General features: G+C 38.7%; 4 protein-coding genes across 5 annotated transcripts in view; 3 read left to right on the forward strand and 1 right to left on the reverse strand.

The window, feature by feature from the left end:
- The window catches only part of ADAMTSL3 (ADAMTS like 3), a 519,919-nt gene extending 507,843 nt beyond the window's left edge, over positions 1-12,076 (forward strand). Inside the window, exons 33-36 of the mRNA XM_081292846.1 lie at positions 453-657; positions 3,745-3,836; positions 9,880-10,094; positions 10,652-12,076. Coding sequence (XP_081148972.1) covers positions 453-657; positions 3,745-3,836; positions 9,880-10,094; positions 10,652-10,758 — 619 coding nt within the window. The 3' untranslated portion in view covers positions 10,759-12,076. The remainder of the gene's footprint in view (positions 1-452; positions 658-3,744; positions 3,837-9,879; positions 10,095-10,651) is intronic.
- A 5,787-nt stretch (positions 12,077-17,863) lies between these two features.
- On the reverse strand, positions 17,864-48,305 carry SAXO2 (stabilizer of axonemal microtubules 2). The gene is made up of 4 exons (XM_081293598.1): positions 48,168-48,305; positions 43,997-44,176; positions 39,568-39,770; positions 17,864-20,121 (listed from the first exon to the last, which is right to left on the reverse strand). Exons 1-4 carry the CDS (start codon positions 48,203-48,205, stop codon positions 19,178-19,180), a joined length of 1,365 nt encoding a protein of 454 aa, XP_081149724.1. The 5' UTR covers positions 48,206-48,305; the 3' UTR covers positions 17,864-19,177.
- Positions 48,306-48,336: 31 nt separating this feature from the next.
- On the forward strand, positions 48,337-192,463 carry EFL1 (elongation factor like GTPase 1). Of its 2 annotated transcripts, none has more exons than XM_081293595.1 (20): positions 48,337-48,452; positions 49,199-49,302; positions 52,221-52,288; positions 54,469-54,553; positions 70,507-70,640; positions 72,276-72,413; positions 74,009-74,223; positions 87,663-87,786; positions 89,833-89,909; positions 90,563-90,699; positions 91,272-91,394; positions 94,026-94,125; positions 102,252-102,403; positions 102,640-102,806; positions 107,827-107,965; positions 151,437-151,568; positions 156,778-156,925; positions 164,532-165,514; positions 181,670-181,854; positions 189,919-192,463. In XM_081293595.1, exons 2-20 carry the CDS (start codon positions 49,212-49,214, stop codon positions 190,105-190,107), a joined length of 3,387 nt encoding a protein of 1,128 aa, XP_081149721.1. In that variant the 5' UTR covers positions 48,337-48,452; positions 49,199-49,211; the 3' UTR covers positions 190,108-192,463. The 2 variants fall into 2 exon arrangements, with proteins under 2 accessions (XP_081149721.1, XP_081149720.1); XM_081293594.1 differs by having other exon boundaries at positions 48,345-48,480.
- An 81,826-nt stretch (positions 192,464-274,289) lies between these two features.
- Positions 274,290-278,578, forward strand: MEX3B (mex-3 RNA binding family member B). The gene is made up of 2 exons (XM_081288758.1): positions 274,290-274,985; positions 275,813-278,578. Exons 1-2 carry the CDS (start codon positions 274,700-274,702, stop codon positions 277,261-277,263), a joined length of 1,737 nt encoding a protein of 578 aa, XP_081144884.1. The 5' UTR covers positions 274,290-274,699; the 3' UTR covers positions 277,264-278,578.
- Positions 278,579-288,358: the final 9,780 nt, after the last annotated feature.

Below are 288,358 nucleotides of genomic sequence, written 5' to 3' on the forward strand. Positions count from 1 at the left end.
GTGATCCTAGCCAACTGACTTAAAAGAATGGGAAGCACATGAAAATCAAATAGGATAACATGTAAATATCTAATAGAGCAAACAGCACATAGGTACTTTAGAAATATTTTCCTCCCCTTGGTTTCAATAAATTAAAATCTACCTTTTTGAAATTTCCACTGATTTTACCCTAACTTCACTGACCAGGACAACATAAGGGATAGCTCTCTCTAAACTTGAAGATGTCTCTGCCCCCACAGTCATGTTGGTCTTCTCTAACATGGTAACTCTGCTGCCCCTCTGTGTAAAAGAAAATCTGAGAGGGTTGGGAGTTACCTATACTGCTGCCCCTTCCCATAGGCACATGTGACAGCCCTGAAACAGTTTGTTAGGATTGACTTTTATTTTGGCAAGACAACCTGTAAGGTCTGGCATCCCAGTCCTTACTAAGATCCTGTAGTTTTTGTTCCTAGGTGGTTCACAAGTGTATGGTCAGAGTGCTCTTCATCTTGTGGTGAAGGATTCCACAGTCGGCAAGTGACATGTAAAAGGACAAAAGCCAACGGAACTGTGCAGACAGTGTCTCCGAGGGCATGTGCCCCTAAAGACCGGCCCCTGGAAAGAAAACCGTGTCATGGGCATCCATGTGTTCAAAGGATCATTGAACCAGCGAGCCAGGTAGTCTAGTGTGTGGACAGTACTCTCTATAATCACCTCCTTATTTCTAATAATTTGGGGACGGGGTTGGAATCTGATGTCTAAAATGAATGTATTTCTCTGCTCTCAGCGTCTGCATCTGTAAATCAGTGTCTCTGTCTTCCAGTACAAAAGTGAACCTTAAAGCAGTGGTGCAATAACAAAACCTCCTAAATAGATCAGTTCAGGGCAGTAGAAATAAGAGCAGCCTTCTAGGAAGGAAGGAGATGAACACAAGTGCTATCTGCACGAAATCTCAGAACTCAGATTCCAAGTGCTACTGTTAATAAAATAATAATAAAATGCTCAGGGAAATTTGTTTTTAATGTACATGAACTCATGAAGAACACATTACTAAGACATAAAGGAAAAGTTGAACCAGTAAAAGGCGTATTATATTCCTGAAAGGAAAATGTCAGTACTGTAGAGACGTCCATTTCCTTAAATGAAATTGTGCATGTAATAAAATTCTAATTAAAATAACAGAACCTTTTTATGGAGTAATTCTGGCATTCATGTTAGAGAATAAATAAGGACAAGAAATTTTTATAAAAACAAATTACTGCAGGTGTGGAGAGCCTTTTCTCATGCTGTGTCCCAGCAAGATGCAAATCTGTTGTGAGTAGAATTGGCCATTATTGGGGCAGGAAGAGACACAGGGCACATAGTGTAACCACAGCACAGCAGACCCATGTGAGGTGACTTAAAAGTTCAAAGACAGTTTATCATAGAGGAAGGAATGGTTTTAGAACTACAAGATTTTTTGAGGAAATTAAAGAAAATCTAAATAAATAGAAAAAGATATCCTATAGTCATACATCAGAAGACTTAATATTGCTAACAATACAACACTTCCCAAATTTATCTACAAAGTCAACAGAATCCTATCAGAAATTGGCAAGGTGATTCACAAGGAGAGAGAGGAGAGGGCTTTGGAATAGTTGGAGGATTCAAAAATCCTAATTTCAAAACTTATTACCAAACTGCAGTATTCAAGACAGTGTAGTACTAGATTATATGTATAAAAATTGTGTGTGTGTATGGTATATGATATGATCAATATAAACATATATATTTCAATTAAGTAAAGACTAAACCAATGTATTTGTGTCAATTGATTTTCTACAAGATTAATAAGACTATTCAATGGGGGAAAGAATACTTTTGAACAAATGGTGCAAGACACCTAGATATCCATGTTCAAAAGAATGAAGTTGGTCCTCCAACTTTACACCACATACAAAAAATTAACTTAAATTGATCAAAGAACTGAATTTAAGAGTTAAACCACAAAATTCTTGGAAGAAGTCATAGGATACATCTTCACAACTTAAATGAGGAAATTATTTTTTAGATATAACACCAAAAAGCATAAGCAACCATAATGGAAGTAGATAAATTAACTACATCAAAAATAAAACTTTGTTGCAAAGGACACCATCATGAAAGTAAGCAAACAACCCACAGAATAGCAGAAGATATTTAAATAGCATATATCTGAAAAGGCACTTGTATCTAAAATCTATATTACAAACCACAACTCGATAAAAACATAAATAACCCTACTAAAATGTGAACAAAGGACCAGAACACATTTCTTAATTAAAGATACAAATGACCAATGAGTATGTAAAAGGATACTTGCCACTGATAACTAGGGAAATGCAAACCAAAACCACAATGAGAAAGGGGTTCATGCCCAATAGGATTTCATTAGTAAGAAATATAGTGAGAATGTAGTAGGGAAACTAGAACCTTCAGATGCTGCTTGTGGGAATGTACAGGCACTTTGGAAAGTAGTCTAGCGGTTCCTCAAAAGGTTAAACATATAACTCCCCTATAACCCAGCACTTTCCACCCCTGGATATAAGAGAAATGAAAATGTATTTTCACACACCCCTGGATATAAGAGAAATGAAAATGTATTTTCACACAAAGATGTGTACATGAATGTTCGTAGCAGAATTATTATAATAACAAGACAGTAGAAACAACCCAAATAATAACCCATAATTAAGAAAAAGAGGAAGCAGCGGATGAGTAGATAAATCATGGTGTGTTTGTACGATGGAATATTACTTGGCCATTAAAAAAATAAAGTACTAATACATGCTACAATGTGGACAAACCTTGAAAACAAAAGTGAAGGAAGACAGACATAAGGACCACCTAATGTACAGTTCCATTTATCTTAAAAGTCCAGAATAGGTGAATCTATAGAAACATAGAGACAAAAGGTAGATTCATGGTTTCCTAGGCCTCGGGGAAGAAGTGGTGGGAGGATCTGGGGGTGACTGCTAAAAGATTGTTAGGTTTCTTTGAGGAATGATGATAGTGCTCTAACATCAACTACGGTAAGGCCACTTTAAAAAACATTAAATTGTGCAAATTAAATGGTGAATTGTGTGACATGTGAATTATAGCTCAATAAAGCTCTTAACTAAAAATAATAAAAAAAAGAATGGTATGAGAGAAATTGGTTAGCCAATATAAGAAAAGTAAGTAGAATCAGAGACTAAACTCAGAATATGTAACAAAATAAATTTTGAGTTGACCAAGGACCTAAATGTAAAATTAATGAAATACAAATAGGACAATTAGGATAGGTAAGACCATTTCAAGCATAAAACAAAGTATAAGAAAAATTAATAGGCATTATGATTATGTAAAAGTTTAAGAACTACACATCCATTTTAATATGTTTTCCTATACTGAAATCAGCTTAGCACAAGTCTTCATTTTGCTCAGAGTGGGAAAAACCCAAACTTGGCAATCTTTCACACTTTAAGTGTAGTAATTTCCGGACTTAAGTCAGATCAATTTAAGTTTCCCCTGTCCTTTTCCCTTCTCCCCAGAGGTTGTCTAAGTTTCAGGGGGGAAAGGAAGGGAGGGCGAAGCTCAGTTGTCTTCCTGGCTCTGAGAGAGGGGTCTGTTCTGCAGAGCTGTGCTCTGATCCTCCCTAACTCACCTCGTAACTGGGCTGTGGCTGTCCCACCTCAGTACATCATCTTGGAACACACAGCCCACGTGAGCTCACAGGGTTCACACCATGTTGTGCTTTTGTTCCAGTGTCCTGGACGTTGCATGGGTCGTGCCGTGAGGATGCTGCAGCATCACACAGCTTGCAAACACCACAACAACTCTGACTGTGATGACAGGAGGTACTGGCCCCACCCCAGGGCAGCACACAGTTTTCTCTGCCTCACTCAGTGACTAAAACTACCTGAAAATGGAATTGCTTCTAGTTTCTACCACCACTCATAGTTAACAGTTCCTGTTAAGTTATGATTTTTTCCATTCCTTAATAGAATATATTATACTAAAATATTTGTTAATATATACTATTTGTAATTACAAGTTATTTGAATGTTGAACACAGAGTATTGCCTTAAAGGGAAGAAAGGGTAGCATTGAGAATAGACAGATATTTTTCTCTTTATATACAAAGTTGGTCAAGCCTAATAATGTTTAATTTAGGTTTACAGATTAAATCTTCCTGATGTTTTCAATGAACCACTTTGTTCCTCTGTTTAGAAACTGTTTTGATTAGGATGTTGGCCCGATGGTTCAGCAAAAAATAAAATAAATTTTATCTTGTGGAAGAGCTTAAACAAGAGAGGAGTTTGTTTTGCTCTTGAATAAAAGTCTGAGCTAGTAGTGCTGTAGCAGTAGAAGAGCTTTGTTCACGAGGTCATCTGGAGATCCAGGCCCCTTGCAACTGGCAGCTCTACCATCCCAGAGTGTAGTATCCTAGCTAGCAACCTAGAAGCACACTAATCAGGGGCTTGGCATCCTATCATTCTCTTCCTGTGTGACCTTGGACTATTTAACTTCCTTTATCTACCAGGTGGGGAACTTGTGGTTGGAAAGTTTTAATTAGTTACCCTGTTGTCAGCACCCAGGCAGCCTGGGTCCTAGAAGATAATCATATCTAACTCTTTCTCCCTTCTTCACATTTTGAGACTTGCTGGAGAAAATGGGCTGACCTTGACAACTGGCTTGGTTACATTTTGAGTTTTCAGTCAGGTTTGGCAATGTAAAGTCAGCTGTATTTCCCATTCCTCACAACACAGTTTCAAGCCAGAACTCCTCAAATGGAAAATGTTTGGAACAGCTGCCTTCATTTCAACAGACAACCTAGTTTCCTATTTTGCTGAGAAGATAGAGGCCACACACAGATTGATATGCATTGTCCCAGATGTTTAACTTTGCATTCAGAAAGATATATTTGCAATACAAATAAGTACTCCCTACATGGATTGAAACTTTTATCATTTTTCTGAAATTTGTGTATTCTATTTCAGAATGTATTGTAGACTTTCCCCCTATCCTGGTTCATAAAGATTGAACTTGTCCTTTTTAATTGTTGCATTTAATATTCTATTATTCCAATGTTGATGGACATTTGACTGTTTTAATTTTTCCACTTTTACAAACAGATGCTGCAGTAAACATTCTGGAACATATATCTTTACACAAAATTGGTATATTTTTACAGAGTAAATTTTTAGATATGTAATTGAATTAGTAGACATTATCATTTGGATACTATCAAATAACCATCAAAATACCCAGACCAACAATATCTGATACCCCCACTTTCATCCACATTGAATACATTTTCAGTCTTTCAAAAAAATTGCCAATCCAATAGATTAAAACATTATGTCTCTTTGTAATCTGTACTTTTCTGATTACTTTTCACATGCATTTTTAGCTCCTTAGAGTTTTTCTTGAACCCATGTTCTTTTTGTTCCATTTATGTCACCATTACTCTTGGGCAGGCAACTATCATCTCACCTGGTCTACTGCCATCCAGCTGGTCTCCCTCCATATAACCATGCTTTTCCCCAAATGAGTCTCCACACTACAGCCTGAGTGAATTTTCCAGGATGCAGATCTGATTATACCACCACCACCTCCACCTAGCTCACTGTTAGCATAAAATCATGTTATATATTTTCTTGCTCCTAAGAAGAAAATTAATCCAAATGCAGGGCTAGGGCTGGTGCTTAGCAGTAGCACACTTGCCTGGCATGTGTGAAGGACTAGGTTCGATTCTCAGCACCACATATAAATAAATAAATAAAATAAAGATCTATCAACAATTAAAAAAATAAAAAAGCAAATTAACCCAAATCCTTAATGTGCCCTATAAAATTCCACAGGCTCAAGTCCTACATCCTCTTCACACCTGTATCCAAACCTCATTCTTCTCTGTCTTACTCCTTGTGTTACAACCATACTGTCCTTCTGTTTTCCTGGGTGTTCTTGGATATTTCTAATCAAAGACAGTAAAAACAAGATCTGGGGTGTGGCTCATGGTAGAGTGCTCACTTAGCACACAGGAGGCACTGGGTTCGATTCTCAGCACCATATAAAAAATAAATAAATAAAATACAGGTGTGAGTCCATCTATAACTAAAAAAATATTTTAGCTCAGTGGTAAAGCACTTGCCTCTTACATCTGAGGTACTGGGTTTGATCCTCAGCACTACATAAAAATAAATAAATAAATAAAATTGTTATTGTGTCCATCTACAACTAAAAATAAGAAACAGGTTGAAAATCTGATTAAATAGGGCTTTAGACAAAAGATATGGAAGTAAAATAAAAGGGTGGATATTTTTCTAAATAATAGAAGAAAAATTCTTAGAACTGATGGTTGGGGGTCATGTTACCTTTCATTTTATTTTGACTGTTTCTTCCAGGACTGGCTATTCTGCTTTTATAACCTGGTGCTTTCTTTCATGCTGTTATTATCCCTTGAATATTTGATGGTTTATAGATGAAGGATTAAGTTGATTAATGGTCTCATTTTCCCCATAGATCTTTGCTAAATTGGTATGCTGACTGTGGGCTTGCCAAAGATAGGTGCAGTGTTAGATTTCCTTTTTAAGTGCCTAGTAGGGAGCAGTGGGCAGGCTGGAGAGGCATCCCCCAGTAGCCACAGTGTTACAGGATGTCTTGCAGAGAGTGTCATTAGTCTTTGTGAATGGAGGCTCAGTGTGAGCAGGCTGTCTGCTAGAGACATCTATAGGTCCAGGGAAGGGTTTAGGAGGTATGACCTAAAAGGGCATGGGAATTGTTAGGGTAAAGACAGTCCCAACTTGTGTTAAGAAGACAACATGGGGACCTAAGGAAACATTGAGCACATAGTTGCCCAAAGTGATGATTACTCATCTCAGCCAAGAGTTAGAATCAACCTGGGAAGTTTCTCTGAAATAAGGATTCTTGTTCCTTACTTCAGACTTAATGAATCAGAACATTCTGGAAACTGCATAACAATCTATGCCTTTTCAAAGCTGCCCACTTCTGCCTACTTCTCACAACCCTCCCGGCTTGGGGTTTGCCATACTCAGAATCACCAGCTCCATCTGGCTGGTGATGCAGGCAATTATTTGAAGTAAGAGTGAAACAGGACTGAATAGAAACAAGAAAGTGAGAAAAGCTAGGGTTGCTTTATGATTTTTTCTGACATTTCTACATTCATTTTTTATGTAGAAAAACACATGACCTCCAATTTGTGCACAGTGCTAGTACCCAATCTGTGTCTACCTGGTTCAGGTATTCCCATCCCGGGTCATTCTATCCCTGCTCAGGAGGAAGTGGCCCCTCTGCTGATCCAGCCTGCCATTTGTTTTACTCTGACCTCCATGATCAGTCTCTGAGCTGCGGTGAACTTCCACTTCTGGGTTTGTCTATGGCTCTCTGAGCCTCTTATCCTTTATATTTGGGATGCCCTTGCCTCCCATCAAAGCAGAAGAAATGGTTGTATCACTTAAGGCCTTTTGGACTGGAGATGACAAAAGTCAACTTGGAATGATTTCTGCAAAGAGGGCAAAAGATTTTTTAATAAGACAAGACCAATTAACATGTGTATCTTCTTTTTTTTTAAATTTTTTATTGATTATTTAAAGCATTACATAGCTCATGATATATCATCTTTCATACATTAGACTCAAATTGTGTTTTGAACTCCAATTTTCACCCCAAATATAGATTGCAGAATCACATCTGTTACATTAACATGTGTATCTTCTTAAGTATATTTTTGGAATATTTGTTGAAACTTTTCGGTAGAAAAGCTGATCTCTACATAGGGAGACGGCTGAGGAGTATTCAGTCTCTGCCTTGTTATTCAAAGTGACTCAACCATGGTCCCCTAAGTGTCATATCCACCAGGGAAAACAAGCAGTTAACAGAGTGGGTAACCTCCCCTTTCTTCCTCCCTAAACCTTATGAACCATTGGGACAGTATGGTTAAACCCTTTGATGGAGACTCCCCCTACTGGCAAATTAAAGTATCGCTTCCCACTATGTGTTAAGCTCTCCTTCAAAGAAATTCAGGTTATTGCTGTTTTCTCTGTTTTGTTACATTTCTAGTGGTTGTTTCAACATTCCTTATAGACTTTTATGTCCTGATAAGGAGTCTTTAATATGGATACAAAAACGTCTCAAACCTGGCTGCCATGGCGCATGCCTGTAATCCTAGCAACTTTGAAGGCTGAGGCAGGAAAATACCAAGTTTGAGGCCAGCCTCAGCAACGTAGTCACACCTTGTCTCAAAATAAAATATAAAAAGGACTGGGGATGTATCTTAGTGCTTTCCTAGTATGTGCAAAGCCCTGGGTTCAATCCCCAGTACTTAAAATTCTCAAATAATCCAAAGAGAGATGCAGTCAGACCTCAGGAAGGACCATAACCAAGAAATGAAAAGCCATTTTTTTTTGTTTTGTTCTGTTTTTCTCCTCTTATCTCTACTGCTCCATGTGTATTTGCTTTATTCTTTGCTGTTTCTTGAAACTTCTTTCCCATCTTTCTGGCCCATGTGGCAGAATGTGGCAATCACTACTCCTGGCTTCAAGTTTATATGTCTTGTCCAGCAACCTCCAAATTCCTAAAAGATAACTATTGACCAGTTCATGTGAGGGCCCCCTTCCTATCATCTTTGCAGTAGAGAGACATTCTTATACAGTACAAATATATCTTCCAGAACCCTGCCCAGGACACATAACCCAAAGTGGATCCATTAAGGTGGCTCTCTCCTCCAAGATAAACATTTTTCCCAAATCAGAAAGTATTGAGTTTCAGTTCTGTTTTAAAAGCCAGGGGAATCAAATAAATTCCTCTTCCTAAATAAATGGTCTTTGGTAGTTTCTGATTAGACATCTTGGTGTGGCCTAAATGTACATGTTAGAGCACTTCTCTTGGTAGACAGGGTTGCTCACATATAAATTTAGACTCTTACTGGAATACGCTTCAAGTGCTTATAAACAGAAAACTCAAAGCTTGTTAACAAATTTGAAGTGTTTTACTGTGGTCATTATAGTAAATAATACTCTTCCTTGCCTAAATGGAACAGCTCCAGCTTATCAGCAACAGCCTCTCTTCTGATGTGTGGGCTGTGGTGTTGAAAGTCAGGGCAAACAGTTTGCTTGCTGTGCCTTCTTTGTGAGAGCACATCTAAGCAGGGACTCTCAAGCCCCAGGGAGTAGGGGATGTTCTGTCATTCTAGATTGCATGGCATAGAAGCAGGGGGATATTTCAGTTTTAGATGGAGGACACCCAGAGACCTTCCACCTGCCAGCAATGAGAAGAAAAACCTTTCCAGTGGTGGTGATGCCTTGCAGTAATCCCATGTCCTCTCAGTGATCTCTTCTGTGTAAACTTGAGTGTGAGCTCTCAACTTTGGATTTTAGTGGCACCTATTTCATCCTGTCTCATACTGTGAAAATGTGCTTGCTTGTTGACTCCACCACATATTTTTAAACATCATTTTGGCACTGGGATTATATGTCACCAATTTCTACATCCTCAGAGCCTTGTGCTTGATTCACAGAAAGTCTTAAATGTTTATTGAATTTTTCTAAAATAGTTCTTCCCCTTTTTCTCCTATCATATATCTGTGTTGATTTTCAGAATCTTCCTAATATACCTTGGGCTAACTTATATAACTATAAGGTCATTCTCTATGGCTTAAAAACTGTCCATATTCTGAAGTAGACAGATTCTCTTTTCTATGGCCACAATTTTACCATTGCTTTGCTTAGCCAATCATGGACACTTAGAATTGGTTTCCTGGTGAATTGGGTCCTAATTGTCAAAGCCTTAGTATATAGAATATATAGTAGGATAAAAGACTTGATCCCATCAAGAAAGTGACACCCAGCCTCTCCTGTTGATATTCTTTTCCTATTTCAGGCCCACCTTTAGGAGGAATTGCACATCAGGAGCCTGCAATGTGTGTTGGCGCACAGGCCCTTGGAAGCCCTGTACAGCAGCCTGTGGCAGGGGGTTCCAGTCTCGGAAAGTCGACTGTGTCCACACAAGGAGCTGCAAACCTGTGGCTGAGAGACACTGTGTGCAGAATAAGAAACCAGCTTCCTGGAGGCACTGTCTTGGGCCTTCCTGCAATGGTACGTACCCCTCCCAGGTGTCACCACAGCTCCAGAGATCTTGTCCTAACCTGACCTTGATGATGTCAACCTCATCAGAGTCACTTCTTGAGAGGCCACTCAGAACAGGTGTGGTGGCTTGGGACAATAGATGAGCTCTTTGATATGCCAGCAGCATTGATTACTGCCTTTCCAACAAGCACTGGCAAACTCTCCACATGTTTCCTTCTACCAGGAAGAAATGTCCTGAACTTATGTGTCAAATTTAATTGTATGTTATTTTTCTAGAGAGCAGGGGTCCATGACTCTGCCAAAGCTAAGTGCTTCTCTGAGCCCTGAGAGCAGCAGCATGGGCCAGAGGGGCTGTGAGGTTCCCAGGGGCACCGAGAGAGGCCACTTGGCTGAATTGAGAAGTGAGTCCACTGCACTTCTGAATCCAGGACAAAGCAGTGGCCCAAGCTAATGATAGTTTCTTCTCCTCACTCTGTGATCCTAATTTATGGCTTTTCACAAAATCCAATGACTTTTAGTCAGCCTTTAATGAGCCACATGTTACTGATTCTTTTTCTTCTTTGCAGGCGACTGTGCAGATACAACTCACTACTGTATGTTCATAAGGCACCTTAATTTGTGTTCTCTGGACCTCCACAAACGAAGGTGCTGCCAGTCATGCCAAGAAGGGTAAACTTATGGAGGGGTTGTGATGCTGCTGTGACTATTAAAAAAAAAATCAAAGCTCTTTTCCCCATGTCTCTGGTTCAAAAACATGTATTTCCTAAAGACTCTGGATTCCTTGATCAAACAGAGGTTGATGCAAAAACATCCCTGTTAAAATTTTGTAAAGTGAAATTTCCCCATGGTCGGTTTTTAATTCCACTTCCTGTAAATGATGTATTCCAAGATTAACATAGTAATGTGCCAATGCACTTGGGACTTCATCATGTCTGCGTAATCGGGAAGTCACCAAGATAGTGAGCACATCCTCGAATGCTGTGATTTGTAAACTAGCACAGAGTGGTACATCCTGAAGTCTTAGGAAGCACAGCAACTGAGGAAACTTCCTATTCTCTCAAGTTGTAGAGTTTCAACAAGTTTGTGAGGTATCTACAACTGGCCAGTAGTTGTTCAGATGTTATCATTAATGGCATTTGCAAAGATGCTTAAGTTCAGTCTGTGAAAAAGAGATAATCTCTTGGACAGGCTTATAACTCCAATTGACCCGAGGATTCATGAGGAGGTGGCATCCTGTCCTTGCTCTCGAGCACTCTTGTAAGAAAACACAGAGGAAATATTGCTGCCATTTTCACAACTACAGGAATCCATCTGTGACCAAATGAGGCATCTTGGAAATCAAAGAAGAGGGAAATTTAACCTTTTCTACTGATTTTGAAGTATATACAATGCTTTAAGAACTGTGAATAGAACTTTTTCTAAGCACTATTCTCTTGCACACAAACAGAAAATCAAAGCCTTTTAGACCTAATTTATGCATAAAATAATATTCCTGAGGATTTTTATTTTGGAAAGTTTATAAGAAAGTAATCTAATAAGATACATAATTGAAAAGAATTGTTTATATAAAATAACTGCTTGAGTTGATTTTTCAGTAAATCCAAAGTGAATTAGAGTTAGGCGGGAAGTTACACTTTTAGAAGTTGGAATTAGGATTTGGTTTAGGCTTTGGGGAAGAAAGGTTAGGGTTAGTTTTCAGCTAGGATTGAGTTAGGTGAGAAAGGAAGTTAAATTAGGGCTAAGGCTGTGCTTGGTTAAGGAGTTGGGCTGAGGGCCAGGTTGGGGCAGGGTTGGGTTGGGTTTAGATTGGGTCCATGCTGGTGTGATAGTGTCAAGGTGAAAGTTAAGTGTGGAGTAAGTGTTGCCTCTGAAGCAGGTTCAGGCTAGCATTAAATTGTAAACTCTAGAGCTAATTTGGTTGTGGTAATCTTTTCCTGGTATTCCTCCAGTTATGGTTTTAGATGGCACACAACCCCAAATAAATGGTTAGACTTCTTTTTTTTTATCATCTGAACTTTTTATTTTATTTTATTTTATTTTTTTTTTATTGGTTGTTCACAACATTACAAAGCTCTTGACATATCAGTGTCCTGACTACCTGTCACACGCTGCCTATAGCCTGTTGGCAACAAAGTTTCCCAAGGCAGGTTGTGCTAGATCTAGTTCCTGATCAATAATTGAACTGTGCAATTTTGGCTTTGGATTTGTCTGTGGATGAGCTTGCTGAGTCTTTTTACCATATTCTAAGCACCAGATCTGTTTTGTTCTAACTTCAGCCTCACCGACACTGGGATGAGCACTACTGTATGTGGAGGGTTTAGTGGCTGGAAATGGACAGGGGAAAATGAAGAGGACACACCAGCCCATGAGTTGTTAATCATCAGTCACATTTGATTGTTGAAGGTTATTAAGTTAAAAGAAAGATCACCTGTAATATACTCTTTGTATATATTTATTATATGACTTAAAGGTGCAATATTTTATTTTGTACAGTATGTAATAAAGACATGGGACATATATTTTTCTTACTAACAAAGTTTCTTATTAAATTGCTTCACCTTTGTATTTAAAGTTAAAAGATACTATTTTCATTTGCTATTGTACTTTTATCATTCAAATGACATTCCTGTGTACTGTATTTTACTACTGTTTTTATGAGTTAATGTTTCTCTTTTATGATCCTTAAGCAATTCAGAAATAAATTTACTTTGATTATTCAATGGCATCGTTATATATGCATTATTATTTGTGTTGTTTTCGGTAGCTTTCAATATTGTCACCTTAGCTGCCCCCTTGTTATTACAGTAGCTACCTTAATGAGTTCAGTGCCCTGGTCTGTCCTTGGAAGTGTGAGGTACAGAATTCAGATCAGACCACACAGAAATTCACTTTAATTCTTTCATTCCAGTCATTTCCTTCTATTGATATGATCAGTGATTTTTCTTTTTTATCTTGTTGATGCAATGGATTATATTAATTGATTTTTGAATGTTGAACCAGCTTTGCATAGCTGGAATAAATTCCATTTAGTCATGGTGCAAATTATTTTTATAAGTTGTTGGATTTGTTAGGTGTTTTGTTGAGAATATTTGTATCTATGCTCATGAGAGGTTTTGTCTGTAATTTTCTTTTCTTGTAGAATTGTCCTCTGGTTTTGGTATTAGGATGATGCTGGCTTCATAGAATGACTTATTAATCATAGTAATACATACTGTGTAAACTTACATAGTAAAACTTAGTGAGCATAGTAATCAGTTATTTAAAATTCCTAGTTTGATTATTCCAATATCCCTGCCATGACTAGTTTTGTTGCTTATTCCATGTTTTCAAATTGTGGGTTTCTTTTTTAAACTTTTTTGCCTTTTAGTATGTCTTATTTTTTTCTTGGTAGTCAGATATGATGTTCTAGATAAAAGTACCCTCTGTAAGTAGGCTTTTAGTAGTAGTATGGTGCTAAGTTGTGGGGAGAGGCATTCTGTTGTCTTATGAGTAGGTCTTTTTTGTGTGTCTGTGTTTCTGGACTGTGAATTTTCTTTATGTTTCTAAGAGTTAGTTGTTTGTTTTTCCTTTAAGGTGGATCAGGCTGGGTAGAGTGAGCTGGAGTTAACTATTTCCCTTCTCTCATACGGAAAGCTAGAGTAGACGGGAGTTGGTCAGCCAGGTCAGTTAGATTCTGATAATATCTCAGCTGGTTAAGCTCTGATTGACTATTCCTGAGGACAGGCATTGTTAAGAACAACAGAAAGATCATTTCACAATGGATCCTTCCTCCTCAGCTGGTAACACCAGGGGATTATTCTCTGACATTTGCATTAAGAAACTGGTCAAGCTCCTGAAGGTAAATCTCCTAGTAACTGTGTGCCCCTTCCCACAATTGGCTCCCTTGAGACTTTTCAACTTATTCACTCTGAGCTTCCAGCAATTCATTAATTGCACTTCAGATTTTCCTACCCAGCACTTATTCCTTTGGTGGTCCCTCCATCTCTGCTATGACAAGCCATGACTGTGGGGTCAGGGATTTGTTCTGTGTCCTCTTCTGTTTTTCTGATCCAAGAAAACTTGATTTTTCAGACTATCCAGCTTGCTATTTGTTAGAATGGTGTGAGGCATGATGGTCTCCAAGTTCTGGAACCAGAACCAGAAACTGCATGATACCTTTCTCTTTGGGGCATTGTGAGGAGTTTTGAGATGGAGTTTAGATGTCTACAGCTACCTCCTATCAGCAATTGGTAGAGTGACACCTTTCTCTATCATCTTGGTATAATCATGAGAAACATCAGATAACCCCAAATTGAGGGATATCCTATGAAATTCCTGGCTAGTATTCTTGAAGTGTCAAGGTTATGAATGATTCCATTTCTATGACATTCTTAGAATAAGTCAAATCAGAGGCAGAAAGTAGAATCATGGCTTCCAGCAGCTGGGAGGAGAGAGAAAAGGGGACTTATTGTTTAATGAGCAGAGACTCAGTTTTACAGGATGAAAAGTTGTGGTGATGCATAGTCATCATGGTTACACATTATTAATGCATTTAATACCACTGAATTGTACACTTAAAATATATGTAAAGGTGTTAAGTTATATGCTGTATTTTGGAAAAATAATCAAAAACTACCATTATTTATATCATCACACAATTTGTTGCAGCTTAATCATTGGAAACATTTTTAAGTTGACTGCATATACACCAATCTGTGAATGCACACCTACATCTATTTTTATGAATTCATACTTAAACCTTGCACACTAATTTAATACTGTGGGCTTTATTATGGTCTACATATTTCTCTTGTCTGTAGCTTTTTCCTCTGGAAATCAGAAGTAAGGCTGTCATTATCTACAATATATTTTCTTGATTCAACCTCAACATTCCCTCAAAGTGGCTTAGAATTACTAGCATATACCCTTGTGAGAGAGGGAAAAAATTACCAACTGGAGTATGATGATATATACAATTCTTTTTGTCTTTAGCTTTATAGTGTCCAGTATAAAAATTTTCCAAGTTCCTTGAGTCATCTCTTTTCTTCCTAATCCATCAGTGTGCTTGTGTGCTTAATTTGTAGTGCAACTATATATATTTGTCAAAGTTTGAACCCCTTCTTTGGTTTCCCTTATTGTAGGTGATGGTTTTTATAGTTTACATACAATATAATTCACTCTATTGTGTTCTAATTGTTTTGGAGAATTCAGAGTTGTGTATTTGCCACCAATATCATACATAATACTCTCAGTACCCATAAAATTCCCTTGTCCTGCCACTTTGCTGTAATTTCTCTTCTACTTACCACCTGTAGGCAATATTCATCTATTTTCTGTCTCTTCAGTTTGGCCTTTTCCACAAACATACAAATGGGATCATACAACAGATAACATTTGGAGTTTAGCTTCTTTCATTGATCAAAACATGTTTACATTTCATGCATGCTGTTGCGTGAATCAATAGTTTGTTCTCTGAGTTGTCTTTATATGCCTGGTATCCTTAAGAGGGAAATTTGCAAGCACACAGGGAGAATGACATGCGTCCTTAAGGCAGAGCTCTTAACCCCAAAGAACTCCAGAGATGCCAGAAAATGCATTAGAGGCGAGGAGAAAGGAATGGGACAGATTTTTCCTCACAGCCTTCAGAAAGAAGCAACCCTTGATCTAGGGACTTCTAGCCTCTGGAACTAAAGTACAACTTTCTATTATTTAAACCACCCAGTTTGACATAGTATCCCTAGCAATTTAATACTGTGTTTAGTTATGTGTCTGTTTATAACTTTTATCATTTTTTGTTTTGTTTTGTTTTTCGTATTGCTTGCTTTACTATCTTGAGCACCTACTAGCCACATTTTCTTGTTAGCCATTATAGCCCCCATACTGGCCAGAAATAAAGCGGGGAGGGATATTGGAGGGAATGGTGAAATACCCCAGCCACCCTAGAGAGCAGCTATCAAACTGTATGCTATGTCATGGGTAGGTTGAGAAGGGTGACATTGGTAATAGTACTATGTCTGTCACATAGGGTGAAAGTCTGCCTTCCATGTAAAAGAGAATTGTGTGTACTGAGGAATAAAAACTACAGCCTTAACAAAATGGAAGAATCTTCATGTGTTATTGGACACTGGGACCCTTCAAAAATGTATTATCAGCACACTTTTTAAATAGCCTTTTTGAAGTTTGCTAACTCATTATTTCAAGGTTCATTTTTACCTTCTTTGCTGGATTTTAAAAGGTTTCCTCTCCCCTTGGTAAGTGTTCAGAGTAATTCTGAGAGAGCTTTTGGTTATAGTTTTCCATAAAAGAAAGCCTAAGGATTGATATATTAAGAGGATGTGATGTAAATGGTGAATACTCCTTTTCATGTCTTCCTGACATGAAAGTGTTTTGTTTTAAACTAGACTTTTTAAAAAATATTTTTTAGTTCTCAATGGACCTTTATTTTGTTTATTTATATGTGGTGCTGAGAATCCAACCCAGTGCCTCACACATGCCATGCAAGTGTTCTGACACTGAGCCACAACCTCAGCCCCTGGAGTTTTAGGTTCACAGAAAAACTGAGTGGAAAGTACAGAGATTTCCCATATCCCCCATGAACCCACATGTGTACAACCTCCCAACTGTCAACAGCCTCCATCAGAATGGTACATTTGTTACAATTAAAGAACTTGCATCAATACATCATCACCTAAAGTTCATAGCTGACATTAGGGTTCACTCTTGGCATTGCCTGTGCAGATTTTTTTTGAAAATAAATCATAATGCCTCTGTTTCTGATGTCTCAGTCTGTGGTCTTATTTTCCTCAACAAGGGAAAGACAGGGTGGAAATGGGATAGGGTGGAAGTGAAAATTTCTTGCCAACTTTTCTCTCTGAATTTGCCTCTTTATCAGATTCATCCAAGTTTGCCTTAGTGGAACTTCATTCTAGAATCTGGCATGTTGTTAAATAATATTACTGGTTTCCAGTGCTGTTCACATGTATGAATGTGTGTATCTGCATAATATTTCAAGGAAACTTAAGAAGGTGATGAATTGGGGATTGCAAGTTTTCTACCTCTATATCTTACTAATCTCCAACTCAGACACAGAGATGCTAATCCCTTTGTACCTGTGTTTATGCTCTTTCTTCTCACCTATCTTGATAAGTTTGTGCTTATATTTCAAGATTTGGCTGATTGGTCATCTCTTTCAGATAGATTTTGCTGAACCCCTTGACTAAAGGAAACCCTTTAAAATCCACCAAAGAAAGCAAAAATGAACCTTGAAATAATGAGTTAGCAAACTTCAAAAAGGCTATTTAAAAAGTGTGCTGATAATACACTTTTGAAGGTATTATCAGCACACTGATAATTGGATCCTCAGCCTATGGCAAATTGCCTCAGGAAATCCCAGTAAATGTCTTATTAAGGGTGACCTCTGTCCAGGGAGATTGAACCTATCAAAGTATGGAGGGATCTGAATATTCATCATTGGAATATGGGCCGGGATGACAGAGTGCTGTAGTATACCTGATTTTTAATTCTGAGTATCTATCAGGGTTTTTATTTAAGAATGTCTACTCACATATAGGTCAACCTAGACTGTAATAAAAAAGCTGTCATTTTTAAAAAAATTGGGTACATGACTTCATGAAAAATCCATTCTTTTTGTTTTATTAATATTGCATAGAAATATAAAATTTCACATAACATATTTTCACTAAGTACAACTGTAAGAACAAATTCTTGTCAAATAATTAGAAATATTTAATCAATATACTTATGAGTTTATTATCAATAAAGTATATACTTGGAAACAATTCTGAAGCAATAAAAGACCTTATGCTAAAATAAATCATATTCTTCCATAATGCAATCATTTATTTAACAAAAGCCCGCCCAGTTTGATTCATTAGAGAATTTTCCACATTTGTAAATATTTGTTTCTACTTTGCTTGCTGACATCATTTTTTCCTTCCCTCCCTATCCCTTTTCTTCACACTGGAAATGGTCAGTGAGGTGATTATACCCCATTTGGGGCCTGGTTCTACTTCTTTCTGAACATAAAGTCTGGGCATAACAATTAGGTACATAATTACTTAAGTTTACCCTGAAGATTTCTTCAGAGCTATCATTCTTCCTAACATCATTCTAGCAACTGTGTGATTCACCCCAATCTAAGGTCTCATTGTCTGTAACAGCTGTTCAAATCCCTGTGACTCTAGAGAGGGCAAAACTCCTCTCAGAGGTGGTCAAAATGAAGTAGGTTATTTTGCAATCTTTACTACATGCCAGGAAATGATGATTGAATAGGAAATTATCCTTATTTGGAAAGGTGAAAATATACAAAAGCAATTGAGTGATTTATTAACAATTCTTTGCTTACATTTGTACTTTTACTTTATGGATTAAGATGCATCATGTCATCTGATGCTCAAAACAAACAGTGTGGTAGGCAGAAGAGATATTCTTCTACAAATGAAGACAAAGAAGCTCAGAGACCTGAGGCACCTGCTTAAGGTGGCACAAATAGAAACTGATGGCAGTAGGATTTGAGCTCATGTGCTCTGATTTCCAGCCCTCAAAAGCTGTCATGTTGCAATGTTTCTTACTAACTTCAGTGTAGTGAGGAGTGGTCTCCAGCACTGCCCCAAAACTTGACTTGGTGTACACTACCTGGGTGCCTTAAAATCTGAGGAAACTGAATCGTACTGTTTTGGAAGAGAAATCCATATGTTGTTGTTTTCAGTGTTGCTGTAGATGGTCCCAATGTTCTTGATAAGTGGTAACTGGTATATGACCTTTATAACCACATAATTGCCATAATTATAAACAGAAGTGCAAATGATAATAGATTAAGGATAAAATATCAAACAGTATGCTAAATATTAAAGTAGTTCAGATGGGAATGTACATTATTCAACATTCAGAAATGCAAATTAAACACAATCTTGATTAAAATATCAGTAAAAAATTGATTTTAAGATTCTGATTCTCCTATAATACATTTTCCAATTTTGTTTAAAAATCTGAAAAATCATGTTTATCTTATAGTTTTTTCACTATAAAAATCAGGTTTTCCCTTGAAAAATCAATACCTTGTAGTTAGCTTCCTTTTAAGTATAATTTGATGATTAGGAGGCTTTCACTGCAGGAGTGATCTTGCGGAAGAATTTATGGCCTTGGGAATTTGTATTTTCAAATATATAGCCTGGAGGAGAGGGATAGCTAGCTGGGCAGATTTCCTGTTTCTTTGGTGTGTACTCTATAGAATACATAGTGATATCATCGAATGGAACAGAACTCTTAAGAGCAACATTTAAAGGTTTGCAACTCTCTGTTGGAATCAATTCATGTGGCACATAGTGAGATCTGAAAGTGCTCAAACCATCAAATTTTCCAGAAGGGTTGGGAATCTGCTGCTGCTGCTTAATGAGCCCTTGACGACAAATTTCCCATACTGGAAAATCTTCTTTCATGGTGCTTTTTCCTTGGAAAGGAAAATTGTTTTTTCTTCTGTGAGAAACTGGCCTGATGGGAACAACACGGTTGGCCTGATAGGGAACATAGTCAAGGTGGCTTGTGCTGTTTAACTGCATGCTGCCTGTAGGGGGCACATACTCTGGTACTTTCTTGACTTCTGGTGGTGGGATTTCCCACGGTTGGAAACTTTCCCGGAATTCAGTGTTTCCTTCAAATTGAGCACTTTGGGTCACTCTGGTGTGGGCAGGTCTGCAGATTTTTGCAGTTTCACCAATAAGACCCTGAAAGTCATTCCGGTGAGTTGTGAGATCCTCAAAAGGTTGGTCAGTTGGCTTGTAAACTTCTTTTGGCTTTTCAAACTTGATTTCTAGCTTATGCGGTACATAATCAATGCGATGACTTGTATCACCATTAAAAGGGGCTGTAGAACTCTTGACCACAGAGAAGGGCTTAAAGCTTTGCCTCGGTTTTATCTCCTGAGGAACATAGTCATCCTGAAAGGTAGTTGAATTTCCAAATTTCACAGTTGGGGGATGATAAGTTTGTTCTGGTTTATAAAGTTCACTTTTCTGAATGCCCCAAGATCTATAATCATCTTAAAAATTAAAACAAAACATTTTTAAATGCTGAAAGAAACAACTCCCTTCTAAGAATCATGACTGATTTCTTTCTTAGCCAAACATCCTTTCTTTTAGAAAACCAAACACTAGCATCAAGTATGAAATTACTTTGATGGCCTCAGATTTACTATTTTTTCTTCATTTCCCCCTTCTTCTACCCATCTCCCCACTTTAGCACACCTAACTTTTCATTTCCAGATTCATCTAATTACATACAAGGGAACGGCACGTCTGAGCCCATTTGTGGATTATTATTGAAAGCCAAAAGGACTGTGTGGTGAGGACAGTTTAGAAGGGTATGGTTTCAATCCTGGGAACTGGCTAGGATTTTCACTATAACTTGCAGAATGCTAAGGCAAGTCATCAAATCCATGAATTAATTTAAATCAAGTGTTCTAATGTGAGAGCACAGGTGATGTGTGTCTACTCCTCCCTTTGGAGGGTATCCTCTAAGGAGAGAAAATTTCAATTCCATTATGGGACTTCTTGAGCAAAGTCAGGGTAACTAGTATTATCCCAGAGATATCATTGGCTTCATTTATTCTTCCTTATGTGAGATTCAGACTTTCAGACATTCCCAAAAGGTAAAGCTCCATTTAGAGGCCAGGGTCCTGAAGTGAGTACCATCAAAAGTGTTTTAGAGCAAATTGTTGTATGCATTTTTACGAATGTCACTATTATGTATAACTATAATGCACTAATAAAACAATGAAATTTCTAAATGTAAAAAATTGTATGGAGAACTTAGGAGGGAACATAGGATCTAACTTCTGAGATTTAGAAATTCAATACTTTAAGTCTGTTTCCCACAGCTTACCTGGACTGTGGATAGAAAACTCAAGTGTTTATATTTAAACTGAGAATTAGTTAGAATATCTATTTCTAGATGAGAAAGGTTATATGAGGAATACTATAAAAATTGACTTCACTGAAAAATGTGTTTAACTACCAAAAATTAATTCATAAAAGACAAGGTTTGTTAAAACAAGGTAATGTATTAGAATATGGACTAAAATCTATGCAAAGTACACTGAAATAGCCAGACCTTGAATACTTATTATGTGGAGCATCTTTCCTTTGAAAAGAAAAATTCTTCATCCAGAGAAATTTCTGCCAAAATAGTCAAGAACTGGACTAATAATTAAGCTACTGATATTTGGATAAGAATGGACATCTGTTGCAAGAGCAAAATATCTTTAGGTTATCAGATACCTATGAAACAAACTGTCAAGAAAAGATAAGCTAGATCAAATAGTCTTGTTTTGTGAAACAGAAGTTGAAATTAAGAGCTAGATAGGAGAAGAATCTATAAATGATGCCATGAGATAGAATTGGAAAGCTGTGGCACGCTGAAGTTATTTCAAGACAGACTTATAAGAAAACGGAAATGATACCATAGGCAGAGGAGCCCAGTTAGTAGGATGGCCATCAGAGCAGAGGCATAAAGGGAAGTGGTAAAGATTCTGTGAGAGAGACTGTGAAGCTCATTAGAGGTGAGAAAGAAGCTCTTGACTCAAGCTCTATCTACTGAGCTGCATTCCATTTCCAGTTCACTTGAAGCTTTACCACAAAACACCACATTGCAGTAGCTAACAGGAAATCAAGAGATTTCAGTACAATTCTACAGTTCCACAAAATCATGCATAAATGGGCTGATTTGGTACACAGGCTATAGTCTGGTGCTCCTTGCCTTAAAGTTTATAGTACATATTTTTAAGTAATCACAATCTACCTGCAAGCAATAGTATTATGATTTACATACACAGTCATGTACCAAATAAGAACAGGTATTATTAAGGAATGCCTTATAAGGCAATTCTGTCATCCTGCAAACATCAGAGTGTTTAGACTAAGTGTTAAGACTAAGATAGCTATATCACCACTAGATGTTATAGTCTTACAGGTCCACGACAGTCTGCGTGATCCATCATAGACTGAATCATGGAGTGCCTGACTGTAATCTTAAATACTCTTAACAGTAGACTTCCAACTCCTACCTCCATTTTGTATTTATTGTTACTATATTTTTAATTTTATGCATTGTGCAAAATAACAACAAAATTGTCTTCATTTATGCTCCCAAAACTATTTTATATTAATTTCCATTTTAAAATTTTTCTGGGGATCTTCATTTCTTTATGTTGAGTAAGTTTTTGCCTGGCACCATATTCCTTGTCCCTAAACAATCTTCTTTAAAATTTCTTTTAGTGAAGCTTTATTGATAATTCAGTTTTCAGTTATTTGAAATGACTTTATTTATGATAGATAATTTCACTGGGGATTGAATGTTTTTGACAGTTTTCCTCTTCAACCCTTAGCATTTTAAAGATGTTAACTCCATCATCTTCTGGTTTGATTGTTTCTGACATAAAGTCTGTGTCCTTTCTTTATTCCTCTATATGTAATGTGTCTCCCCTACACCCAGGTGCTTTAAGGATTTTTTTCATTTTTCATTTTCAAGTCAGAATTTCTAGGTGATTTGGTTTCTTCTTTTTATAAATTTATTTTGCCTGGGGTTCTCTAAGCTTCTTGGATCTAAACTTTGATGTTATTCATTGTCTTTGGAAAATTCTTTTCTATTACATCTTCCAATAATTCTTTTATCTTTTCTGAGATTTCAAATATGTAGATGTTAGGCCCATTAAAAAGTGTCCCATTGGTGACTGTGGTGTGGCTCGGTGGTACAGTGCTTGCCTCCCATGTGTGAGGCACTGGGTTCAATCCTCAGCATTACATAAAAGTAAATAAACAAAATAAAGATACTGCATCCATGTATAACTAAAAAATATTTTTTTAAAAAAGTGTCCCATAGCTTTGGATGGTCAGAATCTTTTATTTTTTTCATTTTTCTTTCTCCTTGTGTTTTGGTTCAGGAATTTACATTGACTTATTTCAGGTTTACTTAAGTTTTTCCCTTGACTGTGTTATGTCTATTGATATGCCTATGAAAGTCATCATTTATCTTGGTATTGGTTTTATTTTTGATTTCTAATTATTTCAATTTTATAGTTCATTTATCTTTTTTCTAAAATTCATTTGTTCATGTGTTGTTGTCCACCTTTTCTAACTACAGCTTTTAGTACTAGTACTAGTCTTTTTTACTAAAAAAAAAAAAAAAAGAAAAAGTTTTCTGGATCGTTCCAATGTCTGGTTAATTTCTGAACCTGGTTTAGATTTGGTCTCTTGACAGTCCCTTCCCTTCCTTCCTTTTTTATTTTCTTTGCATAATTTATAATTTGGATTTGAAAGCAGGATATTGGATATAGCACAAATAATAATATATGTAGAGATGGATACATATCTTCATCTGCTGGATCTTCAATGAGTGGAGTTCAGTCAGTTCAATTTATAGTTGAACTGGGTTTGAGTTTTGTTGTTATGCTTACCTTCGGTGCATCTCCAGTTTCACATTCTTTTGGCATCATCTTTTGCTCAGGTAAGAGTCTGATTTACTAGTTTTTTTATTGTCTGCCCCATTCTTAGCTATAGGCTTTCTCTTTACACCTATACCTCAGAAAAAATGTCTTTCTCTATATCCTGCCTTTTAACAATGGTAAACTGCTGTTGTTATCAGTGCTTAGATATGATGTTGGAGTGTGTGTATGGGGAGTTGTTTCTCTGTGCTTTGTCCAGCTTCAGTCTTAGGCAGGTCCTATGCCTCTGGGTCTCAGAAATAGAGCTCTCTATATCCCTTGATGTAGCTGAACTGTAGTGAGTTGGTTCCAGGACATTCTCCCATTCTTTCATGCTAGAAGTCTTGTCTTGCTGCTGCTTCTTGTTTTTCCCTTTTCATTTTCCCAAGTTGCAATAGACATTCACTTTTTCTTTGGGGATAACAGTGATACCTTTCCCGCAACAGACTAACGCTTTATTTGTAGGTCTGAGGCATTCAAATGGAGCTTTCTGCCTTTCCAACAATGATGGTTATGTTTCTCTTCATGCCCGCTTCCTCTGACCTCTAGTCTTTCCTTCAATCTTTCTAATGAACACACAGTGAGCATCCAAAGAGAAGAGTGTCCAAGGCTCTCTGGGCTCTCACACTAAACTATACTCAATCTCTTAATAATTTGTTTGAAATAATGAAAATTTTAAATCTCTGCATGCCAGCCAATCTGCATTCTATGCACTGCTCCAAGGGAAATGGTACTTGCATCCTATCTCAACTTTGAGGCAGCTGTGTGTCCTTTTATTTCAGATTAGCAGGTTGACTTGTGGTCTCAGCTTTCTGAAGGATTCAAGAACATCTATCATTTTTTAAATTATTTTATTTGTTAGCTTGAGAACACACTACTTCTAGTGTTGTGTATCTTATTTGGAAGCTGGAAATCCTGAATTTTCCTTTATGATAAGGCTTTAAATTAAATCTTCATGCCTCAATTTCTTTTACAGATATAAAGCTATTATGACTTTCTTCTTGAGTTAATTTGGATAAATTATACTTTTCAAAAAATTTGACAATTTCATGTATTTTATCAATTTTTTGGTATACATTTTAATAAACTTTTCTTAATGTATGAAAAAATCAATCTTTGAATTTAACTCAATGTTTATTTCATTTACACTTAACGTAACACATGATCTAGCTGAACTTAAATTCACTGTACATTATTTACTTTTGATTTTCCCCATGCTCCTTTATTTCCTAACTTCTTTTAGATTAATAAAGGGTATTTTTGTTATTCCATTTTTCTCTGTTAGAATTTTAATTATAAATTTCTGTATTTGCAAAATAAAAAGGTGTATTTACTATTCTGGCCTAGTCAAACTAAATTGATATTCTTAACATTTCTAGAACAATGGAAGAATCTCTTGTTTAATTTCAATTATACCTTCCTTCCTTTTATGCCATTGTTCTATTTTACTTCCACATTTATGTGAAAATATAGTTATTAATATGACTTAAAGAAGTCAATATTTATTTATATTTATCCAAATAGTTTCCATTTATATGTGCTTCATTCCTTCATGCATTTCATACTTCTATCTGGAATCATTTTCCTCCAACCTGAAAAACTTGTAATAAGGGCCTGCTGCTAATGAATTCAGTTTTTGTTTAGCCAGAAAATATTTTTACTTTGTCTTATTTTTTGAAGGATGCTTTCACTATATGCAAATTCTAGGATTTGCTGGGTTTAAAATTCTAGGGTTCCCTCCTCCTACTCTTTTGGCACTTTAAAGATGTCTTTCCATTGTCTTTTGCCTTACATAGTCTCTGTAAGAGTATTATGCATTTGTTAAAAAGTCAGATATCAGTTTTGGGTTGTTTTTGTTTTTGTACTGGGGACTGAACCCAGGGGTGTTTTACTACCGAGATATACCCTCCACCCTTATTTTTTGAGACAGTGTCTCATTCACTGGGCTTAAACTTGAAATACTCCTCCTACTATCTCCAGAGTCAATGAGATTATAGGCATGTGCCACTGCACCTAGCTTTCTCTTATTTTTAAGAAGTCATCTTTATTTTGTCATAAATTTGACAACAGTTGCTTTGGGATAATTTCCTATGTTTATCCATTTTAAGTTTCTTGATTCTATGGCCTGATTCTATCACTGATTTTGGAAATCTCTTGACCATTTCCTCTTCAAATATTTCCTGGCTTTTTCACAGGTCTCATGATATTTTACTATATGCTGAATGTTGTACATAATCATAGAAACTAAAATCAATGTTATTTGCAACAGGAGACAGTTTCTTCTTTCCTCTAGTAGGCAGAAAGAATTTAGGGTAGATTACTTTATTCCAGTTGGGAATTGAGCTAGGTCAGCTCTCACTGGCATCTTTAGTTAGATGTAGTCTTCCTCTAGTTTCAAATGTCTCAAGGACAAGACTTGAGGTGACTTTGTATTAGGGCCTTCATTCTAGTGGGATTTTTTCTCCTAAGCATCTATTCCCATGTAAAAGTGGAATATTTCTTTCTTTCTTTTTTTTTTTTGGCTTTGATCAGACTTTATTTTACACCTGGGGATCAAACCCAGGGCTTTGCATGGGCCAAGCACACTCTGCCACTGAGCAATAACCCAGACCCACAGTTCTACTTGAGTTTCTCACCATTTCTGTTTTGCGCCTCAGAACTTCCTCCTGGAATCATCCTCCTTTTCCTTAAGTAGTTCCCTAAAAAGGTTTGGTTTATAGTGACTTGTTTTGTTTTGTTACTGTAATTTCTCTGTTTCAGCTTGATGGTGTCTTTATTTGGATTTTGTTCTTTTTTTTATCATATTTCACAATTTGATTCAAGTGGGTTATCAACTCCCATTTTTACCCCGTATACCGATTGGTGTATCACATCAGTTACACTTCCATTGATTTACATATTGCCATTCTAGTGACTGATGTATTCTGCTGTTTATCCTATTCTCTACTATCCCCCTTCCCCTCCCCTCCCCTCCCCTCCCCTTTTCTCTCTCTACCCCCTCTACTGTAAATCATTTCTTCACTTGTATTATTTTTCTCTTACCCCTCCTTTCCTCTTATATGTAATTGAGTATGACGCTGAGGCTCACCTTCCAATTCCATGTGATTTCCCTTCTCTCTCCCTTTCCCTCCCACCTATCATCCCTGTTTAATGTTAATCTTCTTCTCAAGCTCTTCGTCCCTACCCTGTCCTTGGTTACTCCCCTTATATCAAAGCAGTCATTTGGCATTTGTTGTTTAAGGATTGGCTAGCTTCGCTTAGCATAATCTGCTCTAATGCCATCCATTTCCCTCCAAATTCTATGATTTTGTCATTTCTTAATGCAGAGTAATACTCCATTGTGTATAAATGCCACATTTTTTTTATCCATTCATCTATTGAAGGGCATCTAGGTTGGTTCCACAATCTTGCTATCGTGAATTGTGCTGCTATGAACATCGATGTAGCAGTGTCCCTGTAGCATGCTCTTATTAGGTCTTTAGGGAATAGTCCGAGAAGGGCAATAGCTGGGTCAAATGGTAGTTCCATTCCCAGCTTTCCAAGAAATCTCCATACTGCTTTCCAAATTGGCTGCACCAATTTGCAGTCCCACCAACAATGAACAAGTGTACCCTTTTCCCCGCATCCTCGCCAGCACTTGTTGTTGTTGGACTTCCTAATGGCTGCCAATCTTACTGGAGTGAGATGGTATCTTAGGGTGATTTTGATTTGCATTTCTCTGACTGCTAGTGATGGTGAGCATTTTTTCATGTACTTGTTTTATTGATTATTTAAAGCATTACATAGCTCATGATATATCATCTTTCATACATTTGACTCAAATTGTGTTTTGAACTCCCATTTTCACCCCAAATACAGATTGCAGAATCACCTCTGTTACATATTCACATTTTTACATAATGCCATATTAGTGACTGTTGTATTCTGCTACCTTTCCTATCCCCTACTATCCCCTCTCCCCTCCCCTCCCATCTTCCCTCTCTACCTCCCCTGCTGTTGTTCAATTCTCTCCCTTTTTTTCCCTCCCCCTTGCCCCTCATAACCTCTTATAATTCTATGTATCATTGAAGGTCTCCTACTATTTCCATGTGCTTTCCCTTCTCTCTCCGTTTCTCTCCCCCCATTCGTCTTTGTTTACTGTAGTCTTTTCCTCATGCGCTTCCTTCCTGTTCTGTTCTTAGTTGTTCTCTTTATATCAAAGCAGACATTTGGCATTTGTTTTTTAGGGCTTGGCTAGCTTCGCTTAGCATAATCTGTTCTAATGCCATCCATTTCCCTGCAAATTCTATGATTTTGTCATTTCTTAGTGCTGCATAATACTCCATTGTGTATAGATGCCACATTTTTTTTATCCATTCATCTATTGAGGGGCATCTAGATTGGTTCCACAGTCTAGCTATTGTGAATTGTGCCGCTATAATCATTGATGCAGCCGTATCCCTATAGAGCGCTTTTTTTAGGTCCTCAGGGAATAGTCCGAGAAGTGCGATAGCTGGGTCAAATGGTGGATCCATTCCCAGCTTTCCCAGTAATCTCCATACTGCTTTCCAAATTGGCCTCACCATTTTGCAGCCCCACCAGCAGTGTACAAGTGTACCCTTTTCCCCACATCCCCGCCAACACGTATTGTTGTTTGACTTCATAATGGCTGCCAATCTTACTGGAGTGAGATGGTATCTTAGGGTGGTTTTGATTTGCATTTCTCTGATTGCTAGAGATGGTGAGCATTTTTTCATGTACTTGTTGATTGATTGTATGTCCTTCTCTGAGAAGTGTCTGTTCAGGTCCTTGGCCCATTTGTTAATTGGGTTATTTGTTATCTTATTGTTTAATTTTTTGAGTTCTTTGTACATTCTGGATATTAGGGCTCTATCGGAAGTGTGGGGGGTAAAAATTTGTTCCCAGGATGTAGGCTCTCTATTTACCTCTTTTATTGTTTCTCTTGCTGAGAAAAAACTTTTTAGTTTAAGTAAGTCCAATTTGTTTATTCTTGTTGTTAACTCTTGGGCTATGGGTGTCCTATTAAGGAATTTGGAGCCTGACTCCACAATATGTAGATCGTAGCCAACTTTTTCTTCTATCAGACGCCGTGTCTCTGATTTAATATCGAGCTCCTTAATCCATTTTGAGTTAACTTTTGTGCATGGCGAGAGAAAGGGATTCAGTTTCATTTTGATGCAAATGGATTTCCAGTTTTCCCAGCACCATTTGTTGAAGATGCTATCCTTCCTCCATTGCATGCTTTTAGCCCCTTTATCAAATATAAGATACTTGTAGTTTTGTGGATTGGTTACTGTGCCCTCTATTCGGTACCATTGGTCCACCCGCCTGTTTTGGTATGAGTACCATGCTGTTTTTGTTACTATTGCTTTGTAGTATAGTTTGAAGTCTGGTATCGCTATACCGCCTGATTCACACTTCCTGCTTAGCATTGTTTTTGCTATTCTGGGTCTTTTATTATTCCATATGAATTTCATGATTGTTTTATCTATTTCTACAAGAAATGCTGTTGGGATTTTGATTGGGATAGCATTGAACTTATAGAGAACTTTTGGTAATATCGCCATTTTGATGATGTTAGTTCTGCCTATCCATGAACAAGGAATATTTTTCCATCTTCTGAGGTCTTCTTCTATATCTCTCTTTAGGGTTCTGTAGTTTTCACTGTATAGGTCTTTCACCTCTTTTGTTAGGTTAATTCCCAAGTATTTTATTTTTTGGGGGGATATTGTGAATGGAGTAGTTGTCGTCATTTCCATTTCAGAGGATTTGTCGCTGATATACAAGAATGCATTTGATTTATGCGTGTTGATTTTATATCCTGCCACTTTGCTGAATTCATTTATTAGCTCTAATAGTTTCTTTGTAGGCCCTTTTAGGTCTGTTAGGTATAGAATCATATCATCTGCAAATAGTGATAATTTAAGTTCTTCTTTTCCTATTTTTATGCCTTTAATTTCTTTCGTCTGTCTAATTGCTCTGGCCAGTGTTTCGAGGACTATGTTGAACAGAAGTGGTGAGAGAGGGCATCCCTGTCTTATTCCAGATTTGAGAGGGAATGCCTTCAATTTTTCTCCATTCAGAATGATACTAGCCTGAGGCTTAGCAGAGATTGCTTTTACAATATTGAGGTATGTTCCTGTAATCCCTAGTTTTTCTAGAGTTTTGAACATAAAGGAATGTTGTACTTTGTCGAATGCTTTTTCTGCATGTATTGAGATCATCATATGGTTCTTATTTTTAAGTCTATTGGTGTGGTGAATAACATTTATTGATTTCTGTATATTGAACCAGCCTTGCATCCCAGGGATGAATCCTACTTGATCATGGTGTATAATTTTTTTGATATGATTTTGAATCCGATTCACCTGAATTTTATTGAGGATTTTTGCATCTAGGTTCATTAGAGATATTGGTCTGTAGTTTTCTTTCTTTGAAGTGTCTCTGTCTGGTTTAGGAATCAGGGTGATGTTGGCCTCGTAGAATGTATTTGGAAGTTCTCCCTCTTTTTCTACTTCCTAGAATAGCTTGAAAAGTATTGGTGTTAGTTCCTCTTTAAAGGTTTTGTAAAACTCTGCTGTATACCCATCCGGTCCTGGGCTTTTCTTAGTTGGTAGTCTTTTGATGGTTTCTTCTATTTCCTCTATTGTTATTGGTCTGTTTAGGTCGTCTGTATCTTCCTGACTCAATCTGGTCAGATCATATGACTTAAGAAATTTATCGATGCCTTCACTATCTTCTATTTTATTGGAGTATAAGGATTCAAAATAATTTCTGATTATCATCTGTATTTCTGAAGTGTCTGTTGTGATATTACCTTTTTCATCCCGTATGCTAGTAATTTGGGTTCTCTCTCTTCTTCTCTTCGTTAGCATGGCTAAGGGTCTGTCAATTTTATTTATTTTTTCAAAGAACCAACTTTTGGTTTGGTCAATTTTTTCAATTGTTTCTTTCGTTTCGATCTCATTAATTTCCGCTCTAATTTTAATTATTTCTTGCCTTCTATTCTTTTGCTATTGTTTTGCTCTTCTTTTTCTAGGATTTTGAGATGAAATATGAGATCATTTATTTGTTGGTTTTTTCTTTTTTTAAGGAATGATCTCCAAGCAATGAATTTTCCTCTTAGAACTGCTTTCAATGTGTCCCATAGATTCCGATATGTTGTGTCTATGTTTTCATTTAACTCTAAGAAGTTTTTAATTTCCTCCTTAATGTCTTCTATAACCCATTGATCATTCAGTAACCTATTGTTCATTCTCCAAGTGATGCATGATTTTTCCTTCCTTCTTTTATCGTTGATTTTCAGTTTCATTCCATTATGATCAGATAAGATGCATGGTATTATCTCTACTCCTTTATATTGTCTAAGAGTTGCCCTGTGACATAATATATGATCTGTTTTTGAGAAGGATCCATGTGCTGCTGAGAAAAAAGTGTAACTACTTGATGTTGGGTGGTATATTCTATATATGTCAATTAAGTCTAGGTTGTTAATTGTGTTATTGAGTTCTATAGTTTCCTTATTTAACGTTTGGAAATCTGTCCAGTGGTGAGAGAGGTGTGTTGAAGTCTCCCATGATTATTGTATAGTGGTCTATTAGACTCTTGAACTTGAGAAGAATTTGCTTGATGAACGTAGCTGCACCATTGTTTGGGGCATATATATTTATGATTGTTATGTCTTGTTGGTGTATGGTTCCCTTGAGCAGTATGCAGTGTCCTTCTTTATCCCTTTTGATTAACTTTCGCTTGAAATCTATTTTGTTTGATATGAGTATGGACACTCCTGCTTGTTTCCGCAGTCCATATGAGTGGAATGATTTTTCCCAGCCTTTCACCTTCAGTCTATGTATATCTTTTCCTATCAAATGCGTCTCCTGTAGGCAACATATTGTTGGGTCTTGTTTTGTGATCCATTCAACTAGCCTGTGTCTCTTAATTGGTGAGTTTAAGCCATTAACATTTAGTGTTATTATTGAGATATGGTTTGTTCATCCAGCCATATTTGTTTATTAATGTTACTAAACCTGATTTGTTTTCCTCGTTGATTACTTTCCCCCCTTTACTGTCCTACCTCCCACTGATGGTTTTCAATGTTGTTTTCGATTTCCTCTTCCTGTAATGTTTTGCCAAGGATTTTTTGATGAGTTGGTTTTCTAGCTGCAAATTCTTTTAACTTTTGTTTATCGTGGAAGGTTTTAATTTCATCTTCCATCCTGAAGCTTAATTTCGCCGGATACACGATTCTTGGTTAGAACCCATTTTCTTTCAGTGTTTGAAATATGTTATTCCAGGATCTTCTAGCTTTCAGAGTCTGTGTTGAGAGATCAGCTGTTATCCTGATTGGTTTACCCCTAAATGTAATCTGCTTTCTTTCTCTTGTAGCTTTTAAAATTCTCTCCTTATTCTGTATGTTGGGCATCTTCATTATAATGTGTCTAGGTGTGGATCTCTTATGATTTTGCACTTTCGGCGTCCTGTAGGCTTCTAGGATTTGGGATTCTGTTTCATTCTTCAAGTCTGGGAAGTTTTCTCGTATTATTTCATTGAATAGATGGTTTATTCCTTTGGTTTGGAGCTCTGTGCCTTCCTGAATCCCAATGACTCTTAAGTTTGGTCTTTTAATGATATCCCATATTTCTTGGATGTTCTGTTCATGGTTTCTTAGCAGACTTGCTGAGCTGTCTATGTTCTTTTCAAGTTGAAATACTTTGTCTTCATTGTCTGATGTTCCATCTTCTAAGTGATCTACTCTGCTGGTAGTATTGTCAATTGAGGTTTTAAGTTGGTTTATTGCTTCCTGCATTTCTAAGATTTCTATTTGTTTGTTTTTTATTACCTCTATCTCCCTGTGAAATTGGTCTTTTACTTCCTGGATTTTTTTATGTAGTTCCTTGTCAAAGTGATCTTTCATTGTCTGGTTTTGCTGTCTCATGTCTTCCTTGAGACTCCAGATCATCTGAAGCATGTATATCCTGAACTCTTTATCTGACATTCCATCTGTTGCAGCTATTACCTCTTCTAAAGTTGAGTTGACCTGCATTGCTTGTGGTCCTTTCTTTCCTTGTCTTTTCATACTGCTCGCATTTCTTTCTGCTTGGTGAAACTGTTGTGTTTTTGAAATTTTCCCCCTATTTATTTATATTGCTCTTGTATAGTTGGGAGATCTCTCTTGCAGGGGGGGTAGTGGCTATGCTCCTCCTCTAATTAGGGTGATCTATCTACCACGCTGGTTGGTCGCAGGTCTGCCCACCCTGCGGGCGCGGGTAGCGGCTCTACTCTGCCCCCACTCCAATTGTGGTGACGTAACTACCACGCCCTCGGGTCATTGGACCTGATCCGGATGTGGGCGGCAGCTCTGCTCCTCCCCTACTCCAATTGGTGTGACGTGTCTACCACGCTGGTCGGCCTCTAAGCCTGTTCCGCCGGTGGGTCGCAGATCTGCCTACCTTGCGGGCTCGGGCAGCAGTTCTGCTCAACCCCCACTCCCAGTGGGGGTACCTAACTGCCTCTCCAACGGGTCGCTGGGCCTTTTCCGGATACAGGCGGCGGCTCTGCTCAACTCCTACTCCAACCAGTGTGACGTGACTGCCTCGATGCTACTTGTCCACCACACTGGCAGGCTGCCGGGCCTGTCCTGCCAGTGGGTCGCAGGTCTGCTTACCTTGCAGGCTCAGACGGCGGCTCTTCACAGCCCCCACTCCAAATGGGGTGACTTGGCTACTGCGCAGTCGGGTCACTGGTCCTGTTCCAGGCGTGGGCGGCTACTCTCCTCGGCCCCAGCTGTAGTTGGAGTGTCGTGATACCATGCCGGCGGGTCACTTGGCCTGCTCTGGACGCAGGTGGCAGTTCCACTCTGCCCCCCAGGACCCCACAGCACCCAGCAGGACCCGGACCGAGAAGCAGACCCTGTAGGTTCCCCATCCCTGGGCCAAAGCAGCTTCGGGTGCCAGTACCCAGCCTCTCCCACCCCAGCCACGCTCTGCTAGGAGCAGGCTCCACAGAGCAACCGCCGCGGATTCCCAAGCCCCAGGCCAAAGCAGCCCCGGGAGACTGAGCCTGGCCACTCCAAACTCTCCCAGCTCGGTGCACGCTCCGCTAGGAGCAGGTCTAAGACGCAGTCCCCGTGGGCTCCTCAGCCCCGGGCCAAAACTGTTCTGGGAGTCAGAGCGCCGCCGCCCCTCAGCGCACGTTCCACCTGGAGCTGGCGTCAGCTCGCAGTCCCCGCAGGTTCCCCAGCCCTGGGCTAAAGCAGTTTCGGGAGCCAGAACCCGGCCTCTCCGATCCCAGCCACGCTCTGCTAGGAGAAGGCTCCACAGATCGACCCCCACGGGTTCCCGAGCCCCAGGCCAAAGCAGCCCCGGAAGCCCGAGCCCAGTCGCTCCAAACTCTCCCGGCTCGGTGTATGCCCCGCTAGGAGCAGGGTCAAAGACGCAGACCCCGCAGGCTCCCCAGCCCCGGGCCAAAACTGTTCCGGGAGTCAGAGCCCCGCCGCCCCTCAGCGCACGTTCCACTTGGAGCTGGCGTCGTCACGCAGTCCCCGCAGGTTCCGCCGCCCTGGGCTAAAGCAGCCTGGGGAACCAGAATCCGGCCGCTCAAAGTCCGGCGCCCGCCTTGCTAAGAGCGAGCCCCGAAGAGTATTCTCCTCAGGTTCTCCTGTCCCGAGCCTGAGCGATCTGTCTGCGAGACGCAGGCAAATACCAGCCTGGAATCACCTGTTCCGTAGTTGAATGAGCTGAGATCAGTAGAAAACAGGGATCATTACATCAGCTCTCCAAGATGGCGGCTGCTGTCCTCCTCCGTGGTCCGACCGGTGTCAAGAATCGAACTGGACCGCTTCTCTCCTCTGTCTCAAAGCCGGAACTCAGCACTAAGCACGGCCAGTGCACCGCTGGCAGGAGCCCCCAGAATCCGCATCGCTGTACTCCCGCTTCGGTACCTCGCCGCTACTCAGCGCGCGCCCCAGACTCCATCCGTGGGGCGGTCCGCTGAGCAGGTTCTGCTACCCTCTGTGCGGAGAAATCGCCCGCGACCGAGCCCCTGCAGTCGAATCCCGCACACTGGAAATCCGTCCTTTAGGTTCTGGAGCACCTCGATTTCACTGGAAATTCCCAACAAGGTAGCCTTCAGCCGTTTCACCTCGTCTTTCTCCCGCACAGTGACACGGTGCACTGGGGTGATGCACTCCCATCGCCGCCATCTTCCGTTCCGCTGGAATATTTCTGAGGGAGTTTTTTTGGGCCAGTTTCTTAGCCCGTCATGATCCTTAAACATTCTGTCAATGTCCCACAAGGAAAACTGCCGTGCATCTGGAGTTCTAGAGTCCAGTTTGTCAAACCAGCCCACAATCAAGTATTCCACCAGTTTCTTTTTCCCACAGTAGAGTGACTATGCCTATGCCAAGATCAATCCTTAGACTAGAACTAGACTTGACAAATGCTGCCACAGAAATAAACAGTTGGCCATTTCATCTCATCTAGGAGGGTTCCTTCCTCTCAGGAGTTTTATTTGCCTCCTCACTTGTCCCATGCCATTTTAAAAATATAAGCATTTTTAAAAATTCTATACTTAAAAAAAAAAGCCTGTTGCAGTGGAAGTAATGCCTTTCTGCCATCTACTGTATCCTACTGGCAGAAGAACTTATAAAAATTTGTAATGGCTATAGGAAAATCATCAAGCCTCATAGCGTACCAAATAGCTTGGCTCTTTTCAACCTATATTTATAGAATTATATTCCAATTCCTCAGCTCTTACCATGTCTACTAATGAATTCTTTCATTTTTCTGGCTTTATGATTACATGCTTGTTTTGTACCAGATTTTGGGATATTCTTTCTCTCTTTATCCATAATCACTAATCTCCAGTGCATTCACAGGCTAGCCTAAAGTGATATATTACAAAGTATATATTTTTGAAGTACTGATTGTTCCTGAATTAATGAATTATCTACCACCCTTGTAGTATATATTATTTATTTTTAGTATGGCTTAGGTTCCATTATACAATACAGAATTTTAAACTATAATCATCATACTTATATTAGACCTCTAGACTTACTCATACTATAAACCTGCAACTTATTATTTATTACTTTGTGATAGTATCCTGCTAAATACAACTTTATACCCTTTGGCCAACACTTCCCCATTTTTCCTCACCTCCCTGCCCCTCATAACCATAGTTTTATTCTCTGTTTCTATGTGTTCAATAGTTTCAGATTTTACATATGTTGGATGACACAATAGATTTTTCTATTCTGAACATTTCACTTAGAAAAATGTTCTCATAAATGACAGGATTTCCTTTGTTATGATTGAATAATATTCCATTTTTATACACACACGCGCACACACACACAAAGTTGAATATCCTTAATCCAAAAATATGAAATGCTCCACAACTTAATTCAAACCTTTTTAAATGCCAACATGAGGCCACAAACGGAAAATTCCACATCTGACCTCATGTAACAGGTCAGGCAAAACACAGGCATGCTAAAAATATTGTATAAGACTATTTTTTGACTATGTGCATTTTATGTTTAGACTTGAGTCCCTTTCCCAAGATGTCTCATTTTTAAAAAACTGAATACTTCTGATCCCAAGCATTTCAGACAAGGAATGGCTCCCTCCCCCTTCCCCCACACAATATGTACATACCCACCCTCAATTTCTTCATCCATTTATCTTTGTATGGACACTCATGTTGTTTCCATGTTGGTGATTGTGAATAATGCTATAATAAATTTGGGAGTACAGGTGTTTCTTCAAGATACTGAATTCATTTTTTTTTCAGGAATACATCCAGAGGAAGGATTTCTGGACCACACAAAGTTCGGTTTTTAAAAAAATTTTGAGGAACATAAAACTGTTTTCCATATGGATATACCAATTTATATTCCTACCATAATGAATACAAGTGTTTTCATCTATATCCTTGCTAACATTTGTTATCTTTTTTTTGTAAAACCCGTCCTAACAGGTATGAGGTGATGTCTCTGTTTTTGATTTATATTTCCTGATATTAGTTGAATAGATCTTCATGTACCTTCATATATGTATTCTTTGGAAAAACGTCTATCCAGATCCTTTGGGCATTTTTAAAAAATCAGGGTTTTTTTTTTTTGCTTTTCATTATGTGATTTCCTTGTACATTTTGGATCATATTTTCTCCCAAGGATGCTGTACAAAGATTTTTAGTTAAATGTAATCCCATTTGTCTATTTTTGCTTTTGTTGCTTGTGATTTGGGTGTCATGTCTCAAAGATCATTTCCAAAATCAGTGTCAATGAACTCCTTCTTCAAGTTTTACACTTTCAGTTCTTACATTTAAGTCTTTAATACACTTTCAGTTTATTTTTGTGTATGGCGTAAGATAAAGGTACAATTTCATTCTTTTATATGGATATCCATTTTTCCCAAAATAATTTATTGAAGAGAATATTCTTCCTGCATTATGTATCTGTGGTACTCTTGCTGAAGGTTAGTTGACTGTTAATGCTTAGGTGTATTTCCAGACTCTTGATTCTGTTCCATTGGTTTATGAGTCTGTTCTTTTGCCAGTATCATACTATTTTGATCACTCTAGACTTATAATTTGAAATCAGGAAGTGTAATGTGTCCAGCTCTGTTTCTTCAAATGATTACTTTGGCTAATTAGAATCTTTCATGGTTTCACAGGAATTTTAGAATGCTTTTTTCCTATTTTTGTGAAATTTTTGTGGGATTTTTATAGGGATTGCATAGAATCTAGAGATCGCTTTGGGTAGTGCTGACATTTTTAGCAATATTAATTCTTCCAATCTCTGAATGGGTTCCATTTATTTGTATCTTCTTTTAATTTCTTTCACCAAATGTGTTATAGTTTTCAGCATATAAATCATTTATCTCCTTGATTATCAATTATAAAATTTCTTAATGTCTACACCCATTCTGCAATCCAGATATTTGTATTTCCTACAATGGCTACAGAGCAGGGTAATCCCTATGTCTATTTATTATTATGGTTTATTTTCATGTACATCTTAATATGAATAAATTTCTAAGCTGAGGATACTAGGAGAGCAGATACATTTTGTTTCACAAACTCCATGTCCAGAATGTAAGTGTTGTTCTGCTTACCAATTATAGGGTTGCTTATTTCTTTATCATATCTAATTTCTGTCTTTCCTCTTAGATTTTACAGATACCTGCCCTTAAGTAGGAATCTAAAAAAAAAAAAAAAAAAAAAAAAAAAAACCTTCAGTACAATTACACAGCATTATTAAGTACAGCCTTGGCCCTTGCATTTCTGTTGTCTCATGCCTGAAAACCTGGAAGTTCAAAATGTCACCTTTCCTGAATAGAAAAGTTCAGGAGCTAGACGGCCAGAGGGAACCTAGAATTCCTCAGCCTTGAATTATGAAAATGAAAATATGAGAATCCATAGAGAACAGTTTATGGAAAGCCAGATCTAGGGTTGGACAGAGAAGCAGAAAGAGAGAGGGAGAGAGAGAGGGAGGGAGGGAGACAGTTTGGTGTATATATCCAAACCATAAGGGGATATCAATATTATTCATATTTTTTGTAGATCTTACATAGAAAAAAATCTTACTATGTTTTTATAAAAGAACAAGTAAAATAATCTTCATCAATTTTCTTTTATGTCATATTTTGTGCTGTACATAGTATCCCACACATATAAAAATCTGTATCTCAGCTAATACTATATGCCACGTTTGATTGTAATATACCATATTCACAGTCTCCACAATTTGTCTCTTGGGTAGCATCTTATGTACTCACAGCTTTAAATATCAGAAAGAATATTGTTCCTGACTTGCCTAATGGTATATGCTTACAGACCACAGTAAATGGATACCATGTACTTTACTTACCCAGTGAACTGGTAAATGTGAAATTTACAGAGAAAATATGTATCTAGTTATCACCTGATTATTACCTTGGTTGTAGATGGCATCACTTTTACAAAAAGGTTTCATATTAGGACGTGCCCATTCGGCTATTTCACATAACTAATGGAAAGAGTGTAAGCCTATATATGCAATTACTTTATTTATAAAGGAAAATATAGAAATAATATCTACTATCAAGCTAGTCTATTAATTTAAAAAAATTTAGTTGTAGATGGATACAATATCTTTGTTTCATTTATTTATTTTTTTATGTGGTGCTGAGGATTGAACCTAGTGCCTCATGCATGAGGGGCAAGCACTCAACCACTGAGCTACATCCCCAGCCCTAGATTAAGACCCACCAACCCCTCAAAAGTAATATAGTATTTTAAAATCAAATACATTTTTGGAAAGAAAAATTGGTCATACATTGCCCAGTACTTTTTCAAGTTAGTTATTCAGAGCAGGAGGTATTCTTATACTTCTTTCATGCTATAAGTCTTAGAGATGCAGGTCCCCTATGTTGGTAATCCAGCATTGTCTGTCAGGGGACAGTTGGTTTTCCTCTAAGGTTCGGTATCAGGAAACATTTGCTTATAGATGGAAGCTTTATCATCCATCCTGATCTATTTCAGTATAAAAACAATATTTTGGTTCCTTATCTATTAATTCTTTTGCTTTAAAAGTTTGTTCAGAAACTGAATGCAGAAGAGGACTGCTACTTATTTGATCTTTTCAAAGACTCCAGCATTCTTGATAGTTTCAACTAATTCTAGGTTGGGAAGAAAGGTACAATGCTAATTAAGGTGATATAAATGACAGATATGACATAATCCTTGCTAAATGGTATTCTTTTTTATGTTTTAAGATAGGGAAAACTAATTAAGAGCTGAATCTGGAGAAGAACCCAAGCCTCTTAACTCTCCATTAGGTAAATGGTGTTTGGGTTTTTGTTTGTTTGCTTTTTGGCTATATGCTACTTTCACCAGAGAAAAACTTCTTTCCTAAACCATGGGTGGATACATTTGACAAAACACCAAAATTAATCTGATATTAGATATCAAAGCTGGAAGTTTTAGTTGGTTGGCTCATTCATTTTTGAAATAGCAAGTTACCTTTATAGGTTGGGACAGTGTCCAACTTCCCTTTTTTAACTTGTTGTCTTTCCAAAGGCCGGACTATTACCACAGGCTGCACTTTATAAGAATTAAAATCTCGTTTGTAGGTAGTACCAAGATCAATCTTCCCTTGTTTTGGTTTATATTCTTCTGGTATGTGGCGAGGCTGTTTGACTATTTCATAAGGACGATAATCTGATCTGAAATATATAAATTTGAAACATAGCCTCACAAGACCTTTTATCTTGATGATCTCAGTATTGATAATTTCAGTTGTCTCTTGCCTAAAAAGTCTAAAATATTAAAATGGTAATATTTGATAAACAATTTGAATGAATTAATTAAATTCCTTTAAAAGGTCCTGTTAGGAGACCCAATATCTTAAGAGCAATATGTTGAAAATCCTAGTTTTCAAAATATCAAAACAAGAGATGCTCAATTAATTTGATCTTAAATAAATTAAATCCTCAAATAATTGAAGGTGAAAGGTTTAAACTTGCAAAATTTATATATATATATCTCCCTGTATCCACTGTCAAAATCCTTCAAAATCCTTATTGATCCTATATAAAGACTCCAGTAAACTATTTGGGCATACTTTCTTCTTATTTAAGTCATGTTGTCCTGCTCAGTTTTAGATAATAAGTAACTCTTGCCTTTAGACATAAGTCACATTCACAGTGTCAGTATGAGTCCTACTCATATTTGGATCTCTCAGAACCATTTTCCATGGATGGAAGCCAGATGGTAATCCAGTCCCTCTAGGCATTACATAACGTTATATGACAGAAGACTACTGAGGTAGTCTGATGAAATGGAGAATGCCACAGATTCAGACTGCCTGGATCTAAATCTTGGCTCTATCAGTCATTCACTAACTAGCTGTACAACCCTGAATAATACAGTTAATGTGTTTTGCTCGTTCCTTCGTATATAAAAATGGGACAATAATATCATCTACCTTGTAGTAGTGTTTTAAGGATACACAAATACTTAGGAGAGTACTTGATAAGTAGTAAGGGCAATGTTATCTACTGTTAACTATTATTCTAAGCTTTTACAGACTGCTTTTTTTCTTCTGGATTCTGTTTCCACAGACTCAAAAATAACAAAAACAAAAAAACCCCAAAACCAAACCAAAACAAAAAAACAAATAAAAAACTCACTGAGTCCTTTTCTCTTATTTCCAATATAACCTCTTAAGGCTGTTTGACTCCATTTTCTCAAATACTTCAGCCTACCTCTTCATTCCACTTCAGTCTAGCACTGTCACCGACCTAATACAGTTCTAAGGTTCAGAATGACTTCTATGTGACTAAGTCTATCTGACATCTTTAGAACTCATCTTACTTGACCCCCGTCACAGTAATTGACATTACTGTTCACATACTGTATTTCCAGGAAATTATCCCTTCCTGCCTTCCTGATTTATTTCTTCTCCATCTCCTATATAGCTTCTTCCATCTCTACTCAACCATTAAATAAATGTTGGAGTTCTTGAAGGCTTGGACTACACACACTCCTATTCTCACCTAACATTCACTTCCACAGCTTTGATTACTACCTCTATAGCAATGACTCTCAAATTTACTTCAACTTAGTACTCTTCTCTTAGCTCCACACCAGCATGTATATAGCCTCTTGGATACTCAATGGCACATCAAAACTCAATATGCTCCAAATCAAATTATTTCTCCCCAACAAATCTGGTCTTTGTAATTTTTCCTTATGTTAGCGAACAGCATCAACATCTCTTAAGCTCATAGTCAGAAACTTAGGACTCACACTTTATACACAGTCATTAATCAACTCCTGTCAATATGCCTCCTAAATATCTTTAAATCTAACCATTCTTCTCCATCTTTATCACCAAACCATAATAGTCAAAGCTTTCATAATAGCCCAGTCAAATAACTCCAATAGCTTCCTGAACTCATTTACCTGCATCCACTTTAGGCCATTTGCCAATCTTGCCTCCACTTTGTACACACTTTAAGTAACTCTTTCACATGTGAATTGGATCATTCTTGCCCTCATGGTCCTAGCTCCCTCCTTAGGTCTCTTATCTATCTACTCACCACTGTACTTCTCCCCACAACCCCCAACAAGAAAACAGAAAGGAAATCTTCACTGGTACTTATTGCTCTAAGAATATAGATAAAATAGAACAAGGCCCAAAGGCCCTGCCTGTCCTTCCTCACTATACCCTCCTTTTGCTTTCTCTGCTCTAGCTCTCTTTTTCTGAAATTTCCCACTTTCTATGTTCCTTCCTGCTGAATGCTTCTTTTTGCCTGGAATACACTTCTTTCCTCTCTCAATACAGTTCACTGTTTAACATGCTTCAGGTTTTAGCTCATTTTTCTTATATCTCCCTGATAAATTCGAATATCTTATTCTAGCTGTTAAGGTGCCTATCCTTCATAGATTTTATCACTGTTGTGCTTTGATATTTATTTCAAGTGATGTTTTGATTGGCTTCTCCACTAGAATGGAACATCTGTGAGAAATGAAATCCTGTTTTTGTTCACACTGTATCCCAGATGCATAAAACAATGCTTGAGGCTTAACAAATGTTTGCTATATATTTATTTAATGGATGAATAGTAATTGAAATCACGTAACTCTTCTCAGATATCTGAATTGTTCTTTACTCTGCTCAAATGCCAGGTATTGGGAATAGGCTAAAATGCAATAAGGAAGTTAGTGAAAGGGAAAAATCATAGAGAGAAGAGTAGGGAGAAAGCTTAGTTTATAAGTCTTAGAAGTTTCTTGGACTACATTGTTTAGTGTTAAAAATTATACCTCCACGTCCAAAGCACTTTTCTGTGGAGAAGCAGTAAACAGTAAATGTAGTCTATTCATCTGATATATCCTGAAACATATGACAGGTCTAAAATCCTACTTCTACAGGGCAAACTTTCCTGCCAACTCTGGTAGTCATCTAACTATGCTATAATTATAATGCCATAAAGGATCAAAAGTCTTCTATAAGTTCAGATATCTGCTCTTTACACAGTCTCTTTGAAACGTATACAATGGCTTCTTATTCTACAAATAAATCAGTTTTCTACTTCCTATTCAATGTAGTCATCTTGAGGAGTCAAGCAAAAGCTCCAAGCCATTATGCTATGATTCTTGTCTTACAAAGTGGAGAGATGATGACTTAAGAAATGTAATTTTTAGTTGTATTGGCATATTTGGACTTTTGAGTTTGGGGATATGGAATGTTTCTTATTTACCTTTTTAAAGTTTTCTTTCTTCCTTCTCTGAGGGTGACCTGAATAAGTCAACTGGGAAAAATTAAATTTGTTGTGGTGCTTTTAAAACCCTAAGTTATAAAAAAAAATTGACATGAGTTCCTTAAAAGCAGGAACCTGAAATTACTGATATTTTTATTCTTGATGCCTAAGATAGTGCTTTGAATATAGTATACATCAAATAAAATAATGAAAACAAAGAACTAACCCACTAAACTGACAAAATACAAATAGATACAAAGATACAAATAAATAAAAATGAAAAATTTAGGATGAGTGGGATTTTTTTTTTTTCATCACTCACTGAACCTACAATGTGCCAGTAAGTGTTGTGCTAGAATTTTGGAAATAGGAGGATAAGAAAACAATGGACATAATTCCTCTACTGTGATGAAATACTAAAACTAATGTAATGAACGTACCTTGAAAACTTACACTGAGGAATTTTATGTAGACTGAAAACTAGGTGAGGTGTAGAGAAGATTTTTCTAAGAGATAATCACGTTGAGATTTACAGACTGAATGGGTATTAAACTAGGGAAGGAGAGGGGAAAAATTCCAGGTAGAAAAAAATTAATATCTTGGAAGGATTCGAGGCATGGGAAACCTGGCATTTTATAGGAAACAACAACAACAAAAAGGCCTACAGGATGGAAACATAAAATAAACCAGAGAAGCAAGTAGGGAGTAAACCATGCAGGAATTGTGGTAGGAATTTTGGTCTATGTGAAACATAATGGGAAAGTTTTAGAGCATTTTCATCAGGGACTTAACAGGATTGGATTTTCACTTTTAAAAGATCATCCTGGCCAACTGAAATATTGAAAAGAGATCAGAAATGCAACAACTAGAGAAGACACAGGCCTAAACACTGGGAAGCTACTGTTATCCTCTGGGTGGCAGTGACAGTGAAAAGTAAAAAAAAAGAACATGATATATTTTAGGGAATAAAAACAAATCAATAGAATGTTTTATTTCCCTCTTTTCTTCTCAATTTGTTAACCTAACTTAAAGCTCATCTTTCTATTTTTCTTGTGACTTAACTAGTTCTTGCTTCTTGGATTTGTTTAACTTAAATCAACTAACTATATTTAATAGCTAGAAAACCTTGTTCCCATCAGAAGAGTTGAGACAAATATAAGTAAAGCAAGTAATTGTGAAATATTTACTTAAATGTAGTTATTCCTTCCATTTTACCACGGCATGCTCGAAATTCTTGCTTAGGTTTAAGACTCTGTGGTGGAAGAACATTGCCATACGTGGGATACTTTTCCAAGTATTCAGTTGTGGGGCAAGACAAGCCAAAATTTTCATAAATCCTTGTGGTTCCATGTGGACAATGATGTCGCCTGTGCAAACAAACAAACTGAAAGATTATTTTGCCTTAAAAAAACACTTTGTGTGATTATTAATCAGAAACAGACCTCCAATGACTCAGAACACATAAACTTTAGAGCAGCTTTCCTAGACAACCTGTTCCCTCTGTAATGGTGTTTAAAAAAAGAAGTATCCTTACATGGTAGAAATATTGTCTTGTTAATTTACAGACCTGAGAAGCCAACAAGTAATTTCCTAGACCCCATGCAGACCAGTTGCATATATAATTTAGGTTTCACCTATTTCATGTACTCATATGAGACTCTGATTTAGAACAGAGCTACATAAGGAGAAAAGCAGGGCATCACATTCATTTTGCTTGTATGGATTGAGGTAGAGACAAAGAGAGTTTGGGGCCAGTTAGGCAGTCCCCTGATTTTCAAGGTGATTCCCTGACTTGGCAGCTTTCTGACTTTGGTAGAGTTGAGTGGTTCTGGAGGCTACAGCTCTGTTACAGTGTTCTGATTGTGGCAAAGTTAGCAGTTCCCTTTATGGTCCAGGGCTACAATGAGATTTTCAGGTATCTTTCTTCCTTGGAATCTTGGTTTGAAAATGGTTTCAGTTCTTTCAAGTGAATTATATATACTCCTTATATACAGTTAATTTTTGCCTACATTAATCAGAATAGATTATATTCCCCATAACTAAGAGCCCTAAATAACACATTAATGCTTTTAGAAAAATGGACATTTTGGTCCACAAATCACATATACAGTGATAGTCCAATGAGATTATGTTGTCTGGTAACATCATAGCCATCTTAGTTTGTGTAAGTATATTCTGTGATGTTCACACAATGGTTAAATCTCCTAATGATCAATTTCTCAGAATGTATCCTCATCCTTAGGTGATATATGAACAGATATCATATAAACTAATAGGATAGAGTTGTTGAAAAATATGAGGTTGACCTCTATGAATGACTGTTGGAACATGGTAAGACAGGAAATAGTTAAAGGGGAGGGCGTTGTGGTAGAATAGTACGCAATGAATACTCTCTTTTTAAAAAATAAATAAAAACTATGTATGAAAAACAAGTGTTAAAAAATATACAGGGTTTTCACTATAATTTTTCAGTGCACAATTAATAAAAGAGATAAAACCTTTTAAAAATAAAACTAATAAAACCTCAAACAAATAAAAAAGTAAAACCACATTATTCTGAAATAAGGTCAGTTTCTCAAGTCTGGTATCATTTGGAGACTCCAGGCCATGGGGGAGGGTTGTAAAGCTGAACCTAAAGAAAATGTATATACCCTGCAGATGAATCATGGTGGACGGCATGAAGAATTATAGCGTAAGGAAAACAGGTGGTATCACAGGATGTTCAAGAAACTCTGAAGTCAGAAGGATCAAGAGATTAGGGAATATCAACTGAACATGGTGGTTGTGGTAAAGTGCTGAAGTGATTTAGTGTCACATATAGTCAAGACTCTTAGAAGTAGAAGCAGGGTACACAGGTCATGCAAGCATAGAGGTGCTGTTATAGCTGAATGAGTTAAAGAACCAAGTCCAATCTTTGGAATTTGTCATGTTTTTAGTTTTATTTTCCATGAAAAAATACATTCACATTTTAACAAACAGTGTTGAAGAATTATAAAGAAAAAGCCTTTAATCCTGATATTTCCAAAATTTTTCTTATTTCTGCTTTTTAAAGTTTTATAGGAGGCTATAATCTGTAACTTTTTATGAACTTTGCTATATTAGCTTAAATTACTAACTTTTCAAATTTTTACAAGATTGAAGATAAAGATTTAGTTGATTTATACCATTCTCATTCACTTCCTACATACATGGTCATTCATTCATTCAGCAAATATATAATGAGTAAAAATCTCAGTATTGAGGACAGTATTAAGAAAAGATAGAAAATTCTGTGTCTTACTTGAATTTACACCCTTGATAGGGGTGAAGAGAAAAAATATGTAGAATATCCTAAGTACAATGGGAAAAGAAAAGAAGCAGGGAAGTGGGATATAGTGTGGAGGTGGGGCAAAGTATGACATTTGAACAAAGGTTTCAATGACAGACTCTTTCATCATATTTGAGCAAAGATCTGAATGAGCCACACTTTTTTTCTAGCATCCCCCATTTCTGATTTCTAACATAAGAGAACCCCACCATAGTTTAACAAGCATAAAAACATCATGTACGCATTGTATAAAGAAATACATTAGAGATGGATGGTTGCTTCAACTTTTTAAATAATAAAATAGATATGTGAAACTATTAATTTTCATAGTGTAAGTGAAAAAAATAAAAGACTCAACCAGCAAATGGACATTTAGCAGAAACAGGTCAAAGCTTCCCTAAAAAGGTCTTCTGATGATCTTAATCTCTAGAGAAAGGAAATTTATTGAAATATTAACAAACTTGTTTTCTTGTTCTTTTGCCTCTTTTATATCAAGCAGGTAGTCAGGACCTTTATATAATCCCTTGTTGAAGAGATTTCAGCAGGAGGGAGAAGTTGCTTCAAGTCAACAAATTTTCCTGCTTTTTGCAAAAGAAACAGTTCATGGAAGAGATGAAATAATGCATTTCTAATGGGAGGTGAAAGATAGTTGTCTTTTAGGTCACAAGAGGAAAAGGATGGTCTTGAAACAACCACCACAAAAATAAATAAAAGAAGGAAGAGTAAAAATCTCCCTTCTGCTGCCAAACCGAGTGAGAAGTTAAAAGGCAGAGGAAAAGGGGCTCTGAGAAGGGTGAGGAATCTTTGCCAGTGTCAGTGTCTCAGGAAGTGGCCAGATTTCAAAAGAGTTAGTTGAGTGGAGCCTTGTAACTACAAGTTTGTAGCTTCCTCAAGGATTCTTACCCACGAGAGTATAAGAATAAAACTAGCAGAGATCCTGTTCTTGAAAGAAATATGTGAGCTTCATTAAAGGACTTTTCAGTGGGAGATCATACCAATGTTCAAAGGTCAGAAGGAACTCTTTTATTGGCAATGCTTTAGTTCCTTGGATCATTATACTGCTTGAAGAAAATGTAGCCCCCCGACACAATGAAGATTGAATTTTCTGACATAAGATGAGAAGAAACTTAGGTTGATTATAATTAAAAAAAAAAAAAAACTTCTCGCACAGGAGAGTTTGAAGATTCCTATCTCAAAAGTCATATATTAACTAATCTATATGTAATTATAAAGTGTTTATTATGAAAATAGTAGACAAACTGCTTTCCATCAACATGCAGGTGTTTTCCCTTTTAAGGGTATTAAGAAATAGCAAGGAATTGACATATACTTATCTAGCAAATAATGATCTCATCCCTGGGTCAACAGTGAAGCTGGGGAAGGAAGGAAAAGAGTGTGTTTATAGGTAGTGGAAGGTTGTTAGGCAGGACTCACAGAGAGTTCTGGGTTTCTGGATGGGGACTACAGCCTTACCTGTCAGGCAGATTCCAAATGAGGGCCACCTAGACAGAATGGGAATATGGGAATACGGTTTGGGTTGGAGGATGGGAAGCTGGAGATGAAAGAATGTGTAATACTGGTTGCCAACTAATGGCTTTGACCACTGTTCTTTTAAATTAAATGAAATAATAATAATAATAATATTATATTTATATATAATATATATTTATATAATATATAATTTATATATATTTATATGTATATTATATATATTATATAAATATATATTTATATATATATTATTATTATTATTATTATTATTATTATTATTTATTCTGGTGGGGCATGCACTCACCAGTCGGATCCACCGCTTACTAGCCACCGCCGTGGCTTCACTTACTGTTTACCTGGCCCAGATGCTATTCCAATTTGCATAAAGAAATTGGAAACTAGTTTCTAGCTACAAAGAAGAAACATTGTACCCCGACCCAGCCAAAGAGGGGGCGTCGCTGCGCCGCCGCTCCCGGTGTGCTGGGGTCAAGGTGGGGTGCCCGAAGGGCCACTGGGTCCCCTAAGGTCTCCCGGCCCGCCGCTATGCCAGCCATTCTTACCCGCAGGTACAGATCTGACACAAACACTTGCTCCTCATGTTTTCGGCTCACTGCTAGATCCGCAGCGCTCAGCACCCGCAGATTTTTTCACCTATATCTACAGCGCCCACCGTCGTCTAGGCGACCGCGGGATCCCGGCAACTGACGCGGCGCCGGCTTCCGGTGGCGCAGAGACGCCGGCGGGTCAGAGGTCGCGCGTCAGCCAGCCCCGCCCCCAGAACGCAGGCGTTCAGGCCTGCGGAGCCCTAGCTGAAGCGTGCGGTGTTGGGCAGAGAGCCGGAGCTGGTGAGGAGGGCCCTCCCGCGTGCTGGCGGTAAGGAGGGACTTGGGCCGAGGGGGCGGCGGGGGGAGACCGGTCGTGAGCCGACGCGGCGTGCATCCAGCGGTAGCTCCCATCCGGGGCCAGAGGCTTTTCCGTGTGGACTTGGGGTCCTTAAAATTTTCAACATCAAACCCTACGAATCTGGGGCCCCCGCGAAGATGAAGGGCAGGTGGAGTTGAGATTTTTCATTTGAAAAGGGAAGAAAGATCGGCAGTGCACCTGTTTGGTTCATAAGCACGTGACTCAAAACTTTTTTCAGGCTCTGTAGGCAGTATAAAGCCGAGTGTTTTACCGCGGATAAGAGGGAGCTAGAATATTAGAACCAGGGATTTAGGGGAAGGGAGAGACGTCAACATCTTCTCTTCCTGCTGCATTTGACCCTTCTTAGGGTTGTCGTTGGCCTGGAAGAGTTGGTCAGAGTACGAATCCATGGGTGGGGCTACTGGTGTCACTGCACCCAGCACCCAGGAGCTCCATGATTCAACATAGCCTTCCCATCCAGAATAAGTACTCCATAAGTACAGTTTATTGACTTTCAAGCTGGTCTTGGGCCTGGATTGGTATGTCTCATCTATAAACGTTCATTTGAGTCTTGGTTTAAGGGATCTGAGAAATCTTTTTCAGCTCCCAGCACTTAAATTTCTTTTTCCCTTGCCTGGACCTTTAGTCCTTGTGTAATTTGTAATACATCTTTTATTTTTAATCACAGGAAGTGAGCAACCATGGTGCTCAATAGTTTGGATAAGATGATTCAACTCCAGAAAAACACTGCTAACATCAGGAATATATGTGTTTTGGCTCATGTTGACCATGGTAAGAACCTTTTTTAAATGGCTAGTTTTCATTAATAGACAAGGCATGTCTCAGTAAATTGAACCTGTGGGCAGTCGAAGAAGTAGGTCTTACTCCTTTTAAAAGTTTTTTTTTGTGTGTGTGTGATGTCAAGAACGCATGCTGTAAAACATATGATATGAACATGGTTAACTATTTATTAGCATTTTTCTATATAGTATGTCACCTTGTTCCTAAATCAGAACTTCAGTTTTTGTTCAAATATGAAAAACTTTTGAAATGACTTTGTAAAACAGCTGTAATCTTGATATTGTGTCCTTAGAGCCTTTGTTATGTGATCCTATTTAATTCATCAAATGTTTATTGAACATCTGCTAAGTTCAAGGAATTTTGGTAGGTATATCAGGACACAGACATTTATGAGTGGGACACCTGTCCTATATCCTATTGAGGAAGCTTTAGGAATGAAGCAGGCAATATGAGAAAAAGTAGACTGTGACCACTGAGAAAACTAGAGGATTGGGAAGCTAGAGGTGGGTTAACCCACTATGTCCCAGAATCCCACTTATAGGACAAAAATTTTTATAGGTGTCCTATATATGGGATGTTGGGACATAGTGAGTTAAGAAAAGGTTTCACAGCATAATTAATATCAGAGGTGATCTTTGAAGGCGATCTGAAGATGACAAATGGAGACAAACATTTCAAGTGGCAGTGTGTCAGCCTGGGAAGAAGAAAATACATGTGGCTGAAGCCCAGGACACTATAAATGCAAGAATAGCTAAGCATGATACATGTGATTTACATAGACATTGCTGTAATATCATAGCGCTGCTTCATGCTAATCCTGCTATTGGTTTCAGACCCCTTCTGAGTTCTGGTTGCTGAGGCAAAATGATTGGAAAGGGCATGTGAAATAAAACTTATATACCATCATAGAGATGAAAGGGCAGGCTGGATCCTACATCATAGAACTCTTCATAGCCACTGGGCTACATGTAAGTTAGGGGTTAAGTGCTTCAGCTCTGGAGTTAGACATCCTGAATTTATTTTCAACTTCATTTTTAAGTTTCTTTGCCTTCTTGAATTTCAGTATGCAGCATATGTATACCAGATGAAAATCATAGCTATCTTATAGGGATTAAATGTGATGATAATGAGAATCCCTTGGAAGGAAGTTAAATACTTCATTATGAAAATGATCATTAACATTTTTTATGAGGACATGGGAGCCATTAGCAGAAAAAAAATAAAACTAAGTTTGATATAGTCAAATAGTAGATTAGATTAAACTGGTAGAGTGCTTAGGATTGATTGAAAGGCAGAAAAGAGGTTAGGTGGTTATAGATCACCTTATAGGTGAAGCCAACTGAGAATGAGTTTTACATACAAATCCAGTGACTTACCCTGCTGTCCCCAGAGCTTTTGTAATTATACGACACACATTTTGAGGCCACAAAGTCTGATAAGTTGTTTATCTTTGTGAATTAAATCATGTGAAAAGTCAGTGGTGTGTATGTTTGCAGAGCAATTTATTTTAAATTTCTTCTTTAAAATTTTTAAATGGGTACTATCTTAGAAAACTTTTAATTCATATTCATTCAACTATTTATTGAGTCTTTTTTAAAATATTGTTTTAGTTACAGATGAACACAATACCTTTATTTTATGTATTTATTTTTATGTGGTGGTGCTGAGGATCTAACCCAGTGCCTCACACTACCACTGAGCCACCCCCCCCCCCAACCCTTGTATGTCTTTCATATGCCAAGCATTACTCTGGTCCTAGAGTTACAGTCATAAATAAAGCAAAGTCCCTGCTTTCTTGGAACATGGAAAGAGCATGATTTTCATGCCTAGAATGAATTCCACTTTATTGGGTAGCAGGAAAGTGGTGCTCTAGTGTTATATGCTAACACATAACCTTCACATGGCAAATAGATAACATATTATTAAAAATCTTCAGTATTCCTACTGATTGGTCTGTGGTTTGAATTATTATATGGAATTCATAGTTTTGTTGAAGTTCATGGAGTGTAATAAGGACTTGTCTTGAAGAGAAAATCTTTTCCTTTTGTTAGACCAACCCATCTGTAGTAAGTATTATATACTTCTGGAATTCTTTAAACAAAGTTACTTATTTATATCCCTTGAAATTTTGTAAACTTTAGTGGTAGTCTGTTTGATAAAGGTAACTATAATTATATACTTAAGTATACAAAGAAGTTTTTTTTTATTATAAAGTAAATTCTAGGTTTATATTTGGATACTGTTTATATATGTTACAGTGTAGATGATTATCTTCCATAGCTTAAATTGCAATAGTAATAGATATGGGTAAATTTCCTTAGTAAATAAGTATTAACAACTAACACATACCAATTAGGGCTTGCATGGGGAAACGTGGCAGAAGACTATTGTTCTTGATGATATTGTTAATGATATTTTAATATTACATTTCAATGATATATTGATGATATTCTGTTGTTTCTTGATGATATATTACCTGATATTATACCTTTCAGAGATGTTGAACATGATTTCTGTCTATCATTCTGTACTTTCAGGGGCTTCAGTTTATAAGCATGATTAGCTATTGTGAATACGGGATGACTGATATAATAATTGTGATTAACCTGACCAAATTCATATAGGACAGATTTTAGTAGCTATAAAATTTGTCAGTTATGTTCTCTTTTGGATTGGCATAGTGATTACACCACTATGAAGTACTAGCCTCTATGTCTTTCCAGATGATATTCTGTTTAGAAGTCTATAAAATTCTTAAAATATATCTTTTGTCTTATGTCATCTGGCATAGGTAAATAAAAGATCCTTGCTAAACTAATTCTTATGATCAGACATTAAATTTGTGAGTAAGTCTATCCCCCAATCCCCTCTAAAGACTACATAGATTTTAATTTATGTTATTTTAACAGGAAAAACTACTCTTGCTGATTGTCTTATATCTAGTAATGGGATCATCTCCAGCCGCCTGGCAGGCAAGGTATTTGTTATGTTTAATAAACATTTGTCACATTTCAGTGAGTGTACAATATTATAAGTTGTTTGCAGTGTTCTCCAGTGATCTAAAAGAGTATAAAACATAATCCTGCATCTCAGAATCTATTATGCAAGATAAAATAGATGTTGAGAAAAATAGTTATTTTTATATTGCTTTGTATTACTTTATATAGTACAAATTATAAGGAGTTTTTGTATTAAGTCAAATAATATACAATTGTGAGAGATTTCACAAAGAAGTTCTTCACTGGTCAATGCATTAGATGGTTTGAAAGGCACAAAAACCATTAAGTGGTGGGAAATAATGTGGGTAAGGCTTTTGTGTTATGCTTGATTTGAGTGGACCCCTTGCCTAAGACCAGTGGGAGAGAAAATGTACCAATGGAACATGTCAGATTGCAGAAGATCTTGAAGGTTAACCTAAGTATCATATAAGTGCCATAGGAAGGCTTCTTAAGCCTGAGGATCATAATGAAAATAATGTTTTAGGAAATGAATTGAAAAAGATCTTTCTTTCTGGCTGTGACTTTCCAGCTTGGAATAATTTACTTTGCAGTAGAAAAATAAAGAGATGTTCCTCTTTTTAATGAATCTAGGATATATAGCTTGCAGGATTTATCAAGTGACAGGGAATAGATGAGGAGGTGGAGAAGCAAAAGTGAATTAATAGAGTAGACAAGGAGAAAGAAAGGTAGAATTGGGCACCTGAGACCATCTTATGAGGTGGAGTATAAGAATGAAGTGCTTGTGCTTTTCCCACCTGGGAACGTAGAACTATAGTCATTCTAAAGTAAGAAGATGGAAGAAAATAATAAAGTTAGTGAAGCAGAAAATAGACATTTTATAGAAAAGATCATGTTAACCAAAATCACAGCTAATAAATATAAAAATGATGGACATATCATACATTTAGAGTGAACCCAAATACTAACTATGGAGTTTAGTCACATATCAATATTGATTAATCAGTTGTACAAGTATACCATACCATTCAATAACAAAAGATATAAATAACGGAGGAAACTATGTTGTGAGGATGGTTTGTGGGACCCTTTATACTTTCGAGTCTTTCTATAAACTTAAAATTGCCCTAAAAATATCAAGTCTGCTAATTAAAATTATTAGCAGTGTAGACAATTCATGATTATCACAACTAGAAAATTTGTTTTTAATTTATCATTGTTGAGGCATATGATACCTTTGGTCAGCAAATGTCCTTACTGTGGCTCACTGTACTTTGGAAGTATATGAAGTATAGTGTATAAAAGGACGTTTGCATGAATTACTTAAAAAATTCATACAGTTGACAAATATCAGCAAGATTCATCAAGAAGAATAGAAAAGAGGCAGAAATAAATGATATTAGGGAAAGAAAAATGCTGCAGATTAAAAAAGTTAATGAGGGGCTGTGGCTATGGCTCAGTGGTAGAGTACTTGCCTTGCACTGTGTGGGGCACCGGGTTTGATCCTCAGCACCACATAAAGATAAATAAAGATATTGTGTCCATCTACAATTAAAAAATATTTTATAGAAAGCTAATGAGATTGATGGCATAAAGAATCTTATTATTAAGTATAATTGTAGTGCACCAATATAGAATGTATGTATACATACTCTCAGGCAAAGATAAAGATAGGATATAATAAACAGCTTTAAATAATCTTAAATGTGATGAAATGTAAAAATGGTAACTTACTAAAATTAGACTTAAGAAATAGAAAACTAGAATAATTGTGTAGTATTTTAAGAAATCAAATGGCTGGCAAAAATCCTTATACAAAGAAAAACCCCAGATGATTTACCTGTCCAGTTCTCTCAGATATTAAAGGAACAAGTAATTTCAGTTCTACTTGAACCATTCAAAAATACAGGGAAGAAAAATTCAACAGCAGGGATACTCTCCAAGTCATATGAATGGAATAACAGACCAAGTCTGTTAAAGATAGTTCCAGACAAGGAAAATCTCATGCCAACTTTATGATTGTGGATAAAAAAATTATTAATAAACAAAACAGCATTATATAAAGAGTTACTTCTTATAGCCCAATAGATTTAGCTCAAGAATTCAAGATTGACTTAATATGTAATTTTATCATAATAATGGATTAAAGGGAAAACATCATGAACAATAAGATGCATTGCATATGTTGCGTTTTTTCCAGCTAAGGTACATGGACAGCAGAGAAGATGAACAGATACGAGGGATCACTATGAAATCCAGTGCTATTTCCCTACATTATGCAAAAGGTAAATTAACCAGTGTTTTAAAGAAAAATAGCAATGAATCTTTCTTATCCTCCTTTTCCTTTTTGAATTAGTTGCATGCCTCAGTTTCTTTCCTTTATATTCTATATATTTAATGCTGGTCTCTCAAAATGATCTGTTATCAGTCAGGCTATCCAGGCTTGGATGCAGTTGGGGACCTCTGATTGTCTTGAGGGCAGAAGACTGACAATTTGCACTTGCCCCTCTTCACCAGTGATAGTATGGATTTCTTCACCAGGAAAATCAGGAGTCCTATGCCTTGTTGACTCAGCCTTAGTGTTCCATTTCCTGGCTGGACTGGTTCTGCCCCATGGCCTGTTTATTTAGAGTCTTAACTGTGGGTTGCCATGATTAGTACTAGCTTGTTATTTTCAAATGAGGATGTCATTTTAATAATAATACTTCTGGGAATTTACCTGGAAGAAATAGTCAAACAAGTGTGTGAGATACATGTTCACTAATACCTAAAGTTTTGTATTAATGAAGAGAAGTGCCAACAACCTAAGTGTCAGTAGGAAAATGGTTAAGTAAACTGGTATATTCATGCTGTGAAATATGCAGGTGTTATATGTTTGATCTGTGTGTAATTATATAGAAAAATGATGTTAACAGATAAGAAAAAACAAGTTGCAAAATATTTTTTTGTAAGATATGAATGCATTTGGGTAATAAGAATATGCATGCAGATAAAGGTATCTGGAAGCATATATACCCAATCCTTCATATTAGTTGTCTCTAGGAGCTGGATTATGGCAAAATTTGCACTTTTTCAAAATATTTATATTTGTACTGTTAGAAAACTTTACACAAAATATGTACTTTTGTAATTTGAAGAAAATAATAAAGTTATATTTAAATTCCCTAATGGAGTGGCCTCTGGTTCATCCTTCCCAGTATCATACCTCTGACGTTGACACCAAGCCATATACTGTGAGGTGTGGCTATTCTCTTTTACATAGTCTTAAAAATATTTTTGTACCAAAACATATTTGAAGCTGTTAGGCACATGAATTCCCATTGTTTATTATTAAAGATAATGCTTAAAAAACAACAACAACAACAAAAAAACCTACCTCTTTCATCTGAAGGGGTGGATATCTTTACTCAGAGAACCAGAGAATGGGGCAAAGATCTTCACATACCAGGTTGCTAGGATTATAGGCCAGCAGTGTCATTGCACCCAACTAAGATCTATTCCTTAATTTTTAATTGTAGATGGACACAATATCTTTATTTAATTATTTTTATGTGGCGTTGAGGATCTAAGTCAGCTAGGCGAGTGTTCTGCCACTGAGTTGCAACCACAGTCCCAAGATCTATTACTTCTTATTATTTTATAAACTTCAAGAGATTTGTAGCCTTTTATTTTCTGTATTCATATTATTATTCGGTTTTTACTTGAAAATTCCTCTAGTGTTAATTTTAGTTGCTGTGTTCTGGACTTTGTCTCTAGTTACCCTTTTTCCCTTTATTCAGGTTTAACTCATATACTATAAAATTGACCCTTTCCAATTCAATTGTCTTTCTGGTGTAGTATTGTAGGAGAGTGGCCATTGGCTACTGGGAGTTGACTGGTCTAACTTTTTGCCAAGCTCTTTGACTTTGGACAGCTCGTTCTCATATTGTTTTAGATGTTTCCTAGATTGCACAGAACAGAGATTTATACTAGCTTGGAGTGGGATAGCTTATTGAAAGAACATGTGTAAAATGATAAAACATTAATCTTGTTGGAGTGACATCTTGCAGAAATTGGAGCCATATTTTAATTCTGATTCCAAGATGATCCTATAGACTACATTCAGTGAAAATTTATAGATCCTCCCCCTAGAATTCTACCATTGTCCTTTGGTTTGGTTGTCTGTTTATATCTCTTATTATTATACTGTGTAAGCATTTGCCTACTTGTCAGATCTTCATCTGTATACACTTCACCTTGTCCCAACTCCTCATTCCTACTCCTATTCCTTCGCCTCACTCCCTTTACTTTTTATGTTGAATACTGCTTTCTCTCTTGTGTTTTTCTGAGCACAGAATTTCAGGAGTAGGCCATGTGCACAGCTTTTGCTTTTGTGCCAATTCATTGCAAATGAATTGTTAACAGGACACTTGGGATTTACCCAATGGGTTGGTTGCCCTTGGTTTGGATAATCACCTCCTAGTCAAATCAGTGAATGTTGGAGTGGAGTCATAAAGTATCCAACATGTTTCTATGTGAACATGGCCTGACTCTTTACAAGGGACTTGGGTAAGCTGTCTCCATAGTTAACAATGCAGAGCCTTATTTTCCAGATCTACAAAGTGAGCATTGTAAGTTGGGAATATTGACTGAAACATATGCTCTCAGAACACCTAAGAGATGAGATAGATTTTCATCTGTACTTTAGTATTGATTTTCCAGAATGGGGCATTTCCTACTATGAAGATGGGACAGACTGAAGGAGAATCTGGATGGGAAGGAACATAGATCCTGAGGGTTGAGGAAACTCAGGTTACTTATAGACCATGCTTTCCTCTCCTTCCCACCCACTTCCGAATACTTTCTTAGTTGAGAATCAGTGTAGTGAATGGTAAGTGGTATTTTGTTTTTGTATTTTTTCAGTGCTGGGATCAAACCTGGAGCCTTGCAACATGGTTGGCAAGTTCTATACCACTGATCTAAAACCCCAGCCCACTTAATGTTAACATTTCATCCTTTCTGTGGTTCTGACTCTTAATTAAACCAGCTTCAAATTTTAAAGTATTAGTCTAGTTTTAACAGATAAACTTACAACAATCATGCATATTATAGAAATGTTCTTGAAAACAAAGTGATGGTCTACTGTTTTGCAGGGAATTGGTTCTTCCTTGATAAAATGGAGCATCTCATCTTTACAGTTGTGACCCAAATTTACTACAAATATTGGGATCATTTTGTTAGACTTTGTTACTCTTTGTATTACACCCATCTCTCCTTGTACCCCTCCTGCAAGGACACCATTCGTTTAGCATGTCATTTCAAGAGTTAGGAAATAACTCTCAACAATAAAAGAAGGAACATAGTGTCTTTGACTCCTTTAGTTTAGAATCCAGAAATAGAAGAGAAATAGATTCAAAGGGATTGAATGAATTGAAATTTGAATACTTTTATTTGAATAGTCTCAAAAGCTATATTGCTGCCATTTCTATTCTGTAGTCATTCTTATGTCTGTGGGCACATATTGTTATTGTAGAACTTTTGAATTGAAATGTTTATTTTAATTCATCTTTTGAATATTTAAATAAATTAACAAGTTTGTATTATAGAAAATTAAGTGTGTTATAGAATATAAAATAAAATATTAGAATGAATAGAAATCACTTTCCGTTTTATCCCGTTATTTTTTTGTAATTTTTATATTTAATAGCAGTCAGAATTTTATGTGTGCACAGTTGCACACACTGTGACTATAACTTAATTTCCCTTCCAGAGAACCTTACTTATTCTAATACCAGTGCAATGTGTTTAAGTACTATTTGATTAGTTCTTGATATGATGTTGGTGTTAGTACCTCTGTGTAAGTGAGACAGTCTGTGTGGGATTGTTAAAGACTAGAGAGTGAGGGCTGGGGGTATGGCTCAGTGGTGGAGTGCTTGCCTGGCCCATGTGAGACCCTAGGTTCAATCCCAGCACCGCCAAAAAAAAAAAAAAAAAAAAAAAAAAAAAATTGAACATTTTTGGTAATTCTAAAAAATCTTGGCAACTTATTTAAAAATCGTAAAATATCTTGTTGAATACTCTTCAGTGTGCTTTAGTTTATAAACTTACATTTATTAACCTCAGGTATATGAGATAGCTAACAACTTTGTTAACAGGACACTTGGGATTTACCCAAATGGCAGTCCCATGTAGCCAGGATGTACTCTACGTATGGAGATTGAAGATATACATCAGCTTTCTGTACCAAGGACCAAATGCAAGTTCATCTTTTTGTGAACATTTGTATTTGGGTTAGTGGTGGTGGGCAGGAGGAGGATTTATACCTATGTGTTGTCAGCTCTGTAGATTTTACTCTTGGATGTTATTCTCCAGAGAGTAGGCCATGGGGAACTGACTTATGCCATCCTGGGTCACACAAGCCAGCACGTACCAGAAAATCTTCCTATTCAGATCTTTCCTTCCCTTCTCTCTGGCTGTGTGACATTATTCTGTTGTCCTGATTACTTTATTCCTTTAGGACTGAGGCTAAGAGGGAAGTATTCTATTGTCCCTTATTTGACTAATAAGTCAGATATTTTCTAAGGCAATGAGTACTTAATTTGTGAAGCATTTAGTTGGTGCCAGGCCAAAGAAAGTAGATACATGACAGTTTAATTTTGAGGTGGGTGTCTCATATGCACTGCTTTGTTTAATCCTTACAATAAGCTTGTGAGATTGAATTATCCTGGTTTTATTTATTTGAAAAATGGAGTTTGGGGATGGGGTTGTAGCTCAGTTGTAGAACACTTGCCTAGCACATGTGAGGTACTGGGTTCAATACTCAGCACCACATATAAACAAACAAATAAAAATAAAGGTCCATCAACAACTAAAAAATATTTTTTTAAAATGGTTTTCAGAGAAGTTAAGAAAGTTTCCCAAGCAAGGACAGAGTAGTTTCTAACGCATGGTAGTAGTCCTAGGAACCACATAATTACATTTCCAGCCTATTCAATTGGATCAGAAGTCTTTTGGAAGTTAGTCCAGGCCATGACTAATTCCTCCTGAAGATCTCTCCTTTCCACCACAAATTTCTGGGATTACTTATGGACATCTTATTGTGGCCAGCATTACCCCACATCCCTGTTGTCCTTGGTCACTGCCCAAACTGTAAGCCATGTGATCTGACCTCTCTTATACTCGCTCCCTATGTCTCTTTGTAATTCTGATATCCTCCCTCACTCTGCCACTACTCCCTTCCTTACTAAAAATTATTCTGAAAACATTCTAAAGTAAACAAACATCCCTATATCTCAACATCTTTTAACTGATGTTCCCCCCTCCTCCTGCCTGGTTGTCTTCTGATAACACTGCTTTCCTTGTACTTCTTTCAAGTGAATGCTGCTCATTCTTTCATGTTCCTTGTATCTCTTGGTTAGAAGATGGGATTGCTGTTGTTCTTGTCCTGATACTGGTTTCAAAGCTTAATTCTTCTATCCTTACCCCTTATTTTTAGACTCAGTTATTTACCTTTGTTAGCACTGTCAAGTTCTGGTTAGGATCCCTGTTCAGGCTGACTTTGGCACCTTGCTCATAATTTTCCTTTTCATGTGAATCCTTCAAAGTGGCTTTTGGCATTCCTGATAATGACTTCTTCACCAGCTTGCCCTCTCTACAACTGTACTAATTCTCCACTTCCCCACTCACTCTCATAACTATTTTGTGGATTTTAGCATCACCTTTAGTATCCATCTATGACATTTCAAATTTAAATACTTCCATCTGGGCATAGTGATGCACTCTTGTAGTCCTATCTAGTTGGGAGGCTGAAGTGGGAGAATTGCTTGCTTTCTCCCTTATCTTTGGTTCTCCCAGTGTTTACCTGGGTAGCGAGGTCCCCATTATTTGACTTGATGAGGCTCCAGGTTTTTGAGCCCCATTAGCCTCCTCTGTTTACTTTGCCTCATATAGTTCAAACCTGTCATTTCACTGACAGTCTTGCCAACATCCTCAGTCACTTTGCTTCCTTGACTTTCTGTCATCCTCCTTCCAAAAAACTCTTTAACTTTGATAAGGCTAATTCTCTATATTTTTTTCTGCTTATAGGCTAGGTTGTCACCTGGTCCTTGGGACTGCAGGCTGACTTTCCTTATCTCCTGTTATGTTTGCTTATTCCCAAATAAGATTTTAAACTTCTTATCTCTTATGCTCTCATCACCTCCCCACCTCCCTTTTTTCACAGAAAAGAAGATTTCTCAACTACTTGCCACCGTACCTCAAAATGTAATAGTATCGGCATCTTTGCTTGCCTCCTGTAGTTGAAAAAGAGCTACGTTCTGGATTTATCTCCCATATATGATCTTTTCTCCTGTATCTTCCATCATTCTTTATATATGGGCTTCTAAACATCAGCTTTTAAGCATGCTCAAGCCTCCTTTTTCTTGGAAAAATTTTCAGCTCCAAGTCTCCTTCCTTCCTTGTCAACGTTGTTCTATCTCTTACTTAGTTCTGATGATAGAAGCTACACCTTAATAGTACTGACACACATTAGCAATGTGAAATTGTGTGAAAGATAGCTGGACCTTACTCTGTGACACTCTCCAGGATGATGTGGAGTGGTTTTAAGAAGTGAACATTAATCTTTTTTCACTTCAGGGTTTCTCATTTGTATTTTTTATTTCCTTTCAAGTAAAAAGTGGCAATAAGTAATGGAACCAAGACACTGTGGACATGCAATTACTAGATTCATAACCTATGCAGCAGCTTTGAAAGATGTACACGTTCTCAGTAATGTGAACCCAGTAATGAGTGACCAGTGTAGATTGGCATTATATAGGAAAATAAAACAAAATAATCAAACTGAAAAAACAAAGTGAGTAAGGCTAACCAAAATCAGAAGTGTTCCATACTTGGTACAGTTTTTTTCAGGTTGAAGGAAAGGATAGTTTATGGGAGAACCTAATTCAGGTTGAAAGAAGGGATAGTTTATGGGAGAACCTAATTCTTGTGTCATTTATGGTTATTTCTAGATCCTTTTTTCTTCCCTTCTCTCCAGAGTTAACCACAACCTCTGTTTTTTGTTTTTGTTTTTGTTTTTTGTTTGTTTATCTTTTTTTGTGGGAGTAGTAATGGGAATTGAACCCAGGGGTACTCTGCCATGGAGCTACCTACATTCCCTACCCTTTTCATTTTTTATTTTGAGATAGTTTCACTATGTTGCCCATGCTGGCCTTAAACTTGTGCCCTCTCTCCTCAGCCTCACTGGGATTACAGATGTGCACAACTGTGCCTTTTTACATTTTTTGTGGCACCCTCTTTATGAGAGGGAGCTTCATTATCCTGTCACAATCACTATGATGATAAAATGCATCATATTGTGCTTTACAAATCTGTCAAATAGTAAACTATTAGTCTACTTTCTGTTATTATAAAAAAAAATCTGAGATAATTAAAGAGGAAGGGTTTATTTTGGCTCATTTGTGGAGGTTTTAGTCCATGGTCAGCTGGCCCCATTACTTTTGAGTCTGTGGAGAGGCAGCACATCATGGCAGGTGCACATAGTAGAGAAAGCTGCTCATCTCATGGCAGCTGGGACCTGAAAGAGAGGCCAGAGTCCCATGATCCCCATAAGGCACACCACAAGTGACCTAAGACCTCCTTCTAGGCTCTGCCTCTTAAAGGTTATACCACCTTTCATCAGCACCAAACTGAGGACCAAGCCTTAACACATGCACCTGTGGGGGATGTAACAGAGCCAAATTATAGCATAAACTGTATTAGTTGATTTATAACTTATAATTTTATTTATTGATATAAAATATAAAAAGGACAGTAGTAATATTTCCTATGGAGGGAGACTTTGATTACTCCATAGTTAGGGTCATGCACATAATTGTTTATTTTCAAGAAATTCAGTTAGGAACATATCCTCAGATAATTCAGGTTCTATTCCTATTTGTTAGATATTAGTATTGTTCTAATATATTAAAACATAAAAATGACATTTGTTTAAAGTTCATATTTTCATCCCTAACTTTTCTACTCTTCTTTTATTCAAAGCAAATTTTTTTTTAATTTTTCATTTTTTTCACAGTTTTGTTAGTGGTCATTTCCATGTTTTGGAAATACAGCACTGACCTCTTTGTATAAAGTTTTACTGTTCATAGAGGAACTATCTTAGTACATGCTAAGATGTGCCCCTTCTCTGAGACAGTTATCTATAGCATTTTAAAACTATAGGCAAAGCTGGGTGTGGTGGTGCATAGTTCTAATCTCAACAGCTCTGGAGGCTGAGGTAGGAGGATCTCAAGTTCAAAGGCAGCCTCAGCAATTTATTGAGTCCCTAAGCAGCTTAGCAACACCCTGTCTCAAAATAAAAAAATATGAAGAGCTGGGGATGTGGCTCAGTGGTTAAGCGCCCCTGAGTTCAGTCTTCAGTACCAAAAGCAAAATAAAACACCACCAAAGGCAAAGTAGAGATTATTTTCCCATAACTTCCTTCTCATACCAGAAATTGTTTAAAAGATGTCTTCTGTAATTAACTTCAGGTTTTTCAACATTTTTTTTTTGAATTGCACCTAGAATATAAAAAAAAATCGAATTGTTGTTGTTTTATTAGATGAGTCCTCTGAAATGAAGAGGTTTATTTTGGAACGCCTGAGAAATAAGGCAGCAGAAGTTTCTGTTCTTTTGAGATTAGCTATAGCAGGGATTAGCTCAATCCACAACTCCAGGATTTATGTTATGACTTGGAAAGATCATTTAGCATACTTAAAAGAATTTTAATTGGTAGTTTCCATTAGCAGTAAAAATAATATCTAACATGATAAACCCCGTAACTAATTTATATATTTTTATTGGTTATTCATGCAAAGAAGTGGATGGCATTCAAGAAAAATTTTTAAGGGGTAAAATGTGACTTCAGTTACAGAACAGCTTTGCTTATGGACATTCCCACCCCTCACCCATAATGGATGTGGGATTTTTCCCACTGCCTTTGAAATTTTAATTTGAATTTATTTGGAAAAGGTTAAGATGCAAAGGTGTTGAAAGAGGAATTGGGAGGCCTGGCTTTGAGCTGAGGTCTGACTTTGTCAGCTGTGTGACTAAGCACAGCACCCCTTCCTTCTCACCATTATATACTTTTGGCCAATTCTAAATATAACAGAGATGGATAGGGCTTCTTTGAACGTTTAATATGTACATGTGTTGTGAGCTCCAAGGCTACCTGTTTCTCAAATTTATTTATTTTACACTCTCATTTTTTAGGGTGTAGATTTTCAGATGGAAACACTAAGTGTGTCGCTAGTTTTCTGTTCCTTTCTAGATCTGAACTTGCCATCCCTGAATTAATTTCAAAGGGTCTGAAATTGGATGTATAATTAGGGAGGCATATATGGATAACTTATTTTTCTGAGTATTCTCCAAAGGGTTTATAATCCCAATAAGAGATATAAGTATAGAAAGCCTGAGGTTTCTGTATGAGTATATTTTTAGAATCTGTAAAGAACCTGACAGGATATCTTGGCTCTGAAACTTCTAAATGAGGTCCAGGTAGCATCATGGACAAAGGTTGGGGAAGGACTTGCAGTCTCCAACCCTAAAGTACAGAATTGAGCCAAATGAACAAGCAAGTGTAGTTTCTCCAGGTGCAGAGCATAAAGGAATCTTAAAACCTAAGAAGTGACTAACACCATTAGACCTTGGATAAACCTCTCACTTTTTAGGAGCTTTTGAATGTTTATGTTTATCTATGAAATCAAGGTTTATGTTGGCTAAAATTCCAAGAATCTAACAGCTTTATGTGATAGGAGCCTGGACCATGATAGACTTGATCATTGTTTTCTGGCTTATTTAGTTGAGACAATGTGGCTTATCCAAGAGGGCAACTGGAAAAAACTGGTGCTTGAGAACTGACAGTGAAAGGCTGTATTAATATTGCTCCAGGCTCTTTGATTTTCTTGGGAGATGTCCAGGGTCTTCTCTGGTTGGAGCCTTTTCTGGTGGGTGACATCCTGAGTTTTTTATAAAGCAGTTTCCTGGAAAGATCATGAGGCAGAGGGGATCAGTGTTACTGAGGGAGCCAGTTGTTGTCAATTAATGGCAATCTTTCTCACTGAGTCCCCAAACACTTTGGAATTCTTCACCTAGTGTTTCAGAAATTCAAACTACCAGTGGAATCTTGGTGTGTGGAGTGAAATTTACTGTCATCCTGCATGTAATGTTTAAAGGCCTGGTCTTTGAAATTAGGTGGGTTTGAACTTCTGGGTTATGTTAAATGTTTTGTCTTAGGCAGTTAAGCTCAGAGTTGGGCTCTAACTGAATATCCTTGAGAAAGCTTCTAAACTTTTCTGTGCCCAGTAATCAGGTTGATAAAATGGGGTTAATGGTGGTAACTACTATGGAGGGTTGTTCTAAAGCAAATATCACATACTTAGAACAATGCCAGGCACAAATAAGCAATCCACAAATGTTGCCTCTGGCTGTGGTTACTTATCATCTATAGAATGAGTCAAGTCATTAAAATTACATTGGAGAAAAATCCTTTAAATGGTTCATAAATTGTAATATTCAGCCTTGTAATAATTCTTGAGCACATTGAAGTTAATAAACACTGAGTGAAGGAGAGGTACATATATATGTGGGTTTTTTTTCATTTTTATATTTTTAATTGATTTTTTAAAGAAATGACAGCAAAATGCATTACAATTTTTATTACACATATACAGCATAATTTTTCATATCTCTGGTTGTATGTTTAAACATTTAAGTAATTATTTTGCTTTTGAAAAAGAATATCAAATTTAACAGTAATGGGATGAAATGTAGGATTTTGAAACATAACTTTTTTGCATGGTTTATTAAATTATTTTTTTTTAATTTTTTATTTGTTTTAATTAGTTATACATGACAATGCATTTATGCATTTTGATATATCATACATAGATAGGATATAATTTCTCATTTTTCTGAGTGTATATATTGCAGAATCATGTTGGTCATGTAGTCACATATATACATAAAGTAATAATGTCTGTTTCATTCTGCCTATCTTTTCTATCCCTACATCTCCTTCCCTCCCCTCCCATCACTTCCCTTTACCTAATCTAAGGTAATGCTGTTCTTCCCTACCCACCCCCCCACCCTTATTGTGAATTAGCATCCGCAAATTAGAGAAAACATTTGGCCTTTGGTTTTGTGGAATTGGCTTATTTCACTTAGCATGATATTCTCCAACTCTAACCATTTACTGGCAAATGCCATAATTTCACTCTTCTTTAAAGCTAAGTAATATTCCATTGAGCACATATGCCACATTTTCTTTATCCATTCATCTGCTGAGGGACACCTACCTTTGTTCCGTAGTCTAGCTATTGTGAATTCAGCTGCTATAAACATTGACGTAGCTGCATTACTGTGGTATGCTGATTTCAAGTCCTTTGGGTATAAACCAAGGAGTGAGATAGCTGGGTCAAATGGTGATTCCATTCCCAGTTTTCTGAGGTATCTCCATACTGCTTTCCATAGTGGTTGCACCAATTTGCAGTCCCACCAGTAATATATGAGAGTACCTTTTTCACCATATCCTCACCAACATTTACTGTTGCCTGTATTTTTTTTTTCCGCAATTTAAAAAATATTTATTTATTTATTTTTTAAAATTAATTTTTTTAAAAATAAATGACAGTGGAATGCATTACAATTCTTATTACACATATACAGCACAATTTTTCATATCTCTGGTAGTATATAAAGTATGTTGACACCAATTCGTGTCTTTGATACATGTACTTTGGATAATGATGTTATCACATTCTTGTTGCCTATATTCTTGATGATTACCTTTCTGACAGGAGTGAGATGAAATCTTAGAGTAGTTTTGATTTGCATTTCTCTAATTGCTAGAGATGTTTAACACTTTTTCATAGATTTGTTGATCAGTTGTTTTTCTTCTGTGAAGTGTCTGTTCATTTCCTTAGCCCATTTATTTATTGAGTTATTTGGTTTATTTTTATTTTTATTTATTTTTTTGTTTCTTTATCCTAGTGATCTGTGAAGTGTCTGTTCATTTCCTTAGCCCATTTATTTATTGGGTTATTTGTTATTTTGGTGTTAATTTTTTTGATTTCTTTATCCTAGTAATTAATGCTTTATTGGAGGTGCATATGGTAAAGATTTTCTCCCAATCTGTAGGGTCTTTCCTCACTTTATTAATTGTTTCCTTTGCTGAGAAGAAGCTTTTTAATTTGAATCCATCCTATTTGTTAATTCTTGATTTTACTTCTTGCACTTTAGGAGTCTTGTTAAGGAAGTCAGATCCTAGGCCCATGTGGTGAAGATTTGGGCCTATTTTTTCTTCTATTAGGCACAGGGTCTCTGTTCTAGTGCTTAAGTCTTTGATCCTCTTTGAGTTGATTTTTATACAGGGTGAGAGATAAAGGTTTAATTTTATTTGCTACATATGGATTTCCAGTTCTGCCAGCACCATTTGTTGAATATGCTATCTTTTTTTCTACTGAATGTTTTTGGCGCCCTTGTCTAGTATGAGATAACCGTATTTATGTGGGTGTATCTCTGTGTCCTCTATTCTGTACCAGTGGTCTACAAGTCTATTTTGGTGCCAATACCATACAGTTTTTGTTACTATTGCTCTATAGTACAGTTTAAGGTCTGGTATTGTGATGCCTCCTGCTTCACTTTTCTTCTAAGGATTACTTTAGCTATTCTGGATCTCTTATTTTTCCAGATAAATTTCATGATTGCTTTTTCTACTTCTATGAAGAATTTCATTGGGATTTTAATAGGAATTACATTAAATCTGTATTATGCTTTTGGTAGTTTGGCCATTTTTGACATTTTTGACAATATTAAGTCTGCCTATCCAGGAACATGGGAGATCTTTCCAACTTCTGAGATTTTCTTCAATTTCTTTCTTTAGTGTTCTGTAGTTTTCATTGTAGAGGTCTTTCACCTCTTTTGTTAGATTGATTCCCAGGGTTTTTTGGTTTTTTTTTTTTTTTTTGAGGCTATTGTGAATGGAGTAGTTTTCCTAATTTCTCTTTCAGTGGATTCATTGCTGATGATAGGAATGCGTTTGATTTATGGGTGTTGATTTTACATCCTGCTACTTTGTTGAATTCATTTATTAGTTCTAGGAGTTTTCTGGTGGAATTTTTTGGATGTTCTAGATACCGAATCATGTCATTAGCAAATAGTGGTAGTTTGAGTTCTACTTTACCTATTTGTATCCCTTTAATTTCTTTCTTTTGTCTAATTACTCTGGCTAGAGTTCAAGGATGATGTTGAATAGAAGTGTGAAAGAGAACATCCTTGTCTTATTCCAGTTTTTAGAGGGAATACTTTCAGTTTTTCTCCATTTAGAATGATGCTGGCCTTGGGTTTAGCATATATAGCTTTTTCAATGTTGAGGTATGTTCCTACTATCCCTAATTTTTCTAGTGTTTTGAACATGAAGGTATGCTGTATTTTGTCAAATGCTTTTTCTACATCTGTTGAGATGATCATATGATTCTTGTTTTTAAATCTATTAATATGATGAATTATGTTTATTGATTTCTGTACGTTTAACCAATCCTGTATCCCTGGGATGAACCCCACTTGATCACAGTGCACTATCTTTTTAATACGTTTTTGTATGCGATTTGCCAGAATTTTATTGAGAATTTTTGCATCTATGATCATCAGGGATATTGTTCTGAAGTTTTCTTTCCTTTATGTGTCTTTGTCTGATTTCAGTATCAGGGTGATATTAGCCTCATAGAATGAGTTTGGAAGGGTTCCTTTTCTGTTTCATGGAATACTTTGAGGACTATTAGTGTAAATTCTTCTTGTAGAACTCGGCTGAGAATTCATCTGGTCCTGGACTTTTCTTGGTTGGTGGTAGGCTTTTGGTGGCATTTTCTACGTCATAACTTGAAATTGTTCTGTTTAAATCATGTGTGATTTCCTCATTCAGTTTGGGTAAGTCATATGTCTCTAGAAATTTGTTGATATGTTCGATATTTTCTAATTTTATTAGAGTATAAATTTTCAAAATATTTTCTAATTATCTTCTGTATTTCAGACGTATCTGTTGTGATATTTCCTTCTTCATCTTGTATTTTAGCAATTTGAGGTTTTTTTTTTCTCTTTGATAGCATGGTAGGGGTTTATCTATTTTATTTATTTTTTCAAAGAACCAACTTTTTGTTTGGTCAATTTTTTCAATTGTTTATTTTGTTTCAATTTCATTGATTTCAGCTCTGATTTTAATTATTTCCTGTCTTCTACTGCTTTTGGTGTTGATTTGTTTTTTTTCTAGGGCTTTGAGATGTAGTGTTAGGTCATTTATTTGTTGACTTTTTATTCTTTTAATGAATGCATTCAATGTAGTAAATTTTCCTTTTTGTACTGCCTTCAAAGTGTCCCAGAGATTCTGATATGTTGTATCAGTGTTCTCATTTACCTCTAAGAATTTTTTTATTTCATCCTTGATTTCTTCTACTATACATTCATCATTCAATGGTGTATTACTTAGTCTCCATTTGTTACAGTAGCTTCTATTTTTTATTTTATCATTGATTTCTAATTTCATTCCATTGTGGTCTGATAGAATGCAGGATATTATCTCTGGGTTTTTTTTTCTGTGTGTATTTACTTATGCTTTGTGGCATAAGATATGGTCTATTTAGAAAAGGAGCCATGTGCTGCTGAGAAGAAAGTATATTTGCTCGTTGATGGATGAAATATTGTATATATGTCTGTTAAGTCTAAATTACTAATTGTATTATTTAGTTCTATAGTTTCCTTATTTAGTTTTTGTTTGGAAGATCTGTGCAGTAGTAAGAGAGGTGTGTTAAAGTCATCCAGTATTATTATATTGTGTTCTGTTTGATTCTTGAAATTGAGAAGGGTTTGTTTGATATACATAGATGCTCCATTGTTTGGAGCATACATATTTATAATTGTTATGTTCTGCTTATATATACTTCCCTTAAGAAGTATGGAATGTCCTTCTTTGTCTCTTCTGATTAACTTTGGTTTGAAGTCTACTTTATCTGAGATGAGAATGGAAACCCCTGCTTGTTTACATAATCCATATAAGTGATTTAAGTTTTTTCCCATCCTTTCACCTTCAGCCTGTGGACGTCTTTGCCCATAAGATGAGTCTCTTGAAGACAGCATATTGTTGGTTTTTGCTTTTTAATCCAATCTGCCAGTCTGTGAGTTTTGATTGGTGAGTTGAGGCTGTTAACATTCAAGGTTATTATTGAGATATGATTTGTATTCCCTGTCATTTTGATTTATTTCTGGTTTTTGATTTGTCTTAATTTCTCATTTGGTTGAATGTTCCTTAGATCCTCCCTTTTCTGGTTTTATTTTTTTTCCCACTTCATCCTCATGGAATATTTTGCTGAGAATTCTCTGTAGTTTAGACTTTCTAGTTGTGAATTCTTTTAATTAAATTATGTTTTAATGTCAAATCTCTATAAGCTAGGGTGACCAGTCATTCTAGTTTGCTTTGAATTGGGGGCTTTGATGAGAAGTGTGAATTCCAGTGCTGAAACCAGACAAATCAAGATGTGTTATCATCCTACATTGTTTGTTGTGAATATTAAAGGAGATAATATATGAGAAAGCACATAGCATTACTTCTTGGCACATAGTAATTGCTCCTTAAATTTTAGTAGAATTTTTGTAAAATATTTAGATTTAAATTTTAATTGAGCAGATTCACACTGATATTTGAGAAGTTATAAAGACGAATTTGGCCAACTGCTTTATGTCTTCATAAGTTGACATCTTGGGTCTCTGAACAGCTTTTACTCTTAGGCCTTAGGCATTGGTTTTTTTCTGAGATTCCTAGTCTGTAAAATGAGAATAGTAATATTTATCTCATAGGGTTATTGTAAGGATTCAGTAAGGTGTGATTAGCAAATTAAAAGTGGCAGCATACCAGGCTCATACCATATTCTTAGTACATGCTAACTATTAGAATAATAAAATTAAACATTTCATATAGATAACATTTGGAATTAATAGTATAACAGTGGGAAAAGTTAGGATGATAGTTGTTGATTGAGCTTTTTAGATAACATTTGGAATTAATAGTATAACAGTGGGAAAAGTTAGGATGATAGTTTTTGATTGAGCTTTTGGCTTCATTAGCTTTTTTTCAGTCTTTTCTTAAAAGCTTCCTTATTCTAGAATGCCCTGGGAAGAGCAGTGTATATATACACCGTCACAGCTGAAAATGTGTTGTTTTCAAATTTTATTTCAGATAGTGAGGAATACCTGATTAATCTCATAGACTCTCCAGGACACGTGGATTTCTCCTCAGAAGTATCAACGGCTGTTCGTATTTGTGATGGATGCATCATAGTGGTAGATGCTGTGGAAGGGGTCTGTCCACAGGTAATGGTGTGATACAAAAGTATTTAACGGGTTGAAGAAGGTGAGGAAGAGGAGAAACTGTTGATTACTATGTATCACATTAGGCATTTCACTAACAATGAGAAAGCTGGCTTTATATTTCACTTTGGTAATGTTCCAGTTTCTGATGGAGTTAAATCATCAGAGCTGAAAGGAACTTAGAAATGATGGCAATACTTTGGATGGAAGTGTCTGATATCCTGTTAGGGTGGTGCTTAGAAAAATGAGAGAAATGTTGGATTTGGGAATAATCTAGATGTTTTACTCCAATGAATGAGGTTTTCTGAATCATGAGAGGTTGTTGCTAGCACAATACTAAACAAGTTTTCCCTAAGTAGGAGAGAAATTCTATTGTTTTCTCAGCCTACTTTTCGGCCTACATCCACATCCACACACTATAGCCATACACATTCCTTTCCTGTTTCCCGCTCTTATTCTTCTATGTCCTTAATCTAGATGCTGTGGAAAGGGTCTGTCCACAGGTAATGGTGTGATACAAAAGTTTCTATTTATCTGTTCCCACCAAAGTTCACCCCTAAGGCCAGAGTGAACATACAGCTCTGGTGAGGATAGAGCTCAGAGTGGCTCTCTAATTTCTTTCAGTAATTTTTGAAGGCTTATATTTGCTCTCTAAGAAAATAAAGATGTCACCTTCATATTTTACTCCTTAATATGCACATTTGCTTTCATGTTTCTAAAAAAGAATAATAAAAGATTTAATTTCCTCAAATGTAGGAACTTTTTTAATTTAATATTTATTTTTTAGTTGTAACTGGACACAATTCCTTTATTTCACTTATTTATTTTTATATGGTGCTGAGGATCGAACCCAGGGTTCTGCACAACCCAGGCGAGCACTCTACCGCTGAGCCACAACCCCAGTCCAAATGTAGGAAATTTTAAAAATTATTTATTTTTAAGTGGTGCTGAGGATTGAACCCAGTGCCTCACATGTGCTAGGTACGTGCTATACCACTGAGCTGTAACCCCAGCCCCTAAATGTAGGAAATTTGATATTAGAAGAAGATGTATTATGATTATCTTTTGGCCTCTCCTCTGATTTCCCCTATAGGTACAGGTATCCCAACTCAAGAGGGCTGTCTATGTAGTGTCTTAGGTATCCTCACAGGATACCTAAGCCATTGATGAGGTCAACTTGAGTGTATTTGCTGAAATGGACATAGCTGGCTTTAGAACAGCAGAATGGTGATTGCCTCTAAGAGGTGAGATCATGATGAAGGAGGTGAACATGTAGCTCTTGGCCAAATGTTTTATTTTTTTACCTACATGCTAGTATCATTGGTGTTTGATAATTATTCATTTAACCATGAAAAAGAGAGAGTATTTGTGAAAACACATATTTCTACTAAACCTTTTTGCTCTCTTTATCCAATTTTATTTTTTTCCCTTAAATAAACTATAAGACCCTCTTATCTGCAGTTATTTGTTGCTGTGCTAAATATGTATTTTATGAAAACCTGAATACCTTTGTCTGACTGGCATAGTCTGAGTTGTGGTAAAGGACTGTGGGAATGTATTGGTTATTAATTTACATTTTTCTGGTGTGCTTAAATTATTGCAAATCCTAAGTTTTACATTTTTCTGTGCTTTTATCAGACACAGGCAGTTTTGCGGCAAGCCTGGCTCGAAAACATCCGTCCAGTTTTGGTGATTAATAAGATAGATCGGTTGATAGTGGAGCTAAAATTTACCCCACAGGAGGCCTATTCTCACCTCAAGAATATTTTAGAACAGGTATTGTGTTCTTCAGTATTTTAAAATTGGGACTTGAAGAGTTATTGAGTATGAGGAGTTGCTATAGAAAATTCACTTATTTGAAGTTCTCTGCCTAAGGTTCTGTCTGTTAGAGTTATTACACCATGACAGAGGCAGCAGAACTAGCAGAACTAGTCTCAGGAGTCCCTTTCATCTCCAGGAAGCACTTTCAGTATAAGGCTTGAACAATGAACTTTCTTGGTTAAAATTTGTAGTTTGATTCTTAAGTGAAACAGTATTAGGAGGCTCTATCATATTGTATTACCTGTCTTTAGATAATATTTTATCCAAGCATTTATTCATTTGTTTATTCAGCAAACAGGTACATAAATGTGTCAATCAAATGAATTGTTAAATGTCCATTGTGTGCTAAGGATTGTGAATAGAAAGATGGAAGTCAGAGCCCCTGGGTTCACAGAGCTAACAGTATAGCAGGGGAGATAAACAGTTAAAGAGCTATTTGGAGAACTACGAGATACATGATTTGAAAGCTTAGTTCAGGGCCACTTAACCTAGTCTGAGGGAGGAGGTAGAAGAAGTCTCACAATGGAAGCCTTGAGATATAAGAAAGGTGAGTGTTTGATAGAATATTAGAGAAGGACATTTCAAAAGAGAAGGAATAAGATGTACAAAGTTATAAAGGCAAGTAAAAGCATGGTATGGTGTTACCTTTGAGAAGATAATTGTAGTTGAAAAATTAGATCATGTTAAGCCATTATTGAACTCGGTTTCTACATTTTCTCTATCTCCCAAGAGATGGGAGAAAGGAATATAAGACTTGAGTTTTGGGGAGCCTTGTATGACATGAATAGAAGTTTGAAATTCTTCAAGACAATGAAAAGCCATTGATGAAGTCAACTTGAGTGTATTTGTTTGCCAAAGGGTGGAAATTACAAAGGTATAACAGTGCAAAACAATGATTGATAGATCTAGTTTCCCCCATTAAGATAGGTGGAAGTGTAGAAATGTTCCTTTTCTTCAGAAATACTCTCTGTAGAAATATTCCTTCTTCAGTGAGTGGCAGAAGGGCCAGCAGTATTTTCAGATGAAAGCAGTCTTATAGGTTGGAATGTGGGGGACTTGTACAAATTGTTAAGTAATAGGATTGATTTTTCTCTCTGAATTAGCTAATAAGATTACTTATTTGGAAGTGGAAATAGTTGGGTATGAGAGGTTGGAAAGAGGGCCTGAGGAGTAGTAGAAATTTCAAGCAGCTGATGTGAGAAATGGATGAGAAAAGTGACTGAGGCTACCTAACTAGGATTATGGGGTTTGGAAACTGTGAATTCCTAGTACTACCAGGCCCCAGCACGTAAATAAAGGTATGACACATTAGCCTTTACATTAAAATAATAATGGTAATCCAAAAAGACCTTTCAAAAGCCTTATAATTTAGTTTTGCTGGATTTTGATAAAATGGGTTAATACATATAAGTCATTCATTGATCGTAAATGTCACTTACAGTGAGTCCCAACTGTGATGATTATTTTAGCCCTAACAGAGGTTAGACAATTCCTACCAAGATCATGCTAAGCATCTGAATGACACTCTGCCATTTCACCATCTCTCCTAGATTAATGCACTCACAGGAACTCTTTTTACTTCTAAAGTCCTAGAAGAAAGAGCAGAGAGAGACACTGAATCCCAAGTGAATCCAAATTCTGAACAAGGAGAGCAAGTGTATGACTGGAGTACTGGCTTGGAAGACACGGATGATTCTCACCTTTACTTCTCTCCAGAACAGGGAAATGTGGTGTTTACCAGTGCAATAGATGGGTGGGGCTTTGGGTAAGTCTTTTTAAGTCCAATTACAATTCGTTGTGGTTTTACATATAGTTGATCTTTTAGTTTAAATTTTTATTTTAAGATAATTGTAGCTTCATAGAGTCATAAGAAGTAATGTGGAGAGTTCTCTCTCTTTTTTTGTACCAGGGATTGAACTCAGGGGCACTTAACGATTGATCCACATCTCCAGCCCTTTTTTGTATTTTATTTGGAGACAAGGTCTCACTGAGTTGCTTAAGGCCTCGCTAAGTTGCTGAGGCTGGCTTTGAACTTGTGATCCTCCTACCTCAGCCTCTTCGCTGCTGGGATTACAGACATGTGCCACTGCACCCTGCTGGAGAATTTTCTTATACCCTTTATTTAGTACATACCTCATGGTAACATCTTGCAAAACTATATGGCACGGCCACAACCAGGACACTGAATGGACACAGTCAAAATAAAGAATATTTTCATCATTACAAGTGTTCTGTGTATTACCCTTGTATAGCCACACCTGTTTCCTGCCTACCCACCAAGCCTCCTTAGGGGTATTCACCTGTTCTGTGTTTTTATAATTTGTCATCTCAAAAAATAAATTACAGAAATGAAATCAAAACAATATATTATAGAAATGGGGGCTGGCGTTGTGGCTCAGTGGTAAAGCGCTTGCCTAGCACATGTGAGGCACTGGGTTTGATCCTTAGCACCACATCAAAATAAGTAAAAATAAAGGTATTGTATCCATTTACAACTAAAACATATATTTAAAAAAAATCTATTATAGAAATGGAACCAAACTATATAATCTTTTCTGGATTGACTTTTTTCCTGTATAATTCTCTTTGAAATTTATCCAAGTTGTTGCATGTTTCCCTTATCCAAAATGCTTGGATCCAGGAGTATTTCAGATTAAGGATTTTTGTTGTTGTTATTGTTTGGTTTTGGAATGTTTGCATATACATAATGAGATATCTGGGGGATAAGACCCAAATCCAAACAAGAAATTCATTTGTTTCCTATAAACCTGACCTTGTACAGTCTGAAGGCAATTGTATATAATAATTTTAGTGTTCCTGTTTTCACTGTGACCTATCACATGAGATCAAGTGTGGAGTTTTCCATTCATTGTGTTGTATCAGCACTTTGAAATTTTGAATTTTGGTGCATTTCATATGGAAGCTATAAAGGTGGTTCTTTTTTATTGTTAGTAGTGTTTCATGGTATGGATTTACTATAGTTTTAATCATTTATCTTTTAAACAACATCTTTTCCTCCAGTTTTTGGCTATTACAAATAAAGCTGCTATTAACATTCACATACAGATTTTTGTGTGAACAATAAATTTTCATTTCTCTGGGATAAGTGCTCAGGAGTGCAATTGCTGAGTTCCATGGTAGTTTTTTTTTTTTTTTTTTTTTTTTTTTTAACATTTTTTGGTTGTAGGTGGACACAATACCTTTATTTTATTTTTATGTGGTAATGAGGGTCAAACCCAGTGCCTCACACGTGCTAGGCAAGCACTTTACCACTGAGCCACAACCCCAGCCCGATATGGAAGTTTTATGTTTAGTTTTTTTGTTTGTTTGTTTAAATATTTTTTTAGCTGTTGATAGACCTTTGTTTTATTTATTTACATGCGGTGCCAAGAATCAAACCCAGTGCTCACACATGCCAGGCAATGTGTACTACAGCTGAGCCATAGCCCCAGCCCCTTATGTTTAGGTTTTTAAAGAAACTGCCAAACTTTTCTAGGGGACTGCAGCATTTTATATTCCTGTCAACAATGCATGGGTAATCTAATTTATCCATATTTTCACCATCATTTAGTATTTTTATTCTCTTTATTTTGGCCATTCTGCTGATTGTGTACTGAAAAGTTATTGTGGTTTTCATTTGCGTTTTCCTAATAGCTGGTAATGTTGAAATCTTTTCCAGTGCTAATTTGTTATCTTGTATTTTCTTTTGAATGAAATGAGTCTTTATATCTTTTGCACAGTTTCTAATTGTATTAATCTGTTTTTTTTTTAACTTTTGAGTTTTGCACATTCTTTATATGTTCTAGATACTAGTCCTTTGCCTGATATATGCTTTATAAATATTTTCTCCCAATCTGAGTCAATCCTCTTAACAGTGTCTTTCACACTGTGTAAAGTTTTTTAATTTGGGTGAAGTCTAGTTTGGCAGTTTTTCTTTTTATGGGTCTTGGTTTTATAGTCAAGTTTGTCTAGCTCTAGATCTTGAAGGTATTCTCTCATTTTCAAAACAGTTTTATAGTTTTACTGTTTACATTTAAATCTATGGTCCATTTTGAGTTAAGTTTATATGAAGTGTGATACTTGGGTTGTGCCGCAGTCTTGGCTGGGCACAGAATCACGAGCCACTCAAGCAGGAACAAAACTTTATTTTGAAAAAGCCGCCAACACTCTCAGCGCCAGCAAGCAAAAAACCGGTCCTCCCACGCGGGCGTCTAACCGGAACCGCCCTCTCCCGGAACCCGGGGTCCCCCGGACCTCCCCCGGAATTTCCTCCTACTATCCTTCCCCAACCAATGGGAACTCTCCATGAGTCCCCGTAACATGAGTCCAGTAGTAGGCCAAGGTGAACAGCAGGAGCCCAATTTGCATATGAATGTAAATCTTAGCATAATAATACCTCAGTGGCTAGCTGGCTTTACAACCAAAGGTGCCATACATCATATATTTTGCTTGTGGCTCCTAGCAGGGTTGAGATTATTTTCTTTGCCTGTGAATGGCCAATTTGTCTACCACCATTGTTGAAAAGGCTATCTCTAGTTCATTGGATTGGTTTTATACATTTGTCAGAGCCAGTTAGGCATATTTATGTGGGTTTATTTATGTGTGTTTTGTTCTGTTCCATTGATTTGTGTGTCTCTCTTTTTAACACTAGTACATAGTCTTAAATATAGAAATTGTGCATTAAGTCTTGAAATTGGGGAGATTATTTTGCACACATTTTTCTTTAGCTGTTCACTGATCTTTGCCTTTCCATACAAATTTTGTAATAATATTTATAATAATATATATCTTGTGAGGATTTTAATAGTTCGTGTGGTAAACTATATATTAATTTGGGAAGACTTAACATCTTTGCTCTGTTGGGTCTTCTAATCCATGAACACTATGTATCTCCATTTATTTATATTTTCCTTGATATCATTCATAACATTTTGTGGATTTTAGCACATAAATCTTGTACTTGTTGTGTTAGAATTACATCCGATTTTTAATTTTCTGAGCAATTATCAATGGTCTTTAATTTTGATGTTCACATGTTTATTCCTAATGTGTAGAAATAGAATTGATTTTGTGTGTTCTAATAACAAAATATGCTGTGACCTTGCTGAACTCACTTATTCTGGAATTTTTTTGTATACTCCTTTGAATTTCCTATAAGACAGTCATTTCATCTGCAAATAGGGACTGTTTTACTTCATCCTTTTCTTTCTGAATGTTCTTGTCTAATTGCACTGATGGTGGTAAGGGTGGGCTTCTCTTCTTTCCAGTTGTAGACGAAACCATGGTGTCTTTTACTCTTAGGAATAATCTTAGCTGTGGGCTGTGTTTAGATGTTCTTTGTTAAGTTGAGGAAGCCTTCCAACCAATGTTACTATTTTTTTCTGAGAGTCAATATAAATGAATGTCAAATTTTGTCATGTCTTTCCTGCATTGATTAATGTAGTCATATGATTTTTTTATCTTTAGCTTATTAATATAGCAGATTACATTCATTAATTGTGGAATATTGAACCCAGACTTGCTTCTTTTTGTAGATTTTATATATAATTGCTGTGTTTTGGTGGGTGTCCTGGGGTTGAACCCAGGGAAACTTAGCCACTGAGCCACATCCCCAGCCCTTTTTATTTTTTATTTTGAGAGAGGATCTTGCTAAGTTGCTTAGGGTTTCACTGAGTTGCTGAAGCTGTTCTTGTACTTGCAATACTCCTGCTTTAGCTTCCCGAACTGCTGGGATTACAGGCATGCACCACCAGGAGTAGTTTATATGATTGACTTTTAAAAAGCCTTATTTGAATGAATTCTAAATTCACAAAAATTTATATCATAAAACAAAAATGTATATCATAAGATCTCCCACCTTCTCCCTTAGTTCATGTCATTTTCTAGTAGTTTCTTTTGTATCTTTTGAGGTTATTTATGTTTATATGTGCAAATACATTTATTTCAATTTTTATACCAAAAATACAGAAGTTAGTGTAGAAAGAAGTTAGTTTTATTGGATATTTACATATGCTAAGCATCGAGTTATTCATTTAAAATTATTTCATTGAATTTTTACAATCATCTTTTGAAATACATGTTATTTAAAGCTCAAACAATTAGTGATTCATTCAACATCCTTCAGCTACTAAGTGGCAGAGCCTATATTAAGATTATACTATATTAAGATTATAGTCTACCTGACTCTGAAGTTTGTGGGGTTTTTTTTGTTTGTTTGTTTGTTTGTTTGTTTTGGTACCAAGGATTGAACTCAGGGGCACTCAACCGCTGAGCCACATCCCCAGCCCTGTTTTGTATTTTATTTAGAGACAGAGTCTCACTGAGTTAATTAGCACCTCCCTTTTACTGAGGCTGGCTTTGAACTGGTCAGCTCCCTAAGCCGCTAGGATTACAGGCATATGCCACTGTGCCCAGCTTGAAGAATGTGTTTTCTTACCATAGTACTTCTCTGGGGTCTTCCCTGTGGAATATAGGGACCCTTGTTACTTCTTGTTGCCCCTAGTGAATATGTACATGCTAGGGCCATGTAACACTGATCTACTTTTTAGAATATGATAGATAATTGATTATATTTTTTTAACTGCAACCATTACTGCATTGTAAAATTTTTAAAAATCCAAATATAGTTAAAAGATTACATTTTGATAAAAATGTCTTTGTCTTGGGTAAATAATTATGAAATTATAATGAAATTTACTTTAGTTGTGAGCTTGATTTTTCATATAATTTGCAGAAAGCATAGAATCAGAAGCAATGCACCAGGGGAAAACAAGGCCTGCTCATGAAGTATCTTCCAGTAGGATCTGGAAATGGAAAAGAAGAATGAATCAGAAACTGACTAGAATTCAAGGCTTTAGAGTAGCCTAACCAGTATGGCTTTTCCATGTCCTCCTGTTTTACAGGAACTTATTCTTCAATTTCCTTTTGCCTAGGCAGTATAATATATTATAATATCATAATTTCTCTTGTTTGTAATGAATTATAGATGGTTTACTTCGTGCCTAAAAGATTATATCAAATTTAGGTAGAGAATATATAATGAAAATAGGAATTATAGACCTGCTGAAGATTTACACTTCTGGTTAATAGCTTGACTTATCACCTTTCTGGGCTTTAGCTTCTTCATCCAAATTAAGAATTTTGGGTTAAGATGATTCCTAAGATTCTCTTTCAAGTAAAAAGTGCAGTTATTTAGTTATTTAATGGGGTCATATTTGTTGATATCTAATTTGTGAGCATTCTGCTTGTGAGCCACAAGGTGGAGGGCTTGTTCCTTTGTTATAATAATTTTCATAATTAATGTTTTATATTAATTTTAGTCTATCTTAGAAATTAGAGGATGTTTACTGTGTAAAGAGGAGGAATGGGGAGAGTCTTGAATAGGTTGAATAAGGAAGGGTAACTTCTATATCCCTTTCATCTTTTGATATTCTTAGATACCATCAGTTAGTAAGCTGATATTACACTGTGTTAGATACAGTCAAGTTTAGAGATAGGCTAGTTCTGGTTTTCAACAAATTTACATATTAATTTATGGGAAGGTGGTGGTAGAAATGAATGCACCAGAGACCTTTTCCTTTGAATTTTCTCTAAACTTTTAGTGGGTAGGCAAAGTTGGCAGCTGACTGCAAGTGTCAAAATGAGCACATTTCAGAATTTAAAAAATGATTCTGTGTTACTCTCAGACAGTGGGACAGGGCTAGGAAATGTGAATAAAGATTGTATCTGGGGCTACATCCTAAATCTGTTCTTTTAATAGATGATAATTCAGGAGAATCTGCTCTGAAAAGTAGAAACATATTGACTTTAGGGATGAGTAGCACCTGTAAATAAGGAGGACATTGGAAAAGCCATATTGGTTAGGCTGTTCTCAAGTCTTGCATTCTACTTATTTATCTAAATTCCGATTTTAGATAAATAGAATTGAGGCTCCCACTCTAAAGAATAGGGATAGAAAAGAGACAATGAAAAGCCCTTCCTAATAGGTTTTATGCACCAATGTTTTAGAATTTGGCAATTAACATGAATCCACTGGGTAGTTTGGAAGGCATAAAGGTGAGTGGCTTGGTAATTTCACACTTGGCAGAGTTGTGATTTAGGAAGATAGACAATAGATAGATAGATATGTGAAGTTTTGGAATACAAATATGTTATATAGATCTCTTCTGAGAGTCTAATTTGAAGTTATTTGGTTTGAGAAAATGATTTAAAATAGAATTAAAAAATGGAGAAGTGTATGGTCAGTGCTTTAAAATTTTAACTAATGACAGATGAATAAAAGCCATAAATAATAATGGCTGAACTGAATAAGCAAATTTTGTGATAACTATGTGTTTTAGTCAACTTTTTTGCTGCTATGACTAAAAGACCCATCCAGAAAATTGTAGAGGAGGAAAAGTTAATTTAAGAGCTCATGGTTTCAGAGGCCTTAGTCATAGAAGTCCTGTTTTATTCCTCTGGGCTCAAGGTGAGGCTGAAAATTATGGTGGAAGAGTGGTGAGGGAAGCAGCTCATGTGGTGATCAGAAAGTAGGCAGAGGGTCTTCATTTGGCATTTACATATATATGCCTCCAAACCATACCACCAATTTCCACTTCCTCTAACCACACCCTACCACTTCAATTACCACTCAGTTAATCCCTATCAGGGGATTAATTCACTGATTGGGTTAAAAATCTTACAACCCAATCATTTCTCCTCTGAACCTTCTTGCATTGTCTCACATGTGAGTTTTTGGGGGACATCTCACATCCAAACCATAACACCATGAGAAAAAAAAATAAGAGGATGAAAAGTAAGTTTTTTGAGAGACTTATATGCCTGTATGTGTATACTTATGTAAACAGATGGTGGACTAGAAAAAGTTCAAATGATAGTGACCTGAGTAGATAGGCAAATATGTTATGATAGTTTATGGTTTTGGTAAATTTTAGAGTGTTTATGAAAATTTACCACTTTTAGGATTTATGTGATGTTTATTATAAAAGAGAAAATAATAACAGAGTTTGAGTAATGTAAATCAACATTTTAAAAAAAATCTTGAAAAGAAACCACACCAGAAATACAGCTGGTCCTAACAATTGTGACAATAAACATATGAAATCCTTCATTAAGGAGATAAAGTATTTTATTTTATTTGTTTATTTTTTATTTTTTATTTTTTGTACCGGGGATTGAATTCAGGGACACTTAACCACTGAGCCATATTCCCAGCCCTATTTTGAATTTTATTTAGAGACAGTCTCACTGAGTTGCTTAGCACCTGACTTTTGATGAGGCTGGCTTTGAATTCAAGATCCTCCTGCCTTAGCTTCCCAAGCTGCTGGGATTGCTGAGATAAAGTATTTAAAAAAAAAAAAAAAAAAAGATTTTTTCTTTTTTAAATCCAGAAGTTTATTATATACTAGAAAAAAAGGCATAATGGACAGAGTGTAAACTTGGACCCTGATTAGTCAATTAAATGTGAACAAAAAAGAAAGTAGTTTTGGCAGTATTAGTAATAGCTTGTGACAAGTGAATTATGGCATAAGGAACAATTTTATTAGGATAATTGACACATTTCAGTAGTGAAGAGATTAATTATATCGACTATCATAAAATTCATAAGTCAAAAATAGAGTTATGAGTAGAACACTACAAGGCATGTACTTTGGGGGCAGTTTTACTCCTCTAAAATTTTACATTACCAGAAAACTGTTAACAGATTAAGGTCACAGAGATAAGCCATATTGATAGTATAATGAAAGTCAAAATTTATTTTAAGTATCGATGAGGAATACACAAAAACTTGGCCTATATAAAGCAAAAAAAAAAAAAAAGAAAAGATATGAAAACATTGAATGTTTGATGTACTAAATCTCTTAGTCATTTATCTCTGGTTTTAACTAATTGAGAATAGAACCAAGTTGCCACTATGGAGTTCATAGTTTCAGTTTTATGCATCATAGCCCTAACAAGCTTCCCTCCTTAAGAACAGGGGTCCCTAAAAAAATTAGATTGGAAACTGTGTTTGGGAACTCAGACCACAGTGGCAGTGTACTGTTGTCTCCTTCCATAGAGATCTGCAGATCCAGTCCAGCTTCTGGATTGGAACTGCAGCTCTCCATGAAGGATTGCAGACTGCCTGTCAAAATCCAGTGTGGACAAATGAAAAACTCGATGAGTTCTCCTGAACTGAATCAGGAAGCAAGGGTCTGTGGCCTGCTGTAGGTATGTGGAACCAAGGGGAACTAGGAAGAAAACCTGACTCTTCCTGATTCATGGAGTAGGCACTAAGAAAGAGCTGGTTTCCTTTTTGAAGCATAGGAACTCTACCCCTGGAATGTCAACCTTTCACCTTTGCTTGGGGAGGAGCAACTGAGGAAACCAGGAATGTTCCTTTCAGCATTCCTTGATGGGGAAGTCCCTTACTGCAGAAATCTCCCAAGTATTTGGAGTGAGATGAGAAATTTATAGAGAGAAGAAAGATTTCCTCTCCCCAAAAGGCAAGGCATGTTAAATTAATAACAGAATTTATGAACTAAAATTTTGGATTAAAACACACACACACACACACACACACACACACACACACACGCACAAATAAAAATAAATAAAAACCTTTGCTAAATAAATAACTGTTGGATCAAATAGGAAATGAAGTTTATGATAGTAAATTACTTAGAAAGTAATGGACCCTTGAGACCAGCTTCAGAATGTCAGCAGCCTGTAACATATAATTTGGATTTTGATTTCTGATTAGATGTTTTTCTCTCCCTTAGCCCAGTGAGAAGGGTTTTAGATATTTATTTTCAGCAGTTTCTATGGTATCTGTGTTTGCTTCTAAGTTCTATCTACTGGCTCTAACATTTCTGATTCCTATGATAATTATTGGCTTCTACTTCTGTAACTTCTTAAGCATATCAATAATGGGGTTTAACTCAGTTGTTATCATTGTTTTGGTGCCTGGCTATTCTCATAGGTGTGTAGTATAGCTCAGTATTGTTTTGATTGGCATCAACTCTTGGGTTTCACCAATACCACACTCCTGTCTGAACTGTAAAGAATTGTCTACACTGTGCTAACATTGGATTTCTTCTGCAGTGAAGAGCATAGTAGATATCCTTTTTCTTTTTTCCTTTCTTTTTAAGTGTGTTTTATAACAGTTTTTGGTTCACAATATAAAGTGAGAGAAAAATAAGAGATTTCCCAAACACTCTTGTCCCCACATATATAAGTTCACTATCATTATCCTTCACCAGTGTAATATGTTTGTTGCAAACGTTTAACCTACATTAATACATTATTTTCACCAAAAGACATCATTAGGCTTTGTTTAGTCTTGGTGGTGTACATTGTGTGGGTTTGAACAAGTGTATAATGATGTGTATCCACCACTATAGTATCATATAGAATAGTTTCACTTTTCTAACTGTTCCATGTCCCACCTATTTGTCCCTCCCTCCCCCCAGCTCCTGGCATCCACTGTTCTTTTTACTCTTTCTGTAGTTTTAACTTTTCCAAAATGCCACATATTTGGGATCAACAGCATATAGCCTTTCAGATTGGCTTCTTTCACTTAGTTTCATGCATTTAAATTGCCTCAATATCATTTCATGGCTCATTTCTTCTTAATGCCAAAGAGTACCACCCCATTGTCTGCATAGGAATTGAACTGCTATATACATCTACAAGCAAGTTTTTTGTAGATTTAAGTTTTCAGCTGTGTCACCTGAGTAAGTAACATTGATCATGGTTGCTGCATCATAGGCCAAAGAAGATTAAAACAAATTTTTTTTTATAAGAAACTTCCAAACTGTCTTTCAAAATGGTGATACCTGTTGCATCCCCACCATCAATAAATGGCATTATTCTTGTTCCACGTCTTTGCTAGTATTTGGTGTTATCATTGTTTTGGTGCCTGGCTATTCTCATAGGTGTGTAGTATAGCTCATTATTGTTTTGATTGGCATTTCCCTGATGGTGTGTGCATATTTGCCATCTTTCTTTGATTAGGTGTCTACTAAAATCTTTGGCCTATTTTTAGTCAAGTTTTATGTTTTCTTATTGTTAAGTGTTAAGACTATTTGCTTCTTTTGAATACTAGTCCTTTATTAGGTCTGTGTTCTGCAAATATTTTCTCACACTCTGTGACTTGTCTTCTCATCTCTTAACAGTGCCTTTCATAGAAAAGAAGTTTTAATTTTTTTTAAAGAGAGAGAGAGAGAGACAGAGAGAGAGAGAGAGAATTTTAATATTTATTTTTTTAGTTATCGGCGGACACAACATCTTTGTTTGTATGTGGTGCTGAGGATCGAACCCAGGCCACACGCATGCCAGGCGAGCGCGCTACCGCTTGAGCCACATCCCCAGCCCAGAAGTTTTAAATTTTAATGAAGTATATGTTATCAGTTCTTCCTTTCATGGCTTATGCCTATAGTGTTCTCCAAAATCATCTAAATTTTTCTCTATGTCATCTTCCAGGAGTTTTACAGTTTTATGTTTTTTTTTTTAACCTAAGTCTATGAACTTAATTTTTCTAAGTCTTGAGTTAATTTTGTGAAGAGTGTATAGCCTGTATCTAACCCCCTCCCTCCTTTTTTTTTTTTTTTTTTTTTTTTTTTTTTGCAAATTGCTGTTCAGTTGTTCCAGCATCATTTGTTGGAGACCCTCTTTTCTTCATTACATTGTCTTTGCCCATTGCAAAGATCAGTTGACTCTATTTATGTGGGTCTGTTTTTTGAGCAGTTTTGTTCCTTTGATCTATTCGTCTCTTCTTTTTCACCAATACCACACTGTCTAGATTACTTTAGCTTTATAGTAAGTCTTGAAGTTTGGTATTGTTAGTTTCACCAATTTTACTTTTCCCCTTCAATGTCACATTGGTCATTCTGGATCTTTTGCCTCCAATATATACTTTAAAATCAGTTTGTTATTTACAAAATAACTTGTTGAATGGGATTGCATTGGATGTAAAGATTGATTTGGGAACTGACATTTTAAAATATTGAAGCTTTTCTATCCATGAACATGGAATTTCTCTACTTATTTAATTCTTTGATTTCTTTCATTAGAATTTTGTAATTTTTCTCATATAGATCATATATATATATATATATATATATATATATATATATATTTTGTTTTGTTTTGTTTTGTTACATTTAGACCTTAATGTTTTATTTTGGGGATTTCATGTAAAAGGTATTATGTTTTTAATTTCAAATTATATTTATTCATTGCTGGTAGGTAGGAAAGTGATTGACTTTTTATATTAACCTTGTGTACAACCTTGCTATAATTGCTTATTAGTTAGAACAGAAGTTTTATTGATTCTTTTGGTTTTCTACATAGATGATCATGTCATCTGCATATAAAGATAGTTTTATTCCATTCCTCATAATTAGTATTTTCTTTCTTTCTTTCTTTCTTTTTGAGTTGTTGGCTCCTTTTTTAAAATTGGTTTGGATAAATAAATGGCAGTGGAATGCATTATAATTCTTATTACATATATATATACCACAATTTTTCATCTCTCTGTTTGTATTTAAAGTATTTTGACACCCAATTCGTGTCTTCATACATGTACTTTGGATAATGATGTCTTTCACATTCCACCATCCTTGCTAAGACTTCATCTATTCCTCCCATGCTCCCCTTCCCTACCCCACTGAGTCAGCCTCCTTATATCAAAGAAAACATTTGGCATTTTTGGGGGGGATTGGCTAACTTCACTTAGCATTATCTTCTCCAGCGCCATCCATTTACCTGCAAATGCCATGATTTTATTCTCTTTTATTGCTGGATAAAATTCCATTGTGTATATATGCCACATTTTTTGTATCCATTCATCTATTGAAGGGCATTTAGGTTGGCTCTACAGTTTAGCTATTGTGAATTGTGCTGCTATAAACATTGATGTGGCTGTGTCCCTGTAGTATGCTGTTTTTAAGTTCTTTGGGTATAGTCCGAGGAGAGGGATAGCTGGGTCAAATGGTGGTTCCATTCCCAGATTTCCAAGGAATCTCCATACTGCTTTCCATATTGGCTGCACCAATTTGCAGTCCTACCAGCAATGTATGAGTGTACATTTTTCCTCACATCCTAGCCAACACTTATTGTTGTTTGTCTTCATAATAGCTGCCATTCTGACTGGAGTGAGATGATGTATCTTAGAGTAGTTTTGATTAGCATTTTGCTAGAGATGATGAGCATTTTTTCGAATATTCGTTGATTGATTGTATTGATTGTATTCTGAGAAGTGTCTGTTCAGGTCCATTTGTTAATTGGGTTATTTGGGGGATTTTTGGTGCTTAGCTTTTCGAGTTCTTTATATATCCTAGAGATTAGTGCTCTATCTGATGTGTGAGAGTTAAAAATTTGCTCCCAGGATGTACATACGCTCTCTGTTCACCTCACAGATTAGTATTTTCTTATTGCATTAGCTTGGGCCTAGAGTATAGTGGAAAAAGGAGGGGTGAGGGAGGGTATTCTTGCCTTGTTTCTGAGCAGGCATTTTTTAAGATGCTGGTACTTTGAGAGTTCTAGACTCAAACCTTAGATAAAATATACTGTTTTTTGAAAAACAGATATCTCCTAGGTCCTTTATCCAAGCAGCGCAGTACTATACAAGATCACCCTTATTTGTTGATTGCTGTCCCAAGGATGGAGTCTGTGGTTCTAGGTGGTTTCTCTAAGGGATGATAAGAGTGAAGTAAGTGTACATATGTTTATCATTTAATTCAGGGTGCCAACAAACTTGTTTTGGCAGGTTCCATCTCTAGAGTTTATTTCCTTTGTGAGCAGCCATCATTTATAGCTATGGAGACCGGAAGTACATTTCTGTTGTTGACATAGTTGTGATAAACAGTTGAAGTCTACATTTCCTTGGCCTTTGTTCCTTTTTTCTCATTTTACCAGTGAAAAATTAAGAAAAGACACTATAGCATGAATTTTAACTCATATTAATGTAGAGAGTGCTGGACAGAACATAGGCTTTGGAGTCAGACTGCTTGGGTTTGAATCCCAAGTTCACTCATTACCTGTGTGATATCTTCATGCATCATTATCCTTTTCTACAAAATGGGAGAAATTTGTAGGAAGGTTGAAATGATTTAATAATTCACATAAAGAACTTTAAACAGTACCTGACACAGAAACACTCACGTTAGCTGTACCAATGTTACTTATTTGTTATTAATAACATAATTCTTGGTTTTCTTTCAGAATTGAGCATTTTGCCAAAATCTATAGCAAAAAAATTGGCATCAAAAAGGAAGTTCTTTTGAAAACCTTGTGGGGAGATTATTATATAAATATGAAGGCTAAGAAAATAATGAAGGTTGATCAGGTAATACTGTCCCTTTGGAATGTTGGTTATATAACTTAGTAGTTATAATTTAGCTTTAATTTATGCAGACGAGTTCATGAGGGACTTTTTACTCTACGTAATTTGGGTTTATGAGTCTTATATCCTAGTATTACTTTATATAAAGTTCTTAGACCTTGGTATATAGTGAAGTGAGTGAGCAAGCTGGACCTAGTGATGCATGCTAGTATTTCCAGCTAATTGGGAGGCTAAGACAAGAGGATTGCTTGAGCCCAAGAGTTCAAGACCAGCCTGGTCTAGCAAATCCTTTCTGTTTTCCCTAAATTAATAAATAGATAGCAAAAAACTACTCTTTTTAAAAAGGCTATCAAAAATATCAGATCCTGGGCCCTTAAAAACACATAGTTTCCATGATGTATTTGTGTATCTTCAGAGATGTCTCTTTTAGACATCACTATGTGATCCACATTATATTTCCAGTCACAGCAGAGGCTACCATATAGTACAGATGGTGAAAGACGGGTGTTCCTGTAAACCACACCTCTATAAATAGAGGTAATTTAGCACTGTTATGGGCATATAGCCTCAATGGGTATTTTTCTTGAAGCTTTGTATTTAAATGTAAAGTTCAGAATTTCACATATTTTTTTCCTCATTGAAAATCAAATACATTCCTCTTAAAAAGTGTTCAGAAATATAAAGCCATAGAAAAGAAAAAGTCAGAGGCCAACTATGCTTATGACATAGTTTTAATTTCTTTCACTTTTTTGATAGACATATATACAGTCCTTGTTTGAGATTATACTGTTTATATAACGTAGCTGCCTTTTTTCTTAATGTCACATCATTAACATCTTCTTTTGCCATTGAAAGCTTTTTCTAACAGTGTATTTAAAAGGGAATGAGTATGGTAACATGGGAAGAACATGGCTTGAGAGACAAGTCAGTGTTTGAATATTGGCTCCCTCACTTATTGGCTTTGTGACTTTTTCTTGAGTTTTTTCTTTTGTAAAATTGAGATAATAGCATTTATTTCATAGGGTAGTTAGGATGATTATGTAAAGTAATCCAAATAAACTCTTTAGAACGGTTCTTTTTGCATAATAAGCACACTATTATTATTTTATTTTTTGAGATCACTATTATTTATGTAATCACTCTCCTAAGATTAGACAGGTTTTTTTTTTTTTTTTTTTTTTTTTTTAGAGAGAGTGAAAGAGGAGAGAGAGAGAGAGAGAGAGAGAGGGAATTTTTTAATATTTATTATTTTTTAGTTCTCGGCGGACACAACATCTTTGTTGGTATGTGGTGCTGAGGATCGAACCCGGGCTGCATGCACGCCAGGCGAGCGCGCTACCACTTGAGCCACATCCCCAGCCCCTAGACAGGTTTTTTTTTTCCCCAAATGTGTTCATATTGTAAGTAAAGCTATAATAGATTTTTTTTATGTGTGCATAAATGTTTAGGTCTTCATGATAACTTATCAAAACTAGGTATTTAGAAAGGCAATGACTAATACTATTGCCAGTTACCCTTGGAAAAGGAGGTATCATTTCCATGTCATATATATGTAAGAGTATTTGTCTCAAGGTACTCTGGGGCTATTCACTTTTTGTGTAGTTTGGTAAGAGAAATAGTAGATTTAGAGGGTTTTAAAAAACTTTTCTGTCCTTGTGAAGTTTTTTTGTATGTTTAAGAACAGTTTATATTTTTTTCAGAACACTTCAGATCAGAGTCCCTAGAAAGACCCTGATCATGCAGAGTGAAGTTTTAGCTCTCAGGTTGAATGTTGTGTGTTTCTTTGATGGAAATGGTGAGGCAGCAACAGTGATAAATCTCTAAGTTACTACATTGTTTTCAAAGTCCCTGATTCCTGGAGAAAGGGAATGGTGTATTATTATCGTGTACTATTGACTCTTTAGGTTATTCTTATAACTGCATTCATCTTTAATGTTAAAAAATATTTTTTATTAGAAATGAGACATTGATATTAAAACATGTTGCAAACAAATATGTAAATGCATAGTGAATGTTCAGGAACTTAAGTCAGTATATTCTTTTGTACAGGCAAAAGGAAAGAAACCTTTATTTGTACAGTTGATCCTGGAAAATATATGGAGTTTGTATGATGCTGTCTTGAAAAAGTAAGACTGTTGTAAAATTGTTTATCTTTGCACAGTGTATTTTGCCTCACTTTCCAGTTTAATGAGTCACACTTTGGAAATCTGAGATAGATGAAGAACAGAGCCTTTACAGACAAGTTGATTACAGAGCTCAGAAACAATTAAAGGGGCACATGTAGCTAAAGTAAAAGATAATGGAGGAAAGGCAGAACAGTAATATTTTATAGAGTACTGAGATGAAGCGATAAAAGGATGGAAATAAGCACTGATCCTTTGTTTTCATAAACACAGATTTTAAAAACAGTAATTGTAGTACAAAAGATACTTGATATGTAGGATCATCAGTGGGGAATTTGGGAAGTAACTTGCCTGGTACAAGTTGGGGGGAAAAGCTGGCTTTTGTTGATTATCTTCTAGGTTATTCTGGGGTTAGCATTTATTTGTAAAACTGTTTTATCAACTAGCATAGTTTGTTGTAGAACATTGGAGAATGGTGCTTCATGAGAAGTTTTAAAGTACATTTGAAAGTTTGAGAGTAGGATCCCCTCAATCATTTTTAGCTTTTATTGAAAAAGTTATGTGGTATGAGAAAAAAATGTATCAAATAACGTCAAATTCATTTGCCCACTACTCATCACTATCTATATATGTTCCCCATCTTATGTTTATTATAGGGACAAAGAAAAAATTGATAAAATAGTGACTTCTTTAGGATTAAAAATTGGAGTCCGGGAGGCACGCCATTCAGATCCTAAAGTTCAGATCAATGCCATTTGCAGTCAGTGGCTACCTATCTCCCATGCTGTTCTTTGTATCCTTTATTTTAATGGTTTTTAATGAAATAGTTTTGATAAAACAAGAAAAAGAAAACTTTTATTTGCAATCAGGTAATTCTCTGGAAATAACACATTTTAATCCAATGTCAAGTCTTTGCTAATCTAGTAGTCTATTGTGAAACTGTAATTAATAGTTTAAAAATTAACATACTAATGCTCTTTAATGTTAATACTGAGTATTCCTTTTTAAAATGATTTTTAGTAAGCATGTAAAAATAAAATTATTTGCACTAAGATTAAATATAAATAGATAATGTGGATGTTAGATTACTGTTTCATTTCAAGGTCAAGGTTAGCCCATCTATCAGCCTCTATTATCATTTATTCCATTGGAGGGAATATTTGATGTGAGACTCCTGTCTGAGTTTTAAAAAGTTCATGAGCTCCTTGAAACCATACTTTAAAATGTGATTCATAAATCAGTGTGGCCTTATAACCCAGGCATTTTCTGTATGGACATATATTGTTACTTTGATAGTGAGTGCATACAATTAATCTGAGCTGTGGCAGTGGCTCACACTTCTGGGTCCTTAACAACAGACTTCAGCTATGGTGTGTCAGAAACTTCCTAGCCCCCTTGATATTACCGCTGAGAGAGTTGAGAAACTCCTGTGCACGGGATCGCAAACGTTCGACTCTCTTCCACTGGAAACTCAAGCACTGAAAGCAGGTGAGGCAGAGATGAACATGTTGGAACATACCAGATTATTGATTGTTCTCAGTCCAGGCTGCTCTAGAACAATTTGCTCAATGGCAGTTTACAAAATGGACAGTTTGTTAAATGTCCAGTTCCATAAATGAACAGTTTTACAAATGACCATTTCACCAGTTTTATTTCCCTGCTCCCAAAATTTCAGTTGCACTATAGCCATTTAGCTCCCCTGGTGGGCAGCCAGGCTCTGAGCCTCTTTCTTCCTGCCCTGATCCCATTTCTTAAATACCTAGCAATGTGTTTCCTAAGCTGTGGCATAACTGTGTTTGCTGTGTCCACAGCTTTACACACAAAATGAGTCCAGAGACTGCTTTTCATTAGATACCCTGGACATACCCACCCCATAAGATAAGTTCCTTTTCTAGGCTCTGTAGGTACAGGGAAATTCATTTGTATATATTCACTGATTCCAATTCTTTTCTTCCCATTCTTTTGAATTATAACTGCGGACCCATAAACCACTCCACTATTTCATCTGCATTATGTATTTGTGTGTCTTCAGAGATGTCTCTTCTAGACATCACTGTGTGAACCACACTGTATTTCCAGTCACAGCAGAGGCTACATGTAGTACAGATGGTGAAAGACGGGTGTTCCTGTAAACCACACCTCTATAAATAGAGGTAATTTAGCACTGTTATGGGCATATAGCCTCAATGGGTATTTTTCTTGAAGCTTTGTATTTAAATGTAAAGTTCAGGATTTCACATATTTTTTTCTCATTGAAAATCAAATACATTCCTCTTAAAAAGTGTTCAGAAATATAAAGCCATAGAGAAGAAAAAGTCAAAGACCAACAGTGTTCTACTGTTCTTGGGGTCACTATTGATTCATACTTTAAGTCTTTTTTTTTTTTTTTTTGTATTGGGGCTTGAACCCAGGGGTGCTCACTGGGCTGCTTCCTTGGCTCTTTTTATTTTTTCAGTTTGAATCTGAGTCTTACTTATTTGCTCAATCTGTTCTCAAATGTTTTTATCCTCCTGCCTTAGCCTCTTTAGTAGCTGGGATTACAGGCATGTACCACAGACCCGGCTCACTTTGTTAAATCTAATGTCCAGTTCACAGTCTTTATCTAACTAGATCTGTCACTAACGTTTTAGAACAGTTGATCACTCCTTCCTCCTTGGAACTCTTTCTTCCTTGGACTTCTAAGCTTCCACATGCTTCTACTTGATTTCCTTGTCTCCCTTAATCTCTTATCTGGTTCAATCTTAATCACTTTTTCTGGTTCCTCTCCATTTCCCTGACTTTTTAATTGTGGAGTGTCCCAAGCAAGAATCAGTCTTATTACCTCATCTATTTCATCTGCAATCCCTCTCTTGGTGATCCCATCCAGTCTCAAGGCTTTAAGGGAAAATGGTTTCCCACTTCTGTATCTACGTGCACATCTCTTATCCGAACTCTAGACTCATATATGCATTTAGCATACTCCCTCTCTCTACTCACCTGTTATACAAAGCATCTCAAACTTAACATATTCCAAACTTGTCTTTTATCTCATCCCCAAACTTGCTGCTCCTGCTTATTCCCATCTCAGTTGGAGGTGCCACCATCGTTTCATTTTCTCGGTCCAAAAACCTTTAGAGTCATCTGTGACTCTTACATGTTTTATCTCACACCCCTGCATCTAGTCTATCAGCAAATCCTGTCAATTCTTCCTTTGAAATATATCCAGAATCTGACTACTTCCCACTATTCTCACTTCTCTCTGTTTGGGCAAAGCAACTATCCTCTCTCACTTGGTTATTGTATTAGTATTCTAAGTAATATCCCTGCTTCTTCCCTTGATTCCCTTTAGTTTTTTTCTCTACTGTAGTCAGAGTGATCCTATTAACATGTAGGTTATCATGTCACTCTGTACCTTTAAATCTTTCAAAGATTTTGCTAGCAAGACTTGTGATATATGTTTAATTTTTACTTCCTATAATTTTTTTTGATTTTTTTCTATTGAATTCTTTGTGTACAAATTACATTAATAGGGGGATGATTTTTTTTTAGTTACTAATGGTTTTGTGCCTCAATATAGGTAAATAAATGTCACTATGTTGATATGAAATTTGCATTAATGTATTTAAAAAGAATTCACATCTATATAGTATTGAACCTTAATTTATTTCTAAGTGTTTTTGTTATTACCATGATACATTATTTTTGTCTGTTTTATTTTTTTAACTTGTTATTGTGAGGGACTAGAAAAGCTATTCATTTTTATTTATTTTAACAAACCATCTTATTGACTCTTGACCTTTGGTAATATTTTTTAATTCTATCCCTTCTTTACTGACTACAGGGGAACATTAGTTGTGGTTTACAGTGGTCTTCAACCTGACTCCATAGCTTTAATGCTGATGTGAGAGCCTTCCCCGACTCCCACTTTGTCAGTTTTGCTTCTGTTTCTTCATCTCTACCAATTCTGTTGCTCTTTCTCTACTATTCTTTCCTAGCAGTCTTTCTAAAAAGAATAGTTACCATAGTTGTTAAAAGTTACGTATTTAGATGAAGCTATATTTTAAAATCTGCTTTCTAGAAAAATCTTCTTTTAAAAAATAATGGGAAAAATAGTGACATTTTTGCTTCCTGTTTGTTTAGCTTTTATGAAATGTGGAAGTGAGGACACTGCTCCAGTTATTATCTTTGTTTCCAAAATGTTTGCAGTTGATGCCAAGGCCTTGCCTCAGAATAAGCCAAGGTAAGAATAATGGGGTATGGGCTGGGAAAAGTTTTGTATCTGGTGGGGTATTGTTGGGGTGTAATGGGAAGGCACAGATAATGTCTTTCCTTCCCATCTCAGCAATGAAATTGAGTCAGTACTAGGGTATTATAGAGTTGTGTAGTCATGAATACTTTTGGGGTATCTCTATAAGAGAAAGCTGTCAAAATCAACTTTGGGGTATTGATTTTACTGATGTGGATGTGTAGGGTAGTAATAGTAATAGTGACCACAGTTAACTTCTATTGAGTATGTCAGAGAAGATATAATCTAAGCCTGCCCTGTCTTGTCTAATTCTTTCTGCCTCGATGGAGACCAAATGTGTGATCATTTTTGTAATGTTGTATGTGTTCAGAGGTGGCAGATATGGAGATGGATTTCCAGAGTTGGTGACTCTGTCCCTTCTACCTCATCTGTTTTCTGCATGTATTCCCCTCCTTCACATCTCTTTTGCCTGCCCCTCTAGTTAGACCCTGATTATATCTCATGGAAACTATTGGTAGTGTTTTCCAAGCAGGTTCCTCTGCCCCAGTCTTGAGTTCTACCAATCCATTTGTCATAATTACTTCAGAAAGATCTAAGACTCAGCCATGAAGGTTTAGATCTGCTGCTTAAGAATGGTTAGTGATTCTCATTGCCTTGAGTAGGTTTGCCTAAAAGGATATGATTGGTGATGATTTCAGTGGCACTTAGGAAAACAAGTTTTTATTTAATAATGTATTTTAATATGTATTTGTGTCTTATGTATTTTAATATGTATTTGTGTTTGTTGCTTATTTATGTCAAGTGTTCTACCTTTTCTTTTTATAAAATGAGATTTTAAGATTTTATGAAGTAAATCTTAATGAAGTAAATGTTAACCTTGCCCATTTAAATAAAATGAAGGGGCTGGGGATGTGGCTCAAGCGGTAGCGCGCTCACCTGGCATGCGTGCGGCCTGGATTCGATCTTCAGCACCACATACAAACAAAGATGTTGTGTCTGCCAAAAATTAAAAAATAAATATTAAAATATTTTCTCTTTCTCTCTCTCTCTCTTTTAAAAAAAAATGAAATAAGAAGTAAACAATAGGTAGATAGAGCAGAAGTCATGAAGGTAGTTAGTGAACATCTGAAGTTTCAGGATCACCAGCCTGTAAAATAAATTTGACCTATCACAACTTGATCCCAACCCATTATAACTAGATTTTCATTTTTATGTCTCTAGTATTATATGGTATTCCCTGAAAAAATTCTGTGTCTTTGCTTATGTGATACCTCCATCTTGGAAGGCCCCTTTTCTTTTGGTAAAATTCTGCTTATCCTTCAAGAGAAAGAAGGGTGGTTTATTTTCTAGTACTTCTGTAGTATTGGAAAGAGGAAGCTTTAGTAATTTTTGTCCTGAGAATAAGTGAAGGAATAGATAAATGAGTAAATGAAGAATGAATGAATGAGTATCAGAATGAAGAAACAAGTAGGTCAGTGAATGGAAAAGCAAGTGAATTGCTAAATGAATAAGTAAATAGTTGAATGAATGAGCAAATGTATAATTTTGTATCTAGGCTATTCTGAGATACTATATTTCAGCAGAAATTTTCAACAGAAATTTTCAAGCAGAAAATTTCAACAGAAATTTTTTGATATCCTACGAGATAAGGGGTTTTTGGCCATTGGAAGTATCTCAGAGATTCTAATGGACTCCTAGGGAATACTGGAGAATTGGAAAATGTACTCTTGAGACTTAAATACATGTATTTATATCACTTAAAATTCCTATGTGTACTTGCCTTTTGTTTTCTTCCTAAAGAATAATAGTACTATTTTGCTCCTACTAGTAATTACATTTTCTGTGAATATTTTTCTTCATAACTCTTGTTTTCCAGATTTTAGGATATTTTTGCTAGCGCTGTTAATTATGTTCTATAAGGTTGTTTTACTGATTTTATTTTTTTCATTTATTACTTGACCAACACCAATTTTAATAATTGTTTTGTATAATAATACAGTAACATAACTGAGTAAGGTCATCGTCATTACTTTGATTTGTTCTTTCTTCTAGGTTCTTTTTTTTCATGTAATATTACTACTTTTAAAATGTGGGGACATACACCATTTCCATTTCTATTAAATTATACATACTAAGTCAGGGGCACCAGAATATTATTTTCCTTTAGTGTAGATTAGAATATGTTCAGTGGTGAAATGCACTGAAAGTGAAGCAAGAGATAGGGTGATGTGGTACCTACAAAGATTTAAAGATTCTTCCCCAATTTGATGTCCCTGATTTGATGGAAGACTGTCCTTCACTCACTGCTTACCTGTGCCACTTTTGTTGTAAGTATCTATATATGTGTGGGATTGTTTTTTTTTTTTTTTAAAGAGAGAGTTAGAGAGACAGAGAGAGAGAGAGAATTTTTTTTTAATATTTATTTTCTAGTTTTCGGCGGACACAACATCTTTGTTTGTATGTGGTGCTGAGGATCGAACCCGGGCCGCACGCATGCCAGGCGAGCGCGCTACCGCTTGAGCCACATCCCCAGCCCCATTGTTTTAAGATATTTCTCTTCTGTTCTACTGGTCTGTCTCTGAAGCCAAGACCACACTATTTTAATTATTATAGTTTCGTCTTCTTAATTTAGTTACTTGCTTACTTTCTTTAATTGCTATTATGTTAATTACTATATCCTCATGATCATTGGTTATTCTTGGCTTTTAGCATTTCTAGGTAAATTTGGGCATCACTTGTCAATCTCATGTGCCCATGTTGGGATTTTGAAAGGGATTGCCGTTAATTAGACCTCTGAAAAATTGATATATTTTTTACCACTGAAAATTTCAGCCTGTGGATGAGGTGTATTCTCCATTTATATAGATCTTCTTTAATTACTTTATAGATTTTTAGCTAGTATCATATCTATAAGTATTGTTAGATATTAGATTTTTGGGGGGCTGCTGGGTATTGAACCCTGGGGCACTCTCACCACTGACCTGCATCCCTAATCCTTTTTATTTTTTATTTTGAGACAGACAGCTTTTACTAAATTGCAGAGGCTGGCCTTGGGCTTGTGATCCTCCTGTCTTAGCTTCCTGAGTTGCTGGGATTTGGGCGTGCACCAGTATACCTGGTTAGATGGTTTTTAATATAATTAAAAATGTATTTTCTTTTTGTGAACTTTCACTTTCTATTGGTCTGTTTTTTTATATGTAGGTTATAGATGATTTCTGTACATTGATCTTATATTCAGTTATTCTCTTATTCATTTATTCCTATATTTTATTTACATTCTTTGAATTTTTCCACATGTAATCATTTTAACCACAAGTGATGACAATTTTGTTTCTTCTTTCTTTTTTCACTGGCTGGGACCTCCAATGCATCATTTAGAAGTGGTGATAGCAGGCATTCTTCTGTCCTTTCCAGTCTTTCAAAGAAAGCTTTCAGTATTTCTCTTCAGATTCTTTGCTCTTCAAATGTGCCAAATTCCTCTCAGCAGAAAAGCAGCAGCAAGGAGGGAGCTCTTTAGTCTTTGCTTCCTCTTTTGAAATCCTGAAATCCTCAGTGCTTTGTTCACTCTTTGATACTGTCAGTCCTCTTCATTTTTTTTTTTTTTCTGTTAATGTATTCATCTTGCCTAGTTGTTTTCAGTGGGAGCACTGGGCAGAAGCCGGAGGTCAGGCATTGCTGGAAACAGAACCTGCCCCTGATAAAGCAGTGTTTTACTATTGGTTCATATAACTTATAGGCAGAATTTTGGTCTCTGAAATGAAGACACTCATTTATATGGTTCTAGGAAGTGCCTCTTCTGTACTGTCCACATCTACCCTGGGTTTGTGTGGGAATGATTCAAGTAATGGAAAAACATGAAAGATTGTAAATATCACTTCTTGAGAAGATCCTAGCACTCAACAGCATCCCAAGTCTTACCCACCCTCCAATCTTGTAACTAGTGGTGATAATAACACTAATAATTGGCTGCAGCTTATGAAAGCATTATAGTATTCCCATGATGCCATTAATTATGGTATTTACATCTAACAATTCTTCAATGGAAGAAGAATTTGGTGTTTCAGTTTGACTTGTGAGGAAAATGAGGAACCTTAAGAAAAATGGGTAATGTGCTCCAGGTCACATAGCTGCAAGGAGGCTAAAGATGTGTTTGAATCTAGATGTATTTAGCTTTAAGACCTGTGTTCATTCACTTTACTGTGGAGAATCTGCCCCCAGTCATATCTATGGTGTTTCAGTTTTCCGCCCCTACATCTGCTTTTGCTATTCTGAAGTGTAGTTTAAATGAAATTCTTACAGAATTCTCATATGGTGATAAGTACCTATTAAGTGACATTCTGGTTGGGAGTTTTCAGGTAGTCCCTATTCCCCTGTCATCCTGAATCTATGTGTTACTTTTTCTTTCTTTTTGGGAATCAACTTCTAGTAACAAGGTGCCATTGATACTGTTGGAGATCAGGAACGGGTCCTTGTTCCCCTGGTGTTGAATATTAAACACCTGAGAAATGCTGAGGCAAGTGTAGAAAGCAAGTTTTTTGTTGTTGTTGTTGTTGTTGTTGTTGTTGTTGTTGTTTTGGTGGGAGGTGGTGTACTGGCGATTGAACTCCTGGGTACTTGGCCACCGAGCCACTTCCCCTGCCCTAGTTTGCATTTTATTTAGATACAGGGTCTCACTGAGTTGCTTAGCACCTCACTTTTGCTGAGGCTGACTTTGAACTCCAGATCCTCCTGCCTCAGCCTCCAGAGCTGCTGGGATTACAAGGAAAGCAAGTTTTATCAAGAAAGAGACAGGGACAGCTGACTTTTGAAGAGGGCCCGGAGCCATAGAATGGGTGTGTCTTGCTCTTTTATAGACCCCAGAACTCTCCACTTTCTCTTTGCAGGAAGGAACAGGAGCTTTGGGGGATAATGATTAGCAACTCAAAGTAGGTGTGTGGGTGGGTAGGTGGGTATAGGTGGGTTGTGCATCCCAGAGGTTAGCTGTTAGCAAGGCATTATCTTTTTTTTTTTTTTTTTTGATAACCAGCCCTGTTCTTTCTACCTCCTATTATTCATTAACTATACTGACTGCCAGACCTTAGCCCCCTGCCTCAGTTTGCTGAGGACAGGCAGGGCTGCAGGCAGATTGCTTTTGGCAAAGAAAGCCTGTGGCAGGCAGGGACTCATTTTAGAGAATTATTCTCTTAACCTTGTAATCCCACCATCCTCACCTATCTGTCCCTTTATAGCATCTTCAAACAGATGTCACTTTTCTTTTTTGTCACCTGATCCCCATCATGTCAGCTACCTCGTAAAATGGTGACTTTTGGTATTGACTTCTAACAACCCCTCTACCAACTCTTTCTCTGACATTGTCCTGTTTATCAGTACCATAGAGGCCAGAGCATGATCACTGTTAGGGAATTCTGAAGTTCAATAGTTTTGTGTTCTTCCTTCTTTTCCTTTCACCTCCATATTCACCTCCCAACCTGACATTTGAATTTCCAGTCAATATTCTCACCTTTGCTATCCTTCATTTCTAGTTCCTTAAACCCACCCAAATAACCTGCCCAAATAACCCACCACTTGCAGCTATTTCCTTATCAATAGAGCCCTGTTTTCTTAGAAATAAGTTCCTCTTTGTTTTAACAAATACTAGATGTACAGAGGACACTTTTTATAAATCCTCATTGACTTCTGTCTGTTTGCTTGTTCCCCTCTACCACCGCTGCTAGTACATACATAGTGCATGGCACATGGGAGGTTTTAACTGGATGGATGGATACATACCTAGGAAGACAGCAAGTACCTATGCAGTTAATGCTAACTAATGACCATAAGTGCCTATTAATTCCAGATCCTGTCATGAGATTATGTAGATGAAAATTTAATATATGAGGTGAAAATTTTGCTTCTTTATGAATCAGAGTTAAAATTGCACTTAATTAAAATGGTGATTTTTTTATCATCTTAATTCCTTCTAAATGGAAGACAGAGGTTGATGATAATGGGCATTGGGCTTGGAGCCAAGCAGATCTAGATTAGAATCCAGACCTCTCCACTTAATATCTGAATTTGGCTCATATTGCTTAAATTTTCTAATTCTCCATTTTCTCTTAATGTAAAAGGGAATGGAAAGTGTACTTCATTTAATTGTTGAGATATTTGTATGCTATAACCCATGTGAAGTGATTAGCACAATGTCTGGACTCGTGTTAAGCCTGTTAGAAGAAACTTCTGAGGGCAAGCAAGTGCCTCAGGTGTCTCTTCCTCCTGATGCTAGTAATAATGATACTGTGTTATGTGTGGATGTTTTAATTCACACTCCCCAGATATTTTTAAGAGTATTTAGCAAAAATTTAGAAATAAGGATTGTTGTCTGAGGCCTGGTTGAAGGAATTGCTGAAGGGGTTAACCTGGGGAAGAGAAGGGTGAGGGGAAGCGATTGAGCGAGATGATTCCAAGGAAAGGGGAAAGAGAACTGCTCCAGAGGACAGAACAGCATCCATGCCTAGCAATTTTGAGGAAGCAAAATGCATCCTGTGTTTGAAAGACCTTCTAACACTGAGAGCTTCCCATGAAGAGGGGCTTTTCTCCTGTGTTGATAGCCAGTCTTTCCAGTGCCAGCAGTTCTGGTTGCCTGAGTACAACATCTCAACTGGGCCAGTGTCATGGATTAGTCTCTCATGTTTGTATCCTGTTGCACAGCCCTGTAATGGAATGGGTCTGACAAGAAGGGCCAACTCCTAGAACTAAACTCTTCCATTCTGAGAGGCAGCTAACAAGAAAGGCAGAACTAGAGTCTAGGTCTAGTGGGAAGTCCTGCCTAACTGCAGGTATCTGAAGTGGATAGCAGGGGACCATTAGTGACTTAAGCAGTCATTCCTACTTACCCTATGTGAAGTAAAAAGGTGGAAGAGGTTTTAGGGCATTTGACAAGAAGCTCCAAGAGTATGTGGCCAGTTAGAAGACAGATGGGAAGTACCCATGCTGAATGCCTGTCCTGTGGTTTCACAGTGCTTAAGGAGAGAGGAGGGGAAGGTGGCATGTCAAGGGGAGAGATGAGACTAACAGTCTAGTGTTAATTCAGAGATCAGGAAGTAAAGCTGGAATCATAATGTCAAAGGTGAGGGACAATGTGGAACAGAGGCACAAAGTGTTGGGACTAGGCAGAATAGAGCAGCTTTCAGAGGTGGAACATCAAGTTGAGACCAGAAGATTAGCCTGCTATCTCAATGCTCATTCCCAAGAAGAACGGGAAAGAGGTTCAGATTTTACCAACTTTAGGGCAGAATTGGCTTTGCTCCTATGTTGGGGGTGAGCATGTAGGTGATTCATGAGGACCGCTACATGAAGGGAACCACATCCTGGGGAACAACCACCTACCAAACAGAATGACCATTTTTATTCAACTTCAAATTTACCTTTTGCAAAAACATTTTGATATTAAAGCTCTAAGCACTTTCTCTAAGTCCTAATAGGCATGAGAACAATTCTTTTTGGATAAAATAGCTTAATTAACAACACCTTTCAGACTAACCCCCAACAAAAGACATATCTACACCTGCACATTGCCTTTTCTGTTTTGGTATCTCTTGGATCTAACATAATGTCTAAGCATTTGAATTTGACCTGTTAGTTCTGCTGAATTGCCAGTATGCAGCCTGGCCTGGAACCCTTCTTTGTGAACTCCAGTTCTATATGAAGATACATGTTTGTACTTAGGAAGAAAGCCTCAATTTCTTACTGAGGCCTTGAGCATGTTTCTCTTTGGGGCATTCCAAGTCTGGGTATCTTTTGCTTGTTCCCTTCCTTCTCCCTTTCCTTTCCTCTTCCAGAAGGAATACTGATATCTGAGAAAGGATCCATGTTGCTATGCTTAGCTCCACTTGTGGACTTGGACTTTTGCCTGCCAGTTCATAAGCTCATATTAGCTGGAGATGCAGCATTGTTAGAGAGCCTGGTGGGCACTTTCTTCCTGTTGCTGGAGCTATGGGAGAACTCGGAGAGGTCTTTAGCCTGAAAGGCACTTGAGACTAATCATTTTATTTAGCCCTGTCTGTACTTGCTGTTTTCCTTCTTGAATGAACCAAGAGGTGCTTGATGTTGCCAGATCATAACCTATTTGTGATGTCCTGTAGGCCTCTTACTCAAGAAGAAATTGCTCAAAGACGTGAACGTGCAAGACAGAGGCATGCAGAGAAGCTCGCTGCAGCACAAGGGCAGGCACCTTTGGAGCCCACCCAAGATGCGAGTGCCCTGGAAACAAGCCCACAAAGAGAAGAGCCAAGAGGTATAGCTTACCTAAATAGGCTTTAGTGTTAAGTATTTGATGTTTTGCTTAACATAGGATGCTCATCCTTTAGTACTGAGATTTTAGCTTTAATTATAGTTTTTATCAATATTCTTTTCATTCTTAATGTTTATCTCCTGAAACTGGACCAAATATATTTACTGTTTCCTTTGTTTCAGGCAGATCTTGGATTAAAGAGAGTATTCTTGGCACTTATTACCCTTTGTTCCTGGCAGGTGATGAGCAACAGGTGGAGAGTATGGCCACTAATCCTGTGCCCCAGGAAGGAAGCAACCAAGAGTCTTTTATTGCATTTGCTCGTGTATTCAGCGGTGTAGCTCGAAGAGGAGAGAAAATTTTTGTCTTGGGGCCCAAGTACAGTCCTATTGAGTTTTTGCAAAGGGTAAGAATTGGAAATAAAATATCAGTATATTATTTCAAGGGTCTGATACCTCTTTGGATACCTTAAAAGAAAGGCATACCTGAGTAAATTCTGTATCTCTTCTTCTGTTGCGTTGGTAACATCTGTTATTTATGTCTCACTTCATAACATTTAGGAAACCACACCAGTATGTTATCCAATTTTCGGGCTTTATTGAATTATAAAGCTTTTCTTTTCAAGGCAAATATCATCTTGTGGCTAGGGACTGAATGGGTAAGAGTACATGTCATGCTGGAGTCAAGAGCTGAGCTTCAAGAAATGTGGAGACCCCAAAAACAGGTTGGCTTAGTTCAAAGGTATGGAGAGTGAGCAGGTAATAGTAGGTGGGTCCCAGAAATCCAGTATGAGTGTCTGTAAGCTGTTAGACAGCTGGCATCTAAAAATGCCTTAACCAGAGAGTGAAAGAGATCACAGACTAGAACTGTTTCAGAACATTTTTGAAATTAAGATAACATACATTATAATGAAGCAATAAAGGTCATAGGATGACTAAGATACTGAAAGAACAGGTAGCCAGTCAGGATCAGGATCAGCAGGAAGCAGCTTGTCTGTCAGTTAATAACATAAAACATCAGAAACAGAAAGTATGAGCTTCTCTCTGTGCAGGAAGCAGACTCTCTATAGGTAAACCAGGAAAGGTGAAAGCCAGAGTGGAAGGGAGCTGTGGAAGAAAAGTCTCTGCCCTTAGTTTTTCTTGCCTTAAATCCTTACTCTATCAGTTTTAGCAGTTTAGTCCTTAAGAGATCACAATGTGGTGTGGAGGTTAAGCATTCTTGGCTGGGCTGCAAATGGAGTACATCACTTGGTATCTAAAGGGTTATATTTTATAGGGTTATATTTTATGTAGAAAACCTATTTATGATTATCGTAACATCTTGGCTTAGATATCATTGATCATTTGTTGTTTATCAATAGGGGTCACCATCTGACAATTTCTTTCTTTACTCTCTAAATTGTCCAGTTAAGTAAGAAGTATTAAGTGGAATACTGATTTATTGGGCATTACAGATTTCATGAGCACACCAGTTTACTTTCTGTGCACGGTGTGTCTCTGCTCTTGTGTGGCTAGAGGTTGAAATCAGCTCCTTGTATATCAAATGACTCAGGTAGGAATGATAAAATTAATTCATAGCACAAATGGCTCCTTATTTATAAACAAAGCCTCATAAAACCTAATTCCAGTCTACCTTAAAAAAGAAAAACAGCACTGGGTTGTGGCTTAGCAGTAGAGCGCTTGCCTAGCATTTTCGAGGCCCTGAGTTTGATCCTCAGCACCAAATAAAAATAAATAAATAAAGGTATTGTGTCCAACTACAACTAAAAAATAAATATTTAAAACAGAAAGAAAAACAAACAAAATATGTCAGATCTAGCCCAGAAGTAAGTGCTCCCCAGAATTTTAGTACTGTTCGTCTGCTGCTGCATATTATAGATTACAACAAATTTAGCAGCTTGCTACTCTACACATTTTAACATCTCAGACTTCATGATAGGAGTCTAGGCATGGCTCAGCTGTCTCTTCTCTGAACCCAGAGGTGCTTAACCACTGAGCAACATCCCCATCCCTTTTTATTTATCCCAAAAATCTGTAGTCAGGGTGTTGACCAGGTTATAGGATTGACTGGGGAAGGATCTGTTTCCTGGAACCCGTAGAATGTTGGCAAAACTCATATCTACACCGCAGGCAATGAAGGCCTTGGGGTTTTTACTAACTATTGACTGCCTAGAGGCCACCTTCAGCTTCTTGCCTTAGAGACTTTTCCAACTTGGAGGCTTATTTGAACAATCCATTGAGCCTCTGGAATGAGTCTGCTAGCAAGACAGTCTTGTATGATGTTACATAGCATGGAGTGGTGTCCTGTCTCCTTTGGAACGTTCCATTAGTTAAAGGCAAGTCTCACAAATCCCACTCACACTTGGGGAGGAGATTACACAAAGGCATTAACACCAGGAAGCAAGAACTGTGTGTGTGTGGGGGGGGGCACCTTTAGTCTGCTGGCCACATCGTTCTCTTGATTTTCTTTTCTTTATAGTTTACAACCTACATATGCATTTCTAAATAATACATTGTTATATTCACATGTTTCTGAACTTTGTACAAATGTTTTCTTAATGTAGTTATGCTTCTATGACTTGTTTTTTTAACTTAATTGAGAAATTACTCCTTTAATGCCTGTTCTTCTAGTTCATTTATTGTTCACTGCTACATAATATTCCATCATATAAGTACATATTTTGTTTATCCATTTTCCTATCACTATATATTTGGGCTTAAGCTGTTTTTGTTTTGGTTTTGGTAAACAAATGATACTTTGAATATTTTTAAACATACCTTCTTATGTATATTTGCAAGCAATTCTAGGGAATACATCTGTAGCAGAATTGCTTAGATATTCTTTGACCTAACAAGATAATTTTAAAATTGTCTCTCCTTTTTTGGGGGTTGTGGGGGGGCGGTGCCGGGGATTGAACCCAGAGGTGCTTAACCACTGAGCAACATCCCCATCCCTTTTTATTTTTAATTTTGAGACAGGGTCATGCTAAGTTGCTTAGAGCCTCAGCCTCCCCAGTCACAGGGATTACAGGTGTGTATCACTGTACCTGGATTAAATTGGCTTTCAAAATAGTTCTGATTTATACTCCCAACAGGAGTTACATAGTCATGGAGTGGTGTCCTGGCATGGCTCAATGTTCTACTTGTTCAAATCCTCAGCAAAATTTGATATTGTTAGGCTTCTAATTTTTGCCAATCTGATGGCCATGATCTGGTGTTTTATAGTAGATTTAATTTACATTTTCCTTATTATGATTAATTACATCTGTTGGTCATTTATATTTTCTCAGTGTCATTTCCCTGTTTTCTACTGTGCAGCTTTTGAGAAAACACTGGGTTTTAGAAGTCTTTTGTGTATTCTAAATAGTAATTTCTTGTCAGTTTAAGTTTTGCAGATTTCTTCTCCAGTTTGGGACCTGTCTTTTCTTTCTGTTTGTTATCCTTTGACGGACAGAAACTCTTAATTTCAGTATAGTTGGATTTATTAGTCACTACCTTCGTGAGTTTTGATTTTGTGGCTTGTGTAATAAAATTGGAATTGGAACCATATTGAAGCCACAAAACTTTCTCCTGTGTTTCCTTCTAAAATTTAATGTTTTGCTTTTCATATTTAGATGTTGAATCCAGTGTTTGTTTACAGTATGAAGGGATCCAATTTCCTTTATTTACCAAACGACCAGTTGTTCCAGCATCATTGAATAGACCATTTCTGTCACTAATTTGCTTTGTTCAACTATTCATAAATCGAATTTCACACATACATGGGTCTTTTTTCTGAACTATTAGGTTTTTTGCTTACTTTTCAAAAATTTTTATTTTTTTCTAACAGTGTCTCTTCAGTGCTCTCTTTATTCCTAAATGTTGTGACATCTAAAAGGCCAAGTCTCTCTCCTTTTTTTTTTTTTTTTTTTTGTGTGTGTGTGTGGGGGGGGGGGTATCTTCTTTATTCCTCACCTCTCCTCTGTATGAAGTTTATGGTGAGCTTTCAGGTTCCATGAAAAGCTCTGTTGAAACTTGATTGTAATTACTGTAAATTCCATTTGGCATGAATCATCAATTTGTAATGTAACATCTTGTCATCCATATATGTTAGGCTTATCTGTTTATTTAGGTCATTTTTAATGTTTCTTATTCAAGTTTTATAGTTTTCTTCATTATGATTTTCAGTCACTTTGTTAGATTCATTTGTAACTATCTTATATTTTCTTGCTATTCTGTAAGTTAACGGTTTTAAAATATGTATAATATTCTGTCTACTGTCAGTCTGTGGAAATACTATTAACATCTGTTTATTGATCTTATACCTCTGCCTCTGTGCTGTCTTATTAATTATAATTTATCTGTTTTTAAGTGTATGGACAAATTGTGGATAATTCTCTTGCTTTCTATCTTTGTATTTTTTCTTTCCAACCTGTTTTGTGATTGTATCAGAACTTGCACATTTAGGTGTAGCGTATGTTGGAAAAGATATCATTTTCATGAAGTTTCCAGGTCTTCCTGAATGCATGAGACTCTCCTTGCTCTAAGCCTTTATGAACTTATTTTTGTGTACTACGTTTTTGTGTCACTCTAAGCTTGTAATGTTCGTTACCTTTGTATATGTTGTATCTGAGACTTTTTTCCCACTTCTTATAAATAGCAAAGAACCTTGGGCCTGTGAATACCAAAGATGTGTTGGGTTTTGATTTAAAAACTTCCAAGGTGCTTTCATTCATGTGGAGGATGTATCTCTGAAGACTTCACACAACTCAAACCTTGAATCATTTAAAATAGTTTCTCTTTAAGAATAAACATAATATAGGAGAGCTCATAAATCTGTTATTCTTGCAGCATAATTTTGCTGTGTGTGTGTGCTATGTCTTTTCATCAGTGTTCCTAATATTTCACAGCATGCTCTCTTCAAGATTAACAACATAGCATATGATATGGCAATTGTTTAGATTTTTTCTATGATACTTTTATTAGTTATTTTCATGTGTTACTAGGCACTAGCACCAGCCCTTGTTGAATACTTGAAGAACATTATCATAAGATTAAAATAATTTAAATTATTGTAGTAATAATGAGTGTTGAAACAATAGTAGAGTAGTCACCACCACCAGTGCATGGCATGGTTTGCCACAATACCAGCAGCAAGAATGTGCTACCAGTTACAACAGAATTTATGTTCTTAGCCTTGAAGCCTACAATCAAGTGGGAATCTGGGCAGTTTTTTAATATTGGAGAAGTTTTAGTACTTCAAATTTTATGCAATGAAGTGAGACATTTCTTATCATATAATTTCAAATTTGCATGTTTTTGGTTTACATGATTGTGGTGGCTATGCCATATCTTATTGATGAATAGAAAGAATTACAGATGCCAGTTAATTCTTTCATATGCCTCCTAACTTACCTTTGATCTTTTTTTTTTTTTAATTTTACCTAGGTACCATTAGGCTTCTCAGCCCCACCAGATGACCTTCCCCCAGTCCCTCACATGGCGTGCTGTACACTGGAAAACCTGTATCTTCTGATGGGCAGGGAACTGGAAGATCTAGAGGAGGTACCTCCAGGAAATGTGCTAGGTAGGGGGAAACTGTTTTATATGTACGCCTTTTTGAGAAATTGCTTAACATGTCACTAAATATTTAGGGAAATTTTTGAAGGAAATAACTGATTTTTTTTTTTTTTTTTTTTTTTTAGTTTGATAATTTTTTTTTTCTGGTGTCTTTAACTTAGTGTCATTTGAATAACCAGCCTATGAATCAGTGACTTGCTATAACAAACATGTACAATATTATTTGAGTAACGAGCATGTGAATCAGTTGCTTGCTATAACAGACATGTAATAGTCTGTATCCTAAGCTAGGGTTCCATTTATTTGGGTGCAAGAGGGGGAATTTCTACTCAATAAAGTCAGTCTAGATAACTAAGACAGTTCTGGTTCTACAGGTTTGATTTTAAAATTTTGAAAACTGTTCTGATGTAAAGGTCTATTTAAACTCATTGCTTTTTTTCCAGTGTTTTTTATTTTTTTTTTAATCCTCCTTGAGTATAGATTGCTTTATTTATAGTAGTTAGTAGGTATCAGTTTTTTCGATAAATATCATTCCTTATTTCCTTTATGTTTATTACTTGCTTGACTTAAGTCCTTCTTATGTAGAATTTTCTATGTAGCACAACTCTAAAGCCTCGGATTAAGAGATTCCTCTTGGATCATCATTGGACCCCGGGAATTCTATGGAATGCTGTATCTTATTGTACTTTTATATTCTGAATCCTTATGGTCACCCTCAGCTATAGAGGTATGGATTGGATTAGTAATTCTCTTTTAATTTGTAGAGTGAAGGTCTAGGCTATTGGTCCAGAATGGCTGCTGGTTTGTCTGGATTTTGTGAACCTTAATCCAAGAAATTTGCCAAGCATTTTTGCACTCCCCTGTAGAGAAGCATTCTTTTCTTTATTTTTAAATTAATTTTTTGGCATGCAACTAGTAAAATTCCCAGCTTCTCAATGTTACATATTCTTTTCTGCCTCTTGGGAAAATACCACTGAACTTTACAATTGGTAAAACTATGACTTGGCACAATCAACTTTATCAGAAGGAACAGTGAAAGAAGAATAGAAAGCACCCTGATTCTGTTCACAAGCCTTCCTGAGAATTATTGTATTGCTTAGACTCAGTACCCTTTGTTTCTGACTTACATGGAACATGACATGGAGAATCTCCAACATGATGCTCAATTGAAATAAAAGAAACTCTGTCAAGTGGATAATTTTTGTTGTATCTCCTCTAATTAAGGCACTGGATTTATGTTTTTTCCCAAGTCGAAGTTAGGAATGTGGCATAGTTTTTTTCTTTCTGGTTTTTGGTTATCTAGATACTGTCCAGGATTGAGGTTAAGTGTTCCACTACAGGGATAGAAACCATTTCTCTGTCATCACTCCAGGCAGCATTGGCTCTGCCATCTGCTACAGGGAGACCGACTACCATCTTGTTCATTTCTTCTTAGAGACAATAGTTATATACCTCACTCTCTTATTTATCTTTTAAGAAACTATGGGGTTGTGGCATGAGCTAAGGTGAAGTTGAAGGTGCCTAAACATTTGTTTCCCAAATTCACCGGTATGAGACTAAGCCAGATGGACAAACCACTTGGGAACAAAGTGGGTTGAGAACGAAAAGCCAGGTTTTATCCTGTAAGACTTGGGATTGTATTTAGCTACAGGTAACTACAAAATGAATGTATAGTCTTAAAATTCACTCAATAGGAAGCCCAAGGATAGATAGTCCAGGGCCCTGTGATGGCTGACCTGTGTAATTGGAGAGCCAGGTTCCTTCTCTCTGCCTGTTACAAACCTCAGCACATGGCTTTTATACCCATGGAAACAAGATGGGTCTTGTGTCTCCAACAGTCATATCCATACTCTTCAGGAGAAGAGGGCACAAGGGTCTAGACCCTTCCACAGGATTAATGTTTTTATTTGAGAAGAAATGCCCTCTATAGGACTTCTATATATATTCTCATTTTTGTAATTTTGCATATTGTCACCTCTAATAACTGTAAGGGAGGGCCAAGATTGAGCGTTTGACCCTTATACTCTTGGTAGTTAATATAAGGAATGTTGGGGTTGTAGATGGCTTTCAGATAGCCAGTCCACACTGTCAGCCACATTCCCCCCATGGTCACCTTAGGCCCTTCCATTATTTTGTTTCTTTACATTAATAAGAAAGATAGTCCAATAGAAAGACTGTGAGTGTCACATTGAAGGAGTTAAAACCCAGCTAGCGGCTTTGACTTTCCTTTTGAATTGAGACGTACGGTAATGATTTTCCTTCTACTGATCCAATCCTTAGTGAGCCTCCTATGTATCTAGATAGAAAGTATGAGTGTATCAAACTTCTGGTCATAGTTTTGCAATGAACTGGTTATATGACCTCAGACCAATTGTGCAAACTTGCTGGGTGTCATTCGCATCAGTTTTCCCAGATGATTCAGATAAAGGCAATGGCTGCTAACATTTCTTATGGTAGAAGTAAAATAGCCACATTAAATTTTTTTCCTAAGAATAGTATTTATGGATTCCTAAGGATACATTTATTATATTTATCATAAACTGTTATGTCATTTATCCTAAACTTTTAGGACAAAACATTAAATAAGATTGCATGGAACATATTTTATTGCCAAAGCTATAAAATACTAACAGAACTTTATGAAATACTAACAAAATTGAACTTTAAAATTGCCATTATATTATGGCAGGTTGACATCCCAGTGAGAATGGAATAAGATAAAAATTCTTAGTATTTACATCATAAAAACCTTCCCTGGGTTATGTCAGTATCTCAATGGCTAAAAACAAATGCTAAACTATACTATCTCCAAGGTCCCTTCTGAACATTTAACTTTTCAGGGTTGTGTTTCTTAAATTATTTCAGTAATTAGGATATTCCCTCTTCTGGTGTTCTTTGAAGGAGGAACAAATATTTTGATATGGCTATTTGATTGGACTCAACCCATTTGAATGGCTCCAACAAAACATCATGAATTAGTTTCCAGTCTTAGATTCATAGAATAACTTTTTCAGGCAGATTTCACTTGTTCATTGATTAAACATGTGGAACATGTGTTAGCAGTAGCAACAGTTTCATAAGCCAGGGTGTTTAATAAAAGCAGCTTTTCAAAGTAAGCAGTAAGTTTAAGACAGGATAAAAGAGGAGGCTGTGGAGTATGGTGTTAAGAGGTGAGAAGTAAAGAGCACAAGAGAAGGCTATCTGGCAGTCAAGGGTAATGAATGCTGGGATTCAAGCCAGCAGGTTGCTAGGGTGTGTTAACTGAGACCTCATCTGTCAGCATAGTTTGTTTGTTTCAGAAGGGTTTATCTTCTCAGGTAAATTTGAAATGGAAAGGATAAGATGGTAGACTTTGGCCAGAATAATCTACATGTTCCAGTTACTTTTGCTGCATAATAAAAATCTAGTGGCTTAAAATAAAGATGATTTTTATTTTTCATACATCTGCAATTTGAAGTTTGGTAGGGACAGCTTGTCTTTATTCCAATGGTATCTTTTGAGATAGCTCAAAGCTTCTGATGGTTAGAATCTTATGAAGAGTCTTTCACTCAAATGTCTGCAATTGATGCTGGTTTTTGGCAGGGACCTTGGTTGGGAGTGGAATTGAGGCCTTTCCATATGCCTGCTTGGCTTCGTTACAGCATGGTGACTTGGTTTTATGGGTGAACATCCAATCAGGGGAGCCAGGAGGAAGCTATGTCACCTTTTATGACCTAGCCTCCACAGCCTTCAGCTATACTTCTGCCACATTCTGTTTATTAGAAGTGAGTCACTGAGACTGGCCCATATTCAAAGGGAGGGAACTAACTCTACCTTTTGATGGGAAACATGTCCAAGAATTTGTGGACATGTTTTAAAATCACCACACTACTAATCATAGATAATTTCTTATCTCCTTTTGCATTTTAGAAGGTCTATTGCAGAACACATACCATAAATTAAGACAGAAATGTTCATAGTGGTTCTGAACTATCTTTTTTACTTTGTTAACTTAGAGAAAAAGTCAGAATTCCTATTTAATAAGAAAGTAGTAGAGTAATATGAATGATACCCATATGTTTTTCATTAGGAATGATATAGTCAGGAAATTTATCAAGTGCAGATGAAAAAATTTTTGTTGGAAAAGGAAATGAAAACATTATATGGCATTCTTGGACAATTCGGCATTATGTATCCAAAGTCTAAAAGAAAGTTCTTTTATTAGCACCTGAAAATGCAGATTTCACATTCTAACTCAGCTATAACTCACTTAAAGAACTTAGTATGTACTGATAAGTATGGAATAGGTTTTGTGGTCTGGAAATTGTTGATTTAAAGTTTAAAATCATTTAATTCCAACCTGATGTTTGTAAAGTTGGTATAGATGGGACCAGAGAGACCTTACTATGTTTAATACACAATAGTCTTTTGTTCAGTACCATACCAAAAATGTTTCTAAAAATAAATGTTTGCTACAGGCTCTTATTAAAGTGTGAGAGGAAATTGAATTAGAATTCCAAATCTTTAGCCTTTTCATATACTCTTTTAGATTTCTTTCATATGGTTAAACTTCTAAAAGTTCAGGGGTGTACTCTGAGAGGAAACATGATACTCCTTTTCACAGCATGAAGAAAATAATAAATATTAGTTATCCTTTTTTCTGAACTGGATTTAGTTTTGCCATGGTTGGTTGTTGAGCCATAGGAAGTCAGTGTCAGTAATCACTGTGGATTGATTGAAGTTTGTGTAGGTTGAGACAGAATTCTTAGTCATGTGGGATAACCTCTGAGTAAGAAACCTTTGAAGAGTTTAACCAAATTTGATTTAATTTATTTCAAGGGAAGTCTCAGCAATATGTGGCCCTGAAGACTTTGTGGTAATTTTGCAATAATTTAAATTTACTTACTAGAGAATTTTTTTTTAAATATATTATTATTAACATGTCCACTTGTGGTGAATCTATTTTATTGATTAAAAGCTAACAGCTTGACTAGTCACTTGTTAGTTTTAATAGTTGCAACAGATTTTAATGGTTTTCCTTTTACAGATAACAGTGATTTTATTCTTTTATCAAATAATTATGTCATATTTCTTTTTATTTCATGTTGCTTATAAGAATGTGATAAATAATATTTTTAGTAATAGTTATTGTTCTGTCTAGTTCCTTCCTGACCTTAATGGCAATGTTCCTAGTGTTTTAGTTTCAGATTAGATGATGTTTATTGATTCTTGATATTTCTTATTTTATCATGCTAGGAAAGTTTTGGGTGTTTTTTGTTTTTTTTTTTGTTTTGTTTTGTTTTGTTTTTGGTACCGGGGATTAAACTTGGGCACTCAACCACTGAGCCACATCCCCAGCCATATTTTATATTTTATTTAGAGACAGGGTCTCACTGAGTTGCTTAGTGCCTCGCCATTGCTAAGGCTGGCTTTGAATTCGTGATCCTCCTGTCTCAGCCCACCCAAGTGGCTGGGATTACAGGTGTGCATAACTGCACCAGGCTTATAAAAGTATTCTTTAAAACAAAAAAAAATTGAGTACATACTGAATTATATTGATATGTTCTCAGACTTTTTCTCCTGCTATAACTAATATCATGAATTATATTTAATTGCTATAACTAATGTCATGAGTTATATTTCCTGGTTATTATGATGCCATTCCATTCCTAGAGGAAAAACTCCAGCTCTTGATCATTGCATATTTTTTCACACCTATTAGATTAACTTAAAAGCTTTATATCCAGATGTTTTTGTAGGATAAATAAAATTGGCTGTTGTTTTCTTGACATCATAAACATATCAAAATGTGAAGCTTTCATCTTTTCCACCCTCTATTGCTGCACTGTTCAATTGTTAGCCACTAGCTATATTCAATTATTTAAATCTAACTAGATTGAACAGAGATAACATTAATATTTATTTCATCAATTACACTAGTTCATTTCAAACATTCAGTAACTAGTTATGGTTAGTGACAACCATGCTAGATAGGGCAACTCCAAATAAATTTTATGTAGTATGAAAATTGTCTTTTCTTTGAAAGTTTTGAGCAGTTCACTGGTAAAACAAGCTGGGCTAGATACATAAAATGTTCAATTCTTTCAAGCTGGCATACTGTGTGTTTTTTATTTCCAATTCTGTATGCTTCTGTTTCTTACCTGATTTCTTTATTATAAGTTTGTCTTCTTCATTTTAATGTAGTAGCTCTCATATATGATTAGTATTTTAAGTTTTTTTATTAAAACAATTTTTGGGGATTTAGACGTAGCTCAATACAGGTCCATTTGAAACTACAGATAAACTTATTTGTATAAGTTATCTTTAACTATAGAGATAACCACCCATCCTTGTGTGTGTGTGTGTATGTGTGTGTGTTTTAATTGTGGTAAAGTACACATAATATAAAATTTATCATCTTAGTCATTTTTAAGCATACAGTTCATTCACATAGTGTTTTTATTTGAAAAAAAATCTTACTTTCTTGTTTTAATTTAATTTTTTAAGATATACATGAGAGTAAGAGTATATTTTGACATATTGCACATACATGGAATATATTTTTTTCTAATTAGGATCCCGTTCTTATGATTGTACATTATGCAGAGTTTCACTGGTGGCAAAATTCATATATGTGTGTGTGTGTGTGTGTATGTATGTATGTATATGTATATGTATGTATATATATATGAGAATGTATATTCACATATGAACATAGGAAAGTTATGTCTGATTCATTTCCATCCCCCCTCCCTTCCCTTCATTTAATGCAGTGAACTCTCCACCCCCCGCCCATTGTGTGTTAGCATCTGGAAAGCAGAGAGAACATTCATCCTTTGGTTTTTTGGGATTGGCTTATTTCACATAGCATGATAGTCTCTAGATCCATCCATTTACCAGCAAAAGTCATAAAGTCGTTTTTTAATGTAATGAGTAATATTCTATTGTGTATATATACCACATTTTCTTTATCCATTCATCTGTTGAAGGATACCAAAGTTGGTTCCATAGTTTAGCTATTGTGAATTGAGCTGCTATAAACATTCATGTGTCTGTGTGACTGTAGTATGATGATTTTAAGTCCTTTGGGTATATACCAAGGAGTGGGATAACTGGAATGGTGGTTCCATTCCCAGTTTTCTGAGGAATCTCCATGCTGCTTTCCAGAGTGCACCAGAAATGTATGAGTGTACCTTTGGAAAATCTTCCACTGTATATGATTTTGTAACCTATACATTTTTCTCTTAGGACAATCCCTTCTCTGAATAATTATAATTTACTTGTCTTTGTTTAATTGCATTTGCTGTAATTTCCAGAATTATGTTAGTGATACAATAATAATTTTTGTTTTATTTCTTATGTCAGGAATTTTTATAAATGTGAGTACCCTGACACGTGAACTGCATAGTCTTTGTAATGAAAAAAGAAATGCATCTTCCTATTTCCATTTACTAGGTTAATTCCTTAAATGTGAATAAATATTGAGATTTTATCAGTTGGCCTTTTGCATATGGTGATACATATGTTTTTTCTATTCTGACCCAATTATGCTATGAATCATAGTAATGCATTTCCTAATACGAAAATGATTTTGTATTCCTCAGATAAACTGCATTTCAGACATGGTAATAGAGCAGTAAATTTAGTTGATTGCTGTAGGTTGAGTGTCTCTTGTTCATAATGCTCATAATGCTTGGCATAAGGTAAATGTTAGAATGAGGATTTTTTTTGGGGGGGGCGAGTTTGGAATATTCACAATGTGGTATCTTTGAGATGGGACCCAGGTCTAAACACAAAACTCATTTATATGTCATATATACCTTATACATATAGCTTGAAGGTAATTTGATGCGATTTTTTTGTGGCTGTGTTTGGATTAGGACCTGACATTTGAGGTAACACGTGGCATTTTCTACTTGGCATCTTGTCAGTACTCAAAAAGTTTCAGATTTTGAATTTTTGGCTCAACCTTTAGTTATATGAAATGCTTATATTTGTAAATTTGCCTGGTCTGTAATTTTTTTGTATATTTATTTTATATTTGTTGAGTTTGGATGTCAGTGTTAGATTAAATGCATCAGAGGATGCTTTTGTTCTTTTCTATGAAATGGTTTAAATGGCTTAAAATTTTTTATTCATATCCATGAAACCAACTATATTTGGTTGGTTATCAACATTATGATTAAATAATGTTCCTAATTGTTATTGTCCCTCTCAGTCTATTGTTTTCTGTTCCTTACATCAGTACTTCATACTCTAATAGATAATACTGTTGAATTATGTGGTTTATTTGCATGGAGACTGCTACTTAGAGGTTATAATAATGACATCAACATTTAACATCTATTAATGTTTACTGTCTGCTAAAACTATACTAAATAATTAGGAGTGGTTATTTTATTCACTCCCTAACAAATAAGATAGATACATTTTACAGATATAAAAATAGAACCTTAGAAATATTATGGAACTTTTCATGATCTTTTAATAATGTATACTAAGGAAGTTGGGATATTATCTATCTACTTATTTATCTGTGGCTACCTAACCTTTTTTATTTCTATATTATTTCTGTTTCCTTTTCTCCTGATCAGTTGTACTGATGGTTTTTAATATTGTGTCTTTCTTTCTACACTTCAAGAATCAATTCCTCTCTGGTTATGGTGGTGCATGCTTGTAATCCTAGTGGCCAGGGAGACTGAGACATGAGAATCACAAGTTCCAGGCCAGCCTCAACAATTTCTTGATGCCCTTAGCAACTTAGTGAGACCAATCTCAAAAAAAGAAGCATAAGAAAGGGCTGGGAATGTGGCTCTGTGGCTAAACACCCTGGGTTCAACCCTTATACCCAAAAAAAAAAAAAAAAAAAAAAAAAATCCCATGTATTTCACGCTTTTTAGTGCATTCATTTTTGTAGCATCTTTATTAAATCTTACTTCCTCCTTACTGTAGATTGCTCTACATTTCTTTATTTGAAAGAGTTGGTTCATTTGTTTCTTTTTCAAATGAAAATACTTATAGCCTGAATCTTCGGTATGACTTTGAATTTCTTTACTCAAATATCTAATATTCTCTTTGTCATTGCATTATTATATTACTCTAAATCATCACTTTACAACCAATGGACTTCAGAGAAGGTACTAATCCCTTTAGCCTTTGAAGCAGATTGTAGGAAAGTGAATCTCCCTTCTGAATCACTTCAGATTGGATTGTTAGCATGTGTTTGATAAAATCCTTATTACATAGATTAAGTGTGCCTGTTGATTCTCATTTTTACTGACTGAGGTAATTGGTGTGACTACATAATTTCTTTTGAATAGATAGCTTCATAGCTTAAGAACTGACTGTCCATTAATAAGCTAATTTCCATTCTAAACATTACATGACATCAAAGAATTATTTGATGAGAGTTTTTTCTCATCCATCTCCAAAGAGTATATTCTTTTCTTATTCTTTTTTTTAATACTATATAGTTATTTATTTATTTGGTGCTGAGGATCAAACCCAGTGCCTTACACATGTTAGTCAAGCACTGTACCATTGAACCACAACCTCAGTCCCTTCCTTTCTTGATTTTTTTTTGTGGGAGGTTACTAGGGATTGAACTCAGGGGCTCTCAACCACTGAGCCACATCCCCAGCCCTATTTTGTATTTATTTTAGAGACAGGGTCTCACTGAGTTGCTTAGTGCCTTGCTTTTGATGAGGCTGGCTTTGATTTTGTATATTTTCGTATCTCAGCTTCCTTAGCCACTGGGATTATGGGCATGCACCACTGCACCCAGCACATATCTTAATCTTAAGTGACACTAAGTAGAGGCCAAATCATCAGGGGAGATAAAAGAAAGAGGTAATTGAAGTACTTTTTTTTCCTTTGCTGAAGTTTGTCAGTTAAAGGAGCTAATATTTAATGAAATAGTTGGGACAGGGGTTGTGTGTATTTACTAGAGTTGATTATACTTACTTGTGAGAATGAGAAAGAGGGAGTGAAGGGGGCAATATGAAAGATATGGTGAGAAATTAGATGATTAATGATAGAAGATAAATAGTTTTCCCAACTCAACAATGTAGAAAACATGAACATCGGGTGAGGGTAAGGAAGGTTTGGGACAGAATGAGATTGTGAAAAATAGTAAGTGTGTAGAGAAGCCACAGTGAGCACTTGCCAGCAAATCATTAGATGGTTATTAGAGTAAGTTGGATCACAGGCTCTGGAACAAAGTGGGAATTTAGAGTCAGCAAGCGTTACACAGACAAGGAAATATGAAGTTGGCCTGAGTGAAATGCTGGCGAGAAAGGACTATAGGCTATTCTAAGACAGTTTGAGGCATCTCTAGGGGTAAGCTTAGAGGAAATGCCACTGAGACCATCTTCTCTCAGGCCTTCTGGTTGAGAGAGTGAGGGCAGGCTCATATTCCCATAGAGCCATTTCCTGCACACTCAGTTGATAGACTCCTTTCTTCAATTCTATCTGTGGTTTTAGCCTAAGTCTATTTTAAATACAGTAGTTAAAAACTGAATAATTGTATTTAGGACATGCATGTAATAGTGAGCATATTTTATTCCAAAGATATATTGAGAACATACTTGTGAGTTGAATTTTAATTATTAACATAATTATCATGCCAATACTGGGCAGTCCAGGAAGATCAGAGCCTCAAATTTAACTAAATTAGTAAGGCACTAGCAGGTCAAGTGTCAGATATAGGAAGCAGGAAAGAGTGCGCAGTAATGGGCCAAACAAAGGTCAGGTTCAAGAGCCTAATAGTGAGACATTTGGGCTCGGTATTTATAGCACATACCAGAAAGGGGAAATAATATGACTTTTGTAAATGGTTTAATGAAGGTTGGGAAGATGTCCAGGATGGTTCACACAGTAGCCTTCTTGTTGATAAGGTCATATTTGATTTTCTCCAACAAACAATCAACTGATTGTCAAAAGGATATTAAGGAAGGTCAAAAATACGTTCTTTTATACCTATAAATTGCTACAATCATTTTGGAGTGCAATTTGGCATTGCATATCAAGGATTTTAAATAACTTATAGCTGAAAAATAATCATATCCTTTGACCCAGAAGTATTGTCTCTAGGAATTAATTTGAAGGAATATTTAACATCATACACAAAGACTTAGCATGAGGATGTTTATTAAAATTTAAAAAATTAAAGTTTTTAATTTGTTTTCCAAAAATAAAGGTATTTATTTATTTATTTATTTAGGAGGGTGGTACTTGGGATTGAACTCAGGGGCATTCAACCACTGAGCTATATCCCCAGCCCTGTTTTGCATTTTACTTAGAGACAGGGTCTGACTTGAGTTGCTTAGCTCCTCACCATTGCTGAGGCTGGCTTTGAACTTGAGACCCTCCTGGCTTCAGAGCAGCTGGGATTACAGGTGTGTGCCACCACGCCCAGTATATTTAATTAAAGACTATGAGGTTTGTTTGGGGAAGGTAACTTTTGAATGATAAAAATAAATGTGAATTTGAGTAGTGGCAAGTAATTATGAAGACTTGACATGTCTTCATGTCAAGATTAAGTGTATAGTTTAGAGGAAGGTAATGTTGGATGGAGAAGCATGTTTCTAGAATGATCTAAAACATGATGTCAGCTTATGTGGCAGACACATTAGATGTGAATTAATCAAGGAAGTACATTTTTAAATCAAATGAGATTTTCTTTCATAACCATTAGAATGACAAAAATGTTAAAACAGGCAATATCCTGTGTTGTAGGTAGGAAGTGTTGATGTAAATTAAATATACCCATTTTGAGGAATACATGAACCCCAAATGCAACAATTTAATATCTAAGTGATATATCTTAGAGAAATCAAGTCTTGCTCTTAAATAAGGAGATGTGTATAAAGAAGTTAATAGTGGCACCATTTATGAGAGGGGAAATAAAAAGAAATAACTGAATATCCGTTGACAGAAGAACAGTTAAGTAAATTATGGTGTAGTCATGAAATGGAATATTATACATTAGCAAAAATACATAATATTTATGTTGTATATAAATTATCAACTTTGTTCAGTCTCACAAGTGTAATGAATTTGAAAAAGAAACAAGCTCAGACCATTTATATCAATAAAATCATGTAAGTACTATGTATTATTCAGGAACAGATACATATGTAATAAAAAATGCACAGAAAGATAGTACAAGGTGATATTTACTTTGAGAAGACTAAGGAGGAATACACCAATATTGGTACTGTTAACATTTCTTGAGATAAGTAGTGGGCCTGTATCTATCTTATTTTTCTTTTTGCCTTTTTTATTTCTTAAATGTCATATATATATATATATTTAAAAATTACAAGGCAAGACAGTGTAAATATCTTTACTTGACTTCTCTGGTGATTTTTTTTTAGAATTTATCTCATAGAGTTGAATAGAGACGTAGAAAGTGTATGATTTGGAATTAGAATATTCTGAGTTAAAGTCTATCTTAGTTGTTTTATAGCTATCTAGTCTGGCAAGGCGCTCAGTCTCTCTGTTCCTTAATTTTCTCAGCTGTAAGATGAGGAATACAAAAGCCTGCTGTACAGGTTCAGAAGAATGATACACCTTATTTTGTTGAAAAAAGTCAGATGATAAAATATTAACATCATCATTATCAATTATTTCCTTAGGAAGTATTGGTAGACCTCCAAAAGTCACATATAAGAAAATAAATCATAAGTAAAGCACTTTTATATGAAGATTAAGGAATACTTTCCAAATTTAAGAAGACAAGCTATTTATTTCAATACAGTATATTTTTATTTTGGGTGCATTGTTGGGGATGGAACCCCAGGGCCACACACTTACTAGGCAAGCCCTTTGCCAGTGAGCCACATCACCAGCTCCAAATGTAATTTTTTAAATCTAATTAAAGTATTAAAGTGGGCTATTCAGATACATTCTGGGGAAAAGTACTCTTGTTCTAGTGAAGTCCATCTGAAAGATGTCTTTCAATGATTTAAGTAGAAAAGAAGTCAGATCCTGGCTGATAATGAAATTCTCTAACTCTCCCTCTCATTTCTAGTAATTCAAAGTTAAACCTCTCATAGCTTCTTCAAGAGAAAACTTATGATACCAGAGGTGATAGAAGGAATTTGCCCCACTGAGAAGCAAAGCAGAAGTGAATATTTAAAACTGGTGTCAATATAAACCTTGGAGTCCCCTCCATGTTTGGGTTGGAGTGTAATTCTGCAAATAGATCTTTTGGGGAAGGAGGAGGGATTAGGCAGAAGCTGTGATTTGCAAATTGGAAGAGGCCAGAACTTTCTCCTGAGTAGCATGTATACAGGCTGACACAGGAAATGAAAAAGGAAACAGATCCTGTTGTCCTAGTTTGTTCTGTGAGAGGCCACATGCCTGGTCAACAGAACTTGAACTTCGTGGGGTGGATTTAGAGCAAAGGTTTGGATATTTTGTGTGTGTGTGTGTGCAAGAAGTTCTTAGTTATAAAAACAGGTATGTGTTCTAAAATGCTATGCTGAAAAAATATTGGTTCATAAGTACAAAGAAAACCACAAGATTGCAGTATAATTTATTTTCTTAAAATAAGAGAAACTTTATTGATCAATGTTCTTAAGCTCTCATTTGCAAGGAAAATCTTCATTTAACCTTCAGGATTAAAGTGAGAGCAGTAGGGTTTGAGATTCATGGGCTCTTCCCTGGAACAAAATTTATTACGGTTTTTAAAAAGCAAGTGGCCTTTTCCCAGTTTTACACATAGGAAGCAATGAGGCGAGGCACCTTTGACTAGGGAAGGAAGCCCCTCTCTCCTTTGTGTTTGACTGTTTAAGCACCTCGCTTATGCTTTCCCCATACTTCACATGGACTGATTTGGAGGAGGACTAAGTGCAGATTCCTTAGAGACTAGACCTAGTAAGTCTTTAACAGTTCACTGCTCTTGGGTGTTTAGTTGGAATTGCTGGAATGGATAAATCAGTTAATAAGATCACTGAGCATAGGTGAGAGAAAACATGAGCAGCCAAAAGCTATTTAGTGTTCATTTACTTCTTCAGAGTTTACAGTATTCTCAGGTACATAAAGAAGATAGAAAGTATGGAAGAATCTTGTTTTCATTATTAAAAAAAAAAAATACTAGAATTTGTTACATGAGAGTGGAATTTTTTCTTGGTCTGAACATTTCTCATGAAAGAATATCATTGTAGTTATGTTTTAATGTATTTATATGATCTAACCCCCAGAGGCAAGGGGATGTGATTCTTGCAAATTCTTTGTTGGACTTGGATTGTATACCAACACTAATTGCTTCTTACTCCCCTCAGTGTATCCCCAGGTATTCTGGGGGGTTCACAGGCACATCCTACCCTGAGAAAGACAAGACTTGTTCAATATGGGAGAGGCAGAGAAATCCCAAGTCTCTTTCAGCTCTTTTCTCTGTGCCATGGTTCAATCAACAGGAAAGCAGTGTCTCAGGCTTTATAAGGCCCCATTTGCTCCCCAGAAGGCTTCTGAGGTACCTTTCTCATCACCTAAACTCAGAATACTCCCAAGGGAAGGCAGAATTTTGTTGCCTGCCAGACTGCTCAAGGTTGTTGTTTTATACAGTATTCTCAAGAGGTGTGATGTGGAGAAACCTAAGGGTCCACTGATGCTTTCCTCCTCCTCTTTAAAAAAAAAAAAAAAAAAAAAACAAAAAAACAAAACTTACTTTCTACCATGGTTTTGCAGCTGTATACTCTCTTGCATTGCTTATTTAGTGTTTTGTGTTATGTAATGGTCCTGTGCCTGGTAAAATTCTTCCAGGGTGTGGATCAGGTGACCCACTAGCTAGATACTCTGACTGATGTCTTCCAGACATGTGGCCTTTGCACCAGCACAGTTTGTGAGTAACCCCCTGCTTCTCTCCCTGCCGTTTTACTACTGCTTTTGTTGTTCTTAAGTCCTCACAAATGTTGTACTGTATTTCTGGGCTCTTTTCTATTCTGATGTATTTGCTAGTCTGTATTGTTGGATTTTGGTTATTTCAAGAGCTCATTTTTGAATCTGGCTTTATCACTACTGCTTTTGATAATTGGGGAATTACTCTGGAATATTTATTCTTATATATGAACTTGAGATCATTTTATTTCTTCTAGTGTGTTTTCTGTTTTAAAGCATTTTATTTACAGAAGTCAAGACTGCATTTTTTTTCATATATATATATATATATATATATATATATATATATATATATATATATATAGTGAGTTGTAGGTGGACACAAACCCTTTATTTTTATGTGATGCTGAGGATCTAACCCAGCACTTCACATGTGCTAGGCGAGCACTCTACCACTAAGCCACAACCCAGTCCAAGACTGCGTTCTTATGCAAGGCTCAATGATATAGAAAAATATAGGTTAAGTTGCCTTCCTAGAAGTGATTAACAAAGGCATTATTAATATAATGTATATTCTTCCAGATTTCTGTCTGTGCATAAACACACATTAATGTACATGTATGTTTTTATCATAGGAAATAGTTTCATGTGTAAATTCATATGTTCATTTAGGAGGACTTAATATCTTTACAATAATGAGCCATTTATAGTGATAGGGAGCTGAAAAAGAGGCTGCAACTTAAATTTGGCACTGTGTTGTTCTGGTCTCCGTTAACCTTATTATTATCAAATAAATAATTTCAACAGTTAAAATTATCCTAGAACTAGTAGTCTTTTTGAGAGAAGAAGCCCTTATCATTTTTATCCAAGGTCTTTATGGGGGCCCAGGCTTGGCTGTCTCAAATTGAGCCAGCAGGCAGCAGCCTCAACTAATATTTCTTCCAAGGAGCTTCCTGAGACAAAGACTATCTATTTGCCCTTGGTCTTCTTATTCTAGGTTATTGGTGAAACCCAGGATGTCTTTTATTTTTAATTTCTGGAGAGACCAACTGCTGTCTTAGTGGCATAAATTAATTCTAGAACACCTGGGTGGCCTTTAATCTGGTTCCTCTTTTCAAGGAGTCTGGCATTTGGATGAGACCTTTTCCTATGTTGTTGGCACAACCTTTCCCTAAATCTTACCTTTCTGTGGACTTGAGAGTTGGGAGAGATTTGAGGGAAGGAAGAAGAGATGTAAACTGTCCTTGATGAGCTTTTCTTTCTTTAAAGAAAAAAAAAAGTTCAGTTTTTTTATGTGCAGTGATCTTTTGTTTTCTTTGAAAATATAAACCTATATTTGCTTCATTTTATAGCCTAATCATTTATTCCTGTGCACTTATTTTGTGCTGTGTCATGTTTGGTTCTGTTTTAGGTTAATTTTTTTTTTAACTGGGTGCTTGATTTTCCAAATTATTTATAGGCCCTCCCTTCACAGTTGTAGTCTCAACCCAGTAGCCTAAGAGGCAATTTCTGGTAGGAGCCACAGCACTATTTTTCCAAGCTATGGGACCTCTAGCAACTTGAACTCTGTGCAGGAATTTCCAGACCTGAATCTATATCCATACAAAATCAGGTTGAGTCAGATGACTTTTTCTTCTCTGTCGGTTTCCAGGAAACCTTCTCCACCTTATCCACTGCCCATGTCTTGGGCTTTCCCCATCCTCTGTTTTAGTTGCATTGCTGTTTTTGGTATCCTCTTGTATATCTGTATGTGGATTGTACTGAATGACATTCAGATAGCCAGAGATCCAGAGGTCTCTTCTACCAGGAGCTTTTCAAAAGCAGTCCTCATCCTGGTAGGATATATAAGGAACAGTTGCATAAGCTGTTCCTTGAGAGAGGTCCAAAAGGGCTTTCTCTGACTTGAGCCAACTTAGAAGAAGCCATACTTTCTCTGAAAGCCCAAGCGATGTTTTTTTTTTTTTTTTTTTTTTTTTTTTTTTTTACACATGGCACTTGATTTGGGGCAGAGGTTGGGTTGGCTAAGCCTGTTCTCTGAATCCATCATTGGATGATAGAATGTATCTGCAGCCAATTGTTCCAGTTTTAGCAAGGGCTGCAGCTAAGGGAGATGAACACAAGGGGGCAGCCTTTCCCACATATTTTTATCAAATCTGAAAACAGGAACAAAGACTGTGAGCCTGGGCTGTATCCCAGTACCCACATGTAAGATGGATGTGTCACCTCTAACTCTGTGTTTGTAAGAATATTGAGCTGTTTTGAAAGGCATATGAGTGCTGAATAGATTTTGTGCTTTTTTGGGCTGCAGTTTTGTTAACACAATCCAGGATTCCCAAGTATAGGTACTATATATATACCTAGCCCAGCCCAGAATCAGTGCATGGAAAGCAGGCTTTTTTGTTTGTTTGTTTTTAAATTGCAGGGTTAGAGATGACTGGATCATTAGTATAGAAAAATTGAAAAAAAATAGCTTCCTGTTTGAACCTGAAGAGTGATTTCACAGTAGTCATTTACATTTATTTTGGCCCCCCCTTTTTTTTTCCTTTCTCTTCCCCTCCCACTTCACATACTGAAGGCATTGTTTCAGTTGTATATTTTTTTTCCTTTGGTTTCCTGTTCATCTTGGAAATTGAGTTATGACTCCTTTGGTCATTACTACTTGGAAAAAACATTATTATGAAAATCCATGCTGCTTATTGGGCAATGAAACAGAATATAAAATATCACTAACATCCTTATCTCCTGTGCAATTAGAAGCACATTGTCACTAGCTTTGTTTTATGTTTCCCAGATGACTCTTAGTTAATTTACAGCAGTTCAGTGCATAATTGCATCGATGATCATATTTCAAAAAGGTTGGGATCTATTGATTCAAGTGTAGAATTGAAGTAAAAGTTGTTATTCCTTCACTGTATATCTAAATTCATTTTGTTATTTGACTCTGTAATGGCTGGAAGAAATCAGATATGCTTTGAAAATCAAAGGTAAGTTCCCTGTCCCCTAGGGGCAGGGGTGGGGTAGAAAGAGGAATATTTTCTTTTAGGTCCAACAGAAGCAGCAATTAGTAGATGTATTGTATAAGAGATTTTTCTTCAAAGACTCAGTTTTTCAAAATGGACTACAATAAATTTTTATTTTCTTAACAGCTTATGTAATCAATTTCCATGTCTTTCATTAATTCATACTTTTAGGGTTACCCCATTTCTTAACCCACTTAAAGGAGGTATTGAACTAGATTTATCCAACATTTATTTAGTACATATTTCATTTCCAGGTGTTTAGTGGATCACTTTTGTTTGTTCTTTTAAGCCTCACAGCATGTTTTAGTGATAAATTTATCATTTTCATTTTGCAGATGAAAAAAACTGAGAAGGAAGAGAATTTTGACCTGCTCAACAAATTATACTACCCTGGCATTCTTATTAGCTATGCTTCTTTTCCTCCATACACTTGTATAATTAAAGTTATTTTAAATATTTCTATTGCTAATTCTTCTTACTTAGCATGATTATGAAAATGTACTCAAGTGACTTCCGGCATTTTGAAATCCTTGAATTTTACATTTCCTATAGTCCAGTCCTTCCTCCTATAAATATGGAATCTGGGACTCAGAGACTGGAAATGCAATATGTACTAAATAAATGTTGGATAAATCTAGTTTGAGCAGCTAGTAGTAAGAGTAGAGATTGGAACCCAGATCTCTTTATAAAGGAGAAGACTATTGGAAAGGACAGGAGAAAGAGCTGGGGCCCTCCAAAGGAAGCTGACAGTGAGGATTTGCCAGCTTGGAGAGAGACCCTTTGCATTTTGTCTGCTTTTCTCTGTCTCAAACCCTGTGCCTCAGTTTTCAGTACTTATAGATACACCATGGTTTTCATACCTCTCTGACTCAGTGTATATCTCTGCTTCTCAAGGATTCTTTCTCCCTTTACTTCTTGGTGAACTTAGATCAAGCCCCAAACCAAATAACACCTTCTCTCTAAGCCCTTCCCCAAACTGCTTTTAGACAGATGCATCTGGCTTCTTCTCTTAGAGTGCCTATACTTAATTTTAACACACTTCTCTTAGAACATTTATTCCATTGTTTGTGTTTTCAGTTGTCTCTTAGCTCCTGGGGCAAGGATTATCATCTTTGGTCATATCTCTAATGTCAGACTTCATGCACAGGTTTCTGGGGCACATGTCAGGTGTGGTTGGGAGTAGATAAACAAATGACTCTGTATTACCCTCTAGGTGCTTCCTTGGAGTCATGGAAGTCATAGGAGATATCTGACAATCATTATTAGCTTTTAATTCATATGGTATATGGAAATAGGGGCGTACAGCAAATCAGAGAGGGAAACCAGAATTCCAGTTAATTGGAAAACTTGAATTTCCAGAATATGCTTATGGTTTGCATCTCTTTTTTCTGATAACTCAGTGTCTTCACCAGGAATTACTTTCTTCCAGTAGCCTACAGCAATTTAGAGGTATGGAACTTGGAGGAGGCAAGTAGGCAAGCATGAGATGCCATACTAGTACTGCTCAGCCTGAAATCTCAAAGATAATGTAACTTGGCCTTGCCCGGATTGTCAAAATATCCATACTCTTTGGATTAACTTTGAGTGGTTTCTGATATGAGTTTGGCTCATTAAAGTTTGATTTCTATATAATTCTGACACAGATTTTTAAAATAATAAATCAATACCTCTTGTGCAGTTAGAGAAGTTTATAACTGAAAGCAGATTTGTTATATTTATGTTAAAATCTAAGATTATCTTTAAAAACCAACATAAACCCAAACAGGTAGAAGGGAACAGTTTACTGGTATAATTATAGGGTTTTTTTGCATGTATTTTTATTGAACTCTAAATAATCTAAAAATATTTCTAAAACCCATAACATTATGATCAAATCTGAATTTATCTAAAAATGCAACAAATCTATGGAATTTTTTGTGTATCCTATTTTTTTTTTCATTTTCTTCAGTATGCCTCATTGATTCTGAAAACAGGATATGGAAAAGTGGAGAGGAAGCCACACACTTGAACATGTTCACTCCATCCCTCTTTTTTAGTAAAGTGAGGTATTTATTTTTATAACTTGGGAGACCTCACTACTTGGTTTGCTCAGGATAGCCTGGTGTATGCCTGTTGTCTTGGAGATGTTATTAATAGTGCCTGTTCCCTCTTGAAAATCCTACGTTGGAGGATGAATTCTATGTAGTAGTCACAGTTGTTATGATTGATATATTTTGCCCTCGTTTTATTTTATGCTTTGGTTTCAATTCCTCAAGTACATTTTTGTCCATACTTTTCTGTATCTTTTTAATTTTCATGTTTTAGAAGGCACACATTTTGTTGTTGTTGTTGTTGTTTTCAATACCTTAATAAATTATTTTATTTATTTTTATGTGATGCTGAGGATCGAACCCAGGGCCATGCACATGCTAGGCAAGTGCTCTTCCATTGAGCCACAATTCCAGCCCCATAGAAGGCACACGTTTTATCTCTGTTAATAGCTGCCTTCCATGTGTTTTAAATCATTCTTTAAACAAAGTCAACAGTAAAATATATCCCACCAATTTAAGACTTAAACCTTATAAATTCTTACAGAATGTGGACATCCATTTCTTTGTGTGTTTGTGTCTAGTAATGTGCTTTAGACAAAATAAGTCTTCAAAAACACCTCATGGAATGGGTCTTAGGAAACAGTTTGGGTCTCTAAGAATGAAATTCAGTCTAGTCCAGAATGATATAGATACCTCTGGGTGAAGGGCCTGGGACTGAGCTTGACTAGAGGATCCAGACTACTGAGTACCCCTAAAAACCCAGTTTTGGAAGAGATTCTAATTATCATCTATTACCCAGCGACTCCCAAACAAATTTTCAATAAATTCTTTTTTATGTTCTTTCTGTAAGGTTACACTTCTGCTAAGTGTAAAGACAATAGGAGTTTTCTAGTGCCCAGCAGGGCAGACTGAGAGTAGCCAGGCTTGCCTATTGTGTTTACAGGGCTGTGCTAGCACTGCATCCTACAGCTACAGGAGTGAGGACCTCAAATTGGGTGGGACAGACCAAATGCAAAAATAGCTTGAAGTCCATACAAAGAATTCTTGAAAAAAAGTTGATGATGTTCATGAGCATATTCAGTTGATTGAGGTATGTGTATTTCTGAAGAATAGGTTTGGCTTTTTAATTGAAGTAGACATAGTAATAGAAATCCAGGTGTATTCAGTAACAATCAGTTATGAGCCAGAGGAGGAAAGAATGACCGTTTGTAGCAGTTAAGTTACAAAATATGCTCTGTACCCTGATAGGCTGTTTACAGCTCCTGATAAAAGGTGTATTTTTACTTTGCCAAATGTTATGTTAGCTAAGTGCCTCCAAGTTTAGGCAAAATAAGGACAAGTTAACTGTGGTTAATGTAACAATGCTGCAGAGTCTTATAGAGAAAAACACCTTTGATAACTAGAAAATATAGTTATCTTTGACTTTGTGTTCAAAGTATAGGTGTTCCTTATCTGCAAAGCTGGAAGGGATTATAATTGGGTACGTATAAAGAAGACTGTAGATAAATTGAATATGGAATTCTGTAAGTTATTAGATAACTACTTAGCATGCTACTTAGCACCTGGTGAGGCATAATAAATATTAGTTGAATCTAAATTTATTTCTCCAGCCTGGCCTCTGTTAAGTTTTTGATCATTAGATTCACTATTCCATTTTTAGGATCCAGTAGTTACAAGCCATAGCACAGTCCCAAGTTGTTTTCTCTTTTCCTTTGTTTTTAATTATATGTTGATTTTTTGTATGTTTATTTAAATAAAGTAGTACCCATTCTTCATTGACAAATTTAGGTGGCACATCTTAATATTTATTTCATTCATTTGAATTTCAGTTAATTCATGCCTATTATAATAGAAATTTCAAAGTAAAATTAAATCTCATCTCTGCAGCCAATTCTCTGACATAACATTAATAATAACCATCATATATCCTTCCATAGTTTTTCCTCATTGACACAGACACATGGACTGGTATTTTTTCCTCACTTTGTTTTGTAAAAGTGGTACTGAATGTAATATCAGTTTAATTCAGTTCAACATTCAAACTATTGAGCTCTTGCTCACACAGTATCAAGAGACACTGTGCTCTATGAATGCATTTGATCTCTTCCCTTGGGCAGTTTATTACATTCTCATCTAACACATTTTCAAATTCATCACTATTGCAAATCACTTTATCAGTATGAGAGGGGGTTTCAGCTCATCATATTGTAAAACCCAAAAATGGTGATGTTTGCTAAAGCGTATAGTTAAGTGTAAAGCTGTAAGATATGACCACAGCAATTACTGATAATGTTTGTCATTGAAAGATTCATCTACTTGTATTTGATTTATCTTAGTAGGTTCCATACATTTTCAAAGCAGCTGGTTTTATTTATTGCATCTGTTACTCTTAGCGCAGCATGCCTAACCTTGCATTAACAGATTTTTTTTTTAAATGCTCTTTAGTTGTATTTTCAGCAATCCTTTTCTTCCATATTCGTGGCTACATCTGATCAATGAGAATGATATTTTAAATTTCATTCAGTTAATGTATGTTTGAAAGTCTAAGATTTCTTTTGGTTTATATTCCACACCCATTATTGCTGTGATTATTTTGTCACAAATTAATTAGTTACAGCCAGAGATATAATCTCATCCACAATACAAAGTCCTTTTTTGTCAGAAGAACCACACGCAGCTCTTAAGAAGTTACTTTCAAATTTGATCACATAATTTCCAAATGCTGTCCTAGAAAGTGAGCATGATAGCTTTGAGGAAAAAACTGTGGCCCTTGACCAAACCTCGGTTTGTTCCTAATCATGTATGGGCTGAGTGTAACTTGATTAAAGTTGACTGGCCTCAAGTGATCCCTGTAAGATGCTGAGCTGGATCTGGATTAAAGTCTCACTGCTTTCTGCCCTCATCCAGACATTAAGGAATCATTGAAATGACTGAGTTTGGGATTTCATTTTCAAATCCATTTTTAATACTACCACCTTATGTTTTCATAGCATTGCATGCTTTTCAAAATGCTTTTATCTATAGTATTTGATCCATCCAGTCTGCTTTTAGCATCTACATTTCAAAGGCCAGTAATGGTTAGTTTGGAAGTAATACCTATTAGAAGAGTGACTTTGAAAACTCTGAAATCATTTCCAGGTGTTTGAGGTAGGCTAACATTTGAATGATGAAACTTTAAACTTTCTTTTCTATAAAAGAAAACTTTACTGATTGAAATAACCTCAGAAATTAGCAGCCCCAAGTATTTCAGCATTTTGTTGTTGTTACCATTGTTCATCTATTTTATAATGAATTATTGTAATATGGATAATATACAGTATATGTGGGGAAAGCTATGAAAGTAGCCGATGAGGAAAGATGGGGCAAAGAAAACACTTTCTTAAATACTTGCAATGAGTTTTAAGCAATTTTCATGACAGAAAACCTTCTTCTCCCCATCCCTTTTCTTTTTAATCACAATAGGGATGCAAACTTATACAGTATGTATTTTGGTGACTTTATTGAGATTTTACTTATAACTTATTATGTGCCCCCCCCCATTTTTTAGAATTGAACCCAAGGCCTCATGCGTGCTAAGTATTTGCTGTATCACTGAGCTACATCCCAGCCCTATTCATTATTTAAATGTTGCACAGACCCAAAAGATAATTTTTGTGTGTACATACCTATATAGTATACATATGCATATACATATAGCACTCATATATGCATATAGTGTATGTGTGATGTGTGTGTAATAGATATACCTATTAAATCAATATTGTTGATTTTGTTACTGAAGACATGCAAAAATATTATTTGGAACAAAAGTAAACTATCGATTCTACTTGCCAACCTTTTTCTATATCATGCAGATGATAGCAAAAAGACCAGGATGGCAAAGGAATTTACAGTAAATTTAAAATCTTTTTCCTTTTTTCATGGAGACTCTAGATTTAAACAGATACTTAGATACTATTGAGTACAACTCTGCACCACTCATATACACATACTTCCCTATCTTGGAATAAACAGAAGCATCAGTGAACACAAAAAGATGCTGGTTTTCAAAAGAAAAAGACTAGTTTCACCAACAAAGACAAATAGTCTGTTTGAAACAGACTTGTACAAAATAAGAGAAAACTTAGGAAAAGGAATTATTATTGAAAGTAAGACTAGGTGGGTATTATAGCAATTAAAATCGTAGCAGATAGTCAAGAAAAACAAATGAACTGAGAACAGAAAATGGTACTTTGTAGAAAAACACTACAGGAGTGCTAAAGCTTATCCTCTTCTGCTAACATCTTTTGTAAAGTGATGTATAGTACACAAATTTGTACAATCACTCTTAAAATAGATTTTAAAAAATACCTTATGTAAGAAGGTTAAGTATCCAAGGGACATGGGGATTCCTCTTTAGAGTTCAAGGAAATGCTAAGCAACTTGCCTCTAGGAATTAACCAGAAATGCCACAGACTAAGGTTCCAGTGAGGGAATACTGCAAATACTACCTGACATCCACCTAAATTACTGAAATTGTGATACTGTGCCTCATGGTAACACTTTGATCAGGGACTGATAATGTCCTATCAGATAATAATGGAGCCTTGCATCGGGGGAACGCCTGTACCAAGCTGCACGGGAGGAGGTTGAGACAGGAGGATGATGAGTTCAAAGCCAACCTCAGTAAAAGTGAAGTACTAAACAACTCAGTGAGACCCTGTCTCTAAATAAAATACAAAATAGGGCTGGGGATGTGGCTCAGGGGTTGAGTGCCCCTGAGTTCAATCCCTGGTAAACACCCCCTCCAAAAGAAAAAGATTATTACGGAGCTGAAAAATCACCTAGTAATATTGTAGCCTTCCTCATGTCTTAACTTTACATGTAGTTCATGTGTTTGCTGTGATGCTGGTATAAGCAAACCCAGTGTGCTATTAGTCATATATAAAAGTGCAGCCTATATAATTATACACAATACATAATACTCCATAGTATTTAACAAAAAGAAATGTAATTGGCCAACTTATATATAAAATAGTAATTAAGCCTATTAATAATAAATGAAAGCAAATTTGAAATAAAACACATTACCATTAATTACTAACATATTTAGAACAAGTTTGACTGTATTTACCAAACTTTTTCATTATTTAGTGTGTGTGTATTCCTTTCTGAAAACATTTTACTATAAAACCATATGCCATGTTATGGCCAGCAGCAGCCTCGTGTGTCTCATATTTACCATGTGTCTTCATTGTGTCAAGAGGTCACACCAAGTGTCTAGTTTTGTGTAAGTACAGTATGTGATATTCACAAACCAATAAAATCACCAACAATGCATTTCCCAGAATGTACCTGTTGTGACAAGTGACTGTAGTTACAGGGAATCGTGATGTTTCATTTCCAGGGGACCCACAGGTTGAAGCAAAGCAAACCTCAGTCATCAGAGAGGATGCCAGTACTGTGAAGGTTGTAGACTAGACGTGGACACAGGAATCAAGTCACGTAAACTGAAGCAACTTCCAAATAATTGGTATAGAAGCTTAGCTCTGGGAAACTGTGATAGGTGCTGTAAGACAAGAAAAAGGAAAACTGTCAACCCAGCTCATGGGAACAAGGAGTTAAATTTTGAGGAATTGTGTCAACCAGTTGTTAAACTTGGCTGTTATTAAAGATTAAATAATATAATGTAAATTTATAATCATGAATTCTATTAAAAGTAAAAGTAATACTTAAAATGGATTAAAAACCAGTAGCTGGTGCCTCTGACAGTAACAATGCCATGAAACTGGAACACCCAATATTTGGAAATGATTCACTTTGTGGGAGAATGTTCAAATTCTGAAGAATCCTTTCTTGTGCTTATCCTAAACAAAGTATATATAGTTAGATTAGGCTGTATTAAAAAGTCAGACAATATATAGTGTGTTAGGCTAGAATAGTTTTGTGTTATATTAGTGACCTTTTCCCCTGTTGCCTTTTGGCTACAACACCCTGCATTTTATGAATATTAATTCCATGTGGTAAGGAGGGTACCTGTGTGGATTTTAAAATTGACAGAAATAAGAGTTCTGCATATTAAAACCTGTATATGCAGATGTGGTTCCAAAATTGTGAGTACAAAAATCTGACCTTTAGTAAGAAAAAAGTCCACTCTTCATTCCACTGAGGAAATTAGAGAAAGAACAACAATTCCCCACAAAAGTATGTGTTGGGATTGGGACAAGGGGTGAGCTATTAATAAAGTTAAAGTCAAAAATTTAAATTTAAACAATAAAATGCATTAGAATTCATTAATAAATACCAAGTTTGTTTAAAAAGATCAGTGCAATAGATGAATTTTTCATTGAGTAAAGGGAAAACAAATATATAATAGGAACAAAGTAATATATACAGAGACTTTAAAATTGTAAGAGAGCACTGTGTTCCTTTTAAGACCAATAAATAATTTCTGTATGCAAATATGCATCTTGATCTTCCAGGAAAAACTTATAATAAAACTGTTTCAGAATAGTTAGATGTCCTAAATGTTAGTAATTAATGGTAATGTGTTTTATTTCAAATTTGCTTTCATTTACTATTAATAGGGTTCAATACTTTTTTATATATAAGTTGACCAATTATATTCTTTTTGTTAATTTTTTATGTTTTGGGCTGTATTTTTTTAATTTATTGATAAAAGCCTTTTATATGTTGAAGCTATTCCACTTATTGTTCTGATATATATTTGAAATTATTTTTTCAATTTTTGATTTCTCTTTTTAACGTTATGAGAAGTTTTGCCATAGAGAGATTTAAAAAATTGTGGGTAAAGATGTAATTTTTCTATAAATCTTTTTTTCTTGCTGAATTTCTTTTAAGTATTTAAAAATTAGATATTTTGATTTTAGTTTTAGCTTTATTTTTTATCTCTTTTACTTAAGTTGTGCAGTATTAATTGTATTGAATAGTTATAACATGTTTGTCACTTTTTAATCCATCTGGATTTTATGGTGTGGAATAGAAGTATAAACTTAATTTTCATTTTTGAAAATGAGTGACCTAACTATGTGAATTAAGAAATGGGACACATACATATACAAGTCCACACGTAAAACATTCCTGAGAACTGCATCTGTCCTGGCAGGGGAAAATATATGCTTTAGTGGATTTTGTCTTGGACAGGCAAATCTATTGTGGTAGCCCTGGAATAGTCGAGAAACAGTTTGGTCAGGCATGAGAGTCCTTCAGAGCATCTCTCTATTCCAGCATGGCTAGTTTCCTCTTTCTCCTGTTTTAGAAGGTGGATTTAGTTTATTTCTGTGGTTGGTCCTGGTAGGAGGGTAGAGCTGGGCTCAAGATTTAAAGTGAAGTGTGACTTTTGGAGAGGTAGGAGGAATAGGTTTCTCCTCAGGGAAGACATGATAATCATCCCCACTTCCACCAGGAAGCTGAGTTCAGTGTTCACAGTCAATCCAATTGCAGGGCTTTGTCTCTTCTATTGGTAGAATAACTTTATTGAAGCTAATTAATGCTCTTATGTCACTGTCAGGTCACTGTGTTTGTATTCTATACGTCTTATTTTATCGCACCTTATGCTTACCCTTTGCTTCTGCTCCCTATGGGTATCTGGAGCATTGCTTACTGCTCAGCATTATCTGTAGCTCAACCACTGGTCTTCTGTAAGTAATTTGGCAGATGGACCTGCTCATGATAGACATTTATGATGACTTCCCTAACAGTTTTCTTAGGTGATGAAATATTTCAATGAAAAATAATTATGAACTATCTAATATAATGACAGTCTAGTAAGACTAGGATACCTTTTTTTTGCCACTGCTTTGACTCACTTCACATCTTTATCTACTTCTGAACATTCCATAGTGCCATAGCCCCATAGAAAGTAAACCAGTACTATAGGGGTGGGGGCATGACTAGCTCTAGCCACCTGGACAGATAAGCCCTCTAGTAATAGTATGTATTGCTCAAATATTCTGTTCTGGGGTTTTAAGATAACCTGACATTCTTCTGGGCAGACTTCCCAGTGCTTTGCACTTTTTAGGGAATCCTGTGCTTGTTTTTTTTTTTTTTTTTTTTTTTTTTTTTTAATGTTGGCTTCAATAACCCCTAAGAAATTTAACCAGCTGTCACCTTACCATGTTCACAAACAAAGCACACAAGGGCCCATTGTAAGCCCAGTGATGATATTCAAAATGGCTAAACATTCACCTCAGAGCTACAGAATACATTTTGCTGGACCATTCTTAGAATCTTTGTTATTATTACATTTCTTATAGTTCCTTCTTTCAGACTTTGGAGGGTGGTACAAATTATTACCCAAACCTTGTTTTCCTCAACAGGCCTCTGCCCCCTTCTGTGGAGCAGGATGTGACATTCAGTAGAGCAAGTGGGCTAGTGATCTTAATAATGAAAGGTGCCCAAAGTGGTGTTGTGACAACACCTTCTAAAGAGGCAGGTGTTTCCTCCCAAAATAAGGATAACTTCCGAAGAAGTAAGCCAGAGAGCTGCCTGCTAAAACATACTTCACTGCCAAGTTATTTTTATCCCGTGTGCTTGAAGGGTTAGGCAGATGAACCCTGGAAAATGCAATGCTTTGTTTGAGTTACTAAAGAACACAGTTTACATTAAGGACAATTTTTATAAAATATGATTATCAACTTTCTTTCTCCCTGCATTTGAGAAATTAATACTTTTTGTTAATTAATATGTAGGCAAAGGATTTCTATGGTAGAGTTCTTTGGCCAAGTCCGTAGTTTTACTGTCTCCCTCCCACACAACCTTTGTTTTAAGTGGGCTGTCATCTCCAAGTTCCCTTTCTTGTTTGCTGATCCTATTCACCTATACACCTCCTTGGTTTTTTTTTTTTTTTGCACCTGGTATCCTCTAAAAAAATGTTCACTTCCAGAGCAGCTCTGACCTTGGCATAAAGTTGGATGTCATTTTTTTTTTCCCTCCCATTTAGTTGTTTGTCTGCCATTACCTTCACTGGCTGACTACTCTGGCGATTAAACCTGACTTCATACCACATTTTGGCTCTGTGTCCTTCCTACCTGTAAAATATGATTTATGAGCAGTTTATCATTCTCTTCTGCCAAACTTGTCCTTCCTAATAGAGTGGTGCTTCAAATATAGGGGACCACCATAGGAACCTGTTACTGTGATTCATGAAAGGAACCCTAAGCTGAATTAGAAGCTACTTCAGACTTAGCTCACAAGTAACCTATTGTCAATCACAAATTGAAAGCCCTTTTTACACAATTAGCTACCTAGATAGGTACCTGTAATATAAATGATTTTGACCTAAATTTAATATTTTGCTTTGTTAAATTTATACATGAGACATTGAGAGAATTGGAAATTTTTAGTGTGGGGTATGAAAACAGAAGTTTTAAGGAAATGTGATAGCTTGCTCTGAAGACTTTAAAGGTTTTATTCCAGAAAGTAAAATTAAAGGCAGTGGTGTTATTATAGGGAATGTGATTTGAATGTAACACAAGAAACCCAGGAAAAGCCTGAGGGGTGGAGGCATTGGCATATTCATTTGCCTATTGAAGAAAGTATTATAAAGGAGAGGTTCATGATGAATGAACAAATTTATATAGAGGTGGATGAATTATAATTCACACTCTTCATCAGGGTGGGCTACTATGACCATTTCCTCTTAAGGATATTGTGCAAGAGATTCCACATTGTGGGCGAGTTGTTTTTGAAGCAGGTAGATGTCAAACTCCTTCTAGATGCCAAGGATCACCATTCTAGGGTTTTGGTTGAGGAAAGAGGCAATGAGGTCATCATGAGCAGGAGTACAGCTAGAAAGAATAAAGAAGACAGTGCAGCCAAATGGCATTGAAGCAAGTGCCCAAGAGTCTGAATGTTGTCAGTAGAGGGATCAAAGCTGTGGAGGAACATAATTAGAGCTCTCTCTCAGCTTCTTTGCCATATTGTATTTATATTGTCAAGGTCCTTTGCCTCTCATTTGTTCCTTAGGGTTCTAGTTGGTGATGTTAATTTTAATTTGTAGACAGAGCACCCAAAACTAATTTGTCCAGCCCATTTGCCCTTCTTGTAAGATGATTTTGAGTGTGACCCTGGGGTCTTTGGGAATTATTGTTCTGTCCTTTCCACTCTTACTCACCCTGTCTCCATGCCCTAACCAGCTCTCCAGGAGAGATGGTGGCCTACTGCCTCTTCATCCCCACTTCTTCCTCCTCATCCTTTCTCCTCTGCCAGAAAGATTGGTCATTTTTACTTTTCCTTCGGTGGAGAGAGGCATGTGAGTGATATTTTGGTGATTATGGAAAGGAGTAGAACCATTATGACTGTTTCTTGACCCTGGAAAATATAACTTTCCAATCTGGGAGACGTTGAGGAAAATGCACAGAGGATGAATCCCTGGCCTGGGAGTCAGGAAAACAGGGCTTTCTCCAGAGCTGTCAGGGACTGTGTGATCTGGGATTGATCCCACTACTTTATCCTCACATTCCTTATTGGTAAAGCATATGAGCTCTGAGAACTTGTTGGAGTTTACATTTTGTGATTCTGTCTTTAAATCAGAGACAATGCTGTTTTACAAGCAAACTATAAAACTTTCTTGCAAAGCTTTTAAGAAATCTCTTAAATAAAACAGACAGTTTAAGAAATGATTTTGCTTACTTGATATGACATTTGTCTGGAAACCTGTCTGCTTCCATATCTCCCTGAAGGCTTTTCCCACAGTTTGAGTGTAGTTGGTAGTATGGCCTCCTCTTCTGCCACCTAAGCCAAATGCCATGAGCCATTTTCTTAATGGAGAATTGTAATGCAAGTAAGTTAAGTACCAAGGATTAGCTTTAGCATGGACTGCATTATCTTCTGGAGTTCAGAGGAGAGACATGTCCAGAGAATTGGTAGAATGGGCCCTGCAGGGGATTGAGGTACTAAGGAAAAAGAAACCAGTCATGACTGGGTAATCCAGTAGCCAAGCCTTAGTCTTAAGTGGAACGAAGGGTGTGTTACTTCACTTGATTTGTCTTTTGGCCCAGTCCTTTTGCTCCCAGTCCTTTTACTTTGGAAGCCTCAAGTTGAACTTTGAAGACTCACCGTCTAGAAAATGCTGGGTCACAGCCATGTTTTAAACCCTCTGAGTGAAGCATAAAGAAGAAGAAGCATTTCTACTACTTGAGAGACACCTGCAGAATTAGCACCCTGACAACACTAATGTCCATGTGTCTATGACAAGTGTGAACTCATGGGCCCATGAAGAACAGCCCCTGGTGTTCCCAGATTAGTTGATGAATACATTCCAAATAAGGCCTTCTCTAAACTGATAGGAACAGAAAGTTGGTGGAATTTGGTAATTATTGTTAATCTTAACAGTAATAATAGACATAGGTGGGGTAGCCTTGAGAAAATGGTTTGTGTTATTCTGTCATGAGGACTTTTCACAGATGCTCCATCAGTATTTATTTAATGCATTATGGTAGGATTTCTTAGTTTGCAACAATTTTCATAAGGGGCAGGGTTTGCTAATAAATACTTGTTTGTGAAAATAGCCAGTGCCCCTAATTTCTCCTTGTGAGTCTTCTAATTTGGGTGAACTAGAAATGATAATCTCACCTCACAGTATTTTATGGTTCTTTCCCCAGAGATTTGCTTCATAAGGCCATCATTATTAGAAGCTGTGGAAATTTTCAGTTTGAAATTACCTTTGTGTTATCTTGCTGATCCACATCTTGCAGCGTATTTTCTCAGCACCAAAGAAATGTTCCCCATGATCTGGGATGAGATTATATTCTAATGGTAGTTAGATTTTAGCAGTGGTAGATGGTAAGTATGGAAGGGGACACATGGATTTTTTTTTTTAGAAAGGCAACAGTAGAAAAACATGGTGTTTTCTGATGACTGTTTTGTTTTTTGAAAAAAAATGAAGAAGACCAACAACAAATGGTAGTTTTATAAACCTTTTTGAGCATCTTCCAATGGATATTTAAAACGAAACTCTTGTGTGAACCACAATGTGTCAAGAACCAGAGAGTGGACAGAAATATGCAGCCAGGAGGAGGCTTGGCAGCACTTTTCGGCAATAAGGAAGCAATCTGGTTGAGGCCAGACATGCTCAAGAGAATCCTTGTAAGGCCTTTGCAATGCAAGACTAATTTTATTAGTCACTGGAGGATGTGGAGGGAAAAGATACAAGGAGACAAACCAGGTGCTGTCTCTTCTGCTGCCAGTTGTTTTTTAAAGGCTCTGAAATAATTGATCATTATTAGTTGCAGTTATTGGCATCTCTGAAAGACTCAGAAGCACTTAAAATAGCCATGTAATTTGTGTCAAGTAACTTTTAAGTAACCTTTTATTGATGCATAATATGCATATGGAAAAGTATGCAAATCACAAATGCATAGCTTAATGATTTTGCATAAACTGAATACATGCCAGTGTAATTAACATCCAGATCCAGAAGCAGAATCTTACCAGCATCCCTGAAGCCATCTCCTTTCCCAGTTACTGCCCTACTTACCCCTAGGGGTAGCAACTCTCCAGGCTTCTAGTATCATAAATTAGATTTACCTGATTTTAAATTGAATCATTATATGTAAATTGAATCATATGGAATGTCTTCTTGTGTTGGGCTTATTTCATTCAACATTCTGTTTGTGAGATTCATCCACAACATTGCATGTGGTTGTGATTTGTTCATTCTCATCACTGTCTTGTGTGACTGCCATGATTTAATTATTTGCTGCTCTTTTGGTGAATATTTAAGTACTTCCAGTATTTTGCCGTTATGAATATTATTGTTTTGAACATTCTTCTCCATGTCTTTCTGTTGGAAGAGAAATTGTTGAGTCATAGAGTAAGTGTAAGCTTTAGCTTAGTGACCATATATGAATGTATGTTTCTATTAGAAGTATCTAAAGGTTCCAGTTGCTTCCTGTCTTTGCTAACACTTGCTTTTGTTTTCATTTTCATTTGAGCCATTTCTATGTGTATGGGGTAATATCCTGCATTGATGTCCCTAAAGACTGGTGAACTTTTGCTTCTTTTCATTCATTTATTGACCACTAAATTTTAGTTATCTGTGAAAAGCCTGTCTTTGCACACTTTTTTTTTTAAATTCTCTACCTTTTTTATATTGATTTGTAGGTATTCTTTATTTATTCTGTGTAAAAGTCCCTACTTGGATATATGCATTGCAAATATTTTCTGAGTTACTTTCCTTTTCTTTTCTTTTTTTTTTTTTTCAGTTGTAGATGGACATAGTACCTTTATTTTATTTATTTATTTTTGTGTGGTGCTGAGGATCAAACCTAATGCCTCTCACATGCTAGGCAGATGTTCTATCACTGAGCCACAACTCCAACCCTCTGAGTTGCTTTTTGCTCTCTAATGTTATCTTTTGATAAATAGAAGTTTGTAATTTTAATATAGTCTAAGATTTTTCAATTTTTTTTCCATTATGATTAGTGCTTTAAATGACCTGTTTAAGAAACCTCTGCTTACTCCAAAGTCAGAAGTGTTCTGTAGTATTCTTTTTTGTGTTACTTGTCAGATGTTGTTTTTAGTTTATTTGCAGTCTATGATAACAAAACTGCTTTGAAAGTTGCTTCTTCTCACCAGGAAATAATGCATACGATGGAGAAGATACTGGTCTGAATTGAAATGACCTGTTTACTTAAAAATTAGTTAACATTCTAATACGGTTACTTTTCCCCTTAGGAATTACATTTCCTCAGGAGATTCTAATATCAAGGAAGCTATATCTGTGCCATAGTGTCTATGCCACATCAAGATGCAGACATATGGCAATAGTCTCAAGCTTCAAGGTGCATGGATTGGCATAATTAATCAGCAACAATGTGACTGAGTTTTTAAAATGCTGTAGGAGTGACCAATGGAAACCAAGTTACATTTAGGAGCAAAAAGTTCTGTTATGCTATTGCACAATAGGGTGACCATAGATGATAATGTACTATCTATTAAAAAAGCTAGAAGAAAGGATTTTGAAAGTTTTTATCATAAAGAAATGATAAATGTTTGGGGAGATAAATATGTTTAACCTGATTTAAACATGCAATGTAATTACATGTATTGATTGAAACATGATATGAAACTCCATTAATGTGTATAATTTTTATCTTATGAATCAGTTAAAAAATAATTTTTTAAATGTTATAGGAGCATTTAAAAAACAAACACAGCATATCAAATACAAGCTCTCTCATTTCTTCATCTGTCTCTATCCTGTGGTGTTCAGCACAGGTTTGTAAACATGAGTAGCCAGTAGATATTTAATAAAATAAATCTAAAAAGCACAGAAGTTATATGAAATATCCATTCAACTATTTTCAAGTAAATTATAATGTATTAGACTACAAGATTCTACAGAACCTCTTATAAATTCCATAGTTCCTAATACTGAGGACAATATTTAACCCTTGGAAAAGTGGTCATTATCAGTGGTAAAGGTCTCAGTGTTCCCAGGTGTTGCTGGCCCATGCCTAATGCCAAGGTGGCCTATAAGTGGATCTGGAGATGAGGTCTGTCAGTGGGACTGAGATACATCACAACCAGCCTTCGGTCTAAGGCTGTCCCGGGCCTCTCTCAAGACCTTGGTTAACCCACAAAACATTTCAGCTCCCTGTCAGATAGGAATCCAAAGTCCCTCTGTGGGCACCAGGCACTGGGAAATCCAAGTCTGGAAGTCAGAGGGGAGACCGCAGTCTTAGATTCTGGGGTCAAAATTGATTAATGTTAATGTAGTCCATTTATAGCATATAATTCCAGGTTTTATTGCTCTATGGTAATTCAAACAATGTGAACATTGAAGACACAGTAGCAGCATTTTAAAAACTTTTTAAATGTGTTTTAAATTTTTTATTATCATAAAGATAGTACATTTCTGGGGGCTGTGGATATGGCTCAGCAGTAGAGTATTCACCTAACACATGTGAGGCACTGGATTCAATCCTTAGCACCACATAAAAATAAATAAACAAAATAAAAGTATTGTGTCCAACTATAAAAACTAAAACATATTTTTTTAAAATAGTACATTTCTGAGCCATTAGTTTAAATTTAGAAAAACAAAATAAAATGAAAATCATCTATAATCCCATTATCCAGAGAGTCCTTATTGACACTTTGGAGTCAAATAAAAAAAATTTTAATATATACATATATATGTATTTTTTCTTATATATTTATGCATTTGAAGTTATAACTTTAATGTACATGCATTGTAGCTGGGCAGGTGGCAAAAGCCTATAATCCCAGCAGCTTGGGAGGCTGAAGCAGAAGATGGTAAGTTTGAGGCTGCCTGGGCAATTTAGTGAGACCATAGTGAGCCCTGTCTCAAAATAAGAAATAAGAAGGGATTAGGATGTAGCTTATGATACAACACTCACCTAACTTGCACAAAGCCCTGGTTCAATTGCCAATATGATAATTAGTGAATTAATTGATAAATAAAATTTTGGTGGAGGTACTAGGGATTGAATTCAGGGTACTAGACCACTGAGCCACATCCCCAGCCCTATTTTGTATTTTATTTAGAGACAGGGTCTCACTGAGTAGCTTAGTGCCTTACCTGTGCTGAGGCTGGCTTTGAACTCACGATCCTCCTGCCTCAGATTCCCGAGCCGCTAGGATAACGGGTATTCACCACTGCACCCAGCTAGATAAATAAATTGTAAAAGATAATAGTTTTTAAATCAATCAAAGCTAATTATCTGGTAGTTACAGAAATAAGGTAAAAATCAGTTGTGATCCTATGTAACAATCATTAAAATTTAGAAAGTTTTAAATATATCAAAATTAATAATATAATAAATATTCACATACCCACAATCCAGATTTAGCTAATTTAATGTTTTTTCATAATTATATCAAATATTTGTATACAAAGTGAAATGTAATTTAAGCCCTTGTATCTCTCCGTAATCCCATTAATAACTCCCACCTTCTCCCATAGTAATCATTTTCTTAAGGTTGCTATGTATTTTCTTTTTGTGAAGATTTAAAATTTATTTGTGGGTTCATTAGATGTCTGTGAGCTACACACACATATTTATGTTGAATTTTTTTCTTTTTTAAAACTTGTTTTATACATAATTAAAAATTTTGCATAACAATATTGTTTGCGACCTTGTATGTTTTCTAGATTTTGTGTGCTGATTCCAATTATATGGACTTATCATAATTTATCCAGTCTTCTGATGATGAATGTTTAAGGTTGCATCAATTTTTTTTGCTATCGTAGTGTTGCAGTGGACACTTCTGAACACGTTCCTTGTGCACGTGGATGAGTCTCTTTAGTGCAGCAATTCTTAATCTTCTCAAACCCAAACATTATTTTTATACAACTATAACTTCACCTTTCCACCCAGAAGTGAAATTCAAAGATAAAATATCTGCCTGCCTACATAATTTCAAACACATTAAATACTTGAAATATAATGTAAAGGGAATTAATTTGTAATAAAATCAAGCATTTCAGTACATAAAAGCTCTAGTTTAAATGTACTAGAAGGTATAATCAAGTAAGATACTTGGAGTCATCAAGCTTATGTGACAGTTACAAATGTACTTTGTTAGAAAGGTATCACATTGATGATTCAGTTGCCATAAATGGCTGTTGGTAACAGCAAATAGCTTGCTTTCAGAACAGGTTCATTCTTCCATTGATCTGCATGGTAATTCCATTCTTAAAAATTCAGACTGCAAAAAATAATTTGTTATTAAAATGGAATTAGATTTAAGCTCAGATTATTATTAGCAGGTTTATCCAACACAATTCTCAAAAGCTACAAAGGGGATAATTTCCTTTATGGGATAAATTATAAAGTACTTGCCCCTGCCCAGCAAATACCAGTAGTAGGCAACCAGAAATGCCCTTGTCAGTTACTAAATCACCTAGGGAAGCATTACCACTCTTGGCTCACGGTTGTACTTCTTTACAGCACTGCCCTAGGATGTTCACCTAGAAATCAGGTTGGTGATTGCACAGTCCTGCTGTTGGACATTGCAGAATTTTTCTGCCATATAGTTGTACCACACAGTATACATACAGTATACAAAACCTAATATTTTTTGCACATACTTGTCAATGAATGGTTTCTTCAGACTTATACCACTTGTGTTGGTGTGAAATAAAATCTTTTGATTTGCATTACTTTTTTATTAATGAGATTAGGATCCTTTTATTTGTTTTTTGACTACCTAAGTCTTCTTTTTCTTTTTAGTCTTTACTTGGAACTGCTTATATTCTTGACCTGTATGCCTTTTGGGTTGCCCATTCGTTTCTCATTGATTTTTACTTGATCTTTGGGTGTATGTACAATTCTCTCTTTTAGGACATTGGAAACATCTGTTTCATAGTTTCAGTATCTTTTGTTATGAAGTTTTTTTTAGTGTAATGATATGTATTGAGTCTGCAATCTTAATATCTTGAGATTTATGTTTTAAAACTTTTATATTTCACATTTATTTCTTTGAACCATATAAAATTTATTTTTCTGAAAAGTATATGATACAGGTGCAATTATATTATTAATTATTTTTCCATTTCATTGGCTAATTATCTCAGTGCTTTGTACTTCATAGGGCCATTTCCACATTCCCACCTGTGTTGGTATGTTTCTGTTCTCTTCATGCTTTTCCACTTGTTTTGTGTAACAGACTACAGCACTTCACTGGCAATGCATCCCCACCCCCAAAGTCATGCTGCTTTCTCAAGAGAGAAGAATTGACCCTTAATATTTTTCTTTAATCTGATCCACAGCAAACAGAAATAGCTCACAGCTGGTGGTGCCCTTCTCTAGTTTCACCTAGTCCTTCAGGTTTCCTTATTTTTCTGTTGCTTTGATCATTTCAATCAGGATATTTTGTGTACCTGTGCTGGAGTTGCCATTTCATCCAGAAATGACCTGTTTTCTGTTTTTAATTGGAAATATTTGGAGCTCAAAGGTAGAAAGAGTCAGGTTATGATTTCCTGGTCCCATAAAGCCATGTCTCTTCTTGTTTCTTCTTCTCTTTGCTTTTTGTCTTCAAACAAATTTCCAGCATTGTTCTCCACTAAGTATTTTATGCTCCTTTCATGATGGCCTTTGTAAATACCCCCATTTATTTAGGTGATTTGAGTTGGAATTAATTACATTTAAAAGAAGCATCACTTAAAAGCATGTGTTACTATACAAAATACAAATTTAGGTCAGTGGGACAGGATATAAAGTTTATAAATGAATGTGATTATGAATATGAATTTATGTATTATAAATATGTTATTACATCCTTCTTCATACTTAACTAATACATACAAAAAAAATTAAATATGAAGTTCATATCATACATTAAACTTGATTCTAAATATGGTTATAAATCTGTGTATAATCATCACTGCCACTACCATTTATTGCATATGGTTAAAACTGTAGTTAAATTCTAATCCCCCTAATTCTAGATCAAGCTGAACAAAAATACATGTTGACTGAAGGAAGGAATTGATGGCAGTTGCAAGATCCCAGAGAAGGGGGAATAAAGGGAACGAAAATGGCTTTTCAGTCATGTTTTATACTCTACACTGCAGCTGTCAGTAAGGAACCTGGCTTCTTCCTTGGGCCGCCAATGGTGCCATTTCCCACACCTTGAACCCTTGCCACCTCCTCTGCATACTTATCTCCCTACTTCTGTATGTCAGGAAGTCTGGAACCTTTCCTGTACACTTTCACTTTCTCTGCATGAGAAAAATAGATATAATTGTCACATTGCATTACAATTGCTTGTTTATCTGTCTTTGGCCCACAACCAAATTTTAAATTCTATAAGGACAGTAGTAGTGTTCTTGTTCATTCATTCATTGAACAAGCTTTACAAAGTACCTGGTTTGTGTTCTTGCCCTTAAAACTCAAATCACTGAAAGACTAACAGAAAGTTGACTAAATATTAATCAGTTCTTTGAAAATAGAACTTTCTAAGCATTGGATCTTAGTCACCAAGAAAACACTCAAAAGAGTGTCATATAGAAAACACTCATAAGAAAAAACAGATGCAAAAAAAGAAGGGAAACTAACATCTGGAGAAAAATATGACAGTTAAAAATATTTATTATATAAAGAAATTATATAAATGATAACCAAAATGATAAAACTACAAGAAAAGCAGAGAATTGCTTTGAACTAGTAATTATCTGCTTGGTTGTCAAGCCAGAAATTTGGGTTTTATCCTTGTTTCTTCTTGCCAACTTCCTGCAAACTACCATAACTTTGACGTCACCAGCTCAGCTCTCTAGTTTCTTAGCATTTCTCTGTGTCCATTGCCTTCAGAATGAAGTCAGCTTTTTCACATGATATTTAGGTACTCTATCACCTACCTCTCTTACCTTTGGCCTTGTATCATGCTAGCCCTTAATTTGTACTCTTTAGGTATTCTGAACTATTTCAGGTTCCTAGAACACTTTGAGCTTTGTCTGTGCTGTGACTGTGTCCTGGAATCCCCTTCCCCACCATTACAAGACTACATATTATCAATCCTTCATATATATATTTCTGTTCCAGTAGAAAACATTATTTTAAATATTTTAATGAATTACATACTACCTCTTCTCCCTTGGCTAGCCTCTTGTAGATCCTTTTTGTACTAGTGTGACATATCAAAAGACAACCAGAAGGGCTGGGGATGTGGCTCAAGCGGTAGCGCGCTCATCTGGCATGCGTGCGGCCTGGGGTTCGATCCTCAGCACCACATACAAACAAAGATGTTGTGTCCGCTGAAAACAAAAAAATAAATATTAAAAAATTCTCTCTCTCTCTCTCTCTCTCTCTCTCTCTCTCTCAAAAAACAAAAACAAACAAACAAAAAACAGAAGACTCTTTTTACTGCCCTTCTCTTTTCTTAGAGAAAATACTAGGCAGTGCTCAGGCGTTCTACCCTGCTTCAAAGCCCAAGATGAATTTCTGATTCCTTTAGTGAGAGCCAAACTCCATTTGGGTCAGTCTCTTTCCATAGGAATGGAGATCTGGATTCTTTTGGGGGGCATAGTGATGCACAGTTATAACTCTCTTACCTTGTTCAGGATACTGAGGGACATGTTTCTCAAATACAGACAAAGGTGTTCATTGTACACATCTCACAAAGTTTTTGATTCTTTAGGGTGTTACTTTTTCTCCTCATTTACTCTCTCTTCTAAGAAAAGGACCCACAGGTCTTGGTAAGCTTGCTGAAGAACTATTATTAGTTCCATCTGTTCCTGTGAGATGAAAAAAAAAATGACACAGTGATGTCATTATTGCAGAATTTTCCCTAGGGTCTCCATAACACCAAGAAGCTAAAGGGAAATGGATTTAATGGACTTGTTTAGCATAATGAACAGACTTGACCCATCTTCTGAAAGCTTAGCTAACCCATACTGACTACTTTGGTGATACTGGCCAAGCAGATTGGAAAAGCCTTTTTTTTATATTTATGTACCTACCTGCCCACCTGCCTTATGACAAGGGTTATAAAGTATGTAGGTTGCCTGACAGTCTTTGTAGTTGCATCAATCTCTGAATTTCTAAGGAAACTACAGAACCAGGGCAAACAATTGGATGCAGAGAATATGGGCTACTTTGATATACAAAAACTTAAGGGCCCAGAGTAGAAGGTGATCTTCCAAAATCAAGGGTTCTCAGAGTCTCGCCATCTTAAGAATCTAAAAAGATCTTGATACCTGTTCCAAAGTGGTGTTCAGGCTATCACAGATCTGAGGCTGTGTGAATATCCATGATGTGTAACTTACATTTCCTGCCAAAGTTTAAAGGAATCACTCATTCCAGGCTAAACAAATTAAGGTTGATGTTCTTGGGTGTTAAAGTCAGTTTGAAATAAAAGATTAAGGGACTGTCTGTTAGCCAGAGTATTATTAACATATTTATCCACAAAATTTTTTTTTTTAAATTTTAGTAATCCTTCTATTGCAGTGATGTAAGAGTACTTTACAAATTCAAGTTTTTCTTAATGCTGTCTTCTATCCAGACAACCAGCAGACTGGTCCTCAGAAAGCAGATTAGTATTCAGTAATGGTTTTACCATCTTCCTGTTGTCAGTGTAACTTCATGCTAGATTGATTCAACCTGTGCAACAGGGAGTTGTTAGAAAGAGAAAAAAGTTTTCAACAGAAAACTAATCCATTTCTCAGGCCCCAGTGTTTTCAGTCTCTGGAAAATATTGCTAAAAGATGCTCTTATTGAAATTGTTTGTTTCTGGGATTCTTTTTAAAAGAGAACATTAGGGACAGCATGGAAAATAATTTGGCCTGCCAATGTTTACATACTAAAAATACTAGTTTTTGATTAAGAAGAATTTGCACGGTATGGTAAAGAACCTAGGAAGGGCTGAAAAACTCAGCATTTAGTTAGATATTATAATCTCTTAACCTGTCTGTGAGATAGAGTTAACTTGTTAATTTATCTAATATTATTTTTTGTATAAAAAAGAATGACGATCAGAAAGGACTTGGATCATTTATCTTCAACCAGACAAAAGTTACAGGTGTTTATAAAAAAGTAATTTTTGCTGCCCAGTGAATTGTTTGAGTTCACATTCCTCAACCTATTTTTATTTCTCTTTAGCTTTTTAAGATTATATGCTTTTTATTTTTGAAAATTAAAAAAACTCACACCCTCTTTAATCCTTGAAATTTTAAAATAAATGTAGTAAACAAAACCAAATCAATGCCACATTAATTTTGGACTTCTTCTCCTATCTCAGAAATTCTGAAAGGATTCTCCAGGGGAAACATGTCCCTCATTCCCCATCCCAGTTGAAAAGTGCTTTAACAAACCTACTTTATGTGACAAAACTATCACTCATTTTTGTCATAATTTTGACTGAAGTGAAAATAGTCCTGTAGCATATCTAGAAAGTTACTTTATTGTGATTCACCCAGATAACCTGTTTTGGGGTTTTAGAATTATATTTTAAAATAAGTAAGAACAGTGACATGTAATACAGGTAGTAAATGTCTTGCTGTCTTTGGAGCACTGCCTTTATCAAAAATTCCCAGTCTAGGGATATTATGGTATTGACTTTTTTCTTTTCTGTTTTTTGGGGGAATTATAATCATGGTCAACAGATCTGGGTATATCTAAATAGCAAGATAGATTTGGTAATTGGAAAAGCAAAATATAAACCAGAAGTTCAAACAGACAGTATTCAAAATTTACTGATCATCTGCAGCTTGTGCCCCTTGTGATACAGAGGAAAGAGCAGCATTTATGGTTTCATTGAAACCATGTGCTGTGTGTGCAGGAAGGAAATGCATGCTGATCAGAGGTCAAAAGCAGGATGAAGGAAGTTTGAAGGGGAATATTTACTGTGAGGTTTCCTGAACCCCTAGCATCACTGGTGATGATATTATTTCTAGTAGTCTTGGTGGAAACTTGGACTCATCCAGATTTGTTACATCATGATTCCAGGGGGAGACATGAACCAGAGCTGTAGCCAGATACAGGCTTCTGTGTGCTATGCCAAGAGGTACAGAAATAAGAAATGTAGGCTTTGACCAAAGAAGTATTATGCTGGGGGCACAGAGAGGATTTAGCACCATGGAAACTGTAGTCAGTAGGGTCCCATGCACAGGAAAGGTCTGGAAATCAGGCCCTGAGCTGAACAGCTAAAAGACCTAATAATATTTCAGCCTGAGCTGAACCAAGGTAGAAGGATCTGACAGATTCCTTAAAAATTCTAAGAAAATTTAGAGCAAATGGAAGAAGCGTGTTTTCTGTGGACCTTTGGATAACTGAGCCCAAAAAAGTTGTGGAAATGGGAAGACAACAGATTTTAGCAGAACATAAGTAATATTTTCTTACACTTGAAGCTCTCCTATAATTTAGTGGGGTGATGAATTCTGGATGCATTCAGGTGAGGTATCAAAGGGAGGTTTCCACACTATGTAGCCAGACAGTAGGAAATCTCTCAGCTGCTTTCCAGGTGTGTGTCTAAAGCCTGTGCTTCAGTTCCCCTCCATCAGGCTGACTGCTTGGTCAGGTGATTTCCTATCTTTCTACCCCTGCCCATTACTTGGCCAACTGAAAGCAGAAAAGTGGTGTCCTTCTTCCTTTCCTTGGTTGTTTTTGCCCAAGATGCAAAAGCAGATGCTGACTAAATACGCCTACCCTTTTCTTCTTCTTTCACCTTTCCTCAAACCCTATAACTGCTTCTTCCCTCCTCCCCTCCCCAGTCTTTACATTAACCCAAAGACAATGTGCTTTAAAATGTTGGCCACTCATATTCTGGGAGTGAGATTCAGATTGTCCATTTCATCTCTCCTGGGGTATTCTGTCTGCTGCCATCTGCTCAAAGGCAAATAAGTATCCTTCAGCTAGGAGTCTGGAGTGGATTGGTATGGAATTGGCTGAGGAGTAGTTTAGGTTCAGGTACTCCATAGCAACATCACATAATTAAGTCTCAAATTTCCTTTATCCATATGCAGTGGATTAGGCAAAAAAAAATTAATAGAGACATGTTACAGCTCTGCCTCATTCTTTGCAACATTTTGGAGGTGCTTGGCCCTGAGACATATATACCAGGTTGATAGCTGTTATTTTTCTAATATAAATTCAGAATTTAACTAACCTTCTTGACCCTATGGATCTTTTTCTCCCTGCAGGAATAGGAGGCTTGCAAGACTTCGTGCTAAAATCCGCAACACTGTGTAGCCTGCCATCCTGCCCACCATTTATACCACTCAACTTTGAAGCAACACCTATTGTGAGAGTTGCTGTTGAGCCAAAGCACCCAAGTAAGATAATCTTGTTTTTAAAAGCATATGATATTCATTACACTTTTTAAATGCATGTGTTTATTATTTGACTTCACATGATTTATTCAGCAACATACCATGAATTTTTGTTCAAGAATATAATAGAAGCAACCCTTCAAAGAGCATCTGTCATGTTGGTACTTTTGCTTTCCGGAGACCATATTCTTCTTGATGATAGGTTCATGTCTGCATCTTCCATAACCCTGGCATAGGGTTGTAGCTCAGCAAAGCTCATTTGACTACTTCTGAGTTAGAATCTAATCCCAAGCTCATTGGTTCACAATCTACCATCTAAACTATCTGTTTAGAAACCCCTTCTTGTCCCTTTTCTGCTGGCAACGAGATTTCCATGTCTGACCCTAAGATAATGATCCTTGGTTTGGGTGTTTCCTATTTGCTTGGCCAATCCTGTTAATGTTTGTATTTCTCTTTTGGTGACTGTCACTGGCCCCTTCTGCCTGTGACTTTGCTGTTTGCAGTAGTGGTAGTAAAGAAGCTTCATACCTTGCTTTAAGGGAACTAAAGAACAAATGTGTAAAGGAATAGTTTTCTGTTTGAGGTATGTAATGCGCCTGTACTTGCCTATCCTCACTTCCTAGAGCCAGAGTCCTATAAAGACTCATTTTCCCTTCAAGTTCTAAGACATATCTTTTGCCCTTGAAGGGTTCCTGGAACCCTAGAGCAGATGCTTGGAGGACTGCACCTCTGACCTTTGAGCTCAGTCCTAGTAAACAGCCTTTGCCTGGGGCTTCAGAGACAGGAATTCTTTCTGGGTTGTCACTGTGGACTGTTGGTGCTTTGACTGCTGCTGTAATTTATCCTCTCCATGTAAAGTCCACTTCTTCTTTATAGTTTTGTCAGATCCTGACCCTTCATGGATTTGTTCTCTGGTCACTGTACACTGAATCTAATCCTAAGAAGCACATATAGTACAAGAAAGTTCAGTTTCTTTAAACAGGACTAATGAATATTTGACTAATGAATAATTTCAGCTATACTGTTTTAATAGAAAGTTATAATTTTTAAAAGGGTATTTGATAGTTTTGTGCTACTCTGTGCTCTATTATCCAAGCCAGGGAAAAAGCCTAACCCCACAGGGGCACAGAAACAGCTTCTGTGCAGCTTTGCTGTGTGAGATGAGGGTCCTAGTAACAGGCTTATTTCCTGTCCCAGCGCAGACTCTCAGTAAGGTTAATTTTACTTACTTTGTCCGGAAATGAGGTAGTCTAATAAGAGAATTACCTAGGATTATCCATCTGAAGGCCAAAGTGCATATTCTCATATGTATTTCATTTATTTTTCTGAACTTTGTAAAAAATAAACTAACGAAGGGCCACACAGTTGTCTTCATAATTTTAAAAGAAGTGTTGGTCCTCTCTCCTATCAAATATTGCTTTTGCTGGATTTACAAGCATATCCTGATTGTGTAACTGAAGTACCCAATTTACATATTTCATTGTTTGAATTTTGTACTTACCAACCTGTCTTCTTGGTGTTTCTATAATGTCAACATCTTAGTCTACATTAAGAATATCAGAAAACTTTTCTTAGTGCTATCCTCAACCCTCAGAGGATTTTTTATTTTCTGTTTTCTCTTTGCCTAGAATCGTATATTCATCTTTACTTCAGGGCAATTGCTCCTTTTTCCATGGTTTCTATGTCTAATGATTATTGAAATGTTACATCCTATAGCAAGACTCCCTAATAATACTGCCCCTGAGGAGCCCTTGATGAAGCCATTGTTATTCAACTTGAATAGAACCTGTATCCCCAGAGCCTTTCTTCTTTTTCATCATGAGAAACTAGGCGGACTAATCCAGGTCTTAGCTTTTTACTCTTCTTTCAGGGAGAAGCAAATTATAAGCATTTGTTTTTCTACTTTTCTTTTTCCTGAATTCTGGGCCATGATGGCCAGTCTGTGCTTCGTGCCCAGGGTCTACTCAAAACTCAACACAGAGAACCACCAGGGTTCCAAAGACATTATGATTTTTATCATCACCATTGATCCTTGATGTATGCCACACTCTATACTGAGGTTTTTGTATCTCATTTAATCCTCTCAACAGCCCAGTGCATTTAAGATGCTGTTTTTATCTTCATCCTCACATGAGTGAAACTGAGGGATAAAGAAGTTAATTAACTTGTCTAAGATCATACAGATATTAAATGGTGAAGTTCAGATTCAAACTCTACCTCAGAGACAATTCTGAATCTTTACCTTTAAGAGGAATTCAAGAAATCTTGTTTATCTAAGATCAGTGTCACTGGCTTCCAGAAATCTTTCACTCTTTATCCATAACAGTTTTAAAAAGAGAGAGAGAACTTTATATACCTGTGTTTTATATAGGTACATAAGTTTTTGTGCTAGTGTTTCATGTAAATTATAAGACACAAGAAATAGAAATTATTTAAAAGTTGAAGTTAAAATGAAATAATCCTAATTTTATTTGTTTTTGTTGGATACATACTATATAAATATACATACCCATATGCATAGGGCGTATATATCATTTATTTGTGATTGTGATGTGTAATCACATTAGTCATCTAATACTGGATAACACATTATTCCAAAATTTAGTGACCTGAAAGAACACCAGTCATTCATTTTTCTTAGTTCTTTGGTCAGGAATTTGGAAACAGTTCAGTTTTGAGTCGCTCAAACGGTTGTAGTTACCTTGGGCTACAGCCATCTGAAGGTGTAACTATATTTCCAAGTCACTGTTGGCTTGGACCTCCTCTCCCCAGGGGCCCCCTTCACAGGGATGCTTTAGTGCCATAGTATAGCTTGGTGACTGGCTTTAGCCAGTAGTGCAGAATTCACCTTTGAATCCCATCATTACTTGCACAGAATTCTGTTGGTCATGCAAACCAGTCCTGAATCACTGTTGGAGAGAACTATATAGGATCCTGAATATCAGGAGGAGGCCAGGGAAATTAGAGCCATCTTGAAGGCTGGTTACTATATGCTTTATTTTTTGTAAAAATCTTGCCTTAACATTCTGTGATACGGCTATTCAGAGATCTGCTTCTAAGTTCCCTTTGTTAAAACACTTGGTTTTAATGGTTATCATCACTGGAAAAGATACCTCACAAAGTTATAGTGTCCCAATGGAAGAAATAGACCCTCAGCTGTTTTTACTAAATTGTGGTATTGTTTCAGAATGCCATTTACCATTTATACAAAGCTTCTGTTGAAATTTTCTACTTTTCCTAATGTCAGTAAGTAGGAGGCTTTGATTTTTAAGTCTTTAATGAGCTATTCATTTGAAAAAATTTTTAAACAAGGTAGGAAAATCACCTTCCAAATATTTTTTAATATTTATTTTTAGTTATAACAATATCTTTGTTTTTTTATTTTTATGTGGTGCTGAGAATTGAACCCAGTGCCTCATGCATGGTAGGCAAGGACTCTACCACTGAGCCACAACCCCAACCCCACACCTTCCAAATTTTTAGAGGTTTATACATGAAGTGTTTGTTATTTTGTGTTACAGAATGACGATCAATGGAAACATTTTCCAATGTCTAATTTGAAAATGTGTCTCCTTGCTTCAAATATCATTAAAAATATATTTTTCACTCACTGTTAAACTATTATCTTTACCTTAAAGAGACAGGGGTTTGTGCATGTGCACTCACACATGTGCATTTGTATGTATGTATTGTGATTGACTGATAGCTGAAAGAAAGCTTAGCCTTAATTATTATTATTGTTCCATTGTGCTTGGGTTATTAATATTGCCAGTGGTCTCTTTCTAGGAATCTTTTTAAGCCACGTTTCAACTTCTTTGAAGGTTAAGCTAATATCTGTAAGTCTACTTAATTAAGCAAAAAAGGGCTAGCTGTGGCAGAGCACTTGCCTAGCATGCATAAGACTCTGGGTTCAATCTCCAGCACCACCACCCCCCCAAAAAAAAATTAAGCAAAGGAAAACTGCATTGTGCTTAAGAGGAACACACAAAGATGACTTTTTTGATCCTGTATACAGGATCCTTCAGGATGCATGCATCTGGCTCATGTAATCTGACCTATGGAATTCTGGCGGCCATCTATAGAGCCCGGACTCTGTAGCTGGCTAACTGGCTTTAGAACCAAGTTCTACCATTTGGTTGTTCTTGACTTTGAGCACAAATTTCTTATATTCACACTTGTTTCCTCACCTACAAAATGAAACCATTTAATCTTACTTGCCTCATAGTTAATCATATTGGTAAAGTGTTTGCCAAGACATTGTTAGTGCTATACAGTGTTAGTTATTATTAGAAGAACTTTATTTCAAAAATAAACAGGTATAGAAGTTCTGATATTCTCTTCCTGCCCCCAAATTAATAAAATTTTTGTAAGGGATATTGAAAACCACAATCTTACAGAAAGTTCTTAAGGTTTTACATGTTTCACACATTGAAAACCATGCATTGAAGAATTGCTAAGTATTTTGGTCAAATGTAGAATTGAAACAGTACTACATAAAAGTGCCCTCAAAGTCAAAGCAGCAGCAAGAGACTTCCTCTGGCCTACCTTGAGTGAAGAGTAACAGCTACATATATGAAAAGGAGTGAGAAAGAAACTGAATTCAAGATGTATACAACAGTTCCCATCTGAAATCTCAGCTCCCTGAACTGTAGGGAAGCAGCAGTAGTACACCAAACACACAAGCAGAAATGAGGGCAAGAGTTCCAGTAGTTCCTTAGTAAAATAGCCAGGTAGAATACCTAAAAACGACATTTCTGCCTAATGGTTTCACAAGTAGTTATTTTTAATATGAAGCTCTGGTAAAGTTTCTTGAATGTATTAAATACTTCTTTTGTTTATTTGTTTATTTTATATGTACTATTTGAGAAAGTATTGTTACATTTCTAAGTGTATAATATGTACTTTTACAATGATATTTAGTTGAATTTACAAGCATAATAATAGTTTATATCTGCTGAGTATCTGAAGAAGTGGTATTGGTCAGTTTTGGAGTTTTAATAATAAGCTTGTGAGTGTCTCATGTTAACTGTCTATACAAATAAATTAGTAGAAGGTAGTTTTTTTTTTTTCGCATCACTGCAGTATTTAGAAGAAAAGTTAAGTGTTCCTCTAAGAGTTTCATTATAATTTTCTTGTCAGTGACTGTGGCTATCACCTTTAGATGGCATTAATCCTTATATCATTTAATCAGTATTTCGTTTTATTAACCTAGGTGAAATGCCTCAGCTTGTGAAAGGAATGAAGCTGCTAAACCAGGCTGATCCCTGTGTCCAGATTTTAATTCAGGAAACTGGAGAACACGTTTTAGTCACAGCGGGGGAGGTCCACCTTCAAAGATGCTTGGATGACTTAAAAGAAAGGTTAGATGAAAATGTTAGAGATGGAGAAATGATAGCTCTACAATCAATGGGATGTTTTGGTGTCCCTTAAAACTGATCAAACTAGATTATGGCTTATTTCTGGAGACAAAGGCCTACCACTCAGACATGAACTGCTATTGTATCATAAATTTAATTCTTAATAACTGAAAAATGGCATTTACTGCCTATACTTGAATAATTTTGCATTTTCTGCTTGAATCAATATTTTCATATATATGTGTGCATATTTTACTGTAAGCGTACATACACATGCAGAGACTATCAGGGCAACAAAACAAAATTTAATTGTTTTGAATGTAAGCTGAGATTAGGGCATACTTCTTTTCTTCTTGCTGTGGTCTCTACAGTGTATACTTCTGGAAGTCTTGATATTTCTCTCTGAAGGTGATAGATGAAGCATGTTAAATGAGCACACCAAATCACTCTTTGTAATATAATAATATTTGTCCTCTCTGTTCCATTGATAATGTGTGTTTATCTCAGCAGTAAGGAAAATGCCAAAGAATAAGAAAAATCATTTGATTGTCATGCAGAAATAACCACCGTTGCATTTGAGTTCATAAATCTACACTTAGCTTTATGCATATTCAATATACACAGCTCTCTGTAGACACAGCTCTGATTATTGGGTTAAGATAAACCCCTGGAGGTATTATTACTTGCTCAAAAAGTCTACACTAGAATAGTGATACCATTTGAAAGTGTTCTTTGGTCATACTTTTGCCAGCCTTGCTTATTATATCATCTTTTGAAAACCTTACCAACCTGGAAGAGAAAAGATGTTCATTATTAATATATATTTCTGTGCTATGCTAGTGAAAAAATGGAGAATTGTCCTGTAATTACCCTTGTTACTTTAAAAAAATTCTGAAACTATAATAATCATAACTATTTATTAATAATCAATATGATCGTATACTAAATATTATGTAGCAGTCACTGCACTATGTAGAGTGCTGTTTATCTCACTTAATCCTTAAAATCAGTCTTATAGTCGTGGTATGACAATAACTAATAATCATGGTAGACTGAGGCAGCTCCTGTGTGGCATCATCCCTGTGGGATTTTGTGGGATCTCTTACCAGGGAATGTTGTCATGTCTATTCTTCAGTTTAAAATGGTGTTGTTGTAGGCTTTTTCTTGTTTTTAGTGTTTTTATAGCTATATTTTGTACAAAATCAGAACGTAAATCTTTCTCTTTCACTTTTATCACCATTTTCTTGGATTTTCTAAATGTTTTAATGTTCATTGGAGAATAATATTAATTAGGTAAATCAAAAGGCATATTGTAGTTTAAATAATAACTTCTTAGAGGGTTTTAAGAAGCCTTTGAAATATTTTTTTTGTTTGTGTCTTTGAGCTAAATTATTTTTCCTTTTTTTATTCTACTCCAAATTAAAGTCCACATTAAATAACTTCATTTCTCAGGTTACAAACTCCTTTTTAAAAATCATTCTTTTTGGTTTTTAGAATTAGATTTTTAAGTAATATCTCCACCCTTATGCCCAAAACTGATTTTAACAGAGTTACATATTTATATCTTTGTTTTCACAATATTTTTTCATTTTTATTTCATGATTTTAACTGTGGATACTTTTTAATCTTGGGAGAGGAAAAGTAAGAGAAATTCATTTTCTAGAAATGTGCCCTGAACATGGTATTAAAATATTTTAAATAAATATAAAGGCCAAAAACCAATCTATGTAATCCTTCTAAAAAGTATTCATATCCAAATACCTAAAAATAATTTAGAGTTACATTGAATGGGAACAATAAAAGCAATAACATTTCTGCTTTTGTAAAAAGTATGTTCTGCTCTAACAAGACACCACACAAATTGTGAACTATTCCTTATGTGCTTTCCCTAAAATTTCAATTTCTGAAATTGCTGCCTCCCACCTGCCATCCCAAACAAAAGTTTCTTTTGCATTGTGGCTTCATATGATGAAAGAATGACCTCAAACTCAGTGTTACCTGTCAGAACTCAGAGGTAACCAAGGAAAGAGAAATATCCCTGTCCCACATACATGAGTGTCAGCAGAGAAGTCAGCTAGAGCAAGTGCAGGTAAGCGAGGGGATGATGGACAGACCCACTGGGGGAAATGCAGGCTGTGTTTTATGTATATGACACAGGAAGAATTGTCTTTGAACTCTAGGAAAGCTGCATCAAGTGGTGTTGACATTGCATCCTTTAATACCCATTGTCATGTGGAAGTTGAAGGCACCTTAATGATTGGGTACTAGATACTTTGTCCTGGGCAAAGAAACATAAGAGAATGTCATTAGCTGTCTCATGCCAGTAAATTTAAAGGAAATGAACAAATTCCTAGAAAAATCCTACCAAGAAGAAATAGAAAAGTATAGTCCTGTAACTATCAAAGGAATTAAAGTTTGAATAACATTAAATATTTCAGTCAGTGTAAATTCATCCGATTAACAGGAAAAAAAAATGAGTGAAATCACCTCATGCATGATCAAATCTTAGCATACCAGGAATAAAATAGAACTTGCTTAAACTAATACCAGTTGTCTTCAGAATAATCCTAGCAAACATATACTTACTTATGAGATTTTTGAAAGCTGTCCTTTGCAATCAGTAATAAGCAAAGGACCTACTATTACGGATTCTATTTAACAGTTTTCTGGAGGTTTGGGACAGCATTAAAGAAAAGAATAAAAATTTTAAGATATTGAAAATTGAACAGGGAAAACTAAAAACTGTCATTTGCAGATGATATGGATTAAAAATCCAAAAGAATTTATAGACATTATTAAGATTAGTAATAAATTTAACATGGTTGCAGAATTGAAGTTTAATATGAAAAAATCTATTTTATTTCTATGTTCTAGATATATGCAGAAAATGAAAACTATTTTAATATTACCATTTATAGTCACAACAAAAATATAAAATATTTAGAAATAAAATTTACTCATTTATAAATCCTGTATGCAAAACACACACATATACATACACACAAAAGGAGTACATGCCATCTTCGTGGCTTGAAAATTCAGCAATATAATGAAGTCCATCCTCCCCCAACTGATTATAGATTCAAAGTAATCCTGGTGGATTCCAGTGAGTTTATGTTTATGTATGCTTGTTGATTGTAAAATTTCAATGGAAATGCAAAGGGCCCAAAATAACCAAAACACCTTGAAAGTAGTAGAACAAGGTGGGAGCTCTTGGTGTACTGGAAATAAAGTCTCATTTTAAAGTTACAGTAATTAAGACTACATTAGATTGACACAAGAATAAACAAATAGATCAATGGACTTTAATAGAGAATCCGGAACTAGGTGGCATTGCAGAACAATGAGAAAAGGACAAATTTTTCAATAAATTATGCTGGCAACTTGGATAAGCTTCTTTTTACAGCTTCCACACACATTTTTAGGAATTGCTTACATACAGCAGTGTACTGTATAGAAAAAAATGAAACTTCATGCCATCCTCAGAAATTTATTTCAGGTCGATTATAAATTAAAATGTGAAAATCAAAACTTTGCCAGTGTCTACAAGATACTATGAAACAGTATCTTCAAGACCTCGGGGTAGGAAAAGCTTCTTAAATCCAATATTAAAAGACTAATGGTCAAGTAAAGATTTGATCATCAACAAACCCTATGAAGAGAATAAGAAGACAAGCCAAAGGTCAGAGAAGACCTTTGTGATACCCATAACAAACTAAGGGACATGTGTCCTCATAAAGAATTTCTACAAATAAAATTAGATAAGCTGCAAACCACTTGAAAATAGTTAAGACTTGCATAAGTACTTCAAGGAGATCTAATGGCTAATAAACATAAGAAAAGGTATTAGACTTATTCATAATAGATGAAATACAAATTAAAATCAAAGTGAGATGCATATGTATACTCACAGAGAGAGTGAAATTTTTAAGTCACATTATCAAGCAATGGCAAAGATGAGGAGCAATGAAAATTCACCTATGCTACTAGTGTGGGTGAGAGTTGTTATAGTATGTTGGAATATGGTTTGGTATGATCTGCTAAAGTTGTATGGCTGGGCAGATCTCCCATATCTATTCTGTATAGGCACACACAAAGCTGGGCAAATGCACGTCAATAAAAGTACTCATAGCAATAAGATTTTTAACAGCCAAAAGTTGGAAACAACTCAAATGATAAGTAAATAAATAAATTATGCTATAGTCATACAATGGAATTTTATAGAATAATCTCAGAAAGAAGATTATAGCTGCATAAGACATGGATGAATCTCATGATATAATATTGACCCAAAAAAGATAATTACAAAAAATATTGATTTTTATTTGTGTAAAGTTCAGAAAGCAGTAGCTGTATCATATAGGAGTTTCATGTTTAAGTGATAAAAACAAGAAAAAGGGCAGAAGATACCAATAAAATTTAAGATAGTAGTGACCTTTATGGGATTAGGCAAAGGCACTGGGAGGGAGTGGTACTTCTGAGAACTAGATATGTTCTGTATTTTTTATATGGATCATAGTTTACATGTATGTTCACTTTGACACAAGTGATCTTAGGTCAGTAGATTTTTGGTTTTTGGACCATTCTACATGGCTACTAAATTCTCAGTTATATTAGTAACATGTATAAAATTCTAGAATTTTTTTTTTATTTGTCATGGGACAGAGCCTGCCTTTTAGCTTCTTTTTACAGCTTCCACACAGATTTTTAGGAATGGTTTATGTACAGCAGTGGGAGACTGCGAATACCACCTGTCATCTCCAGACCAGAGAAACTGTCAGAGCCCTTAGCATCAGATCTCAAGGTATTAATGAGCAGGTAGGACAGGAAGCCACAGGAAGTTTTCATGATGGAATCTAAATCTCCTTCACTTATTTTGAAGTGATGATAGGCTCTGCTTTGCTGAGACCCTCTGCTCCTGAACCAGGCCCACACTTCCGGGTGTTAATCATATAAGTGATTACTTTAGAAGACATCTTGGAACCTCAGAAATTTGAAGGACTTAAGTGGCTCTTAGTTTTTCTGACTTTATAATACAAGAGGACAATGTCATAGATATATTTTTCTCTCAAACTTTAAAGCTTTGCTGTTGGTTTCTTGAATGTGCTAAGTATACGAATATATATTCTGTAAATAATGATAATTTTAAAACTTTCCCCTTTTCTAAGATTTCCAAGTGTTTTTTTTTTTTTAAGTCAAGAATAGGTATTGAGTGAATTCTGTTCCTGTTTCTATTCAGAATTCTGTTCCAGATTCTATTCATCGATAAATCGTTACCTCAATGATAAAAAAAAAAAAAAGAATAGGTATTGAATTTTATTGAATGCTGATTTGGCATTTTTCAAAGATGATTACATAAATTGCTTAATTTGACATTTTAATGTGGTATTAAAGGATCTAGTAGGAGTTAATTTTTATATATCTTATGATAAAAAATTACTTTGTTGCAAATTTTTTAATATGCTGTTTAATTCAGTTTTTCATTAGAGCACAATGGCTGAGTGTGGATTATGAAGTCAGAATTAGATTTGGATCCTAGCTTCTCCATTTACTAGCCAGTTGAAGAAGATGCCTCCTCTGTCTTATGATTTTCCCCTTTACAAAATAAGGATAGTATTAGGACCTCCTAAAGAAGTAATGCATGTGCAACACTTAACATAACACCCCCTACATAGCAAGCAATGGTCCAAAATAGAATTTGTCTGGTGGCACACACCTATAATCCCAGCAACTAGGAAAACTGAGACAGGAGGATAGCAAGTTTGGCAACTTAGCGAGGCCCTAAGCAACTTAGTTAGACTGTCTTAAAATTTAAAATAATAATAATAATAATAGGCTGAGGATGTAGCTCAGTGGTAGAATACCCCTGATTTTAATTCCCAGTACCAAAGAAAAATTAATTTTTTAAAAAATATATACACCTATTTTTTTATTTTTCATTTGTTATTTTATCTTGGCATCTATATTCAAATTCTTTGGTAAGATTTAACTATAGTTTTGTCTATGTAAGGTGTCAAGTTTGAATATCAAAATCCTTTTAAATTAGTACAATATCAGGTAGACATTCACACAATGGCTGAGTGTGGATTATGAAGTCAGAATTAGATTTGGATCCTAGCTTCTCCATTTACTAGCCAGTTGAAGAAGATGCCTCCTATATCTTATGATTTTTCCATTTACAAAATAAGAATTCACCTTGTGAATTCTGCAGCAATATCTGTAGCATTGAAATGAGTTAATCCTTGAAAGTGAAAAAAACTTAGTGGCCAAATCTTTCTATTGGAAATAACCCGTTTTTCACATTTTTATTTTCTTTCATTTGTTGTTGTCTATTTCAGGTTCTATGTTCTGAAATAAATTTGGATATCATTATTTTCAGAAAACCATCCATTTATTGAGTTTTCAGATTTATTCAAAGACATAAAATCGAATGTATTAGGTACCTACCCCACAACTACAAAATATAGAAGGCAGAAAGAAATCTAGAATCAAATGTAAGCATGTCAGAAATTCTCAATGTTAAGTTTCCTTATTGAATAATATTTCCCAGGGAAAAGTAGTTCTTCAGGATCCTAGAAGCCCATATTAATGTATATGTGTACATGCATACACATACATTTATACATGTTTCCACCCACATTTCTAATAGCAGATGTACTCAGACCAAAACTTTAGTGTATTAACTGGCAGAAATAAGAGAAAAAGACTTCTGGTTTTCATTGTAATCAGAATCAAACCATGTCAGTTTCTAGACTCTGCCTTGTGTGGATTTATAATTCACTTGAAAAAAAAAAAAAAGCCAGCATGAAACTAAACTTGACATCATGTGAGGAAAAAGACTTTCTGAACTTGGTGCTATTTTGGGGCTCAAGACCCTTGCTATACAGTAGTCACTATCGATGCAAAGCTATTTAAAATAAAATTGAAGTCATAAAATTTAATTTCCAGTTCTTCAGTCACACTAACCGTGTTTCACATGCTTAGTACCTATGTATGACTATTTAAATAAAGCATTCCTTTCCTCAGTTTTACTAGCCACATCTGAAGTATTCAGAAATCACAATGAAGATAGAAAATTTTCACTATTGCTGATCATTTGGAAAGTCTTGCTCTTGACATATTCCTGTGTCATTCTGGCCTTACTCTGAGCCTAATTATCAAAGCAAAATCTGTCATAAGGATTTGACTAGTGATCCTGAAAGTCTCTGATTCTCTTTCTTTAGAGCTATAATCATTGGGCTTTTATTCTTCTGACTCTCAGATTGGCAGATTTTGTTTTAAAGACTTTATATATCAAATGCTATTAAAACATATATTTTCCACTCAAACATACCTATCTAAATAGATGATTTATTTTTCTCAAGAATGAACAAAGCAGCGAAATTCCATTACAAGTGAAGAACTCCCTTGAAGGTATGTTCCCATTAGAGGTAGTCTTTTCAATCTGACATAAAAGTAGTTTTTGAATTGTGATATAATGTAAATTACAGATCCTTTGCAGTAAAATAAATTTTATGTTTCTGTTTTGTTTGCACAATTTTCATTGCATAATATGAAGCTTTGATGCCATTTTCATTATAAACTTATGTTATCTCTCTTGAATTTGTAGGTTTGCAAAGATTCATATCAGTGTATCAGAACCCATTATTCCATTCAGAGAAACAATCACAAAACCCCCCAAAGTTGACATGGTCAATGAAGAAATAGGCAAACAACAAAAAGTTGCAGTCATACACCAAACAAAAGAAGACCAAAGCAAAATCCCTGAAGGAATCCAAGTTGACTCTGATGGGTTAATCACTATGACAACTCCCAATAAACTTGCCACCCTCAGTGTTCGAGCTGTTCCCCTTCCAGAAGAAGTCACTCAGATTCTGGAAGAAAATAGTGATTTGATTCGTTCCATGGAGCTGTTGACATCCTCTTTGAATGAGGGCAAAAATACTCAGATGATTCATCAGAAGACCCAAGAGAAAATTTGGGAATTCAAAGGAAAACTAGAGCAACATTTAACAGGGAGAAAATGGAGGAATACTGTTGATCAAATCTGGTCATTTGGCCCAAGAAAATGTGGGCCTAACATACTAGTTAATAAAAGTGAAGATTTTCAGAACTCTGTATGGATAGGCCCAACTGGCAGATCTTCAAAAGAAGCCAGTAGATACCGAGATTTGGGCAATAGCATTGTGAGTGGTTTTCAGTTAGCAACCCTCTCTGGCCCCATGTGTGAGGAGCCCCTCATGGGTGTCTGTTTTGTTCTGGAAAAATGGGACCTAAGTAAATTTGAGGAACAAGGAGCAAGTGATAAGCAAAATCAAGAGCAAATTGATCTGCTAGGAGAGAGACAGGAAGAAGATAAGATTCATCCTAGTGGAGAGGAAAACCAAGAGGTACAAGGTGTCTGCTTAGAGCCTTTTGAGAAGAGGACTTCCCCGAAAGGAGACTCTTCAATCACTGACTGCTATGGACCTTTCTCAGGACAGCTAATTGCCACCATGAAAGAAGCATGTCGCTACTCACTGCAAGTGAAACCTCAGCGCTTGATGGCAGCTATGTACACATGCGACATCATGGCCACCAGTGATGTTCTTGGTAAGAAAGGAAAGGGAAAGACCATGAGAGATTCCCTGATCAACAGTGAAATCCTCTAAATCCTAAGTTATAAAGGAATTTAGAAGCTACATAATCTTCTAATTTACTAAGAAATTGAGATTTTTGAAAGCCAGGGGTCTTAAGTATTAAAATCTTGAGGGAGGGGAATATGTAACTATTAAGATCTTTTCATTTGCTACAAATAGGATCTTTTGTTCCCTTTAATAATGAAAGGTCTGGTAAATGAGGATTAAACTTCTCTTACATGCAGCATTTTTTTTTTTATAGTGAACAAACATATCAATATGGGTAACCAAAGTCATTCTGAAAAGAATCAAAGAAAAATGGCAACATTCTTCTCCTCATAACACTAAAGGGCTGTTGTGAATACTGGGTCCTTTCTGAAAAAGAAAATCATTAGATTTTCTTTTCTTTTTATTATTTCACTGCGAATCATTATGTCAAACCCATTTCTGATTTTTGGGATAAGCTGCCTTAGGGATCTCAGAAGAACAGTTCCTGGGACACAGTAGATCTTTTTCTCTGGAGATCATGAACTGTTTCAGTGGTGAAGAGAAAAGAAAGGAAGGTGAGAGAATGGACCAAATTACTAGTTTTCCTCTAGCTCTTGGTCCTTTGAGTCAGTGCATGGTTAATTTCTTTTTAGCAAGCCTTTTTTGCCGATTAATTTCTGAAAACAGAAATCTAAACACTGCCCCCCCTCCCCGCCAAAAAAAAGAAATTTAGGCTTCCATCAAAGTAAGGTTCCCATGAGACAAACTGAGCATCCATAGGAGCACTTCAGAAGCAGTTGGGTTAAACAAGACACATAGATTGAGTAACTGCAAGACTACTTAAGGCAAATGAGTCAAATCTCCAAATATGATGTACAATACAATATTTCACAACCCAGTTTGAGTACAACATACCTATCAGCCTCTCATGGAATCCATAGATTAGTTTAAGGAACACCTATCTTGGCTATTCCCAGACGTTATTTTACATTTTAATTAAGGGCATTTTTAAGAAGGCAGAAATAGAGTTAAAATCAAGGAATCCTGATTCCTTAAAATTCTTAAAGAAGTGTTTTTCTCCAGTCTTTCTGACCCTGGCAGATGCCATACCACCCTATTTGAGTGATTAGAGGATGTCTTTCCTATATTGAGCATTAAGTGTATCTCCTACTAGTTTCTAACCAGGGTACAGTTTGTCTCTATTCTACTCTCTTCTTCATTTTAAGGGAGTTGATTTTTTACTTTTCCATCCAGGAGAAAACTCAAGATTCTTCAGCTGTTTTCATGACTTGTGAACCTTTTCACCATTCCAGTTGCTGTCCTTTACATATGCTTTATTTGATCAATATCCCTCTTAAGAAAGAAGCCACCTTATAGATAATCCAGTCAGTACAGAACAGACACACTGTTACCTCCCACATAAGAGTTTAGCAATTGCATCATAAGTTCAGATAGCCCCATTTCTATTGTTAAAGCTGTTATATCTTCCTCCTCTATTCCCCAAAAAGCAGAATCCAAATTTTGTAAGCTATAGAAATTATAGTCTCATAAACTTCTGAATATATGTACCAGTAATCTGAGTCTATACAATTTTTCTTAAATTACATATATAATAAACAAAAACAATAGTAAAGGAAAAAATTAATGATAGGAAATATTTTAATCTTAACATTGATTCCTTTTTCATGTGTCTCTTTTTTTTTTGTACTGGGAATTGAACTCGGGGATGTTTTACCACTGAGCCATATTTTTTTTTTTTTACTTTTGAGACAGGGTTTAAGTTGCTGAGGGTGACCTCAAACATGTAATCCTCCTTTAGCCTCCCAGGTTGCTGGGATTACAGATGTGCATCACCATGCCTTTTCTTGACTGATGAGAAGTAGACTCAGTAAGCTGTAAATTAGATGTTTTGGTGAAATTAAGATCTATAACATTCCCCTAATAGCCATCTTAACAGTTGTACTAGGGGAAAAAAAAAAAAAGCTTCGGTTAATATAACTATTTTTTTTTTAAGAAAATCCATGTTGTCCATAATGTTTCTTCAGAAAATTAGCATATGGTTTTCTAGTCTGCAGTTTATGGAATCCAGTTTTTATCCTGAAAAAAAGTTCTGTTGTTAATTACCTTTACCTGTAGTTATGAATTGTAGCCCTATAACTGGTAACAAGTTACCAGTTATATACCACTGTGAGATATAATTCTAGAAGGTCCTGGAGGACTTAAACTCATTTCAGAAGACCACATACTTGCTCATTAACTTCCCAGTTGTCTTGAACGTCATCCTTACTGGAAAAAATGGAGGTAACAGTTAGTTATTGAGAACCTTTGCTTTCTTGCTGTCCTTTGTTGATATTATACCAATGTCTCCAACTTGTAGGCCTGCTTCCTTATTTCAGAAGTAATGAAAAAAAAAAAAAAAAGCCCTTTGTGTTGTCTTCTGCTCATTTGTTTTGGAAGGCTCAGCTTGTTCTGGTCCTGAACATCCTGGGCACACTACTAGTAATCCACCCTTAATTGGTGTCCCTTTTCATCTACTCTGTGTGTCCTCTTAAAATAGAAGGTAGAGGGAGGCTCTCTCTCCTTTTTTATGTCATAGGGATCATTCATGATTGAATTTTTTTCAGACTCTCCTGAGGGTTTGTTACCTTTAACCCTGTTGAGTTTTGTTTTTGTTTTGTTTTTTTTCCTTTCCCTTTACATGTTTGAAATGATCCTTCCTTCTCTGCCTGCCCTTTTTCTCAAGATAATGGGAACATGTATTTCCTCCCAAAATAACGGGAACACATTTCCTCTACAAATTGCCATCACTTCTACATTATCCATTTCAACTTGTCATTTGTTCTTTTGTTTTCTGAGAAGACAAATTTTGAGCATAACGCATGAAGACAGAATCAGCTGTTGGCATTTATCAGATTGAAATTCCCAGCACTGATGAGTCACCCCTGTTGAGTCACCCTTCTGCATCCCCTTTCTCATTTCTATTAGAAAATCACCACCTGGACCTTGCCTAATACCTCAAGATACCATTTGTCATCCTGTTCTGTCTGTCCTGGCACTTATCTCCTGGTCATCAGACTCCATTCTGACACTTTCCCAGAAGAGATACCTGTTTTTTTTTTTATTGATTATTTAAAGCATTACATAGCTCATGATATATCATCTTTCATACATTTGACTCAAATTGTGTTTTGAACTCCCATTTTCACCCCAGATTGCAGAATCACATCTGTTACATATTCACATTTTTACATAATGCCATATTAGTGACTGTTGTATTCTGCTACCTTTCCTATCCCCTACTATCCCCCCTCCCCTCCCCTCCCCTCCCATCTTCCCTCTCTACCTCCCCTACTGTTGTTCAATTCTCTCCCTTTTTTTCTCCCTGCCCCTTGCCCCTCATAACCTCTTATAATTTTATGTATCATTGAAGGTCTCCTACCATTTCCATATGCTTTCCCTTCTCTCTCCGTTTCTCTCCCCCCATTCGTCTTTGTTTACTGTAGTCTTTTCCTCATGCTCTTCCTTCCTGTTCTGTTCTTAGTTGCTCTCTTTATATCAAAGCAGAGATTTCCTTAATAGGACACCCATAGCCCAAGAGTTAACAACAAGAATAGCCCAAGAGTTAACAACAAGAATCAACAAATGGGACTTAAACTAAAAAGTTTTTTCTCAGCAAGAGAAACAATAAAAGAGGTAAATAGAGAGCCTACATCCTGGGAACAAATTTTTACCCCCCACACCTCCGATAGAGCCCTAATATCCAGAATGTACAAAGAACTCAAAAAATTAAACAATAAGATAACAAATAACCCAATTAACAAATGGGCCAAGGACCTGAACAGACACTTCTCAGAGGAGGACATACAATCAATCAACAAGTACATGAAAAAATGCTCACCATCTCTAGCAATCAGAGAAATGCAAATCAAAACCACCCTAAGATACCATCTCACTCCAGTAAGATTGGCAGCCATTATGAAGTCAAACAACAATAAGTGTTGGCGGGGATGTGGGGAAAAGGGTACACTTGTACACTGCTGGTGGGGCTGCAAAATGGTGAGGCCAATTTGGAAAGCAGTATGGAGATTCCTGGGAAATGGATCCACCATTTGACCCAGCTATCGCACTTCTCGGACTATTCCCTGAGATACCTGTTTTAACCCTCAAGGTTATTTGTCCTCTTTCTCCTTTTGGAGCAAAATATGCCTTTGCCTTGCCTTAACTAGTTACAGATCCCGCTGTGCCTACAGCGAGAGCTCATTTAGTTACTGTCTAGGTGTCCACTATGCATATATGGACTGGTTAGTATCCTGTCTCTACCATGGTCTGATGATGAGCTTTCTTAACACATTTCCGTGAAAGCAACTGGCTGCCACATCCACTGCATTATAAAGAAGCTGTTTAGATTTGATTTCGATTTTTTTCCCCTTCTTGAATTGGTGGGTGAGGAGTCCTCTTGCTTAGACTAGAGTCCAAGGTTCATCAAATAGCTGTTGATTTGTGTTTTTCTTCTTCCTTCTAAATCAACACCTCCAACTGGAAAAAGCAATGAAGGCATTCCAGGCCTTTTTCTTCCTGTCTGGCTATTCAGAGATCTTCTGAGATGACTTCAAACTTTGCTGACTTTTCCTTTTAATCCTCCAAGAATCAACATAAGTTAAATTTTAGTCTTTTTTATTTGGAAAAATGAGTTAACTTAGTCTCTTTTAAACAGTTCTTGTCTATACAGATTTTTAGAATAAGAAATCCTTTCATAAATGAATAGAATTGCATGTAGTCAGATGAGAAATTTTGTAGGAAATAATCATCTCAAAAATCATTTTATCTGGGGAAGTAATCCCAAGAAAATGCCCCATTTTACTTTTAAAATCTACTTTTCTAAAGGTGTGCTTCTATTACCATTTTTTTTTTTTTAACTCATGAAAGTTCCCTTTAATGGACTACTTAGGATATCAGAAATGCTGTTTTTACTTTCTTGTCATGTAGCCAGTAAGTTGCTTCATTTTGCATAATTTCTTCTAACCTGTTAATCTCTTTTTTGCCCCATCCTTTTTTATTTTTTGGAAGTAAACTAATATTTTATTTTATTTTTTATTTTTTATTGGTTATACCCTGTTCATGGATAAACTAATATTTTTAAAATACCTATTTTGTTAGACAGTACTGGAGTTTTCAACACAGCTCCAGCTATTCTTCTCTTATATGCAGAAATAAATGCTGACATTGTTAGAACCTATGTGTTTTAACTTATCAGAAACATTCTGTGTATTTTTGAAACCTTATTCTATACTTGAGGGTTTTTATTTTGTTTTACATTTAACCGGTATTACATAATTTAATTCAGCAAAGATTTATTGAACTGCATGTGCCAATTTTTATGTTAAGCATGATTTTCGCTTTGAGAGATTAGTTAAGAAGGCAAAGCTTAATTATGTAAAACAATTAAAAGTAAAATACAGTTGAATTTAGTTCACAAACATGGTTTTCTAGTGATGTTTTATGAGAAATTTTGGATTTGCAAAATTTGGAAACAAGGTAGGTGTTTTGAAAGTTATTGTACTTTGATGACCAGGTGTGGTGGTGCACACCTGTAATCTCAGCTACTTGGGAGGCTGAGGTAGGATGATTCCAAGTTCAAGGCCAGCCTCAGCAACTTAGCAAAACTGTCTCAAATTTTTAAATTAATGATGTAGCTCAGTGTTGTAGCTCAGTGATAAAGTGACCTGGGTTCAATCCCAGTACCATAAAAGGAAGAAAATGATGGTACTTTGAAGTGGGCTTTGATGGATAGAATAATTTTGAGTTCACCATCTTTTTGCCACAACATGACAAAGACTATTTTTGAGCTTAAACTCTCTCCTAGGTAGTTTTATAGGAGCTGTTGTTCAGCATTGCTGCTCTAATCCTGGACACTTGCTGGTTGAAGCCAATGAAGAACTTGATAATTATCCATGCTGTGTCTTGTTAAATTTGGGTCCTTACCTCATTCTGTCAGTGTCTTTATTATCTGCCAGCTTTGTGTTATTTTGGATTCGATTGTGCCTTCTAAATGTTTCAGCAGCTGATAATAATAAGAACATGAACCTGTGAGCAGAGGCCCTAAAGGGTAGGGTAAACTTGTTAACATCAATTTTCTGTAAACTTGTAGCTGCATTCATCTATATAGTAGCAATGCTCCCTTATTCCGCATTACGTCCACAGTAGGCTTTATCTCCTATTTGATTGAAGTGCATCTCTATCCTGTCAACCACGTTGGCTTGATTTAGCAGTGTGGTAGATCTGTGATAAAAGAAGTTAGTGCGACCTAGTTTCTAAGATTAAGAAGTGCCCACCTCTGTGTGTGTGTGTGTGTGTGTAAAATTTAAATTATTCCACAAATGTTAGCAATGATTACAAAAATCAGAAAAGAAAAGGCTCCCTCCTTGGGAATGAACCTTGCATTTTCCACTTTCTTTTATAAGCCTCGCCCTTAATAGTACATTGTATATAGATGTTACCTTATGATAAGAGTAATTTAATATTTGGCCTCTTATGTTTGTTATTCGTTTTTTTTTTTATTGGTTGTTCACAACATTACACAGCTCTTGACATATCATATTTCATACATTAGATTGAAGTGGGTTATGAACCCCCAATTTTACCCCAAATGCAGATTGCAGAATCACGTCGGTTACACATCCACAATTTTACATAATGCCCTATTAGTAATTGTTGTATTCTGCTACCTTTCCTATCCCCTACTATCCCCCCTCCCCTCCCCTCCCATCTTTTCTCTCTACCCCATCTACTGTAATTCATTTCTCTGCTTGTTTATTTTCCCATTCCCCTCACAACCTCTTATATGTAATTTTGTATAGCAATGAGGGTCTCCCTTCATTTCCATGCAATTTCCCTTTTCTCTCCCTTTCCCTCCCATCTCATGTCTCTGTTTAATGTTAATCTTTTCTTCCTGCTCTTCCTCCCTGCTCTGTTCATAGTTGCTCTCATTATATCAAAGAAGACATTTGGTATTTGTTTTTTAGGGATTGGCTAGCTTCACTAAGCATAATCTGCTCTAGTGCCATCCATTTCCCTGCAAATTCTATGATTTTGTCATTTTTTATTGCTGCATAGTACTCCATTGTGTATAGATGCCACATTTTTTTTATCCATTCATCTATTGAAGGGCATCTGGGTTGGTTCCACAGTCTAGCTATTGTGAATTGTGCTGCTATGAACATCGATGTGGCAGTATCCCTGTAGCATGCTCTTTTAAGGTCTTCAGGGAATAGTCCGAGAAGGGCAATAGCAGGGTCAAATGGTGGTTCCATTCCCATCTTTCCCAGGAATCTCCAAACTGCTTTCCAAATTGGCCGCACCAATTTGCAGTCCCACCAGCAATGTACAAGTGTACCCTTTTCTCCACATCCTCGCCAGCACTTGTTGTTGTTTGACTTCATAGTGGCTCCCAATCTTACTGGAGTGAGATGGTATCTTAGGGTGGTTTTGATTTGCATTTCTCTGACTGCTAGAGATGGTGAGCATTTTTTCATGTACTTGTTGATTGATTGTATATCCTCCACTGAGAAGTGTCTTTTCAGGTCCTTGGCCCATTTGTTGATTGGGTTATTTGTTATCTTATTGTCTAATTTTTTGAGTTCTTTGTATACTCTGGATATTAGGGCTCTATCTGAAGTGTGAGGAGTAAAAATTTGTTCCCAGGATGTAGGCTCCCTATTTACCTCTCTTATTGTTTCTCTTGCTGAGAAAAAACTTTTTAGTTTAAGTAAGTCCCATTTGTTGATTCTTGTTATTAACTCTTGTGCTATGGGTGTCCTATTAAGGAATTTGGAGCCCGACCCCACAATATGTAGATCGGAGCCAACTTTTTCTTCTATCAGACGCAGAGTCTCTGATTTGATATCAAGCTCCTTGATCCATTTTGAGTTAACTTTTGTGCATTCGAGAGAAAGGGATTCAGTTTCATTTTGTTGTATATGGATTTCCAGTTTTCCCAACACCATTTGTTGAAGATGCTATCCTTCCTCCATTACATGCTTTTAGCCCCTTTATCAAATATAAGATAGTTGTAACTTTGTGGATTAGTCTCTGTGTCCTCTATTCTATACCATTGGTCCACCCGCCTGTTTTGGTACCAGTACCATGCTGTTTTTGTCACTATTGCTCTGTAATATAGTTTGAAATCTGGTATCGCTATACCGCCTGATTCACACTTCATGCTTAGAATTGCTTTTACTATTCTGGGTCTTTTATTTTTCCATATGAATTTCATGATTGCTTTATCTATTTCTACAAGAAATGCCATTGGGATTTTGATTGGCATTGCGTTAAACCTATAGAGAACTTTTGGTAATATTGCCATTTTGATAATGTTAGTTCTGCCTATCCATGAACAGGGTATATTTTTCCATCTTCTAAGATCTTCTTCTACTTCTCTCTTTAGGGTTCTGTAGTTTTCATTGTATAAATCTTTCACCTCTTTTGTTAGGTTGATTCCCAAGTATTTTAATTTTATTTTTTTTTGAGGATATTGTGAATGGAGTGTTTTTCCTCATTTCCGTTTCAGAAATTTTGTCGCTGATATACAGAAATGCCTTTGATTTATGCGTGTTGATTTTATATCCTGCCACTTTGCTGAATTCATTTATTAGTTCTAGTAGTTTCTTTGTAGACCCTTTTGGGTCTTCTAGGTATAGAATCATGTCATCTGCAAATAGTGATAATTTTAAGTTCTTCTTTTCCAATTTTTATGCCTTTAATTTCTTTCGTCTGTCTAATTGCTCTGGCCAGTGTTTCGAGTACTATATTGAATAGAAGTGGTGATAGAGGGCATCCCTGTCTTGTTCCGGATTTTAGAGGGAATGCTTTTAACTTTTGTCCATTCAGAATGATGCTAGCCTGAGGCTTAGCATAGATAGCTTTTACAATGTCAAGGTAAGTTCCTGTTATCCCTAGTTTTTCTAATGTTTTGAACATAAAGGGATGCTGTACTTTGTCAAATGCTTTCACTGCATCTATCGAGATGATCATATGGTTCTTATCTTTAAGTCTATTGATGTGGTGAATAACATTTATTGATTTCCGTATATTGAACCATCCTTGCATCCCAGGGATGAATCCTACTTGATCATGGTGCACAATTTTTTTGATGTGTTTTTGTATTCGATTCGCCAGAATTTTATTGAGGATTTTTGCATCTAGGTTCATTAGAGATATTGTTCTGTAGTTTTCTTTCTTTGAGGTGTCTTTGTCTGGTTTCGGAATCAGGTGTCTTTGTCTGGTTGGCCTCATAGAATGAATTTGGAAGAGCTCCCTCTTTTTCTGTTTCCTGAAATAACTTGAAAAGTATTGGTACTAATTCTTCTTTAAAGGTTTTGTAAAACTCCGCTGTATACCCATCCGGTCCTGGGCTTTTCTTGGTTGGTAGTCTTTTGATGGCTTCTTCAATTTCATCCATTGATACTGGTCTGTTCAAATTGTGTGTATCCTCCTGACTCAGTCTGGGCAAATCATATGACTTAAGAAATTTATCGATGTCGTCACTATCTTCTATTTTATTGGAATATAGGTTTTCAAAATAATTTCTAATTGTCTTCTGTATTTCTGTAGCATCTGTTGTGATATTGCCTTTTTCATCCCGTATGTTAGTAATTTGAGTTCTCTCTCTTCTTTCTTCGTTAGCATGGCTAAAGGTCTGTCGATCTTATTTATTTTTTTGAAGAACCAACTTTTAGTTTTGTTAATTTTTTCAATAGTTTCTTTTGTTTCAATTTCATTGATTTCTGCTCTGATTTTAATTATTTCTTGCCTTCTGCTACATTTGCTGTTGTTTTGCTCTTCCTTTTCTAGGGCTTTGAGATGAAGTGTGAGCTCATTTATTTGTTGGTTTTTTCTTTTTTTGAGGAATGACCACCAGGCGATGAATTTTCCTCTTAAAACTGCTTTCATTGTGTCCCATAGATTCCGATATGTTGTGTCTGTATTTTCATTTATCTCTAAGAATTTTTTGATTTCCTCCTTTATGTCTTCTGTAACCCATTGATCATTCAGTAACATATTGTTCATTTTCCATGTGATGTAGGATTTTTCCTTCCTTCTTTTATCATTGATTTCCAGTTTCATTCCATTATGATCAGATAAAATGCATGGTGTTATCTCCACCCCTTTATATTTACTGAGGGTTGCCCTATGGCATAATGTATGGTCTATTTATGAGAAGGATCCATGTGCTGCTGAGAAAAAAGTATATCCATTTGATGATGGTTGATATATTCTATATATGTCAGTTAAGTCTAGGTTATTGATTGTGATATTGAGTTCTATAGTTTCTTTATTCAACTTTTGTTTGGAGGATCTGTCCAATGGTGAGAGAGGTGTGTTGAAGTCACCCATAATTATTGTGTTGTGGTCTATTTGATTCTTGAACTTGAGGAGAATTTGTTTTATGAATGTCGCAGCACCATTATTTGCTGCATAAATATTGATAATTGTTATGTCTTGTTGGTGAATGGTTCCTTTTAACAGTATATAATGACGTTCTTTATCCCTTTTGATTAACTTAGTCTTGAAGTCGATTTTGTTCGATATGAGGATGGCCACCCCTGCTTGCTTACGAGGACCGTGTGCATGGTACATTTTTTCCCATCCTTTCACCTTCAGCCTGTGTATGTCTTTTCCAATCAGATGTCTCCTGGAGGCAGCATATTGTTGGATTTGTTTTTTTAATCCATGATACCAGCCTATGTCGCTTTATTGGAGAGTTTAAGCCATTAACATTCAGAGTTACTATTGATATATGGTTTGTACTTCCATCCATGATTGATTATTTATCCTTTTTTTAAAAAATTTAGTTTGTTTCTCCATGATTATCTTTCCCCTCGCCCTCTGTCTTTACCGAGGCACTTCCAACTGATGGTTTTGGTTATTGTTTTTCATTTCTTCCTCGTGTAGTGTTTTGCTCAAAATGCTTTGCAATGCTGGTTTTCTGGCTGCAAATTCTTTTAACTTTTTTTTATCATGAAAGATTTTTATTTCGTTGTCATACCTGAAGCTTAATTTTGCTGGATACAGAATTCTTGGTTGGCATCCATTGTCTTTCAGTGTTTGAAATACATTGTTCCATGACCTTCTTGCTTTCAGTGTCTGTGATGAAAAATCCGTTGTTAACCTTATTGGTTTACCCCTGAATGTAATCTGTCTCCTTTCTCTTGTAGCTTTTAATATTTTCTCTTTGTTCTGTATATTGGATATCTTCATAACAATGTGTCTTGGCGTTGGTCTACTGTGATTTTGTGTGCTCGGTGTCCTGTATGCATCTTCAATTTGTATATCTGTTTCCTTTTTTATTTCTGGAAAGTTTTCTGTAATTATTTCATTCAGCAGGTTACTCATTCCCTTGGTTTGAATCTCTGTACCTTCTTCTATCCCGATGACTCATAAGTTTGGGTTTTTTATGTTATCCCATAACTCTTGGATGTTTTTCTCGTGATTTTTTACCAGCCTTTCTGAGTTGGCTAGACTCTTTTCAAGATGATATATTTTGTCTTCATTATCTGACGTTCTGGCTTCTACTTGCTCCACTCTGTTAGTGATACTCTCAATTGAGTTTTTAATTTGGTTTATCGTTTCCTTCATTTCTAGAATTATTGTTTGATTATTTTTTATAATCTCTATCTCCTGATAAAGATGCTTAACTTCTTCTTTTATCTGTTTATGTAATTCATTCTCAATGTGTTCTTTCGCTGCTTGAATTTGCTGTCTCGTATCCTCTTTAAGGTTCCATTCCATCTGTCTAAGGTGTTCCTTGAGTTCTTTATATGACCATTTTTCGGATGACTCTAGGTCCTCCTGAATATTTAGGCTGTCCTGCATTGTTTGTACTCCTTTTCTTCCTTGCTTTTTGAAGCTGCTCATGTTACTTCTTGTTCTGTTTCACTGCTGAGTTTCTGTTTACTCCTATAAATTTATTTGATGCTATAGCCGCAGGTTTCAATGAAGTTATCTCCTCCGCCGCAGTCTGTGACGTCAGTTCTCTGCCATGGTGGTGTCTCTTGCAGATGGCGACAGTTTGTTTCCCTTTGCTGGGCGACCAGTGCAACGGGTGGGTCCTTACTGTCTCTCCCAAGCCCCGTTTCAAACCTGTGGCCACTACCTATGAAGGCTCGGTAGGCATTTACCTCCTTAGGATCAGAAGGGTTGACCAGTTGTTTCAGCTGGATGGATTAGTGCTGAGTCACAGCTGTTTGTCTGCGGGAAATAGGCAAACGGGAGCTTGAATTCAGCCGATCCGGGTTCAGTGTGTGTTCTGAGAGGCCCAGACTGTTCGCCCCAGATCCACGTCAGCTCAGCATTGCCTAGTGATCCTGAGCAAACAGATTTAGGTTGTTTACGTCTCCCTATGCCCGCACAGCTGAAGAGGTCAGAGACTTGATCTCTCCGCGCCCGCCGCCATGTTGGAATCTTAAAGCACTCAGACTCGGGAGCATGGCTACCGCTCGGTCAGGCTCGCGCCGAGCCGCTCTCTCCTGCTTGTCCGCCCCGCCCGACCCGGCCCTGAGCCCGCTGAACTCCACATGCTGCAGCTGGAACGACTTGCAGGGCTCCGGGTACCGCCGTCTCCCCGCCAGAGCCCGAGTGCGACGCCCCCTGTTATTTGTTTTTAAGCATGCTTCTGTTTGGCTATTTTTTGTTTGAAATTTTCATTTTAACCTTTGCATAAATGCTATCAATTTGATGTCCTGTAATATTGAATTATAGCATCCCTTAATTAGAAATTCCCTTTGTTCTCTCTTATACTATTTGAGAAAATAGAGCTGTAAAAAGCTATCCTCTTTCCTAAATTCAGAAGACAACTTTAATTACCTTCCAGCTTTAAAGATTATAGACTCTATAGATTATTCTTAGTGTTAAGGAAGAAGAAAATGTGTGTGTGTGTGAAAATCTATAGTGCTCTGAAGCAACAGATTTGGTTCAGTGGAGCTAAATGGTAAGAGATTTCTTTGCACTTTAGGTATCAGATTTCATGGAGCAAGTTGTTATTGAATGGGTCTTCAATAATGAAAAGCATTTGAATAAAGAGTTGGACTGATGGTTTACATTATAGGCTGCAGGAACCATGAACTCTGAGTGAAAAACCTCCAACGTGTACTGTGCCCAGCAAGCAGCTTACCCTCTGCTCCCAGTGCTCTGACTCTGGCAGTCACAGGAGCAGAAGTAGTAGGTTACTGCTACTACTTGTCAGGGGCCATGTATAAAGGCTGAGACTTTTATAATGTAGTCCCTAAAGAGTAAAGCCCTGGTCAAAAGTGATTCTCCTTTTTGTTGCTTCTTTTTCCTTCAGAATTCTTCCCTGGTGTCTTTCATACAGCAGGGCACTTAGTGGTCTTTCTTTACATGGGTGAACAAATGACCAAGATCTGATACCCGTATCCAATGGAAGGGGTATCAGAGTATTTGCAGTCAGTGGCCATGTGATCCTTGCTGATTCTGGCCACATTAATTTGCTAGTGATAACAGTGGCAGTCTTACTGGGTCTCTGAATGCTTCTAAGCCTGAACACACCTGTCCTGGGAGGCTATAGTGTTAGTGGAGTCAAAATTGAATAGCTCAAAAGTACATGATTAATGGTCTATTTCAGTTAGAATTATTGATCCAAGCCTGATGGCATGAACTATGAAGGGGAAGAGCTGACCAATTCAGCAGTAGTCAGCTTGTCCCAAATAGCCCCCTATCATGTTCCCATTACCCCAATTCCCTCATTCTTTTTTACCCCTGTTTTATGTTTACTTCCGTAGACTACCTTAAAACTTTTCTTAGAATGAGATAGAAGAGTAAAGAGTACTAGTTCACACATGTTAGCTACTATGGTGAGATATTTTTCTACATAAATAATATGTAGGCCTGGAAGGGATCGCTAATGAAGATAATTGTTCTGCTTTTTTCAGAGCTTGTCACACTATTGTTAGAATATTATTTTCATTTCTGGGCAATACACAATAAAAAGGAGGTAAATAAATCACAGTAATTCAAGTAAGAAAGTGGCTGGGATAAAACAGGAAATACACAGCATGTCAGAGAGATTGGTGTGGAAAAGAGAAGGCAGCATAGAGCTTAGAGGCTGATATGTGTGTGTGTGTGTGTGTGCGCGCGTGTGTGCGCGCGTGTGTGCGCGCATGTGTGCATGTGTGTGTGTTTGGGGGAGAAGGGGCTAAACTTGTCCCATGTGGTGAAAACTAGGACTGATGGTTAGACACATCAGGGTAGCAGCGGTTTAGGAGTTGTCTGGCTCTTAGGACTATCTGAAGATGGAATGGGCCACCCTGGGAAGCAAGTTTTAGGATATGTGTGCAGAGTTCGAACAAATAACGGGGTAGAACTTGGTGACCCTTAGGTTCCCATCCAGCCCACTGTTGTGCTTCTGTAACTATAACTGTTAACATTTCTAGTACAAATGACAGAGAGGATGGCAGCAATTGGCATTGTGAATGGCTTTGTGTTCTTAGACATGTTGAATTTAAAAGGAAGCCAGGTTCTGCAGCAGAGATGCCCTTGCAGCCACTGTTTAGTGTGGGATTGAAGTCAGGTCAGAGGCCTGGCTTAGAGATAGTTTTAGGAGGCTCATGAATAATATTAAAGTCACACAAATGGGAAATGAGTTGGCTTTCTGAGGGCAGAGTTTGTTCAAAGAACAGTATGAAGCTTCACAGAATACTTACAGAAATGATGTTTTACCCTCAAGAATTACTAAAACAGTAGAATGATGGTCAGAGACTGGGAGTAGAAGGAGGGTAATACTAAAATTGGAGAGAATTTCAAACTTCTCAGAAATCATGCAGATCGAGGATTATGAAAAGGTCAGGAATAAGAAAATTTTTGTGAGATTCCAAGGAAACAGTTTTAGTAGAACCCATCAAACGAGGATTGCTTCTGTGTCAAAGAACATCTAGTGATGAAAAAGAAGCTACCTGTTTGATAAATGTGGGGAAGAAAAGAAGGAGAGAATGTGGTAGCTGGGGGTGGGGGGTGGGGTGGAAGACCAGATACTGTCTATCACTAGTAGAAGTTTCCTGTTTTTTAAATTCTTATTTAAAGAAAACAGGCCTTATGAGACAGTAAGTTTTCTGCTAATTGTTTTGTTTGTCCTTCCTAATAACCACCACCAGGGAGAAATCCGAATCAGAGAAAAAAGTGTGAGAGTCAGTGTCCTCAGTTCCTAGTTTAAAAAAGAAAGGTGGGTGGCTTGTGCATCAGACTCCTCACCTTGTCACTTAGGAGAGAAGACTCCAGGACGCATAGTAGAGGGAGACTTAGGTCTGTTTAACTTCAGTGTTGTATATTTACATATGTATAGATCATTTGTGCTTAAAAGTATTTTAAGCAGTAGGTTAAAGAGGAGGTTTCAGTAAGTTTATCTGCTAGATATAGCAAGCTCTTCCTGATTGTCCATAACTTCTAATTTATCTGTTTTTTATGAAGGGATAATTTGAGTACCCACAGCACTCACACGCAATGCCAATCCAGGTGTAAGATATTTCCCTCCTGTGAGGCAGAATTGTGACTAAATATAAATTAAATTAAAAGTGTCAACCAAAAGCATTTGCTAGAATTCTTATGCTGTGGCACTAGAAATTGTTACTAGACATTAAAGATTCCAATCATTATCAGTTTCCAGAGGAATAAAACACTAACACTCCTGTACTTAGATGTCATCAGTTTAAGAAACATACATGTATGGTTTTAATTTCTAGTATAAAAATGTCATTATACCAATTGCTCACTTATTACTATAATCCAATATAGTTCAAATAGTCTGTCATAATTATGATTCTCATCATAATTATTAAAATCCTCCTGGATATAATTGTATTGAAACGTCCTTACACAGTCTCTTGCTGATCACTGTTTGAGAGGATTGTCTCTGGGTGATACAGCCTGGGGTTTGTAACCTTTTACTTCTGACTTTTCCGTAATTGTGCTTTACTTTTTAAATAGACACTTAGGTTTCCAGGCTTCTGCATGCTAAAGTATTGAGAGCAGATTGAATCACTAGTGGATTGTTAACAGGGTGTATAAGTAATCATGTTAGTGTGGCTCAAGTTATATGACCAGTCATAACTGATTTAAAAGATTCTTGGCCTTGCAGGTCGAGTCTATGCTGTCTTGTCAAAGAGAGAAGGTCGAGTGCTTCAAGAAGAAATGAAAGAAGGGACAGACATGTTCATCATCAAGGCTGTCCTGCCTGTGGCTGAAAGCTTTGGTTTTGCTGATGAAATCAGGAAGAGGACGAGTGGCCTGGCCAGCCCGCAGCTGGTGTTCAGCCACTGGGAGGTAAGAACTCAAATCCCCAGCTGGACCCTGTAGTGCAAGTTCAGACCAGCCTGGGCAATTTAGCAAGACCCTGTCTCAAAAAATAAAATGGCTGGAGATGTAGTTCAATGGTAAAGCACCCCTGGTTAAGTCCTCAGTATCACAAAAAACAAACAAACAAAAAAACAAGCCTCAACCGCCACCCCTCCTTCCTTCCTTCTCATCAGTGGACCTGCTTACAGAAGAAGCTAGGAGTGGCCAACAAAATTTATCGTACCATTGGGCCTTCCTGTGGCTCCACTCAGACAGACAGAAGTAAACAGATAGCTTTTTTCATTCAGATCGAAAATGTGGCTTTATGGTGCATATGCACATTCATTCTATTTGATGTAAAAATTGAAGACACAGAAAATGTAACACCCCTCCCCCAACCCCACCCTGGCCAAAGCTATATTTAAGATTTTTACAAGAAAATCACAGACCTTTTGAAAGCAAAACTTCCAAGAATCTCTTTCTAGGAGGGAAAAGTACTTCCAGCATTTAGAAGGAGCAGTTGTGCGTACTTTTAAGGGTAGCTTTAAGTTATTATGGTTATATATTTGTCAGTCTTCATTCTGGAGAGCAGGGTTTCTATGGTTTTCAAGTGCTGTGGAATGACACGGCTCATTAAAACTTTCTTGTCACATAGGTAGAGGTAGGTGAGCAGGCAAACCTTTTCTAAAATCCAAGAGCAATACTAAACAAATCCATATTGCAGAAAGGGGAGAAAGGATTTTGAACCCAGTGTTCTTTAAGTTAGGGGAGAAAATAATGACAATTGATTAGCCTTCCTGAGTAGATCTTAAAGGCAGAGTAGACATTAACCAACAGAATGCAATGTGAGAAAGGCCAGTGGAAGAGAATTGCAGGGCATGTGTTGGAAACAAATTTATATTTCAAGAAGAATCCTAAAGTCAGGAGTAGATTTTTCAACTAAGAGATGTTTATTTAAACCTTCAATTAAAAGGTTATTTTAAGAAAATAGTTTTTGTCCCTGTATATAGGGAATCTGAATAACTGCACATTTACTTTTACCAAGGAAGTTGCAACTTAGTGGAAGAACTGACATTGGAGTCAGCTAATCCTGATTTCCGTTATTCTGCCACTTATTTGAACTTGAACAAATTGTGGGACTTCCCTGATTTTTTTTTCACCCCTGCTATAATGAAGGGTGTCAGATATCTTACCTAGAGCCCAACACTGGTAGGGCTGGCAGGAAAGTTGTTTTCTTGGTTTTCCATCTCTTGAGTCTATACCATGTTCATTCTGACTTTCTCTCCACAGTGTAGTATTGCACCAGGCTCCACACAGAATCCAGGGGTTTTCCCCATAAACTTTTAGTTCAGTAAAATTCATGTTTCAGTAATGAGCTGTTCTTACTCCTCTCACTTTCTTTAACCACAAGGTTTTCTTTTTCTAGACCATTTTTAGAAGAGTTTAGATTTAGATGATTAATGGAGAATGAAAATAATTGAGGAAGAACTTTTTTTAAAAAATCAAGTTTATAATCAAGTTTATTAACAAAGAAGGGTGATACTTTGGAAAAACTGACTTTGGACAGAATACATTGGATGTTAGTTCAGCAAATTCCTATCACCTAAATTGAGACAAGTTTTAAGATGCTAATCCAAAGCACTCAATTGTGCCTGTGTTTCCTTCTGAGGGGTTGAGGGGAGGTCACAGTCTTAATGCTTGATAGAACCAAGGTTAATATTCTGATTTAGGTTACATTTGGTGACTTAGGTCACATTACTTTCTGTGAAATGTTTCTTACATTTTACATCTTTGAAAAGTAAATGATGTTTTGCTGTTCTTCTCTTTTGTGGTGCTGGGGATGGAACACAGGGACTCATGCCTGCCAGGCAAGTGAGCCACACCCCCTGCCAGTTTCAATGCTTTTATTACCTTGACTCCATAGGTATCGTTGCTGCATTTCATTATGTAGAAAGCAGAAGTCCCAGAAAATTTAATTTATTTTTACTACTTAAGGTTTAGGTAGCCATTTCTCTTTTATCTAGAACTTTAGCTTTTCAGTTTTGGTTTTGATTTTTGGCACTAAGCTTTCTGTATAAAACACAAACCAGGAAGAAATAGAAGAAATGGATTTTAAAAGTCAATGCCTTAAGAACAGGAACTGTGTCTGTAGTGTAAATACATTGCCGATGTTCCTGCTGAACAACATCTCAGGGTCCTCTGTCCTAGGTTTTCATGATCTCACATGTGATTCAGATGACAAAAGATGAAAAGTCATCTATTTCATGAAGATGGCCTTGATCAACACTGGCACAGAAACCTGGGTTACAGTATGTTTGATGGGAATGAAGAGTATGTAGGTTAAGTAATCCCCGGGACTGTCTGTAAATAGGCATTCAAAACCGTTGTCGTGGTATCAGTATTGAAGAATGGCAAACTTAAATTCATATGTTCTATCTTTTGTTCAAAAATCTCAGCATTTTAGTCTAATCCTTGAAAGTGATTTTACAAAGCACATTTTAAAAAACTATACTTTCCCTCATCTCCTAATTGGCAAATATATTAGTAAGGAAAGAAGTGAGACTGATCTAAGAAAGGCATCCCAGAAACAGCAACCTAAGTGAGAAGAGGGTAATTTTCTTGAGTCTGAGGAAGCAGCCCGACTCATTCTGACTTGCTATCAACACTTTGCTTCCACTTATGGTCCAAAGTTGCTGTTCCACTTTCTACTATCATATCTGCATTCCTGCCAATAAGAATAAGGATAGGGAAGAATAGAGAATACCCCCTCCCTTTGGACACAAACTGAATCTTACACATATCACTTCACCTGCATCCATGCCCAGCTAATCATATGACCACTTTTGACAGGTCCCACCTAACAAGGAGACTGAGGAATGTCAGGAGTCAGAGAACTGGCCCATTGCCTCTTTTGGTAAATAAAATTTTATTGGAATACAGCTATAACCTGTTCATATACATATTTTCTGTGGCTGTTTTCAGGCAGAGTTCAATAGTTGGGACAGAAAATATTTGCTATCTGACTTTAAAAAAAAAAAAAAAATTTTTTAATAGGGTCTTACAAAGTGCCCAGGCTAGCCTCAGACTTGTGATTCTCCTCCTCAGTAGTTTGTATTACCATTGTGCCCTCTACTCTCTAACTCTTTTTAGAAAAAGTATGCCTATACTCCCTGATCTAAGGTAGTTATATGCCCATCTATTAGTAAATACACAGAGGAGAATATATATTTAGAGACAACTTGTATAAAAGTAGGAAGGTTTACCACATAAGTAGTTTTTGTTAATATAAAAGCCTTGATGGTTTTCAGTTTCCTTTCTCTCTCAGAATTAAAAAAAAAAAAAGGCTGCAAATTGATCCTACACACTTAGTAGTTTAAAAAAAAAGTATTAGTTTCTGGCTTAGGTGCAACTTATTATTAAAAATCAATCTCTTAATAAGCAATTTTAGAGAAAAAATGTTGTCAAGAAAAGTTTTGTTCCAGTTTATACAATCCTTCTGTCATCTTCTTGCCACCTGTCATGGTCCTATTTCCAAAAGCTTCAAATCTTCGAAAGTCTTAAAAACTACATTATAATTAAATGTCATTGATCTGATATTTCTTGGCTGTCTCCGTTTTCCCCCCATAGTTAGGTTTAGAAATAACACAGTTGTTGAGATCTGGCTTCTCACTCCAAGGCACTTTTTTTCATTTGTATTCTACCACACCATATAATTTACAATCAAGAGCTTTTGAGAGAAAGTGCTTCAGAAAATAGAGAAAATAAAATTACAGGCATTTTCCACGAGGAAACCTTTGAAGTCAGCAATCTCATAATTTCTCTTTCTAAGTTTTACCCTTCTGAGAAAAAATGAAGAAAAGGCGCTAATAACAGCACAAAAAGAAAAATATTACCAACCAATGCTACTGCACATGTATGTCAGCATAACCTCAAGATTTACCACTTAATATTGAGATTATCCTAAGGAGTAGGCTCAGGTCATACTGGGTGAGAAAGAAGAGAGCACTGAAGGAGTTTATTTTGGATATGGTGTTTCCCACCTGCCGGCCATAATCATAGTCAGACTTGGGCATAAAATTGAAATGTGCTCCCAAAGCATTTTCCTTCCAGGTTTAAAAAAAAAAGTGCCTGGGGCAACAGCTTGAATTTGGGTGCCTTCCTGTGAGATAAAGGATGGCATCTGCTTGAGGCTGTTGAGTTGCAAAAATATCTTCTCCCTCTAGGCAGATTAGTTCTGGGTGAGCCACTGGGAAGAAGCACTGTCCCTCCAATCTGATGGCAGACCCTGCTCTGTGGCTGAGAGGGGCCTTTCTGTAAAACATAAGGTAGATGGCCACAGTGGGTCATCTGGTCTTTGTCCCACTAAGAAAGGTGCTACTTCTTCTGCCCTGTTCTTGAGAGTTTCTTGGCATGTTGAGGCAAGTGGCCTCAGGATGTCCACACAGATGCAAGAGTGGTGCAGCTGAAAAAGTAGAGTACCTTTCCGGTTAGCCTCAGTGCTGGCAGGGTGGAGTTGCCAAAGCAAGTTACCCAAGGAGTCCCCCAGGACAGACATCAGTGGGTGCCAAGAGTGATCCTGGAAGCCTGCAGGAAACAAAGTGAGCCAACCTGAGAAGACTGTGGTAGAGATCCCTTCCACTGACCTGTAACGCTGAGTCTTCTATTTTTAAAACAAGGGCTCTGGTCATAAATTCTTCTGAATTGGTGCGTCTCACTTAGCAACTCATTGCTTTCTGTTGTTTGTCACTTTGTTTTTAACAGGATTTGAAATTTATTCACCACTACAACTCAGACCTGCTGAGAACCTTTCGTACATTGTTATCAGGCATACACTAAGGATGCCTAGCCTTAAAGAAAAGTAGTCATTTCTATCTTCCTGAGACAGCACCATAGTAAAGACCAAGGCTGGAGGAGAGGAGGGCCTAGTCTCCTCATGGAGTCCACAGGGAGCCTTTCAGGAGAATCTGCAGGATGTCCAGCTCATCCACACTGGACAAGTCTTAACCTCCCTGAGCTGCAGGCTTAGCCAAAGAATAAACACAGTGACATGTGAAAATTCATGGGGCAATCCTTGTATTTATTGGGGCCCTTGGTCAGTCTCACTCCAGAAGAATGATGGAGAATAGAGCCTCAGGAAGCTTGTGTAACTTGCTAACAGTCACATAACTATCTAGTGACTGGGCCTGATGTACATTTAGCATAATGAGGACAACTGAGCTCTTTAAAATCAAATAAGTTCCAGTATGTGTGTACACAGCATGTGGGTCCAGGCATGTCTTCCTCCTCAAAGATCCCTGAGATGAGAATCCTACATTATAGTCTTTTTGATCCCTTATCCCACTCCCTCCTGATTTCCCCAGACTCTCTTTTTCTGTTGCTGGCTCATTTTTTTGGGGGGGTGGGGGCTATTTCTGGTATTCTCCTTCCCTGGAAATGAGGAGCTCACTAAATTAAACTGCTGAGGAACCCCCAATATGATATACACAATACAATTTAGATTTGGCAGGGTCCCAGCAATCTGCCAATACTCTGTTAATGGCACTTCTCGAGATTTGGGTAATATTTTGTAGGTTTATATCTTTTTTTTTTTTTTTAAAGAGAGAGAGAATTTTTCAGTATCCTTCAGTTTTCGGTGGACACAACATCTTTATTTTTTTATTTTTATGTGGTGCTGAGGATTGAACCCAGCCCCCCACGCATGCCAGGCGAGCACATTACCGCTTGAGCCACATCCCCAGCCCTTGTAGGTATATATCTTGAAGACTTTTGGTTCCTCACAGGTAACATGTCAGTTTCCTTCAACCCAAGGGCACTAGTTTTGTGCTTCTACCCTCTGTGGCTTTGGGTGGAGGGTAGTGTTCCTGTGGTGACAGTGGAGAGCTTCACCTGCTAGCCCATAGAATGTAGCAGCCGTTCTTCAGGTGGCTCTGTTTTTCCATTCACCCTATCCTCAAGGTCTCATAAAAGCATATAGAGGAGGCTGGGGTTGTAGCTCAGTGAGGCACTAGATTCAATCTTTAACACCACATAAAAATAAATAAAGTAAAGGTATATATACATAAAGTATAATTTATTTTAAAAAAACATAGAAGATCCATCTACTTTCTGAGTTTCTCTCTTTCCCTTCCACTGACCTTGGCTGGCTCTTGTGACCTTGGCCCTAGATTCCTGGCCCAGCAGTCTGATGGAGAAGGTGGTAATCTGTGTTACTGCACCCCAGGCATATGTCAACTGATGGTCTCTTTCAGTCCTCAATACAGTTAAATGAGATTGGGGTTTTCATATTCCATCCTTACAAGTGGGAGAACCAGGCACAAGATAGTTTGAAATGACTTACCCAAGATCACACAGCTAACTGGGTAGAGAATGCCATTGAACTAGAGCCATCCCTGTTAACCCCCGTATTGCATTTGCTCTGACCTCAGTCCCTGCTCCTGAGTTTAGTGAAGTGCCACCCCCCTCAAGCTCTTCCGACTCCATTTATTCTCTTTGCTTGTTTTGTTGCTTGAGGAACATACACCACCACCACCCTCCTGTCTCACAGCAGAGGAACCAATTCCTAAGCAGTTCAGGTACTTGGTTTCTTACAAGTGTTGAAGAATTTGACCTTCCCAGCAGTTGACCCTGATAAAAGGGAATTATAACTTAAGGATGGGTGGCTTTTTAAAAATTGTAATAATTTTATTCACAAAAATATACCAAAAAATGTATAGAGAGGCCCTATATAGTCTTCTTCACTCTTACTACTATGGTCTCCCCTTTTTCACTCCAGAAACTTCTCCCTTCCTGGCCCTCAAAAAATTTCCCTTTCCATATTGAATAATGACTCTTTAAAAATAACATTTTCTTTCATTTCTGTATTTTGACTTGAAAAGTTGGAATTTGTGGCCATCAAGTAGATAACCTTTCCTCCAATTGAGAAATAAGAAAAAATTTTTTTTTATATTAAGGCATATTTTTTCTTAATAAACCTGATCTTGGAGAATGTAATCTTTGTCTCAAGGTCTGCAGACTTCCTGTACTACAGTCAAGATCTAGACAGGTAGACAGGATAGGGCAAAGTCTATTTCTGTAAACAGTGTGGAGGCACCAGGTAGATTGTGTGTTTTCTGTGAACACCTTGCTTACAGTGACAAGGAAAAAGAGGAGGCCATGCCACCCATGTCTCAAACTTTATACTTTGCAATCAAATAGGTGACCATGGGGAGCCTTGAGTGAGGAGGCAGAGGCCAAGAGTATCAATCAGTTCACAGAGCTTTCTCACCTGCAGGAGGGTTGGGAATGGTGTTCCTCCCATAGCCAAAAGGGGGAGCACTAGCACACACACAGTCTTCTGTCCTGGAAGTCAGCCCCTTGCTCAAGGACCTCAGGGAGGTGCATGTTCAAGCTCACCACCTCCTTGAACATTGTGACTTGGCTTCTGGCCATCCCCGGGGCTCAGCCTCTGGCTTTCAGACTAACATTTTCTCACCTTCTTTCCCTTCTTCAAGTTTTGCCTTTCTCCCTTCCCCTCAAGAAGTAGCTACAAACTGCCCTCAGCATGTTTCCCTCACCAACAATAAGTAAGTGGATCCAGAGGAAAGAGGAAGGAAGGCTGCTACTGTCTGCCTGGGGCTCAGCAAGAGTATATAGTCCACCTGGGCCAGCTCACCAGGGCACTCATTGAATTTTAGACCAAAAGCTCAAATGATAAAAAAAATGTGCTTACATTTATTGATCTTTATTGGGGATATAGACAAAGTTAAAACACTCAGATAATAAAACATATCCTCATCAAAAGGAGAACTTTTTATTATTTTATTAAAAACTAATGGTGTTCTTTCTTGCTTAGAGTTATGAGAAGGCCCTTTTATATATTTCAAGTTCTGTTGATCTGTTTACATTCATTCACAGTTCCCATGATTCTGCACATTTATTTATTTTCATTCCTAGCAAACTTAACTGTTTTTTAATTACCTAACATTTTTCCATTAGCTAAGACTATGTGAATTAAGCTTAGTAAATGAAATATATCTGCCTAACCTGGCACATGCTGTCATCTTCTCCTACAAGGTCATTCCCAGCGACCCCTTCTGGGTGCCAACTACTGAGGAAGAGTACTTGCACTTTGGGGAGAAGGCTGATTCTGAGAACCAGGCCCGGAAGTACATGAATGCAGTACGGAAGCGGAAGGGGCTTTATGTGGAAGAAAAGATTGTGGAACACGCAGAAAAGCAGAGAACACTTAGCAAAAATAAGTAGCTGCTACTGTTGGTGAAATCTTTTCTTTATAATGAATTTAGAAATATCATCAAGGGTTTAGTCTTGGGAACATTCCTTTTTTCTGCATTATCTCTGTGCATTCACTTTCAATAAAGTTGATCCATATAAATGTTTTAAAGAGAATGTTGGAGAACATAATTTCAAAGTGTTTTTTAAAATTGCTTCTGGTTCAAGGCAAAAAAGATGCTATCATAAATTTTGCAATGGTAAGTTATTAATAGCGTGTGACCACCTCTGCCCCCAGCAGTGAGGTTTGTATACCAAGGTCAGAGTGACTGTTTGTTGGTGGGAACGTGGTGTGCAGACCACTGTAGGGGCATCCTCAATACCAAGCAACCCCTTCCTGGACCTGCTGTCTGCCTGTCCCTGCTTTTGGCCATCCCAGTAGGGCTGAATAAATGTCATGAGGGAATTTCTGATTTAATCATCAAATCACAGCATTTAACATTTTTCAGAGACCAGATACTTACAGAGTAGCTGTGTTTTAGTGATTTAAACCAAGTTACTGACCCACCTTACGGTGTCATCTGGCAGAACAGGGTGATGTGCAATAATTAACTTTTGCACCCTCTGCTTTTACACTCCCTCATGAATTGCATCACCCTATTTTAAGTAAGTGTTAATGAAAGTTGTCCCCTGTACCTTTTTTGTAAAAACAAAACAAAAGAGGTATATCTCTATAATTTTCTTTCTTTGATGATTTCTCTTAACCTCACTGAAGGGATATTAGTGAGGTTATTGCTATTATTGTAAGTATTTTTTCAGTATCTCTCAGTTTCCTCATCCAGTTGATCCTTATCTAAGTAACAAATGCAGTTTAATCAAAAATAAATTTTGTAATTTTCAGTGTTAATAATTTTTATAGACACTTAAGGGAAGGATTCCTTTTCATAACATAAAATTATCAGACCAGGCTTTGTTATTGAAATTCCTTTAATGGGTTTTCTTAATAATCTAGGTCATTCTTAATACTAAAATAGACATTTTATCTTTAATCTTGAGGGCTTTGGAGTATAACTGGTCATATCTAATTAACCAAAACTTTAGGGAAAGTATGGCTAGATGATTCACTGTTAATAGATAATGATATCTGAATTATTTTAGGAGAGCTATACCATGTATTGGTTTATTTAAAACACTCAGATAATAAGAAAAGCCAGCACAGATTTAGCATTTGTAAATAACATCATTCAAACTGCCATATGTGCTATAAAATGTTTCTTACACTCTACATTTTATCAGCAGATTCTGTATTTAATAGAGAAGCGAAGCATAACCTAGAAAGAGTTGGAGCAGTTTCTTCAGTTCTATTGGGCTCTGCCAGATGTGCCAGTGTTAAGGAAGTGACATGTCAAGTTGATTGATGGCCCCTTTTCCTTTTCCATGTTTGAGGAGATAATAATGGACAGTAAAATAGCCACAAAGTGGCTGGCCAGGGATATAGCTAATCTGCCATCCAAGTAATCTACCCACTTGTGTACTTTGTGATAAGACCCCAGTCCTGAAATCTAGTCCCTTTCTGTGACAGCATAGCAGTGTGGTCTTCAGTCTATGCCCCAATGCCATGCCCAGACTCTGGCCTCAATTTGTTGAATTTACTGGAAGGAAACAAAAATCTGTTGGTCCTGGAGTGGAAGTGAAGTGTTCCTGTTTTTGTTGGTTTCTTGTAGTTCTTTATAAACAGATTTCAGAGGCCTGAGAAACCACAAAACCAAGACCTTTACTCCTGAAGATTCTTTGTACTGAGGCCCAGAGGCAGCTGTGCTTCTGTTCAGAGATAGGTGTAGAGGGCACCAATATAAGGTCTTTTCCCAGCAGCTCTGGAGCACAGGTGAACAGGAAAGGGGCTGGGAGTTGGGCTCCAGGACCAACTGGAGGAGGAGGAGGAAGACAAGCAGCCCAGAGGACAAGCACCATTGTACTCTCATTGAGAGGCTGAGTGAGCCTCCTCCTTGTTTGCAAAGACATCATTTGGACAACTTCCACTTTACAGTAGAAAAAGAAAAATGTTTAAGTCTTTCAGATGTGCACACTGTTATTTCAGGATTGGGATTTTCAAACTAAAGGTGAAAAGAGAACTAGCCCAAAAGTAATGTGAAAAAGAGCATCCAGGTGACAGTCATTCTGGACAGAAGGCTGGTGGACAGAGGAGGGAGTTTCTTGCCTTTCAAACCCAATAGGAGCAAAGAAAGGGATGAACAATGTGTCTATCAGTCACAGATCTGGGGCACTTATAAATGTACTCTTAAGGAGAAAGGATTGGATCAAACTGGAAAAAGTTATTTGAACATCAGGTTTAGATGTTTCTTTTTTTATTTGCCCTAATTCGAAAAGAAAGAAATAAAATGACCTTATAAGATGTTTCATTGTGTGTTTCCACCTTTTTTCATCTGTCTCTCAGAGTCTAGAAAAATCAGTGCTGAATTTTTCTGTTCCACATGTCATGAGATCATTGACAATACTTCATTTTGTAGACTATGCTTTTCAAAGACATTTTCTTATAAAACAATTTCACTTTTGAGAATGTTAATTAGAGATGGATTCATTTTTCTAGTTTTAGAGGTTTTGGAAGGTTTTAAACTTTGCTACCACACCTCTTTTTGAAGGTGGGGGATGGGTACCTAGGATTGAACTCATGGCCACTCAACCACTAATCCACATCCCCAGCTCTTTTTTGTATTTTATTTAGAGACAGGGTCTCACCGGGTTGCTTAGGGCCTTGCTAAGTTGCTGAATGGGGCTTAGAACTCAGCATCCTCCTGCTTCAGCCTCCTGAACTGCTGCGATTACAGGCATACACCACCATGCCCAGCTGCTACTAGCAGCTCTTAATCCTTCAAAATAAATAGGATTTATCATTTGGAATGGAGTTTAATACAGAAAAGGTAGTGCTCAATGGTCAAATATTTCTCTGGAAAAAAAAAAAAGGCAGAATTATTCTCAAGTCTGAGACTCTGTAGTACCTGGGCTGCTCTGAGAACTGATTCTCTTCCTCAAAAAAGGTTAATACTTCCTGCCTTAGTGAGTGGCAAACAGGGGTGCTCTCCTATTGAGCTACACTCCCAGCCTCATTTATTTCTTATTTTGAGACAGAATCTTACTAAGCTGCTGGGATTACAGGAATGTACCACTATATCAGCTGATCCTTAAGTAGCATGCAGGGGGCCTTCCACAAGCAATTTGAGTTGACTCCCCCTGACAGTATCAGTGGCCTAATGACCTCCTGACTGCTTCCTCCACTGCCAAATATTTTAGGGGGACTCCAGGAAAATTTCACATAGGCTCTTGATCAAGCCCATTCTCTGTACTGTTGTGCGAGTTGCTACAACTCCTTCCCTCCCTGGCCTGATCCTTCATCATTATTTCTCACCTTCATGCCAGTCCTTCCCCAGCTCCTGTGGCTGTTTATTTGAGCCACACTGCTGCTGAAGCTGTGGAATGTTTTTTCTTCTTCCCGCTTTGTGTTATATTAGTGAATTCTCAAAGCAGGGGACTCTTGTGCATGGGTTTTATGGAGCTTCGAGCTCCTTGGCACCCTGCTCTCCATAGGACCCAGGAGGTTGTCTTCATGGCTCAGCTTTTGGATGGAGTCAGTGGTCATCACCACTGTATTCAGAAGTTTTGTTCCCTCCTGTTACTCAACCAGTTGTGTTTGTCACCTTCTTGTTGTATATTTTCTTTTAGAAAGTTCCTTAGAGTCCCCTACAATAGACTTTAGTAGGTTCCATCCCATCAATGTATCAGGCAATTCTGAACCTCAGCAATAAACCCAACCCAAGTTTTCCTAAACCAGTGTGTCTCAAAAGTTGGCAGCAGATTGGAATTACCAACCTGGGGAGACTGGAAAGTGTCTTCATTCAGAGCTTTTAAAAATCACCCAAGCCCAGGTTTTGCCCTCAGATGTTCTAGAGTTTTTGGTTATAGCCTAGCCATCAAGGAATTAAAAGTTTGGGCTGGGGATATAGCTCAAGTGGTAGCATGCTCACCTGGCATGTGTGGGGCACTGGGTTTGATCCTCAGCACCACATTAAAAAAAAATGAAGATATTGTGTCCACCTAAAATTAATAAATAAACATTAAAAAAAAAGTTTCACAGCCAACTCTTAATATGCAGCCAAGGTGGAAAAACACTGCTCTAAATGCATGCCCTCCTATTCATCAGAGCCACCCCATCAAGTGGCTATTGCTTGTGATCCACCCCCCTCAGGTAAGCAAACTGAAGTTCAAAGAGACCGAGTCCCATACTGTAAGTAATGGAGGTCAGTTAGGTTTCCATTTAACTGCATGTATCAGAAAATCCAGGTGAGAAGCCTCAGCCAGATATTTGTTCCTCATAAGAAGCCTGTTTAGAGCCAATGTGGTGGCTCCACAGCCTTCAGAGACCCAGGCTCCAGTCTTCTGATTGACTGGTTTACACTTCAGTCCTCAAGTTTGTTCATGATTTAAGATGACTGCTGGAACCCTAGACTTCACATCCATGTTTTGGATGAGATGGGCAGAAATGTTGCCTTTAAGTGCAACAATCTTCTTTAAAGTGGTCTTCCAGAAGCCCCAACACACAGCCTTCATTTACATCCCATCAGACACTTGGTAGCAGGGGAGACTGGAAAGTGCCTTCATTTAGAGTTCTGTTAGCAGGAAAGAAGGGTCTCATGGCTATTGGAGGGGCGACCAGCAGTTCCTACCCCATCAATCTTGGGTGCTAACCTACGTCTGACTCTGCCCCTTTGAAAATCAGTTACTAGTATTTAGTGATAAGAACTAACATTTTAAAATAACAGCTTGTAGAAAGTGTATTTAGGAATCATGTTCTTGGTTTACTGAGTACTATGTTCAGAGCCTTGAAAAGTTCAGTCTGGTTCACTTTCAAATAATCAAAATATTTTGAGGCCTCCTGCAATGTGAACTATAAAATAGGAATTTCAATTTCCAAAGCAAAAATAAGGTGGGAGTCTTGGCATCAGTTCCAAACAGCTCAGTCTGATTCCTTGCCACATCCATAGCTCCATCTAGGAGACCGCTACTGTCGTAATTTTTAATAGTATGCTGGTAGCATTGGCGAAATCACCATTGAGTCCGTCCATAGGATGGGAATAAATAAGTGGGCATGATATCAAGGGAACTAGAGGGGTGCTAGAGGTTCCCTGACAACTTGAGGCTCAGACAAGCAGCTTTGAGAAGTGGCCATACCCAATTCAGGAACATGTGTTAAACTGTAAAATGGTTATACGCTTTAACCTAGCAATCTTTCTAGCTCTCCTGCAGACACATTCACACCGGGATGCAAAGATATCCTAACAAGACTGTATGGAGAAGCCCGGAGGGGAAGAACTTCAGTGTCTTGTCGATGGAGAATTGAATCTGAACAGTAAATTGCTAAGTCCTTTAAAAGACTAGAGAAGATTATGTTTAATGCTGCAGAATTCCAATATATATTGGAATGTAAAAGCCAAGCTACAAAATTATATTTTGTTGAATTCAATTTTATTGTGTTTGTTCAATATACATTGTTAATGCTTAGAAAAAATCTGAAGACATTCACAAATCTGTTGAATTTATCATCTCTAGGGTTTAATAATGGTCACTTTTCTTTCCTATAGAGTTTTACTTTTTGCACATCCAAGATGTATTTCTCTGAGAAACAGGAAAAAAATTGTGTGAGATAAAATAATAAAGTACTCCTGCACCATCAGCCATAGGCACTGCCATGCAGTTGCTGGAGAGCTGTATGCATGTGCATCTCTCCATGACAGAGTTGGACTGCGTTTGTTTGGAATACTTTTGGATTGGTGTTGAGAGGAAGAAGGCTTTGAAATCCTGGCAAGCAGACAAATAAACCAGATAGACCAGAATAATGCCAGCCAGACTTCAGGTAGGTTAGTCACGATGCCTGGTAACTTCCACAAAAAAATGAGCAATCCCAGCACCTGTGCCACGCATTGTTGTTCTACAGCTGTTTTTCGAGGTCAGATCCCCAGGATACTTCTGGCCCTAGAAGTCATTTTCTGAGCTACATGATTGTGTTACAGGTTAAAAAAAACTAAAATAATAATAATAATAATAATAATAATAATAATAATAAAGAAAATTTATGACAGGCTCTGGCAGTATTGCTCAGGAATTTGAATGGGGAAGTCTTGAGGTACTTAGCCAGTTAGAGGAGAAAGAAGAGCCCCTGCGTGGCAGATTGAAGAGACTTGGTAAGTCACTGGACTGAAACTGTGTGTGCTGCTCCTAGGGCTGGATCCCCCAGCCTCCTCTGACCCTAAACACATTTCAGTTCACACATTTTAGCCACTCAGCATGCTTGATGCCTGGTGGCTCTTCTCCAGGGTTCCCTGCTGAGATCCTGTCCTCCTTGCTCCCATGTGTAAGTATAAGCCATCTCCACTCCTCCTCGAAATCTGAGTGATGGCTGCTTATCCTAATTGGGAACATGGAGTATACCTAGTCCCAGGGTTCCCTTGTCAACCTAGCCACACAGTGCTTTCTCCAAAAGAAATATAAGTGGAGATCCCAATATAAAAGTAATCCAAGTAGGATTACCTCATTTGGGGCAGGAGTGGAAGGTTGCTGGGCTTGGAAGGGGAAAAGGGAAATCTGAAACATGACCCCAAAGTAGGCAGGTGCTCCTAGCTACTGGCAGAGTCTATGGAACATCCTAGGGGTGGAGCATATCTGAAAGTTGACAGCTGTAGATCCTTGATCCTATGAACCCCTTAATGCTCCCCTTGACTACACCATCTTCTCTGCTGGTTTCCCATGATTGCGCACATGCACACCGTACCTAGTTCCATTATTATTAGCTTCCTGGTATAGGCTGGTTCCTCACCAAGCTCTCTGCATCCGTAAGGGTGGGAGTAAGTTCAGAGCCTTTAATGCACTTAGAGTAGATCGGAGTCTACTCTGGAAAGTGAACATGAGCAGACATTCTCATTCATGGTGAAGTCCCAGACCACTGGTTCTCAAAGATACTGTGGTCTCCTAACCAGAGACTGGTCACAAAGGCACATTCTCAGTCCCACCTCAGACCTGTTAAATCAGAAACAAACAATGGGTCTCACCTCTCTTTCTGATTCTCACAACATGTTTGAGAAGCCCAGGAGGTGGAAAGGAGGGAAGGAGTGATTTGAATACATCTGGGGTCCACTTTTCAGATTTTCCCTGCCCAACCTCCCAGGAACTCATTTCAGGCTGAGTAAACAAGGAGAATCCTACCTTATGAAATCTCCAAGCTCCTGGGAATGAGACAGAGCTGTTTCCTTCCCCCTGGTACAAAGGGCAGCCCTGTAACGAGTAAAGGCACCTCTTCTTTCTGTCCAGGACACAGCTTGGTGTCGACCCACTAGGCTCTACAGAGCATTTTTGAACTTTCAGGGCCTCACCTCTGAGATACTCTCAGAGAACCTTGAGAAAAATTCAAGCCCCATTTTCCAAGAGGCAAAAAGTCATGTGACAGTGGATGGGCAGAGCCAGAGGGTGGGATTCCATTGTTTGCTCTGAGAGTGTGTCCTGGTGAAGCTTACCTGTGCGCCAATGGTACATTTTCCCACACTCACAGACTTTGGGGAAACACACAAACACACTTATTCCTAATTATCTCGTTAAATGTAGCAATCTTTAATCACTCTCCCTCTAGGCTTTAACATTATGTACAAGAAATATAGATCTTAGAGAAGAGATGCCTTTACATGGTTTTGTGGTGGAGGCAGACGAAAAGAGCACACTGATGTTGCCTGACATCCTGGAGATTCCTGCTGAGACAGGCACTAACGTCGCCAAATACTCTTATCCCTCCACATTCTGATTCCGCTCTTTTATAATAGCTCTAGTAATATTGATAATGAATAATGGAGTGTTTTGAGCTCCTCCCATGCACCAGACACCATTCTGAGCGTGCTAGATGAGTTGCTTCTGTTAAACTTCGCCACAACTGCCAGACAATCCTTTCTGGTAACGAAACTGAGGCTGAGACTGGCTTAAGAGAGTGCTCAATATCACACAGCTAGTGTCAGAGAGACCTGGACTGTCTCATCATTTATGTTCTTTTATCAAGGAAGGCCCTTGTGAGCACCTGTTTCTCCATTCTAACTGTTGTGGATTGGAATCTGTCCTCGTCCTCTAAGGGATGGATGTTGATGGGAGATGGCAGGTGGTGTGACTGATGGGGTGGCCCAGGTGGGGCTCAGCCATGCCCAGCTGGACCTCACACTTACCTCCTCAATAGGGGCCATGACGATAGGGCAATCATCTTTCACCAAACTGGAAAATGTTTGGTCCAGTCTGCCTTTAATGACAACTTCTTATTCTCAACAGAAAAATACACTCACACTTTGAACCAAAGAGAGACCAGCATTTTTTTACTATTTGACTATTAGGGTTTTTTTTTTCATTTGTTTGTTTATCTTCATCTATAAGGTAGAACTTTAAAATTGGGGGGAGAAAGTAATTATTCCTCCTTTAATGTACACTGCTTTCAATTTTCTCTGTTGGATTTTAGCTATACTCATGGTTGAGGCCTAAAAGTTGCAGAGATGGATTGAGTGGAATCAGAAAATGCATTGCTAGCCATAGCACAAGGTTGTCTTAGGAGAGTCTTCCCCACAGGTTGTGTGTCCACAAAAAAAGCTGACTCAAAAGGGCCCTGGATGTCCAAGCTCTTGGCAAATCAGGGAAGTTATGATAATAACAGAAGCTGTCATGCCCTGGGCTCTTAGGGGTTGGGAACTATGCCAAACATCTTATAATTAATACCCAAGAACAAGTCATAATTTAATTTACTATATGCCAGTCATCCCCAAACCTCAGGACAATCATCCAAAGTAGGTACTCATCTTACAGAGGAAACTAGACACAGGGAGGTTAAGTAAGTTGCCCAAGGCCCACAGCTGGCAAGCAGCAGAGCTGGGATTCGAACTCAAGTGCCAGAGCTCATGCTCCCCAACACTGTGCTAGATTGGTTAATAGGTCTCCCAATTAAACAAGATATGTACCTTTGATCTCTCCATTTGCAAATGCTGATCTAAGGTTTACTGAGGTTGGATAAATTCCTTAGTGTTGCCCAGCTTGAAAGGGATAGAACAGAGATTCAAGCCCAGCCAGTCCACTTGCGGGCCTTTACTGAACTACCACCCCGCAGGGCTTCAGTGCACTGTTTCTCTGATGAAAACAAGAGCTGGAAAATGCAGAGAATCATGGCTAGCCAGATTCATTAGCTTAGACCAAGAAGTGGCCTCACAGTGGCTATGGAGGTGTAGGTGCTCACTCTGACATGAGAGCTTGGCTGGGCATGTGGCAAAAGGGGACAGAGGCAGGAAGAGTCACCTCTAGTGAACCCTTAGGTGTAGTCAGTGGTGTGGGTAGAGAGGGAGAGAAAGTTTGAAGTAAGATGGTGCACTGAGAAATATTGGAGTTAAGATCTGTGTAGCTCAGAGATACAGAGCTTGTCCAGCATGTGCAAGGCCCTATGTTCAATTCCCAGCACCATAAAGAACAAAAGAAAAAAGAAACATTTACCAAGTTCCAACTATGTGCCAGTTGCTGTCCCCAGGAGATATTTATTGGTGACCTACTTGGGAGGCCTGGAGAACTTCTATTGAGAAGGTGACCATTGATCAGGACCAGGACGGAGAAAAAAAAATCACATTTTAGAGAGAACAGCATGTTCAAAGGCCCCATGACAGGAGGAAGCTTAGTCAGCCTGAGGAGCTTAAAGACAGCCAGCATGGCCACAGCAGAGTTGCACCAGCCTGGCCAGGAAGGCAGAAGTGCCAGACCAGGAGGTCACTGAAGCCCGTCTGAGGAATTTGATTTTGTCCTAGGAGCAACGGAAGTCTTGAAGGATTCTTGACAGGGAGGAGTGACTTGAGCTGATTCAGTCTCTCTGGTTGCTCTGTGGTGGCCAGATGGAAAGTTGCGAGCCCAGGTGGGAGGCATCATGAGGCTGTAGGCAGGCAGTGATTGTGCCTTGACCCAGGGTGGCAGCAGGAGAGAGGAGGAGAAGAGATAATATTTGAAACATTTCAAGTCGGCTGACGTTCTTTACTCCATTGTTCTCCCATGAAAGGAGGAAGAAAAATCCCTGCTGAAATGATGAGAAATGGGATTGGCACCCAAGAGCAGCAGAGAAGGGTTAGAAGGATGTTGTGGAAAAGGGACCGTGACAGGTGAGAACACGTAGACACCTGAGGGCTACTCAGGGGGCTCAGAGGGCCCCAGTTAGAGCAGTAGACATCAGAGACTTTATGCCAATGTCCCTGGTGGTACTGGGCAGCTGAGGCCAAGGCCAGGGGTGGGCAGGTGGTCTTGGAAGCCTACAGGCCAGTGGGTGAGCCAGTGAGTTTAGCTGCCATGAACACTGGCGATCACCAGGCCCTGGCTGTGGGGAGAGAGGTGAAGCCAGAAGGGGCCAGCAAGATTGAGAGACACAGGGGCAGGATGAGCTGTCATTCTGAGGAAAGTGAGAAGCCAGATTGGTCACAGATGTGATTGGAAGTGGCAGGATGGTCAAGATTCTGAGGATGCCCCCCTCCTCTGTGAGATCCTGCCCAATAGCCTCAGGGCAGGTAACAATCAGTACCTGCCATGTATTTGTTAGGGAGCCCAGCACCATGATGGAAGAAGGGTATGTTAGTCAGCTTTTTGTTACTGTGGCCAATATCCTAAAAGAACAACTTATAGGAAGAGAAGTTTATTTGGGGCTCACGGTTACAGGACTTAGTCTATGGTAGGTTCATTGCTCTGGACCCAAATGAGGCAAAACATCATGGTGAAAGCATGTAGAAAGAAGCACTTGTCTGTTCATGGTGGCCAGGAAGCAGAGAGAGGGGGGGAAGGCGCACTTGGCAGAGCCACTTTTCCAGGGCATGCCACCAGTGACCCATCTCCTCCTGTCATGACCCACCTGCCTCAGTTACCACCCAGTCAATCCACTAAGATGGGCTGATGAGGTTACAGCTATCACCAACCAATCAGTTAACCTCTGGGTATTCCTGCATTAACACAGGAGCTTTTGGGGACACCTCACATCCAAACCATAACAGAGGGGAAGGTAGTTTGAGCCTCAACAATTCTAGGGCTGTTTTCAGCACCCACAGAAGACAGTGTAAATATATGAGATGGTTCACTCTAAGTCAGTGTAACCCCTTGCAGGAGAGTTCAAGGGGAACTGGAAGTGTGTGTGGCCCCTTGTCTGTAGGCTAGGATCTTCTCACTAGGTGCTCATGCTGATGGGAAGCCTCAGTCTTCAAGGTCACCGCCACTAACCATGTCTTCTCCCTCCCCAAGGAGCCTTCATTTGAGAAGACTTTCCCTCAACCTCTGTGTCTTCCCTCGTTCCTCCAGACCCTCATCTTCTTGAGTTGGCTGCCATCTGGATCCTGGATGGAGCTGGCTATGGATCCTGACACTGTTAGAGAGAGGAGGAGAGTGGCCCTCCCTGCTGCAGGGCCTGGTGTCTACAGATATAGCCAGTTTACAGTTCTGTGATCATCTCCTGAGACCCTAAAGAAGGAGCTACCTCACCTCCCAGGCTGGAGGAAGAGGGGAGGAGGAGGGAGGAAATCTACCTGTGCCAGGCCCTGCACTCAGGGGCTTATGTGCATTACCCAGATTTCCTGACTTACAGCTGAGAGACCAGGTTACAATCCCATGACTGGAAAAGCAGATGCAGACCCAGGCCCCGTTAGTTTCCCAAAGCAGGGCTCTCTCTCCGTTCTCCATGGTGCAGCCCCTTTGGGAAATGACAAAAAGGGGGTGATGGCAGGAGGTGTGGCAGGGCCAGCAGTGGAGTCCATGGCCACCCTAGTGGTGTGCAGAGAAGCCTACCAGTTTGCAGTCCAGCTCAGGGCTGATGGAGTCAGAGGTCCAAGCCTGGCCCTCAGTGGGGGATGTGGGAGCATGAAAAAGAAGAGAGGAAGAATGGAAGGAGTGGATAAGGAGGGTGGTTTGCTTGGAAATCACACACATCCAGGCTTACCACATCTAGGAAGAAAATGTCTCAGCGACAGTAATGTCTCCTATGGCTCATAATCCAAGGTCAGACCCAGATTCCCAAATAGCCCCTGCTTCCCTGACCTCAATAGAGGGAAACTGAGCTGGTGATTGTCTTGCGATTCATTCCTCAGGATAATGCAACTAAAAGTGCCTGCTTTGAGGTTCTCCCAACACTGAACTCATACTTGGTGTACATGGTGAAAACCTTTCCTGGTTTTTACAGAGAGGCCCTTGTTTAAGGCCTAGAGCAGGTGTTTTCAGCTAGGGGTGGTTTTGCCATCCAGGGACACTTGGCAATATCTGGAACTACATGGTCATCTCATAGGTAGGGCCAGGGCTGCTGATGAGCACTCTCCAGGGCCCAGGATGCCCCTCCAAAAGCGGTGTCTGAATCAGTGGGAGAGTGAGGGCCGAGTAGGGAGGATTTTCCTTCCTATATGATTCCACAGCACCCCACCTTGATGGGCATGACAGGGGTGCCAGGCTCAGGCTGCAGCCCAAGGGCACAGGTGTGACTGTGTCCTTGCACATGGGCAGTTCTGCCCTCATCGGCTGCGTGGGGCTCCTGCAGGCAGGTAGGATGTTTTCAGTCTGCCTCCGGCTGACTGAAGCATAGAGAGGGACTGGGAACTGTCCTGTCTGTCTGTCCAAGCCCACTGTCACAGGGAGAAGGTTAGGGGACTCTACTTGGGGTGAGACTTCCCAGTGTCCTTCCCCCATTTGTGGCAAGGAAGCCAAAGCTGGGGGTGGGGTGGGGTGGAGGGAGGGCTGTGCTTCTCCAGCGGCTCAGGAGGAAAACTTATAAAACTATAAAGGACAATTCAGTAGCTACAAACTTGGGGACAGTAAGCTAAAGTCCTATTTGGCCCAAGACAATGTGAAAGCTACAAAATTCCCATAAAGTTAAAAAATAAAGGGAAAACAACAAAATCTTACTGGCATAGCCAATTAATGTGTATACCACCCCCTCACCCCGAAACATGTGGGTGGCAGCTGCCTATGTCTGCAGACCGCTCAGCCTGGCCTCCAATCTGTGAGGGGAGGCTGGCAGTGCAGAGCCCAGCAGAGCTGCATTAGGGCTGAGTGCGGGAGAAAGGACTTTGTCCCCAGATGGATAGCTGTCAGTTAGCCTCACACCATTGCCTGCTGGTACAGGCCTAGGGCAGTGCAATCTGGAGGGGTGGCAGGACCTCCCAGGCAGGTTTCTCAACATAGGGAAAAGAAAAGTCTTTCCTTGTGGCTCATCTTTCTGTTCCCGGCAGTGTGGCCTGCATGTCCCCTCCCAGTGTGACTGCCTCAGGCACCGGCATGCTTGCAGGGCCCTGTGTCCTTGCACAACTAGGCTCTGAGGCTGTCTTTCCTGCACTTGCTTGCCATTCAGTGTGACTGAGGTTGCCAAAACATAAATGGGAAATGTCTTATCATTTCTTCCGCCTTCCACCATATGAGAATACAGCCTTCCTTCTCTTGGAGAACTCAAGGTTCAGGTACCTTGACCTTGGAATTCCAAGACTCAGGAACTATGATTAAATAAATTTTTTTCTTTATAAAGTTTCTAGTTTCAAGTATTCTGTGATAGCCACACAAATGGACTAAGATATATGATGTAAATAAAATTACGGTAATTTTGTTAACAGTGATAGTTTTTGGTTGGGTCAGGGAGGTGTCTTCATATTTTAGAGAAACAAATTGAAATACTAGGGAGTAAGTTATTATGATTACTGTACTTTACCTTAAAATACTTCTTCCCCAAAGGATTTTTTGTTTGTTTGTGTGGCACTAGGCATTGAATCCAAGACCTTCAAGTGCTCTACCACTGAGGTATACCCCCAGACTCCAATGGATATTATATTGACTTCCTTATTTTTCTTGCAGGATGAAAATTTTCATAATGAAAAATGAAAACAAACCCCCAAGGCCCAGGTAATCCTCAGTTTCCTCATCTGAAGAGGACAATACTGCTTTGACTTTGAGTTTAAAAAAGACTAAGGGTGACATGGAGAAAGGCTGGTTTTTTTCAGTGAGGGCAGCTGTCTGCACCCTTTCTGTCTCTGGCTTCCCCAGCTGCTATGGTTTGGTTCTAGAAATGTTCCCCCAAAGCCAACACGTGAAAAGCATGATCCCCAATAAAGCCAGGTTTAGAGGTGGTACTTTTAGAAAGTGACCGGGGCTCTGACCTCATCAGTGAATTGATCCTTTTCTGGATTGATCCATTGACAGCTGAACTGAGTATTGACGGGTAACTGCAGGCAGTTGGGTCATGGCCTTGGAATATATCTGTCCCTGGCCCCTTCCCCTCTCTCTGCTTCCTGGCTGCTGTGAACTGAACAGTTTTCCTCTACCAGGCCCTTCCACATGACGTTCTGCCTCACCTGGAGCCCAGAGCGATGGAGTCAGCCAGTCCTGTATTGAACCTCTGAAACTGTGAGCCCAAATAAATATCTCCTCCTTTAAGTTATTATTGTCAGGTATTTTGGTCACAGTGACAAAAAGGTGATGAACACACTGATCTTCTGTGCTGGATACATCTTGTTCTTGCCTCAGCTCCTTCTGAAAATGGAGAAGCGATTGTCCCGCAGAGGAACTGTGACAGATTCTTTCCACTCATTTATTCAGCTGTTGGTTGATGAAGTCATTTGGCAAATACTGATTGAAGATTTATAATTTGCCAGTGTCGGTGCCAGGTTCTGGGCACAGAACAATGACTGAAAACAAGCACAGTCCCTGTCCCCATGGAGCTTATGCTATTGTGGGAGGTGCAGGAGCCAAAGAAGAGCAAAGAACTGTAACTGTAAAATTGCAACCAAATACGAATGACTAGCTGTGCTAGCCAGCTTTTCATCACTGTGAACAAAATTATTGACAAAAAGATCTTAGAGGAGCAAATATTTATTTTGCACAGAGGCCTCACAGGGGGTGGTCAGAGGGGCGGGGTGCAAGCCCCTCCACTTCTGGCTTTCCGTTCCACCCATCGTAGCACCCACCCCCACTGCATCTTGGGATTTGGACTGGGGAAGGCATTTCACATGTATCTGACCCATTTTTCTTCTTCTCTGTTTCTTTTTCCATCAAGAGGAAATAACAATATTTGCATTTCTTCTTCCTGTCTGGAAGAATCCCCTCTCAACACTCACCTGCTCCCTAGGTCAAGGTTCCCATGACTGCTAGTGGTATCTTCTCCACATCCAAGGACACACGATATGGCCTGAGTATACTGGTTTTGCTGGAAGATATTAAGTCAGTAAGGTATCCCCAGTAATAGCCTTACTAAATCAACACATTAAAATAATATCAGTTATTATTATTACTATTATTATTATTATTATTATTATTATTATTATTGATTCCCTCATCTTAAGAGGCTTTCTAGACTCTATACAGCTACTTCCTCTTTAACTCAAGCCTCACACCCACTTAGGTCTTTGTCTCTGTGGTCCTCAGTTGAATGACACTCACCCATACTCTCAAATCTTTGGCCTCCAGTGATAGAGCCTGGCGATGTCCCCTGCCTCTCTGTGTCACTTGGGCTTCCCCTCTGCCATTGAGTTCTCCTGAGCTTGCCAGGCCAACTATGCCCACAGTTCCCGGCTCTCTGCTCCCCTCTGGTGGAGCCTGCCCCACTGCCCAGTTGACTCTGAGAGTGGAAACCCTTGCTGGGTACAGCCATTTGACCTGTCAGAAGATTCCAGAGAGGCTAAAGTCCCAAACAAGGTGGGTCTTATGTATAATGAAGACTACACAGAGGTATTCCCCCCTAATTTGTTGGAGAAATAAAAGTAAAGAAATGGGGAGGAGGAGGAAAGTGGTATTAACAAGACCCTGTTATGTATCTGGCCTAAGTTTGCTTTCTTGGCTTGGCTGGACCTTGATAAATACTACACCTCATGCAAGTTACGTCATGATGAAACTCTGAGGCAGGTTCTAGTGTTTACAGAGGAGGAAGATGAGAGTTTAATCTCAAGATGACATACCTGAGATTGAACAGTGTAGAAGGGACCGGGGCAGGATTCAAACACAGGACCACTTCAGGATGCTTCTACTAAATCAGAGGAAGCTTCAAGCCAAGAGATGATAGGGAGGGAGAAAACGCCCGGACTCCTGTGTTGCTTTCGGAAGACAAAATGGAAGATGCCAGAAGGCCCCCGCGCAGGCTCCAAAGTTCCCCAACCAGGGATCAGGACATGCTCCTCCACCTGGCAAGGTGTCTCCCCCACCCCTGCCACCTCACTCCACCTGCTCAATTTCTGGAAGCCAACATCTGTCAACTCTAGGGCCAGTCATGGCCAGGTCAGGGAGAGCCTGGCTTGGGAGCAGATGAAGACAGCCTTCTGGGAATGCCAACAGCTCTGAGAAGGTCTGCATCATCTGTCTGGGTCCTTGTGCCTGAGTCACAGCGTCCCAGGTGTTCAGCAGGACTGTATCCTATTCCTGGTCTCACCCAGTCTGCTGACTAATGCCACTTCAGGAGGAGGCCATTCCTGGGTAGCTCTGGGTTGTGTGTTTGTATTATCTAAAGAAATTTTCTGTCTCCTTCCTGGCCCCATAAGTGTAGAACCAATGCCCCACGTCAGCACAGTGAAACAGACTCCTGGTCCCTGAAGCAAGGTGTGGCCATGGCTATGGTCCTCTCTGTGGCTCTGCAGTGCTGCTTTCCCACCAGGATGCATTCACCAACTACGGCACCAGCTACTCGAGTGTCTCTTTGTACTTTAGTTGGTGTAAAACGATACCCTTAGCCCAGCGAGGTGGTGCACACCTGTAATCCCAGAGATTCCAGAGATGGAGGCAGGAGGATCCCAAGTTCAAGGCAAATCTGGACAACTCATTAAGACCCTGTTGCAAATTTAAAAGGAAAAAAAATGGTCCACTTATGGTCTTGAATTTGAATTGTTATGATGTTTAATGTTTTGATTTCTAACTATCTATACTTTGTCTAGTGAGATTTGGATTTGACTAAACAGATATGGATTTTAATTCCAGCCAAGGGAAGCTGGAAATTTTTTTATTATTTTCCAGGTCTTCAGTTTTGACATCTGTTAAGATGAAAATAATCGTGGTTTGCCAATGTCTAGTTCTAATGCTAGTATTAAAGATTAGATGCCATAATATACATAAATCACTTAATACCATTCCCAGCACAAAGTATGTGCTCAAGAAATGGTAGCCATTAGTACTAGAACAAATCACTTCTCTCTCAAGCTTTAGCTATTTCTCTTACACATTTACAAATATTACGTGGGTTAAAGACCATTATTACTTCTATTTTACAATAATTTTCCCCCTTTAAGTTTAGTTTGTTTATATTTCACTTTATAAGAGAGGTATCACTAGTGTTGATTCCTTTCATTTGTGTTTTCCTTGATTACTTTAAACCTGAATAAAGCTACTGCTTCTCCACAGATCTGGGCTTCCTGTTCTGTTTCAGTGACAAAGTGATAGATAAGTGAGAAACTGGTGGATGGAATTTAAAAGCATCACCATGTGGTTCTCAGCCATGCCATAGGGCCTGCACTGCCAGGATTTCCTGTGGAACTGTGAACACTCTTAGTATTCTGAGTGGCCAAATTCCATAAAATGTCTGAGAATTAATCACCAGACATTCACAGCAGCTAAGGATGGATGATTCAGTCACCAAATATTTATTAATAACCTACTATGTCATGCAAGACTCTGGGCTTGTCGTTGATCAGGGTCAACACCGACCTGACTTCTGTCATTCTCTGGGACTCACAGTAGGGGAGAGGGCTGTGCTGGAGCCCCTCTGTTTGACCCACTAGATCCATTCTGTGCTCTTCTGCACCTGCTCAGAGCCCTGGAAGCCTGACAAGTTACATCAACCTGTTCCTCTGCTCTGTTTTCTGGGGCTCAGCCAGAGGCAGGCACGGGCAGGACCTTGGGGGCAGAAGGGAGGAGAAGCCAGGGTGTTTTCTCCCTCAGCTTCCTACCTGGAAGGTCAGTGGTTGTGTTCCTCTCCCCAAGGCCAATAGTTACTATCAGGTGACCCTCTCCTGATTCTAGCAACCACCTCTTCACCTTGTCCCTAGCCTGGGGGTAGCCATGACCTCTTACCACTGCTGGTTCTGCAGTGCTTCGCCATCCTTGCTAGTGCCTCTTAAGCCTGTCCACTCCTTTGCAAAAGACCTCTGTTACTAAGTTCTCTTCAGCTGCTCCTTTTGGGTGTACTTGACGGGTGAGGCATGATTTCCATAACTATCCATAAAAGAAGAAAAATCAGTGGCCACAGACAGGGGCGAAGTGCTGAGAGGGGGCTGCGGCAGAGTTTTTGGGTTGTGTTTTGTTTTCTTTACTTGGGCATCAGTGACAGCTTAGTGGAAGAGAGGACACTTGAGTCGGACCTCAAGGATAGAACTGAGATGTCCAGGAAGAACAAGAGTCTGCTGGGCAGAAGCAGCAGCTTGAGGTCCAGAGCAGGAGTTGGTGTAGGACGATGGTCCTCAAACACTGGTGCCCAGACCACAGGCCTCGGCAGCCCCTGACAGCCCCTGACACTCAAGGTCTTCAGCCTGGGCCACTGGGTCAGGAGGATGAGGGCGGAGCCGGCCCCTGTGTATTTGCCAAGTCCTCCAGACGGTTCTGATGCAAGATCACATTTGAGAGTCACTGGAGTAGAAAGAGTCATTATGAGAGAGAAAAGAAACGGGGAAGCAAAACTGGAAAGGCACACGGGCAGAGTATGCAGGTGAAGAGCTGGGACTGCATCATTGCAGGCGATGGTGCATTGTGTATGCTCACACCTGGGTGTGGCTTAGGAGGGATGCCTTTAAGACTGAGGGTGGACATACAGAACATCAGGGATTGCAAGTTCAAGACCAGCCTAGGCAACTCGGTGAGACCCTGACTCAAAATTAAAAAAAATAAATAAATAAAATGTGCTGGAGATGTAGCTCAGTGGTACAGCATCCAGGGTTCAATCCTCACTACAGTAAAATAAATAAATAGATAGATAGATAGATAGATAGATAGATAGATAGATAGATAGATAGATAGATAGATAGATAGGACCATCAGGGAGGTAACTGCAATTGCCAAGGAGTGGGAACCCTATGGCAGGGTTTCTCAACCTCAGCCCTGTGGAGTTTGGGGGCCAGCTGACTGTTTGTTGTGGGGTGTCCCTGTCATTGTGGGATGATTAGCTTCTACCCACTGGATACCAGTCGCATCCTTTGATTGTGCCGAATACAAATGTCTCCAGACACTGTCAAAAGTCCCCTGCAGGGCTGGGGTTGTAGCTCAGTGGTAAAGTGCTCACCTTGCATGTGGAAGGTTCGATTCTCAGCATGATATAAAAATAAAATAGAGGTATCGTGTCTATCTACAACTAAAAAATATTAAAAAAAAAAGAAGTCCCCTGCAGAACCACTGCAGGCTTCTGTTTTGCTGGTGACTGTGGGATGGAATACCTGGCTTACCATGGTTGTAAAATCATCCGTTCGTGGCTGCTGACTGGAGTGAGAGGTCCACGTTGGTTGCAGGGAAACAATCAGGCAGGAGGCAAATTGAAGATCTAATTGAAAATTCCCTGTTAGAAATTAAATATGGATCTACTGGGGCAAGCTCCTTCTAGGAATTTACCTGGTGGTCAATTCTTCAGGTGACAACATTTCTGAAGAGAGCAGCTTTTGAGCTCTAATGGCAGAGCCAGCCAGGAAGAGGTCAGGCCTGGCTGGGGTGGGAAGGGACCCCTTTACACAGGCTCTGTCCCCAATGGCTTCCTCCACTGTCTCCCTCTCGGGTTTCACCCGTTCCTCTCACTTCTTTTCAGTGTGGTCCTAACTATCTCCATGGTCTTAGAAAGCTGCCATTGAACAGATGTCCCTTTGGAGAATGAGGCCCCCTGTCTCCACTCCCCTCAGTTAGGCCATTCTCTCTGGGGACCCAGAGCCCTACGACGACGGCAGCCCCTTGCTGTGACTACCAGATCTGTCTAAGTCTCTTCAGGCTGCTATAACAAAATATCATAAATTGATAAAAGTGATTTCTTTTTAATGATCTGCCATTGTTGAGGTAAGAGAAAAATCAAATTAATAGTACACTCAGTGTCAGTGTCACCCAAGCCATGCAGTCTCTGTCACTCTCCTGCCTGTTCACCCTGAAAACCAAGTGATGGGGTAGGAAAGCCTAGGCCAGCTGGGCCCAGGTGGGGTGGATCTGTCTGTGCTGTCCAGGAAAGAGGAGTTGTAAGTGTTGCTCTTACACTGTGAGACAGGAAGCATCATGAAGTCTGTCTTTTCCAGGCTGCGGGGAAGGTGCCTCAGTTTCAGCATCCACAGCTCAGAGGGACACAAAGGGAAAGTGAGGCATGGCTGAGATTCTCCCAAGCAGAAATGTCCTTCCTAAGGAGTAAGCATTCTTTCACCAGACTGCCCATGCAGAGGTTTCTGGAATTCTTGGGATGGGATGTTTTCTTAAAGATCTTAGGATTCAAGCCTGACCCTGATAATGCCAGAGACTTGTGCTCATCTCATGCTGCAGGTGACCTTCAGAGGAGGAAAAGGATGGGTCATAACTCTCCAGAAAGCAGAGTGATGCGGATGGGCTTGGATCTTATTTATTACTGAGTAGATGGGGCTGTTACTCGGACCTCCTGTCCCCAGTTTCTCCACAGAACACCAGAGAGGATAAGGAAATCTGGAGGAAGAAGGGGTCCCATGTGGACCACCCTGAAGAATGGTAAGAGGATGCAGCAGAGCCTCTGTTGGGCAGGGGGGCGGTGGCCCCGCAGTGGGCTCCGCAGTGACCTGAGCAGAAGGCTGTTGTCTTGGCTCACTGGCTGGTCTGCTCATCCATTTCCTCTCTTTTATGTCAAAATACAGGATAGTGTCGGGGTCATTAGAAATATTGTTTCCCCCTCTGCTGGACCACAGGGCAGTTATGGATCAACAGAATTGCTCCCATTTTTAGTGTTGGTAGCTCCCATTCCCTGTTTCCAAGCTCCGAGCTGCTACTTACTTGTCTTTGGGATGGCACCATTTGTGGTAGTGAATGAGCTGTTATCCATGCAGGTCTCACATGATTTTCTTTCAATTTCCATCATGGGGTTGAAAAGAATTTGGCCTTTCTCACCAACATCTGCATAGCTGAGGTCTGCTGGCTAGGTAGCTGGTTGAGCCACGTAAGAAGTTGGTTTCAGGGAGGAATGTGGTCACATCGGCGCTTCCCCAGGGCATTTGCCAGGAAGGAGGGCCTAGAAAGCTAATGAGAAGAGGCTGGGATGGAAGCTTCCTCCCAATACCCTCAAGCCTTCTTACTTTGGGCTGTGTGCACCTCCTGCCTCCAGTTGTGTTTCCTGTGTGTGGACGAATATCTCAAAGGTGAGTGGGCGTTCAGGAACATCTAATCATGGCACATATTGCATGATACAATTATAGAATGTTAGAGTTGTATGGCCCTTGGCAATGTGTCCCCCAAATCATCTTTTATAGTGGAGAGAAGTTCAGAAGGTATGTAATTTGCCCGACATCAGCAGGTATTGAGCAGAGTCAGAACATGGACCCTGTGCTGGTGCATGATCTTTCAAATGTACTTCCTGAGGGAGGGGAGAAGGAGAGAATGAGCAAGGCAAGGAGGAAGGGAGGAAGTATCTTGCACTAGACAAGCACGTACTATGTGCCAAGCACTGGGCTCAGTCTTGTCTTTTCTCTTCTTTCCTTTTCTACTGGGAATAGATCCTGGAGTGCTCTACCACTGAGCTGCATCCCCAGCCCTTTGTATCTGTGATTTTGAGATGGGGTCTTGCTGAGTTGCTGAGACTGGCCTCTAACTTGCAGTCCTCCTGCCTCTACCCCCCAAGGAGCTGGAATTAAAAGCGTGGGTCACGGTGCCCATAGGAAGGCTCAGTGTTTTCTAGTTCATTCTTAACTTGGTTAGAGACCCATACAAGTTTTATTAACTTAGGTTACTAAGGCTGCAGCCCACAGATCCACATGTAAGAACCTCAGGAAGCTGCTGAATGTCACTAAAGACAGATGTCTGTGCAGCCAAGAAGAGTGAATCCATCAAAATGACAACTGCTTCCCCACTCTGACAGCCTAACTGCCAGTGTAGAGGACTGGTTAGGAGGGTTCAGAATGGAGCATTGCCCTGTGACTGACACTTAGAGCCACCAAAGCAGCCCACTGTTATATGCTAACAAGCTGGGGCCTGGCCCTCCCTGGGGCTCCTTGTAAGAGCCCTTCCTGTCCTCTTGTACACGTCCTGATGAATCAACTCTCTGAATGTGCTGCTCAGGAGACCAGATTACAGCAATAACAAAACACCTGTCACAAGCCACATGGCCCAAGTGCCACCTAGCAAGTACTTAACACACCTGTCTGTAGCAGGTACCTCACCACGACCCTATTTTTAATCTTCTATTTATTTTATAGATGAGAAAATTGAAATGCAGTGAGGTTGACCCTCCCAAAGTCATCTGGCCCAGACAGGACTCAACATTTCACCTGCCTGGTTCCAAAGCCTGTGCTTTGCCTGCTTCCGGGAACTGCTCTGCAAAATTCATTCCAAACAGACCAACAGAAATGCTCTGTGGAAATTTCAAGCAAAGCAATATACAGAACTCTTCCATCAAGGAAGAACTCAAAAAAAAAAGAATTTACCAATTTTGCATACAAAAGTGATGTGAACAAAAGATGAAAACTCAACAGAAAAAGCTAGAGAAGAATATGAATACGAAACTGAAGAAGTTACACAAATGACCCAAAATGTGTGAGAAAAGTCAATTTTTCTAACTAAAGAAACACATATTAAAGCAATAGAAGATTTAAAAAAAAATGATAAAACCGTAATGTGGGGAGGCTTCGGGGAGAAATGAGCACTTGTGTATGCTACAATGATGAGTACAGATCTGAATCATGCTCTTGAGGATGGAGCCCTTTAAATGGCACTTTTAAGCCTTAAAAATGTGCATTTTCCTGGTCTATTAATTCCAGTTCTAAGGATTTACTCACAAGCAATAATCTCTGTTGAACATAGAGAATTATCTATAAAAATATTCTGCACTACATGGTTAATGGTAGCAAAAACTGGGAGAATGTTGAAACTTGACAAAATGATCGGAGTTATAATAATTAAATATGGTGTATATCAATGGAACTATGCAGATTTTAAAACGATGCTATATAAGGCTATTTTAAAACATGCCAAACTTCTATAATAGATACTTCAATGAAAAAGCCGTTTATCAAACAACATATCCAGTGTGATCCGACTTTTCTAAAGGAATATGTGACCTTAACCCCATGATGAGTTCTCATATCAAGAGTGAGACACTGCACGTGCCTCCTGTCCTGATGTGCTGAGTACACATCTCTTCTGGGAGGCTTGTACCCGGAATATATCACGCAAATCCAATCATGAGGAAACATAAGACAACCTCAGCTGGGGCCATCCTATAAAATAACTGCCCTGTTTTCTTAAAATGTGCCAAGGTCATGGAAGATAAAGACTAAGGGACTGTCAAGATGAAGGGAGACTAGAGAAGAGACATGACAACTCATTGCAAAGTGGGTACTGGATTGGAGGCTGAGTCATGAAAAATAATTGCTATAAAGAACATTATTGGGACAACTGTGATTTGGATATTCCCTGTGGCTTAGAGAATACCAATGCTAAATTAATTAATTTCTTTTTTTTCTGACACTGGGGATTGAATTCAGGGGTAGTTTACCACTGAGCTACGTCCCCAGCCCTTTTTGTGTTTTGATTTTGAGACAGGGTCTCACTAAGTTGCTGAGGTTGGCTTGAACTTGGAGTCCTCCTGCCTCAGCCTCCCTAGTATCTAGGATTAAGATGTGTGCCACCATGCTTGGCTGAAATTTCTTGATTTTGATATTGGTACTGCAGTTCTATAAGAGAACTATCTTATCCTTGGGAAATAGACACTGTACGCTGGGCACAACAGTGGTGCACACTTGTAATCCTAGCAGCTCAGGAGACTGAGGCAGGAGGACTGCAAGTTTGAGGCCAACCCCAGCAACTTAGCAAAGCTCTGTCTCAGAATAAAGTAAAAAACTAGCTGGAGATGTGGGTCAGTGGTTAAGCCCCTGGGTTCAACCCCTGGTACTCCCACCTTCCCTCCCCAAAAAGGAAACAGACACTGCAATATTTAGGGATAAAAGGAAAATCAAGTTTCCAACTTGATTTCAAATGATTTGGAAAGTAAATATATAGTCTATAATCTATTTGCATAGTATTAAAATTACAATGTTAATATTTATGATGCCTTTATTTATTATAGTTATTTCATTTTATATCTTAAAAACAGGGCAGAGGCAGAGGTGGCTGGACCCTCCTCAATGTGAAGAACATGTGGGTCACATTGTAGCCCTGGGTTCTAATCCATCTACCTTCCCGTAACCTTGCCTCTGTGGGACTCTAGCTTGTGTTATGGTGTGGGTCACTTCACGTTCTTCCTAAAAGGAGAAACGAAATATATAATTTCCTTGTTCTTGCTGCTCCTTGTTTGGGGGGCAGGGTGTAAAATTGAAACTCCTGAACATGATTTAAAAGCCCATTCAACTTTTTCTGCCAGCCCACGATGGACTGACTTGTACTCCCCAAATCCACGAGTTGGAACCCAGTGTGATGGTAGTAAGAGATGGGGCGTTTGGGAGGTGATGATGTCATAAGGTTGTCACTCTCATAATGCAGCCCTTAGAGGAGAGGCTCAAGGGAGCGAGCTTTCCCCTTCCACCACGTGAGGACACAGCAAGAAGTTGCCATCTGTGACTAGAGAGCAGTCCTCCCTAGACTTAGAATCTGCTGTAGCCTTTATCTTGGACATTTAAGCCTCCAGAACTGAGAGAAATAAATTTCTGTTGTTTATAATCCACATGATTTATGGGACTCTTGTTATAGCAGCCCAAGTGCACTGAGTCATAGCCCCCTCCAGCTGTGTCTCAGCTTCCATCACACCACATGAGTTCCCGTGATCTCCAGCTCCAGAGCATCAGACCTGCCTTTCTTTCAACTGTCCCTCCCCAGCACTCTGTTCTCCTCCCTCCACCTGACTCACTTGGCTCAGGGGTTCTGGTCCCATGAGAATGGATTGGATGGGAGCTTGTCATTCATGGGCATGAACTGTAAAAACAGGATTCTAAGCTCATGGGAAGTTCTAAGTGAAGTGAAGACAGGAAGTCTCTTCCCCTAGTTATGCAAGGAGTGAATCCACTTTGGGGTGTTTATGAACTGGATGTGCAGGGATCAGGCACCAGGGACAAAGCGGGCTGCTCTGGGAAAGCTCCTTACATCCAAAGGCCTGTCCATCTGCCCTGGGGCCTCTGTACCCTGTGCCAATCAGAGTCCTCTCTGAGGGGTTCTGGAGATGACCTCGAGATGGACTTGGCTTCCTCTGAGATTCAACTTCCTCTAAGTGGTTACTGGTCAGCAGAGGTAGATCTAGGTTTTTCTGGGTCTCAAAGCTTATAAGCGAGGGATTCTTTTTAAGAAAACAAGCACAAAGTGAAATAAGCCGTCCACCATACTAAGAAAGTCAAGTGTCAAATATTTTATCTCATATGTTAAAGCTAGAGAGGATAAAGAAAGGAATAAAAAAGGGATCTCACAAAAATAGAAGGGAGACCAATAGAGTAGAGGAAAGAAATCAAGAGGGAGAGAGAAGGGGAGGAGGGCCCAGTGGGGAGAGGTATAAAATCTACCAGTTATGCTATGTCAATGTGTGAGTACACCACAGTGAATCCTGCTTCACGTATAATTATAATTCACTAATTGAAAAGTAATAATAGAAGGGAGACCACTACAGTAGGGCAAGGGGATCAGGGAGGAGGGGAGGAAAGGAAAGGCACTGGGAATGATCCAAGTGTGTTATATGCATATATAATGAATTCCACTACTATGTATAATCACACACCCATAAAAATAGGGATAAAGGAAAATAAGCACAAAGTTATAAATAGGAAATCTGTGCTGGGCTTGGGAGGAGCCTGGGCATGTTGGGGAGATCCTGGAGTCACTGCTGACTTAGGCAGGCTGGGGGTCCAGTCCTGGCTTTGTCTTCCCAGCTGTGCAACCTCTGGAAGGTTACCTAACTCACTGAGCCACAGTCTCCTCTTCTGAAATAAACCAGGTTGCTCAGTGGATCATGGGTCTAAGAGGTTCCCTGTTTTTCTTTCCATAAAAGCACAACCTTAGAACTGAATTCGAATGACTCCAGCCCTTTTTTAACCTGCAAGGGCTAAAGCAAGAGCTTGAAGTGATGGAAGAAAACAACAGAAACATTTTTTGTGTGTGTGACTTAAGGATCCATTTCATGAAGTGTCATTTAACTTTTTTTTTTTCTCTCACACTTGGGAAAAGTGCACTTAACCATGGGTTGGAAAATTCCTTTGCTTGTCTCTAGAGAGTTCTGTGGCAACTTAGTGCTGGGCCGCTGGGTGAGAAAGAGGGCTGGGGCAGACCTGAAGCTGCCTGCTCTGCAACCATCCTGGTAGGAGTTAGGCCCCATGAGAAAAAATAGAGAGAAGAGGCAGAAAGAGGTCTCCCTTTCCTTTTCCTGGGTTCATGTTACCCCACAAAGTGAAATTCTGATGTAAGCAAAGGAAGTTTTGGCATCCTTTTGCTTCCCTTTCTTTTGGAGGGCCCCTTCACTTTGTTTCAAAGGCTTCACATGATCCCACTCTGCCCTGTAACCTAGGTCATTGCTTCCTGCAAAATCACTCTTGCCCTTCTGGCTGTGATGAACTGAGCAGTTACTATCATACACCATACTGTTCATCCTCCCTGCCTGTGTTAGTCAGCTTTCCATCACTGTGACAAAATACCTGAGGTGAGCAACTTAAAGGAGGAAAGATTTATTTTGGCTCATGGTTTCAGAGGTTTCAGTCCATGTTTGGTTGGTTCTGTTGTTTGGGGGTCTGTGGCTCCACAGGCCATCATGGTGGAAGTCCATGGTGATAGTAACTACTCAGTTTATCACGTCCAGGGGGCAAAAGAGACAAGAAAAAAGTAGGGTACTAATATCCCTTTGCAAGGTCAGGACCCCGATGACTTAACTTCCTCCCATTAGGACCCACCTCCTAAAGGTTCTATAAGCTCCCAACAGCACCACAGGATGGTGACCAAGCCTTCAACATTTGTGTCTTTGGGGGACATTTTGGATTTAAACCACACTATTACCCTACCCTGTGGAGTTCCTAACACACATGACAGCCACTTAGGCTTTGACATCAAGAGAGCTGATGGAACTAAGGAATACATTCTCAGGTGCCCTTTGGAACTTATTTGCATGTAAAATAATTTTTGTCATTGATCTACATAAATTCCTCACTGGTGGAATATCAGAATAAGGAAATCTGAAACCAAGCTTAGTGGATGAAGCTATTTTGGGTACCAGGAAATTGAGGCCTGTTTCAGGTCTTCAGATTCTTGACCTAGTCCAGGTCCTGCCCAGAAGGAACAAGCTGGGAGGTAGACATCAGGGCCTGGGTGGTGGGTGGGGAAGAGGGAACGTGGAGGCGAGCACAAGTGCTGCTTGTTAAGAAGTTGTTAACAAGTTGGATGCTGGTTTGATAGAACCTACTTGTGGGTCCTGAGGAAAAAGAAAAGAGCTGAGGATGATGATGAAGGGCCTGGGAAGTGATGATGAGAAATAGGAAATTGCTACAAGCTTTGGAGCCATCGTGTGATGTGTGTAAAGCTGCTTGTGAGATTCCTTGATTCGATACTGGTGCATCTGTTTGATTGGGTAAGGGCACCTGGGCTCACAAGCTAGAAAGGTTGTTTGCCCAAGAAATGCAGAGTGGGGAAAGGAATACCAATGGTACTCCAACAGAAACACTGCTATCTGATTTCTAAATAAGGAGGTGGGTAGAGAGGGGAGTTAAGGTCTCATGCTAACAATAATGATCCCGGTTATACCAATATGGGGAAGTGGGAAGACTCATGCTGTCCTTTATATATAGAGACAGGATAACAAGACTGAACTGGAACAGCTAAGGGGACTCTGGCAGATAGGGGCTAGTTATTTCCCCACTGCATGTCTTTTTCATATGTCTTTGTAAACATGTGTTGTGAAGTCTCTTCAAGGGAATTTCTTAGAAGAACAGTTAGTGTATCAAAGGGTACATGCATATAAACCTTAAAAAGGCTCTGGCAAGTGCTTTTATTTTAAATTCTAAATTCCTTTGGGGGGATATGGAGAGAATGGGCCTTCCCCTGTCACTGGTGGGATTATAAGATGTCACACCTTTTCTGTAGAGAAAGTTAGCAATGCAGTCTTCTAAATAGAGCCTTATCAATGTGGCTATATCACAATTCCATTTGGAGTTTATCTTAAGGAAATAATAATAGGACAAGTCATTAAAAATGTTTTTATTAGACTCAGGGCAGCATTTTATATTATAGTGAAAAATTAGGGGACAATCCCTAGGTGTCTAGAACTGGGAGTTGATTAAATAAAGTGTGGCATATCTGGACAATGGATTGCTGTTAGAAATTATGTTGTCAATATATATTTATGGTTTCCATTGCTTTGCAGAAACTTTTAGTATAATTTCATTTGTCAGTTTTTTATTTTGTTGCCTGTCCTTTTGGGTCATATCCAAAAAATCTTTGCCATGACCAATGTCCTGAAGTACTTCCCACATGTATTTGTCAGGAAGTTTTAGAGTTTGAGGTCTTAAAATTGTCTTGGGTCCATTTTGAATTGAATTTTGTATATGATGAGAGACGAGATTCTAGTTTTGCTCTTCTGCATACGGAGATCCAGTTTTTCCAGCACCACTAATCAGAGGCTGTCCTTTTTCCAATGCATCTTCTGGGTGCCTTTGTTGAATGTCAGGTGGCTGTAAGTACATGGATTTATTTCTGGATTCTCTATTGTGTTCCATTGGTCTTCGTGTCTCTGTTAATGCCAATACCATGCTATTTGGTCCATGGATTTGTAGTAGGTTTTGAAGTCAGGTACTGGGATGCCTCCAGCTTTGTTCTTTTTACTCAGTATTCCTTTGGCTGTATTCAAGGTCTTCTGTGATTCCATATGACTTCTAGGATATTTTTCTATTTCTGTTGAAGAATGCCTTTGGTATTTTTGATGGGGATTGCATTGAATCTGAAGTTCACTTTGGATACCCTAAAGATATTTTTGATCATGTATCCTGCAAATCAGGTTACAAAACACTAGTTTGGAGCCTCCATGGATTAGGGTTTGCTCCACATCCGTGGCTCTGGGATCTCATCTATGTTCTGAATCATGGTCAGGAGGGAACCTGTGACAAATGCTTTCCTTTCCCAGATGGATCTGTTTCCACAAGTGAAGAATGGCAGGTGGATAGGAGAACTTACTCAGCCCCCTTTTCTGCTGACATGCTTTGCATTTTTGCAAAATTGGGGGCACTTTCTCTTACTAGCTCCCCACATGGATGTGGAGTCTTTCCTATTAGGCTCATGTGTACATCTGGGGACTAGAGGAGGTGGGGATTGAGTGTCTTGGACCCATAGTTGGCGTCCCTGAGCCTCTGGGTGCCACAATTCCACTTTTTCCTATCACTAGGATTGACTAAAACTTGGTCAAAAATTTGTCCTTTATGTTTGTATCTCTTTAGTGATTTATCTAACTGTAATCATATCCACCTCCTTCCTTTATTTGCTTCTGAGAGAATCTTAAAGTTTTTCTTTGAAATCAAAGGGCATGAACAATAGTGTGTCCATTCCTCAGTGTTAAGAGAATTTCGAAGACACATTGAGCTTCAGGTGGTAGTGATTCTGGAAAAGTAAGGACAGCAATAAATGTGGGAGACTGATGATTGGGGCCAGAGTAAATGGGCTGTGGGTCAGTTCCTACGTGGTTTCCTTTTAATTGGGGGAAAGATTGGGTGCACTATGGTTTGGAAGTGGCTTCCCAGGGTCTATGTGTGAAAGGCTTGGTTGCCAGCTTCTGGCCCTGTGGGGAGGGGGTGAAACTTTTAAGAGGTGAAGCCTAGGGGAAAGAAGTTAGTTAATTTGGGTGTGTTTTTGAAGGGATATTGGAATCCTGGCCCTTTCCTGTCTCTTTACTTTGCTTCCTGGCTGTCACAAGATGAACATTCTTCTGTTGTGTACTCACATGTGATGTACTGTGCTGCCATAGACCCAAAATAACAGGGCTCAGCAACAATTGACTGAAGCCATGAGCCAAAATGAATCTTTTCTCCTTATAAGTGGATAATGTCAGGTATTTTATCACAGCAACAGAAAGCTAACTATCACAGTGAGCTATGAAAAAGAAAACTCTGGCAAGCTTGGATTCATCCATCTTGTGAGTCACACCTTCCTCTTCTCTACCGTTGACAGTTCACATGTTGCAAACTTGTAAAGTAACTGAGATATAGGTTAGTGAACTGGACAAAAGTTTCACTCTCTCGCTAAAGTCAGATTTTCTTAACTGGATTAGAACTCTAGAACTCCTAGTAATGGATAAAGTGTGTAATAATAAAGCTGATAGAGTATCGGAAATCCTTTCATTGTACAGAAATTTTTACTGCAGAGAAATTTTTATTGAGAAGACAAATAGTAGAAGGATTAGATTTAAAATAGTAATAATAATAATAATACTTATTGTTATTTTCTGAGAACCTAGTATATGTCAGTTCCTGGCATATATTCTCTCTCTCTCTCTCTCTCTGTCTCTCTCTCTGTCTCTCTCTCTCTCTCTCTCTCTCTCTCTCTCACACACACACACACACACACACACACTATGCTATGTTTTATAACTTACTTATTGTATACTATATATTATATTCTATAGTAGTACACATAACATGTTACAAATTATATATTGAAGCCAGAAGGAGACCAGCAATTTCATTTATAATGCCTGGGCTTTCCTTAGGAGGTTAATGGGATTGCTTTTGTGTGCATGTGAGGGGAGGAGGGAAGCAGAACACTCTATCCATCAAATTTCCAGATGGTGTTTTCTGTTTTAGGTTGTCAATGGTAAGAAAGTGGCCTGACCCCTTGGCCTGGAAAAAGTAATGAGCATGTTGAGTGGAGCCCAACCAGCAGATACAAAGGTCCTCTGGGCCTAGGAGCTGGGAGGAGTCACTGCATCCCCAAGGTGGTCAGGAAAATGATAGCTGTGAGGGGGCTTAGCTGAGTGAGTGGTGGGAGCAGGCAGACTGCACCAGCATCTCAAAGCAGAAGCATGGTGAGCCTGAGGAATGCAGGTGCTGACTTGCTTGGCAGTTGGAAGTTGCAGGGGCTGGAGGGGGGGAGGATTGCTGAGCAGAGGGGTGAATTTCAAAGAACTCCTTGTTTTGAGTAAGGCTCTCTTAACTGTCAGGGATGGCATTCACAGAGCCCCTGAGGCCTGGGTGAGATACAGGATGACAGAGCAAGGATCCAGAGAACATCTCAATGGGCCTGAATGCCACCTTGCTGTTGACAACTGTGTTCACACCAGAACAGGAGCTGTGGCCTAGCAGCTGCACCTGTAAAACAGACAGACCATGTTATGGTTTGGATATGTGGTGTCCTCCAAAACCTTGTAAGACAATGCAAGAAAGTTTAGAGGTGAAATGATTGGGTTACGAGAGCCTTAACCTAATCAATGCATTAATCCACTTGCATTAATCCACTGTTGAGGATGAACTGGGTAGTATCTGTAGGTAGGTAGGGAATACCTGGAGGAGGTAGGTCTCTAGGGCCATGCTTTTGGGGTTTATATGTTTTCCCTGGTGAGCAGAGCTCTCTGCTTTCTGTTGGACCTGTCCTGAGCTGCCTCACTCCACCCTGCCCTTTTGTGATGATGGTCTGCCTCACCTCAGGCCCAGAGCTATGGAGTCCGCCATCTATGGACTGAGACCTCTGAAACCGTGAGCCAAATAAACCTCCTCCTTTATGTTGTTCTTATTAAGTATTTTGATTATGATGATAGGAAGGAAGGAAGGAAAAAAAACAGCCAACTAAAAGATACCAGGAAGGAAACAGGGTAGATCTTAGCAAGAGGGCTTTGCCCATTAGGAAACATAATCCATTGGGGTTTTGGGGGCCAGCAAGCCCACACTGAGCTTTGTGCTTGGATTCTTATTAGCCTTGGAACCTTCTCCCTAGTTATTGCTTTCTCTTATTTCCATCTCATCTGGAGGGCTGGTCTCCATTCAGCCCTGGGTCCCCTCAGCCTCCTCCTGCCCCATCTCCTCTGAGTCACCTTTGGTGCTCTAAGGCCTCCGAGTCCTCTGCTATCCTCCATGCTGACAACTAGATTCATCTTGCAACCTGAGGCATCAATGTCCATCCCCAACCACCTCCCATCCTAAGCCTTCAATGGCTGCTAACAGCCACAGCAGCACTAACCACTGTCAACTGACAGCCTCATCTATGACGGACAGTTCAGCAGGCAGTGTGATGCTGGTGCCGGAGAGATTTAAATAGAGTTTGGCCACCTCCCTGCTTCCTGCTCCCCACCTGCCAGTGTGCGTGCACGCACACAGACACACATCAGCTTAGCTACGCAGAGATTTCTGTTTGCAAATATCAACCAGAAAGAAGAAAAACAGATGCTTTCTGGGGGTGCTAGTTAGTGAAGAGTGTGTTTGATGTTACCCGCAAGAGACGATTGTCAGCAACAGAGAAAATGCACATCCAGCTGTAAGGGTAGCATTGTGCTGTTCTCATAGCCCACTTGGGCAGGCCCATTTTCTATGCAGACTCTCCCAGGAAGGATGCAGGAAGACTCAACTCTTCTTCATGTGCCTGAGAGCTCCCAGCATCCCACCACCATTCTCTTGGTCACTTCCATATTCAGTTTATAACATCTAAAATCATCGTTTCTTGCTCTGTGTCCTGCAGTTGCTTCTTTATCTCTACCAAATAGGTGTCCGAATAAGTCCTTTGCCTGGCTTCTCTCCCCAGCTGTGTCAGTCAGTATTTTGTCTCTGTGACCAAAATACCTGACTAGAACAACCTAGAGGAGGAATAGTTCATTTTGGTTCATGGTTTTAGAGGTTCAATCCATCATCAACCAAATCTATCGCAGAACATCATGTCAGAAGGCCATGGCGGCAGAAGCTGTTCAGCTCCCAGAGGCCAGAAAAAGCAGAGAAAGAGAGAGAAAGGGGGATGAATGGGCTACAGGACAGATGCACAGGACCCCAGTGACCCACCTCATCAAGCCACACCCCCCTGCCCACAGTTACCTCCCAGTCAGTCCATTCAAAGAAGGGTGGACTGATGAGGTTAGAGTTCTCACAAGTCAATCATGTCATCTCCGAACACTCCCACAGTATCACAGGAGATTTTGAGAGGACACTGCATCCCAAACCATAACACCTGTCAAATGTCTGAAGTATCCTGGGCCACCACTTAGCAGAACTTTCAGTGATGAAGGGTGGCAGCCCAGGAAACTCATGTTGTGTGGACCAGGGCAGACCCTAAAACCATGCCTGACATTCCTGTTGCGAAAGTCCAGGGGGGCTTCTCACTGGCCCCTGCACCCAAATGGGTCCTCAGCCTTCTGCTATCCTGTTGGGTTTCTCTCTCTCTTCTTTTCCCATCTCTTCCTATTGCCCCTTCCAAATTTGGCCCTGGGAAAATCTGAATCTATAATGACTGGCAGAACAAAAAGATATTTATAGGAAAAGATACCTCTTCGTTAAATGACAATTTATATATATATATATATTCTCCTCTTCTTTACTGAATCAAGGTGAATGTACCCCAAACGCCTAACCTATGTGCCAGTGTTGAATATCAAACACAAGGACAGCCTGATGTCTTTGTCACCAGTGTGGGCTCCTTTCCATGGCTTCCCTCAGATATTTGCCCATCTGTCTACAACATTGCTGGCATGACTACACCCCAGCTCTCCTCGTCTGAGCCCTCCTCACTGGTGTGCTTATGATGCCCTCCCATATCAACCCTTTATTGATACATGTACGAAGAATTCTTCCTCTCCTTCCTCTTGTTTCTCATCTCCCTTCCTTCTGTCCTCCTCCCTCCTTCCCTCTCTCCCTCCATCCCTTCCTTCCTTCCTTCCATACTGGGAATTAAACCCAGGGAAGCTTTAGCACTTAGCTATATCCTCAGACCTTTTTAAAGTTTTTATTTTGACCTAGAGTCTCACTGGCCTCAAACTTGTGAGCCTCTTGTCACAGCCTCCTAAGTCTTTAGGGGTACAGACACTCATCATCCTTCTCTTTGCTTTTTAAGGATTTTACATTTTGTGACAGTTTTAGATTTACAGAAGAGTTGAGTAGATAGTATGGATTATACCTTTTCCCCATGAGCTTTCCCCCTATTATAAACATCTTATACATTAATGTAGTCAATTGGTTAGGATTAATAGAACATTATTGATACATTGTTATTAACTAAAGCACATAGTTTGTTCAGATGTCCTTGGTTTTTACTGAATGTCTTTTTACTGTATCAGGACCCCATCTAGAATGCCACTTTCGGGGCTGGAGATGTGGCTCAAGCGGTAGCGCGCTCGCCTGGCATGCGTGCGGCCCGGGTTCTATCCTCAGCACCACATACAAACAAAGATGTTGTGTCTGCCGATACTAAAAAAAAAATAAATATTAGAATGCCACTTTCTGTATAGTCATAGTGCCTTCTTACTCCCCTCTTGGCTGGGATGGTTTCTTAGATGTTTTTTTTTCATTTTTGGTGATCTTGACAGTGGAGGGGAACCAGCCAGATACTCTGTAGGATATCTGTCTCTTGAGATTTATCTGATGTTTCACTCATAATTAGGGCAAGGTTATAGGGTTTTTCTGAAGATCAATCACATGGGAGGAGTGTCATTTCCATCATGTCACCTCAATGGCACATGCTGCCAAGACGATTCCTGACTGTTGGTGCTGACTTTGGCCATCTGGCTGAGCCAGTGCTTGTGGGATTTCTCTGGAGTCTCTCTTTCTGTTTCTCTTGCTATGCTGCACTCTTGGAAGGAAGTCACTGCACACTACTCACAGTTATGGAGTGGGTGGGGGATTGTGCTCTACCTCCTTGAGCATGGAGTCTCTACATAAATAATTTGGAATTCTTATGTATGGGAGATTTGACCCCTACTCCATTTATCAGTTTATTCAATCATTTCTTTATATTTGTCTAGACTTGTGGATATTTATTTTATTTGTTGCTTAAATTGTCCCCACTTTGACCATGGGGAGTTCTTTCAGTTGGCCTCTGTGCCCCTTTGACATACCCCCATGTGTGCATGTGCCCGTGTGTGTGTGTGTGTGTGTGTGTGTGTGTGTGTGATCATTTTCTTCCTTGTTGACTACAAGATGCTCTCTTCTTTTCCTCCTTGCTCTTGGCTATCCTCAGTCCTATTCAAATCTGTTTCCACAGAGAAAAATGAATTCATCTACTATAGGGGGGCTGAGCATCATGTAGAGTCCCCTCTGGTGGCAACTCAGGGCCAGCTCCCCTGTCTTCCTATGGCACAGCCTGCTTTCATTTGCCCCTGCTCAAATGCCTTGGAGTAGATATCGTTGGGCTCCTTCTAGAGAATAATAATGGGGGCAGTACCCACAGAGAGTAACTGGAGGAGCACATGTGAAATCAGGTCTTCATCCTGCTCTGTGCTGCTGCTTGTGGGGAGAGGCGAGGGGTGCGGGGTCTATGCTATTCGCCACCTGCAGAGCTTTTGGTGGGTTTTCAATGACATTCAACAACTGAGGAGAAATGGAAAAGAAGAAGAAAAAATCCCAAACCACTCTTTTATGCGTATGTATGTATCAGTCTCATGTTTAAATGTTCCAGTTTGGGCTGTTTTATTTTTTTTAAGGCACTATTTCACTTTCCTTTTTATAGAAACAAAGTTCACTTTGAATTGTAGCAGGGTTTTTTTTTTTTTAGAAAAGGCTACATCTGAACTTACCAGTTGAAAGAGTCTCTGCTGCACTGCAATGGCATACGCAAGATTTCAAGAGCTCCTACAGGGCAGTCCTGCCAGAAATGGCTCAGATGGGTGTCGGCTGTGGGTTCATGGTTAGGCACCGTCGTCACTGGGGCCTGTGGTCCAGACCACAGACATGTGATGAGGGACCCAGATGAGGAGCTGGGCTGAGTCAGGCCTTCTGCTGGCCTTGGCACCAGCCCTGCAGAGGAAGTGCCAAGGACACACCTCCCACCTCTCTCCCCAATGGCTGGGACCCTCCTGACTGCTCCTGCCCACACCTCTGACTGAGGCGGGGGCTCCTGGATCTGACTCCATAAAGTCCGACTGGTGGAGGGGTGAACTGTGCTGGAGGGAGGAGGGAGAGTGGGGCTGGGCACTGTGGGCAGCAGCACTGAGCCCAAGGCCGGACATGGGCACCCAGCTGCACCTGCCATCTGTGTCTTAGGCTGCCCCAGGTTATGCCAGGCTTTCCAGGGGGCTGGGTTGTAAATCCTCTCAGCCCCAGGTATGGTCCAGGCCTGGGCTGTGTTCTGCTTTAGAGAGAGGATGAACTCAGATTTTTGACACTTAAGGGAAACAAGCCCAGCCAGTGGCACACGCCTGTGATCCCAGTGACTCTGGAGGCTGAGGCAGAAGGATCACAAGTTTGAGGTCAGCCTGGGCAACTTAGGAAGACCCTGTCTCAAAAAAAAAAAAAAAATAGAAAGAGCTGGGGATGTAGCTTTGAAGGCTTCCTGTCTTGCTCTCATGATTGGCTGCTGAATGAACAGGGGTGCCTCTAGGTGCTTTATTGCATAAAAAACAAACAAACAAATAACAACAACAACAAAACAATAATCGAGTGATTCCATGTGCTAGGAACAGCTGGCACTGTTTTATAGGCATGCATCATCTCGCTCAAGCCCCACAGCATCTCTGTGAGAATGTGGAATCATTATCCCCGATTTGCTGATGGCAAACTGAGGCTCAGAGAGGTTAGTAAGTATTCAATCCTTGATTCACCTAACTCCAAAATCCTTCTGGATTATACTTCCTCCTCAGATCTGATATGGGATGGAAAGACCTAGAACCCTTTTCCATCCTTGTCACTCATTGGTCAGGTCAGCTTACATCACTCTGCCTTTCTGATCTTCTGATTATTACTGGCCAAATGGAGTGAAGTCTAGGACTCACCTAGCTGGGCACCCGGAAGAAGCGCATCTGAAAATGGCCTTCTGCCCGGCTCTGAGGGATTCGTGCGTGTCCAGGACAACGCCTTTCTTCAGGACTCTGGTTCTTTCTTACGGCATTTTATGTTCACAAGGGGAAACCGTGTGTACTCCTCACATCTTGCAGAGCAGTGGGGACAGTGGGCGAGGCAGGGTTTAGGGCATTTCAGCTCTCTCTCGAATCCCACAGCCACGTACTCACGGCTGATCGGTGGCGGGCTCCATGAGCTGACCTGCAGACCTCTCTCCAACCTGACTCTCTCTGAACTTGTCATCTTTCTCCTGAGCAAGGGTGAGGGTAGGACAAAGTCACCCAGTCCCCAAGCCATTGCTCCTCACTCCCCCTCTACAGCCAATCCCTTACCAACAGTTATGTATGTCATCTCTTCAGCCACCTGTGCATCTGCCCTCTTGTCTCTAGTGTCCCCTCCTGTACAGGTGACAACCACAGTTCTACCCATTGGCCGACAGCTAGGCAGGCTCCACTCCAAGCTGTTCTCCACCCAGTCATTGGTGGGTGGCCCTTCCTTGCTGAAGTCCACTGGGGCTCACGCATCCTGCTCCTGATAGTTGAGCCCCGTTATCCTGGCTCCAATGCCTTTCCCTGGCAGCCAGTGCTGCCCAGGCTCACCTGGCCCCAGGGAAGACCAAGTTCACAGGGCCCTGCAAGAGCTTGCTCCCTCTCTTCATCTCTCTTTATCTGATCTGTCCTCCAGAATTCAGGTTGGGAGAACCCTTCCAGGGAGAGCTCTGTGGTCACCAGCCTGAGTTGGGGGCTTTTCCTTAAACTTCTGTCACACCTTCCTTGTACCTTCTGCAGAGCCTTTGTAGGAATAGTGCCCAGTGTAAATCCCAGTAGAGGGAACCCAATCTGTGACAGATGAATGAGAATGAAAACTGGGACAGCCCACCTGCAACTCTGGGGGACTACTTCTCCAAGTGGGTGGACCCTATTCATGATTCCCTGCTTCTCTTCCAAGCCACCTGCAGCAGCCTGTGGTGCCCTCCCCCTCCTTCCAGGGCCACCTGCACCACTGAGCCTGTAAGAAGGACCCTGGGAACTCAGCGGGCAGGGAGCCAGGTGAATGGTAGCTGTGCTGGTGGTACCATGTGGCTCTGTGGTTCTGGCTCAAGTCACTTTCTTCCTACTTTAGTCAGGTGGATCCTTGCCCCTTGCCAAGACAGAAAGAAAATATATCAGTTTGAAATCCACCCCTCCCCAGAGACACATTAGAGAGCCGTGCATTCGTTCTGTCTAGGAAAACATCAGATTTGCTCAAAATGAAATAGAAAAGGCATCTCCTGTGTGTCAGGAGACAGACACTCAGTGCCTGGACAGAGGTTGTACAGCCGTGGTAGAGGATTCTTTCTTGATAAAATTTTCACAATGCTACTAACATTGCACATTGCAACTATAGAATGCAACTGAGGAAATCGCTGCATAATGTTGCTAACTCTGTAACTTTCATGAATACAAAGAATAATGCTTGCGTAGTCTTTAATCTGATTAATGAGACATATATAATAAAGATTTCTGGTGTAATTCTTTAGTCAGGCTTCTCCATCAGAGAGCGGTGCTCCACCCAATCCCATCTTTATCTTCAAGATCTGTGTGTGTGACTCTATTTCTTTTCCCATCGCCCCTTGCTGGAACCTGCTAGTTTGGCCATGCTGGTCACGGCAAATAGGTTTCTTTTTTTCTTTCTTTCTTTTTCTAAAATATTTTTTTTAGTTGTTGATGGACCTTTATTTTATTTACTTGTATGTGGTGCTGAGAATCAAACCCAGTGCTTCACACATGCTAAGCAAACACTGTACCACTGAGCCACAAACCCAACACTAAGAATAGGTTTCTAATGAATTCAAGGAACCACCCTACTACATCCCTTCCATACCTCTAGGTTTCCTGTTATGTGAGCAAAAATATATACCTATAATTCGTTTAAAATGCTGTTATTTGGGGTCCTTAAAACTAGACATAAAAAGGAACAGCTAGTTAATATATAGATGGTTTACAACTTATGCTGGTTTAAGATGCACTTTTTTTGACTTTACAAAATGGTATTAATATACATTTAGAAGAAACTGCTCTGTGAATTTTGAATATTGATCTTTTCCCAGGCTAGCGATATGCAGCACATACTGTCTAGTGGCATTGGGCACTGGCAGAGCCACAGCTCCCAGAGAGCCACGTGACCACGAGGGTCCTCAGCAGGGTACTGTGTGGCTAAGCGAGGATGTTCAGGAGGTGAGGCATGTCAGGTGCACTTCCAACTTATCAAGGCGTCAGGACATAGCTGCACTGTAAGAAAGAAGCAAAAGCCCTGGCACAGAGTGGGGGTAAAGGATAGATGAATATATAGTGTGGCCCTATCTGGTAATGTCCTTAAGACCTGGGGGAGGGAAAGACTGTCTTCCTTCATAATGACCCACATTGCTACCCTGACTTTTTTTGAGGAGGAAAAGTTTCTTTTGGCTCACACTTTCAGAGGTTCGGTGTGTGGCTGGCGGTTTCCATGACTCTGGACCCCAGGTGACGCAGAACATCATGGCAGAAGAGCAATATGCTCAGTTCATGACAGGCAGGAAGCAGAGAGAGAGTGAGAGAGAATGCTACCCATTTGCTATCTCTCCTTTTCAGATTTTTCAAGATTTCAGGCATCGCATTAGATGGCTGTTAGTATGTTCCTCTACCCATGTCTAGTTCATTGCTTCTCATCTGATGTCAGTGTAGACTTTGGAGCTTGTTAGAATTGCACGTTAAGTAAGAGCACGTGGCTCTGAAAGTTGGCAGGTTTGCCTTTGCAGATGGGCAGTACTTCACTGAGCTGCATTTCATTTATTGGGGCTGCCCAGAAGCTTCTTCACTCACTCCCGGCTTTGACATTTTAAGCAAAGTGGTTTTCTGCAGAGCTAGCTCTAAATAGGTGAGCAGTTTAAATGCCGCATCTCAAGTTTCTAAAAGCTTGTGCACAGGGAAGCGAACACGGCATTAGGTAAGGGAAGCAGGTGATCAGGCCATCATTCCTTCTGCTTTTCATAAAGAAGCTGTGAGTAGGACACAAGAAACCCAAGTTGTGGGTGTGTGGACTGCAGTTCTCAGAGATGGCGCCTCCTTAGGTGTCTCTCCAGTGTATGTGTCATGTCCTTGGGTGTTCACACAGTGAACATTTCACGAAGGCTGTGGTCCTTGTTTATGGTATCCCATATGTACCTGTGCAGTGTTAGGAGAGAAGCTCCCTGGTAGCGGAGAAGCCAAGTCCCAGAAGGACATCAGCAGGAGGACAAAGGCAGAGGCCATTCCTGATACGGAGCTCGCTGGTGAAAGGGAGGACAAGATTGGGGCAAGTGTGTTCCTAAGTAGAGAAATGTGAGCCATCATTGTGTGGGACCAGCTTCTTCTGGCCAGGCCCCTTCCACCAGGGACAAAGACTTGGCCCACTCCTGGTTGTCCAGCAGCCCAAAGCCTGGAATGAATGACGTCACCAGCTGTAATTCCTGAGCCTCCATCCACTTTCCTAGCGGATGGAAGACCCTGTGAAGGAGGAATGGAGCAGATATTTTATTTTGATTTTACCTTAATTACAGGCCAAAGTCTTCTTCATATTTGTTTCATTTATGGAAAAAAAATTTTAGTTACAAAAGTTATTACACATTTGTTGCAAAACTTTTAAGCAACCCAGTAGAAGCACAAACAGTAATTAAGCAAAAGTCTCTTCCCTCTCTAATATGTACTTCTGTTTATAGAGTCACCAGCTGTTTATACTTTGACACATGCCCTGGGTGTCACACATACAATGAGGCTATACTCTGTGTGTGTGCATGCAAACGCACAATATGTAGGTGTGCATTTGTGCACAAATCTACAACTTTAAAAAATTGTGTGATTTCCACATTGATATGTACATATTTAACTCACCCCTTTCTTATTGGTGACTTATAATTATACATAAAAGTGGGATTCTTAATATAGGAGAATGAAATTGACCAAACCATGTTACATATAACATAGTTGGTCAGTTTCATTCTCCAGTACCTCCTGTTTCACTCCCCTCTGGTCTCCTTTCTATTTTCATGATATATATATATATATATATATATATATATATATATATATATATATATATATATCTTCTCTAGTTTCACATAATAAGAAAGAACATATGACCCTTGATGTTCTGAGTCTGGCTTATTTCACTTAGCATCATGTTCTCAAGTTCTATCCATTTTCCTGCAAAGACATCACATTGTTCTTGTTTATGGTTGAATAAAACTCCATTGTGTATTTATACCCTATTATCTTTATCCATTCATCTGTTGACAGACACCTAGACTGGTTCCACAGTTTAGGTATTGTGAAGTGTGCTACAGAATGCTGATTTTAGGTCTTTAGGAAAACTACCACAGAGTCATATAGCTGAGTCACAAGGTTTTTGAGGAAACTTCTTACTGACTTCCCTAGTAATCCCTTCCTTTTTTTCATCTCCATCATGTCCCATCATATGAATGTTTGATAATCTGTCAAATAATTCTGTCTCAGAAGGCATTTGCATTATGTCTAATATACTACTACTAACATAAAAAATTGCTGAAATAGATGGACATTCTATAAGATATAGTCCTGGATGATTATGGCAAAATGAAGCCAACTATTATGTATAACTGTAATGCACTAATAAAAGTATAAAAAAGAAAATGGTCATAGAAATAGATCACACATCTGTAACTGTTCAACAGGCACAGTAAAAATTTCCTTCCAAAAAGTGTGTACGGTTATTCTAATAAATGAGTTTAATGAATAGCAAGTACGAGTGACTGGATTGTGGGCTATATGCCCATCAGTTCTTCTTACCTATGAGAGTTGTTGGCTATTGGACTTTCATGATTTCTGTTGTTGTTGTTGTTGGGGTCTGGCTATGTTGCCCAGGCTGGTCTCAAATTCCTGAGCTCAAGCTATCCTCTTGCCTCAGCTTCCCAAGTTGACCTTCACGATTAACCCCAGATACCATCCCACAGTGCTGGCATCTCTGAGTCGTTTGCACACCTAGAGTTCCATAACCTCTCTTTCCAAAGGGACTTTTCTGGGAATGCCTTCCTCAGCTCGTCTGCCTCTCAGAATCCTCCAGCACGCTGTCCTTGACATACCCACAGACCCACCTCACTCTTTTTCCTTGGGCATCCCATGGCCTGGCTCTGTGATACCTGAAATGATTTGTTAGCTTGTCTTTGTTTTCTCCTGGTAGGCAGAGAGTTCCTGGAAGTCAGAGACTGAATGCTAGCCATTCTGGCCCAGCACACTGTTATAATCCAGTGACTATTGCCTAGTTTTTTTATGTTGGTGTTTTCTGAACACCCCCTGCCCCCCACCATTCTGAGCCTAGTAGATGTTCTAGAAATACTGATTGACTTGCTTCATTATCTTTATGATCTGGGCATCTGGCAAAGAAACTCTCAACTAGGGATAGGAATTTGAAAAAGAGATTTGGCAGAGGGCCAGCTAAGGGGATGAGGAGGAAGAGAGAGAGAGAGAGAGAGAGAGAGAGAGAGAGAGAGAGGTGAAATTTTAAACCCAGAGAGTATGGGTTCTGGAGAGGAGAGGGGAGGAGACCAGAACCTTGGGGAGAGGATGAGAGAGCAGGAGGAACTAGTCATGGAGAAAGGGGTCGAGCAGCCTGAGGGGAAGGATGACCGCTGGGAGATATTGAGTAAGATGCAGTCAGGGAAGTCTTCCCAGAGGAAGGAGACTCCAGTGCCAGGAAGGTGCAGGTTTGAGTCCCAGTTCTACCATCTACAAGCAAGACACCTTGAGCTTGATTTTTAATAGTAAGCAGCTTTCTCATGTATAAAATGAAGATACAACTCCTACCTACCAGGTTATCCTAAGAACTGGATGAATTTATGAATAGCCCTATGATAGGTCCCTAGCATCTCCTTTCTCTGCTCACTAGCTTCCAGTTCAGAATAATTAATTGTGCAGGTCAGATTGTCCATTTTTTTCTTACCCTCATTAGATGACTTTTAAAATAGCGGCAGAGTCTTATTAGCGATGTGATAATCACTTCTCAGACTCTGTACTTCAAACTCATCTGACTCTGTGTTCTTCTGAACCCATTTCTCAGTATTGCATTTGAAGTGAGCACTGGCTTTCAGTGTTCTCTGGATGTAGCTGACAAGTGCAGAGTACACAGGCCCCTGTCAGCCACCTCACTTTCCCCATGTCAGTAACCGGCATTTACAATTTTTATTTTATTTTTCACATTCTAATTGTGATATTGTTTTATGATGAGCTTATGGTCATCTACAACTCTCAGGAGTTGCCTTTATCTCCTTCCTTCCTTCCTTCCTTCCTTCCTTCCTTCCTTCCTTCCTTCCTTCCTTCCTTCCTTCCTTCCTTCCTTCCTTCCTTCCTTCCTTCCTTCCTTTCTTTCTTTCTTTCTTTCTTTCTTTCTTTCTTTCTTTCTATCCGGTACTGGAGATTGAACTCAGGGGAACTTGACCACTGAGCCACATCCCCAGCCCTATTTTGTATTTTATTTAGAGACAGAGTCTCACTGAATTGCTTAGTGCCCTGCTGTTGCTGAGGCTGGCTTTGAACTCTCGATCCTCCTGTCTCAGCTTCCCAAGCTGCTGGGATTATAGGCATGCACCACTGTGCCAAGCAGGCATCTGCTTTTACAAACACCCCCCCCCTTTTTTTTGAACAAAAGAGGAACTTGATATAGTGCATCCTGTTGGTTGAGATCCACTCCATCATAATTTCAGCTCAATGGAATTATCCTGAATTTTTATTCTGTCCAGAGCAATATCAGCTATGATGATCTTCATATTCAAAGATAATGATTTCAATGGTTGCTTCCACTTTCTTCAGGGGACAAGCTCTCTTTTCTCTTTTCTGGAGTCCCCTAAAGTTTTACTCCCACCCTTGCTTGTGTGGGCTCTTCCCAGCACCAACCCTTATGGATCAATAACTCTCTTGATTCGGATGTCCCCTTATATTTGCTCAGCTTAAGATTGTGACCATTCTTGCCTCAGATGCCATTTGTTATTGGGTGGAATTCTGAGCTCTTTTTCATGTAAAATCTTCCATTCACAAAACCTGCTGCTTAGAGGATCATGGGCTGTCTCAAATTTTTATTAAGAATTCAGCTATTGCCCCAGGGATTTTCTGATCCCACACACTCTGCAGGGTAACTATTGCTTATTGTTTCCAAAAAGGGAATGGGAGGGTTTGGCAATGTCTTAGCACAGCCATAACTGGCCGACGGGGGCTGTCATCCCTGTGGTTAGGCATTGCCCCTGAAGGAGCAGACCTTTGGCGGGTGACAGATGAGTAGAGCTTAAGATCAATCCCCAGGGACAAAAACAGCACACTTGAAAATGTCTGGCAAACATCGCCCAACAAAGAGTGTTTGGGAATTGGCAGGAACACGTGTGCTCCACAAGGGCTCTCCAGTTGGGCGTCTGTGGTTATCGCTCACTCTTTACTGACCGTCTGCTTCTGGCCCCTCTCCAGGCTTAAATAAATAAAGATGATTTATCATGTGAGACATGGAAGTTTCCCTTCATAAATTGAAAGTATGGAGTAATGGGAATACAATAAAAGACACTGTCTGGAGAAGAAATGAAATTCTGCCCAACATCATGGCGGTAGAATCTCTTCTTGCCCTTTGTTCTCTAAGAGGGTTTGTAATAAGGAGAGGGAGCTCTCCAGGAAGAAAGGCCTCTCCTTCAACTTCTTCTAGAATCTTTTCTCTCTTGGGTCAAGAGAGGTGGTGCCCTGTGTATGTGCAATGATTCAGTTCAAGCTGTCAGGGTACAATGACCTTTTATGGAACTCCACTGGTAAGTCCCTCTAATTCCGTCCGTGTGTGGGAGTATGTGGTGTGGGGTAAGTGTGGGTGTGTATGCTGTGTGGTGCGTGTGCTTGGGAGTGTGTATGATAAAGGTGTTTCTTTTGAACCAAAGCTGTCCAAAAGTTGTTTTCTGCCACGATGGAAATGTCCTATGATTTATGCTATTCAATATGGCAGCCACCAGCCAAATAGAGTTGTTGAGGACCTGAGAGGTGGCTGGTGTGATTAACAGATTTCCAAGTTACCTTTACAGCCAATGGATTTTAATAGAAGTGGCCCCATGTGGCTGGGGGCTCCTGTCCTGGAAGGCAAACCTCTGGTTTCACTTCGTTCACTCACCCACACATACTCTCTGTGTTTTATTCAAAAAAATTCTCTAGGTCGCCTCTGAAGACTCACATACCTCCTGAGGTCACAAACCACTACACCACACTGCAGAAAGCTCCAGTCTTGTGGGGACAAAGGAGAAGTAAAAAGAGGTTCTGGGGCAGTGTGGGAGCATAGTAATGAGTTTATGGAGCAGTATTTGGGAAGATGGGTAAAGAATTCAGTTCCCAAGGGCACTTGTGAAACCTTCACAGAAGAAGCGAAGTCTAATGATATATTCAAACCATTATTTTTGAAATCCTGGACTCTATTCATTTTTACGAAGAACAGCTGGCTTTGGAGCTATAGCTCAAGTGAACTTCAATTTTACCCCCTAACGTGGCTTTTCATCAACTCCTGGCAACCACAGGCAAAGAAACAACTGTTTTGTGTTTTAACATCATCAAAATCCTTGATCAGTGAATTAATCAATTAAGCCAATATCAACAAGAAACATGCCTTCAACAACATATCATCCCTCTCCCAAATCTGGGACAGTCATCACCATCTAGTTTAATGACTTTTTTTTTTAAAGGAAACTTAGACACAGAGGGAAAGCTATTTGCATGAGCATGTCATAGGTACTCCTGGGGAAGGAGGAAAGATGGGAAGCTTCAAAACTGCGAGTTGTTGCTCGCAGACCACTTGTTGTCTAGCCTCCTTAGTTTAGAAATGCTTTTGATTAAAAAGCAAGGTAACTTAAAAGACCCAAGCAAAACAAGTATTTTGGTTTGTCAAGATTGAAGAACATTTAGTACAAAAATGAACCCTAGAATTTGTCCTAGGGAGGACCAGCCCTTCTGTCAAAATTGACATGCATTTAACAGTTCACTGCCTGTTTCAGTACAAATGGAGGAAAGATTCCCGATCAACTGCCACCGTCACCTGGGAGCAGTCCCCTTTTCTACCATCATCCTGGGAACCTCAGCTATCTTTTCCCCTTCTACTGATCTTAAATTACCCACCCATCAGAGCCCTTATTTTTCTTTTTTTTTTTTTTGTATCTTAGACTGATGGAATGAATGGTCAAAGCAGTGGAAAAACCAGACAATGTAATTGAACATGAAAAATAAATGAGAGGAGTACAATATTGTGAAGAGAGACAGGAAAGTCATCATTTTCAGAGGAATTTTATCATACCTTATGAGGTGCCAGATAAACATGTTCAAAGATGCATCTTGAAAATCCTGAAGAACTTAAAGAGAATTATTAAAAAGAGAATCACTTTTACAAATTTAATTAAGAATTTTTTGGATATTTTCTTTTTTTATTTGTTCTAATTAGTTATACATGATAGTAGAATGCATTCTGACACATCATATATAAATGGAATATAATTTCTCATTCTTATGATTGTACATGATGTAGAGTTACAAAGTCGTGTAATCACATATGTCTGGCTCATTCTACTATCATTCCTACCTTCATAACCCCCCTTTGCTCCCCTCTGTCTAATGCAAAGTACCTCTATTCTTCACTAGCCACTACCTTATTGTGAATTAGCATATCAGAGAAAACATTTAACCTTTGATTCTTTGGGATTGGCTTATTTTGCTTAGCATGATATTCTCCAGTTTCATGCATCTATCTGCAAATGCTATTTCATTCTTCTTAAAGGCTGAGTAATATTCCATTGTGTATATATAACATTTTCTTTATTCATTCATCCAGTTGAAGGCACCTAGGTTGGTTCCATAGTTTAGCTATGTGAGTTAAGCTGCTATAAAAACAATGATGTGTTGTGATCTATTTGATTCTTGAACTTTAACAAAACTAAAAGTTGGTTCTTCGAAAAAATAAATAAGATCGACAGACCCTTAGCCATGCTAATGAAGAGAAGAAGAGAGAGAACTCAAATTACTAACATACGGGATGAAAAAGGCAATATCACAACAGATGCTACAGAAATACAGAAGACAATTAGAAATTATTTTGAAAACCTATATTCCAATAAAATAGAAGATAGTGAAGACATCGATAAATTTCTTAAGTCATATGATTTGCCCAGACTGAGTCAGGAGGATACACACAATTTGAACAGACCAATATCAATGGATGAAATTGAAGAAGCCATCAAAAGACTACCAACCAAGAAAAGCCCAGGACCGGATGGGTATACAGCGGAGTTTTACAAAACCTTTAAAGAAGAATTAAAACCAATACTTTTCAAGTTATTTCAGGAAATAGAAAAAGAGGGAGCTCTTCCATATTCATTCTATGAGGCCAACATCACCCTGATTCCGAAACCAGACAAAGACACCTCAAAGAAAGAAAACTACAGACCAATATCTCTAATGAACCTAGATGCAAAAATCCTCAATAAAATTCTGGCGAATCGAATACAAAAACACATCAAAAAAATTGTGCACCATGATCAAGTAGGATTCAATCCTGGGATGCAAGGATGGTTCAATATACGGAAATCAATAAATGTTATTCACCACATCAATAGACTTAAAGATAAGAACCATATGATCATCTCGATAGATGCAGAGAAAGCATTTGACAAAGTACAGCATCCCTTTATGTTCAAAACATTAGAAAAACTAGGGATAACAGGAACTTACCTTGACATTGTAAAAGCTATCTATGCTAAGCCTCAGGCTAGCATCATTCTGAATGGACAAAAGTTAAAGGCATTCCCTCTAAAATCTGGAACAAGACAGGGATGCCCTCTATCACCACTTCTATTCAATATAGTTCTCGAAACACTGGCCAGAGCAATTAGACAGACGAAAGAAATTAAAGGCATAAAAATTGGAAAAGAAGAACTTAAAATTATCACTATTTGCAGATGACATGATTCTATACCTAGAAGACCCAAAAGGGTCTACAAAGAAACTACTAGAACTAATAAATGAATTCAGCAAAGTGGCAGGATATAAAATCAACACGCATAAATCAAAGGCATTTCTGTATATCAGCGACAAAACTTCTGAAACGGAAATGAGGAAAAACACTCCAGTCACAATATTCTCAAAAAAAATAAAATACTTGGGAATCAACCTAACAAAAGAGGTGAAAGATTTATACAATGAAAACTACAGAACCCTAAAGAGAGAAGTAGAAGAAGATCTTAGAAGATGGAAAAATATACCCTGTTCATGGATAGGCAGAACTAACATCATCAAAATGGCGATATTACCAAAAGTTTTCTATAGGTTTAATGCAATGCCAATCAAAATCCCAATGGCATTTCTTGTAGAAATAGAGAAAGCAATCATGAAATTCATATGGAAAAATAAAAGACCCAGAATAGCAAAAGCAATTCTAAACAGGAAGTGTGAATCAGGTGGTATAGCGATACCAGATTTCAAACTATATTACAGAGCAATAGTGACAAAAACAGCATGGTACTGGTACCAAAACAGGCAGGTGGACCAATGGTATAGAATAGAGGACACAGAGACTAATCCACAAAGTTACAACTATCTTATATTTGATAAAGGGGCAAAAGCATGCAATGGAGGAAGGATAGCATCTTCAACAAATGGTGTTGGGAAAACTGGAAATCCATATGCAACAAAATGAAACTGAATCCCTTTCTCTCACCATGCACAAAAGTTAACTCAAAATGGATCAAGGAGCTTGATATCAAATCAGAGACTCTGCGTCTGATAGAAGAAAAAGTTGGCTCCGATCTACATATTGTGGGGTCGGGCTCCAAATTCCTTAATAGGACACCCATAGCACAAGAGTTAATAACAAGAATCAACAAATGGGACTTACTTAAACTAAAAAGTTTTTTCTCAGCAAGAGAAACAATAAGAGAGGTAAATAGGGAGCCTACATCCTGGGAACAAATTTTTACTCCTCACACTTCAGATAGAGCCCTAATATTCAGAGTATACAAAGAACTCAAAAAATTAAACAATAAGATAACAAATAACCCAATCAACAAATGGGCCAAAGACCTGAACAGACACTTCTCAGAGGAGGATATACAATCAATCAACAAGTACATGAAAAAATGCTCACCATCTCTAGCAGTCAGAGAAATGCAAATCAAAACCACCCTAAGATACCATCTCACTCCAGTAAGATTGGGAGCCACTATGAAGTCAAACAACAACAAGTGCTGGCGAGGATGTGGAGAAAAGGGTACACTTGTACATTGCTGGTGGGACTGCAAATTGGTGCGGCCAATTTGGAAAGCAGTTTGGAGATTCCTGGGAAAGCTGGGAATGGAACCACCATTTGACCCTGCTATTGCCTTTCTCAGACTATTGCCTGAAGACCTTAAAAGAGCATGCTACAGGGATATGCCACATCGATGTTCATAGCAGCACAATTCACAATAGCTAGACTGTGGAACCAACCCAGATGCCCTTCAATAGATGAATGGATAAAAAAAAATGTGGCATCTATACACAATGGAGTACTATGCAGCAATAAAAAATGACAAAATCATAGAATTTGCAGGGAAATGGATGGCACTAGAGCAGATTATGCTTAGTGAAGCTAGCCAATCCCTAAAAAACAAATACCAAATGTCTTCTTTGATATAATGAGAGCAACTATGAACAGAGCAGGGAGGAAGAGCAGGAAGAAAAGATTAACATTAAACAGAGACATGAGATGGGAGGGAAAGGGAGAGAAAAGGGAAATTGCATGGAAATGAAGGGAGACCCTCATTGCTATACAAAATTACATATAAGAGGTTGTGAGGGGAATGGGAAAATAAACAAGGAGAGAAATGAATTACAGTAGATGGGGTAGAGAGAGAAGATGGGAGGGGAGGGGAGGGGGGATAGTAGGGGATAGGAAAGGTAGCAGAATACAACAGTTACTAATAGGGCATTATGTAAAATTGTGGATGTGTAACCGACGTGATTCTGCAATCTGCATTTGGGGTAAAGTTGGGGGTTCATAACCCACTTCAATCTAATGTATGAAATATGATATGTCAAGAGCTGTGTAATGTTGTGAACAACCAATAAAAAAAAAACAATGATGTGGCTGCATCACTATAATATGTTGATTTTAAGTCCTTTGTGTGTAAACTGAGGAGTGGGATAACTGGGTCAAATGGTGGTTCCAGTCCAAGTTTTTTTTAAAAATAGTTTTCTTAGTTGTTGATGGACACAACACCTTTAAATAACTTATTTATAAGAATAAATAAGTTATTCTTATGTGGTGCCTCACACTTGCCAGGCAAGCACTCTGCCACTGAGCCACAACCCCCCATTCCAAGTTTTCTGAGGACTCTCCACACTGCTTTCTAGAGTGGCTGCACCTATTTGCAGTACCACCAGCAATGTATAAGTGTACCTTTCCCCCCACATCCTTGCCGACATTTATTGTTGCTTGTATTCTTGATAATTGCCATTCTGACTGGACTGAGATGGAGTCTCATTATAGTTTTAATTTGCATTTCTCTAATTGCTAAAGATGTTGAACATTTTTTCACATATTTGTTGATTGACTGTATTTCTTCTTCTGTGAAGTGTCAGTTCCTTAGCCCATTTATTGACTGGGCTATTTGTTTTTTTGGTGTTAAGTTTTTTGAGTTCCTTATATATCCTGGAGTTAATGCTCTCTCTGAGGTGCATGTGGTCAAGGTTTTCTCCCATTCTGTAGGATCTCTCTTCACATTGTTGATTGTTTCCTTTGCTGTGAAGAAGCTTTTTAGTTTGATTCCATCCCATTTATTGATTCTTTTTTTTTAGAAAGGGGGGGGAGAGAAAGAGAGAGAGAGAGAGAGAGAGAGAGAGAGAGAGAGAGAGAGAGAGAGAGAGAATTTTTTAATATTTATTTTTTAGTTTTCGGTGGACACAACATCTTTATTTTATTTTATTTTTATGTGGTGCTGAGGATGGAACTCAGCGCCCAGCACATGCCAGGCAAGCACGTTACCGCTTGACCACATCCCCAGCCCCCAATTATTGATTCTTAATTTTACTTGTTGCATTTTAGCAGTCTTGCTAAGGAAGTCAGTTCTTAAGCTGACATGGTGGAGATTTGGGCCTACTTATTCTTCTATTAGGCACAGGGTTTCTGTTCTAGTGCCTAAGTCCTTGATCCACTTTGAGTTGATTTTTGTGCAAGGTGAAAGATAGGGGTTTAATTTAACTTTGCTACATACAGATTTCCAGTTTTCCTAGCACCATTTGTTGAAGAAGATATCTTTTCTCCAATGTATGTTTTTGGCAACCTTGTCTAGTGTTTATGTGGGTTTGTCTCTGTGTTTTTTAGTCTATACCTTTGGTCTACATACCTGTTTTTGTGTCAATACCATGCCAAATTTTTGTTACTATGGCTCAATAGTAACTTTAAGGTCTGGTATTGTGTGTGATGACTCCTGCTTCACTCTTCTTGCTAAGGAATGCTTTAGCTATTCTGGGTCTCTTATTTTTCCAAGTGAATTTCATGATTGCTCTATCTATTTCTATGAAGAATGTAATTGGAATTTTAATAGGAATTGCATTAAATCTTTTGGTAGAATGGCCATTTTGACAAAGTCAATTCTGCCTATCCAAGAACATGGGAGATCTTTCCATTTTCTGAGGTCTTTTTCAATTTCTTTCTTTAGTGTTCTGTATTTTTCATTGTAGAGGTCTTTCACCTCTTTTGTTAGATTGATTCCCAAATACTGTTTTTTTTTTTTTTGAGGCCACTGTGAATGGGGTAGTTTTCCTAATTTCTATTTCAGTGGATTCATCACTGATGTACAAGAATACATTTGATGGGTGTCAAATTTGTGAGTGTCAATTTTAAATCCTGCTACTTTGCTGAATTCATTTATTAGTTCTAGAAATTTTCTGGTGGAATTTTTGGATCTTCTAAATATAGAATTATGTTGTCAGCAAATAGTGATAGTTTTAGCTTTTTTTTTCCTATTTGTATCCCTTTAATTTCTTTCTTCTAATTGTTCTGACTAGAGTTTCAAAGATGATGTTGATTGAAAGTGGTGAAAAAGGGCATTCTTGTCTTGTTCCAGTTCTTTGAGGGAACATTTTCAATTTGTCTCCATTTAGAATAATGTTGGCCTTGGGATTAGCATATATAGCTTTTACAATGTTGAGGTACGTTCCCAGTATTTCTAGCTTTTCCAGTGTTTTGAACATGAAGGGGTGCTGTATTTTGTCAAATGTTTTTTTCTGCATCTATTGAGATGATTATATGGTTCTTTAAGTCTATAGATGTGATGAATTATGTTTATTGATTTCTGTATGTTGAACCAACCCTGCAACCCTGGGATGAATCCCACTTGATTGTGGTGCACTATCTTTTTAATATGTTTTTGTATGCAGTTTGCCAGATTTTTCTAGAGAATTTTTGCATCTATGTTCATCAGAGAAATTGGTTTGAAGTTTTCTTTCCTTGATGTATCTTTGTTTGGTTTTGGTATCAGGGTGATACTAGTTTCACAGAATGAGTTTGGAAGAGTTACCTCCTGCAAGGTCTTTTTTTTTTTTTTTTTTTTTTTGCTTAGCATCTGGATGGCCATTTTAAGTGACAGCTGCCATCGTAAGAAAAAGTTTTCCTTTCCTGCCCAAGAGCATTTCTGAGAAAGGCTCACCACTCCCTCATACCAACCCCACTCTTAACCACTGGCATTAGGACCCTCCTGGCTGTGATCTCTGAGCTGCCCCATAAAAGTTGCGGGAGACCCAAGCCTGTGTTGTCTCTCCCCGTCTATGGAGAGATGCCCTTTATTTTTCAGCTTTGACAAATAAACTCTCGTGTGTATCTTTGCCTGTCTTTCATTTCTCATTCACCTGTCTCCCAGTTCCTTGCTTTCCTTTCACCTCTTTTTCTATTTTATGAAATAAGTTGAGAAGTATTGGTGTTAATTCTTCTTTGAAGGTCTTGCAGAACTTGGCTGAGAACCCAGGCTTTCCTGGGCTTTCCTTAATTGGTAGGTAATCAAGTGTTTTATTTTAAAGGAATGAAATAATTGAGAGATGACAAGATTTTTTGTTTCTATTATAAAATGTTTTACAAATACAATGGAATATAAAGTATATTGCAAAGTTACATAGCATAAAAATGAAAGGGACACTCAGTTTAAGAAATACAGCATTTCTAGGAAGAAACACTATAAATTTACTAATGGGTGATATAAATAAAGGTGTGAATAGATAAATGTAGTATTCTTCACATGGGAAGGCTAAATGTTATTGAAAGATGATTTTTCTTGAAGCTTTTTATAGACTGAATATAATCAAAATAAAAAGCTAAGAGTTCTTTTATTGGAAATGCACAAAATGATTTCAAAATTTATAAAGCAGAGAAAACATTTCTAATAAAACTATTTAAAATACAATATTTAAAATATATTTATGAACATTCAAAAGAAATAAATATGGATCAATGGAACAGAATAAAGGGCTCAGGAATAAACCCAGCTACATACAAGAATATGATATCTGACCCTTAGAATAAGAAGACAATTTGCTAAGTGTTGCTGGGACACCTAGGAAGGAAGAGGATGAGTCTGTGTACACAAAATACCACGTGCTTCCTGGTGCTGTGGGTGCAGTGGTTTTTAAATGCAGATGTGCTCCTTTAGGGACTTCCTATCTGGGATAGGAGATGGTCATGTGAACGGGCAAACCATTGCGTGGGACAACAGGTATTCCACTCAAAGCATGGGGTACTCTGGGAACACCTGGGAAAAGAACTCATCCTAAACTTGGGGGGTCAGCAAAAGCTTCTCAGAGGAAGACAGCGGGTCTGGGACCAGGCTCACCTGTTCTCTCTACTGGTTCATAGCAAGATTCTTCTAGTGCTGTCACTTTCCTCTTCTCTAGTCACCAGAGATTGAAGAAGACAGCAAAGCCCTTCCTGGTGGTAGGCACTTAGGGTGGGCAGGAAACAGCAGTCCTGGAGAGCTTCAGGCAAACTCTTGTCTGCAAGGGAGATCCTGGTGGCAGGAAGACTGGAGTTCAGGATGTGCTTAATGAGGGGAGGGAGTGTGTCAGGATTTGACTCCAAAGTAGATTGGTGTTTGGGAAACACAGAGCAAGAACAGGGCAGTGAGAGTGAGATCAAGGGCCAGGATGCATTTAGTTGCTGATTTGTGGAATATATATGATCAGGGAAACTTATATTTTGGGGTAAGGATCAAGTAAAATATAAGGAATTCATATATATATATATATATATATATATATATATATATATATATATATAAAGATGGTTCTTGTGATCTTGCTCAGGTGGGCCTCAGACTCACTATCTTCCTGTCTCATCCTACGAAGTTGCTGGAATTAAAGGCATGTGCCACTGCACCTGGCTTTTCATTCAGGTTTTTAAGAGGAACATGAAATTCTTCATGTTAAAAATAAAGCCTATAAAAATCTATTTGCCAAAATCCAAATAAAATTTTAGTTTAGATAATAATTTTATATCCATATTCGTTTCTTAGTTGTGACCAATGTCCCATGATTGATTCTATGTTAATAATAAGCAACTGGGCAAAGGGTCCACAGGAACTCTGTGTATATCTTGGCAGCCCTTCCATAAATCTAAAATTGTTCCAAAACATAAAGTTTAAAATAATAATTTAAAAAGTCAATCACCAAAGAGAAAACATTTAAGAAATAGGTACATGTAAGATGTATGTAGTGTAATTAAAAACCATAGGTTTCGGAGTTGCACTTATCTAATGCTGGCTGCACTTGATTACAAACTACAATGTTGGGAAAATTTTTTTGTTCCTCTAAGCTCAGTGCTCTCATCACTAAAATAGGGTTCCTAATTCTACATATTTCCAGAGGTTTCTGGGAGGAGTATATGAGGAAAATACAAAGTGTTTTATCATAGTGCCTGGCACACACTAAGAGTTCAACAAAAGTGGTGTTACTATTATTATTATGATGATTCTTATTATTTATCAAAGGTGATCAAAGAAATGCAAATAAAGCAATCCTGAAATCATCATTTCCCACCTACTGAATTAGCAGCAACTATATATACTCCTCAGTGCCTGAGAGAGTAGGATGACAATGGCACATTTATAAATTGTAATCCAGTCCAGGCATTTGGAAAATAATTGAGAAATATAGTTCTAGTAAGCAACTTAAGAATGGTCAAAACTTTAACTGACCTTCTTTATAACTTGCAGGGTTCTAGACAAGACTGTAAATGGAACCGCAACATATCGTATCCCTGAGTAATGTAGATCAGATTATAAGCTGTTATATAAAACATATATTCTACTCTCCTACTTTGACCAATGTACCTTCACAACCACCTTGAAGGCTGGTGTTTAAACTTCTCAGACATCTGGAAGTCTCATATTAAAATGCAAGAACATGGGGCGAGCCAATCACTGACCCCTGAGACCCTTCCGGTCTCTAGGTCTGTTTTGTATTGGGAGAGGCCTCATTTAAATGTGGGTAGACACCCCAGCCCACATGTCCAAGCTTTGTCCAGTACCCACTACCTTCTGGTTAATGCCTGGGTCCAGCTCTGTGTCCACTCATGGTACCATTGAATCTCAGGAGGGGAGATCCAGGAAGCAGGGCTGTGCAGGCCCTGGAGATGAGCATGAGGCAATTGGAGTGGGGACCTCTAAGCGTCCCAGGACCCTGGAAAATAGCCTAAACGGGGGGATTTTGAATTAGGAAGGTGCAAGTTCCTTTGGCTGGGGGCTCCTCACTGGGAGGGAGGAATACAGCCAGAAGAGGACTATAGGGACACCTCTGGACTGATCCCTGTGCTGCAGTACTGCTTTATTCTCTCCTTAGAATCCATCCAAAGGAAATAAAAGGAAGTCATTCTGCAGAATGAAAGAGTCAGGGGCACAAGATAGTTGTTGCTGCTTTGCATTTAGCACTGAAAAAAAACAACTTAATGTTTAACAGTAAGGAAATGTTAAGACAAGGATGGCAAAGCTACTCAGAGAAATAGTATACAACCACTAATGCTGGTACATGTGACAACCATGTAGTGACATGGGATGATGTCTGAGTATGGGTAGCACTAAATGAATGCTGGCAACTGTGCAAACATCTGTGTGCCCTAGGTGAGACTTGGAAGATAGCCTGAAGAAATGAGAACAGGTGCCCCAAGGGGAGTGGGATGGGGGGAATTCCTCTTCAGTAGTCTCTTTCTACCAGTCCTCATCCAAGACAGGGACTCGGGATGAAGACTGGAGGGCAAGAGCTGGCTAGTTGGCCAGCTGGGTGCTTTATACCCTCTGCTCAAGAGTTGGTGATAGCAGCCCTGCTACCTGCTACCTGGAGGCCAAATAAGCAGGATAATTAAACATGCGCCTTCTCTGCATGGATTGGATATATATCTTGAGTTCTCCCCAGTCCTGAGCCCTTTTCTGTTTTTCTCCCTCCTCCTGGTGCTAGTGCATACTTAGAAACTAAGCATGCAGTGTTTGCTTTGGTTACTCATGATTATCTCCACTAGGTTTATTGAGCATTTATCCTTCAGTAGGTACAGTATGTACCTCATTACGAGGAATCCTCCCAACAGCCTGGGAAGCGGGGAACATGAGCATCATGAGGCTTAGAGATATTGAGGAGGTGCTCCAACATTACACAGCTGAGTAGCAGAGAAGTCAGACCTGGAACATCTGCTTACATTTGGGCACATTCACTGAGAATCCAAAGGCTAACGTTTTCTGCTCCTTCCATGTGCTGCTTCCAGTGTCTACTGGGCCAGGAGACCTCAAATAAAGTTATATTTCCATAAATGTGGAAAAGTGGTGGGTGCCAATAAATTCACAATTTCTGGGCCCTGGGCTGTCTCTGTGCCTCCAACAATGAAGATATGATACACTGATGCTTCATTTCCACTTGACAAGAGGAAAAGAAATTTGATAGTGATCCTCAGTAATGGCAGAACCAGTTATAACATGGAACAGGAGGTGGCAGATACAGCCTGCAAGCCAAATCCAGGTTACTGCTTGTTTTTGTACAGGACATGATCTAAGAATGGTTTTTCCATTTTTAAATGGTTGTGAGCAGAGGGGAGGTAAAAATTTACAAGGAATTTCAATCTCCAATCTGTATATAAAGTTTTATTGGAACACATCCTCATTCATTTATGTATATATTATCTCTGGATGCTTTGATATTACACTGGCAGAAGTGAGTAGTTGCAACAGAGAGACCTGTGGCCTGCAGAGCTGAAAAATATTTACTATCTAGTCCTATACAGAAGGATTTTGTTGACCCCTGTCATGGGTGAAGAATACAAGGTGAGTTATTTAGTAGTAATTGAAGGCAGAGCTCTAGTTTTATGGAGGAGTATTCTTTGTTGCCAGTTGTTAAAATTTCTTTACATAAATCACTTCAAATCCTACAAAGTACACGTTTATTGATTCCCTGAGCAAAGCTGGGATACAAGCTGAAGACTTAAGTTCAAATTCTGACTGGTATCCCACAGCAGGGACAAGACCTCTTCAGAAATGCGAGTCCTAACCAAGGCAGGAAGAATATATTTGGATGCTGTGAAGGCATTGTGGTGTGACCTCTCTAACAACCCCACTATATAACTCAAAGTGCAAAAAAACCTAAAAGAAGTCAAAGCCAGTTTGAGGAAGTTTTAATTTCCTCCATGTATTCTAAAATAGTATCACGTTATGTTATATGAGAATTTTTGCTCTGTTAGACACTAAGTTTATGCTTGGTGTGTTTATTGGATGAGGAAGCCCCAGATCTGTCTGAAATCTGTTGGTCTTGCTAAATGTGAGATTGAGAATCAGAAGAGGAATCTCATAGTGTGACAGCTGCCCACACTGGCTAGAATGGACGCTGCTCTGTTCTTTGCACCAGAGATGAGCTTTCTTTTCTCATTCAAGAAAGCATAAGATATTTACTCAAAAAGCCACCCATTTTTCTCAAAAAGCTCCTGAGCACAATGCTTGTCAGAACTTCTCCCTTGCCTCAGGTCTGTCTCCCTGAGACTATATCACGTGAAGTGTCACTTAAAGGAATGGAGAAGGGCCAAGCTTCCCAATCTTATTCTGATAGATACTGGGCCACCAAGTATGCTGGGGAACAGTTAGATGGAGCTCTTCTCTCAGGTCCACTGCTCTCCAGCCATAACATTTTGGGCAACCCCTGTGAAGCCCTCAGACTCAATTTCCATGTCTGTAATATAGAGTCATAACATCAGTCTTCCTGTGTCACAAGGTATTTGAAAGTGCTTTTTAAAAGATCTATTGTGGTTGCTCAAAAAATATTCCCCCGCCCCACAATTTCTGCCTTATTTTAAGCACCCAAGTGAACTTCAAGCAGCTAGTCAGAGCGGGAGCAGTGGGTCTGTTCAGGAAATCACATCCATGTGACAATTAGGGAAACAGCAATTCTGACTCTGGTTGGCTCCCTTGACCACCCAAATGCAAGGCTGGAGAACAGGGAAGGGTGTGGGAAGGAGGAGGCTGTGTGGTAGGTAGTTCCTTAACTTCAAGACTAAGGTAAGAGGCCCTCCTTGCACATCTCCAGGAAATTAGGTGGATTGAACTCTCAAATACCAAAGCAAGTAGAAAAGCAAGTAGAAGGCCTGACTACCTGTGGACAGAAATCCGTCTTCTCATACCTTCCCCTCTTGACTGTCATGACGCCAGACTCCAGGTGGCTGGCTTTCTCTTACCCAGCTGGCTGGCCCCTCTCAGTCTCCTTTGCTAGCTCTGTCCTCTTTATGTTGGAGTCCTTTGGGTCTCAGTTTCCTTTACCCCTTCTCTTTCAGTGTTTCCTTCTAATGTGATCATTTAGGCTCTAGTTTTAATGCCACCCCTGCTCCTGTGTTTATAACTCCAGCCCTGACATCTTGCCTGCATGGCATGCTAAGAATCCCCTTAGAAGCACACAGGACCAAAGGAAGGGAGAGAGGAATGACAAAAAAGAGGGTGGTGGCACATTGTGTCTGTGTCTGTCCGCATGTGTCTGGTGTATCTATCTGTTTATGCCTCTGAGTGTGTCTTTGTGTGTTTGTGTGTGTGTCTGAGACTCTGTGTATATAAATCTGTGTGTGAATGTGTGTCTGTCTGGGGTGTGTGTTTCTGATTTGTGATGTGTGTGTGTGTGTGTGTGTGTGTGTGAGTGTGTGTGTAGCTTTTACATGTTCAAAAAGAGAACACAAGCTAGGAGGTAAACTATGTCTTTGGGTAATTGTTTGTAGCAAATAAGAAATGCCAAGAGTCAACATCTTACACATAAAAAGGCTACCAAAAAAAGAAAAAGATAAGAAAATTGCTAAGTCACTGAAAATCAATTAAACAGGCAAGAAGCAGAATCAAATATTCTTCCCCCCCCAAAAAAAAAATCAACCATTCAATGAGTTTACGAACATAAGGACATGATCAATATCAGTAGGAATCAAACCAATGCAAAATAAAACAAGAAAATGCATATTAAATTACAGATCAAGCAAAGTTTAAGAAGCTGATGCTACTGTTGATGAGGTGAGGGGCATCCATGTTCTTTTGGTTAACTGGCAACTTGCTGCTCTTGACCGAGTACAAGCAGTGCACATCATTAAGGAATCCTATGGTAAGCTAAAAAGTAAATGTTATAGAAACCATCTAAATAGTAGTAGCTTAAGTAATCCTTGATAAATTTATTACAATTTGGTACTTCTCAGATTTCCAGGGTGACGAGATTCATTTGTGGTGCTGGTCACACATGCAGTCTCTCCTCCTGGGAAATTCTGATTCAGTATGTCTGGGATGGTGCCCAGGAATCCATAACTTAAAAAGGCACTTTGGGCCATTCTTATCTTAAGACAAATTTGGAGTATGCTGATAGAGGAAATAGAAGGCAATGCCATCATGAGGTCATTACAGTCGATGTTTACCAAGATAATATAATTCTTATGAAAAAACACTTATGGTATTTAAGCCCCAGCAATGCCAAATGAAATAGCAAGACATAGATAAATATTTATGGAGTACCTACTAGGTGGCAGGTGATGATGGGCCAGGAGAGGACAAAGTAGACTCATCTATCCTCATGGCAGTCACTACTTGGAGATGTTCTTTTTTCATTATCTCTTCCCTGGGCTGACAGTCCCTGGACAACACAATGGCTGATTCAGCTCTGTGTCTCCAGTACAGGGCTTGTAATTCTGTGGCCACTTGGTGAAGGAAGGAGTGTGGTATATGAATTTGGTAAGAAAGTAAGAACAACAGGAGCAGAAAGAGAGCTAGGAGATGGCCAGAGAACTTGTGGAATTCTGTACAGTGGTCAGACAACATTTTCTCTGGGAAGCTGCGTACAGAGGTGCTGCAGACCCACCTGGAGAACAGCAGTTCTGGGCTGATGGACAGTGAAGGTCTCAGAGATCAGAGCATTCACCCCAAGTCCAGGATCAATACCACTGTAGGGCCAGGATGTAAGCCTGGGTGAGGATAGAGGATGGTGGGGCTTAGCCTCTTAATCAGGAAGAGCCTCATGTTTAGACTTGGAATTAACTTTCAAATGAGACTATAAATACTGTCACAGAGATTCACCAGTAAGATTGAAAAAAAAAAACACAAAGTTTATCTGATGATTTTAGGCTTGTATGTCACAACTGGGCTGTATTACCTTTGATGAATATTCTTAAAATAAATCCTATACGTCTCTAGGAACTAGCATAATTATAATTGGGTGACTTAAACATTTAATATGTATGATAATTGTTATTTTTATTTATTTTTGATAGATTAAATTTCACCAGTAATTGAAATGATTTTTATTATTCTTAAAGGAGCCACAAGTGAGAAACTGAGATAGCAGAGGTCAATGCACAGTACTTTCTGATTTTTTGTTTCATTTAAATCATCAGACAGATTCGGTTTTTAATATTTTTTTAGTTGTCAGTGGACCTTTATTTTATTTATTTATATGCAGTGCTGAGAATTGAACCCAGTGTCTCACACATGCTAGGCAAGTGTTCTAACACTGAGCTACAACCCCAGCCCCTATAATATTTTTATAATAATTCTCTGTTGGCATTTCTTCCTTACATTAAAAAAGTCCCAAATCCTCAAACACTGGAAGCAGTTTAAACTTCTGATCCTGGGAGATGTTTCAGGACAAGAATGCTGCCTGAAGCCCCCAAATCCTGAAGAAGTGGGGCTGGTGCTATTTCCTTAAGTTAGCTCTGTGTAATTATTCTTTGGTGTTTAATTTTTTTTTTCAACTTCTCAAGTTAAATAGGACATTAGGTTTCTGTTAAGGAGAGAAGGCCTTGCCAAATGTAGGAGAGCCATGGTACCCGTCTCCTGGTGTCTCATCAGGGAACATCTCTGTAGAATGGACCATCTCTGTAGCGAACAGGACACTCTTTGCTCACCTAAGCTGTCTGGTATCCAATCACTTACTGATCTGGGCACTTTCTACAGGGGTTTTTGGAAAGGAAGTTTATTGGTGTGGATTAGATTATTGAGCCCCTGAGACCTACTAGTCCTGCTCTGTGAGAGCTTGTTGGTTGACCCTGACCCTGGGCCTCTCATATGCAATAAGAAAGATGCACTTGATCATCTATAACATTCATTGTAGCCCAGAACATTTTACATTAAGACTCAGAGGATTCTTTTATCCAATGGCAAAAATGAAAGCCACATCTTCCAACACAGGTCCTCCTGTCTATGAGCTTTCAAATTGTATTTGTTAAATTCCATAGGTCCTTAAGACTATATCCATATTTTTTCCAAACTCTTACTTCTTCCAGTAAGTTATTTATAGTCATCCTAAAATACAAGTCTCTTCAAAATAGCTGCAGAAGCCAATATTCTCCCAGCAGAGCCAATAAAGGAGACATTTGTTATATTCAAAATGTTGGGGCTAGATGTGGTGGTGTATACCTAAAATCCTGCCTACTAGAGAGGCTGAGGCAGGAGGATTGCAAGTTCAAGACTGGCCTTGACAAATTAGCAAGATTGCCTCAAAATAAAAACATGGGTTGGGGATGTAACTCAGTAGTAGAGTACCCTGAGGTCAATTCCCAGGGCAAAAAATTTAAAAAATCCAACACAAAACAGAAAAGAAAAAAAAAAACACTTTGAGAAATGAAGTAGTAAATAACTTGCAATTATGTAAATTATTTGGCTCTCAAGACTGTCTTAGGGTGAGTATCCTGTGCCCAGTCAAGTCCTATTAAAATGAACTTCTAAATGCAAACGTGTTTTCAGCAGATGAGACAATGAAAGCTCATCTTGCAGTAAGATGTGACCAGAAGTCCTACGCAAACACCTTCCCCTCACAGCATAAGTTCTTTGCAACTCAGAAGCCCAGGTTTAATCAAACAGTAAGCCACATCCTAAATGTTCTCTACAAATATAAAATCTGGAAACTCAAGTCACATAAAAATACCAATAATGGGATAGAAACCAGTGCATGGAGCGGGAGCTGAAAACAAAGTTCTGTCACCTATGTGTGACCTCAGCCTTTAGTAGTAATTTATTACTACTTTTACTAACTTTGGTCCTGGGCAAGTGTGACTCTCTCGAGGTTTTTCCCGTTGGGGACTCACTCTCAGGAGGAGAAGTTTGCAGGGTCAAGAAAGTCAGAGCTTAAGGCCTGTGCCTCTTCTCCCTTAAGTCCATTCTCTGGGTACCCAGGATGCTGGAATTTTTGCCCAAATGCTCTGGGGCTCTTTCCAGAACCTGCCCAGTTTCCTCTACTGAGTTTATCTTCTAGAGGGCAGACTACATAGAAGCCCGAGGGGTGGAAAGGGGGCAAATCCATATGTGGGGAGATGGCCAGCAGAGCTTGGCCTGTGGGCTGAGATGTATAGTTCTGTGCATGTGAAGCTTCTTAAAGAGCAAGATGGAGCTGAAGGAGGTAGGATGGGAAGGGAGGTTGCACCATGTGCTGGTGGCTGGGTCTTCTAATGCCAGCAAGTTCTGCCACAGAATTCCAAGGAGCCTTAGAAATCTAAATTTGGATCTAGCCTTCTAGATTAAAAAAAAAAAAATGAACGTGTGTAGACATCAAGGTAGAAGGATAGAATAGATAGTCTTTAAAACTTTCTTAACTGAATTGGTAAACTTTAAATACTTAGACCTGTAGTCTATGGACTTCCATTTGTGGTTTTGCTTTGTATGGAAAAAATTAGGTGTCAGCCTGCCTCTGGCAAATCTCTTCTGTCTTCCAGGTGTGAAGTTCTTTTGCACCATGAGGACCTGGGTTCCTTGATCTCCACTGGCTCATGGAGCTCTGTCATTCTTTGAATGTCGGCAGAGGAGGCTGAAACTGGTGAAGAGCAATGCATGTAATCTCTGAGTCACAATGTCTTTCTTTCCACAGACGTTTTAATTGAGATTATTTTAGGTGGCAAGGCCACAAATCTGACTCAAATTGCCTTAAATAAAAGAAGAAGAAGCAGAAGAAGAAGAAAAAGAATAAAGAGAGAGATTATTTTGGTCTTCTTGCTGAAGAGAAATATATATTGAATTACTCATATAACTACGCATAAATAACTACATATATGTATTTAGTTATCATGGTTTGAGTGATCCACAATTTGTTCCCATTTCTTGGTTCTGCCTTTTATCTTGGTTTCTTCACTGGGGACAAACCAAGATAACCACCAGAAATTCCAGGTTTGAATCTGATGAGCCCAGGAGGAAGAGAACAGACTCTTCCTGATAGATCCAGCGAAAATCCTAAGATTCTCATTGGCCCTGCTTGGTCATATGCTTAAGCTGTAAATGAATCACTGTGATTCACTGAGCAGGCAAATGGGGGAGTGGAAGATGGCAGCCTGACCTGAACCACCTGGATATACAGGGTGTTTCCAAAAGGAAGTAAGGGTTTCAAGGCTTGGAAGCAGGACCAACAGAGGCTGGGTAGGAAAAATAAAACAAAACAAAAGAGGTATTTCTCCATTGATACTTACCACAGGAACTGTGAGAACAAAGGAAGCAGAAACATGAATATTTAAGAAAGAGCTAGGGATGAAATAGTGCAGTAGAGAGATGTGCTAGAGGCCAGTTCCCCCCACCACACTGAGCAGGTCAAGTGTATGCAATCCCCCTTGGCCATAGCTATAGGACCCAAGCTGAACCAATCAGATTGTTGCCACAATACACTTAGAAATTGTGACTCAGAGATCTGGGAAGGTTCTGTTAGGTCTTTGGACTGACAAGCTACATGGAGATAAATAGAGAAAAGTGGTCTGTGAGAGAATGAAGCAGAAATGTGAAGAAGCCCAGGAACTAGGCAGCCCAAGTGTGGGGAGGCATGATAGTGTGAGCACAGGCTGTGCTTCTTCCTCCAGCCAGGGCTCCAGCTCCCTGTGAGGCTCAGCTGTTTTTCTTGTCCTTGACAGTGACTTCAGGTCCTTAGAAAAAAGGAGGAGAAAAAGGAGGAGGAAGATGGCGGGCGGGGGGGGGGGGCAGTGAGAAAGAAAGAGAGAATGTGTGTGTGTGTGTGTGTGTGTGTGTGTGTGTTAAAGCTGGAAACATTTGCTAGTCTACAAAGCACACGTAAAACAATACAGTAAAAATACGAAAGCAGGAAAAGAATGATTTTTTTTCTTGTAACTTGTCAGTCAAGTGTTTCTCAAGCATGTTTTGATTTTATCTTAATTTTTCACAAACATCTAGAGGAGGGACAGGGAAATGTGCATGTGCATCAGCAAGGCCCAAGGCCAAGGTCTGGGACAAAAAACTGTCACTACAGGTCTGATGGGGACAGGGATCATGCTCAGCAGGCTATTGGGGAAACACCGTTGCTTGTTATTCTGTAACCCCCATCTAACTCCACTTTCCCCAAAAGATGGAACGTGAGTGGTGCTGGGATCAATAAAGAGAATTTTGGACACCTAGGTCATATCTGTGGCAGTTGTGTTGCTCCTGATGTATTAGTGACATCACCAAAGAATTTTATGTAAAACCAGTTGTTATAAACAATCTAATTTTTAGTGCTTTGGGGGAACCTACTACACTCTTCTGTTATAATTCTCTTAAAGCCCCTTTGCAAAGTGAAATACAAGCCCTTTATTGGCATTTGTATGACTCATTATTTTAAAAAATCAGAAGAGAGCATTTTTGGAAGACAACGAGGTTGATGGACAAGTAACTTGAATGAATCAAATTTCTGCTTCATGCAGTTTTCATTAATTTCTGTCAGAGCCAAGTTGAAGCCTGATTATAGAGCTGTTCTTCAGCTCCCTAAGCAAATCTGTTACTGGAAGAGAAGCAGTGAGCACTTACTTTTTGAAAGTAAACTATATTTTAAAAGTGCCAAGGGACCAGTCTATTTAAAAGAACAATGAAGTGAGTGGAGCTCTAATGAGGGGATTCCAGTTTCGGGGTTTTGGCTTAACTAATGGTCTCTCTGGGGTCCTTTCTGCTGAGTCAAGTGAATAAACAAACACCGTGTGATGGAGGTGTTCTGAACCACTGCGCTAGCTCATCAGCTTCACCTGGGGAGTTGGAGCCCAATACATGTGCCCAGGTCCCCCGCATCCCAGAATCACTGAAATGCAGACGACAGGGCCTTTTAAGCTGGAGAAACCCCCCAGGCGTTTCAGCTGGAAGATTGCTGGATAAGAGCCATTCTTCATGGGTCCTTTTTCAAAGTTCTGTTTTTTACATTTTGCAGAATCCATTGCTTTTTAAATGAGTCACCTTTAGGTAACCTGGCATGTTGCATAACACAGTGGGACCTGGAAAGGAAAACAGGGACAAGAGTCTCTCCTGAGAAGTGGTTTAGGACGTTGGGAGGGCGCTGGCTTTTCCTCAGATCACTGGAGGGAAGGTTGAAGGGGGAGCTGCAGGGAGCTAAATGACTTAATATTCAGCCAACCAGCCTTTTAATTAACTTGACATTCCAGATAAGGAAGCTATTACTACTAAGTGAGAGTTTCTTAATTGAAAGTGGGAAGAGAGATTTGTTTTATATTTTCAAAATCATCTATAATGAGCTTTATTAATTTTACAATCAGAAAATTTTTTTTTCTTGAAAAAGCATCTGGCGATTTTCAGTCGTTAAAAAGAAGAGGTGGGCATATCTATATGTGGCAGCTTAGCCAGCTCTGCTCTTGCTTCATCAGGAAGCCTGTGCCTGATAAGGCGCCAGTGACAAAAGGCAAAGTGGTTGATTCTATTCGTATGCAATCCCCCCCCCCCCCGGGAATTTTACCTACAAATCACTTGTGCCACCGTGTCCCTGGTATTTTTCCAGCCTCACCCACTACTGACCTACACCTCAAGCTCTGAGTCCAACCACAGTGAACTCATTTGTAGTCTCTCAGACCTTCTTTCTTTTCACATGCAATTTCCTGGTCATGGAGTATGGGATACCTTCTCTTCTTTCCCCCTCATTTCCCTTCAGCTTCCAGATTCCTGCTGGTCAGCTTATAAGTCACCTTTACAATCTGGGTTCAAGGAACTCCTCTGAGGATGTCTCTGACTCCACTTGAAAGGCTTGGGGGCTCCATCTCTTGGGGCCCTTTGATGAGGCACTTTGGACTGTCATTATAACCACTCATTGATTGTATTGTGACTGTGTGTGTGTGTGCTGTCCCTTCACTGTTCATGATGGTGACATGGGGCATTGGGTGAGGACTGGACAGATGTTCTCATTTGATCTTTGCAATTATCCTGCAAGGAAGCTTCTATATTACAGATGGCCCCCGACTTACAATGATTCAGCCTGGGTTTTGATTTTATGATGATATGAAAGAAAATATATTCTTTTAATACATTCACTAGAAACTACCTTGAATTTGGAATTTGGAATTTTTCTCCCCAAACTAGCCATGCATGATATATGTTCTTTCAATGCTGGGAGGCAGCAGCAGTAAGCTGCAGCTCCCAGAAGCCACAAGATCACAAGGGGAAACAACCAGGATATTATAGTGCACTGACTGAACTTCGGAGCTATGTTAGGTATATTACCGGTTGAAAATCTCTAATCCAAAAATCCAAAATACAAAATGTTGTAGAGTTGTAAACTTTTTTTTTCAAATTATGTACTATTTTACTTTTTAGAGAATATGACTTTTTTAGAAGACTCCAGAGATTTAAGAAAATAGTGAGAGTTCAGTGAGGTTGGATAAAAATAAACATGCAAAATTAATTTTATTTACCAATAACACACTTAGAAAATATAACTTTAAGAATATCCATCTGGTGGGAAGAGATATATTCTTTCCTACATTCCTTTTGTATTATTTACTCAGTTTTCTTTACAATGAGCATATACCTCATTTTAAAACAAAATGTATCTATTTCCTTTGGGTGGAAAGGGGGATAGTATATCCAGCCAGGTGTGGCAGGTGTGGCTCTGTAGTCCCAACTATTTGAGAGACTGAGGCAGGAGGATCATAAGTTCAAGGCCAGCTTGGGAAACTTAGCCAGACCCTGTCTCAAAAAAAAAAAAAAAAAAAAGAAAGAAAGAAAGAAAGAGCTGAAGCTCAGTGTTAAAATCACTTTGGGTTTAGTCCCCAGTAAAAATAATAATAATAATTACTATTTCCTGATAGTGATAAAATCTTAGGAATAAACCTGACAAAGAATGTGTAATATTTACATGAAGAGCACCCTGAGGTTTTGTTACAGGATGTGAAATTTTGAATGTGTGAATAAAAGTACTGTTGAGTTCTGAGATCAGACGAGATTGTGTGCATTCAGGGTGGTATAGAAAATAGAAAATGGAGTGAGATATTGGTGGAAAAGAATTGAATTCTGAAAAAAAAAAAAACTGAATTCAGGCCATATACTACTTGTTGACTTCTAGTGGAAGTCCACTCTGAACCCTCTGTCTCATTGATACTCCAGATCTAATGGAGAGGAGCATAAATTCAGTTGGGACTTCATGTGTAATGATTAGGTCATCTTTTCCTGAGGGTGGGACTCAGGAAATTTTCTCTCTGTCTATCTGTGCAAGGAGAACATAACCGCCCCCCGACCCCCCGCATCAAGCTTGGTCACTTCTGGATCTTTCCTTGGTCTCTGCCACCTTAACTGGCTTTATTTAATGACTTATTTTGGTACTCAGGGATGCTGTACCCCTAAGCTACCTCCCAGCCCCTTTTTATTTATTTATTTTTTATTTTGAGACAGGGTCTCACTAAATCCCCCAGGCTGGTCTTGAACTTGATTCTTCCTCCTTCAGCCTCCTGATTCTGGGATGATAGTTGAGCACCAGCATTCCTGGCCTTAGCTGGATTTATATAGGATCCACTTTTAATGATAGAGCAAATGTGTTTTTCTCTTTCCATGCATCTGTCTGGGCCCTGTTTTTCTAGTACTGATTAGTGTAGGGTTCCATCCCACTGAAATGGTGGGGTTTGGTGTTTGGGGTTTGTTATTGGTTAGTGGTGAGGGTGGAGGAGGGTGACAAAGGATAAAGGGACCTGATGACATGTGGCCTATATAGACAAAGCATATTCTTTGATGCTAGACCACACACACTGATGTGACATAATGAGGGAGATCCCCAGTGGGTCCTGGTTAGTTTACCAGAGGCCTGAATACAGTGTAGGGCTATAGTTTTGGTTAATCATAAAATATTGCTTTTTGGGGTGACCTTAAAAAAAAAGAAATTGACTGACAAAGCAGAATTCAGTTTTTTTTTCAGAATTCAATTCTTTTCCACCAATATCTCACTCCATTTTCTAATGATTTTATGTTCCTGAATAGGAAGAAGCAGAATTGAAAGATGCTCTCCAAGTTAAACTAGAATTTAATGAACTTTCTATAACTATACCCACAAGTTATCATTGTACCTTAAAAATATGACTAACTAGATGATCAATTTTATTGACGCATATTAATTATACAGAACAGTAGATGTCATTGAGGCATATCTGTACATGCATATAATATAAGAACTGATATGACCATGCATGTGGAAAATTCTATATCTGACCTCATGGAACAGGTCTTAGTCAAAATGCAGCCATACCAAAAATATTATATAATATTATCTTTAGACTATATGGATAAGGTGTTATGAAATGTAAATGAATTTTGTATTTAGACTTGAATCCCAATCCCAACTTATTTCATTATGCATATCAAATATTACAAAAGTTATAAAACTCTAAAATCTGAAACATTTCTTGTCCCAAGCATTTCAGATAAGGAATAATCAACCTGCAAATACATTTTTGACTTATAATATTTTCCATTTATGGCTTTTATCAGGGTGTAGCCCCATTATAAGGCAAGGAACATTCTGTAGTTGAAACGCAATGTGGCCAACTCCCACAAGTGGGTGGCTTAGCTTGGTACAATCCAGGTTTGTCCTATGTCTAAGTTTGTGATCTTGACCCCCTGCCACATAAGCACATTTGGGCCAGAGACTGTCTTTTCATGCTTGTATCTACAATGCTCAGCCTATGGCAGGTGCTCAATGAATAATTGTTGAAAGCATAGGTAAGTCCACTGTAAAGGCCTTGACAGATCGCACTGCAGGTAAATCATTCCCTGAGGCCTTAATTACCTGTCAGAGCTCCCTTACTAGAACACCTGTGGCACTAGCTGGCTCACACAACAGATGCAGGCTCAGAGGTCACTTTTGACAGCAGTAATAAAAGGCGTAAGGCTGTAAGGCAAACCTAAGTGGGCTGCTCAAAGCTGTCCATTGTGGGTGTGTTTTAATTTACTCTAAAAGCCGAGGACTTTACAATAAATATGACTTCATTCAATCTAGTTGAGATTGTCAGCTTTTCATTGCTGTGACAAAAACACCCAACAAGAACAACTAAAAGGAGGGAAAATTTATTTTGGAACATGGTTCTAAAGGTTTAGCCCATGGTCAACTCCTTTCCTCTGGGCCTAAGGTGAGGCAGAACTCCATGGCGGAAGGGCATAGCGGAGGAGCACTCCTCCATTTATGGCAGCCCCAAAGCAGAGAGAGGGAAGGGAGAAGGGGGCCACAGGGAAAATGCACCTTTCCAGGGTACACTCTGGTGACCAACCTCTATCAGCCACATACCACCTGTCTACTGTTACCACTTAGTTAGTCCATTCAAACTAGGATGGACTGATGAGGTTACAGCTCTCATCATCTAATCATTTCACCTGTGGATAATCCTGCATTGACACAGGAGACTTGGGGGGACACCTCATATCCTAACAATAGCAGTCATGGTAGCATTGTTTTGTAAGATAGATATCAATGGTAGAGGAATCTGAAAAGACTATGTGAGTATTCTTTGTACAATCATATTTTTACAACCTTTCTATAAGTTTGAAATTATGTCCAAATGAAAAATAAAAAAGCAAACAAATGAAAGGCTAATCAAGGAAAAGATGCCCCTCCCTGCAAGAAGACACTCTGAATGGTTTTCTTGGTGAAATTCACTGAGTAGGAGCTGGCTGGATGAGCTCTCCTCCACACTGACTTGTCATGACTGGTTTTCTGTCCCTATTGATGGTCCTGAATGTGTTCAGAGTTCAGCTGGCCCAGTTGTTAGAGGCTACAGGCTTTCCTTGCAGATGTGGCACCGGGAGGACAGTGGTGCTTGTGCTTCAAGAAGCCCCCACCACGTGCTGGGGCAGAGGCACATATGGTGGCACGGCTCCAGCCACAGATGGGCTCCCTCAGGAACAGTGGGGTCTGCAGCTGGAAAGCGCCCCCTCTGACGCAGGGCTGTGGAGACAGAAGCATCTGTGTGACTGCTAACTCGTCCCCTGTGCGTGGGAACAGTTAAGGCTGTCTGTGGCTTCACATCTGCTGGGCCATTCACCACACCAACCCTGTGCATGTCCAATTTTAGACCTTCTCACCCCAATGCTTGCTACTCAGCACAAAGATGTCAGCTTCAAAGTATGAGGCCGTTATTTTGCTTTTACAAACACCTCACAAAGATTTTCCAAGCATTTTCTACATGAGGTCACTTCCTTAGCATCATGAGTTTACAAGTAGCATCTTATTTCATTTTCATGCTGACTCCACTGAGCATGGTACAATTAATATCCTCCCATTTTCAAAAGGTAGAAACTGAGACACAGAGGTTAAGTAGTTTCTGAAGTGGCACAGAAAAATGGAGGAACAAAAATTTCTCAAATGAACCTGCAGCCTGGCAAAGGAGGTAAGACCATCTGCAAAGAATTTTGTATCATTTGGAAGAAAGGAGCTGTCAGGGAGATCCAAGATCTTCGTGGGAAATGAAAGAAGGAGTGGGGATTGCTTTTGATTCTGGAGTAGGAGGTTGAGGCCTCACTGGGGAAGAGGCATGTTCATGAGACCTAATAGAGGGATAAGAATTATGGAAGGGAAATTATGAAAAAAAGGGGGTGCATTCCAGATGGTGCTGTGAGAGAACATGGTAAACTGTGCTGGTAGGTGAGCTACAAAGTGAGATTGTAGCAACAGACATTCATTGAGCCCCATCTGTGTGCTAGATGGTGTGCAAAACACCTTAGAGAAATCAACTCATTTATTACAAGCACCTTCAGTGCCCCATTACCATCGCATTTTACAATCCAGTGAATGGAGGCATCTGTGGAAGGTTAAGTGAATCTGGCGTGGTGACAAAGCCCATGAGCTTAAAACATGCTTCATGATAATAGCTAAAGGATAAGGAAGAAGGGGAGAACAAAAAGGAGGAGGAAGAGGGGAGGAAAAAGGAGAGAGAATGCAAAGGAAGAGGAGGTGAGAAAGGGGAGGAGGTGGAGAAGGAGGAGGAAACTTAGGAGTGGCCTGCGGGGGGCGGGGGAGGGGGGTCATTTCTGGAGCTCTTTGAGGAGTTGGGTTTCTGTCCAGTCTGCCTTAACCTTGACCTAGCAGGCTACATCATTAGTACTCACTCCTTGCCTCTGGGCACTTGAGAAGTTCATTAAAAAAAAAAAAAAAAAAAAAAAAAATTGCAAGCTCTTAAGATAAAAGATGCTCTGGAAACAAGCCAGTTCCCTGCCTCAATCATTTCCTCATTTTTTTTTTCCTCAGTTCTGATTCTGGTGTTTGATGTTTTCCACAAATCCTGCAAAGAAAGAAAAACCCTCTCCTGGCGGTGTAATTTGTAGGTAAAACGTGGAGGAAATGCATCCCAGGTGGTTATGGCAGGCGGTGGGGGATGGGGCGCTTGAAGCAGACACAACCAGTCCTGTAGGGGTTGGGTGGGTAGGGGAGCAGGAGCCACAGTCCCTTGTGTCCTCTCCTGCAGCAGACACTCCAGTGAGGGGCTGGAAATGCTTACAGGCACCTTCTAGTCAAACCTGAACAAGGAAGGTTCAGAGAAATGCGTGTGTATGAGTGTGCATGCCCTAAACACAGTTTAAAAAATTAATGGTTTCAAAAATAAATAAATAATTTTTAAAAAATTAATGTTTTCCTCTATTGGAATGTTGGAGGGTGGCTGGACGACAGAGTGGGAAAAGAAGCTCTCAGGGAATGTTTGCCTATTTGTAAAGATGTTAATCGGTTCCTTTCCCAAGTTAAATTTCATGTGAATTTAGCCCTTACTGGAAACAATGATACTGTTTTAGCCATTGTTTCATGTAAAAAGATAAGATCAATCAACAGTCATAATCCATGTTGTCAGTGTTAACAGCACAAGTAGATTTCCCTTCAAGGATTCTCCCTCTTGATACAATGCAATTTCTGTCTTGTCTGTCTGAATCCAAGTGGAGGATACTAGTTGAAGTTTCATTTCTCTGGCTATGGCTGCAAGGAGCTGGAGCCAAACTCCCCTGCCTCTTATGACCAACCGGTCTAGCTGGGATTCTGTCTTCTTTTGAAGTGACTGCTGCCCATCCCCCATGCCCTGAGCATTAAGTTAATAGAAATCATCTAGCTTAATCAGGAAGAAAAGTAAAGAAATAACAGGTATCAGTCATCATATCTGTCTCACCTCTTCTATTTTGTGGCACAGGGACATTAAGAGGACAAAGGGTCTTCTAGGCTCTTGTTCAACCTCCTCTCGACACTTTCTGCATTTCCATAGAATTTGGCGTCTGGGTCTTCAGGTGAAGCCTCTAGTTTCCATAATTGAAAAATTGCAGGAATTTGTGCCCCTGAAGTTTTTTTTAGTCAAGTTTTACCGCAGCAATAAAAATACTAGAGTTGATTTAATTGAATAAGCTTCTGTGGTTGTAGGAAGCATACCCAATTCTGGTTAGTTTCATGAAATGCATTCATTTGGGGGTTTGTGAATATATGTAAGGTCCTTGGCTTCAAGAGAAAAACAGATATACATTCCTGTCTGTCTCAGCAGGAAACCCTAAATCAAAGGCAACCAACAACTCAACACATGCTTATCTGATGGGTGCATTTGTCCCTGTTTGTAATTATGCATTTATTTGTGTGTGATTGGAGCTGGTATGCTTGTTAGTTTCTAAACTCCACCCTGCTCCTGCTTTCTTGATTACTCTGAATTCTATTGCCTAGGCTGTGCCTGGAACAAAGGACTGTCTCTAAATATCTGTGTAAAAGAGAAAGGAAGAGAGGAAGGAAGGTAGAGAGTAGGGTAAAAAAAAAAAAAGGAAGGAAAGAAGTAGACAGTGAGGAATGTTAAAAGTGGAAATGTTCTTTACAACCATCTTGTCATTTTTTCTTATATCTTAATAGTTATTTTATGTTATTTTCTAACTCAAATATTGTCCAAATATTGTCATTTAATAAACTATTTTGTCAGGCATAAGAGGCCCCTGCCCTGGGCCCCATGCTTTAGAGGGTCTTGCTACTGCTCTCCTCTGGTTGCAGCTCCCCCTCCCCAGACTTCCAAATCCCAGCTCATATTCCCACTTCCCTGTTCAGAGCCTGTGTCTGTGTGAGGCCCTCTCTGATCATCATCCAGGGCTTTCACTGCAAGTATGTGTATTCTAAGCCCAAAGGGTGACTATTTGCAGGAGACAGAGTGTGGATGGAACTGAGGTATACTTGAGACCCCCTTTTGGTATGGATGGAGCTAGGAACTGGGGGCAGAAGGGGTGTGAGTGTCAAGGGTCATACACAGCAGAGGCCACCTGTCCCTTTGTGGCCAGGGTTCAGAGCAGAACCCTAGGAGGCTGAGAGTTCTAAATTCTCACCTGACCATACAGTCCACTGTGAAGACCTGTTTGTCAATGTAGAAGGTTAGGACCTCTACAATAGTCCTATTCAACAGCTGACAGCTTGATTTGAATATTTGGATATATAGCATGGGGGCAAACGTGAAAAATACATGTACACATGTACATATGTATACTTATGTGTGTATGTAGCTGTGTGGGTATATATGTGTAGGATTCTAAAATTCACTGTGATTAGACCTTGCTAAACTCAGTTTCCCCCCAACAAAAATAGAGATAATCTTACTGCCATTTCACTTGATTATTAAGATCAGTAAATGAGAGCAACTAGCATAATCCTGGAATATTAGAAAAGCTCCATAAATATTAGAAGCCAACAATTTTTCCTGCCTTTTTCACTTCATACATAAAAGTATTTTCTTGTTTCATTACGTATTTATTTCTAAGTCAGAAATAAGTCCTCTGTGTAATAAGTAGCAGCCAAGTCTCCCCACTGTTAGCTCTTCTTGCACCAGGTCCTCTCCTGTGTGGCTTTGTCATAGATGCAATCTTACTCCAATGCCTGTTTTCCTTTATGCCGTCTTCCTTTCTAGACTGCAAGCAGGGCCATGTTTCTCTCTAGCACACTATTTTATTGCAAGCCCCCAGCCCACTGCTCATAAGACAGGCATGCCAAGTTCTTGTTGGAAGGACGGGTATCTACTCTAAACCATCCCATTATATTGCATCTGTTTCTGAACTTTCTATTCCTTTGCATAGGTACTGCATTGTTTTGCATGTTTAGTAGGATTGGATGTGTTTTGATTGGAATTATATAAAATTCTAATTACAAATTATTTGTGAAAGAATTAGGCTTATCAGAACATTATCTTCCATGGTTTGTCTCTAATCATTAGTTGTTTATATTACATTGTAATATGTGTGTGTGTCCAACTATAATATTACTTATCTAATATTCATCTAACATTTTAGTTTAAGTTGACTTTCTTTTAAAACATGTATACAAATTTTAGTTTCTTCCTACCATGGACAAAAGTGAAAATTCTTATGTTCGATAATACTAATGATATTTTATAGTCTATCAAAGCAAACTAAAATATTATAATATTTTATAATGCAAGTAAAATAAAGATACAATCCTTAAACTAAAAGAGGATCATTGGGGCTTTTCAAGGTCACCACTGGTACACCTGGGTTTGCATACATCATGTTTGGGGGAACCCTGCTATATATTACTATGTGAGTACATTTATTTTAGTTTTTTTTTTTTTTGTAGTTATTTCTACAAATGATTTCCACTGTTAGAGTCATGGTCAGAAATCCCTTCCCTGACTACAAAAATTACAGTCTCCAACATTTCTGTTCAGTTCTTTGATGATCTGAATTTTTGAAACTTAACTCCTTAGTCCACCTGGAATTTATTTGGGTATATGCTGGGAGGTTAGAAAAAAAATCCAATCTAACATGTTGCTTTTAAAAAGTCTCTCTTTGTTATTTTGGGAATGATCTTTTCTGTCCCTCATTTGAATTCGTGCCTGGGTCATATAGTAAATACGTTTCAGTTTGTATTTGTTTTTAAACCTTTAAGTCCACTTTAATGATCTAGCTATCTTTAGATGTAGCATATGCTGCTTTAATCTGCATAACACAGTTAAATACAAGAGACTGCAAGGCCCATTCTTCTTTTTCAAAGTTTCAGTTATGCTTAACATCAACAGGAGAATCTGCAAGCATCACTCCTGACATCAGCAATGAGGCAGAGACTGTAAGCATCCCTAATTTACTGATGAAGAAAATGAGCACAGAAAGAGAAAGACACTTGCCCAAGGTCACAACTATTAGGCAGGTTCAGGAGTTGTCAAGTCAGGTAGGCTAGCTTCAGAGATGGCCATTTCAATTTCTGCAAAGTTCAGAAACAGATGCAATATAATGGGATGGTTTAGAGTAGATACCCATCCTTCCAACCAGAGTCTCAATTTTCTTTTTATGGAGTGTGTTTTCTTCCACTCTATTATTATTATTATTATTGACTTGTCCATATTTGTTTTATTTATTTGATTCTTATGTCTTTGTACGTTTTTATTACATCTTGTTTTATACTTTCTTCTTATCACCCATCCTTCTTAAAACCTTCTGGCTAGAGATTGCATTGCATTATTTTTCTTTTATTTCTGAGATGTGGCATTTAATCATGTCCATATTTTGATTCTTTAGTTAGAGTTACTTGTGATTGTGCTTGCTTAAAAGAATTCTTTTTTTTTTTTTTTGAGAGAGAGAGAGAGAGAGAGAGAGAGAGAGAGAGAGAGAGAGAGAGAGAGAGAGAATTTTTTTAATATTTATTTCTCAGTTTTTGGTGGATACAACATCTTTATTTTATTTTACGTGGTGCTGAGGATTGAACCCAGCACCGCGCGAATGCCAGGCGAGCGCGCTACAACTTGAGCCACATCCCCAGCCCCAAGAATTCTTTAACTGATATTTCTTTCATTGTCTGGGTCAGTAACTTTATATATATGGTCGCCCACAAGTTTAGTGTCATGATAACTATAGAATTTTAATAAATACAATTATATATTTTCTTTGACATAGCAAAATCATTCTATTATTAGCCAAAATTTAAATAGCACTGTTGATGTAATTTTTATTGTTTTAACTGAAATGTGTGGAAAGGAAATACTTTTATGATGAGGATCAAGTGGAAAATAGTTCAGAGTTATTTATGAGAATATCATGGCTGTACTTCATTAATTAGCAGTTTGACTCTGGTGTTGTAAAATATAGACACAAAAATTTGTGAGTTATTAAAAATATTTCTTCTTAAGTTATTAAAATATTTTTTATGAGAATGGGGGAGTTGTGATCTATAAAGTATTGAAAAAGATTAAAAAGTTTCAAGTATTTTTCTAACCTATTTTATTTATTCACAGAAAGCCCTCATTCCACTAGACTATATCTATATCCTATTGGCAAAGAAGGAAGGACCCACATTAGTTAGCTGCCTAAGTAAGAACTATTATTCCTATTTTACAAATGAGAAAAGCAATGCTCCAGGACTAAATGACTAGTTGAAAGTCAACAGACCAATCGTAGGACACAAAATGCCACTGCTAATCAGATTTGCCTGCCTACCAGATAAACCAGAACACAAACCTTGTTCTGGAGTCTCCGAATTAAGTGCAGAGTGTATGTGGGCTATGAGCTGGGGCATCTCAGCTGCGGGCAACTCTAAGCTTCAGAAATTTCTCATTCCAGTATCCATCTTCTGATAGCATCTAGACTGTTCTGCCCTGTGTCATTTCAAAGAACTAGCTGCTTTTTGAATATTTCTTTAAATATTGGGAAGCTATCATTTATTGTCCCTACCCAGTTTTTATCGTTTTAACCCTAAATTTACTGAGCGCTTATCTTTTATTCTATTTACTTATTATTACTATTTGTCATCTCATTGTCATTCTCAAATGGGAGAACTAAATATTATTAGATCTCGGTCTAAAGACTGATAGTTCTTTCGATTATTTTTCTCACATCATGGCGTGCTCTCTCTCTTTTTTTTTCCTGGATATATTCCTATTTCCAAAGGTCAACTGGCATCTGGATTCTAGTCACTGGATTCCAATCCTAGTTTGAACCCTTCCCAGAAACATGACTTTGATAAGGTTAGCTGACAGAGATGTAATACATACCTTGTGGGAATGCTGTAAAAATCATAGGAGAAGGCGTCCAGGTGTTGAACATGGGGCCCAACTGGGATCAGACGCCAATGCATACTCTTTCTTTTCTTTTGCTTCATTTTCATGTCATGGAATTCCCTCGAAAGCAACTTGCATCACTCTGATGACTTTTGCTGTGCCCACATGTCTCCCCCAGGTGGGAAGACAGGGAAAGGAGAGCAGCAAGGCCCATGAGCCTTCTTCTGGGGTTAGATGTCCTGCACAGCTGCCTTCTTCCTATTGGCACTACCTAGATTTGGAGAGCAGTTATCTCAGCAACCTCTTAAGTTTGATTCTGGCAATACTGACTGTGAGACGACCCCAGAGTCAAACTAAAAAGCAGAAGGTGGTTACTAGAGGTAAGGCCAGATTTCCTTAAATGATAAAACAACAGGGCAAATCATCCTGGAAGCCTGGACTCTGGCTTCCCTCTCCAGCTCCGCGTCAGTGAACATTGGATGTTGATTTGGCCTTTTCCTAGTCTGGCCTTCAGTTTGCTCACTGTCAAACCCAAGGTTGGACCACACACTCCTAACATCCTGTGATTCTAACCCTCCATGTATTTTAGGTATTCAATCTAAAACTTTGGGAAAGAGAGTGTTTAACTGTAAAAAATGTTTGAACTTCACTGATCTTTATCTCTATTCAGAAAGAAGAAATGATACCTTCTTGCTGAAGACTTGAGGTTTTAGGCTCCTTATTTTCCATGTATCTAAGATTTTTAAATTACTTTCTTTTTCTTATTCCTTTCCCATATTGCAGAGTGGTTATCACTGATTATTAGCTAAGTAATTTTAAAATTTTAAAGTCAAACTACATGTAAAGGCTGATTTAATAAAACTTCAGAAACTTTCACCCTCTCTTATAATTCTAAAAGCTTTATAAATACATACTAGGATGAGCTTTAGATTTTTTTTTGCTTCTATTTATAGCACAGATGGGGCAGGGAGTACTTTTTATTTTATTAAGCCTTTTAGCACTATTTAATTTTTATTTGTTCCTTTTAGATATACATGCCAGTAGAGTGTATTTGACATATTGCACTATTTAATTTTTAAAACTAAGCACATATTACATTTAAAAATTAATTGAATAAAGATGTATATTTCAGGCTGGGGCTGTAGCTCAGTGGTAGAGCGCTTGCCTAGCATGCGTGAGGCACTGAGTTCAATCCTCAACACCACATAAAAATAAATAAATAAAAATAAAGGTATTGTGTTCATTTACATCTCAAAACATTAAAAAAAGATGTATATTTAGGACTTGAAACAGAAAAGTAAAGTGAAAGTAAAATTGTGATCCCATGACTTAAAGAAAAAAATCATTATTAAAAATCTGATGTATTTTTTCTACATATTCTTTCACTGTCTCTGTTTATTGTTTAAAAATACACATATACATGTGTGAGCACACACATACACATTCCTTTTGCCTTTTTTGTTCACTCAACATAAGGAAAGCATTTCCTGTGTTATTAAAATATTTTCAAAAATAGACATGTGTTACATGTGTTATATACCATACACACGTTAACAAAAGACAACAGAAGAACATCAAAAACCAAAGTGCTTTCACATCCCCTCACACATGTGAGACTTATAACTCTGTGCGAGAAACAGGGCTGTAAATATCTCCAAATTCTAGCTGAGGATGCCTGGCTGAGAGACAGGAAGGAACATAGGGCTGGTTAATGTCTTGGGCTCTTGTGCCACTTGCCAGCTATGTGACCTTGGGCACAATAGTGTCTCTAAGATTTTTTGGGGCCTAAATCTTACAACATCTTAGGGGTTCCCTTGAAGGAAAAGAATAAAAACCTTACTCTTGAAATGTTACCAAAATGTGTGATCCTATGAATAAAATGCTAGAACCTCTCTCAGGGCTTTGGAAGGGCCTATGTTAAGTGAAGACCCCAGCAGCTTATGCTGCAACCACTTAAAGGTAAGTCTGCTTCTGTTTGGGCAAGCAATTTAATCATTGCATCTGTAAAATGGGTTTAATAAAAGTGCTTGCTTAGAGTAATTATGAGGGTTAAACAAGACACTCTACTGTAAAGCATTTGGTAAACTGCCTGGTACATAATAAGCACTTAATAGATGTTACCTGTGATTACTAATTTTAGTCAAAATCATGGAGTTGTGGCTGGAATCATTTGAGTTGTTTCCTGGAGACTGAGCTATTCATACGCATACTTAAGGAAATTAAACCTTCAAGGCTTTTTAGCCTGCCTCCCTCACTCATTTAGTAAGCCTTTATTTATTAAGTTCCTGCTAGAGGCCTTGTCCTGTGCTAGGGTCTCAGTTAATTCTCACACCTTGATTATTGAAAGCACAACTCAAATATCACCACTCTTGGAAGTTTTCTTGGGACCCTCGGCAGATTCACTGCTTCACAGGGGCACTTACCCACAAGTGTGACTGGGTTTGGACATGACCAGGGTTCAAGACAAAGGACTTCCCTCTTCCCTGCCATCTTGTTCATTTTGATATCATCCACTGTTTTCTGTGTGCTCAGTAATACTAAATGAGTTGACTTAAAACATGTGCTTGCTTTCACATGAGAATTTTAGTATTTTTTTTTTTTACCAGCTATTAGTTTGCAAAGGAAAGCAAGATGTGTAGAAAATGAAGTCTCTAGAAACAAATACGAGATTGTCTTGTTAAACTTATTTGCTATTGTGTGATAATTTTACCTTTTCTTATTTATGATAACTGAAATTCTCTATTCATTATCAGACCATACTCTGCAAGCTTTTCTCTAGTGGTAACAAAAAAATAATATGGCCACATTGAGAAGTCCATAGGGAATGAGTCTTGGATCAGGAAAAGTAGTTAAGCTCTGGGGTCCTACAGGAGCCTGGGAAAATGAAACCAGAAACTGTGGGGTTAGGGTGTATTATCTATTTAAAAACTAGAACTGGGCTTTGTGAGTTTTAAGTGTCTTGATTTATTAAGGCATTAATTGGGAATTAAAATTTGGATTGTTACATTTATAAAGGCATTTATGTGTTCAAAAACCACCTGACCAGTTAATACTACAGGATAAAATTACAAAAGGCAAATGGGTGTGGGTAGAATACCAAGTATATTTGCTTAGCAGTATGCAATCCTCAGTGAGTTATCTTTTGTTGTCAGTATAACACGGCACTAAAACATCCCTTTGAGGCAGGTGGGAAACTGGATACTAGCTTCTCTTTATGGACAACATTGAAGCACAGCTGGGAGCTTGAAATAGAGGTGTCAGGCTTCCTACCCTTACCATAGTTGTCATGCCCCCATACTCTCAGGAGGGTCTTCAATTCTCTGAGTGTCTTCAGAAAACCATGCTGATCTCTGTATAGAATTTACTGAAATATTCCAGTCCATAGGGGGGCAAGCTGGGCTGCGTGCACCATTATGGGCACCTCAGGATCGGCAGGTTTTTTATCAATTCCTATGGTCAGAATTTTGGCTTATCTTTTATGTGGGTTAGAAGTGTGAATTCATTGAACATTTACAGTTACAGGCAAGAACAGTTCCCACTTCCATGATTCAGCAGGAAAGAATGACATTTAAACATGTCACCTTGGTGAAGTTTGCCTCCCTGGTAATGACCCAGGAACCTCAGGGACTCTGCTGAAGCAGCCCATCTTTTAGTTTTAGCAAATTTAAGAATTAACTCATCTGAAATCTTATCACAGCAGGCACCACAGCAGGAGTGGTAGCAGGACTGAAAATATTTGTGGCCAAGATCCCTAGCACAAACCACCCTGGGGAGGGGGTGTGTCCAGACATCACTTACCTGCGCACAGTTCTTCATCAGCTGAGGACTAACTTAATCTTATCAAGTTTGTTATTTAAAAAAGAAACCTCAGGGGCTGGGTATGAAGCTCAGTGGCAAAGCGCTTGCCTAGCATGTGTGAGGCATTGGGTTTGATCCTCAGCACCAAATAGAAATTAAGAACTACAAAAAAAAAAAAAAAAAAAAAAAAAGACAACAACAACAATAGCGCGCGCGCGCGCACACACACACACACACACACACACACACACAACCTCAGTGCTCCCAAACTGGAGGCTATAAATTACTAAAAAAAGAGCCCAGAGCCCAAAAACTAGACAGTTGTGTTGGCAAGATGGAGATGTGCTTTCCCTGTGTGCCTTCTTTTCCTACAGGCCCGGTGCAAGGCTTGGGGCTGGGCCTCATCCGTGGTCTTCCCCAGCCAGGGCCCTTTACTTGGAGTCCTCCTTCTTGGCTGGAATCCTCAAGGACACACCCTCCTCATTCCCAAATTAATTGGACTCAGAGTCCATAAATTGGGTTTAATATACATGTATGTGTGTGTATATATGTGTGTGTGTGTATGAATTTCCTACCAGAGTTCTAGATGGTGGCTTTCACGGAGGACTCTGAGGCATCCCCTTACTGCCATTGCCACCCCCTCCTTACCGAACGTTTTCTTTCCAGAAAACACACTAAGCTCAGTATAATGTAAACATCATGAGAAAATAACCACTGTTAAGTGGCTTCGCAGCTTCATTTCCCTAAGGAAATAATCAGCACCTCGTCCCCCAGACAGCTCCAGGTGAGCCAGTAAGGATGGGATCACCCGGGTGCTCTCAAAACTGAAGGCGTTTGCGGAACTGTCTACTGATTACAGAGTGCGTTCCCATCTATTGACACACCGACTTCTCAAAACAACCCAGGGAATGGGCAGGGCATCTATTGTTTTCCCCCATTCTGCGGATGAGAAACCCAGGTCAGGATGCCTGCTCCCTCTTCCTGGTGTCACCCCGAGTACTTAGGGAAGTCTCTGCCTTTGATTCCCAAGATCGCCCCCAAGAGTCTCCCCATAAGCCTATCTGCAGCCACAGCCACATGGCTCATTGTCCTCAGCAGGCGTCCCTCAGAGCGGACGTGGGCTGTCTCAGCGAACCGCAGGTCCCACCGCTCTTCTGGACAGCACGCGGCTGGGCGCAGGGACAGACGAGGAGAGCCAAGCGGCTCCCGGAACAAAGGAGCAAAGCGCGCGGGCCCCGAGGGGCGGCCGCGCTGGTGGGCAGCGCAGGGAGATGTGCGAGGAGTGGGGCCGCGAATCCCGCCTCCGCCCGCCCCTCAAAGCCTTCTTTCTTCTCTCTTGCGCTTGGAGGCGGTCCTTGGAACATCCGGGAGGGGGCGCAGCTCGCCGTCCCTGCCGGCTGGTCCCGTCGCACCCTCCCTCCGCCGCCACCCCCACCCCGGGAAGGCACAAAGAGCGGCAGGGCAGCTAGCGCACACCTCCTGAAGGGGCGGGGCTTGGGCGGGGCCCTAGTGCCCGCCTCACAGGGTGCGCCCGCTCCTCGCTAGCAACACGCATGCCCTGCCGTGGGGAGGGGCGGGACGGGGAGCAGCGGGCGCGCACACCGGGCCGCCCGCGCCTCCCGCAGGCGCTGTGGCCCGCGTTCCCGCCGTGGTGGCGCGGCGCTCGTGCGCGTGTTAGAGCCCGCGGAGTGTTTGTCCGCGCACCGTGAGAGTGCAGGACCTGGTTGCTTTGCTTTCAAGGGGTCTTTGGCGGCCGGGCGGGCCAGGCTCGGACTGCAGTTGGCATTTGTTTTTCTGTATCAGGGCCAGTTGGGCGAAGTGCTGCCCAAGGGGACAAAAATGCAGGAGTGGGCCCGTGCGCGCGCACGCGCGCGGGTGACAGTGTGGGCGGGCGTGTGCCTTTGTGTCTCCAGCGCTCCCGCGCAGGTGGGCAACCCGCTCCGGGAGTCGCTCGGCCGGTGCGCCCCAGAATCCAGAGTCTCATTTAACGTATTCCAAGGCTTAGGCAGCCCTTTTGGGTAGATGACAGACCCTCCTCCTAGTGGTAGCTTTGGCTCTATGGATGTTTTATTTGGGGGTGCTAACGGGACTTTCTAAGGACCGCTCTTTTAGCCGGGCCGCTGGCATCAGAGTTGGGCGCCTTTTCTTTTCTCTGTCTGGCGAGGGAGAAGACTTGGGGACAGTAATTATCCTCGGCTGATAGGTACATACAAGTGTCCCAAGCCTGCCAGTCCCGCATTAGACAACAAAGAGAGGCGTTAGCGGCGGCGGCGGGGGGAGGGGCGCAGCCGGGAGGAGGACGGGGCGGGCTGCGGCGGGCGCGGGGGTTGGGGGGGTGGCGCTCGCTCTCCGCTCGCTCAGCCCGCGGCCTCCGCCCGCCCCCGGCCTGGCGCGCGCCAATCGCCTCCCCCAGCGATAGTGTCAGTAGCATTGTAGTGTCAGCTCCCGCCGGTGACGTTGCGCCTCCCTCGTCCCCCTCCGGAGCCGTCTGGCTGCAGAGGCTCAGTCAAGAGGCGGGTAGGAGAGGAGGAAAAAGCGCTGAGTGAGGGCGGGCGGGCGGGCGGGAGGGAGGGAGTGGAGGAGCCGGGGAGGGGCTCCTTAAAGAAACGCTGCTGTCGCTCGCCTGCTCGCTTTTCGCTCGGCTTTGTGGCCAGCCAGCCGGGCACTCGGGGGGCACGCGCAGCCGCCACTCGAGCTTTGCCCCCACCCCAACCGCCAGCAGATCTGGGGTGGGGACCCAGGCGGGGGCTTTTGCAGCCACTGCCCGGTGCGGACTGCACAGAGCGACCCATTCCTCCCGGCGCCGAGAAAGGAGCAACGGAGCCCTCCGCAGCTGGCCGGCCTCCCCGCCCCTGACCACCCGCTTCCCGGCTGCCTTTGTGGCTGCAGCTTCTCGCCGCCGAGCCGAGGGCGGGCGGGGGCGCGGTGCGCACGGCCGAGCGATGCCCAGCTCGCTGTTTGCAGACCTGGAGCGCAACGGCAGCGGCGGCGGAGGGGGAGGAGGTGGCGGGGGAGGTGGCGGCGGCAGCAGCAGCAGCGGCGGGGGAGAGACCCTGGATGACCAAAGAGCCCTGCAGCTTGCTCTCGACCAGCTCTCCCTGCTGGGGTTGGACAGTGACGAGGGCGCCTCTCTGTACGACAGCGAGCCGCGCAAGAAGAGCGTGAACATGACCGAGTGCGTGCCGGTGCCCAGTTCCGAGCATGTCGCGGAGATCGTGGGGCGGCAAGGTGGGTCTGGCGGGGATGGGGAGATGAGGGGTGTGCAGGGACTTGGGCTACCGCCTCGCAGGGAGGGCGTGTGCGGGATCGCGATCCGCGGCACTGGGGAGCCTTGGGAGGGAGGAAGAGCCGCGCGAAGGGCAGGCGCCCCAGACAAAGAAAGTGCAGGCAGGCTGACTCCTAGAGTCGCGCTGCTGCCACGGCAGGATGCACTTTCTCCTTCTAAAATCACTGCCTTCTCCCCTAGCTCCCTCCACTCAGCCCACCTGGGGAGAGATAATTTAAATATAAGATGCTTGGGGGAGGGGGCCTTTGATCGGTCCTTTGGGAGGGGGGAGGAGGCGTGAGCATCGGATGGGAGGAGGATTCTGGATTTCTGCTAGGCGGAATGGAGTCCAGAGGAGGAACAATGGGTCCCGGGACTGCGTCCTCCCCTAAGTCCCCCATAGCTGAGGAATCTCCACTGCGGTGGCCTTCCCTGCGCCCCTTCGCGGTGTCTTCAAGGCAGACGGCGCGCCCAGCTGGATCCCAGCAGCATCTCCCCAGATGACTTTTCTGGGATTCTCGGGTTTGGGTTGGGACAACTGCAGTCACTGGGGGACAGCCAGGCAGCCAATGGGCTGTTCCTCGAGCGCCTGGCGGGTGGAATCCGCTGCCCAGCCGGTGGCTCGGCTCGAGGTCAGCGAGGGAGACGCCCCCTTTCTTCCTATTGCGTGTTCTGCTGTCCCACTGCCTTGGTCGCAGGCTGTACCTGGTCTCTGCGGTTACCCCGGGATAATGGGCGTGTCTGTCTGTCTCTCTTTCTCCCACTGCCTCCTCCTCACCCTGGCTCCCAGGTTGTAAAATCAAAGCGCTGCGGGCGAAGACCAACACTTACATCAAGACCCCAGTTCGCGGGGAGGAGCCTGTCTTTGTTGTGACTGGGAGGAAGGAGGATGTGGCCATGGCTCGGAGGGAGATCATCTCCGCCGCCGAGCACTTTTCTATGATCCGCGCCTCGCGTAATAAGAACACGGCACTCAACGGCGCGGTGCCAGGGCCGCCCAACCTGCCCGGGCAAACCACCATCCAAGTGAGGGTGCCCTACCGCGTGGTGGGGCTCGTGGTGGGGCCAAAAGGCGCCACAATCAAGCGCATTCAGCAGCAGACACACACCTACATCGTGACTCCCAGCCGCGACAAGGAGCCAGTGTTCGAGGTGACAGGCATGCCTGAGAATGTGGATCGAGCTCGCGAGGAGATAGAGGCACACATTGCCTTGCGCACCGGTGGCATCATTGAGCTCACAGATGAGAACGACTTCCACGCCAACGGAACAGATGTGGGCTTCGATCTGCACCATGGGTCCGGCGGGTCCGGCCCAGGTAGCCTCTGGAGCAAGCCCACCCCCAGCATCACTCCCACCCCTGGACGCAAGCCCTTCTCCAGCTACCGCAACGATAGCTCCAGTTCGCTTGGCAGCGCCTCCACAGACTCTTATTTCGGCGGCGGGACCAGTGGCAGTGCAGCCGCCACCCCGCGCCTGGCTGACTATAGCCCTCCCAGCCCCGCGCTCAGCTTCGCGCACAACGGAAATAACAATAACAACGGCAATGGGTACACCTACGCAGCAGGAGAAGCCTCAGTACCTTCCCCAGAAGGCTGCCCTGAGCTGCAGCCCACCTTCGACCCAGCTCCCGCTCCCCCACCTGGGGCGCCTCTTCTCTGGGCCCAGTTTGAGCGGTCCCCTGGAGGCGGACCTGCAGCTCCAGTGTCCTCTTCCTGCTCTTCCTCGGCATCTTCCTCCGCTTCTTCGTCCTCTGTGGTGTTTCCCGGGGGTGGCGCCAGTGCGCCCTCCAATGCCAACCTGGGGCTATTAGTGCACCGCAGGCTGCACCCGGGCACTAGCTGCCCGCGCCTGTCTCCGCCCTTGCACATGGCCCCGGGGGCGGGTGAGCATCACCTGGCTCGCAGGGTGCGCAGCGACCCAGGCGGAGGAGGTCTGGCTTACGCTGCTTATGCCAACGGGCTGGGGACACAGCTACCTGGCTTGCAATCATCTGACACGTCGGGATCCTCCTCGTCGTCCAGCTCCTCCTCCAGCTCTTCATCCTCTTCCTCCGGTCTGCGGCGTAAGGGTAGCCGCGACTGTTCAGTGTGCTTCGAGAGTGAAGTGATCGCAGCGCTGGTGCCCTGCGGCCACAACCTCTTCTGCATGGAGTGCGCCAATCGCATCTGCGAGAAGAACGAGCCCGAGTGCCCTGTCTGCCACACCGCGGTCACTCAGGCCATCCGCATCTTTTCCTGAAGGCAGCGCGCGCTTGCGCGCGCTAGGCACCAGGGGTAAGGGGGAGCCCTCCTCTCTTGCATCCTCACTCCTCTGCGCCTGCCAGCCGGCCTCCCCTGGTGCCCTACCTTCTCCCCCGCCCCCAATTCTGAGATCCCAGAGGAGCTTGGAAAGCTGTAGTATCCGCTCATTTTTTAAAATGTAATTTTTAAACAAAGGAACTTGCCAGGATATGTGCATCAAGAGTACTGTAGCCTGGGAAACCTGACCAGCTGAAATGCATGCTCTATAAATAATAGGAACGGCGACATTCTAGTAATGATAGTTTTTACACTGTACTTAATAGGAAGCTTCCAAAAGAAGAAAACCCCACAAGTTTTCCATTTTCTTAAAGTAGGAAAAATGAACAATAATTATGATGATGAAGATGATAATAATAGTGCTATGGGATGTGTGGACTGTTTCGTGTGTTTCCCTTTGTGGGTGGGTTCCTATGATGCTCCTTATAGAACACAAGTGGATCCTTTTTGAATGTTCGTGAAAGGGCCAGGAGTTCCTGTGAAACCAGGATACTGCAGCTTTATTAAAGTTAAAGAAACTGTAACATATCTCTTATATATTAAAAACCTTTAAAAGTTTTAAAGAGAAATTGCATTAATACAGATTGAAGTATTTTATTCTTTTTTGACTTGAAAAATTATATTTCATATTGCAAAGATGTTTACAAGTATTTTAATTTAAGTTCAGTGAACTTTTTGTAGCTGGGTTAAATCTTTTTATTTTAGTATGGCCTTATGGCAAAGAACACTGTATTATTTTAATAATCACACAATTGTGACGGAATTACAACCATAAAATGTGTAACGTTTTGAGCAGTATTCTGTTGGGATGGAGATTTTATAGGTTCAGACAAATCTTCTAAATCTGCTTCACCCAGCATATTTTCTATTCAGTGATATAAAGCATATTTTATTCTATATTATTACAAAAAACGGAAATGTATAAACATGTCAAAAGGAACTGTTGATGCTTTCTAACATTTGTATAAATAGAATTCAGTGCAAGTTACAAAAATTCTGTTGCACCACTATAGTTTTAGTATTTCTATTTTAATACATTTGTTTACCACTTGTTTATGTATATGTAGGTGATGTTACTTGAGCTTAAATGTACTTTACTGAGCAAAGTTTAAAAAACAAAGTATATTTTATTTTATGATAAAGGGCCTTTAACCTCATGGTCAAATACTAATATTATATTTGCTGAGACAAGATTTGAAATTGTATCAAGAGTTTTATTTTTCTGACATTTAAAGTTCTACATAATAAAGGTAAAACTTAAGTAATGGTGCTACTTCATTTTTTAAGTATTTCTATATAAATAAAATATTGAAGAAAATCTATCTTGTGCTGACTTGATTTTTTTAAAGCCTCTTGGAATCGAACTGTAAAGAAATACTTTTAAAATTTTGAAATATATAACTTATATATAATTGAAATATAAAACTTCCAGGCATATTCCGTGAGTTTTTTTTTTTAATCAATTCAATGTATTTCAAAAGAGATTGGAATTGTGTTTGGCTAGATAGATGATTGTGGATAATAGTTTATTAAAAAAAATAGCCTAGGGCCCAAGATATTTTGGGGGACCCAGGAATATCTTTAGTATCTTTTGATGGCTAAAAGAAAGGAGGAAAAAAAAAGAAATGGAAATATTCAGAGGAAATGCTTAAATTTTCAGTCCCAAGAAAGCTATAAATTTGCCTGAAACACTAAGAAAGCAAAATATTGACTTTTAAGGTGATATAAAAATAAATTTCAATGTGGATATTATTATTGAGGAATGGGACCAGCAATGCAAAAGTGGCAGCTCTGGAAATGCTCCGAAGCATAGGGGGTCTGAGGCTCTGTGCCTGCCCTGTGGCATGTGGAAGTTGGTCTCAGGTTCTGAGTGAGTTTCCATGGAAGGTCACTTCCCTGCAGAAGGAAGAAGGGATGGCAGTTTTCAGCAGAGGAGGTCTTGCTGGATTTGAGTTTGGACTTAATAGGCTTCTGCTTGCTGGGCAGGCTAATTGGTGTTGACAGGCTGCCTGTGTTAACTGTTTGTTGTTGTTTGAAGGAAGTTTTTGTTTGTTTTTGGCAGGCTACACCTGTTCCCTGGCTCTGAGGCTTTGTTAAGGGGAGGAACCCTGTGCTTTCACTTGACCTGAACTTTCTCTTCCAGAGTGTCTTTAGGAAATGACCAGAGCCTGCCACCAAATTTCCAAAGAACTTCCTGACTTGAGCTCCTGCTGAGAGCAGTATTTGGCTGCAGGCAGGTATTTAACTTTAGTGCTTACAGGTGAATCCAAAGAGAAGCCTATAATATATGTATTGATGGTCCCTTTTCTTCCCTTTATGTTGATTTTTGTTTGTCAGGAAATTTAGTCACTACCTAAGTAACTCCTGCTTTGTTTGTTTTAAATGATACTGTGTAAAGGGAGTAAGTAGACAGTGCTTTGGGGGTGGGAGGAGAGAAAGGAGTGGCCCCGCTTGGAGAATTTCTGGCATTATCTTCAGCTCTGAACAGTTCCCAGGCAGTGTTTACCCCTTTTGCCTCTCCCTCAAGGACTGGAGGTTAGCTGAGGCCTGGCAAGGAAAAATGTTACCAGGTCCAATCCCCCCTTCCCTTCAGCGGTCTGGAAATGTCCAGAACAGAACCAAGATTCTACCCTTACTTCCTTTAGTAATGGAACTTTGCTTTATCAGAATGATTACAGATAATGCAAGGACAGATCAAAAGCCTTAATAGATTGAGTTTCCCATGCGCCTCCCTTTCCATTCATTTAAGATTTTTCTGTGGTCCATATGCAGCTTTGGCAAATGACAAAAAGCTCTGATTTTTGAGAGTGCTGACATACCCTTGGGTGTCCTGTATTTCTTACATTAAGAGGTTCCATTTGTTGAAATGAAGTTTTAGGGTATGTAATTAGTATTGTTAAGTTTCTTGAGGCTGCTGTTTAACATGGGTTTCCCTTGCCAACCTGAGGCCCTTGTCACCAGCAGGGCCAGTGGCACATACTAGTGATATTCGATTACACTAGCTTTTGATCCAAGGTTAAGCCTTTTGTCCCATCTTCCAGCTTCTGCAGGTGACTACTGTAGATCATGGACTGTGCAAGTGACAGTCCTTCAGCTGGAAAGATGAAAGGTGCCACATTTATGTCATCTAACTGCTAACAGCTTCCTTTACTACTACTATACTCCTCTGAAATCTTTCTGCAACAACAAAATCCCAGCTCTTCCCCTAATTATTATTCCATATTTTATTTTTAAATGTAGAATAATGATTCTTAACAGGGTTGATTTTGAATGTGCCCTTTTCCCTGATTTGGCAATCTCTGGAGACATTTTTGGTGATTATAATAAAATGGATAGTATACTGGCATTTCGTGGATAGAGACCAGGGTTGCTGCTAAACATCCTTCAATGCACAGGACAGCACCACAACAAAGAATGATCCAGCTCAGGGTTGAGAAATACCAAACAAACGTATCTTCCCTGCTATTCATCCACTACCTGGAAATTGGTGGAGTGTTCCAACATGTAAATGCCTAGAGGTTGACCCTCAGTGAGGTTCTGGGTTTACCCACTACCCAGGCTAACTTCAGTTTTATCAGGAACATGGTAGGGGAGGTAAAGGCCAATGTCTGGACCCAGGAAGTCACAACCAAGGGACTCTTTATTTACCAAAGAGTAGTAGATGGCATCTAATTAATAATGATACTGCTTACACAGACCACTCAAAGTACTGTCACTGCCACCCTCTCTTGTTATCCTCTCTACAACCATGAGGCAGGCAGCACTGAGATTTTCTGTACCTATTTGCAGTAAAATGCAAATACTCAAAACACAGTGCCCCCTAGACTCAAGCTTGGGGTTTTTTAACTGTGTAACTTCTTATGCTCTTGCTGTCTTGTCAGGTTCCCTGTAGCCAGGAGACAGCATTTAAGACAAGTGCTGCAAGTTCTCAGCAAGGGCGTATATTAGCACCTCTTCCCCTTTCCCTATTTAGTGAGTCCCCTTGGCTCTCGGGGAAAACTCTGATATCCCCAGTGAATTTTAGTCACCAAGTAATTCAGAGCTTTTAAAATCACTTAAGTCTTATTCTTCCAAGAAATATGGACAAAATTGTCCTATCTCCAGAGAATCTTGAGCCTGTTAGCCATGCCATGGTTGGTGGTAGTTGTTCTAAAAACTCTGTGGGGTTAAGGTAACTTGGGAAGAGATGGAACTCATATTGGCTACACTCACTTTTTCAATCCTCTTAAGAGGATCATTTCCCTCCTCTTAGGGAATAAGGATCCATCTAATGTTTGAACTCTGGTTCCCTTTTGCCCTCTTCTTTCCCCAGACCCAGTCACAAACTAACCTTGCCCTAAGCCACACTTGAAAATGCTAAAGCTCTCTTCCTGCCCGGTGAAGGCCAACCTGTTTTCCAGTAACAGGAATGTGGGAGAAAGTTAATCACCCCTTACATTGGCCCAGTGAATGTCAATGATGATTTCTTTAGATTATTGAGCCCCTTGCTCTGTCCAGGCATTGTGATAATGGTACAGATGTGAGTATACTCATTTCAAAGATGAGGAAGCTTAGGTAGAGAGAAGTTAAATGACTTACCTGAGACCACACAGTCAAGAAATTTTGGACCCAGGATTCCAACTATGGGTCTATCTAAATACAAAGTTCCTATCTTTACCATGATGGAAAAATGGTTTTTTTAAAGGAGTTATTTTCAGAAAAACTGAGCACTCACTTGTTACAAAATAGAAAAGCATGAGAATGATGTTTCTTTCTTAGTAATCAGTATAATTGATTTGAATAATGGAGCAGGATCCAGTTGCTATAATGACTCCAAAACACATGAAGAGCACCTATGAGCACAGGGCCATTTCTGTGACATTAATCTCAAAGCTCTTGGCTTATCTCTGACCAACTGAACAATTAACATTAACTTTATTCTTTTTGGTGTGTGTGTGGGGGGATTAAACACAGGGATACTTTGCCACTGAGTTAAATCCCCAGCTCTATTTATTTATTTATTTATTTTGAGACAGGGTATTGCTAAGTTGCTTAGGGCCTTGCTAACTTGCTGAGGCTGGCCTCAAACTTGTGATTCTCCTGCATTAACCTCCAAGTTGTTGGGATTACAAGGGTGCACCATTACACCCAGCTCTTAACCTTATTCTTCAATGTATCCTTTCCAGATACACAGAAAAAGAAAAAAAAATGTTTTATGAACTAATTTAGAGAGTAACTAAAAGATGCTAACACCTGAATGAAAATGAAATGGAATTGATGGTTTTGCCTCTAGAATGCCAAACTCTTTGACTGTTTTTTTTTTCTTTCTCCTATTGATTTTACTCTCTAGGGCATATTAGAATTGAAGGGTCTAGGCATCATCTATGAATGTGTTCCACCCACCCTGGGGAGTCATCAGCACAGGTTCCAGCTATAGCATGTGTTGTTTTGGGGAGGTGTAGGTGAAACAAATGGCAAGTTGTGACTCAGTTTGCTCACCTGGGCACAAGGAGGTGGTAGTTATTCTGGAGTCATCAGACATGCTCAGTCCATCTTTTGGACTTGCATGGCATCTTTGTACCTCCTTTCACAGAGGCAGCTGCCAGGGTCTTTTACAATTGATTGATTAATTGTCTTTCTTTCCCCACTAGGCTGAGGCTGCTTTGAGAGCAGGGATCTTATCCTTCCATTTCTGTGCCCCCAACACCACGCACAAAACCTGACCCACAGTGATGCCTAATACATACTCAGAATATAGGGAAAAGACTATTTTTCCTGAAATAACCTACATGCCCATCAATAGCAGAATTATTTATAAAGTTCTATACCTTCTACATAATGGAGCCCTAGCTATTTTAACAAACAAAGGGATCACCTTGATGTGTGTAAAGGAAAAATGCAAAGGATATGATTTTTTTTGTTCTAAATTTTTTTTATTTGAGTAAAAAAGCTCTGGAAGGCTATCATGGCAGGCAGTCTTGATCATGACTCTGGAAGATCCCTGCCTCCTTGGATAACCCTGTCTCCTTGAATGTGGGTTGTGGATTTTGTGACTGACTTCATAGTCCCATAGCCTATAAGAAACTGAGCTCTCTCAATAACTACTGCAAATTAACTTGAAATAGATCCTTCCCAAGTTGGATCTTCAGATGAAACTGCAGCCCTGACCCACATCCTGACTGAAACCTAATAAGGGAACCTGATTCAGAGGCACCCATCTAAGCCACACTCTGATGATCCAGAGATGCTCTGCATTAAGAAATGCGATTGTTTAAGCCTCTACATTTTAGGGCAATTTGTTATGCAGAAATAGAAAACAAATACAAATATGCAATTAACTGTTAAATAATGGACATCCTTGAAGAATAATACCACTATTTCAGGGTGATGACAGAAAATTGGCTTTGCCCTTACTAATTGTATAACTTGGGAAGGTTACTAAACTTCTCTGTGCTTCAGTTTTTTAATCTATGAGATGGGAATAATAATAGTAACATACCTCAAAGGATTGCTCTGAGGAGTATTTAGAGAATATAATGCATGATATATAGTGAGTGTCATCTATTGATCCATATGTATGCTCTTCTTTTCACTTTGTATCCTATGAGCTTTGCATTTTTCTTCTATGTGATTATAAGTCTGAAAGGATTTTAAAAATTGAAAGCAAAGCAGGATGCATGAGTGATGTTAGCTAATTTGGCCTAGGCATTAAAACATGGCATCAAATGCTTATATATTAAATGCAATATACGTATACATATATACACATATATAATACATATATATATATATGGCTAAGGATCAAACTTGGCCTTGTGAATGCTAAGCATGCACTCTTCCACTGAACAATACCACCAGCCCAGACAAAATAATTCTATTATTTGTTTTGTATAGGAGATATACTTTTCAAAATACTTTCATATTAATTATCTCAAAGCAACCCCATCAGTAGTGAATAATATGGACATAATTATTATCCTCATTTTATAGCTCAAGAAACAGCTTAAATAGTTTGCCAAGCAGGGAGTCATTGCTAAAGTAGAGACCATAGCTTTCTGGAACCCAAGATCTTTCTAGACCAAGCCCTGTGCAAAAGCATAAAAATCTCCTGCTTTTACGGAACAGCCAGAGGTGACTCCAATGTGTTATGAGTACATTTAATATACTGTTTACTGAAAATATCCAAACCTACCACCCATGGATTTTGAGTCCAGTAAAACACACTTCTCATTAAAACCATGATGACATTGCCTCAGTGTTCCTTTGATGACTCAGAAGCACTTCAGGGTCCTCATTATGAACATTAGCAGCTATGCTACAAGAAAATTATCACAACACATCTTGATAAATAGGACTACAATATTTGGGGTAACATGTCGCAGTCACATTTCCATAGACTGCATCTTAGATGAATTAACTCACCCCTAAATCCTAATCAGAGAGCCCTACTGTACTGACAACTCTGCCTCCAATTCCCCTGTGTGGGACTTTTGGAAAATCACTTTGCATCTTTCAGCTCCAGTTTTTTAAATTCAGTTGGAACTTTAGAAGGATGGACCTGTTTATTGCGTAAGGTAGTTGTCTGAGGTGCTGACATGAGATCAACCTGAAAAAGATGTATAAAATACTAGTTCCTGGGTCTGCCCATTGAAATTCTTTTTTCAATAATTTTGGAGTGAGGCTTGGAAATGTAGTTTAGAAATTCTCTATTTCTATCCATCAGGAGAGAATGAATGATTAAAGATAAAATTATATACTTTAGAGGACTCTGCAGGATGCTGTTAAAAAGAGTGAAGTGACAATTTTTTGAACAATTTTTAATGTATATTATTAGCTGGAAAACATTAAAGCTCATTACAGTGCATATGATATGCTATTATATTAAAATTGTATATGTAAACAAATATACAAGTGCAATTATATAAGGACTATATCACTGGGGAGGGAATGTGAGGGTCAGGGGTCAGGGGCTGGAGAGAGAGTTGCTTTTCCCTGTATATCCTTTTGTACTTTTTGGATATTTCTTTTTCTTTTTAAAAATTTTTAAAAACTTTTTAGTCGTAGATGGACATAATACCTTTATTTTTTATTTTTACGTGGTTCCGGGGATCGAACCCAGTGCCTCACGCATGCTGGGCAAGCACCCATACCACTGAGCCACAACCCTGGCCCCTGGATATTTCTTTTTAAAGTACATATTTACTATTCCAGAACATTTTTTTGGGGGGGGGTTTGATAATGATGTGTCAATGCTTGCTCACCAATTCTAATAAATATACTATCCCGAAGCAGGACGTTGGAGGTAGGGGAACAGTTTGTGTGAATAAGTACTATGTACTTTATGCTCAATTTTGCTGTGATTTTAAAACTTCCCTAAAAATAAAGCATATTAATTTAAGATTTTTTAAAGTGTCAGGCATGATAAATCCATATATGAATGAATGAATGGCTAGACAGAATGACTGATGAAGACAGCCAGGCCTGGGAACTACAGGGCTAGAGGAGCTCCAGGGCTCTTTCAGTGAGGGTTTCAGTGAAGTGAAGGGTAGCAGTTTGGACAAGTGGGTCAGATGCAGATCATAGAGAGTTTGGGAGGCTCCACTGAGGGTTTTAGGGTGTGTCTTGCACACATTGAAAACGTGGTTTTCATATTGTTTTCTGTTAACGGGGAGCTGCAAGTGCTGGGAAAGTGCCATGACCCTGATCCAGGAGGCATCTGAGAGGCAGTAGAGTGGGATGCTGAAAGGACAAGAGGAGGGAGTTCTAAAAGAGCCTTAAAAAAGAGTTAAGTTGAACTGTGAAATTGGTGATACTGGTCCGTTGTGACCTGCAGTAATGGCGATTGCATGTGCTTCATTCTGAGGAGTGAAGATGGACGAAGAGATTTAGAACTCTGCTGCCTTAGGGCATCACAATGAAACACAGGCTTCAGGATGTTTGAGGTGATGACGAAATGCAGTGTCAGGGAATTGAGACCTAGATGGGAGTCACAGAGAAAACACTTTTGTTTATTCTTTCCTGAATATGTCTTGTGGTTTTATATATTTGTGACTTTGCTTGAAGTCTTCCCACTGCCTAGGAAATAGGTTGAGTTTTAGAATATGAAGATTCATGGGAAGACCTGGTGGGATAGGGAAAAGGACAGTCTACCTGGAGTTGAGTTTATGACTCCCTAGGATGTGGGGAGCTTGTCAAGGGTTTGAAATGCCAGGAGAAGTGTTTAAGGTTTCATGGGATCAGGATGGGTCTTTGAACAGAGCAGCCCCATTAAGGAAAATGATAGTTTAGAAAGATGAATTTGCAGGTGGTAGGCAGGGTTGGTTTCTTGCAAAAGTGATCAGTGATCCAAGATTGAGGTGATGAGGGCCCCAGGCCAGGGACATGGCAGCTGGATTGGGAAGGAGAGGTTTAAGATGAGATGCTTCGTGGTTTTCAGAATCTTAGGACAAGGAGGAAGCTTAAAAGTCATCTAGTTCAATCAGTGCCTCTACCAGTGCTGGCATTACCTCCTCAACTCACCATTTTCTTGAAGAACTTTAGGACCACGAAAGTCATTACTCTTGTGCCTTTTGGCAGGCCAGTTATGAGAGAGCTCATCCTTGCCTACAGTCAAAAACTGAAGCACTACTCAGCAGCTTTCATTTTCCGCATCAAGTCAAATTTCTTTTTACCTGACAACCCTTCATATATACTTGAAGACATCAATCATGAGATCCTGAATCTTCTTGCTTCCATTCTACCCAGTTTTAGGGCTTTAATGTTTTTGTAAGGAATGTGCTTTGGAGCCAATCATCCTTCTCTGTGTGTTCATCTAAATGGATTCTGGTGGTCCAAAATTGGATGGTCACACTCTAACTGCAGATTGACAGGGGCAGAGCAGGGCTACCCTTCTCCTATAAGTGGCCTTAGATAGCATTTAATTTCTTGATGGATGAGTCACACAACTGACCTATAATGAGGTTAATTCTGTTATAAACCATTATAACCTGATGCCAGGTATGATTTGGTGAATAACTGGAGATGGAGGGCTTTGAGGTCTGCACCCACTGTTCAAGTAGAGACTTTCATATTGGGTTTGGCCATGAGCTAGCTGAGGAATTGTCCATAGGGACCATCATATTTTTAGGCATTTAAGGCTTTGGTGAAGAGAAGTGGGGAAATATCTGGCAACCCTAAATAGACAAGAAGTCCAGATGAAATTGCAAATTTGCGTCTCCTTCCATATTCTGTAGAGACGACCTCTGATAGGTATGCTGGTTCCCTTCTACATTCTCATCTTCCTCTTACATCTTAGACACAATCTTCTTGATATTCTCTGTATTGTTGACCTTGCACAAGGGTTCCAAATCCATCTAAAGAAAGTCTAGCACCATCCTCCTGTTGGGAGACAGGTCTGTATTGCCAATGTCTTGGCTGGGCACAGAATCACGAGCCACCACACACCTTGTAGATTCAAACAGCAATTCTTTTTTTTTTAGTTGATTATTTAAAGCATTACATAGCTCATGATATATCATCTTTCATACATTTGACTCAAATTGTGTTTTGAACTCCCATTTTCACCCCAAATACAGATTGCAGAATCACATCTGTTACATATTCACATTTTTACATAATGCCATATTAGTGACTGTTGTATTCTGCTACCTTTCCTATTCCCTACTATCCCCCCTCCCCTCCCCTCCCCTCCCATCTTCCCTCTCTACCTCCCCTGCTGTTGTTCAATTCTCTCTTTTTTTCCCTCCCCCTTGCCCCTCATAACCTCTTATAATTTTATGTATCATTGAAGGTCTCCTACTATTTCCATGTGCTTTCCCTTCTCTCTCCGTTTCTCTCCCCCCATTCGTCTTTGTTTACTGTAGTCTTTTCCTCATGCTCTTCCTTCCTGTTCTGTTCTTAGTTGTTCTCTTTATATCAAAGCAGACATTTGGCATTTGTTTTTTAGGGCTTGGCTAGCTTCGCTTAGCATAATCTGCTCTAATGCCATCCATTTCCCTGCAAATTCTATGATTTTGTCATTTCTTAGTGCTGCATAATACTCCATTGTGTATAGATGC

The sequence above is a fragment of the Spermophilus citellus genome, assembly GCF_964194105.1.
Source record: "Spermophilus citellus genome assembly, chromosome: 4".
NCBI classification, from domain to species: domain Eukaryota; kingdom Metazoa; phylum Chordata; class Mammalia; order Rodentia; family Sciuridae; genus Spermophilus; species Spermophilus citellus.

What these genes read in the sequence shown, in the direction of transcription:
- SAXO2 (XM_081293598.1), bottom strand. Translation starts at nt 48,205, where the DNA reads ATGAGGAGCAAGTGTTTGTGTCAGATCTGTACCTGCGG. An exon ending in TGTCAGATCTGTACCTGCGG is followed by an intron (nt 44,177 to 48,167) that starts GTAAGAATGGCT and finishes TTGTTTGCACAG; the next exon opens with GCGACATCATTGTCCACATG. An exon ending in GAAGGAATAACTACATTTAA is followed by an intron (nt 39,771 to 43,996) that starts GTAAATATTTCA and finishes TATATATTTCAG; the next exon opens with ATCAGATTATCGTCCTTATG.
- EFL1 (XM_081293595.1), top strand. Translation starts at nt 49,212, where the DNA reads ATGGTGCTCAATAGTTTGGATAAGATGATTCAACTCCAGAAAAACACT. An exon ending in TTGCCTCAGAATAAGCCAAG is followed by an intron (nt 94,126 to 102,251) that starts GTAAGAATAATG and finishes GATGTCCTGTAG; the next exon opens with GCCTCTTACTCAAGAAGAAA. An exon ending in TTGGATGACTTAAAAGAAAG is followed by an intron (nt 156,926 to 164,531) that starts GTTAGATGAAAA and finishes TTGAATTTGTAG; the next exon opens with GTTTGCAAAGATTCATATCA.
- MEX3B (XM_081288758.1), top strand. Translation starts at nt 274,700, where the DNA reads ATGCCCAGCTCGCTGTTTGCAGACCTGGAGCGCAACGGCAGCGGCGGC. An exon ending in GGAGATCGTGGGGCGGCAAG is followed by an intron (nt 274,986 to 275,812) that starts GTGGGTCTGGCG and finishes CCTGGCTCCCAG; the next exon opens with GTTGTAAAATCAAAGCGCTG.